The sequence below is a fragment of the Sphaerodactylus townsendi genome, unplaced genomic scaffold, assembly GCF_021028975.2.
Source record: "Sphaerodactylus townsendi isolate TG3544 unplaced genomic scaffold, MPM_Stown_v2.3 scaffold_18, whole genome shotgun sequence".
NCBI lineage: Eukaryota > Metazoa > Chordata > Lepidosauria > Squamata > Sphaerodactylidae > Sphaerodactylus > Sphaerodactylus townsendi.
The window spans coordinates 3,882,347-4,170,704 of NW_025950341.1; the positions used below are offsets into that span (position 1 = coordinate 3,882,347).

The 288,358-nt window shown below is 42.8% G+C and overlaps 3 protein-coding genes across 14 annotated transcripts in view; 1 reads left to right on the plus strand and 2 right to left on the minus strand.

Moving 5' to 3' along the window:
- Positions 1-27,358: 27,358 nt before the first annotated feature.
- On the minus strand, positions 27,359-149,660 carry RALGPS2 (Ral GEF with PH domain and SH3 binding motif 2). 2 transcript variants are annotated; one of them, XM_048482462.1, is made up of 20 exons: positions 149,423-149,660; positions 112,392-112,535; positions 111,040-111,147; positions 106,599-106,649; positions 105,029-105,112; positions 99,846-99,935; positions 98,748-98,840; positions 93,619-93,745; positions 61,117-61,254; positions 59,661-59,751; positions 58,243-58,310; positions 56,299-56,434; positions 54,393-54,544; positions 52,838-52,892; positions 48,467-48,544; positions 47,075-47,180; positions 45,644-45,736; positions 43,367-43,472; positions 40,518-40,609; positions 27,359-33,421 (listed from the first exon to the last, which is right to left on the minus strand). In XM_048482462.1, exons 2-20 carry the CDS (start codon positions 112,446-112,448, stop codon positions 33,392-33,394), a joined length of 1,755 nt encoding a protein of 584 aa, XP_048338419.1. In that variant the 5' UTR covers positions 112,449-112,535; positions 149,423-149,660; the 3' UTR covers positions 27,359-33,391. The 2 variants fall into 2 exon arrangements, with proteins under 2 accessions (XP_048338419.1, XP_048338420.1); XM_048482463.1 differs by lacking the exon at positions 48,467-48,544.
- On the plus strand, positions 66,373-87,159 carry ANGPTL1 (angiopoietin like 1). Of its 4 annotated transcripts, none has more exons than XM_048482465.1 (8): positions 66,373-66,701; positions 69,477-69,717; positions 70,977-71,143; positions 72,823-73,656; positions 82,919-83,112; positions 84,792-85,062; positions 86,361-86,620; positions 86,731-87,159. In XM_048482465.1, the coding sequence occupies exons 3-7, from the start codon at positions 71,026-71,028 to the stop codon at positions 86,546-86,548; spliced, it is 1,605 nt and encodes a 534-aa protein (XP_048338422.1). In that variant the 5' UTR covers positions 66,373-66,701; positions 69,477-69,717; positions 70,977-71,025; the 3' UTR covers positions 86,549-86,620; positions 86,731-87,159. The 4 variants fall into 4 exon arrangements, with proteins under 4 accessions (XP_048338422.1, XP_048338421.1, XP_048338424.1 ...); XM_048482464.1 differs by having other exon boundaries at positions 66,375-66,701; positions 86,361-86,629; XM_048482467.1 differs by lacking the exon at positions 70,977-71,143 and having other exon boundaries at positions 66,385-66,701; positions 86,361-86,629.
- A 65,065-nt stretch (positions 149,661-214,725) lies between the features above and the next one.
- The window catches only part of RASAL2 (RAS protein activator like 2), a 319,429-nt gene continuing 245,796 nt past the window's right edge, over positions 214,726-288,358 (minus strand). For 4 of the 8 annotated variants that reach the window (XM_048482477.1, XM_048482475.1, XM_048482481.1 and 1 more), the window contains 14 exons: positions 270,301-270,454; positions 264,280-264,378; positions 255,940-256,494; positions 248,477-248,621; positions 243,972-244,116; positions 242,257-242,493; positions 236,478-236,679; positions 234,055-234,248; positions 230,905-231,805; positions 225,990-226,109; positions 224,775-224,977; positions 224,004-224,091; positions 222,731-222,761; positions 214,726-219,774 (listed from right to left, as the gene is read on the minus strand). In XM_048482477.1, coding sequence (XP_048338434.1) covers positions 219,635-219,774; positions 222,731-222,761; positions 224,004-224,091; positions 224,775-224,977; positions 225,990-226,109; positions 230,905-231,805; positions 234,055-234,248; positions 236,478-236,679; positions 242,257-242,493; positions 243,972-244,116; positions 248,477-248,621; positions 255,940-256,494; positions 264,280-264,378; positions 270,301-270,454 — 3,214 coding nt within the window. In that variant the 3' untranslated portion in view covers positions 214,726-219,634. The remainder of the gene's footprint in view (positions 219,775-222,730; positions 222,762-224,003; positions 224,092-224,774; positions 224,978-225,989; positions 226,110-230,904; positions 231,806-234,054; positions 234,249-236,477; positions 236,680-242,256; positions 242,494-243,971; positions 244,117-248,476; positions 248,622-255,939; positions 256,495-264,279; positions 264,379-270,300; positions 270,455-288,358) is intronic. The other 4 variants (XM_048482476.1, XM_048482482.1, XM_048482478.1 and 1 more) reach the window with 3 other exon arrangements.

Here is a 288,358-nt window from a genome sequence, read left to right on the forward strand (position 1 = left end):
TTCAGTTGAGCAAATCACTCTGCTCTAAAGAGAGACCGGGAGATAACCCACATTGCTTCAACCAAAGTTTTTATTTATACTTGAAAATCAAAGCTGAAAACATACACAAATGTCAGAAATGCACCAAATTATAAAGTACTTATTTCATATAGATTTCCGGTTTCTTCTACACCAAATACCAACCCTTAAACTTGACACTTTCAGTACTTGGCCATTAAGCATCACATTGAAATTAAATCTTTAGCATCATTACTAATAAACAGTCTCACTTTTTTCCACTGGACCTTAATTTAACAACGCTAACTTCCAAAATCACTAGTCATCAACCCACATCGCTTCAAGAAGCTCTCCTCTGGAGTAAACCATACAAGTGCAGGTTTTAGCCATAGGTACTTTCTGAAGGAAAGATGACATGTTTGAGTGTGTATTCAATTGCTTCAGCCATGTTTGCCAGGGACTATTCTTAGAAATGCTGTACACCTCCTTTTGTCAATGCACCAGGCCAAGAACTCTTGTGCACAGTTACAGTCCCATTGGGGGGGGGGGGATGAATCCACCTCAGAAAGCAGCATAATGCCCGTGCCAGCAGATTCACCTTCCTCGGAACACTTACCCGCTGCTCCCCCCCTCCCAATGCTGGGAAATGGCACAGCAACAGCTTCCCAATGCCCTTGCTGCTCCCATCGGTGTAGCAGGAGTGGGCCTGGGCCAGAGGGGGAGTCGACATTAGTCGGTTCCCTTCTGGCCTTTGCTGGCTTTATGTTGGCAGATAACAATCCACACTTCAGCCAGCTTTTTGGCTGGCAAAAGTGCAGTGCTGCTCACTGGAGTTTCTTGGTGCCAGGGAGGTTTTCTGCCCTCCCCATGTCGCTGGGAAGCCTCTCTGGGGATAGTGGCTGGCCTCACACTTGCTCTCTCCCTCTGCAGGCAATCCATGGCTAGCTAGGGTTGATTTTCTTCAAGTGTTGCCCGAGGCCTCCCAGAATTACAACTGATCTTCAGACAACAGAGGAAATGGCAGCTTTGGAAGGCAGACTGTATGGAATTACAGCCCTGCTGAGTTCCTTCCTAAGCTCCACCTTCTCCAGTCTCTGGCCCTAAATCTCCAGGAATTTCCCACTCCAGAGTTAGCAGCCCTATGCTAGCCCATGGACACTTGCTATAGATGCTGGCATCCTGTAGGTAGGATGCACATATAGATTGCTTGGATTTGGCTTGGGGTGGGGGGTGACATAATTTTCCTGTGGAGGGGTCTGCGTTTCTAGCATTGGTACAAATCACCTGTTCTGACAGAGCCCTCCATCTTGCTGTCAGTAAACTGGGAATAAACAAGTAACCCACCTCACAGTGATCAACATGGAAATGTTTTCTGACCTGGACCTTGAAGGGAATGATGGATTTAAAAAAAGAAGAAACAGGAAGAACCTATGAGCGGATGTTACTCCACAGAAAATCAGCGCTGTGTTTATTTACAAGGTTCATTGGATCCCTACAAAGTAACAGTAATTCAGAGTATCAAGTGATTCTGTATTTTTGGATGATCTTAAATTTCACAGTTAAGTACGCAAGAAAAATATCTGCCGAGCTTTTTAATGCTCCGGTGATCTCAGGGGGACTGGAAAAGAAAGCAAAGGCAGTTTTAATATGCTAGCAAGATTCACAGGAGGGAAAGGAATGGCATTTGTTACATGCCTTCAGATAATCATGCATATTTGTTCACAGTTTCAACAAACCTTTGCAGAATAAGAAGCTGAATCTACCAGAAATAATAATAAATTAGGCCAATTGCCATGGAAGTTTCCCTACAGTAACTCCATTGAAGTGAATGGGACCTGCACATTGTTGGATACACTGTACTGGGGTTTGTGAGGACTAAGCCTTCACTTCTCTCCCAGGGAAGGCCATCTCCGGGAATGCCTTATTTCACTGGGAATTGACTAAAGTTGACTCTGCCCCGGGAATGCCCCTAGACCACCCCCACCCATGCTGATGCGGGCTCCTGCAACAGAGGGAGGCCAACATGTGGGCAGCTTCCAGGTTTGGGCATCGCACAGTTGCACAGCACCCTGCAGTCAACATAATAGCTCTTCTGCTGGCATATGTCAGTGCACCCTGCTTCCAAGCCTTCATTAACCCCCTCTTTTGGATTGCACTCTTGGTGTCAGAAGTTTTCCCTGGGCCTAGAAGAAGAATTGCTGTGATTACAGCCAGCATGGTGTACTGTTTAGGATGTCACGTGAGGATCTGGGAGACCCAAGTTCAAATCCCCAATGTGCTGTGTAAGCCTGCCAGGTGACCTGGGCCAGACACATACTGACAGTTGGTCCCATCTAAGAGCCAGGTGCCCAGCCGCAGTGCCACAGCCACCACCCGAAAGGCTTGTGTAAGACTGTTTTCCTGGCCACTGCTGTAAGGCACTGAATTGTCAGATGGGCTGGCCCTGCTCCCAGCCTGCCTGCACTATGCCGGAAGGGGTGGGGGCACTGAGATGCTGGTGCCACATTTGGAGCTGCGTTCCAGGCAAGGGGAGGGCTGTAGTGGCCGGTCTGGAGGGATCACCCCCCCCCCACAGGGAGTAAGTGCCCCAGGGAGGGCAAATCAACTGGAGTGGCCACACGCTGCTCCCACAGGCAGATTCAGCACACACACACTCCCCAGATGGGGCTCAGTCTAACCTACTGCACAAGGCTGTCATGAGGATAAAATGAAGAAGTGATGGATGATGTAAGCCACTACGGGTCCTTATTGTGGAGAAAGATGGCCTTATTGTGGAGAAAGATGAACAAACAAACCCAACCCTCCTTATACTATGCTTTTGTAGACCAGACACGATACGTTCCCTCCCTCCAGACAGATTCTGCTTCTTCTGATGAACATTTTACTCGTTAAAAATGAAAAGGACCTTGAGAGTTAAAGAAAACTCAAACTCTAGTGAATAAATGGGGAGGACAACCTTTTAAAGAAGCATGTATGCAAGGCAGAAGCATAGCTGGGCAGGAGTGCACCCGGTGTGCACTCTCTGTTCCCCCCTGCGCCCCCCCCCCGTGCCTCCCCACTTACCTTTTCCAGTTGGCAGAAAACAGCTATCTGCTGACTGAAAATGAGCCAGGCTGGTGGAGCCAGGTCTAGCAAGGCGGGGTGGGGCGAGGGGGAGAAGGGTGATTTTCATGCTCCCAGGCGCATGCCTGGTGCAACATGCACTCCCCATTCCCCTTGTAGCTCCGCTACTGATATAAGGAAAACAAGACAAAAAGCCTATCTAGGATCAGACACAAAGCTTTACAATGTTGCCTCTAGTGTTTTAACAACTGTAAGCTGGAGATCTGGGGATGGAGCCCAGGGGGGAGAGGGACCGCCAGAGCAGCCATTTTCTGTAGGTGAATTGATCTCTGGAGAAGAGCCGTTGTAATACCAGGAACTCTCCAGACTAACTCTGGAGGTTGGCCACCGACTCTGTGCCCTGCTAGACCTTGACCTTTAACCTGATCAGGAGGACACAAATGGCCACACTGATTCTCTCCCCGCAGGGTCATTTTAACTTGCTAATCTGTCCAGCAATGGTGTTTTCCAGAAGCAAGTCAACCAAATTAAAGTTTGCAGCCCTCTTTTGCCAACCATATTCTTTTCAGCAGCACAAAAAAATTATGATATAGGGCCTTGCACTAAAGCAGATTAGGAAGGAATGTCAGCATTTGGCAGTAGCCTGAATATTTCTCGGAGGATCTCGCACTTACAGTAACACAATGAAGCCAAGTTTGAGCCTGTTACTAATTTCCTTTTCGGTTACTTACATAAGTCACTGCTGGAATAAAAGGGGAAAAGAACCCTCAGGGAGCCAAGATGAAAAGCTAAAGGAGAAAGACAAACCGGTGCTGGTCCCTCAAAGACCACTGCTTGGGCCTATTGGTTATCTGAATGGCTCGACTGAGTGACTGATTTTTGCTTGCTGAGTGACACGCAAAGTTAAAGTTCGCATCACCAACGATGCTCCTGAAAAGCCTCCCAGAAGCAACAAAGCAAGTTGACTTGGGTGTTAGATCCATTTCTAAACATTAAACCCATTCGATTTTCACCATTAACAGATTGTCAGAAACAGAGGACAAGTAGACAATCAATGTATGTTTTGAGCTCTAAGATTTCAGTGTATTAGAAATGTGTTTGGATGGCATCTCAGAATACTATCAGGTGATAATGAGGCCAGTTTGTCATTTCTCCCAAAGCAGAGTTGTCATGGTTTAAAAGACACCTTTTCGAATGTTTATTTATTAAAGCATTTATATCCCACCTTCCCTCATGGTTCAAGGCGGCTTACAATAACTGCCATCTACATCTCCTCAAATGCCCTGCAAATAGGTAACCTTTGCAGTGCCTCCTGACAGCGTCCAAGGTGGGGCCACTCTCACCTCTTCAGGGAGCTACGATGGAAAAGGCCGTGGCTCTGGTTGATACCACGCAAGCCTCCCTAAGTGGTGGATTGTCCAATAAATAGTTGCCTGAAGACCATAGTCCATAGTCCCTGAAGACCCAGGGACATCTGGAAGGATATATTGAAAGACACTGAAATAAGAGGAAACTCCATTTTTCCATGCATGGATCTTCTAACAGTTCACAGATTAGAATACTGGTATTCTTGAAACCCTCTTGTTCTCTTACTGAGAATCACTGCCCAAGCCATCCATAATTAGACACTTCTGATAGCTATACATTACATATGCCAGTTTTGTTAAGCTCTCCAGCAATAGTTTAAAAGCAAAGTAAGATCTGTCTTTTAAGATACACTAGAGATGGGGAGCAAGGCTGTGGCCCTTTAGAAAAATCACCCCCCACACCCCTTCTCCTTTCCCCCAGGTCCATACACTGACTTCAGTGACCTGGTGCAAAAAAAAGTTGTTTGGTCGTGGTGGGGGAGGGTGGCCGCCTATACTGGGGGTGGGGTGGAAACTCAGATTTTTCACCTGGGTACATTTTTCCTAGATACGCCTCTGATGGAGAGTCAGTTATCCTAGCATGATCAACAATTCAAAACATGCTCCAGTAGAGACATTATTTGAAATGTTCATGCGCATACAGTTAAGTACATGTACACTAAAGCAGTGGTTCACAAGCTTCTTGGTGTGTTGAGGCACATGTCCAAATTCACTTGGTGATTCGCGTAAGAAAAATAGTACATGTATAAATCAATAAATTTGCAAAGCCCGGGACCCACTCTCACAAGTTACGTGACCCACTTTCAGGTTAGGACCCACAGACTGAGAAATGCTGTACTAGAGAACGGCTATTTCCCACTTGTATCTAGAAGGAAGAGCTGAACCCTGAAAAATGGAAAGTGGAACATCTCTCACAAAAAGCTTTAACAGTACACTTCAAAAGTGAAAAGAAAGAAGATAGGCACAGTGATTGCTAAGGACAGGTGCCAGAAAATCAGAAGTGCCCCTTGCTAAAAGTTGATATATAATCATGCCTCCATCACCAGAATCCAAATGCATAAAATAGTTTAAAATATAAAGCAGTCAGAGATTAAAAAAATAAAGGAAACGGATTGGTTATATTTGTGCTGGGCCACAGCCTTGCAAAGAGGAGTCATGTCTTTTTTCAAGGGAGAAAACAGTCCATCAGCAAGACTCTCATGCCAAGGCTAAGCAGGGGAAATTAGCAGGGGGGTCTGCTTATTCATTTCCTCCACCATGCCTGTACCACTAAACAGAGGAGTCGTCCAGTTACCTGGAACCAAAAAGAGCTATTTTCATTTTCATCCTCAGGGAAAGATATCTTCATTCCTGGTATGTTCAGAAAGGAAAATCAACAAATGTAGTCAAGATTTATTGACAAGTTGGTGCCCAAATGTAATGCATTCTGAACATCAATCATTCACAAGGGAAGTCGGACACAAAAAGAGTAGCATTTTTATGTCCCGTCCATAAATAGACCTCTCAGTTGTGCCAAGCGTTTGACTAGATCTATTTAATTCTGGAGTGAACCAGATGAGATTAAGAAATCATCATTCAGACTGAATTTAATTTATAGGTTAAGCAGCTGCCCTCGGGAAGAAGATCATTAACTTCTGAACTAGATTGGAAACCAACTTGGTAATAAATTCTCCGTGACCCTTTTGGTTTTGCCTTTTGCTGGACTGTGCGTCCCTCACTCTCGCTCCATTCTGGCACACCTAATGGAGCAATCGAGAAGTTTTCCTTGAGCCTCTTATCTTCCAGTAGGAAACCGTGAAAGGCATCACCTCCATTCAAGACCAGTCCATCAATGCAGTAACACCAGCTTAGATGGCGGTCCCTGGGCAAAATTGGTCACATCAAAACTAGCACACGTTGCGACACAGGTTAGTTCACACTCTGCTCAACTCTCTGGAATCTTTCCTTCAGCACTCTCTGCTTTTAAATCAAGCAGTAGGGAAGTCTGGAGACATGACGAATATTTTGGCTGGAATGTCTTCTTCTTTAAAGACCCAGAGAAGAAAAGGGAAGGGGGAAGGGGGGGATACTAAACTAACCAGGCTTTTGGTAGAGAAGGCAGTTGGAATGTGATGTTCTTGGAAGCTGGCCCTCGGCTGCTCAGATGGGGGAAGGCAAGGAACTCCCGGGGGGGGGGGGGGGGGGATTTTGCTCATGCTCCTTGAAATAGCAAAGAGAAAGTCTTGGAGTTGGTTAAGCGCATTGTTCAAACATTTTGCAGTCGATTCCAAGGAGGAATTGAAACCACAAAACAAAACAAATCTTAGCTGTTTGCTTGGAACAGAAGGAGAAATGGTGATTTCATGCTGAGTTAAAGTCCTTAATGGATACCATTTTAGACCAAGCAAGAGCAGGGGGAGGGGGTTATTCAGGGCTTGCTCCAGCTCTTTGAAAGCCCCTCAAGTTAAAGAAAATCCCAGCATCCCTATGGTGCATATGATTGCGTATATATACACACTACAGCCATTGATTTGGAAAGGTCTTTTAAATCTGTGTTCCAAACCAGTAGCCCAAGGGTGCATAGAGAAATCTTCTCACTATCTGGGTCCCCACCCCCCCTTCGGAATTCTCTTGCCCAGGAGACTTAGCAAAGACTGGGTCTATCTGTTCCAGAAGTACTGTAAAAAAATTTCTAACTTATTTTGGTGGTCAGGAATTTTTAAAACGAGGAGAGGATTAACACATTATTACTTACACCAAGATAGGAGTGGATTGGGCAGAAGACCCAATGACAAAGGACAGGAAACACATCTCAGAAATGCTTCCTGTTCCACATACTGAGCCTGTTATACATGTCGGCATTATAGCTCTCAGTACAAATGTGATGGTGAGGGTAAAGTTTAGATTTGTTCAGTGCAGAGGAACACTTTGGAACAAGCCAATCCCATATTCCAGAGATGTGTTCCACCAGATCTAAAATGGACCTGGATTGCTGGAGCTTAGGGTTGAAGAGCTTTCCAGATGGAAAGCAACAGGAATTGGAGAACATTCAGATTGAGATGACTCATTCCTAAAGGATGGTGAGTGAAACTGGTCCATATAATCCAAGCGGGCACAAATTAGTGTAAGGGTGCCTGAAAATGCTAGCCATTTTTGGAGACATAAGGACTATAGAGAGAAATGTGCATGCTGAGAGCACTTGGAGAAGGTAATGAAGTGTTGATACACAAATACTAGATGCCTCCAAATATGATTCCAGTATAGAAAATGGTCACACAAAATTCAAACACATGTAATCTTGTAATCCACAATAAGGTACCCAACTAGTCAACCCCCAGGCTGGGTTTGACCTCCTGATTCACCTTTCAGCTTGGCCAAAGTACTTCATAGACAGTTCTTACGCTGCTCTAATCAAAAGACTTCTCAACTATTCTTGGTCAGTCTGCCGTAACAGCTTAGGACCACTTCACTCTCATGTCCAGCCTGTGTTTTCAAAAAGAGGGCTTAAGAGAGGGCCTGGAGATTGGCAACCCTACATATTAGCCTCTGTGCTCTGGAATAGCCTCCCTGAAGTGTTCAAAATCAAAAACATCACTTTTGCATGTCCTTAAGAGCACAATAATATTCCCCCACCACAATTGTTACCAGTGAGGTTTTTCTGGCTGTTAAGTACTTTATGCTCTGTATTTCATGAAATTTTGTATTTTTATTATATGGAAATAAAAGGCTTTTGTTGCTAAAGCACTTGGTAAAAAAATATTTTTAAAGTAAAGTGTTATCCTACTGTTTTAAGATTTTTCTTCTCTCCTGCATGATGCATCACTTTGAATTAATGGAATGAATGGGAAAAAAGCAGAGAAATTCCCATAATAAATAACCAGTTACACAGCAACAAATCCGATTCTGTGTTGGAGTGCATTCTTCACTCTTTGAAGAGTGGATATGTATGAAAAATCATATTTACAAACACTGGTTAGTCACATTCAGACAGGACCCTCAAACAGATTGCCCAGAAACTTCACGTGAGTGTGATTTGCACTGATGTCCGTCTCTATAGTCTCCAGTGATGGGATTCAAATAAGTTAACAGCTGGTTGTTTACAAGCACCATTTTAGCAACCGGTTCTGCCAAAGTGGTGCGAACCTGCTGAATCCCACCACTGATAGTCTCTCTTGCAAACCCTTGCAAATTTTTGCACTCTTCAAAACTGCCACTGATCAGAGGCATCAATGGGATGGACAGCCCCATCCAATGGGCCAGGTGGCCAGCTGTGCCTGCCCCACCCCACCCCACCCCACCCTGCCCCACCCCACCCGACCCTGCCACGCCATGCCCTGCCACGCCTTGCCCCACCCTGTTGTCCCCAAGGAGCCTTCCTGGTAGCATGGGGAGGCTTAAAATACAAAAAAGCCTCCCCGTTGCCAGGAACCCCTCAATGGGCTTAATAGACTTACCCTACCTTTTCAGTGGTGTAAGTCCAAAGCCCTAGCCATTGGTAAAATGAAGTCAATGGCTGGGAGAAAGCAGACTAATGCGATGCCAGAGGCAGGACACAGGTGCAGCTTCCAGCAAGGCATCTCACCACTGGGGAGGGCTGTGTCAGCTGCCTGCTGGTGGATTTGCCCCTCCGCTGGGGCAAATGCCCCAGGAAAGATAAATCCTCCCATGCGGCCCCGTGCCTCTCCCACCAGCAGATTCTCCCCCCCCCCTTTGGATGGGGCTGTAAATCAGTTAGCGTGTTCAGGATTCCTTCCTTTTTCTCTATTATTTTGCTGTTTAAAAGACTTTAAAAACCACACAAGTGAAGAATGTGTTTCCAAGGCCAAGTGTGCACAGGTATGCAGGAAAAAAAAACTTATGTACATATCTAATGCAACCCAATAGTTTGGGATGTTACCCAGACACGGATCTGCTTTAAGATAGTAAGCTATTTTTACTAAGTACCATAGTAAAACCAGCCAAGTCGTGGTAGATAGAAGCTGGGCTAAGCTCCGAGTCATTTTGACTGAGGTGCAAATGCAACAAGAGCTTGATGGGAAAGGATCGGCTTAGCAGGGAAAGCTGGTACCAAGGTCTAAATGGTGCTCTTGATGGCACCCAGATCTCAGCCTTCAGATACGGGTTGTCAGTGGCCAGGGCACTAAGGAGTTAGAGCTTGACTGCTTTGATGCTTGGTTCACGACCGCTTTCCTGTCCTTACACTAAGAATTAGCATCAATTGTTTGATAACTACCCCTGCCTCATTAAACTGAGAACCGTCACCTCATTTCTAGCAGTTCAAACCCTGAATCATTGATATGCAATTCTCTGTTCTTGATGCAACAGTACATCTGTTATTACTGATATTTTTTTAAAAGAGAGGCTGCCTGACAGGAAATTATGCCTCTGGAATATCACCTCCATCTTACTTAAAAGGTATGGTCTGTTTGCAGTCCAACTAGTTGACAGGAATCTCCTGGCATGTCTGGAGCAACAGATTCTGATCTGGTAGCCAGAAAGTTATTTTTTCCCTGACAGTTCTTGTACACTTCAGGGTGGATGGATGAACAGCAACCCAAGACCTTGATTTAAGCAAAGCATTATTTGGGAGATGTTTACTGGGTACCATAGTAGCAAGCTTGCTTTGTTCCTTCCAATAGGTACCAGACCTCCACAGTTAGGCTAGTGATGAATGTGTTTAATTACAAATAGTTCAGCCAATTCCCAACTTAAGGCTTACTGGTTCGGTTAGACGCATTAACCTTTTCCCTGTTGTGCAGACAACTTTGAGCAGGCATCAGAAAGGCACAGGAGCACGATACAGTTTACCCGTTGTAGGGACCCGTTGTAGGCTGGCAAATAAGCATTCTGGAAGGGACACATCAGCAACCACTCCAGCTCCAGATGAGCTTATAATGATGAGTTAATGTTTCAAATCAACCCGTTTTGCTATGCTGCTGGAGCAAAATAGGTAGGTGCTATTGTCATATGAAGTGGCACGAGGCTTCCAGTGCTGATGGCGGAGGGGATGTGGGAAGCGGATGACAGCAAACAAACTGGCAATGCTTTAGCTGTGCACCATCTACAAGAATGTGCAGCTACTGCATACTTTGATTTAGACCAGTGATGATGAACCTTTAAATCCACTACTGTCCACAGAGTTTGCACCATCATCAAATGTTCCCCAAGCCACAATTTAAACATAAACAGTATTCCAGACAATATAACTTTATTTACTTAGGCTTATTTATGATATATGAATGTGATACATAGATTTCAGGCTCACATTCAATATGACCTTTGTGCTTGATGGCTGTCCGCCAGCTTCTATGAAGCCCCCCCCCCCCCCCCGAGATTCCTAAGCCTAAGGTTGTGTTTTTTAGCTGTGGTTACAGTCCTCTGGAATGCTCTTCCCAAAATGCTCCCCAAAAATGCTCCCAAAAAAGATGGGAGGGTTCCCCTATCGGCCTGTTTCCAAAGATTATAAAAGACTTTCCTATTTGACAGGGCTTTTTAGCATAGTATTGCCACCCAGAGAAGATTGTTAGGGAGGAATACACTTGTGTGGCATTCACACATACACTTCTGTATCCTTGGTTTGGGACCAGAAGTGTGTGATTGGGGCACTATTTCGGGAATTGCACGCATGCATGCGCACACACACACAGAGTGTATTACTGCCTGTTCATGTATTCCATGTTATTTGCTGTAGCCATATGCATCTTTCTGATGCTTTTTCATATGTATCATGCATCTGTATCATGCTTGCAGTTTGCTTTTGTACTGCATTATGCCCTAGTGCCTTCCAGTAAATTGTTCAATGCATATCTGGAGTCTGTTCCTTTTCATTGACAATTGCATATCCACCAGGGCGATAGGAGCCCATTGGAATGAAGACTTTGCTTTAGGCAACAGAATTGTGTCCCCTCCCCCTCCCTTGCATGCCACCTCTCCCTCCCCTTCCCTTGCATGCCACCCCTCCCTCCCTCCCTCCCCTTCCCTTGCATGCCATCCCTCCCTCTCCCTTTGCTAGGGTGGGTGGGCCATGTCCAGATGCCGGGCCCCTCCCCCTCCCTTGCATGCCACCCCTTACTTTCTCCCTCCCCTTGCATGCCATCCCTCCACCTCCCCTCCCCTCCCTCTCCCTCTGCTAAGGTAGGTCGGCCAAGTTCAGATGCCGGCCCCCCTCCCCACCCTCGCAGGCCCCCGTCACTTCCTCCCATCCCTCATTCCCCTTCCCTTGCATGCCACCCTTGGTCACCCATGCCCCCCCCCCCGCAAAACTCAGATTTTGCACCGGGCTCCATTTTCCCTAGCTACCCTCTGCCCCTCCCCCTCCCTCCGCTAGGGTGGGCGGGCCATGTCCTAGACTTCCCACATCTCCCAAAAACATCATAACCCACTTCTTTGAACAGGAAAAACATATCTTGCTGGTACCTTAAACCAAACTCTTTTGGCTCAACCCACTGCCAACTATGACTAAGCTTAAAGCAACAATACAATATTTAAAAAAAACATATGTAGTCTGCCTATTCCTTAGCAGCAAGCCACTATTGCTTTAGGCAACAGAATTAAGAGGAAAATACCTCACACACTTCTAAGAGTTTTAGGTTTCTCTGTGACAGGCCTGCACAAGCGGAGTACCCCTGTGTGAGAACACAGACAGCAACTTGATGCGTATCAATTAAAGGAAAGTGCAATCATATTTTACGGGCAGAATTTCTGACTGGGACTCATGAAGTCCAACCTGTAGGCAGATTTCATCTTGGATTGAATCAGTGAATCATGATAGGAATTCACTGCAATGATGTGTTGTGCCATGATGAGGCAGTCAAGACTCCCTGAGAAACTGACTCAACCATCCATCAGTGGCTTGTCTTGTGACTCCGTAAGATCTTTCCACCCCCAAACCAAATGAATGACCATAGCTTGTGCGGAAATAACCTGATATTCTTGTCTACCTCTCCCTCCCTCCCCTCCCCTTGCATGCCACCCCTCCTTCTCCCTCTGCTAGGGTGGGTGGGCCATGTCCAGATGCCGGGCCTCCTCCCTTGCTTTCCACCCCTCCCCCTTCCCTTGCATGCCATCCCTCCCTCTCCCTCCCAAAAGTATTTTTGAACTTTTAAATTTGGAATAAGAACTGGAAATTTTTATCGCTGCTTTTATATGTTATCATTTTATATTGTATTTTATATGCTGTGCACCGCCCAGAGCCCTTCGGGGATGGGGCGGTATAAAAGTCTAATAAAATAAATAAATAAATAAATACCTAGGGGAACATTCAGGACACCACATATCAGACAAAATGAATCAAATGCTCAGTAAGCAAAGACAAAACTAATTTCTGGCCCCTGAAGTAACTTAACTGCCAGAAAAAGATGCGCATTTGAAGTATAAAAACATCCTCTCTTTTATAGCTTAGCAGTTCGTCTCAGTCCAGTGCAGATACATTCTCTCCCCAACCTTTCTTGTTTGCTTCCTCTTCACAGAGCCCTGCTCCAGAACATCCACCCCCCTCCTCTAGCAGGGCCCTATTCTCTTATTCTTGTTCCAAGCCTGATTCTCCCCCCAATTTGTCCAGTCAGCTTGACTTTTTCAAATCCCACGCTGTAACACCGCATTTCCCTTGTATGTTCTTTTCCTTTGCTTCATTTGTGGACACTACACATCTGTCAGGATGGGCCCTGACCGGTGTCCAGGGAAGGGGGACCCATCCTCCATTCAGAGGGCCATCGGCCTTGGGCTAGGCGCCAGCTCATCTGCCCCCCCCTCCCCTCCTTAGCATCAGACTGATAACCAGGAAGGGCCACGGCCCTCCTAGGTGTGGTGGTTCCTGCCTTTTGTGTTAACGTTTTATAATTGAATCACTGTATTGTTTCCTTTGTTTCTATACTGCAGCTGCGGTACCTTGGCCCGGCGGGGGCAGGTCCAAGGCTGTGGGGATTTAAGATCTATCTCTTGCCACGTGTCTTCAGAAATTGTCTATCTCTCATTATGCCTTGATCACCAATAAAGTCTATAGTTTTAAATCTACAGATTGCTTTATTCCGGGACCGAGGTCTCACAACATCCATGCTTACCGGTAGGTATGTTCAGCTTGGATAAGCCATGGACAACGATATCTAGTTAATATAACAAACTGCAGTAGCAATTCTTTGCTCTTGTCTGGATTTCCAGATTTGGGTAGTTTTGTTTTAATTGTGATGCATTTTTGAAATGTGCCCACTCTCCTTGCCTTTCCTATCTATTGTTGTACTCAGTACAGATAAATGTGGTTAAACTAATACACTGTGTGTGTGTGCGCGCGCGCATTTCCCCAAATAGTAATATGTAATTTGTCCTCTTTGTTTTTCAAGATGGCGACGGCACTGCAGCTTTTAAGTGTACTTTGTTTACTATTATTCTACTTCAAAGCCTTTTTAATTTTGAATTTGGACATCTGCTTCTTGCTTGTGGGGTATGTTGATGTAGAGGAACAGTGGGAGCTACTAGTTTACATTTTGCTGCATAGTCTCACGGTGTTGTATGCTTCACTATAAAATGGTTCTTTGTGTAAGAGACACTGAGGAAAGCTCTCCTCCCAACACCAAACAGCTAAAGAGTTTTATTCTGTACATGACCCCACTTTCAATAATTATGGGGCCTCAACTCAGGAGAAAACTACTGGAAGGACAACAGACAAAGTAATATGTCCATCAGAGGTCATCATCAGTCATGAGACAGCTTGCTTTTTTTGTCAGAGTTGCAGGCATGCACTTCTGTCCTGGGGATTTTTTGCTTTCTCACCAATTAGCAGTGCATTCTGGAGAGTTTCACTGAAGAACTGCAGGCTGGGGTTCAAGGAAAAGTATCCCTGAATAGTATGATTATGCATGCAAACTCTTCAGTCCCCCAGATGAGCAGAACCTTATCCTGTGCAGCCTGTGAGAGCCAACAACCTTCTCCGACACTCAGCAACTGTTTATCTTAACTTAGCTGACAAAATTAACATTCCAGTTGACACACCAGAACAGAGCTATTTGTGGTGGTCAAAGACCAGCAATTAGACATGCTAGCAAAACAATTACAAAAGTATATATACACAATAAAAGCACAATAAAAAGAACCACAGAAGTATAAAACGAGAGAATGTATAAACAATAAAAGTGCAATTAGAAAAACCACAGAAGTATAAAACTAGAGAATGTATACACAAAGTCAGCACTTATTCCGGTAGACTCTGAAGCTGCATAGAATTTTGCGACTGTGTATGAAGTTCAAGGCTGAAGGTCAGCCAAAAGAAGGGAGGTGTATCTTTCCTCCAATCGTCCTGGATTTTTTGGGAGGATAGGCTGAATAAAAGTGTGTCTGAGGCCATTGTATAGTGGACAATGCAGCAATAGTCAGCTGACAAAGTTAATATTCCAGTCAACACATCAATTTCTGGTCTCGTTCATCTGAATCCATGGATTTCCTCAAAGTCATTGGAATAATTAAAAAAAATAAGATTTAAAAAATCTTACTGCATAGTATCACATGGGCCAAATATAGCTGGGATCGTTCGGTGGTAGGATTCTTCTGCTGTAGAAATCTGTTTGGATGCCCCCAACAAAAGTTGCCTGGCCCCAACAAAAGTTTTCTCAGTATTAAGAGTTGCTTTTCCAGTATTTACAGCTACGTGTAGTTAGGTATTCCTCACAGAATGCATGTATCTCTGCCATCTCAGCAAAAGTTACCATTTCCAATGGCCAAATACATAGCCAGGGTCTGGAATCCATTTTGTTCAAAGATGGAGGCTGTAATTGGGCCAGTCTAGGGCCAAAAATATACTGGATTATCACCCTCCCTTCTCACACCACTTTCCTCCTCTTTCAGCAACAGAGACAGAAGAGAGTGCCCGTCCATCAGTTCCTTGAAGCCGCTGCAGGAGACCAGGAGAATGTACAGAGTGAGAAAGCTCTCAGGAAGGCTGAAGTAATTGTGACTGCACATCTGACCACTTAAGCACTGAGTCTTGGAATGTTTGTATTATTATGGTCAATATGCAGTCCCATATGCGCAAATAGTGAGCTGAATCAGCATGTGTGGATGGTGTGCGATAGAGTTCTCAGCGGACTAAACTCTGAAGGACACTCTCTACAACTTCTCCTTTCTTTGTAGCATCAAAATCCATAGAGTAATGCCTTTTAAACTCTGAGGAACAGGACCATGTTTCACCTGCGCAAACTGCATTAACAGAATAACTGCATCAGAATGACATTGGCCATGAAGATGGTGACAGACCTTTTCTACCAACAGAGGGGACTCACACAGCCTCCTATGATTTTAGGGAATCACATTTGTTTTAAACTACAAACATTCCCTTCAGTTACCAAATGTTCTTGTAGGAACAAGTGTACAGGAATGGGTTTGCTGCCATGGGGTAAGTTTTGTGGAGCTGAAGAAGATTATGGAGATCAATGAGGTAGGATTTGTATGTAAACAACACAGGATTGATTTATTTACAGATGGGTAGCACAGTTCTCCAATGACTGGATGGGAATCCTGGCCAAGTCACATAGGTTTAAGATAATTATGGCTCCAGTGTGTGGCTTGAATTCTCTTGAATGTTTACAGGTACTAACAGGCTTTTCCTGTCTTGAATCTTTTCACACACAGAGGATTCCAGCCACACCAGCTTGTCCTTTCACAAGAATCAGACAAAATGTTATGTCTGCTCAGCTGGATTTCGCAAGGGCATGTCTGCCATCAACCACTACCCCAGCTTATCATTTCTGGCCAAAAAATATACCACAATAGAGAGGAAGAAACTTTATGCCACATTCATTGACCTCTCAGCTGTTTTTGATTCTATTTCCTGTAACCGTCTCTCCTCTAAATTAACTAAACACTGTATGGATCCACGTCTTATTTTTTTAATCCAACAGCTCTATAGTTCCACCTCTTGCCAGGTCAAATTTTTCCCTCCAAGGTCATCTAATCTCAAAAATAGCAATCAGCAAAGGAGTGAAACAGGACTGTGTTCTTGCCCCACATTGATTCAATTTATTTATTAGTGAATAAGCCTCTCCATCTCTTCTAAGTAGAGGGCCATCCCTCTAAATTGGGCTCCTTCCTGACACCATTATTACTGTACGCAGATGACACTATCATACTATCTCACACTTGTGTCAGCCTCCGTTGCTACCTCTAAAGTTTTCATTGCTATTGTATTAATAACTTGCTAATAATAAATTATGCAAACACAAAAATCATGGTTTTTTGTAAAAACCTGGCACAAATATAGCTGGAAAACTGGAAACCACTCAACTGAAAAAGTTAAACAATTCAAATACCTAGGACTCATCTTCAATTTTAATATAAAATGGACTGCCCACCAAGCCAGGACAGTTACTGCTTCCAAATGCTTATTTGCACAACTAAAACATTTCTTCTTTCTAAAAGATAATCAGTCAGTCCCTGCCATGCTTTGGATCTACCAAGCCAAGATGAGCGCCCAATTCCTATATAGTGTACCAATCTGGATAAAAGCCTTCAATATTTTCTTAGAGAGGCTGCAAACTTCTACCTTTAGACAACTTCTGGTCATCCATATGTGCGTTAGCCAATCTGCAATTTACAACAAACCACAAAGATAAGTTATAACAGATTGCAAAGATTAGAATCCAAAGCCTGGCTTTCGACTTTCAAATACTGACTGAAAATCCACTTCAGATCCAGGGCTGACTGTTTAATGCCATATCTGCTGGGGTAACCTACCATTCCACCTGGTTGCAAGACATTTCCTACAAACTCAGCCAACTAGGCCTGAACCTTGATCCCTTAACCTTTTTGTTCAGCAAAAAGTACATTTCCCATGTAATTAAAACTAGATTGGAAGATTTCAAGAGACAAGCCCTTTTGCCATCTAAACCTAAAGTCTGCTTACTGCAAACTTTCGGCATTCACCAAACTTACAAACAAACATTTTCTCATCTTTATACATTGGACTCTCCATTGCTCAGAAGAGCATTCATGCTAGCAAGACTGAATGCCTTCCCCTCTAATGTCTTATTGGGAAGATTCGCAAGCATCCGTACACATAAGCGACTCTGACCTTGCAGAGCTAATACTTCCGACTCAATTCTCTGTATTATGTATGAATGCTCTGTATTCAGTCATTTTCATAAGTCACTTCTCCACTTAATGAATACCAAGGGGAAGAACATACGAATTCTGTAAGAATATTATTAGAAGATCGTGTTTCTGCCATTTCACAGAAGGTAGCTAAATTTTGTATATTGGTACACAACAAGCGTAGTTCCTTATTAAAACAAAGAGCTGCACTGTGTGATGAGGACTGTAATAATGCCTGAAGTGAATGTTATTTATTAATAGATTTTATAATGGATTTTAATTTATATTATATTTTTGTATAAGTGGAGTGCTATGTATTCACATGTACTCTGATTTTAAACTATTGGCTGGCCAAAAGGCCGTAATAATAAATATCTATCTATCTATCAAGGGGAAGAACCATCTGAGTAATGCCACGCTGACTCAATTCATTTTATGTGACCAAGACTCTCACTTCACTATGTCTATAGCACCTTTTCTGGCAAAGAGAATTAACTGAAACCTGAATATGTTAAATTTAAACCGCTTTCCTGTTTTAGCATATGTCTTGTTTTTATCTATGTAAAATCGAGTGAGCGCCATTTAAGGTAATCTGAATGTTGATGTTATGTCTGCTCATTAAAAGAGACAATCGGAAACTCTACTCTCTCTCAGAGGCAGAACGAAGCCACTCTGCCACACTGCCAGGCAGAGCTACCCATCTGTCTGCCCTTTTACTGAGACAGACCCAGACTCTTTTTGTACTCTCCCTGAGGCAGACCTCCACAAACTTCTGCTGTGCTTCCCTCATTTCCACCCCACTCCCAAAGGCTCAGCTGAGTGGCTGTTTTTCCTTCTTGAACTTTTTGACCATCAGAAACTTGTTGAACTTTCTTAGCCCCTTCCCCTTTGTTTCTGATTATGACATATGTTGAGTAGAATCCCTTCGGCTACTCCCTCACAGGCCTTCTTTTGAATATAAATAACTGAGAAGATGGGGTGGGAAGGTTGGATAGAGGCAGGTTGTACAAGTGACCTTGAATTCTAGGGCATAACCCTCTCCCCTATCTGTAAAGTCTAAGGGTTGGAGAGTGTAGATGCCTATGCAAGGAATGGGCATCTCTTACATGCCTGGGTGAGGGGGAGGAATCCAGGAAGGACTGGTTGTCAGATAATCTCCATTTTTGAGAATGGCACTAATTTCTTGATTGAGATTCAAGACTAGAGTATGAAGACCTACAGTTCAAATGGGGTTGAAAATACTGAAATGCCTGTCCCTTATGATGGTGAATCTAAGACCTGCGCTATATGGCCATGTTTTCTGAAAAGGATGTTTTGGAGAGAACAACCTGACAGCATAGTAATTCTCTAAAACCTAATCTCTCTTTGAGAGCTAAATAGCTCAACTGGATGGAAAGGGGGATCTTGCCTTTGTTTCATTACACAAGGAAGTAGATTGTTACTAGGTAAAATGTGGGCAGAGCAATCAGCTTGGAAGATTCCAATTGAAGGACCTTAATCAGCCTTTAATTTGCCTCTAAGATCCAGATACGAAGAGATCATCTCGCAGGGGACTGCTAGAGGGTCGTAGCAGCTTAATCCTGAAGGTCGATGAAGCAGTTTTCTGTCTACCTTTTCTAATTTGCCTGCCAAATCATTTACATTTGACATTTATGGCTTAAAATATCAGGGCAGAAAAGATTTTAGTATGTGGACAGCTGCAGCAAGGAGGTAGTTAAAATAAAGGCAGAGATGTAAAGTAAATAGACCCTCCAATATGGAAAGGTAGCACAGTCCCCATTTGATTCAGTTTTTCCACCTCTTAAACATACAATGACACTCATTCACTGAAATCTGATTCTTCCCAAGAATGGACTGTAAAGAACACCAAAATGAAGTAGGGGAAAGTATTTTTAATTTTTTAAAAAATCACATATTTTATAAAAACAGGTTTGAAACCCAGTTTCTAGCTGAGCTTTTTCAGCTTCATAGCAGATAACATAATTTGAACTTTCTGGAAAAAACGAAAGGAAGGATTGTTTTCTTCTCTAGTAAGTGGTTTCAATAAACAGATGTGAAATGCAGTGTACACAATTAGCTCAAATCTACTTCTACAAGGGCTTGTGCCCCAGGTTTTTACCAGCAGTCTCAAGAAAGAGCCAAAATCTTGGAAGGGTTACATTTTCTCCCCTCTTTGGGCCCTGTGATTCTATAACTATGTTCGCTACTTGTTTTCTATTACATCATTGGCTTTTGCCATATTCTGTCTGGTGTATTTTTATTCTGCCGTTCTTCCAGTGAACTCAAGGATGCACGTGGTTCTTCCTCTCCCATTTTATCTGTATGCTGGGTGGTGGGTTAGGCTGAAAAAAATGTGGCTGGCCCAAGATTTGACCACTTGCTCTCTTATATTCTTTTCTGGTGGTCTGACTACTGCACCAAGCTGGCTCTCCATGGAAGAGTGTTCTGAGTTATACTAAGCGCTCTTTGGCTTTACCTGCTTTAAACATCTGCTTCTTGTTAATTTTACCAGGACCCTCTTCTACCACTGCACAACTGGTAAAGCAGCTGCGCCCTACAGAAAACAGAAAATTTCCAAGATCAGTTATATTATGTAATGAAGTAAATAATTTCCTAGTGTGCTTCTGCAAACACCATGATTTTTTCCTATGGTGTGTGTGACAGGCCTCTTGGTCATTTGACAGGCTGCATGTTTTCCCCCTGTCTATTGTGAAACTACTGGCTTGCATTATTTGGAGTGGTTATTCTAAACAGCAGCAAGGAAGGAGAGGAGAGGGAAAAACAGAAAATATGAAGGAACACAGATTTACAGGCAATAGGAAAAGTTACAAAACCACAGACATCTTCTGAAGTCTGGGAAGCAATGACAATGGAAATGATTTAAGTTGTGGAAAATTACTGAAGCGTTCAAATTTACTTTTGCAAATTTACACTGTCCTCCCTCCTCCCCTAACAGCAAATCAGTTAGACCCTGCAAAGTTCATTGAAGTCAGTAGACTTAGATGTATGCTGCTCTTTAGGATGGCACTGTAAACCCCAGTTTGTTTTTGCTGAGGCCGCACCACAACTTTACACACACCTCCATTTGAGTTTTACATGCTTCCCTCTCTCCCATTATTATTTGCATGGCATTTAAAATAAACCTCATAAAGAATTATAAACAAGCCCCTCTGCAGAAGCTTCCAATCTAAATATCTACTGAGCACATGTGGGATGGGTCAGGGAAACGAGACTGTGCAATATTTATTGGTGAAGTACTAGACCTTTATAAACTTTGTTAAATTCTTTTTTGGTTTGCGGGGAGGGGGGGGGCACAAGAAATTCTTAAGAAATGCTTTAACGGGAGAAAACTAGAGCGGCCACACAGCAAGAAATCCGGATTGAGAAAGAAAAAGACAACAAACTGAAGAGAAAAAAAACAAGCAAGCAAAAGAAAGTCAACACATGGGGATGATATCCTGACCTTTTTGAAATGTCCTGCTAAAGTACTGAGCCTGCTTCCATCTGGCACCACTTTGATCCTCCTGTCAGCATCTCTTCCCCGAAACAGCGAGTCAGTCTTGGCTTTCAATCATCTCATTGGATCAGGAGCTGCTTCAGAAGAACTTTGCTTGTGCTGGGAGCACACGCCCATTTGGAAACAGCCGCTACTATCCCACAGAGCAGCTGCTGTCCCTTTTGTGATTGGTCTTGACTTACATGGCAGCCATTTTGTTGTGGTACTCACTCTGTTGTCAAAATCCAAGAGCATTCACAGGCTCAACGAGATTGGGAGTCTCTGTGCCTCTGGGCAGACACAGCACACTGGGTGAAATGGCTGCATCAGCGTTTGGGAGAAATCTGGTTTCTGCAGATTTTAAGTCAAAAAGGGGACTCTGTAGCAGGGGTGAGCCTGATTTGGTCAAGGGCCCTATCGAAAGAGGTACTTCGGGACATCTCCCAGTAGAAACCTTTTTTTCTACTCTAAATTGTTTTTAGTGAATGTGATGGGTTTGTCCCCACTGCATTGGATTGAGGATGCAAGGGATAGAAGCCTTCACAGCAGTGGCGTTCCTGCCTAGGGACAGGGGGTACCCTATGTCCCCGGGAGCCCCCCATTTGGTCACATGGGGGGCGCCACCATTTCAGGGTCGTTTGTGTGATTTTTAAATTTTTTTTGTGTTTTTTCACGTTCTGTTCAGGGGTATTTTTAGTAGCTAGCAACACTGAAATCTTCAGGGTACTATCCAGACTGCCTCGATGATAGCTCACCCAAGTTTAGGATGCTGGTTCAGGGGAAGCAAAGCTATGGACACTCCAAAGAGGGTGCCCCCATCCCCATTGTTTTCACGGGAGTTAACAGGAGATGGGATTCACTCCATTTAAGGACCATAACTTATCCCCTGAACCTAACTTCACTAAACTTGTGGTATCATGGGAATAGTTACCAGATGATACCCTGAAATTTTGGGTGTCACTAGCTTTAAAATACACCCCTACAGGCACCCCCCCCCCCAAGAAAAGTTGCCCAAGATTCTTTGTTTTTGCAGTGACTTTGAGCTCCATTAGAGTTAATGGGGAATTTCTGAGGTAGGTTGCATATTTTGAAGATAGAGGCACTAGATAAGGTGGCTCCAGGGAAGTCTTCTCCTTGGTGGCAATAGCATCCAGGCATAGAGACCTTGCTTTCTGGGGGTTCAATTTTATGGGCCCCTCAAAGGCTTATTTTGTACTTCCACGCTTCCTGCACATGAAAAGCTCATCGGTTGAGTTCTCTCAGAACTCTCTCAACTCGCTGCCTCCCACCCACTCCAGAAGCAAAGCTCACAAGCTTGGATGCTATTACCCAAGACCTCTTGAGCCAATTTTGGAGTTCTCAAGTTCCTCTATCTTCAAAAAAAAAAAAATGTGCAGCCAGTGTTTACACACTCAGAAATTCCCCAGAATCCGCCAGGCTCTTCAGCAGGTTCTGGGTGGGAAAATTACTTTTCCCAACATATACCCCTATGGGGCTTGTTATGCCCAGATGGCTCTGTGGTAGAGGTTTCACCGGGAGGCACTGTGGTAGGGGTCTTGCTTCTGGGTGGGGTATTTCCTGCAGGGCTGCTGGTGCTGGTGAGTCTCCTGAAAGTGCCAGGGAACCAACCAAATTTCACAAAATGCTGTGGGCACCAAGTCGGCAGGTGAACCTGATGCCCACAGCATCAGCCATCCCAGGCAAGTTTTAGTGCCCCCCACCCAGAGTACAAGACCACTCACCACATTGCCTCCTGTTGAAACTCTCTACCACAGCCACTTCAGCTGGGCATAACAGAAAGTCTCTATTGGAAGCTCTATGGTGGAAAAAATAATTTTTCCACCATAGAACTTGCTGAAGAGCCTGGCAGATTCTGGGGAATTTCTGAGTGTGTAAGCACTGACCACACATTTGGAAGATAGAGGCCCAGACTTTCAAGGTGGCTCCCAAGAGGCCTTGGGTAATAGCATCCAAGCTTGGTAAGCTCTTTGTTTCTGGAGTGGGGAGTTGAGAGAGTTCTGAGAGAACTCCAGCCTGGCACAGGCTTCTCTATGTGCAGGAGCTTGGAAACAAAATAAGCCTTTGGGGGTCTCTTAAAATTGAACCCCCAGAAGCAAAGGCCTCCAAACCTTGGATGATATTACCAGGAGGTTCCTCCTGGAGCCAATTCCTTGGAAAGTCTGGTGCCTCTATCTTCAAAAAAAAAATGTGTGCAGCCTGCCTTCACACTTCAGGAAATTCCCTATTGGCTGGCTACAATGGAGCAAAAGTCACTGCAAAACAAAGAATCTTGGGTAACTTTCTTTGGGGTGCCTGTAAGGGGTGTATTTTAAAAGCTAGTGACACTCAAAATTTCAGGGTATCATCTGCAATTCATTCTCATGATAATTACTCCAGGTTCAGGGGACTCTGCAAGCAGTGGTCCCTCAAATGGGTAGCCCCCATCTCCTGTTAGCTCCCCATTGGAAAACAATGGGGATGGGGCATTCCCATTTGGGTGTCCATAACTTTGTTCTGAACCAAACATCACCAAACTTGGTGGTATCATCAGGGCAGTGTCTGGATGATGCCCTTGAAATCATGGTGCTGTTAGCTTTAAAATGCCCTCCCTGCATGGCCGAAAACACCAAAAACAATTACCAATTCCCAAAAGTTCAAATACCTTGCATTCACATTTGTTCATATTTAAGAGGACATACTTGGACACTTTTGTCCAAATGTGCCTGAAATTCTGCCCAGATTCCAGCTGAATCTGGTATTTGTTTCATCTTAAATCTTCCAACCCTCAAAAGTGATGTTGTTTCTAGTGGGGACAGCATCACTTCTCAATTTTGTTTTAACTGAGACCCCAGATTCCTCCCTTTTAAGCTGTGGACTCTAAAAGAAGAATCTGAGCTCCCTAGTTTGCCAAGCTACCATTGAAAAGTGGGATGCTGTTTGGGGTGGATTCCACTGGAGGTGTTTTTTGAGAGAAGATGCTGACATTTGTTTGGTAAATGTTTTGCTGGGGGTGGTTTGTGAGAGATTTACATGCTTAATACCCACTTTGCACTGGCTATTTGGAGTTGTTTTCTCAGGCTAACAACCTACCTCATAGGGTTGTTGTGATTAGGAAATTAGGAAAAGAGTTGGTGGTATGTTTTGCTGGGAGTGGGCAGTGTGTTTTGTGAGATGGTGCAAAAATACATTGTTTGTTCATGGTGGGGAGGGTGGCCGCCTATCTCATGGGGCAACCCAGTGGTTTTGTCCCCGGGCTCCAGTTTGCCTAGGTTCGCCCCTGCTTCACAGGCATATACTTGGTGTGCAGCCTTCAAAAAGGGTGTGTCAGACATGTAATGTGTACTAGTGAGGAAGGATGGCAAGGCTGAAGACCATTAAAAATATTAAATCAAAGTAGGGGTCTTTAAACTGCTAAGCTTTGAGACCTCCTGCTGTTGCAGACGGAGTATTAGACTTGGACCAGGAAGACTGGGTTCAAAATCCCTCTTAGGCTATGAAGTTTCCTGAATGGCCTTAGGAAATTCACTGTTGTTCAACCTAACCCTTCTTCACAGGATTTCTGTGAGGAAGGTATTGCCTAACTTTATTTGAGTTGCTGTGGGCACCTTAGAGAAAGATTGGGATATAAGTGTTAAATCACTTTCAAAAAAAGGAAAACAGCACTTTAAATTTACATAGTCAAGACTGTTGCATGGAAAGAAGTTAGGTGGAAGAAAAAACTTCCCCCGAGGTTTTCTGAAAGCACACACTTGAGCCAAGAGTGACGCTGCTCCCAAGTCAACATCAGTTAACCTGTGGTGCCCCAGACACCGCCTGTCTGAAATGCAGAACCTGAATGTATGCTTTGGAAATGGGTCTTGTCCAAAAATATGACAACCCAATTCTGTTGTGGTGAGCACTACTGAAAAATTTTATGAGGGAAAAGAAATCATCAGGAAAAAACAGACAAATTAGTTCCACAGTAGTTTTAAACTGCATTAAATACTTTAAAGGATTGTAAAAAGTTCCTTAGTTTGGAAATAATGAAAAGCCTGCTCTGCCTCACTTATTTTTTTTAAAAAAACCACCAATGGTGGGACTGGAAATATATAGTGCCATCAAGGAAATAAGGCAGAAGGGGATTTAGACTCCCAGACTGACAAACATTAATTCACATAATTTCTCGCCAAGAACTAAATGGCCTTATACGAAGAAGGTTTAAAGCAGAGTGAATGGCACAGAGAAGGCCAATGTGCCAAGGACAAAATCAAGAAGCCGTTATGTATGCCACCATGTTCTCTTCAGAATGGTTACTTTCATTGGGTCCCCCAGCTGCCTCAGGATAAAAACTGTTTTTATAAAAGCTTCTGCTTTGCCATCTCCAAGCATTCCAACAATATTTGAAAGGTTGAAAGAAAAGGTAAAGAACAGTGGGAGCCCACACAACGCAGGACTTGAACCACATTTGGCAGAAATTAGCTTGTTCATAACTTTTAAGGATATCACCAGAAAGAACTGCCAGCCATGCTTTTCAGTAGCATCTCCTTCAGAGGAATTTGCATGGCAATTGCCTCCTGTTGCTCATGCTTTTCTGCAGCCTTTGACATTATTGATTAAGCAGTGCTCATAGTAATGCTTCTTTGGAACCCAGAAAGTGTTCATAACTCTTCTGGAACAGAGAAGTTTGCAGAGATGTTGGGGCTGTTTGTATTTCTCTCCCAAGATTTTCAACAGAGCTCCAGTAGAGCTTCAGTTGATTTTAACAGGCTTAAGGATGCCCAGTTCTGCGACAGCTTGTAGCTGTGAAGTCTGGCATCATTATTAAACACAGACCCAGATTGTTGTCCCTCTCCATTGATTTCAGGCACAGCTGTTTAAGTCCTTAAACTATCTGCATTTGTGGGTGGCATACTTGATAGTAAATCCAATAAAGTGATGATACCAGAGTGGTGTAGTGGTTAAGAGACGGTGGATTCTAATCTGGAGAACCGGGTTTGGTTCTTCACTCCTCCTCCTGAGTGGCAGAGGCTTATCTGGTGGACCAGATATGTTTCTGCACTCCTGCATTCCTGCTGAGTGACCTTGGGCTAGTCACAGTTCTTCAGAACTCTCTCAGCCCCACCCACCTCACAAGGTGTCTGTTGTGGGGAAAGGAAAGGCGCTTGTAAGCCCCTTGAGTGTCCTTACAGCAGAGAAAGGTGGAGTATAAATCCAAACTCTCCTTCTCTTCTTCAAACTGGACCTGTGATCCAAGAGCATAAGGGCATCAATTATGAATGGTATTCATTCTCATTAGTACAATTAATCCCACTGTGGCCTTCCAGAGCCTGTTTCCTCAACTTCATTTGGTGAAAAATTGGTCAATACTTGTCAATTGTCATTTAGTACCAGTCATTCATACCATCAATGAACCAATTCCAGAACACAGTTCAACTACTGGAAGACATGGTTCCATTTACCTGGAATTGATGCTCATTGAGGTCTTCTGTGCATCTCCACATTGGGACTGCGCAGATGCAGGCCTGCACAATGATGAAACTACAACTACTGCTTAGATGGCTTTATAATGGTCTGCATGCCAAAATGCAACATTTAAAGGTTGTTCATAATTTTAAAATTCCAATCACAGTTGAATTAATTTCAAAAGGTTAGTGTACATTTAAGGAAACTAAACAGTGTATGGCCACAGAACATACTGCTTAATAGTCCCAGTTCTCAAACAAACTGAGAGCCACTGATGCAAAATACTATAGCATACATTTCTTGGCATTGTCCTGAATGACAGTTAAAAGGATTCCATTGCAGTAAGCTAACAGTTCATGCTTTGAGGAGTGCTTAATTGGGGTCACATTCTAATAACATTTCAATATTTGCATTACCTTCCTAATATCGTCTGGGAACAATTTACACATTGGCTTGCATCACTGGAATCCCGAAATGGCCTGAAAGTGCATTCTTTTTGATAGACCAGCTGTGCCCCATAAAAAGGCACTTTGAGCAGTTCCCAAGTTTGTCTTCTTGGAGGCTAGCCAAATTGTGCATCTTCTACAAGCATCTCCAGACTATTTTAAAGATTCCTTATAGTATTTAGGTGAAACAGGCAGAATCCTGAGAATCTAGTGTTTGGCACATTTTAATAGAATTGGAGGGGTTTTTTTGTGTTAACATTTTCCATATCCTGGAACTACAGCAAGTTCTTGGGTTAAAATAACGTATTTTCTTTTTGTCAAGTTCTTGGCAACAATATATTTTCATATTACCTTCTATTCAACTAAAACCCAGCTCATGATAGCCTGACTCCAGCTGATCTAAGATGTCACTTCTTTTCAAACAAATTGACTCCACACTTGAATACATTCTTGTGACACAAATATGATCATGCAAAATGACAGTGCACACAGTCCAAATTTGAAGTAATTTATTTCAGTAGGAAAATTTTATTCTTAAGTCCATACTTCAAGCCATCATGAAACAGCTTATGCAAACACACAGTTCAAATGCACACACGAGAAAATATTAAAAATCAGACTGAAGAAAAGGACATGGTACAGCCAAACCGCACATCACTCATAGAGGTCATAGTGCTTCACGTCACCAGGAGAGAAAAAGCATTAAAAATGGCTTGTGTTAAGCATCCACTAAAACAGAGACTTCCCCATCAAGGACAGTTTGTGCCTGGATGAATATGACTGACATGGCTGCTGGGTTGTATTCCTACCACTCCTCTAAGCTATGAACAGTGCATTTCTCTGCCACAAGGAGCCTTCCACTGCACAAACAAAATTAGATAGATCTTCTTGCTCCTTGCATGTTAAACAATGGCTAGACAACCAGATACTGGAACTATCATGGTATGGGCTGTAGCTTCATCTGTATGCAACCCTTCCCTGAGAAAAACTCCTTATCATGGCACTACAACACGTGCTTACAGAAGTGAGTTTTACTTTTTGCAAGCCACAGCTAAATATTTCATTTGTGACAGGCGTAGGTTAGAAAATGTACTCAGTTATGAAGCTCATCTTTCCCTATAACTTGTGGACAAACAGAAACAAATGGTCTAATGGATACGGCCTTCAGATTTTCTGCTTTTACTGCAGCTCTCTCAAAATCTAAGAACTTCAGACTTGGTAAGAGAGGAAGGTGTTCAATATTCACCACCAATTGTGAAAGACTTGTTCCCATTAGGTATACATAATTTCAACAGACCCCCCACCCCCTCCCAATTTCCTCATGAATACCATTTGATAACCCAAACACCAAAACCATTAATCAAAATAATGGCACATCAAAGATATGCTCTCTAAATAGCTGCAGAAAATTAGATATAACCTGGTTTATCTTAGGCCTACTAAACTGACAGAGGCATTCCAGTTTCCAGTATGTTGATTTATGTGGTGAAGGTTGGGGAGGGGGTGGGGAGGGGAGTCTTTGCTGCTAGTCTATAAAGAAACTAAGATACCAATACCAACAGTCAGAAAAATAATCCAGCAATCATCTTTTTAGCAATATTTTACATGATCAAAGCACCCCTTCAGACATTTATTGTAATAGTCAACTCCCATATTCAATGGCAGTGTGGGCCAGGCCAAGTAACTAGAATACAGAACCTGCCAATGAAGGTCTGAAATGGTCCCAAAATCAACTCTAAATGGTAATGTTTAAGAGGTGATTAGTGGAATGGAATGAAACTTGCCCGAATGGAGAGAAAAGTTTATTGGGCCCAGTGCTGGAGTAATATTAAATACTAAAGCAAAACAGAAGCATGAACTGTTCAGGAATTCTGCTGGCTACACAAGTTCCATTCATTAAATCGGGCCTTGCATGGGGCTCCTGCAAAAACCCAACTAGAGCGGGGAAATGCATAGCAGTGGTGTTAGGCAAACTGCCCCCTTGGTCTTTAAAAGGGTAGTTAAGGCACTGACAAAAACACACACACTACAGATGCAGCAATGAAGTAACGATCATCCAATGACGGGCAGGAAATGCTATTCCTCTTGAAGGAGCATCTCCTGTTTGCTCCCAGTTCTAATTGCAGGTTTTTAAACTTAGACACAAGCCATTTTTAATGGGGAAAGGGAAGCAGTTAAGAAATCACAAAAATTTGAAAGATGAACTTTTTAAGGAAAAGTAATCAGTTTAGTACTAGCTGCAGTGACACCAGACTTTCATAGCAGGCAATATACCAAACTGGGGTAGCAGAAACAAGGGGAGGTCGAGATTACTAGTAACAGAGAATACAAAAAGTGAAAGGCAAAAGAAGAAAGATGCAACTGGAAGATCCAAAGAAAGAGCGCTTCATGATTGAGATTAATTTGAAGCTAGCTGCTTACGGTTGAACACAAAGCGGTAAGAATGTACTTGAATGAAAACTCGTGAGTAGACCATGAGCTTTATTTAGCCCTGCGGTATTCTTTCATGTTGCTTTTCATGCCTGGTAGTGGTATGCCTCCAGCAGCCGGATCCAAAATATTTATGATTAAAAAATCATTCACAGGGCAGTTTAGAGAAGTTCTCTCAAGCCTTTCCTCCATAGCCTCCACACTGGAGCAGAGTGGTGGGAGATGAAACTACGTGCAGTGCCATACGAGAATACCTGGATTGATTTCACTCATATGAAGCAACACCATTTTGCCTCCACAAAGATTTTCGAATAGTTTTTGTGTGATCCAGTTCTCTGCTGGAGTTTTATCACATGGAACACTTTCCCTAGGTCGTTTGGCTGTGTTAACACCAGGGTTTCTTTTCTCAGCCTGCCTTCTACTATTAAACTGCAAGACCCCCTCCCTCAAAAGCAGAAGATACTAGCATTGCAGGACAGTAGCTCAAATGTTAGCATGCAGTTTAGCATATCTCAAACTGGAAAAAGCAGCATACTGATTTCTCATGAAGCAGCCCAAAGCTGAGGTGGGTATCAAAGGTAAGCTGACTCTTCAAGTTATGCATCATAAAAAATCAGCTCAGGTGAAAAAATGGGCACAGCAGGAAGGCATTCTATACCCAAGAAATGTCCTTTGATTTCTTTAATGAGGTTTTTTCTTTCTTTTTTTCAGTTTTTAACAGGACAGATGCTGTCCATTGAGAGTTAAACATCCCTCCTGGGAAACTTCAAAGGATGACTTGCCTTCTTTTCAAAACCCATGCTGAGCCACTGTAGCTCAAACACCGTTTACATATATTTATTTTAAAGTGCTCACAGAAATCAGAGCACTTGCCACAGGTTTATATGCAAAAAATTCACCAAGGTTGTGAAGTAGGATCTGTTTAAATAAAAAGCAATTAAGAATTTTTTTTTACAAAAGACACCAAGGTCACTGGATTGTGTTTCAGTGAAACGATAAAACACAGTCCCTTCAGGGGGAGATACTAAGTTTATACACTGAGCAACACGTGTGTAAGGATCTTGCAAAAAAGTGGAAGCTAGTTTATACTCAATCCATCACTGTCAAATAAGTAGTGATGGCGTTAAAATCTTCATAGCTAGCTTGACTCTGAAAGGTACTTGTGGCGATTAACATGCTTTATTCAGTCACAGGCTGGTTTAAGACTTTTGGATTGCAGGCTTTTTTCCTCAAACTCAACTATTTGAAAATAAATATACAAATCTAATGGGATTCAAATCTCTGAGCTGTAAAATTTCATTTGATGCCTATTGTGGCACATGGTAGACATTAAATAGTGCCTTCTACCAATATAGAAATAAAAATGAGATCTTCATATCCAAGCGTACTTTTCTTAACTCAGGTTATCTGAAGTCAGGAAAATGTAGATTTAAACATAAAGATTTTAAAGGTATGTTCATGACAAATCAGCAACCTCACAAAACAAAGCAAAACTGGAGTGATTTAGTATTGTGCACCCAATGTTTTCATGTGACCTGAATGAATTCAAGGTAAAACTAGTAAAAATGTGCAGGGTGTATGACAATTAACATAAACTCTGAAACTGTCACAATTCTACTATTCTTATGAATCAGTTTAGGCAGTTTCATGTTTCTAAAAGCCCTCACCTGAAAACTTAAATTTGAAGAAAGCAGTTAAAAGAGGTGAGTATGGCAGCACATGTAACTTGACTGCTTGCTATAATTTTATACTTTCCCCTCACCTTTTGAAACTTTAAAGATCAAAAGAGAAGTTCTCTTCAGTGTGTTGCTTTCACAAACATGCCATCTCTCCCTTTGAGAAAAACCGATTTTAATAACAGTGAACTGAACTTGTGAATGATGCAATTATTTGAAGGCTGGACAGGTCAAATGCATAAGAGCTTGAAATGCACAAGTCCTTGTGTGAAAACCTCCAGCACAAAATGGCCCTCTGTCTTTAGCAAACTTGAATCGCGTAAAGTTGTGGATCCCAGTTGCATGTTTCCACAGTCAAAAACATTAAGAAAAGGTTTGGTAAGCTGCAATACACCTTCACTACCATTTTCACTCTTGTTAAAGAAAAACTTCCACAGGGTTATCGTTCCACAATACTAAAAAAGGTACAGACATTTATACAGTGTATTAAAAAAAAAACTTCCAAAAAGAAACACACAGTTATTTTAAAAATGGAAAACAAGAAGTTGTGCAAATTCTATACAGTAATACTGCTGGCTATGAGTTGTGTCTACAAAACACCCAACATGGGTTATTGTGAGAAATGCATAAACGAAAAGTGACACAAAACAAGCAGATCATTCTTTGAAAAAATGCACCATTACTAGGTCAGAACTGAGTGTTCAACCCCCCACCCCCCCAAATACAGAACAGGACACAAATGCAATGTGTTTAATTATGGGGACTATTTGATAGGAATCAAAAAAAGTAACTGATTTTAAATAGTTCAGCACTTAGAAATATACTCCAGGTCCCCCCAACTCCCAAACTACAACCTGACTGCAAATTTTATGCCTGCTACTCATGTCTATTGTAATCTGTTGCGTTGTGTGTGTGTGTGTATGCGTGTGTTGAAAATGTGGATTCTGGGATCATAGTTTATTCAGAAACAATTTTTAATTGCTGCTAAACTGTGAATAATGTTAGTTCCTACTGAACAACCTCTTTACCACTTGTAGATGATGATTTTTTTCAATTAACCAGATCGAAATCTTTTTAAATTTAATTTGTTTATGTTGGATAATTCAGTTAAAACAAATATTGCCACCTTTACCCTGACAATGTAAGTGGTCAAAGTGTCTCAAAATAAGTACCATGTGCAAACAATCTTTACTGCTCAAGACATTTTTTCATAAATGAGTCTAAAATGTTTTTTTAAAAAACCAGATGGAGTAACAAAAATTACAATAAAGTGGCTTCAATTAGCTTAATTCATCCTATTTTCATCCACCCTCCGATCAATGCTTTTTTCCTCCTCAAGTTATTTAATTACCTTGGGAGATAACCTCAAGAGAGCTCTGAACAAATAGCTGATGCTCATGCAACCCACATTTGGCTTCTCTGTCTGAAGCAGAATAAGTCAATAAAACTCATAATTGCAGAATACTAACACAGGGCTTACAGAATTGTACAGAAGAGAGACAAAGATGGGCTGTATTGTAGACAGCAAGCTTTCAAAGGGATCGGAGATCAGTTTTATAAGACAACATTTTTGATGGGGATGGACAGTTTGAAAATATATCTCGAGGAGAGGAAAGACTCAGTTCTGACCCAGTGACATTTCTCCAAGCCTGATCTCCAGAATCCTGCATAGTATTTCAAACAGGAGATTTTAACTAACAACTCTAACAAAGGAAGTTGCAGAGTTTAAAAGTTTGGTGTTGTGCCACTTGCAGGTAAGAAAATCCCCACACACAGTACCAATTTCTGCACAGTCAGTGCTTTGTGAAAAGAGAAGAAACTTGCATATATTACATTTTTCAAATACTAAGCTTAAACAAGTTGATCTGTGTTTCCAATGAACTGAGCCCAAAAGAACTCTTCTAGAAGGATGCTGGTATAGTCTGTACACTGTTCAGCTACATCCTTGCATACCCCGCCCGACACAACCCTTATACAGTAAGGTATTCACTCCTTTGGACCACAACAAAAACGGCAAAAAAAGGGGGAGGGGGCTCAACTAATTCAAAACTAACAGAAATCTAACTCAAATGCAAATGAGCTACAACCTATTTAACCTAAGCACAGCACCGCCAGACATTTCACACACACTATTTGGTGTTTCGTGTTGGTTTTCCTTTCATTCTTTAAGGCAGTAGTATCCACAGGTCAGTTCAGAGAATCCGCCGCAGCAGCGCAGTCTGTGACAGTTCATGCTGCAACTCCATCCCTTGAACTCTTAATGCTTCTTTGTTTGTTCAGTACTTCAAAGCTTTGAAACTCCGTTTACCGGATTTGTTCTGGCACAGAAGTTTAGCTGGCATGCCCTCTCCAGGACTTCCCTTCTCAACCTATTACAGCATTTTAAAAAAAGTCATCTTGTTCTCATTTTAAAGAAGTTTCTCATTCAAATGTCATCAAGTTGGCAGGAACCTGAAAAATACAAGATACATTAATTCCTTGAGAGGCTACGTAGATATCCAAAATAAAACAGGCTGACTACTTGTCTTAATCAACTGTGCAATTTAAAGGGTGGTGCAAGAGATATAGCATCCCTCCATCAATCTATGCTTATAGATCACGTGTGCTTTCTCAGTAGCTTTTAGATCTCTGGTACAACAAGTATACTTTAAACTGAAGCCTTATTTTTCTAACAGAACCCTGCTATGAAGACTGACCCTGCCACTGAAGCAAGGATCTGCAACCTGCGGCTCTCCAGATGTTCATGGACTACAATTCCCATCAGCCCCTGCCAGCATGGCCAATTGGCCATGCTGGCAGGGGCTGATGGGAATTGTAGTCCATGAACATCTGGAGAGCCGCAGGTTGAAGGCCCCTGCACTAAAGTGTCTTTGCACGCTTCTCAATGTTGCCTCACTTTTCTACAGATTCCAGGTGCTAAGGAGATTCGTATCTCCAATATCCGTTTGTGCTTGACACACTGCTATGTAAATGTCTAGCAGGTGACAAATATGCTCTGTAACTACCTATACGTTGAGGACTGTAGTATTCCATTAATTGGCATTTCCCTCCATTTTCTTTAATAGTGCAACCGGTGGCTGTGGGCAGTGACAGGCACCAAGACATGGTGAAGTTTCGGCATACTTGAGAGCTTATCAAGGAGTGCAGGAATCCCTCCTTAGAAGAGCGGCACACCTGCAAAACCTTCCTATAGAAACACAACATTACAGAAAGGCTTAACATTAACAGAAGGGGAACTGCCTTCTAGAGTTGCCAGTTTCCTCTGCCCTCCCCTATTCAATTAATACTATCTGGAAAAAAAAGAATAAGTCTCTGAGACAATACAAATGGCCAAAAGTCACAATTCCCTCCTCCAGTATCCTGTTCAGGTTGAGAGATGCCTGTCAGAAGCTTTGCACCAGGTCCCCCGTAGGAAATTCTTGAACAATTGATCAGTTTTTTCAACATAGCATGGGGGGTCGCAGAGCAAAAGACATTTGTATATAAACACTAGCATTGGAAACCTGATGTTTAACATGTTCCACAGTCTAGTCTAAAGCTTACCATCCCATTAAGAAAAGAACTGTTTTGAAATGTACCATGCTTAAACTGACAGTGGCTTTACTACTGAGACTCCCCCGCCCCCGTCTGTATTTATACAGAGCCTCATAAAAATGTGTATGATGTTTAGATTTCACACAAGGGAGGACGTTAATCTGTTCCATATGATCTGGTCATGCCAAATAATTACAGCATTTCCAGAGGAGGTGCAAACCAGAACTGTTATAATTCTGCACAGGGATTTATGGCTGACTTTTAAAGTTTGAGTTCTGGGTTATCTTGCAGCCTTTTGAGGATTTGCTGTGTATGAGAATGGACAGGTGCGGCGGGGCTCTGAAAACAAACATGGATTTGTTGTTCATGGAAACAAGTATTATCCACACCACATTTTGAATAGTAGGCACAGGGTCTGAAGATTTTGTCTTCATATGAGCAAATCATATTTAAATGTAATAAAATGTGGGTACAAAAAGTTTTTATTGGCATACAATACAAACAAGACAGGTTCAAATCAATAAAAGATCAATTTAAAATGCAAACACAGACTTAGGGATTCACGATTTCAAGAATAAAATTAGCAACAGATTCACAAAACAACGCATCAGTATTGTTCAAGAGATAAGGAATTTTTATAACACTGTAGCCATTGTGAGCACTAAGAAAGGTTAGAACTTCTACTATCACTGCTAAATAAAGTTTTACTTTGAAGAGTATCAACTAATTGAACAATTAAATTATCAAGCTGATCAATCCCCACTTCTGGGCTATTTGCATTAATTATTTCCATTCTCAAATTAAGAGATAAAAGGCAAAATTTACAAAGATCTTTACAAAGATCTCTGTTTGTGGTGACCATGCCAAACGCAAATGAAATTCGTTATTGTTAGATTGATCCTTAGAAGTAGGCTCCACATCCACAGAAAAAACTAAGGGAAGATGGTCACTCAAAGCATAGTCATCAATACTAAACCAAGAAATTGAACCCAAGATATGAGGAGCGACCAGAACATAGTCTATCACACTGCATCCATTAATAGAGGTATAAGTATTTACTTATTTATTTATACGATTTGTTAAACCGCCCACCCCCGAAGGGCTCTGGGCGGTGTAAAACCATCTGCCTTATTGAAGTTACTCAAACCATCCAGCCATAGTTTGTTAAAGCGCAAGGCAAATTTGGCTAAACAAAGGCCTGCAAAAGTTATTAGTCTGGTCTTTAGATTGACGAGCAACAGGGGTAAATAAAGATTGTATTGCTTTGATATCATCAACCATATTATCTAATAAAGAAAAAACACAACCGCCCACCCTGGCATTCAAAACCCCGGCCAAAATGATTTCAGTAAGGGGATAATCATTTTCTAGGTCTTCGACATAGGTTGTTCCAGGTCCTTAACAAAATATCATTGTTTAAACCAGTAGAAATATAGACATTAACGATAATACAAGAGAGGTTCTCTACGTGAATATTAATGGCTCGAGCTATCGGGGGGCAGCTTGGCAAAATTGATGATTAGAGACTAAGATAGTTAAACCACCAGAGGGATGACCATATTTTTTGACTCTGGAAGTCGGAAGACAATATGCCGAATAACCAGTAAGGCTTAGATCAATTGTTGACCATTGTTGACCATGAACAGCACTGGCGTAGGAGGTTAAGAGCTCATGTATCTAATCTGGAGGAACCGGGTTTGATTCCCAGCTTTACCACCTGAGCTGTGGATGTTTACCTGGGGAATTCAGATTAGCCTGTACACTCCCACACACGCCAGCTGGGTGACCTTGGGCTAGTCACAGCTTCTCGGAGCTCTCTCAGCCCCACCTACCTCACAGGGTGTTTGTTGTGAGGGGGGAAGGGCAAGGAGATTGTAAGCCCCTTTGAGTCTCCTGCAGGAGAGAAAGGGGGGATATAAATCCAAACTCTTCTTTTTCTTTCCTGGAGAAGGATCAGATCAAATTTTCTCAAATATACATGAAAACTAGGATTATTGATCTTCTGGTTCCAGCCAGCAATATTGTTAAGATAGAAATTTTGTCTCTGCACACTTTTTAATTCAGCAGTCTTCTCTCAATGATACAATATCACATATGCTATTTTGAATACAGGTCATTTCTAGAATTGACTACCTTAGACAGGGCTGAGGACAGAGTTATTATATCATTCCTAGATCCATTTGTGAGATCTTTCCACTTGAGGTTGTTCTGATCTGTGGCTGAGTGATGGATATCAAACTTTAATGGGAGCTTGGTTACAGGAGGAGAAGAACAAGAGTTAGGAGAGAATAGAGGCAGATTTGCTTGCAAACAGGGTGTTTCTTTAGCTGGGTTAATCAGATCAGGAGACTTCATAAGGCTGATAAATTTTAGTTTAGTGCAGGGGTCTGCAACCTGCGGCTCTGGAGCCGCATGCGGCTCTTTCAGCCTTATGCTGCGGCTCCACATGGCCTGGAAGTCGGAGGGTAGCCTGGGCATGTCCCTCCAGAGCAGCGCTGGAAGGAAAGGTGAGTGGAGGGGCCGAACCGGAGGTGGCTCAGTAGATCTTCGGGGCCGTGGAAAACGGGTCCAAATGGCTCTTTGGGTGGTAAAGGTTGCTGACCCCTGGTTTAGTGTCTTCCAATCTATCGATCACATTTTTCTGCTTGTCTGGTGATAAAGATCTAAAGTCATCAACAGCTTGTTTGTTGTTCTAAGTTTGGTATCAGTGTGCAGAAAGCAGATCAATATTGGGCTCTTGAGTTCCTTTCGTATAGTCGTCCGATATCAGGCATATATTATCCTTTGAAGCTGAAAGTTCAGCAAGCACCTGTGCCCATGTTTTCTCATAGGTCTTTTTAATAGATCCATGCTGAAGCACATTAGTAGATCTTAAATCAATATCAACTTTGATGGGGCCCATCCTCTCTACTGGTACGTTCCCCACACTTGGAGTTGCACAGTTTGCTCTACAAGTAGAATGATCTGGTAAGCAAGGTCTGGGCAACTCGGAGCTCAAGCAAAGTTGCACAAGGGGAACTATTTCTCAAACATGAGGGACTCCCTCTAGAATCTGGAGCAGAATTAGGGGCAGGATTAAGGTGAATATGCTGATAAATAAATTTCCTTCAAAGACAGCTATAGCGGCTTCCACTTGTTCGCTATCTCCTTTAAACCATCAGTATGGGAATTTAAAAGTTGACCGGTTTTGTTGTGATCTCCCACAGATTTCAATTTGCTGAGTTCATTTAAGGTAGAATTTCTCAGTGGTACAAGAAGTTTGTGAATATTAATATTCCTAAACATCCTCCAGATTTTGATGTCATACCTCCTGAAGCAGCATTCACGGCAATTCAAAAGTAAGGAGGGTATTTTAGGTGAACTAAAGGACAGAACGATTCTTTTGTAGTGGTCCACAGAAGGCACATATTCATGTGAAATCAACTGGGTTTTACTTGGAGCACACTTTAACAACTGGTTCAATGAAGTGCTGATTCCACCACGGTTTGACCACCTTTTTTTATTTAACTTGAACTGACCAATAAAAATCACCACTTGGGATTTTTACAAAATTAATGAGGCCAAATTATCCATAGTTGGCTGTCCAGTGACCTTAGTCCTCATCGCAACATGAGCAAGACCAGAAGAAAAGGAGGTTGCAGCATCCTGTCTATGGCTTAATGCTTGCATATCTGAGGCTAACTCAGGAGTAATGGTCTTCAAACAAGTATTTCGATTTAAAAGCAGGTCTGATTTATCTCCCAAACTAGAAAAGTTTGTTAAAAGTAAATCGAGAGTTTTTAAAATTAAAATCAGTTCATTGGAGAAAAGTTCCTGCCGTATACATTGATTATTGGACATTACTAAATCCTTACTCTTTGTGGGAGACTTTAAGAAGCTCTGTGTAACAACCTCCTGCACACCTGAGAGGGTAGCCAAAGGATAAATGATTTAGAGCCTTTTTTTGAAGAGCTAGAAGGCATAACTTCAGTCCCAGAATCCATTTCCGATGGAGTAAATCTGTTTGAGAGTGTTAAACCATCAAGTAGTGTCTCCACTGCAAAACTATCAGTTAAAAACTGACCAATCTTGGTTTGTTTACCTGACTTCTGACAGAAAGGACGGGGAGGAAAGTTGCCGTTTCCTTACATTCTTCATTGTGAATGATAGCCGTAAAACAATAAAATGAGATAAGATAAAAAATTCATTCACCAAGAGGCGATGCCGAAGCTAAACAGGGAGCAGACAAGGACCCAAGACTAAAAACAGTGCCGACTGTGACGAATGCATTTATCCTGCATTCAGGTTACAGGGTGGAGCCGCCCCTGAAAGAGTTAAGCCCTGGCCAGCCCTGATTGGCCAGAGAAAAAACGCAGATACTATAAATACTGTCAGCGAGAGTGCTGAAGGGTTCTTGGAGTCTTTTTGACTTTTTGGCTCGGTGTGAGCTTGTGTGCCCTCGGGTGTTTTTTTTTGTAGCAGCGTGAGGAGAATCCGCTAGATCTCTCACTGCTGTTGGTTAATAATAGTTGAGGAAGCTATTAAGCCAACTAAAACCCTGAGATTTGGAGGAGAGTGTCCGCCCTCAGGTGTTTTGTTTTTGTTTTGAGGGAAACCTCTTAAAAGTCTATAAGTCTGTCCTCCACATTTAGCACCAGTCTTGGGAGGCCCAGTTCCTGTGGCAGAGAAGCCAGATTTTGGGAGTGTGGGAGAGGGAGGCTGTTATGCCTGAATCCCACTGGGCGTAGACTGGGTGTTTTATTTTTTGGTGAGGTACAGCGGACTGAAGTTTATTTTAAGAGGGAGTGTGAGGCCTCCAAAGAAACATCTTGACTGAAATATCTTTGAAGTAACATCTTAAGTGAAGGGACACCTGCGAGTGTGCATTCTTGTAACTTAAGTGAAGTGCCTGCAACCATTAAGCTTTAAAACAAACTTACTCTGAAATTGTTAAGCTTAAAACAAACTTTCTCTGAAACCAATACGCTTATTTCCTCTCCAGTTTACCTGAGAAGCCTCTGTTAAAGCCAGCAAATAAACGTTTTAAGTTTTTGTTCAACTTTAAACTCGTTCCAGTTATTTTTGTTTTCGGTCTGTGTCTGTGTTCCCCAAACAAAAAGGTGGTGTCCGTTGAAAATCAGTTTGAGTGGGCTATAGAGAAAAATATATTTTTGGTGGCAACGAGAAGAATATTTTTGGTGGCAGCGCAGAAAAGAATATATAAGCCCCTTCTTTCACACCGACAGCTAAGTAAGTACGTACAGATAGCAGAGGACTGAGTCTTTAAGCAGCAAAGAATTCAAAAGAACAGCTAAAAAGCTCAAAAATTGGCTCTTTAGCTCAGTTTATCATGCTAAAAATAGAATAAAAAATCTTCAAAAAAGACAAAAATATACCAATCTGCTAACAAGGCATCTCAGCGTTGCTACCTTTGCTATCTCTCTCCCCCCCTCCCCCCAAGTAATAAAATGGGGGGAAAGTATGGCCAGGTCCAGAGCGCTTCACAGGACCAGTTGGGAAGTACTTGAGGATTCAGTGCTGTAAAAGTACAGGATGCCTCTATTCCAACAAAGGATGGGGGTGGGAGGGTACTTGTATAGGTCATATAACATACTCCCAGTTGTCTGAATTATGTCATATGAAAATTGTTTGATGAGTAAGTAAAAATTCCATACCAAGGAATTTGCTGAAGGCCACAATTTGCTGAAGGCCACAAAATCTGATGCTAGGGAAAAAATATCACTTCCAATAACCTATGAGAACAAGGTCTTCTGTTGAAACAATGTATATATTTCTTATGTAGCCCTTTGATTCCTTGCAAGCAGAGACCAGAAACTAATTTTAATAGCATTGCCTATTATTTTAAGATTTTATTACTTCTCAGAAAATCTGAACAGTGCTATCAGGGGTTATTAGGTTATTTCTTGCAATCACAGAACAATGGTTACACTGCACAAAGCCACTGTGATTTTTGCAAAGAATTGCTAAATATTCAACCTTGACTACAATTAGTTCACCATTTGTGCTTTCTTACCTGTTGCCTGTTACTCTGGCAGGCAGCGCTCAGATGTTTGAACCACAGCATTGCATTCATTCTATTACCAGCCTGAAACTTATATGAGTTTCCTGAATAAAAAAAGAGGGAAATCTTTCTGTACTGAAGAATCAACAAGTACACAGTATTTCATAAGCTAATGCTGGAAAATTATATATTATATATTATATACAATGAACTGAATCAAGAGAAAAGCCAAGAAAAACTGCTAAACTGGCACTGTATGATAAAATCAAAGCAGTCACGGTTAATATCAACCAGTTACACTAGAAAAAAAAAGACTGTACTAATTTTAACAAAAATAAATACAAATTTCACAAACAATTCCAATATTATTTTATTGCATTATTTTCATAATCCAGGACTATTGTATGCATGATATGGATTTTACTGAATTGTTTTTAATTTGCACCTTGAGTTTTACAGAGAAAACTGCATTATAGATGAAGGAAACAAATAAATCTATATTTAATAGGCAAAAAACCAAGGTGTAATACAAAGATGCTATATTTAAGATGCATTAGAACACAGACCATTAGAACTACCCCCCTCTCCAACCAGTCTTCATCAGCAGTATAGATGTATTTGTCTGTCCTTCATAAAAAGTTCTATTGAAGGGAAATCTACACTAAGTTTAACTACAAAGATGGGGGGATAAAAGGTAAAGTTTCCTTTTCAGTTGTGTCCGACCCTGGGGTACCACTGCAAGCAGTGATTTCATAGGCAACCCGTTTTTGTGGGGTAGTTTGCCATTGCTTTCCCCAGCTATTCTTTACCCCCTAGCTATGTGCTAGGTACTCATTTACTGATCAAGGAATGGATGGATGGCTGAGTTGACCATGAGCCAGCTGCCAGGATATCTGACCCAAAGGAGGCTCGAACTCCTGACCGTGTGAATGGCACTGCAAGCACTTAACCACTATGCCACGCGGCTCCTGAAGATGGGGGGAGCCCCACTTCAAATTAAAGAGTTAAATATTTTGTGTGATACACTTGCATGTCTAGAATTTCACATCACACAACAGAGCCTTTCACAACTTCCTCTCCAAGATTTGGATGGGGCAAAAGTTTCCAGCTGAGTAGCAAAGTCATCCTGAGTTTTGCCTATTTTCTGGGATATGACCCAAGAGTGATAGAGCTGGTGGGGCATCATTCCAAACAAGCTTTATGCTGGCACATTCTGACAATATGGGGATGAGATCGGGGCTTGCTGCGGAAAGTGGGTAAACACCAAGAGAATGGCAAGTTGAAGAACTCTAGCACTCATCACTGGCAATTAGCCAATTTCCCTTTGCTAAGTTTCAACACCAAAGGAAACTGGTGCTGAAGCTTAAGGTGCAGCTCTTTGGAAGCAGCTCTTAAGCACCACGAAAGGGTGTAGTTGGAACCAGCCGTAAGGTCTTGGCTGGAGCCAAAGCTGGGACTGGAAATGTAAGAACAGATAAAGAGTGTGCCCATCTCTCATGAGCTTGGAGAGATGTTGGCCTAGGGTGGCTTTCTCCCATAAAGCAGCCTTGAGGCAGAAAACCCAGTCCTGCCTTGCCTTGGGAGTAAATTGTTTGCAAAAGGAACTTCTGAATACATCATGCTTCTCACCGAGGGGAAATAAGAAAAGTATAGTTGGGGTAAGATGTTTTGCCCCATGAGACATACATTTTCTTTAACAGAGCTTTTTGAGCCAGATTTTAGCAGCCATTTGAGCTTTTTCTTTATTTCAAAAAAAGCCCTTTAATCTGGAAAATATTGAACCTGAAGACAAAACTGTACTCTTTTCTTTTCAGAAGGAAAAAGAAAATCAGCTTATTTGAACTGTTTCTCAAAGCTTCTACTAGACGTAACTTCTTTCAGCAGTGGCAGAGAATTGAGGGGAAAGGTACTCCTCCCCCTCCTTTTCATACTAAAAAAAGCCAGCAAGCGTAGGGGAGGGGAAAGGAATGTCCTCTGTTTCTTCAGAGCTTCTAAAACAGTGGTTCTCTGCACTTGGCCTCAATGTGCCCGGAGCCAAGTGGTGTTACAATGATGAAAATATACATTGAACAACACATACTTTGAACAACAAATATACTTTGCTGAAAATATACTTTGAACAACAAAACCAATGGGCCCTGGATGACAGACTAGAAAATTCTCACACAAATTCTTGGGAGCAGTTTTTGAGAGACAGTGTACTGTAGTGGTTAAGAGCAGTAGACTCTAATCTGGAAAACCGGGTTTGATTCCCCACTCCTCCACCTGAGCTGAGGATGCTTATCTGGTGAACTGGATTTGTTTCCCCACTCCTACACATGAAGCCTGCTGAGTGACCTTTGACTAGTCACAGTTCTCTTGGAACTTTCTCATGCCTACCTACCTACCTACCTCACAAGGTATCTCCTGTGGGGAGAGGAAGGGAAAGTAGTTTGTAAGTTGCCTTATGTCTCCTTACAGGGGAGAAAGGCAGGATATAAATCCAAACTCTTCTTCTTGATAATCTGTTCTACTTTGGCAATATTTTTATTGTATGCTTTAACTATTTATAAGCCTTTAGGAAAGTTCATTTTTTATGTTTGATGTAGGTGTTTAAATAAATAAGCCCCAAGAGCAACTGTCTGCTCTCTCAAATGATTTCACAGAATCCAAACAGGACAAGATATAAGAAAATCAACATAATATATATTAATAACAAAGTTGATCACAATGTGCATAATTAATGCACATTGGTACACATATCCAAGTTTTTCTAAAAACAAATGGCAAAAACAGGCACCTGCTAGACCTAACCACTAACCAACCACTGTTCCACCCCATGTGAAGTCAGTGAGTGGATTCAGGTTTAAAACATTACTAACCTCTTTCAGAATCTGTAAGTAGGAAGAGATCTGGATGTTCTGGATCATCAGCCATCATAACCATCCACCCTACTACTGACACATTCTTAGCTGGTGTAGATTTGAACTTGAGGGGGGAGAGAGCCAAACACAACAATGATGTTAATGGAAAGAAACAAGGGCTCAGGAAACATGACATTAAATATTGCAGAAATGCAGTTGAAATAGCACTGTATTCGTTTATCAATATGCTATTACAATTTATTTGTAAAAATAATTTAGTTTTGCTTCTTTATTCAGAGTGTATTTTTGAAAACAGTTTTACTTTCTCTAATTTTAGATTTGTCCACATGGTTCATCACAGAAAACACATTTCACAGGTGACAGAACGAAATCAGCCGTCTCCTGTATGCTCCCAGTGACTACTTGAAAAGGTGTTCATCAGAATGCAGTTAGGGAGATGCGTCCTGGACAAGGAATAGTGGATTCTATATTAGGTCCCTTGTAAGGTTCAGTACTGATTATAGCTAAGCTGTTACAGACCAAAGAGAATTCCTATATTATGTCACATCACCCCAGACAATGCAGATGCCTTATTTTCAGCCAAGATAAGGGATTAATTCAGCCCAGTACAGTCTACTCTGACAGAGAGTCTCCAAGGACTCCGGGAGATTTCTTTTCAAACAATATTCATGCATTTGTAAACCTGGCTTAAGACAATCCTGATGGAAATTCATGGTCACACAACAAAATAAACATTACTTTTAATCATTGTTGGAAGCACTGGGTTCATAATATTTGTCAGTCGCAACTCTGAATGAAATCAGGAACCAATTCATGCTTTGAAAGGGAGATGCACTTCTGCTGTACTTCATGTGCACATGGACAAAAATCATGTTTGCCCCTCCATTCTTGAAATAAAACACTGTGAGTTGGTGGTTAATAATATGATACTGATGCTATTTCCTTGATTCTGAAAGGATACGAATAGACACCAAGAAGGATGTGCACGTGTACCACTGCTTATTTACAGTTATCCCTGCCCATGTGCCAGCCTAAAGGGTGATGCTGGCATTGCAGAGACCATTCTCTGGCAATAGTCAGGTCTACCTACAAGGAACTTCCAATAATTTTTTTTGCTCTCTGTTCTCATGCTCTCAGCTTATTTGCCATAGCAGCACATTTTCAGCTCCACAGCCAAAGAAGAATGTGTCCTCAACATGATAACAGTGGCCCTGCTGAACGAATATTCATTTTCAGCCTCAAGAGGACCCCTGATGACTTTGCCTCCCCTGATTATCTTAACCCAGATACTCCCTTCTGTAACTAACCTCTCCTGACCACCTTACAATGCACTCTATTGTTTCTCAAACAATCCATCCGGACACCTCCCAGAGGCTGTCCTAGCACCTCCCAAAGGTCATTCTGACACCCTCCAAGGGTGGTTCTTCACCTTATAAATATCCTACCCTCCAAAGAACCAATTGCCCAGTGACACTGTCTTTGTCACTGTGACCAACGTATTGGTATACATTGGTATTAAAGATTCCCTACCCAGCCTCTTGCAATATTAATAAGCAGTCTGCTCTGAGCTCATTTTCCCCACGTTATTGAGAGACTGTGTCTCCATCCTGGTTAATAATGTGTACCATTGTGAAGTCAAAAGCAACTCACACTTTAGAGTATTGTGACTTTATGTTCATGTTTTAGAGACCAGAGCAATTCAGAAAATGTTATGGAATTACAGAACTGCTGGGACAGAGAGAACAGCAGGCTATTTTTAGCCAGTTGAATAGCTGCAATCTATATCATGCTTGTGCACACTTTTTCCCTGCCAAGACTGATCCAACTGCTCTCATTAACTGCTTCTGTAGAGCTCCTCCCACTTTCCTCAGCCGTTCAGATTTGAGTCTTTTGGAGGGAAGATCACAGAGATTGAAATTGCTTTTCTAGACGGCTGCTGAGCTGTTTTGGCAGCAGAAAACCAAATTGTACAGAACTAGGGGAGAAAGGTGGGCAGAGCAAATGCTAGCCAAGCAGTAACATAATTTAATAGGAAAACAACTGCAAAAGGGCCATGGTTGGTGAATACAAATGTACCCCCCCACCACCAAAAAAAGAAGAAGAAGAAAGGAAAACCAGAATATTAGGGAAAACGATTCCAAACCTGCTTTCTCCCCCACTACTGGAAAGTATAAAAAAACTAGCTCCAAATATCCAATAAAATGGATTTGATTTTAAGTGCCCATCTGCCCCAAGACCAAGCCTGTAGGAGATAGGCTAAAGTACTATACCTACATGTTTTCGCTCAGTTGCCTTCAAAGACTTTGCTGCATAGTAGAAAAGTTGAGTTCCACATAGTGCTGCCCAGTATTTTGTCCAAGATGCTACCTGTAGAAGTAGAGTCCACAGATACATTAATCTTAGCGACCCATGCCCTACCACTTTCACATGATAGCAGAATGATATTTCCAAAACCAGTGCCACCTAAGATGTAAAATACATTACTTCCTACGATGGCCTAGATCAGAGATCCTCAACATGGTGCCTCTGGGCACGACGGCACCTGCCAACACATTTTCTTGCACCAAGTATTTTCAGGAAGTGGATGGGGCCAGATCTGTAGTGTGTTACTGAAGTTAAGCTGTGCCAATCATTTTGTGGCTGGTCCTGCCTCCTGTGGCAGCCATTTTATGGCTGCACCCACCATGCCAAGTCAGAATTACAAATGTGCCCGCAGGCTCAAAAAGGCTGGGGGCCTCTTGCCTAGATCTCTCAGGCCTAGATTGCTCCTGTAATTGTTCCAGATAAAAATGACCTGGTGTGGACTCAGGCTTCACAAACTGTGCCTGATAAGTGGTCCTTCCCACAGTAAATCAATGCAGCAAGACATTAGATAGCAGCAGTCTCACTTTTTCCAGTTTAAGGGGCAGGCAAATGAAAAGAAAACAGAAACAGCAACACAAGGTGTGCAATAAAATCCAAGGAGAAAGAAACTGCAGGGAAGAGGGCTTCTTTCCAAATTGATCACTAGCATCAACACTGCAGTCAGTGGAGAGGCATGCTCCTGATGTTTTTAGTTATTTTTTGTCATTTCTCAGATTGCTGTAATAGTCTGCATTTCCTGTGATGAGCACATTCCGCTGTTTGAAATGCTAAGAACTGTGCCTTTGATCCATTATTAGGAGGGACTAAAACAGCTGCATCTATTACCAGATTTGTTCTCCGCAGCTGAGGGAATAATTTCAGATGCTCCAGCCCTCAGATGGAAGCTGCTAAAGAATCTCTTTGATATGGTGGCAGCTTTTGCCAGGGTTTGGAAAGTGCGACAAGTGCCTCTCATACTATTGGCATGAAGACACATAAGGCCTGCTGCTCTCCTGAATATGTGGCATGGGCACGGAGATTCTGCATATGAGAAGGCAAAGCATACAAGGCGTGGCTGCAATGTCTTACAGCCTATGCATAGAACTTTTGACAATCCAAACTATACTGGGGCAGTACCATATGGAGGACTACAGATAACATTTAAACTGGCCATGAGATGAGCTACCACTGGTTTTATCCTGCCCTTTTACCAGAAGGCCTTCAAGGCAGGATCTTCCTTTCTGGCTCACTGAACTAGCCACCACTGACTCATTTGATAAGACAAATCACACATAATTTTGTAGAACAAAATAAATTAAAAGGTGTGAGAAATATACTTTATTGTCCTGTTTATTGCCTTACTGTTGGCTTTTTGCCTTCTTTCAATAAAGTCTTCCTCCTGAGAACACCTTGAATAGTTACAGCTCCAGGATACAAATGAACAGCTAAGTCTTCAGACTCTGCAGAACTATAAGGAACACAAAAGAGGAAAAGTGAAGAACAAAAACGTCCTAACAAGAGTTCCCCAACTTGAAATTAATGTTGGCATCAAATGGTAAAGTATTGCCATTTCATTGGCTGGATTTCACTGCAGAAAGTGACTGCAGCCATTAGAAAGGCAGCCTTTTGGAATTTCATCCTGTTAGCCTAAATAACATTCTAAAAAAGCCCTTCAGTTCAGCCAGCAATTAACATATGTAAAAAATAAACCCCAAAGCTCTGTGCAGCCATAATACCAATTGAATGAACTCTAACAGCGGACAGTTTCAGATTAAAGTTTATTCTGGAACATGCAATACTGTAATTTGTTTACTTTCTAGTAGAAAGACTTGATTAGTTAGATTCATCGGAGTTCCTGAGACTGCAAAAAGAAAAAGAAAGAAGCAACACCTCAATGCATGCACAAAAATATTCTTTGAAAGCAGCTGCAAAAGCGGCAGGAAAGCAGACAGCCTGACCCAGAGCAGTTAACTGAAGCTGTTTTACCATAAACTTGTGTTCTAACAAGTGAGCAGCTGACCAGCTTTTAAAAGGAAACATTTGATTGACACAACAGTGTGGGTGTCTGTATGTGCATGCCAGGAAGTTTATATAATCGTGTAGGTCCAGCTATCAGTTCCCAAGAGAAAGTCTAAGGAAATAAGAATTTCTGAAATGTCTTCGAAAAAGCTCTTCATTCATCCTTCATCTGTTGGCAAGTGTAAATTGAGAAATATGATACATGGAGGCTCAACCAAATACGTAGCTTAATGTTGACAGTTGTTAAGAGCTGGGTTCTTGCCCATTCTTGAACAACTGAAATAATTCTGTGGAGGTTAAAGTTTAATTAGGAACGTAAACTGTTTGCATAAAATGCTGCTTCTAATGGGTTTAAGCCAGTCGTTGGCAAGTTCTTAAAATCTGGATGTCATGAGCTCAGATTTCTACATCACTGTTGCCGCCCCAAGTTACGTGAAATGTTGGGTAGCGCTACGGTACTTGGGGAAAAAAGCCAACATGTTCAAAGTTCTTTGTTTAATGATGCGATACTTTTAGAAACTGCACTTGCAGATCAGAACAAGCCAGCCACAATTTGAAAAGATATAATTGAGTCATGAGAAAGGAAAGGCCCATTGTATGGGAAAGCGCATCAACAGGATTTGGCCGAGGAAGTTAGAAAGAACAGAAGTGTCAGAAGACACCCACTTCAATATCAAGCCAGTCACCAACACCAGAGGGAAAAAGTCTGACCCCCGAACACAACGGGGTTTGTACCTGCTGCCCTTCATGTGGCCTCGATGACCATTTCGTGCCATTCTTGTCACCGGACCAAGAGAATGGTATAATCTGTTCCTGTTGGGTTCCATTACAAATTGTATGCATTATACACACTTTTTCCACACAGTCATTATCATCATTTGTTAGAACACGGCAATAAGCTTCCTTCTGCCTAAATGCTCCTGTGTCTCTTTCTTGAAGGCATACCACATTTAATTAAGATTCGTTTTTCTTATTTGGACACAAGTTCTTTATAGGAGCACACCCATAATATTGGGCTACTTTTACTAGCATACCCATGAATGGTTTGGAAATCAGGAAAAGCTGCTTTAAAGAAGCTGAACTTAAAGAAAGCAGAGCAGAGAATTACATTGCTGAACTAACTTGGTATCAACTAAGGCAAATAACTCTTGCAAAACTCTGAAGGTAATACACAGACTTCTAGGTTTTGACAGCTTACCAACGAAGAACAGAGGCAAATTAAAAATAAACGACATGAATGCGATAATTATTACTGGCTACTTTTAACAATAGGAAACACAACAGGGCTGCACTTATACTCACTGCAGAGAAACTAAAGGACAATTTGCAATGAGGAACTACGACATCTTCAAATGGTGAGCACACAACCAAGTATATATATTTCACTTGTAAATGAATTCAGTGCTTTGTACCATAATTTCTTAAATATAGCACTTTCAAACTCAATCTTAGAACACAAAGAAAATATATGTAACTGATATTTTTCAAGATCCATCAACCACCAAGGGGCACAGACTTTGATGGCTTCTTCCCTAATACTTGATCAAGACAATGGAGCCTCCAGGGCTTAACAGGGCTCTTAGAGACCCAACTCATTATAGGCAATAATGTCTTGCATACCCCTTACAGATGCTAATATGCACCACTATTTCATTTCATCCCATATTAGCCTTGATATTTATTCTACTTTGCTGCTGTTGGAAATGTCTCACAGTCGCTTTGTAGGAATGGACAATTGACACTAGAAGTCTAAATGCTTATTCCTGATGCTGTTTCATAATAAAGAAATCAACTGAACACAGAGTCTTGTTATTGAACAGTCCACCTCTCCACACCATGTGTAATTTTATAGACCTCTATTATGTCTCCCCTTACCTGCCATTTTTCTAATCTAAACGATCCTAAGCATTTTAACCATTCCTCATACGGCAGTTGTTCTAGCTCCCAGATCATTTCGGTTGTTCTTTTCTGCAGCTTCTCAAGCTCTGCAATATCTTGTACATAGCATTCCAAGTGTGGTCTCACCATAGAGTTGTATAACAATAGGTTGATATTTTCATGGAGGTATCTACTACTGCCCCAAGATCGCATCAGTGTATATGTGAAGTTGGGTTTTTTTTTGCCTCAGTATGCATCACTTTACCCCTGTTCATACTGAATCCTATTTGCCATTGTAAGCCAGAGAGGGATATATAAAGGCAATACAGAATACAACCACAATAATAAAAGGAATGCCTGAGTGCTTGTTTTTAACAGCCACTGCTTAAGATCACATGCTGCTTTCTCATGGAACATTCCAGTTAAAAGAACTGCACTGGCTCGGGATTATTCATGAGAAAGTGAAAGAGCAAATAAACATCCAGCAGAATCTGTTGGTGGACACAGTGTTATTTATGAACATCCCAGGGATCTTTCTTTTTCAGAGGAATAATCCAATAGGAAGTTTCAAATACTAGGCCTATTCCTACTGCAAGGAGCCACATCTACCCTCCATCCTGACTTCCCCCCCAAATCCCCCTTGCCATTCAACATGCAACCTTGGAAGCAAATCCCTACTCCCTGTAGCACTCCTTTTAGCACAACTAATTACACTATTACACTATTATCAGTACTGTGTTGCATCAGCCATTTTTAAACTAGTAATGAATACTAGTGATACCGCTACATCGATTTTTAACAAAATATTGTAAAATCTAAAGTGCAGAAAAATATACTTTTCACTTCCCTATACTTGTGCACCTATTTGCAGCTTCCTTGGCACTTTGAACAAAATTTGAAATGGCTTCCTCATAGTGCTACTACAGCCAGTTAGGGATCCCACAGTGAACGGGATGATGTTAAGGTGTTAAACCTCCCCCCACGATAACTGTCCCCAATATCAACCTGCTCCCAAGGAGCACCACCAAGCCTTTATTGGTATATAAGACAATGCAGGTAAAATACAGAGAAAAAAACAAAAACCAGATTTAAAACAACCCCCAAAGAGAATGATAACAAAGAATCTCTTAATAACAGAGTGACACAACAAAGTTAAAAACCAGAACTATCCTTTAGGGTGTATAATTTCTAGTAAAAACTTGGCCACCAATTCACAAACTACAAGATCAGGGTTATTTAGAAAGTGTAAGATCTTTTGAGTACCTGAAATCCTGTCACAGTTCAAGGGAAGACCATTTGCATATTTTCCCCTAATTCCCTCATATTTAGTGCAACAGAAGAGGGAATGGGTTTAAGTTTCCAGTTGGTTAGAGTTACAGGAGCAGAATCTCTTTGCGCCCTCTGTTTTTAAAAATCTACCATATAGCAGCACTGAAGCCGGAACACTGAACCTAGCCAATGATACAGCTCTCCTATGACCAGGGCTGATCCCAAGGAGACAAGATGGAAAGTTGTTAATCATTTATTTAGGCCATTGTAAACACAATGTTCTCTGTAACAGTGGGTTACAACTCTTGCCTCTGTCAACAGAAAACTGGTCAAGAGTTGTTTGAGCCATTAGCCCTCCTTGATAGCAGAGGAGACAAGTGGCTGCCCCTGTTTCTCCCATGGAGTTGCCTCTGTACAAGTCGTGTTAAACATTCCCTTGTATTAACACTCACAAAACATGAACTAATCTTAGCAATGTACGAATTCAGACCATACAGAGATTAAAGCTGCCCCACAGAAGAGCAGTTCACAACCCACTCAATGACACAAGGTGCTCCAAAGACCTAGAATTCCTTCTGAACAAGTATTGCAGACTCAGGAGGGACTCAGAAGGGGACTAGTGGCCAGGGCACTCATGTAATCTTGGAGACATGTGGGAGAAGAAGCAACAGCCAAGCATCCATCCATCATGCTTAAACTGCTAACTACCACAAGAACGTTCTTCCTTAGCCAGGGCTGGTTCCAGGCTGGGTGGGTGGGAACAGGCAGAGTGCAAAGGGCCCTCCTGTCTCCTCTATCAGCCCATTGCTCCCTTCAGCCTACATGCCCCCCCCCCCCCCACATGCATCCTTCCCTGCTTGAAGCTGGGAGTTCTGGTGGCAGAGTGCTTGCAAGTGAGCAAATGTGGGCAGGGCACATAGGCAGATGGCAAAGGAGGTACATGAGAAGAGCCAGTGGCAAAGTGGGCCTCGCCAGATATCCCACTTCAGGGTATGCTGACACCGGCCTCAACCTTTGCAACATTCATGACATTGCAGTTGATATCTGTAGTAGTTTTTAATGACTTAGGCACCACTTTAGAAGGCAATGTTTGATATGGCCTAAAAATACAACAAAAACAAACCCCAGAAAACACAAAGTGCCTCTTATATGGATTCAACAATATGTCTCGGTTGTTCTGGAGAAAGCTGAAGGACAGTGGGGAAATTGCAGGGATGGGTGAAAAATCAAGAATCTCCAATTATTTTATAAGATGGCACGGAAACCAATGGTAACTACCTGCAAAAAAAGATATCCCAGAAAAAAACTGGATTCAGGATTCAAGTATGAGCAATGAGGAGATAAGCAGCAGATCACTATGGGCAGGCAAGGCTACATATATTAAGGAACACCTCAAGGCAGACACTGTTTTAGGGCAAAACTCTAGGCAGGGGTGGCCAACCTATGGGACTCCAGATGTTATTGGACTACAATTCCCATCAGCCCCTGCCAGCATGGGAATTGTAGTCCATGAACATCTGGAGCACGATAGGTTGGCCACCCCTACTGTCTAGAACTCTGGCTAGGAAAAAGCATGAGCAGGCTCTCCTGAGCTCTGGTTACCACTTCCAACAACTTTCCACCTGTCAGCACTTCGCCCAATCAGCCATTCATGTGTCACCATATGTACCATAGATTCTCTCTCAAAGTAGAACGTTAGCTTGTAGTTACAGCTCTTCTATACACTACTGACTGAAATCATTAGAACTGCTTCACATATGCTATTTCTTACATAGATCTCATCTTCACATAACAGGGATAGAAAATTTGCATCAACGGACTTGAATGGGTGGCAGCGTACACATTCTGCATGTTTCTCTGCTACATGGAAGTAATTGTCAGGTAAGAGGACTATCATGTGTCAACTGCTACTCCTCTCTGACTGACCAAGACACAGATATAGCGGGCTTTTTTCCTTACCTTTCAAATGCTGGCCATGAAGTCTCTTCACTGAGTTCTGAACCATCACTGCTACCTACAATATGAAGAACCTGATTTTAAAAATGTAATCCTCTATGGCATCTTTAGTGATCATGGCAAGATTTTCAAGTGCACACACCCAAATGGAAATTCCCATTATAGTTTGTTTTTTTAAAAAAGTATTTGCTGAAGTAAGGAGAGGCTGGGCAAAATCATCCGTACTCGGCTCCTCAGTCAGCAGAAACTCTTGAACCAACAGAAGCACTCTTGACAGAAGAGGAAGAAGTGTGATTTCACCTGGTTCGCTCCCTCTTCGCTACAGCCCCCTAGGCCAATACTGCTTATGCAGGTTTTTCAACCATCAGCTTTTCATGTCTCAGGGAGTTGCTGGGAGAAGTGAGAGGGCATCTTTAAGTAACCTTGCTTAACTGCATCCAACCCAATGTTGTTCCATTCCTATTTCTTCTTAAAACTCCTTTACTGTATCAGGTACCTCTGACTCATATTTTTGCAACACTGAACAGAAAAGTACAGCATTTCATTAACTTCATTGTTCAATTTCCAGAGAATCAACAACGGTAGGCAGAACACAGGTAATCATCGCCACAGTTCAAAAAAGAACCTCAAGGTTGTTCAAGATTGCAGCAATCACTTTTCTAACCCTGTGACAAAGCACCCATCCATACAACTGGATCCATCACATACAGCAACCCTTGTGGTTATGACGCAGCAAAGAAGTGTCTGTACCGCCCCATCGATTATGTTCACATGCTGTATCTGAGACCTCAAACTTGGATTATGCTATGCAAAGAATGCCAGCCCTGAAAAATGCTCATAGTGCCAGAATCATAGGCTATTGGCAGAACATGGTATATGAATATCCAAATGCCTTGAATATCCTCTTTCTTCAGAAACTCAGTTGGGTTAGCTGTGCAGCCACATATCCAACATACTGCCACATGATCCTGGTATCCCTGGACATTCACTGTTCTCACTGTCAAGTACAGGTTAGTGTTTTGCAATCTCCAGAAACTGTGCACACACAGATGTAATCTCCTTGAATGAAAAGCTCCAGAAGCAACAAATAAACAGAATATTCCTTTCAACACTCAGTTAAAACTGGTGCTTCGTGAAAAACAAGGGAAAAATGATCAAACAACAATTTTTGTAAACCGACCAACTCAGCTGGCTCAAAAACATCAAAAACAGAAGAAAAATAAATCTCAGGCAATGTTAAGTCAAGACATAGCTTGAAGGTATATGATGTAGCAACATTGCTGAAGCGAATGAAATATGGGCGTGATTAGTGTTGGGCAGGAGACAATCTGGAAACCCCATGAGTGCTCTTTGGACTTCCTGAAGGAAAGGCAAGATGTAAAAGTAATGAACAAACAGCATGCCCAAAGCCTTTCCTACATATTTCAAATTCATGTAGTTTTATCTTTTCTGCATTACTTACACTATTGGGATCTACTTGTCACAGCAGGAGACTTAGTAATATAAACAGTTTTGGCTCTATGCATGGAAATCCTTTTCACTGGGCTTAAGATCTCACCTATTGAAATTCCACTTGAGAGAGTGGAGCTCTCTGCCTGGCCCCGAGATGGGGCATGTGGTTCCATGACACTGTCATCTAGTAGATGCCTTGGTCCTGCATTGGGGAATGTAGCACTTTTGAACTCTACTGTGTTCATCTTATGAATGAAACTGCAAAAAGAAGAGAGAGGACAAGTCTTTAATCAAGGTTGAAAAATTCCCTAGCAAACAGATAATGTGGCGTACATTATTTTTCAGTATTCACTTCAAAATACACTGTCTCTATGAACACAACTGCATGAGAAATATAAAGGATACAAGATGCAGTAGAGTGGACAGACAACTTTATGTTTCTAAATTTAAATTACAAAGCACAGAGATGATGAGCTCGTGATGGTGAGGGTTGCATTTCAATGGGTTGCTTTCCCTTCAACACGGCTACCTGAAGCATGCGCTATTCACAGTGCGATTTGGACAATATGACAATAAAACTCTAGAAAATTTTGTATCCAAGTTCAGGTAAAGTGTTAGTCCTTAATGTGATGGCACGACTTTTTCTTTAGGGTTTCTTTGGAATTAATGAAGATTATCTGATCATTAACTCATGACTACAGACAATGCTTCAAATGGTAAGAAATTTTACAAAGCTTGCCCACATAATTTGTGACTGGCCAGGCCAAAACCACCTCATCCATTTAGAGCCAGTGTGTTCTAGTGGTGAAAAGCAGGTGGACTCTAATCTGGAGAGTGGGGTTGATTCCCCACTCTTCACATGAGTGGCAGACTCTTATCTGGTGAACAAAATTTGTTTTTCCACTCTTAGGCTGTTTCCGTACGAGCGGAATACAGTGTTGCAGGGACGCTAAAAACAGCATCCCTGGGGAGGGGTTTGCACGGCCGCTGCTGCTGCATTGTAGCACCAGCGGCCTCGCAACCCCCTGGTGGCGCGAAGCTGCTGTTTCCGAACCTCGCTCCCTGAGCGAGGTATTTTGGAAACAGTGGCTTCCAACCACTGCCGTGCGAACGACAGCGGCTGGAAGGCGCCATTTTCCCTCCCTTTCCCGAACGCCTACCTTGTCTCCTGGCTTCCGGCTTGTCGCAGAGGTCAGGGGACACGCCCCCCTGGCCTGCGACTCCAGAGCCGTTGCTCCAGGCTGCGGGGGGCGTGTCCCACTTAACTTCTCGCGACGGCTAAGCCAGGAGAAAATGGCTAATGGCGTTAACGTTGCTGGCAGCCTGTGCAAAGGCTGCACAGCCGCCTGCCATGCCGAGGACCCTCCATCGCGAGCGGGTCGAGAGTACGTCCGGCATTGTTTATGCCCGACGCACCCTGCACCGTTACGGTAATGGAAAGAATTGCCACATTCCTGCTGGGTTACCTTGAGCCTATCACAGTTCTCTTGGAACTTTCTCAGGCCCACCTACCTCACAAGGTATCTGTTGTGCGGAGAGGAGTTTGTAAGCTGCCTTGAGTCTCCTTACAGGAGAGACAGGCAGAGTATAAGCCCAAACTCTTCTCTTATCCTAGACTTGACAATCTCCCTGTTTTTTGTAATCCTAAGAAGGCAGGCATGTCAAGCCTCTCTTTAGCTACCTAACATGACTGATGGGCTTTGGGTGCAGCCTTGCTAAAGAGAAAGATCTTTCCTTGAGCTCTGTGTACCATAACATGTTGTAATTCTTTCTTCTTCCTTCTGTGTACGAAGAACACCGCTGTATTTATCACCAAGCAAAACCCCTTATCAGATATTTAGGGAGTTCTATACATTTAGTGCTAAGTCAAATAGTTCACAAGGTATAAAAAACAAATGTGTGGCGTCTTCAACTGATTTCTGGGTCTTATGAGATCAAACGGACAATACAATAGAGGTGAACATGCTAAAACAATATTAAATTTAAGATTAATTTAAAAACCAGATGCTCACTTGTAACCTAAACTATGACATTTTCTATGCCCATGTGGCATCAGATTCCTAGGGGATGGAGGAGTTGGCGGAAGCAATGCTCCTTCAGCTGCAGCATTTTTTCGTGTACTTTGTGGAGAAGCTCCAACTTCAGGGCCTGTGGATGCACAAAACCATTTTTAGCTCAGTACTTATGGCCATATTACAATTCCTTCAGCTTTTGTGCTCAGAGTAGTGCTGAAAAATGTGAATATGGATTCTTACATTTGATTCTAGTGACACAAAGAAAAAGAAACTGAAATATTTTACTAAAATTTCAAATAGGCTCAGCACATATTATTATCAGTCAGGTGTATCACTAGAACCTCTTCATATAATCAGTGTTGGGGATTAACTTTTGTTGGTAGATTAGTATCTTGATGAAGTGAGTGACAACGCTGAAGATCTGTGAAAGCTGAAGTACTGATACCTCTCTTCCTGCTAGTGCTGAGATACTTCTATCACACCTACTAAGAAGTTGTCCTTTTGGAAGAAGGGACTCCAAGACTGAGCCAAGTAATTTGCCCACCTGATAAGCAGGCAATCTCATATATACTGAGATATATTTCTGCAATATAAGGTTTCTCCAAATATGTGAAAGGTCTCCCATTTCATGTTAAATGCCTGGCTGTTCAGGTAGTAGATGCTCAGAGCGATGCTAAGTGTGGATACATGGCTAGATAAGTTTATTCATACTCTAAATGTGAATGTATGTTCAGACTAATTTAAGGGTTCAAATGGGCACAAAACCATTTTTACTGCAGAAGCATTTTGGTTGCCATTTTTTTTCCACATCAAAAGTCAACGTTTTTACACTTGTTGCCAATATTCCAGTTTGCTTCATTTCTGTAAAATCAGTTTTTAAAACTAAATCATGTCAAGGAAATCAACAACAAAATTCCTGAAAGCTGGTATCACTTCCTTTTCGCTAAGTAAATATAACAGGATAATTATGGCAACAGCAGAAATTCTGAGAAGACAAGAGTCACTAGAAAAAACAATCATACAAGGAAAAGTAGAAAGACCCAGCGTGAGACTGATTGACTCAATACAGGAAGCTACAGCCCTTAGTTTGCAAGACCTGAGCAAGGCTGTTAATGACAGGACATTTTGGAGGTCATTAATTCACTGGGTAACAATAAGTCAGAAGCAACTTGACTGCACTTAACATATACACAGCCTGAACAGGATTTAAAAAACATGTGGCTAGTGGTTCTATTTTAGAATTGTGACCAACTCCTTCAAAGACAATACCATTTTAAAATTAATTAAAAATGCATCATGCAAAGTGCTTTTAAGATTCTCTCTGTCTGTCTGAATTTTAGGGAAGTGTTTGTGGTCTCACCAAATAACTAGACAGTTCTGGTGTGGCTATAGAAATATGTGAAAGTTGAGCAGTGGTTTGCTCAATGCTGCAGCACTAGGAACTTTGAGTGACTGAGGCTTCACGTACAGGAAAGAGATTGTGCACCCTCCTCCTAGGTTACTGACTGGACATAGCCCCAAGAGGTTCAAATGGCTCTTATTGTTCCTTTAAGAAGAGGAGCGGTATGCTGTATCGGTTCTTAGTGCCAGCTAAACCTGTGCAATATTCTTCTCAAGGTATGGATGAGCTCTGAAAACTTGCTGAGTCTTAAGAGTCTTAATGGACATGGCCTCAGATAAATTAATAGTTGCGTATGCACAAAGATACAAAACATACCTTTCAATCTCTTCCACAAGCTTTTCATGAGTTAGAAGGGTGAGAAGAAAGGCTCAAAAAGCACCAGTGTATGTGTGGATGCTGGAAACATAATCCTGGGCTAAAAAATAATCTGAGAAGTTCTTATGGTAATCAGTATATATCATTAATAGAAAACTTCACAGTGGAATGAGACCCAAGAGGTGTTCATAATCTACCTTTGCTGCCCTCTGATAAAAACCTACCTACTAAATCTTCACGAGATACAGCAGAACGGGGAGTACTGGTCCCAGGCTCTATCTTCAATGAAAGCCTGAATTAAAAAAAATAGTACCAAATAATTTCTTGTATCCTAGTAATCTCTAGCATTTATCAGATAAGTTTGTCATAAAATTTTAAAATTAGGATTTGACACACAAGTCAAAAGCATTACTGACTAGTACACAAAGAAAAATATTATTGGCCTGATTTAACATACATGAAATTAACTGGCCCCTTTTGATCAAAAGAAGAGGCATGATTTTAGCTAATCATCTATTGCAGACCCCAACTCTGCCCCCCAAAACTGTTTGTAAAGGTCCACTAATTTCAAGGTGTACAATTCAGGAGATCCAGTGAGCAAGAACGTGTGGGAGTGAAATCCCATTTCTCAAGCCATTCATAGCACTTTGGCTCAACCCATTAATTATCAATCAGTAAAACACAGAGAGGAGTGAAATTATAGTATAATTAAAAGATCTCGATTTCATTTTTTGTGAAGTCAAATTACTGCCCTCACAGACTACTAAACCCAATATATGTGCTATAACTCTGGCTCCCCAAAATTGTAACATACCATTTTTAAAAAACACACACACACACACACCCCATACAACATCAGTTGCTGAATAGGGTAGGGCATAGGTGCCATGATACTGCAGGGAGATTCCTCACCCAGCATGGTATAATGGCTAAGAACAGGTGGGCTCTAATCTGAAGAACCAGGTTTGATTCTCCATTCCTCCACATGAGCGGCGGACTTGTATCTGCTGAACCAGATTTATTTCCCCACTCCTCCGTTCCTGCTGAGTAACCTTGGGCTAGTCATAATTCGTTCAGAACTCTCTCAGTCCCACCTACTTCACAAGGTGTCTGTTGTGGGGAGAGGAAGGAAAAGGAGTTTGTAAACCACCTTGAGTCTCCTTACAGGAGACAAAGGCGGGTATAAATCCAAACTCTTCTTTTTCTTCTATTGGTGCCAGGAAACTTTATGCTACTCTGGCTGCATTGTGATTCCATGGAAACATCTCAACACTGTTTGTGGTTGCCAGTCCCAAGTTTCAGAGGGTCAGAATAGATTTGTGAACATATATCCAGTCCTAAGATAGACTTGGAGAGAAGGAGGTGGACAAGGAAAAGCATGGAGAAGCCCAGCTACATCCAGAAAGAATTCCCTAAACATTTGCTGTACTTCAGTTACCACCATGCTGTATTTTGCTGTTATGTATTTACTCTCAAATCAACTGAGTTGCAAAACATCATGAAAAATGCAGTGAAAAACACAAATAGTTGAGGGGAAAAAAATCAGTGGACACTTATTCTTGCCTTCCTTCATTGTACAATAAGAGGCTTAGATTTGAAAAACCTAACGAGCACATTTTTACTAATTAGTTTTCATGCTTACTTATAGTTGTCATCTTCCACAAACTTTTGAAGCTCTTCTATATACTGAACAGAATTCAGGTATTTTTGAACATGAGGCAGCACAGGGATATCTAGATAGCAGACAGTACAAGTCAGTCATTTTGTGTCTTCATCACATTTTACAGCAGTTTTTCTTGCATTCTTTGTATGGTTGTGATAGCACTACAGTTTGTAATGCTATCTCCTGTCGCTGATAAGCTGCCATTTGGTTGACATCTGTGCCAAAGGATAAACATGAATCTCTCTGACTATAAGATAGCAGATTAATGCCTCTGAAGGGAACTTGCATCCCTTTTACTGATCATATTTCATCAAAGGCAATCTGAATAAAATCTGCTGCAGTGGAGGAGGAGCAGCGTTACTTCTACCCTGTATTCAAGTTTATATATCCTGGCCTCAGGCCCAAGGCTGTGCATCCTTACTTGCCCCATATTCCTCCTCAGCAACATTTCCTAATGTGACACTTAAATTTCTTTCCTCAGCCACAACACAAGAACTGATTCAGTGGCTCAAATGTGCAAGTGACTCCAGAAACTCTTGCTGGGAAATGCTGGAGAGGCAACTGCAAATGAGCAACTATGGATGCCTTCTATTGTTCATATGGACTTGAAGCCATGCAATAAAGAACAAATAATTTAAACACATATTTTATCCTGTCCTACTAGACACGGCATAATATTGCCAATTATCCACAAATATTTAATAAGAATCTCTGACAGACATTCACAGTTTCCCTAGCACATTACCACCAAAATATAATAATTTTTAATGAACGTATGAAGTTATAAATTAATCAATGAATTGCTAAAATGAAAAATCATATAGGTAACTTTTCTGATTGAGATTTCTGCAATAGGAAAAATACTCCCTCAATTTCTTCATCTACATTGCTCTTTTTTTTTTTGCTTCTGCAGAAGTTAATTTTAATATTACATTTTACAATGCTTAATCTAAAAGGATGCAGTTTTATCAATTTAAAGGAAGGGAAGAGTCACTTGAAATATTATAACTGTTTTTCAAAACTCAGGATTTGTAATCTATGATCACAATAATGTATTAATATTGTTTTGCTTTTGCATTATGCCTGTTCTCTAGTCAGCTAATTAAATGCTGGAATACCCCAGCTTACATTTACTCTTCCAGGTTATGGCTGGGATCCACAAAACTACTTTAGGCATACCCAAGGGCTGAGATATGCTTAGTGTATTTTAATAGCAGACCTCTATTCCATATAATAAACTACTCTTAAAACTCATTTCATTTTCAAAAATGGCCTGCCCTATGGCATGTGATGGGGAACATCTGTGAGATTCTTTAGGAGCTAGCTTCTCTCTCTTGCTCTCTCATAATAGCCTTCAATTAACAAATAGCTTGTCCAAACATAAAAATTAGTTACCCACAATTGGCACGATACAAAAATACAACATAAAACTTACCATATTCACAAGACTGTTGTAAGTCTGATATTATTCTAAGTATGTTATTCATTAAGTTTGATCTCTGCTCATTTTCCAGAATACTTCCTGTGGATGGGTATGCTGAGTCAATATATGTCAAGTCTGAGAGATAAATACCTAAAGATAAGATCAGAAAGATTCCTTTATCTACAGCCCCAAAGAAAAGTTGTCCAAAAACAGTTAACACACTGCAATATGATATACTGATCTTTTTTATACTGCTGAAAACTTCAGGAACTTTGACTTTCTTTAAAAAGAACATGGTTAGAAATACAACTACCATTTCTGGAACTGCTACCCGCTGTTTATTAGAGAAATCATTTATTTAGAACAATGTGGTCTGCTTTTGCATATGCTCACTAGACTAATCCCAGAAGTCCCACTGCCACAAAATATTAAGTATAGAACTGCAAGGCAAAAACTCCATATTTCCCTTGCATTCCCTATTTCAAAATACCTGTCTTTCAGACATGCAAATCTAGAAACGCAGTACCATGCAGAAACAACGCATAAGTGGTTTTTAATTTCCACTGACTTTTGGTTGCAAAAAGCTGCAACAGGCCCATTTCTCCAAAGGGGGGGTCAAAATGTTGGGTGGGTGGCAAAGGAGGGCAGCTGTTTCAGTAAACAGGGAAGGAGATCAGAGGTGACCAGCTGAGACTTGCAGGGTGGTGTTCGGACATGAGAGGAAAGAAGTGGACCATAGAGAGCAGAGTTGGTGAAAGGATTCGCGAAGGCAAGATTTAGCAGAGAACATTCACATCGACACTGGATGAAACCTTCTCCAGTGAAACCAGCAATTTTATGGTTGTAGCTCCATGACATGTGATGGATAGGGAGCTTAATTCTGCAACCCGGAATGAAGAGTCACCCAATATAAGTTGGCTATTAATGTTCAACATGACAGAACACTTGCTTTCATCTTTGGATGGTTTCAATTTTGAGATTCAAGTTGGTTGAGAGTTAAGCTCCCGCTCACCCCCCGCCTTTCACATACCTCTGCATATTAGCAAAGACAACCAGGATTTTACTGCCAAAATAAAATGAATGCACCTTTTATAGTGGTATATGTAATGTGAGTTACATTATAAACTCAATCCAGGCTGAGATTCTACCCCTCCACCATTATCTGGCATAAAATCAGGCAGACACTTATGAGTAGCAGTCTCTAAAAATCAACCATGTCAGAGCAGAACTACGCAATCTACTGTGTGTCAAAGTCCAGCTGTTGTTCCTTGAATAAAAAACAGTACTAACAGGGCACCACTTCTAGCAAAGCAGTGACTCTTTTAGCTATCACTTCTTCTAAACCCCCCAGTTTCTTCCTTAGGGGTTTCAGGCTTACATTTCCTTTGTCCCCGGGGCACTGGGGCCTAAATGGAGCACTAGAACAAAGATGGTCCAGGAAATGATGGACAAATTCTCAAATCTACTGTCATCTTTATCTTGAAAAAAGTATAGAATGGGCCTGCAGCCTCAGCTGGGGAAGCAAAAGCACCCTTCTTAAGAGTTAAGTACTCTCTACCTGCCTACAGATTTCCACTAAAAACCATATCATTCCAGTCTTGCCATGGAGATAAGGGAATTGCAGTGGCTGTGGGATTTGCAGCACCACACTTACATTCAACCTATAGCTACAAATTAAAGTGCCATGCATTTAAATAATCTTGCAATAGAACAAGTTTAAAACGTATTTTATTAAAATTTAATTGGCACACTAATAGCCCCATCCAAAAGGATGGGCGCACAGACACAGTGTTACAGCCATGCTGCCACGCTGTTACCAAGGGGGCTTTATGGACTTATACCAAAAAGGTGGTGTAGGTCCAAAGCCCTGGATACCAGCATAACAGGGGAAATGGTCAGGTGGAAGCCAACTAGTCTTGGCTCCTCCTCTGGCCATGCCCCCGGACTGGAGGTGGTGGTGCAGGGATGTTGGCAGGGTATTCAGCTCCATGTCTCAGTACCATAATATGCCATAAAGTGTTTAATGTAATACAGTATAAATAAGTTTGCCAATTTCCTTTTAGAGATGGAGCCTGAGGGATAGGATATGTAGAGGAGATGAACTTCCCTGGTGTACAATGCCACAGAGTCCATCTTCCAAAGTGGCCATTTTCTCCAGGTGAACTGATCTTTTGCCTAGAGATAGTTATAATTCCAGGAGACCTCCAGCCACCACTTGAAAATTGGCAAACCTATTAAAGAGTTCAGTGCTTTCAATGTCTAAAAGGTTTGGCTTAATATCCAAACATGATGTAGTCTACCTGTCTTGACTACAAGAGCATTTAAATCATAATTCTTTTATTACAGAATTAATTTTCTACTTTCAACTACTACTGATGAATGGAAAACTAGAAAGTGTGAAGATAACATCCAAGTTATTTGAAGGATGAACACGGAAAACGATTGCATCAGGGTCCAAGAAAACCTCACTAAAAAGGTGAATGGATAATTAAATGGCAGATGAAATTCAATAAAACTGATGCCCATTGGAGCAAAACTCCCTAATTTCATGAATATATAGACAGGGCGGCTAAACTGGCACTGACTTTGGGGTCTAGCTAGACAACTTGCTGAAAATTGACTTTATCAGCCCAATCTGGAAGGGCGGGGACCCAAATCCCTTTCTGGAGGCAGCACGGGTTTATGCCGGTGGAAATGACCTCTCCAGGTAGAGGGGCAAATCCGCTGGCGCCTGGTTGCTGTGGCACCCTGCGACAGCCAGTCACAGTGCCTGGTCTTGCATTGGCGCTCCCATGCCACCACCAGGGATCACCAAGAAAGGGACTGAAAATACAACTCATAGTATAGTAATTGGCTATTTTGAGTCTTCGTTTTGAATACTGTGTCCTGTTCTTGTCATCACATCTTAAAAAAGAATACTAAAGCATTGGAAAAAAGTACCCCCCCCCCCCCCCCCAAAGCAACCAAAATTATCATGGGGTTCAGCTATGAGCCGCGGCTAAAACATACAGGGATTTTTTGTTTCTGTTTTAGTAATGATAACTGAAGAGTGTGTGGTATGATAAGAAATCTATAAAAGCATGCAAAGAGACAGTGACTACAGGGCAACAGGGAATGTGTATCAGAGAGGAACATATCTTACCATGACATGCCTCTGAACATGTCAGCTATAGATGTTGACAAAACATTAGGAGCTAAAACTACCAGACTATGGCTGCACAGCCCAGAAAACACATAACAGCCAGATATAGGGGAAGTTTTCTCCCTTTCCCATAATACCAGAATTTGAGGCCAACATATTAAGTCAACTGGTAGTACATTCAAGATAGAAAAAAGAACTACTTTTAGATGGTGGATAGTTGACATGGAGATGTGATGATCACCCTTGACTTACATGGATTTAAAAGGCATTAGGATTTATTTATGGAGAACAAGTCTACTGCTGGCTAGTACCTGTGATAGCTGAATGTGACCCTTGAGTTCAGTGGCATTACCACTCTTGGTAATAGGATGGTGAACCAGACAGACCATCAATCTAATCCAGCAAGTGGCTCTTACATCCCCAAGAGTCCCCTGTTACAGAGGAGCAGCATTTGTGGAAGTTCAGTGGAAGGTGGAGGTAGGAAAATGTTGCTACTTTAGAAGATCTCTGGTGATGGTATTTTAGATCCAACCAGTTGTTCTTAAGGAATTTTGAATTAGCAAAACTGAAAATATCTGCTGTGTTATGTTGGTATTTCTCAGAACAGGATGCCACAGTACCAGGGAAGGCCATCACAGGTTTAATAATACTTTTGACAGATGTACTGACGACATTGTGATTTTGAATGAACAAGTCAAAGAGACCCGAGTAATCAAATGCTCTTGTAAAACCAACAAACCTATTCCTGCTGGAAATGGGTATTTCCAAAATGATCTTTTGTTGAACAATTTCTTTCCAAGGAGTGAGCCTTACAGTAAGCTTTTTCTAAGGTACCACTTCTGTCTTAAGTACATGGATCTTCTAAAGTTCTATCCTTTCGCTGAAGGCTCCCTGGGGGAGAGATTTCTTTATACTTAACAAAATGCTCACTGCATGACTGACAACACTGCAACTGAACAGTGCTCACCTGACCTGGAGCCAAGTGTGAATACCCGAAACTGTGCCAGTAGTACTTTGATGTGATGACCAAGAGTACGAAAATATTTCTTTAAAAGTGGCCAAAGTAACTGACGAAATGATCTTGCCTTAACACTTCAGGATGCCTTGAATTACTCACTGACTGATATCTTTGCTGCTTGATTAGTTTTATAAATATAATAGTAGTAGCCGTTATAAAAGAAGGAAGGGGAAGAATGCCTATTAAGTGGTAAACTTCAATACAGTTCCTAATGGGGAGTTACTGCAGATTAACCCCAATCATATTAACAACCTTAGACTAAAAGTAACTGCCTAGCACTGCACAAGTAAATATCTAATTCTTCTTAGCAGAACTTAAAAGTAAATGTCCAGAAGTTTGGATTCCAGCATTACTTCAAGAGGTTTAATGTTATTTGCTCAAAAAGATCTTTAGCAAAGTACAAGACCCTAGAATAATTTAAGAGACGTCATAAGAACCTGCAAACAACAGGAACAAAATAATTTATTTTTTTTTGTATTCATGTAAGTTGTCATACAGCACATTTTGTCAAAGGTGGCATGTTCTGGTTCTCCAAAAACTGATTTTTTTTCCTCTGATTTTTCCTCTGATTTCCCCCCCCCCTTTTTTTTTCTATACTTAGGAAACAGGAAACATATTACCTTACTTACACAAAAAGTTTCTTTATGACTATTGCTGCAAGAACTGTTTCTCATTAAATAAACTTAAATAATTGAATGTGACATTCTGTTCTTCATTCTTCAGGACTATAAATGGCTCATTTGACTGTTATATTTTACTGTCTGCTTCTTTCATTCTTGGCTAAAAAAAAAAAGAGCTAATCAGCATCGAAGAATCTCCCCTCTAAACAAAGCTCACTAATTGCAACAACATGAAAGGCATCTTTAGGCAGCAAAATAAAATATTTTGCAATTGCCTGAACTCTTATTAATTGTTTCCCCATCTGCCCTCCTCTGTTCAACCAGCAAACAATCTCTCCTTGTTCATACTGTGCTTCCCCCCCTCCTCCCCCTCCCCAATTCCCTCTCTTCTCTAAAGGTTGTGGATACAAAAATTCTTTGGAGCTTTTTCCCCTTTTAACTCTTTGGTGACATCATTTGTGAGCTGACTGGTTTAAGTCTAGCCATGCGTTTGTTTAATAAAAAAAAACACGCCCAAATGTGCTGTATATGGAAGTGAGGTCAGCTGTTGCTGGTTAGCACATTTCAGCATGCAAATGCCAGGCAAAGACAGCAGAGCAGACACACGATCTCACTGTCTCTTGTGGAGCAGATGAAAAGTATGATAGGTGGCTCTCTTATCTTACTGAACTAAATGGGGTGATACACACTTGGATGTAATATGGCAAGACAAAGAAGCAACCCTCTCTAGAGCTACAGCTTCCCAGCCAACGGGACTGGCTTCAGGAGAAAAACACAACAGGGTTTTTGTTCTGTGTTAGAAGAAAGTCATCACACGGTTAGTATTGTCATATTTTCTTTATTACCTGTCGGTATGTTTTCTGCACGTATATTTGTCTATAGATTGTTCTTCCTTTTAATATGCCAGTATCTGGAGTAGAATGCATTAATGTATGTGGGATCTGTATTTTCTTATTGCATCTAAGCCATTATAGGGTACCCCCACTGCAGAAATTACAAGGGGAAATGTTGCTAGGATATCACCTTGTGAACTGCTTGCACCAGAGAACAAAATGTTGAGATTAAACCCCCAACCTACAAACATATTTTGACCATGAGAAATATTTTACAGGCAAAGAATAAATATTTTAAAACATCTTGCTAAGTCTCTGCAGGATAACACTGCACTGATATTCCTTAGAGCCGACTACAACCTCAGCATAGCTGTACTAAAAAAAAGGAAGGCTAATTCAAAGTGCATACCTTGAACATTACAATGCAAACCTTCAATTAAAGTGTTAACTTGAACTTTCTGTATTAATAAACAAGCACCTCTTTTGTTCACCACAGCAGACATTTCAGTCAGCAGAGCTTGTTAAAATACTTTATATACATATACTTGGATTTTCCATTGCAAGTTAACCAGTTCTTCACACAGCAGCTTTAACTATGTTGGGATACAGCTTTTGCAAGCAGTGCTTTCTGGGGCCTGAAAAGTGCACTGAAATCACTGGATGAGTCTGAAAGAAAATAAATTTGCTTCACTGCAGCTTCTCAGTGACCACAGGCAGTAAAGAATTCATTTGTAGTGCAAGAGTACTTTGAAATTACCACTGCACATCACAAGGGTCTGCAAACACTGGAGGTTTTTTTAGAAATCAAAACTTGGCACAGTACCAGCGGTAATGAAGTGCCATGATACAAGAGGGTAGAAATGTACACAATGAAACAAACAAATTGGGTTAAACAACCAGATCACTGAACCCTCACACTGGTTCTGAGATGCCCCGGCCACTTTCTTGGTCTTCACATGTATGCTGCAGATGCAACTGTTTATAAAAATGCTTGCTTAAAAATGCTTGCCTATGCCTATTAGGACATCTGTCTCTGTCTAACTATTCAGCCCTCCACTGGTAACTTTCTTTTACTTTGAGGCAACCAAGGTTCCTATTGTTCACGTTGTTTTTAGTGGCAGCACGAATTACAGGACAACCGTATTTTTAATTTCCTCCATTCCATACAAAGTAATTTCTGTTCCTTGGACAATGACAACTATGGTTGCCACCAGCAGAGGACAGGGGGAAGGGAGGGCTACCAGATGCAGGTTGGGAAACTACTAGAGATATTGGGGTGGTGTGAGGTACAGTGCCATAGAATCTATTCTCCAAATAATCCATGTTCTCCCAGGGAACTGATCTCTGCCGTTTGGAAATGAGCAGCAATTTTGGGAGATGGCCAGAACCCACATAGAGGTTGGCATTCATACTTACAACTTACAAATTCTTAAGTCATTTTTTTGGCTTGTTTTGATTTAAAGGGACACATTACAACTGGCCTGCTAAGTTTTTTTTTTCTTTCCTTGACAGGTAAAATGCAGACTTTGAGTTTTAAATGAATTTTTTTTTTAAGAAACACATTTTACAAGGTTCAAATAAATCTTAGGCACCCCTTTATCAACTGTCTTCCACCAGAAAGTGAAGACTTTTTGTTTTGGTTTGGTTGGCATTCTCTCACCATCCTAACTGTTTGTGTTGCTTAAGTTTTAACTGTTTTGGATATTTTATAGACACCTACATTTTAAATAATGTTTTTAATGTCTGAACTGTTTTAAAGCCTGCTGCCTTGGGTGGAAAGGTTAGAAAAGTTCCAAATAAATAAGTAAACTTGTTTAAGTGCAAGCATCTCTGCTGTTAGTAAAAATAAACTTTCATCATTAGTTTTTGGAAAACTATTTGCTTTAATTGCATAGACATTTAAGCCATCTATCCTTTTGAAAAACTGTTATTAGACGTTTATTGCAAATTACATAACCAGATTGCACAAGAAACAACAGAAATGATCATAAGCTTTTAAAAAGGAGGAAAAAGGAAATTATTGAAAGTTCTCATGGCAGCTAGGAGATACCTAGCCATTTGATTAGTGATATGTGGGGTTCAGTCAGTTAGAAAATGTAATGGCAAGCACTTATCAGGGAGTCTTTACACTTGCATAGACAATGGCTAATTAAAGAGTTCCTTAACTCAATTGAAAAATTACAAGGAAACAAAAGATGAAATAAAAATTCAGGCAATCTAGCTTTACATGGGCAGAGCTTTTCCTGATGAGTTCACAAGACATCTATTATACCGCCTATGATAGTACAGGCTGTCTCATTGCTGACAAGGAGAAACCCGTGTTCGTGATTGTGATATTCATCTGTAGACTACACTTGATTGTAGTCAAAAGGCTGAGAAACAAATTTGAGTGGGAAAACTTACTATAATGACCGCAATACAACATGGCAAGCAAACCATATAAGAAGTTTCCTCTTAAAAAGTAACCCAACCATGATTAACTTTGCTAAACTCTGCAGCAATTGTTGAACAAGCAATGTATGACATGCAAGCTAAGATCAAAGCATTTTAGCAATGCGAAAGGAAGACTGACATCATCTTCCCTAAATGGCAGTAAGCTCAAACACACATCAGTTGAAAACTGGCTGATGTATATGAGTCAATGAAAGCACCCTGGATAATCAAAATAAGGAACTGGCCTTGTCTGTGATACCTTTTTCCAGTACATAAATTTGCCTCTTCAGTTTAACTTCCTCTTTCCTGCTTTTTTGCTTCCTCAGAAATGAACATTCTGACTGCAGTCCCTCCGTGCAGTGGGTTGGATCCAAAGGACCTTGGCATGAACAGATCTTTCCTGCCTCCCCCTTCCTGCTGCATTCCACTGTGCTCCCGAAAATGCTACTTCTGGGGAGTTCTCAGGAAGAGAGCTGAATGCCATAAGGAGGACTACAGTGGGAAGGGGGAAACCTGTGAAAATCTCCCCTCCACACAGACCAGCAGAAAGTGATTGGATTCAACCCAGTAAGATAAAACCTTTAAGATCAGATTTTGCTCTCAATGATACCAAACCATACATATTGTACTTCAATTTATGCAAGCTTTGCAGTCTACTGAATGCATACATGTTAGCAGTTTTTTGGCAGGGATTAGGGTACTTATTTCATTTTAAGGCAGTGAGAACATATGCTAAATTCAATGGAGAACTAAGGGATAAGAAATGGAAAGGTCCTGTACACTGACTGACTAATATAAAAATACATTGCATCCTGGTATTAATTTCTGGTGTTTTATAATGTAAACCCCATTCACTCCCCCCCATTTATAGTTCAACACTTAACTACCTTGCAAGCATCCTGAATAGCTTGATTACTCCATACTTGGCTCATTCATAAATTCGTGGCTCATTCTTGCAACAATCTCTCAGGAACCTACACAATCTTAAAGATTGCCTTAAAGAAGCAATTTGTCTGCCAGGATGACAGATCCAAATTTGGTATACTGTATCTGAAGACTTGGTATGAAGTGGCAGCATCTAATGATGATGGATGCTTGGAAAGTAGCTTAGTTTTTTGCTACCTAGAAGCTGAAGTGCCTGACTTCTCAATTTGGGAGAAAGCTTGAAATGCTATGACAGGAAACCCCATTTCTGAGTGCTATGCTTAAATGTTTTGGAGAAGTCTACATACGTTCACTCTTGATCCAAAAATGGCTCGAGAAGCTACTCTGTGAATATTTAGGCCTGTACCAGAAAAGTAGTCACACCAGATTTTACTTTTGGATCCACATTCCACTATTTGAGGCTCTATCTTGTTACTGCATTACTCCTTCCTCTTTCAGCCATAAAAGTTAGACCTGGAGTGAGAGTGGGACTGGTATATGGGTAAGCTGTCAATTAACCACCATCTGTGGAATTGTGTATTTATTACAAATTGGAAGATTTTAATATATTTATCTGTACTTGTATTGATATAGTTTTTAAGACTGTTTTTAAAAATGTACGTTGCCGCCCTGAGCCTGGCACTGGTTGGGAAGGGAGGGATATTAAATAAAAATAAAATCAAAGGCATAGAATAATTTAAAATTAAATGTTCTTCAGACAAGAAACAACCTGAAGGACTAGAGGGATACGTGTTCCTGTGCTTTGAAGTTAAGGTACTGAGCCCCACAGTTCCTCCATATAGAGTTACTTTGTTCTGGCAAGAACTGAGTTTGTGATCAAAGCTTCCAGGCCAGTTTCAGAGTAAACTGATATGGAACAAATTTTGCTGCCCACCTGACAGGTTTGCCACCAGGGCCAGGCAAGAAGAGCGGGTGAAGGTCACATCATTAATGAAAGGCCAGAGGCAGAGAGGAAGGAGGAACTCTAATGGACAGAATATGGATGGAAGTGAAGAAGTGAGGTCTGACTCACAAAAGCTTGCTGGATTATACTTGGCTAGTTTTAAAGGTGCAACTTGATTTTGCTCTACATTACTGCAACATTACTGACTATCCTTTTGAAATTATTGCCTCCTCTGAAGTCAACAAAGCCACTGCTTTCTCAGGGAAGCCTTTATTTATGATATCTTGTATGCCCAAAGCAGTCTTTAGGATGTTCTTCTGCCATATTGGAATGCAAAAATTTTTTCGTAAAAAAACAAACCGCCTATCAAACATACCTAGCCTTTTCAGTTTTGTATTGTGAGGGGGAAATGAAGATCCTGACAGTAGTCTGGGCTTATTTGGCTAAACACAAACCATTCCTACAACATAAGGAGAATGCAACATGTGTATTGAACGTAACAGAAGAACATAATGTATTGTCAAAGGCTTTCACGGCCAGATTCAACTGGTTATGGTGGGTTTTCCGGGCTGTGTGGCCGTGGTCTGGTGGATCTTGTTCCTATCGTTTTGCCTGCATCTTCAGAGGTGTATCACACCTCTGTTCTAGACACTGTGTCTAGAACAGGTTCCCCAAGGCCTGTTCCTCCTAACTGCAGGTGCCAGGGGCTGAACCTGGGACCTTCTGCATAGAAAACAGAGGCTCTTCCACTGAGCAACACCCCCTTCCCTTGCAATAGAGGCATCCTTTCACTACCTGATGATTTCAGTACCTCTAAAATACTAGAGTCAAGGGAACATGACTATTTCAACAATGTTGAAGATTGTCAGCATTTTGACTCAAAACGAAACCCAGTGTTATTCAGAGCATCCATCCTTAATACCAATTTCAGTTCATCTTATTTTTATAGGTAGAAATTTCCTTTGTAATTTATACTATTGAAAGGGTTTTCCATAAGCGGAAGGTTTGTCCTGTTTAATGGTCCTTTTAAGAAGTCATCAATATAACAGAAAATTACCTGCTCTGGTTTCTTGGGATAAATCTTAGTCTATTTAGATAATAGTTTCTGAGATAATGTAAAAGGATTAGCAGTTAATCACTGCAGTCTAATTCTCTGAAGTCTGACATTAATGAGATCCCTTAATAATTAAGTAGTTAATTCCTAACCGGCATACATTGCTGAAACCCAGGGTGTCAGGGAGGAGTAACAGCTGGTAATAAGATTAATCACATACTGCCTAAGCCATATGGTACAAATCTAATGGTGGACAAAAGGGAATGGCACAGAGAGATGGGATGGTCATGTTAGTCTACAAGCCATCCACCATTCTAGCCTTGGATGCAAAAAACAAGTAAATGCTTGGAGTGAATAAGACAATTCAAATAGATTGAGCATAATGGGAAATATGTCCTCCAACACTCAAATGAAGTTATTAATTTGAAAAAGTAATTCTTCTTTAATTAGATCCACCTAAACAGAACTCGATCAACTGTAACAATCATTGATATCCTTAGTGGTAAAATCTGCTGTTTTCAAGGAAAGTCAACTTTTATACCATGTTCTGCAGCATTACAACAGCTCAACACCTTTTAACGTAATTACTTTTTATTTTATGAAGCACAGCTATTCACCTTGATTACCCATAGTTAAAATTTGGAATGAATACAGCCAATATAGTGTGGTTTAAAATTTGGAGCAGGCAACATATTATGCTAAAGACCATTTAGCTTTTTTCTACTTTTATTAATTTCGATATTATAGATGACAAATTACTTAAATTCCTTCCCTTTTCCTTTCTGTTCAGCTCACTTGAAAATGAAGAGACTATCATGGACATGGGGTTTGCTGTTGTTATTATTAGCATCCAATGGACACTGCACAAAACAATCTAAGCCCAAAAACTCTCTGAGACGTCACCCACGTGCTACAGAAGGAGGAGATGAAGCAAGAAAGTGTGGCTACACATTTATTGTCCCTGAACAAAAAATAACAGGACCAATTTGTGTCAACACCAAAGGACCAGGACCAGAGAATAAAAAAGATGAAATTACAAGGATGGACATAGAGAATTTGAAGGAGGTGTTATCTAAGCAAAAACGAGAGATAGACCTCCTGCAGCTAGTGGTAGATGTGGATGGGAATATAGTAAACGAAGTAAAGCTGCTGAGAAAAGAAAGCCGGAACATGAATTCCCGGGTCACTCAGCTCTACATGCAGCTTCTGCATGAGATAATCCGCAAACGGGACAACTCACTTGAGCTTTCCCAGCTGGAAAACAAAATCCTCAATGCCACAACAGAAATGTTGAAGATGACGACAAGATACAGAGAACTTGAAATAAAATATGCAGCACTAACTGATCTTGTTAATAACCAGTCTGTCGTCATCTCTTTACTGGAAGACCAATGCTTGCGGATATTTTCACGGCAGGATACACATGGTTCCCCACCATTAGTTCAGGTGGTCCCCCACCACATTCCTAACAGCCAACACTATACCCCTGGACTCTTGGGAAGTAATGAAATACAGAGAGATCCAAGTTACCCTAGAGATAGAGATGTAAGGCCACCTCCTGATCCAGCTACTTCTCCTACCAAAAGCCCTTTCAGGATCCCACCACTGACTTTAATCAATGAAGGTAAGACATATGCTAGAGTCTGTACACATCTTATTTACAAATTTTTTAATCTCCATTAGTCATTAAGTATTAAAAAGGAACTGCTGGGGGAGGGTACAATGATCAGGGCTGTGGTATTTGGGAAGGGGACCCTAACTCTCCCACCCAGTGTTGTTTTCTTGCCTGAAACTACACCCTCCACTGTAGCTGATACGAGATCTACTACAGGAAAAAAAAAAGAGATGATTGGATTCCCATTGGAGTCAAAAGCGCTGGGGGGAGAGACTGGCAGATTCAGCTGGAAGAACGGTGCATGTCTGTGTGTGAGTTTGTGGGGGACAGAACAATCCTATGCAGCATCATTCTAATCTAAGCCCGTCAGGATCAGCAGGCATACTGGGAGTCAGAACTGTATTATACCACAGAAGTCTCATTTTAAATACAATTGCAATTTTAACTGCAAAGCTTAAACAATTTTTAAACAACCTTTTCAAATGTTTAAAAAGAAGCTATTGTGGGTTTTCTGGACTGTGTGGTCGTGTGTTTCTCCATGTTGGGAGAGAAAACATCTTAATGTGACATGACTGTGAAGATGCCAGCCACAGGTGTGGGTAAAACATTAGGAGCTAAAACCACCAGGCCATGGCCACACAGACCAGAAAACCCAGCTGATTCTGACCGTGAAAGTCTCTGACAATACATTTGCTTAAAAAAGAGTAGCAGCCTGTCCAATGTAACATATTTCAGTAATGTCTGAATGATGGACTGGCAGTAAATGTTACCTGATGTCCAGAGTGTTACAGTAGGAAGAGGGAATGCTCCCTTATACTAAGGAAAACTCTCTTAGATCAAGGATTTCCTGGAAAGTACCCTAGTAACTCACTGCCAGGATACCTCTACTATCCTGTTGAGAAAGCCCTCTTCCAGGACAGGGCTAGAGCAATGGCAAAATAACTTACCACCAACCTGGTAGCACCCATGCACTCTATAACACATAGGGAGAGATTAAGAGGACTATCCCAGAGAAGTAGATTGTATTAAATGAAGACAAAAATGTCTTTATAAAAAGGTTTATTTTAAGAAGTGGGGAAAAGGGAAAGTGTGGTGAGGTTCAAAAAGGGGTAGGGAAAAGGCAAACAATTCTGGGGAACGCACACAGCAGCAACAACATCAAGATATTCAAATGAAAAGCAAATGCACTAACTAAGCTAAACACATTACCTATGCTGTAGCTGGTTCCTCAAAGCCTGTGTGGTGTTCCTTGTGGTAATAAAAAGCTGAAGGAGTCCTTAAACCCTATCCAACTTCCCATGGACTCAGTTTTCCTGAAGACTGAAAATGGAAGGCAAGGAAAAATCCCATATGTTCATATATTTATGCTAAATGGAGTTGGGCATAAGCCAGCTTCCCATCTAAGCCTGACAGGTGGATTTCTCCAATTCTATGCAAATCCCCATCTCTGATGTCAGAAGCTACTTTTACTAATCAGAGCCATATTCCACCTCTTTCAAATACCTGGTCTGGTACAAACTGGCTTGTTCTTTATCCAAAAAAGGATTAAGTCTGCCAGGAAGGCCCCCACCTGACATATTGAGGGTCCCAATTAAGGGTCCCAAATGGTCTAGGTGGGATTCCTGAGCCTTAGCAAGTTTTAGGATTTCTGTCACACAGGGCAAGCCATTGAATGCAATAATAACTGACTCATTCTGGCAGAATGTAAAAAAGTAAACCTTGAATTTAAGAATACTAAACACTTGTAATATGGATGTGGTTTCCTGGATGCAAGTCAATCATATTTTTGAACTAAACTGATGAAACAGCTTTCAGGCTAAAAATCAGTTTAACCATCTTCCTCGAGGTGCTGTGTATGATTCAAATGCATTTCAATCACTAGGTTTACATCTCAAATGTATCTTGATTATCCAGTCTGAACATCTTCAATTTCTCATACACATCAGAATTTCACCTTAAATGCCCTGTTGACCAAACTTCAGAAATAACAGGCACTGAACAACTGATGTGCAACTAAATAAACAGTGTTTTATGGTACCTATTAAGACAATTGATAACAGTAACAATTGCCTGCTTCCCCCTTTCTAAGCAGCTTGAACCAGTCACTTTCCAATTGCACTTTCCAATTGTTCTCTAAAAGAGCCAGCGTGGTGTAGTGGTTAAGAGCAGGTGGATTCTAATCCAGAGAACCTGGTTTGATCTAGTGAACCAGATGTGTTTCCGCACTCCTACATTCCTGCTGGGTGACCTTGGGCCTGTCACAGTTCTTCTGAGCTCCACCTACCTCACAAGGGTCTGTTGTGGGGAGAGGAAGGGAAAGGAGTTTGTAGGCCACCTTGAGTCTCCTTTCAGAAATAAAAGGTGGGGTATAAATAAAAAACTCTTCTAAATTTAAAAAAACATTGGGCAAAGCAGGTCTCTGCCCTGCATTTCAGGCTATATCCTTGCATTACATGCCTGGCAAGTTAAGAAGGATATGTTTATAATTCTTGCAGGAATGGCTAAAAGGACTCTGCAAACGAATCTAAGAAGTATTGCACAATGTATACAGTACAGTGGAGTAGCCACCAGGGTGCAGGGAAGCACCGGGCGCACGGATTTGGGTCACGTGGGGGGCGCAAAATTCCCCCCGGCCCCTCCCCCTTCCCCCACGCCCCCCGCAGCGCCCCCCCAACACTTACTTTAGGAAACCAAGCAGGCTGGAGAACAGGACTTCCCAGGAGACCCTGGGAAATATAGTTCCCACCAGAACATGAAGGCCTGTTCTCCAGCCTGCTCGTTTTCCTAAAGTAAGTGTTGGGGGGCGCTGCGGGGGGGCACCCTGGGAGGCAGGTGTGATTTCTCCCCTTACGGCGCCCCCCCCTCACTTACTTTAGGAAACTGAGCAGGCTAGAGAACAGGCTTTCCTGTTCTGGTGGGAACTACATTTCCCAGGGTCTCCTTGAAAATGAAGTTTCCACACAGGCAGGCCTGTTCTCCAGCCTGCTCGGTTTCCTAAAGAAAGTGTGGGGGGCGCCACGGGGGAGAAAGTGGGAGTGATTTCCCCCCACAGCGCCCCCCCCCCCACTTACTTTAGAAAACCGAGCAGGCTAGAGAACAGGCCTGCCTGTGTGGGAACTACATTTCTCAGGAGACCCTGGGAAATGTAGTTCCCACCAGAACAGGCCTCCAGCCTGCTCGGTTTCCTAAAGTAAGTGGTGGTGGTGGTAGGGGGGGCGCCGTGGGGGGGCACTGCGGGGCCCCCCCCGAAAAAGCCAGAGTGTGCATCGGGCACCTTCTAGCCCAGCTAAGCCTCTGATACAGTATGATTGTATTTTCCATTTTATTCCCCTGCATTCAGAAAAAATACTATTTTTAAAAAGCCAGGACTAATTATGTAGCAAAAATAAGTTTTGGGAATTAAACTACAGCCAACTGGGGAGACTGGGAATCTTAAAAAAACTGATACAGATTAACTGTGGGGCCAACTGGAAGTAATTGCAAAATTAAGAGAACTGGAAATTTGAGTTTAACAGTTATTGTTTCCTGCTTTTCTCATAAGTACCTAGTCACTTTAAAAAAGTTTTATGGAGAACATTGAGCCAAAAGTGTTTTAGTACAACCCAATACATACACCCAGTAAATGAAGACAGTTTATATGAACAAACAGTGTTGACTTATACAAAATTGGACCACTGGTCTATCAACATAGAGCCATGACAGAGTGGCTCTGACTGGCAACAGAAGTTTAGGCTTCTAGGCAGAGGTCTTTCATAACATCCACTACTTGATCCTTTTAACAGGAGATGCCAGGGATTGGCTCTGGCATCTTCAGCATGCAAACTAGATGCTCCACCACTCTGCCAAAGCATTTCCCTCACTACAAGGCTGTGCAAAAACAAGAATGTTGTTCTAATTTTACAATCCCTTTTCATTCATACTCTTGGTTCCTTAATTTAACACCAACCATAAAGAACCACCTAAGGATTGTAGGTAATTCAAAAGACTTCCCTGAATGTTAAGATTACAGCGCATCTGGAACATATTTAAAGGTCTTTAATGACTTCGAAAACCTGCATTTTATCTGGATCTTTTATTTGTGAAACAATTTCTTGCAATTTAGATTGTTACACTGTAAAATCTGTTGCCTTGCCTTTTGCCACAGCTGGACAATTTGACTAGCATCCAAAAACAGAAGGAACACAATCTATTCAAACACTGAACAAACAGCTGCTGATATAAAGACACTATTTTAGCAGAGGTCTAGAGAAATAGCACACTGTATTGCAAACAAAATATAAAATGTCATGGGAAAGTAATCACGTTCCACAAAGGGAGAGGAGCTGATTGTCAATGATGTCTAGACCAGGCTGACCAGACGTCCCGCTTTTGGCAGGACAGTCCCATCTTCAAACAATTTGTCCCGCGTCCTGCGGGTTATTTCAATTGTCCTGATTTTTGGGAGGCTGCCGCACTGCCTTCTGGGGCGCAAGGCAGTGCGGCAGCCTCCCAAAAATTGGGACAATTGAAATAACCCACGGGACGCGGGACAAATTGTCCGCGGGGAAAGCGCCGGGAGCTGAAGGCGCCTCTGTCCGAGGCTTTGCCATTCGCACATGTAGCCTGACGCTTGAGGAGCACAGCCTTCACCAGCTTGCCGTTTCGCCTGTGACAGGGTGGGAAGCAACAACCCCAGAAGGCAGTGCACTCTGACTGTAGCGGCGGCGTCGTAACCCCCCGTCCCGGTTCACAAAGGTGACCCACGGTTAACAAAGCAACATTTCTACCATACATCTCCTCAAACACCTTCTTCCACATTTTATATACTTACTATGGCAAACTTCAGCAAACTATGGTGAATCAGGTTTTTTCCTGAAATCTGATTGGCTTCAAGAAATTCACAGTCAGACAAATCCTAAATATAATAGACTTACAGTGTAATCCTTACTCCAATCTAAGCCCACAGACTCTGCATGGGATTGCACTGTTATGAACATGTAATACCCTGACCTGCATGGCTAAAGCTAGCTCACTCTCATCAGATCTCACAAGCTCAAGCAGCAGTGGCGTATTTGCCTAGGGACAGGGGGTACCCCTTGTCCCCGGGCGCATTGATTGAGGTCACGTAGGGGGCGCCAAAACATCCTCCTACACAGAGAGTGATTGAGCAAACCCTAGCAAGCAGTCACTGAAGAAGCCGACTGCTCCCAGTGCCTGTCATAGCCCCACCCACTCTGTACGGTGGCCTGGAGTGTCCAGGGGGCGGGGGAGAAATCCCACTGGGCTCCCAGGAGCAGGACTGGGGAGCTTCGCCTCCCCTCCCTCTGACCCAGCGTGCCTTATTTGCTTTAAATTAAGTGTGGCATTACTCAGAAGCCTTCTCCTGTAGCCGGCGGCAGGCACAGGAAAAGGCAAGCTGAGCAGGGAGCCCAGCAGCAGCAGAACTGAATATGATGCTGGCGTTTGTTTGGTAAATCTTCTGATGGGGGGTGAGTTGTGAGAGATTTACATGCTTAAAAGTTAATTCCCCTTGCACTGGTTTGGAGCTACCTCACAGGGTTGGTGTGAGGACACAATTAGGAAAGTGGTGGGGAGAGAGCTTTGTATGTTTTGCTGGGGGTGGGGGGTGTTTTGTGAGCTGGTGCAAAATCATTGTTTGGTCATGGTGATGGAGGGTGGCCGCCCATACTGGGGCGGGGGGGGGCGCCAAGCTCAGGTTTTGTTCCTGGGCTCCAGTTTGCCTAGATACACCTCTGCATGGTAGCAATTTCAGAAGGGCTGTTGCATCGCGAGAATTACAAGGAATTGTTACAGCTGAATTAATGCAAGATAAAAGTGAAAAGTAAGAAATGAGACAGTGGCGTGCCAGAGAGGAGACTCTGGTAGTAAGGAGCAATGATCACTGCATGAAACAGTATTTAAACTGCTTTGGTAGAAAGGGGCAAACATCTATGAAACTGTAAAAGCCAAAGCAACATGATTTGGACACAAGGTTGAAGGTGGGGAGACAAACAGAGAAGTTAAAGTTAAGAATTCATACCTGTTCTGTAGGATAGACAGTGGTACTTTATATAGGAATAAATAATATACAAGGGATTGGATGTTCCAAGTCATCTGCAGAAGATCTTCCTGACTTTTCCCAGTGAAGTTAATTTCCCTGGCAAAGCCATATTTTAATTTTTATACACAAATAACACGCTCAGGTCAAATAATTAAAGAGACATCTTCAACCGAATGTCCCCTGGAATAAGATAGCCTTACGAAGTTCCTGAAGAAATAAGCAATGATGGCATCCTGTAGATCTTCTCCAGTAGGCCATTTCAGTCCAAAGACAAAGAAATCTTCTATTGAGCAAAGCCAGCAACATAAATAAAATTAGACCAGAGCAGCTGGAACAGGGGCTCGTGTAAGGAATCCTTTAGATACAAGGGTTCTTGATCATAAAGGGCTTTAAAAGTGAGAAACAGAACCTTGAATTGAAGCCAGAAGCAGCTAAGTAGCCAACGAAATTGTTTCAGAGCTGGAGTTATATGTCCCAAGCAGTTTACCTCTTTCAAAAATAGGCTGCCACATTCTTCATTAAAGGAAGCCCCAAACAGAGAGGATTACAGTAGTCTGAAATGGACTGGCATACCTAGGTCATATGTCCAAGAAGAGGGAGGGATGGATGGAGATACACACACACATTAAAAAAACTATCAGGCAATAGGAGTTTGGCAAGGGGACAGTAAACTCAGGATTAGAAAGGTAAAGCTTTGTGTATGTGGCACTCAAAGCTATGGGATTTTGAAAGCAATATGTTGCGGAAAAAATACAAGACAACCAAGGACAGACTGAGCGGAGCTCCATCAGATAATGAGAAAGTATGCAGCAGGCAGGCAGGAAGAAAACCACCTGAGGTGTGTTGCAAGAACCTAGGATGCAAGAACGATTAATTGTATCCAAGGAAGCAGACAGGACAAGGTGGATGAGGACAGGCATTTGGATTTAGTAGAGGAGAGATACTTGGTCATATGATGACAACAATTTTATTGAAGAGTCTAAGGGGTTGAGAGAAAAACTGAAGGAAACAAAGGTGAAGCAGCATGAACTATCAGCATGCTCTAGGAATGTGAAGACAAAGAAATCAAGCAATAGTTGGGAGTGGCTGTTGAGAAAGCCTTGAGTTGGTTCTCTAAATATCCTACAGAAATACACACACACACACACACAATGCAATGCTATAGTGGCACTTCCTCAACTCAGAACACACAAATACTTGTTTATCCATGAGGACTTCCAGCAGGGTAAGACAATTGAATGGGAGCTGGTTGCAATCTCCCCACCTCAGTAATCAGTCCTCCCTCCAACCCCACCACTTTCCAGATGAGAGGAACATGTACCAGGGTACAGATGTGTGGAATTGCAAATATCGGCGTAATCTTTGTATTCATGCATCTCAGGCATTCTCTTCCCTCTGACCTGGAAATTTTCATGCATACCCTGTTTCCCTGAAAATAAGCCCTACCCCAAAAATAAGCCCTAGCATGATTTTTCAGGATTTTTGAAGGATGCTTGAAATATAAGCCCTGAAATTCACAAGATTCCCCGCCATACAGCTGATCTGGTCGCGTGTAGGGGTGGGGTGAAGTGTCTGCGATGCGTGCGTCGCGTCGCGTCGCGTGCGTCGCGTCTGCAAAAATCATGGGGAAAAAGACATCCCCTGAAAATAAGCCCTAACACATTTTTTGGAGCAAAAATTAATATAGAACCCTGTCTATTTTCAGAGAAACACGGGTAGGTACAGAATTCAGTTCCAGCCATCTCCAATTAAAAAGACACCTACTTGGGAAAAAACCTCTTTGTGAGATCCTGGATGGCCACTGCTAGATTAGGCAGTACTAGGCTAGATGAACCAAAGACCTGACTCAGCATAAGGCAAATTTCTTGTATTCATTGAAGAAATTCCATCTTTATACCATTAGCCACCACACCATACCAGTTCACTACCAGCTTCTTCTTTACCATAGATTCTTAAAAGTTATGTCTTTTGCTTGGAAAATGTATAATGTTCTATGACTGTCAAGGTTAGCCATGTAATTATACATTTATTTATTTATTTATTTATTTATTTATTTATTTATTTATTTATTTATTTATTTATTTATACATACATACTTTGAGCTACTGTTTGCTGTAAGGTAACAGTAGCATAAAGATGTAATGCTTAATTCTGCAATGTCATTAATTCTGCAATGTCATAACACAGCAATGCCAGAGGCAGTCCTATGAGGCAACACAACTCTATGCCTTGTTCGTTGGCTCTTTGGGACAATCAGCTGGCCAACAGGGGAAACAGGATGCTGAATTAGATGGGTATGATCCACAGTGACATACCACCACAAAGCAGGACCCAGGCCAAGCTCCAGCCTCAACCCTAGCCGAAATCCCCTTGCCTCCACCAAACTCTGGCTGCTTCTTCCTCCTCCCTCCTGCAGGCATAAGGCTGCAGCTGGTGTTAGGTGTTTCTGCCAGGCACTACCAAACTTACTTTTTTATTTTTTTACTTTTAAAAGTTGGAGACTCCACCAGCTGCTGCCTCCTCTTTTGCTCCGCTTTGCCACTCCTGTTCTCGCCAGGCGGGCTGCACAACGTTTAGAGGGCAGGGGCGCCCAGCTGGTGCCTCCTGTGTCCTGCCTCCTCTCAAGACCTCCAGACCATGCCCATTTTGGGCCACCCAGGAGGCCAGTTGAAGGGCCTGATTCTGCTTTCGAGGAGGGGAGGAGCTGATCGGCACCACACCCCGCTTGCCCGGTCCTTGTGACAGGAAGACTGGGTTGGGGGCCTGTTTGCTTCAGGCCAGTTTTTCGATGTCGGAGTGCAGCAGTGGATGGCATAGAAAGGTCAGCCAGGGGGTCGGGCTCTTCCTGTGTGGGAGAAAGATGAGCAGTGGTGGGGCAGAGGTGGGAGGGACACTCTTGCATGCTCCAGAGACTGCTTGCTGCTGGGAAGAGGTGGGCTGGCGAGTGGGAGGAAGAAGCGGGTACTGGGTGGGCACCATTGCAGCAGCCCCGGCAGGATCCTGAGGTGGCAGGTAGGCAGGAGGGGTGCCAAAAATGTGCCCCTACATGAGAACTCCCAAGTCGCACCTGGGTTGTAAGACCCCCCATCCCCACAAGATAAGCCACTGCTAATCCAACATAGAACTTCTAATGTTATTAACAGTCACTGCTATAGTATCAATAGTTTAACAGATATACTGTTTGCAATTCACAAATAACTTTTTCAAATGCACCCCCCCCCCCCCCCTCAGGTCCATTTAAAGACTGTCAACAAGCTAAGCAAGCTGGCCATTCCAGCAGTGGGATTTATATGATCAAACCTGAAAATAGCAATGGACCAATGCAGTTATGGTGTGAGAACAGCCTTGATCCTGGGGGTTGGACAGTTATCCAGAAAAGAACAGATGGTTCCGTAAACTTCTTCACAAACTGGGACAATTACAAGGTAGGTTTTTTTTAAAAAAAATGGGGGTTAAAAACTATATTGCGGTGTACACATTCAGGGCAAAACTAACATAGCCCTTGCTTATATGGAGTATAACTACAAGAATGTCTGTAGGGAGCAGTTCAGAGTTTTTGCACGTAACCTATCAGCTTGTAACAAGGTTTGTGTACAAACCAGCCATGCTTTGCAAACTGCATATTGTAACTTCCATTCTGTTCAAGCATCATCACATGTCACATCAGTAGTTAAGACTGTGAGCCTTCAGGCAAGCAACTATCTTTTCAGTTCTCTGAAGCACTTAAAAACAGTATTAAAGTGTCCCAATCCTAAGGGCTCTCATCCTAAAATTAATCACACTTGATCATGAGTTCTCCTGCCATTGAATGATGTGTAGGTGGAAAAGTTCACTCAGAGGTTTGAACTTATAATGCACAAGAACCATGTTTTCCCAAAAATAAGACAGGGTCTTATATTAATTTTCCCACCAAAAGATGCATTAGGGCTTATTTCTGAGGTAGGGCTTACTTTAGGGGAAATACGGTACCTTCACAATTCATTAAAGTGAGACTCGAGGCAGCTCCCTTATAGGTTTCCCCTTGTCATGTGTGATGCAAGCTGCATCCTCATTGGCAGAAAGGGGAGCACCCTGCTGGATCACACCATCCTGATCTGTAACTTCTGTAGGGCTTGTTATTTTTTGGAGAGTAGAGGCTTATATTTTAAGCCTCCTCCAAAAATCCTGAAAAATCATGATAGGTCTTATTTTCGGAGTAGGTCTTATTTTCGGGGAAACATGGTAGAATGGCACTCACAGATGCCAATGTGTCTCATCATTGCCATCAGTAATGTTGATGCTGGAGGATGTGGGCCCTTGTGGATAAAAGCCACTAGTTCTTAGGGGGGAGGGACTATATTGAAAAAGAAGAACTGGACAGGGACAATTTCTGTGCCGAAGGAGCCCTATTAGTGACAGAAGAAGAATGGATAACTTCACCCAATTCCTCCTCACACTCTCTCTGGCTTTTTGTCTGCATGGGATCCCATATTTTAGAGGTCTCAGGGGCAGAGGAGGAAGGAAATACCTGCTTAACAGTGCATCCTTGCAATCCATTAAATACTTTAAGTGTATCTTTGCAGTTTGTAGGATCCAGCCAACAGTACTCTTAACACTGGGTAGATGCTCTCCGGAGATGTAAGGGAGAAGAACACTATGTTTCTAACCCACCCCCACATCAGTGATGGTGTAAAACTCAAGAGTAAAATATTCAATTTATTAGACTAGTTTTAAAGTGCAAAAGATATACAACAGGAATCACCAACATGGTGCCCACCAAGTGTTTTCAGGAAATGGGCATGGCCAGTTAAGAGTTTTTGCCCAGTAACCCTTCTGAATGGCTCTGCAGACTTTTAAACTGTTGCTCTGGCAGCAGCTGCCACCACAGAACAAGTATCTACACTGTGTTATTTCAAATAAGCTGTGGCAATCATTTTGAGGTTGGCTACACCTTCTGCAGCACCCATTTTGTTGTGGTGCCCACCATGCCATGTCGAGTTCCAATTGTGGCTGCAGGCTCAAAAAGGTTGGGGCCCCTTGATATACAGTGTTACATTAACTGTAGATGAACTGCTTTCTATCAAGTGAAAAGCAATCTAATCAAATTATTGTGCTTTTTTGACAGAAAGGATTTGGAAATGTTGCTGGAGAATACTGGCTGGGACTGGAAAATATATTTTTGCTTAGCAATCAGGACAATTATAGACTTTTAATTGAACTAGAAGACTGGTCTAATAAAAAAGTCTATGCAGAATACAGCAGTTTTCGCTTGGAGCCAGAAAATGAATTCTATAGATTGCGTCTAGGCATTTACCAGGGGAATGCTGGTGACTCTATGATTTGGCACAATGGAAAACAATTTACAACACTGGATCGAGACAGAGACATGTATTCAGGTAGGGAACACTATTGTTAACTATTGTTCTGAGAATACACTGACAACATAATTCTAAGAACCAGAAAGTATTATTAAAAAGCCCTCTCAGCTATTTAATTAGGGAAGTGTTGGCTTGTATACAAATTAAAACGACCCATACAAACTACATATAATCAATCTGTTACTTCAGTCCATGGTAAAACCATGTTAATTTCATGTGCCAGATTTTTGTAATCGATTGTCATTGGCCAAAAGGTGATTTCTATTAGGGTTTTAAAAAAAACAACCACAAATATATTGCAAAATAATTTTCTGGCAACTTCATTTTACAATCTCCCCCGCCCCCGCCCCCAACAACAAACACTCTGTGAGGTGCATGGGGCTGAAAGTGCTCCGAAGAACTGTGACTAGCCCAAGGTCATCCAGCTGGCATGTGTTGGAGTGCACAAGCTAATCTGGTTCACCAGATAAGCCTCCACAGCTCAAGTGACAGAGCGATGAATCAAACCCTGTTCTCCAGATTAGTGGGACAATGGCCTCTATGCTCTTTTGTTGGTCCTCAAAAGGAACCAGTTGGTCACTGTGTAAGTCAGGATGCCGGAACATATGGACCACTGGTCTGTCCACCAAAACTCTTTATTTTTTTATTAAATGGTCTTCTGCAGCAGGATCAGGAGAACAAGTAAGCCATCTTCTGTTTGTAAAAAAATGGAAAAGACCGTGTATAACTAAATAAGCAGTAGCATAGTGGTTAAGTACAGGTGCATTCAAATCTGGAGGAACCAGGTTTGATTCCCCACTCTGCCGCTTGAGCTTCGTAAGGCTTATCTGGCTATCTGAAATTCAAATTTCAGATTAACCTGTGTACACTCCACCCCTGGCACACACCCTCAGCTGGGGCGTTATGGAGCTGAGCTGTCAAGTCTTCAATTTTAGAAGCTCTCTCAAGGTGTTGTTTGTATGTGGAAGGAGAAGAGGTTGTAAGCCCCTTTGAGTCTCCTACAAGAGAGAAAGGGGGATATACATCCAAACTCTTCTTCTTCGAACTCTTCTAAATAAAAATGGAGTTCTCCTGATTAACAGATGAGGGAAGAGAAATTCTACCCCCGGAACTCAAGAACTCTGCTTCCCTAGTGTGAGTGGGATAAGCTGTGTCCTTAATAATATGCCACCTAAAGAAGAAAGTCATTTGTAAGACCACGTACAGGTGAAAAGTATTTTGTGAGAGTTTGTTTTATTTCAAAAATCTAAAGGTAATTAAAACAGCTTGCTGCCTGTGCTGTGACATCACACTTAACGTTTTATGTCTTCCTACAGGAAACTGTGCCCACTTTCACAAAGGAGGCTGGTGGTACAATGCTTGTGCTCATTCTAATCTCAATGGTGTATGGTATAGAGGAGGACATTACAGAAGCAAGCACCAAGATGGGATTTATTGGGCTGAATACAGAGGAGGATCATATTCACTGAAAGCAGTTCAGATGATGATCAGACCCATTGACTGAGAAACTCTCAACACAAAGAAAAAAACCCCACCCTTGTTCTTGAAGTTCAGCCAGATATTGTATTTCACATTTTTTGCACAGTTTACCATAGGTGTCAAACTCGTGGCCCTCCAGATGTTATGGACTACAGTTCCCATCATCCCAATGGGAACTGTAGTCCATAACATCTGGAGGGCCACGAGTTTGACACCTAAACTTACAAAAAGCAGGGCCTACACGATATTCTTTTAAACATATATGTGATATCCCATGTGTTAATTATACAAGTTCTAATAGCTCACAAAAGCAAGTAGGAACCTGCATTGAAATCTGTAAATATAATATGTACGGGCTTTAACAGCAGCAATACGACCTACAAGTTTTGTAGGCTACAGTGAAAATCGTGGAGGCAGAATGGTTGAACTCTGAAATTTAAGTATGTGAAACTGTTACTGTGTGTTAATGTACAGATAAATAGTTTTAAATCTATGAAAATGAATGTAAGTTTTTATTTGAAATGAATTTTTTTGAATGAAATACAGATGCACAATGGCAACAGACAAAGAACTGGAGAGAAAATCTAGTTTTGCAAACATATTTTTCATCAAATAAAGCATTATTATTTCAGTCTAGTTACTATTGGTTACTGTTACACTATCTAGCTCAGGGGTAGGGAACCTTTAACACTCAAAGAGCCATTTGGACCCGTTTTCCATGGGAAAAGAAAACACTTGGAGCAGCAAATAATTTTTGACATTTAAAAAAAGGATAACACTATATATATTGGGTTTTTTTACCTTTTACTCTGCTCATTCTGAGAAGCGCATGGATGCGTCCGCCCTGCTGCCTGCAGGGCGGGCAAGGATGGGGCCAGCAGCTCAGCCTCGCCGGCCACCAGGAAAGCACCCACCCCACTCCAACGGGGCAGGCAAGAGGGGAAGCCAGCGGCACGGCCCAGCCGACTGCGGGCAGTTGATGCGCCCACCCTGCTGCCTGCAGAGCGGGCAAGGATGGGGCCAGCGGCTCGGCTCGTGGAGCCGCAGTGCAAGGGCAGAAGAGCCGCAGGTTCCCTACCCCTGATCTAGCTGATACAAGATGCACATAGAGCAGCCACAGAAGAATTGAGGATCTAAATGAATTATTCTAAATTAATAATTATTTACAAAATGTTTTAGTAGTGTACAGAGTCCATAAAGTTTCCAGTAATGTGCTTCAACTGAATTATGAAGTAGGCTAGGATTATTAGCCCCATGCTACACATGGGTGGAAGGCTGAAGCAGAATTGATAGCTGCTAGGCACTAAGTCCATGGCTGAATTGTCCCAGGGGCTTTCCAATTCATTAGCTCATATTTTTAACTATTATACAACACAAAATACTGCAACTTAAGCAGCAGTTCGAGAATTCACTTATTTTAAAGTGGCTAACAAGTTCATCATATGAATTTGATTTAGTGTCAGCTATTCGGTTAAGTACTTCAACATAGGTAGGTCTCTGACTGTCCATAAACCTAAAGTGAAACAGCCTTGAAACTATACCAGGACAAGAACTGTTCAAAATAGCAACGTTGTAGGCTAACTAGCAAACACAGCAACTTATTGCACAGTTTTTTCTCAAACTGAAACCCATTTACTGCCGGGATAGAAAAGCAAGCAAGGAAGAGCTTTTGGAAGGTTCAGTTTTGAAGGCACTAGAACGTTTAAAAAACTTTATGAAACTGAGGAAAGAAGGCCTAAGAAAAGCAAAACATGAAGAGTGTTACAAGAAAGAATCCAACTTGGAAAATGCAAGATTTTTGGGGGGGAAACTACAAACAAAAACATCTCAAGAGTAGAAACAAAACGTCATGAAATTAATCTAGAAGAAGCTCAGAATATAGCTGGTCTGTGAAGAAAAAAAATAAAGAGAAAAGATATAGAAATGTGGAACGGGCCAGCTAAGAAAACTCTATGGAACATTTGTTAAACAAGGATTTGAGGTAGTGCTTCCCGACTTTCATCCGCATACCTCTTGGCAACCCTTCTCCATATTAGCAAACGCATTATGTAATTTTTTTTGCGTACCCCAAAATGGTCTAGAGTGTACCCCAGGTTGGGAATCACTGATTTAAGGAAATCAAAAGCACTGTGGAGTTATTAGATTTTGAAGCCAGACGATTAAAAACTTTGTCACAAAATTGACTTGGCTTGTTCTTTTAAGAAGTTTCTCTAACTTAACTTTGGTTGTTAGGTAGGGATAGAATTTGTGTTTAGGATTAATTCTAGCTTTGCCAACAAAAACTAACTGATGAAAAATGTAATTATAAGATTTATTAGCCTGTGAGTCCACGAAGCAATTTTACGTAACTGTTGGACTGGAAACTCAATTGCACCGGGGGAAGACTGAAGTATTAGCTGACCTCCATGTGGACATTCTGAAGAGGTGAAGGCGTCAAGAAAAAGATTTATTACAGCCAGGGCATACCATAAACATCATTTTAGATGAGGGCAAGTTGGCACTGGAGAAGCTATGTAAATACTGATCTCATAAAAGGAACACTGAATAACTCTAACCTGAATATCAAAACTAAGGAACACGGACACCAGTGGAAAGACGAAGGCATAAACAAATACTTTTAAAAGTTAATTTTCTTCCTACTTTCATTATGATTATGATTTCTGGTTTCCTGAAATATTAACCTATAGTACTTTTACAGAATGGGGAAAGAGAATGTAATTTCACATAATGTTCAAAGTTTTAAGTTTACTCATTAAAAGGTCGAACATAAAATTGATCAAAAAGGAGATAGTCCTGGATCCACAGCAGACCTCCGCAAAATATATACATGCAGATAATTTTATTGTGTGTTTCTTGTTTATGTGTGTGTTTCAGGACATTACTGCTTAAAAAATTTTCTTGGGTACACATATCAATTTTGGCACATTTTTTCCTGTAGACGACATTTTACAAGATTGCAAATATGATTGCTTCAATTTTTAAAATTCTTGTAGGATATTTGTCTTGATGTCAAAATGCATGATTTTTTGTGGTTACTTAAGACAAATATGCTATTATATTAGTTGAAGACATCCATTATTCCAATAGCTGCCATTTTCCAAGATGGCAGATTTTTCACATTCCTGTAGGATGCTCATATTATTGCCATATCATATGTTACTGGGGTCAATAAAACCAAATATAATATTTGGGTTTTTTTGTAAAAACATGATTAAGTATTAGTTTTTCAGGTTTTTAATTTTCAGGAGATGGAAGATGATAAAAAACCCAACAGTTTACCTGGATGTAATGTTTATAATAGTGGGACAAAATGCAGCTGGAGAATTGTTAAGGTGATGACTTCTAAAAGTACAGAAAATTATTCATTCTGATGCCTTAAATAACAGTATTTATATATTTATTTAAAATATTTATTAGCCACCATTCTTCCTTATGGAACTCAAAGCAGCTAACAATATTATTCTCAACTTCAACAACCTTTACTGGCATAATAATACAATTCTATCAACAATGAGTTCTTATGCATGGCTCCAATCTCTGTATTTACATATCCACAGATGGGGCCATGTTAAGAAGTAGACATGCTGATTATCAAGCAGTTAAGCTGGTAGCAATGTAGGTATAGAAATGCAAAAATAAGACAAGGACAATAAAACATGCTACTTCAAAATCAAGTTTATCTGATATTGTACTACTGAAAAAATGCTCCAGGCTCCTTCAGTAGCATCCTATTTGCAGTACAGTATAAATGGAAATGGTAAAAAATACTGGGATTAATAATTTATACTGCTAGGTATAAACTGAAGATCTAATGGCAGTATTCTTTGGATGTATGAAAGGGTGAAAAAAGTAGACAAGGAAACTTTTAATTAAACCACAGCTGACTATGTATCTACCCACTGGAACAAGACAACCTTACAACTCTCAAACTGACTTTATTGAAATTGCTTAAGTACTGCTACAGCTTAAGTACTGTCATCAGGAACAAGACAACCTTACAACTCTCAAACTGACTTTATTGAAATTGCTTAAGTACTGCCACAGCAACTTTTAAGACCCTGAATTGTTGAAGGCTTCCATGGCTGGAATTAACTGGCTTTTGTGGATTTTCCAACCTGTGTGGCTGTGGTCTGGCAGTTTTTGTCCAGATGTCTTGCCCACATTTATGGCTGGCATCTTCAGAGGCATGTCACTGTGTCTCTCTCCATGGCACATATACAATCTTGTGTATTTTTTCAATATCATAGATTTAATGACAACATAGATGATATGTCTATGTATTTTCTATTTTTAATCAAAACGAAAAGAACGTCAAAAAAATGGTGCATTTCCTAAAAGGATAGTATTTACTTACATTTACACAGTTGACAGTCTTCAACAGGAATTGACAGATGGACCACTGCAGTAATTTGTTGCCTGTCAGCAATTAGGCTAAGACTACAGGATCTTTTACAAGTTATGTTTTGTTTGCAAGAAAATTACTTAGTGTGTTTGGTTCTCTGGGCTAGCAACCTGTGACTTGGAAATGGCTCCTAATTTAATTCCGCCATATGAAGGAAATGCTTGCTATGGTTGCCTTTGCCCTCCACAGCTTAGTAGCAGACAGCAAGACGCTAGGCTAGGGAGAGGCCTGGGGATCACAGCCTATCAATCTAAAGTTTTGAAAGCTGAATGGTTACAGATTACTGAAAAGGCCAGCATGAATTTGAATTGTGTATTTTAGTTTGGGTTCTTCTCATTAAACCTCATTTCTAGCAGTCAGGAACAGTAAAGAATTTCAAAAAGCCAACTAAATACAGATTCTTTTCACTATTTTGCCAATGATATATAGAATCTGGATGTTCACTAGCTATTTTGTTTCAAAAGCAGCAATAGTTGTCTCCTACATACAAGTGCCACTGAAGACCACAGTGTGAACTACCTCTGAAATGTTCACTCTAATACTAGAGAGAAATTTTAATACTAATACTAATGTGAAATTTTACCGTTCCTTATTTCGACATGGTGAAAAGTGTCAGAAAGCACTGTGAACAATGATCAGATATTGCACAATTCCTAAATATTTTCCAAAAATACAGAAACAGTATTTTACAACTTTCTTTGGAACTACTTTACTGAAGTAGCAATAGATCTTAATTACTTTCTGTTCACCTCAATATTCAGTTTGATATTTTCCTCCTAAACACACCTTTCAACTGGGCATCTCTCACCTTCTCAAACAAATGGCAAGATTCTAAAAGAGTAAAGGGTCGCCCCCTCCATTACAGCCCCCACATACCATCTACTGGTGAACTGCCAGCCCCCTCCCAGAGAGGGTGGGTTTGGAGTTCTCGGTTGCCACCTATTTCAGGTTACATTGTTGTTACTGGTTTTAATGTATTAATTTTTATTTGAGTAATATTGTATGTTGGTTTTATTTTTTATTGTTGTTGGTTTTATTGTACACTGCCCAGACCCCAGGGGGCGGTATATTAAATGTTAATAATAATAATAATAATAATAATGATAATAATAATGATAATGATAATGATAATGATAATGATAATAATAATAATAATAATAATAATAATAATAATAATAATAATAATAATAATAATAATAATAATAATAATAATAATAATGGGGCTTTTCAACCTTCATCCCCCATTATCACCCCCACAGAGTTCCAAAAACCTGCTTACAAGTTTTTCATTAAGAGAAATGCTACTCCTTTCCAGCATGAAGAGCCTGGAGTCATGCAGAGCACAAAAGAAAAGCTACCCTGAAGGGGTAGGGTTAGTGATGGTCACAACAACTGGCTGGATAGTGAGATAAATAGCAGGTAAATTCTGCAGAGCCCTTCAAAAGTCTCCTCCTCAATCACCAATTCATTAGACAAGAAAGGCTGCCTCCCCTTCAAAAGGGAAACATCAACAAACGCAAATCCCAACTGTGCAGAGAAATGGTCAATAAATGGAAAACACAATTCATAGTTTAAAGTATTATGCATGTTACAATATCCAAAGTTATATGTGCATCTATGATACATGTAAAAATTCTTTACTTCTACAATAAAGCATGCAAAATACATAAAATGCAATGTCATGGTACTGGAATTGTCCCCCTGAAGTTTTTCTTTCACAGTGCAGCAACTTTAGTATGAACTGTATTGCTTCAATGTTTAAGAAGAAAACATAACAGATAGAAAAGTTATTTATATTTTTGTCAAGTTCTAAATCACTGTTCCATAGACTATGGATTCAATAACAAAATAGCTATTACTATAATAGTTATTTTAGTTATTTTAAGATTAGTAAAATATCAGCAGTACATTTTTTTCTGAGGAATTGACAAGACCACAAAGAAGTTTCAGAAATAGTTTGTTAAACTCATTTTGAGTTTTATTCGGCAACAGGCACACTCACCAGTATAAACAGAAAGTGTTCTATGGTACCTTAAAAATAAACTTTTGACTTCACCATCAGATGCAAGAAGTGAAACTTCAGACTGTTATCACTAGCAAAAGTTGTTGTGAATTGTCATTGTGTTTATCTTGAACAATTCTTAATTTTGTACTGAAATGTCATAGATTTTCAAGCCTTCTAACCCTGTCTTTTACGCGTGTGTGTGTGTGTGCATGTGTATGTGTACTAATCAGGCATCTGGTGAAGCAGCTCTAGCTACAATAAATCAATCTTCTAAGATGTCAAGCCGGATTCCTTTTTTAATTTTGCTGCAACTGACTGGCATGGCTTCCCATAAGAATTTGCACCCACGAGTGAACAGCAAACTTTTCAGGCACCCTGTTAACAGGCAAGCTGGCAAATGTGGACACACGGCAAGCTACAACACATGAATTTGTCTAAAATTTGGTCTGAAAAAGGCAGAAAAAGCTCTGTGTGAACAAGTTCTAAAGCTATGTAAGAGAAAGTAGAACATTCTAAAAAAACAAGACACTGAATGCTTGAGCACAGAAGACATTCATTCCCTTAAGCACACACAAGTTGAGAACTGACAAGAAAATGGCCAAATATTTACAAGAATTTAAGTCTACAGCTACTGTGCAGGTAGTGACATGTTTATAATGCAAACTAAAAACATTAATTTTTGTCTTACCTAAATATGGAATACAAGGAGTCATCTTCAAGCTGCTAATATAGTCTCTAAGCCGTTTATAATTGTCTTCTTTACTCATTACGTACTCCAGCTTTTCAAAGGTAGTTTTGTCCTTTCGGCTCAGTAACTTTGGGTGAAAAAGAACCAAAACATTCTTATTATGAAAAAGCTTGTTCTTTTATTTTCCTCCAATACATTAGCTACTGTTGGACAGTGTAAAAGGAAAGAATCACAGTTGATTGATACATGAAAATCTGGACACAAACCTTTGGGAAGATTAGCAAAGATGAATACTGCCAATGAACTTGGAAGAGCCATTTAGCTGTGATTCAATAACTATTATTGCAATTGGACAAATTCATGGATGATGCATCTAAAAAATCAATTTGTGGCAAGTGGTCATCTTGGCACATTCTTGGCAATTATGAATCATTTGGTATAGTGCTCATCTAACTGCAACTGACCGTCAAGTCAGTTTCATTGGTTGTTTCTGAGTTCTGCTATGACAGAGGCAGCTCTTCATCCAGTTTTCCCACCCCGTTTACAGTTTTGTAATTAATTTTATTTACTATCTCACCCTCCCTGGCCAAAAACCACAATATTACAAATTAATAAATTAAGAGATTAAAATCCTCCAGTATACCATGAATACAGAGATGGCAATTTAACTAAACCATACCCACAGTCATCTCACTATCACTGCAGATCTAAAATTTATGGATGGGAGAGAGGGGGTATGAATTCAGAGGCCAAGATGTCACAATTTAAGACCAACATCTTCAATTGTAGGAACATTTCGGTCTTGCAGGCCTGTGGAATTGATTTATATCCCATAGGGCACTGATATCTGCCAGAAGTGAGTCTTATGCATCACTTATTATGTCTTCATGCTAGTTATTTTTTTCCTAAAATAAAAACATGTAAATATTTGTACCTTTCCTGTTGGGGAACTGCTTTAATACTCTGATCATTTTAGTTATCTTCCTTCTATCATATCTCTTCCAGTCATATAATACTCGTGTTGAAGTGGGAGGACCAAGATTGCACAAGGAACTCCAAATGTGATCAGACCATCAACTTGTACATGAACATAGTTATATTGATAGTAATTTCCAATATTTTCACTGTGTTTTAGCCTTGGCACATTAATCTCCAATTGAGCTGATGGGGTTTGCACTTCCCCCTTTTTAAAAAACTGGGACTGTCAGATTACATTTAAAATTTTAGTAACACTGCATTTTTTGTTAAAAGATCAACAGTTTCATATCTGCATTCTTTAAAATCTCTGGGGGTGGTGGTGGAATATATTAAGCCTCAATGATTTGTTATCAATTACTCAATTAGCTTCTTATTAAAAAGACATCTAGCATCTTCCCACTAAAAATGGATACTAATAATTCATTTAGCTTCTCAAATTTTTCCATCCCCAGAGTCGCTTCCACTGCCCTGCCCTACAAGCTCAATTCCTCTTTTGTTTGCTTTGTAGTCTTAGTAGTTAATCAATGTTGTCAGAATTTGTGCTCTTTTTACATTTTTCTCTTTTGCATATGCTTCATTGTTTTAAAGAAAACCTCTTAAGACTCCTATGACTATGCTATTCAGTCATATTAGCATCTTCTGGAACATGCTGTGTATGTGTCTTATCATTCATGATGAAGTTTGTTAGCCTCAACTAAGGTGGCATAACATAGCCTCCACATTTCTTGAATGGATTATACTTCCTGACTCTCATTTTCAGCTTCCTTTAAACTAATCCCCTAATTCTTGAGAAATCCCCCCTTAATGTCTGACTTTCTGAACCATTCCATAAAGATTCACATTTGGTACAGCCTTGGCCACTGTTCTAAAATCAAAATATTATATCATATACTAGCAATCAGAACATAACAAATGACCGTTCAAAGAAGAATGGTTCTCTTGGATACAAAATCACATATTATTTCTGTTCTGACTGGTCTACAGTAAATGCTTACTTAAATGCTTAGCTATCAGTCTATACAGATAAGAATCTCTAAATCAGGAGTCTGCAACCTGTGGCTCTCCAGATGTTCATGGACTGCAAATCCCATCAGCTCCTGCCAGCATGGCCAATTGGCCATGCTGCAGGGGCTGATGGGAATTGTAGTCCATGAACATCTGGAGAGCCGCAGGTTGCAGACTCCTGCTCTAAATGATTAATATATCATTACTAGCGGGGCCTGGCCACGCGTTGCTGTGGCTTATTGTGGTGAAATGGGAAGGGAACAGTAGCAGCAAATCAATTGCAGAGGCCAGCAGTACGTGCTCATGGAAACGCTCAGGCTGATACTGTGTGATGTCATGTGTGTGACCGCATCCTCCCTCACTTCTCTTCCATTGCATGGCACCCCTCCCCCTCCCTCCCTCCCCTTTCCCTTTGCTAGAGTGGGTGGGTCATATCCAGATGCTGGGGCCCCTCCCTCCCCTCCCTTGCATGCCACCCCTCACTCTCTCCCCTCCCTAACTTCTCTTCCCTTGCATGCCTCCCCCTCCGTCCCTTCCCTCTCCCACCCTCTCTTCCCTTGCATGCCATCCCTTCCCCTCCCTCCCTTCCGTCTCCCTCTGCTAGGGTAGGTGGGGCATATCCAGATGCTGGGCTCGCTTCCTCCCCTCCCTTGCATGCCACCACTCACTCTCTGTTCCCTCCCACACTTCTCTTCCCTTGCATGCCTCCCCCTCCGTCCCTTCCCTCTCCCTCCGCTGAATGTGTATGAGAGTAGGTGTGTTGTGTGGTAGTAGTGGGTGACGCACAGAGAATGAAAGGTACCTGCGTGTGAGGGTGGGGAACCCCACCTAACGTCTCACACGGCAACGTGTGTATGTGTTTCATGTCCACTCGAGTTATTGCCTATGTACTATTTTCACTGCTCATATCTGGCCATCTGAGCGAACATTCTAAGGGCACGAACATTCTAAGGGTGACAGTTACACACAGGCAGCTTCATGGCCTGGTGCGCCAGGAAAAAGATGTTTTACCTGGCTCAGGTGTGTTGTATGACAGCGGGAGGTACGTAAGAACACAGTCAGGGGAATGAGTAAGTGTCTGTGAAATTTTCAGAGCGTTTGGGCCAGCAGGTGCGGGGTTATTCTCGAAGCAACAAACACATGGTTCCATTTTTATATATATAGATTGATAAAAGGATACTATGATAAAACATAAGCTCTGATTCATCAGGACAAAAGACTACTGTGGTTTAACTGCCAGCATAGACTGTTACAACTTCAAACCATGATCAAAGTATAAATTACTAAAGCAAGAGATATTCTGTAGAGATTCTGTTGCATGTATATGTGCTTCAAAAGATCATGGCTTTGCATGGTCAAACTGAGTAGAATTCATACATATTGCACACATAGTTATTAAAGTCTGTTCCAGTTCTCACCCAGAACTATAAATGAATCGTGTTTATAAGAAGATGCCAAATTAGAGAATGCTTGAATGAACCTCAACAGAAGCAGCACTGAATACCCCACCAGAAATTTTATTTAGTTTGAAGACCAAGAAAGAAAGGTATGAAGAAAAAACATTTAGAAAATGTTTTCTGAGAAAGTAGAACCTCTGTTCTTTCAAAAACAACATTCAGACCTACATAAAGTTGAACAGTCACATGAGGATTTTTACAAGTACTCTGTTGGGATTTATGTATATTTATAAAATGAGCAACACCACACCAATATGAAACCAAATAAAGCCAGCCTCTATAAAAACATTACTTCTCATTTAAATAGAAATAAAACAAAGTAAGGCTGGGAGTGAATTACTGCTGATTACTCCAATCTGGAGATAAGCCTCTTTATATACTGTCCCTATTTCACGATTTTTAGTTGCGTAATCTGCCTTGAGTCAGCAAGTAAACAAAGTAAAATAAATTAGTACTCCATCAAAACTTTCAACCATCGTTCTTACTCACTACACAAGTTCAATAATGACATTCGAGGATGCTTTCAAAAAGAATTTAAAGTATGAGACATCCATTTCTGGCCACAAGTAAAAATCTGAAAAATAAAAACCAGCTTTTTAAACGTACATGTGTGTTGGTGTGCTCACACACAGAACTACGACACAATCAACTGTCAGGATTCAAATCTCCTGTTAATCTCTAAGCCACGTTTCAGTTTCAGTCTCATAGTTCTTTATGACTGGTCTGACCAGAAACAAAGAACAGATTGAATATGATGAGGTTCCAGCATGCCACAGTCAGTGGACAGGTGATGCAAGGAATGTTTCACTTGCTGAACACACCCCACCCACCATTGCCAAATTCAGCCTGGAATTTTTCACAGTCCTGGCAACAGAGAGACACTATTTGGAATTAGGAAAGTGATTTCTTATACTTCTTTCCCCCACGCAATCTTTTGTTTTGTTTAATCTCCAGAAGTCTTGCAGAGTTTTCCGCTAACTTCATCCTAAATAAGGCCCTATTTCCTATGCAGAGAAGAGCCAGGATGCTCCACATGGGCAACTAGGTTTTTTGTTTTGTTTTGCTAGAGTATTGCAAAAGCAAGGAACAAACACTTAACTTCATTTAAATGCTTTTTCTTGCCCTTTAATATTTTGCATATTTCTCTCCCACTCTCCTCCCCACCAGTTCTATCCAATGGGGAGTTTATTCATGAGCTGCATTCACTAAACAGCAGTTGCTGAGGCAGTTGAAATGTTTGTGTTTTTTGGAAGAAAGGCACCTATGAGTAGTTGGTTCACTATTTTAGTGAAGATGCTATAATCAGTGGTTCTCAACCTGTGGGTCACGATCCCTTTGGGGGTCGAACGACCCTTTCACAGGGGTCGCCTAAGACCATCGGAAAACACATATTTCCGATGGTCTTAGGAACTGAGACACAAATAATTTTATGGTTGGGGATCACCACAACATGAGGAACTGTATTAAATGGTCGCGGCATTAGGAAGGTTGAGAACCACTGTGCTATAGATGTGAACCTCTATCATATCCCAATTCTTGGCTGCAACAGTTAGGAACTACACTTCCTTGTAATGAAGCAATATTCCTCTGAGTACCAGATTTTTCTAGGTGTTTGACGTTATTTTTCAGATTAATCTGAAATTTCACAAAGAGGAAGAAACCACTCCCTGATTGGTGTGGCTTACTCACCGCCCATGTTTTGGTTAACCTGAAGATGGGGGCACTTTGCAGTCCAGATACCACAGACATAAGGGCATGTAGGTTATTCAGCTCATACAGTTTCTGAGGATAAAAAGAAAAATGTAATTAAATAACAATATATTTTTTCAAGGTAGAACCAACATGTTTCATACTTTGCAGAAAGCACTGCATACAACATGAACTAATTTTGACATCAAAAACTGATCATTTAGAAAAGTTAAAGCTCCCCAAATAACAAGTAATAAGTAAACAGAAAAGTGTCATATAACCTATAACTTTGCCAATATTTTAATTATGATTACAGACTACTCAGGCATACATATCTCCCCTCCTATCCTTTCTTTCCTCTAACTCATCCCCTGTCACTGCACTTTTAATATTAACCTTGTTTTCCATTATATATTAATCAAATTTAGCTAGCAGTTAGTGTTGAAAAGGAGGAGAGAATTGGATGAAAGAGTGTATGGGATAAATCTGACATTTTCATCTTGGTTAAAATGTTTGGCTTCTATCAGGGCCTTCTCTTGTTAACAGTTCAGATGTTAATTCTCTATGTCTACGATGTCACTAGAGCTTAAATTACAGCTGTCTATCTGGAGAGGTATGTTAGCAGAGAAACATTCTAACAGTTAAGAAAAACTAAAGAGAAACATGATAACTAAAACCTAAAGGCTTCCAACAATCTTAAGTTTCCCAATGAACTTGAAAGAAAGTCCAATTAATTTCAAACGGGATTTTCTTTCAGATAGGCCTTGCTGAAATCAGTGGCACTGATAATTTCAGTGGAACTTTACCCCAATCTTCTCTGGATCGTACCCAAGGCAGATAGGCATTGCCACCACTCTGTTCCAAAGTCTAACTAAAAATATTATATTGCTTTCCTACTTTTTTGAAAAACAACTTTTGCACAGAATCAGGAATTCCTACTTTTTACTATATCTCCATTATTCTGAGTTACAGCCTGCTTATAAAGGCAAATCTTTCTTCTCATCACAAAGTAAACAGAGCCAAATATTTATCAACCATATTTCCAAAATTGGATATTAAAAGATTCACTCTGGCAAATCCAAGAAGAGAATTACTCACTTTAGCAGTTTTAATGTAGTGGCTCAGAACCTCAGCTCTTATTTTTAATGTCTGTGCGTGAAGAATCTCTCTAACGACCCAAAAGCTTACCTAGAAATAAAAGAATCTGTAGTAATGCATACAAACAAAAAAGGCAAACGAAACAAGAGATGGTGGTGGTAAAAGAACTCAGAAATAACAATTTTGGCATCTCATTCAGAAGATGCCCATTATGTCAATACTGTTAAATCAATAGTCATATTTATATCATTTTCCAGTTATGATTTAGTTGACAAGATTCTACACATGTTACACAAAAACAGGAAAGCTCCTGATTTCCCCTTGGAAATCTGTTTCTTGGGAAAGTTATATTAACACATGGTTACTTTACTACTATTTTTTCACATTGAAAAGAGTGACATGAATTGAACTGTTCTGCTTGCAAAATAATTCTTGATAGGGGAGACTTAGTTTTCATGCACACAATATATGGAACTATAGTCATATAGCTGGGTCTGCTGGTGCAAGGGGGCTAAACAGGTGTTGGAAGCTAAGGTCAGTTCCACCCCCGGGAACATCCACACCACACCCCTACAGCATGGAACAGTATGGGAACATTGACAAAGAACTGGACGGCATGACCAGGGATCCCAGGGTGCCGTAGAGGCCAGATGCTGGTAGATTTGCCCCTCCACTAGGATAAGTGCCCCGGGAAGGACAAATCCACTGACATAAGCCTGTGCCACCTCCAAAAGGGGATCCTTCCCCCCAGATTTCGCAGCCCAGCCATTTAAGCTATTATATAATTTTGCAGAAGAAAGAATCTTGTAGGTCTAAGGAAGTGGTGGCGAACCTTTGGCACTCCAGATGTTATGGACTACAATTCCCATCAACCCCTGCCAGCATGGCCAATTGGCTGATTGGCTGATGGGGCTGATGGGAATTGTAGTCCATAACATCTGGAGTGCCAAAGGTTCGCCACCACGGGTCTAAGGAAATACACTGAAGAGGGGAAATGGTAAATAAGGAGAGAATCCATGCAGCTGAAACCCAATCGAACAAGACATTTACAGGTTTCTGTAAATATCTTTGCGATACAAAATTCTAAATCTGGCTTTTTATTCACCTTCCCTCTAAAGAAACAGTTTACCCAGTCTACTACTGAGTGAGGTTTTACAGCTCTACATCTGTTTATATATAATATAGCAAAGGAATCTAAATCTCTTTAGTTCTGTATTGCTGCTGAGATCTCAGTGGCTTTGGAAATCCAAGTTTTGCAACACCAAAACCCAAGCCCCACTGCTAGAATAAGTTCTGAAAATGAAATATAAGTTTTAGGAAATAATTAGTGTCTTTTTTTATGAGGAACTAGTGAAAAGGAATGTCAAAAGGAAAATAGGGCTGGAAAACTGTAGCCAGAATCCAAAGAACTGTGAAACAGAGTGGCTTGACCTTTTTTGTTAGAACAAATACACATAATTACAACCGTCAGCCTGCTGCGAAAGTATAGTCAGCACTCTGATACATGTGTGCTTCTCTCCCTGAGACTGGGCTCAGAAGCAGCTAATAAACATGGCTTGGAGTAGATGATGTTCAAGGCTGACTGGCCGGTATTTCAACCGCATAACTTTTATCCAAGTGCAGGAAAGAGAGGGGCAGGACACCGATATACCGAAGTCCAAACATTTGAAGGTGGAAGCAAAAAAGAACAAAAGCGGTAGCTGTAGTAATCTTAGGAAGAGGACATTAGTCAGTATCTTCTTCATGCTTGTCCTCCAGGCTTGAGAAGTTCTATCCTTAACAGTAAACACATGAGGGTAAAGCTGTGGATCAAAGGAAAAATTCTGAACAGTGATTCTTAATGTGGTCCCTTCCTGGCTGTTTCCAAGCTGAGAGAGGGGGTAAAGGGGGGATTCAGGATTCTGTGTATGCATGAGCTTCATTTCCACAGGCCAAATGAAGTTTTAACTCCCTTCCCAGTGACAAACCTGACCCACATGCACCAGCTGTAAGCACTTCATAAAAAATTACATTCTTTAGAAACTGGATAACTTTTATCACTACTGAAATCCACAAAATTACTTGTGGACGGCTCTGCTATAGTTTGAATTCTCCAGTTCTCTTAATATTACATTTTTGCTTTTCAGCCCAAACTGAAATGATAGGGGGGAAAAAAGAATAGTATTCAAATTCAATATAAATATATCAAGTTAGGGGATTCTCAGTTGAGCTAGTCCTGGCACAATGGAGCAGCTTCTTGTTTGCCCCCAATGCCCCATCCATGGCAGCTGGAACCTGAGTGGAAAGGGCCTGTCAAGATGGAGCTGAATCCAAGAACGATAAAGGGGAGTGAAACCATTTCCTCCTAGCCTCATTAATGGCATAGTTCACTAAGTCTTTATTTTATAACAACATCTAAGAAAGGCAAGGTGAAACCCCAAAGATCACATAAATTCTTAGGATTTATTATTTATCTTTTTCAGTAACCCTTACATACCTGTCACCATATGTTACTATCCAAGATACCCAAGTATTTTGCACTTTTTAAGGTACCCATATAATACTGTTAAAATTAAAAACAAAACAGAAAATACCAATCAGAAATTCTACTCTAAATATTCCATCATAAAAGGCTTGTAAATATCTATTTTCCCAAGAAAAGCACAGACAGCCCTGGCTCACAAAACTTGTTCAGAAATACTGCTTCAAGGACAATTTAACTGCATTTTTATGGACATACCATTGGACATAAATGATTTTGATTCCCAAGGCTCAGTCTGAGCATAACTTTAAGAAAAGCAAGTACCCGTTATCTGACTTAAGCCAGAGACGTAGTTGGGCCAAACTGCACCAGGGGTGGATTCTATGCTTCCCCCCCCTCCCTTTCCCCACTTACCTAAGTTTAGGCTGAAAAAGTTCACCTGAAAAAATTCAGGCCTGTTCAGTTCAGGCTGAAAAAAGTCTTGGTGGGAACTGCACGACCCAGGAGACCTTGGGGCTTGCAAGGTCTCCTGGATAGTGTAGTTCCCACCAGGGCCCTTTTCAGGCCACTTTTTAGTGCGAACTTTTTCACTAGGTTAAGTGGGGGGAGAACAAGGGAGGGCATGGCACCACGAGAGGAAGGGGAAGGGGTCAGGAGCAATTTCCCGCCTGCCCAGGCATGCACCCGGTGCAACGCACACCCCTCCCCCTTGTAGCTCCGCTACTGACTTGAGCATTAGCTGCAGAATTCCTATTGATCAGTCAACATTAACATCCAGAGTTTAAATAACCTCAACAAGCCTCTGAAAACAAGTTGCAAGAGATGATATAACCATTTTGATCAGAAGAACCATTTCCATAAGATGTTTTGTGTGCATATAAACTTCAGGCCACAAGGTTTTCCTTCAGAAATGGGAGCTGATCTCAAACACACAAAGTTCAGTCCAAGGTGAACATCAATAATTCCTACTCACAAGTGTCAAGTGCAAATAAGGGCAATCTGAACAACACAAATCCAGAGGTCTGGGCCAAGGTCAACATGAAGAAGATAATATGCAGACAAGCACAGTTTGGGCAGCAGCAAGTAGACTCATTGCTTCCACGCTGCCTCCTGTTTCCCAATCTCTTTTCACAGGGAACTGCCCTAGTAGCTAGAGATAGCCGGCACCTGACCGTTGTGTCAGCACTGCTCCTGCAAACACTCATCTTTGCTGTTGAGGCTAGGGTGGTTCAGGGCTGCCTCCTCCTTTGCTATGCAGACAACTCTGCTGCCACTCACAGGGTTCAGGGAATGCAGGGGGAGAGCAAGCCAGAGTCCCTGCAGCTGGTCTGCCACCGGGAGGCTGAGGGACTTCCAAGCTGATCCCTAGCTGTGGCTCAGGGTTTGATCCTACAGTCTCCATGCAAGTTTCCAATTGTGGCCCTGGGTCTGACTTTACAGGGTCCAACTCCTCCTGCGGCTCCACTGGTGCCGGCTGGGGGTAGAGCATCATACTACCATATGGTTCCTCATCCAAAGAGTCCATGAACTCAGAAGCACATGGCCAGGCTATCACAACTGAAGCATGCAATGTGTGCAATTGGCATTCATATTTTTTTTATATTACACTACTCCACACTCTCCAGATTACAGTTAATTGCATGAGGGCAGCATGTACAGATGAGAAAGTAATTACAAAATTATCTGTGAAAATGTTAGAATCCTCTCTTCAGACTGAAGTATACTACACAATACCCTTGCTGCTTACAATATTCAGAATGCCTTTACTAAAAGCCATCTGTAAGCTATTTACTATTTTCAACTTGCCAGGAGTGAATAGCATTTTTTTAACCTGGAAGAATATATACTAAATTGCATAAATCTAGAAATATTGCTAAGAGAGAAGGACTTTCTGAAATAAAAACTAGTTACTAGAACCAGTTAAAAGTCAATGGGTTTGTTATCATTATTAGATATTCAAATAGAACTTGCAGCCTTTTAGATTACTACTGAAGTTACAAACAAAAATTTGGGTACCCAGATTGAACTATCATGGTTGCTAAACCATAATACACCACCCCTTTCTTTCTTCCCAGCTCTGCAGTGGCTTCTTTCTGCCCTCAAAAAGGCAAAGGAAGAAAGCATACTATGTCCCTGCTGTTTGAGATGCGTCCACCCTATTGTTAGCAATGTGTGCAGATCTGTTCCTACCATACGTCTGCCAAGTGCAATATTCCCTACACCACACCCTGGAAAGGAGTAAATGGCAGTCACTGCATTCTAAAAAGTTTATTTCTAAGTAGTAAGGGACATAACCTGGCTGCTAAATTTCCAGGATTCAATCAATAGTCAATCTGCAAATCAGAACAATTTTTTTATCGCCTCAGACCACAGTCACAGAAGTCAATTCCACATTTCATAAAGAGAGCATCCATATGCCTCGATAACTGAAGCCTAGCCCATTGCCTTTCCGCAAGAAAAAATGCAGAACTGCTAATATTTTCACATTCATCATTGGAAATACAGTTCATTGGTGACCAGGGCTTCATTATTCACAAATGCGATTAACCAAGATAGTGTTAACACAATTAATCCACATAGCAGATGAGGAGGAAGTCTAAAAATGCTTCAGACAAAACCATAGTAGTATTTGATAAAAGCAACATTAGATGTTTAAAATTCATGCAAACAGCATGCTTTGAAGCATGCAGTTAAAGGCTCTATAAATAGAATGGAAACTTACATGGTTGAATCTTCTTGTAAAGGCAACGGCATTTGGAGCAGAGCTGTATTTCTCCTTTTTATTCCAACCACAGCTTGACAGTTCCTGGACAAAAAGTGAGAAATAGTTTCAGACTGATATAACTGTTTATCTCCATCATGCTTAGTGCCACTGCTCATATTTCTAAGCATGAGGCCAGTTCTCTGTTATCACTGAAGTCAAAACATAAAACTGAGAAGAAGGTAATAACCAGCGACTGAACTGCTTTTGTTGGATAGAAACGAAAGCTCCTGGAGTCTTTTTCGATTAAAGTCTGATATGCTTAAATTCAGCCTCTGACAGTAATACAAGGAAGTTCAAGCAGGAAAAGTACACATATAGATGGTGTGAAATGAGAGTAGATTTTTGAACCTAGGGCAAAAAATACCAGTCTTCCTTTTTTACATTACTGTACTATATTTTTAAAAAGCATCCAAGTACTTTGCACTTTATTTAAGCACAGGCAATCTACTCTGGTTCTCATTAAGTGTCAGAAACTAAATGCACAAATGCTCATTGTAAGCAATGGCAAACCACCTTCAAATGTCTGTTACCTTGGCAGCCAAAGAAAATGTATACTACTTAATGACCTTCTGTGTCTCAAGTCAGAATGCTTTTGAATTGGTTAACTGCATCTGCAATCTACTAATCTGTAATCTGTAACTGTAATCTACTTCATTGTTAGATTACTGTTTGCTGGACTAAGTCTGAGGAGATAAGGTGGGATTGAATATTTTTAAAACAAACTAAATAAATACAGCAATAATTTCTGAGATGAGGCATTCTAATTCTAATGACCATCTCACCAAGAAACTCTCTACATGACATTAGTTCAAAGTGGCAGTTCTGATGACTAAAATTGAGTTTTAAAGTTTGCGCGTGCACTCTGATGTCCAAGTATAACCAAAGAAACAAGCATCCATTTCACAGTGATCTGATTATTTTTGAATTAATAAAGTTAATTAAACTGGAAGTGGGCTTTTCAAAGGAAATAAAAAGCGTTAGATAAGGGAATCACAAGATGTTGTCAAGTAATACTGCATCCGTCTCTGAACTGCGGGTATAAAACTTCTGCCAAGAATTATTTATCTAGACAAATGTATCGACAGCATACTTTCTCACCTTTCAAAAAGAAACATTTAAAGTTATTTAATGGTTGATGTTTTTCAAAGACAGCCCTTGGTTATTGCAGATGTTTGGATTCACAGAATAATGAATGTTTCCCTCTTATTCAAGCTGATGTAGAAAAATACAAAAGCTTCAAAAGATTTTCTGTGCAGCTGGTATACAGGTGAGCGCCCAGGATTAAAAAGCTAGAAATCTGGACAAAATATATGTCATATTACCATTACTGGTCCAAAGCTATACATAGCAGTTCATTTTTCTAGCCACACTAGTAATACAAGATGACATCAAAGTTTTAAAGCCATCTGTTTAAAAATCATAAAAGCTGGACAACAAATTCACAGAATGAAGATAATTTTTGGTTCCTGAATGTACATGTGGGCTGACATCAAAAGAAAGCCAAAGCATTTCACAAAAACACACTTACCTCTGGTTGAATAGCTTTAAATACAGGAATATCCATTAGTGTTATCTGGCCCTGAAAAAAATAAAATAAAAATGTGGTGTGCTTTCCTTTGAGATTGGATTTGCTTTAAGTGCCATGAGAATGAAAATGTTCATTTCCTACACTTTCCAGCCCATGGCTTAACACTCAAGCTGCCATAAATGGATGAGGTAGGAATGAACCTTGGGCTGTGGTGGCGAACCTCTGGCACTCCAGATGTTCATGGACTACAATTCCCATCAGCCCCTGCCAGCATGGCCAATTGGGACAAATCCAATTGGCCATGCTGGAAGAGGCTGATGGGAATTGTAGTTCATGAACATCTGGAGTGACAGAGGTTCGCCACCACTGACCTAGGGCAAAAAATGAACCCCACAATGAAGCTGACCCTATTCATACCTATGGTTGCAGTGGTATGGATGTTCAGAAATCAGCAAGGCAAAAAGTAGCTTGACTTAGGGCATATTTAAAGATGATACAGGATATTAAACATAACATTCCAAGTTGGATTTGTCCCATAGTACTGGAAGGAAACACACTCACTCCAGTACTCACACTGTCCCAATTCAAACTACTCTCCTCCTGTTTGAGTAACTGCCATTAGCCTCACTTGTATATTTTCTCTAGCGGGTTAACCATTAGTGGAAGGGATAATTTGATGCTCCTTCAGATTAGGGATTCTCAAAGTGGGCAGTACTGCCCCCCTGAAAGTGGTGGACACATCACAGGGGACAGCAGAGAATTTTGGGGCAGTAGGGAGTAGTGCAGGGATTCCTGGGCCAGCTGGCAGGAAAAAAGTCTTGCCCTTCCATCTTGGTGACTGGTAAGTTTTAAAGGAAAGGCAGAAGCACTCTCTTCACTGTGTAGGTGGGGGGTGGAGGCAAGGCAAACAGCCCCATCGCTGCTGCATTGCAAGGCACGTTTTTTTTTTTTGCAACAGTACTCCCCTCATTGTGTAGCCCGGGGGGGTGGGACAAAGTAAAGAGCCCTGTCACGGCTGCTTTGCAAGGCAAGATTGTTTTAAAAGGAAAAGCAGCACTTTTTAAAAAGTGCTTTTAAAAGGAAAAGCAGATTGTTTTAAAAGGAAAAGTACACCTTGCTATGAAGTGGTATGTGGGGGGAGCCAGGGCAAAGAGTCAGCAGAGGCATCTTTATTACCCAATTTCTGTGCCCCATTTAAATGGCTCTCTCAAAAAGACCTCCCTGCACAGTGCGACAAAGTCAAGATGTACTTTATTGTACTCCCCAACATGTACTTTATTGTACTCCCCAACATTTAAGTTTGTTGAAATGTTTAAAATATAGGGGAAAAGGGCTTTTCACAGTAAGGATCCAATGGACTGTTTCCCCTCTCATAAATGCCTCCAAAGAAGGGACCTCCTTAAATTTGCATACAAGTTAGTTAAGTACAGTACTAAAAAGCCTTTTGCTTATCCATTTTATGAGGGAGTGTGTAACATAGTGAGTTGTCGTCCTTTCTAGCAAATACTGTAACTAATAAGCTCATCATGGTTACGAATGCAACAAAACACAGCATTTCTTCACTAGCCTCTTCATTTAAATATTCCAAAATGCCTGGATTTTATTAAATAATTAAAGATTGCTGTAATAGAAATTAAAATGGTGCTAATCCTCAAAAAGCTGAGGTCTTCTAGGGAATTTGGTATTTCATAGCATTACTACTCACTAACGCTTTCTAAAAGTAAATAAAAAGCACAAAGAAATATTTATACTATGCTTGATGCAAATGTACTGAAAAGCAAAATAATTGGAAAGTCTTTCCAATCTTCCAAAAGGTAAGCTGTCTGCAAACACTCCAGCGATCTTTCTGGCAATTTTTCCAACAGCTCTCCCACACAGGGTCTGCATACAGGAGGGGAACTTTTTTTTGGATGTTACTGGAAATCAGAACAACTCATATCCCTGTCTCTTAGAAATGCAACATCCTCATCAGGAGTCTTGTACCTAGGCAACAAGGCAGCTATTTGCTGAAGCAGCTGCTGGACACTACACTGTGAAGCTTTCCATCACACAGAGTTACAGCAATAGAACTGCCTACCAAGATGCAACGCGACTTCATATCCTTCATTAATCAACTGCTGATTCCATAATTGGTATATATATTTCACACTAATGTAACCATGCGTTCATTTTTCAATTTAAATGGTACAGCCAGCTACTGGCAAGGTGGGCTCAAGGTATTTTGCTGCTGCAAGCAGGGAAGCAATTGGGAAAGCATAGGAAGCCCACTGCTTCTCCCAGGTAGTGGCAGGATAGAAGGAAGACAAGTCCCAGAAACACTATTACCAGTGGTGGGATCCAAAAATTTTAATAACAGGTTCCGATGGTGGTGGGATTCAAACAGTGGCGCCACCGCACATACGTACCTCCAGTCCCTATTGGGCAGGGAGGTTGCTTTAGTAACCCCTTCTCGGCACTCAGAAAAAATTAGTAACCACTTCTAGAGAAGTGGTGAGAACTGGTTGGATCCCACCTCTGACTATTACTCTGGAAGTAATCTTGCAGTAACATCATTCACCTTCTCCTATCCCACTGTCCTGATCAAAATGCAGTGCCCCAAGTGGCCGCTTGAATTCCCTGGGTCGTGAATCAGCTCTGGTAGATGGGGATAAAACAGATTAAAAAATCCATTTTATAGATATTGGTTTTAAGAAATAATCACCATCAAGGAATCAAGATATTATGCCTGCTATTATGCCAGAATAGAGGTTGCTGCCTGTGGCTGCTTCCGTTCTCCACTTCTATAGTTTTTCAGGTGATAAGAAAAGCATTTGGGCTACAGATACGTCTGCTTCCGTATTAATATCTGTTACAGGGGGAATGATGTTCAGAACTAATTTCTCCTGCGGATGAATGTAACAACTACTTGAGGGTGCAATTTTTTGAAAATTGAGCAACTAAAAGGTATTAGATCAGATCACTAGTGAACTGCAGAACTCCAAGGTCACATGTGTCATACAATGTCCCTGAAGTAACGGGGGAGGGGGGGTAGGAGTACAATCATATCTATACCATGAAAGAACATCAAAATACGTAATTTTACACTCAGCCTTTTGTCTCTACTTTTACCCACCAGTTACAGTAAACTTTAATGTTTGAATCTACAAAATTAGATTTTAGGAATATTAAAATTCCAGATGATGGGTGACAAAGGACACAAAACCCATGATGGATTAAATGGCTAGTCCTGATGAAAATAGAATTTCCAAGCGTGTACTACATCACCCCAGCGATGCTCTCAATCATACCACATGGGTACACTACAGCATCTCAGTTGACCTGGAAGGGCCTCAACCAAGCCAGAAGATTAAAACTCTAAACACAGATCAACTACTCCCAGAACAATCCCCGCTCTCTCGGCACATCCTCCTAACACACTGAACTAGAACATGATACACACATATGCTTGGACCAGAAGAGGCTGTAATTGGAATGACACATTCTGCAGGGGCCTCCTAGGGTACATTCTAGTGGGGACTCTCACAAAAGGGTAAGGCTGATTCTATATGCTTATGTTATACCGTGTTTTCCCCAAAATAAGACAGGGTCTTATATTAATTTTCCCACCAAAAGATGCATTAGGGCTTATTTTCGGGGCAGGGCTTATTGTCGGGGAAATACAGTACCTTCACAATTCATTAAGAAGAGTTTGGATTTATACCCCCCCTTTCCTCTCCTGTAGGAGACTCAAAGGGGCTTACAATCTCCTTGCCCTTCCCCCCTCACAACAAACACCCTGTGAGGTAGGTGGGGCTGAGAGAGCTCCGAGAAGCTGTGACTAGCCCAAGGTCACCCAGCTGGCGTGGGTGGGAGTGTACAGGCTAATCTGAATTCCCCAGATAAGCCTCCACAGCTCAGGCGGCAGAGCAGAGAATCAAACCCGGTTCCTCCAGATTATATTAAGGCGGGCTCTTGACAAACCCTTTGCTTCCCCGTTACATGTGATGCAAGCTGCATCCTTACTGGCAGGGAGCACCCTGCTGGATCACACCATCCTGATCTGTAACTACTGGTAGGGCTTATTTTTGGAGTAGGGCTTATATTTTAAGCCTCCTCCAAAAATCCTGAAAAATCATGATAGGTGTTATTTTCGGGGTGGGTCTTATTTTCAGGGAAACATGGTAGTTTGTTAGTTCTCATCATTCCCTAACACTCACTCTCTCGCACATATACACTCTTCCTCCCCTCCCTCCCCCTCCCTTTTTAAGGAGTGCAGACATTGCTGCAACTTGTCAGATGTGGAAAGAGATGACCCTGAACCTCCACTCATAATTTGTTCCACTTCTATCATGATCACTGTAAGAAATGTGACACATACAGGAAGAGGAGTTGGAAGAAGTTTACAAGCATAGGGAAAATAATTAAAGCAATCTGATTAGCAAAACATCTGTGAATTACTTACTGCATATTCTTCTGGTGTAACCTTTAAAACATCAAATACTACTGCATCAAAACTTTTCTTCAATTCAGCAGAACCTTTGTCACTCAGCGACTCAGAGCTACTACTCTGCTGTGGGAACAGAAAAATACTTTGCCAAAATACTTTCAACAACTGAGAAAAGATCAGTCTTGCAAATAGTTTTGCACCGGAGCGCCTATAGCTTGTCTTCTTCAAGCAAATAGCAAGGAGACTTTGGGATACTGATCGCATTGGTGCTTTCAGGCTGCTATGTGCTTCAAACGATTAAGTGTGTGTGTGGGGGGGGGGGGGGGGAGGAATTGAGATATAGTAGAATAAACGTCACCAATAATGGGAGAATTGTCCGGCACACTAGATCAATGCTTGAGAGATTTTCATACTGCAAAGAAAGAACTTCTGGCCAGTCCCTGTCACATGGGCCATTGTATCAGAATTGGAGCTGCATCATCAGCAAGAAGCAGTTTATTTCATTATACCAAATATAAAACATGTTTTTTTACTAGCCAAAAGCCAAGTGTTGGTCCACAAGCCCTGCTAAGCACAGAACAGATAAAAATTGATTGTATAATTATTTAAAGTGGCAAAATAAAGTGCTTTCTTTATTCTATGTATGATATATTACACCTTTGCAGTTTTCCTTTCCTTTCATCCAATAAAAGCTCCATGATGAATAAATCTTGACAAGTGAAAGGTTGCTATAAATCATTTATTATACAAAATGAGTACAATTTTTTTCAACTAGCTGGTTGGGGGGATATTAGCACATAGAGATGTAACTATTTCGTAGGGATATGAATCAAAGCAGGATGACAAATATGGTGAAATATAACATATTCTATGGTTAATATTCAACAGACACTCAAGGAGAATGTGTTCAATGATGTCAACCTTTTCTAAAGAACAGGAGCAAGTTCATTCTGAGTAAAGTAAACCCTACCCCTCATAATGAATTTTACTCTGGTCAGTGCAAAAGCTCTTAAAAGACTTGGTAAGGTCAACAGATAAGCATGAGAGGGAAGACATTTTGGAGGACAAATGCTGAAAAACAGAGATGAACAAGAGTGGTGTGCTCTAAAAAGAGAGCTTTGAGATAATCAATTAATTTTACATGATTTTGCACCAAAGCAAATGCGCCACAAGAATCTTAATTCTTGAACAGTGTTTAGAGCAATACTGCCAGTCAGAAATTTCTCATGCACAGTCTTAAACCAGACAGACCAAAAGATATCCTGTTTTTAAGCATGTCAAATAGCCCTTACTACTCTAGTATCAAAAGTCACCTCTGCAGGTTTAAAAATGCAGTTACACAATGGACTCCTGTGCCAATTCCTTACCTCTGAAGCAGTAGCTGCAATATTAACACTACTGGGCTGCCCGTTCATTAGGTCCATACTGCCCACACCATCAGGCTTTTGCCCTACATCTGAAGCAGTGGATTCAGTAATCAATTCGTCATCAAGGCATCTGAGTCATCATTTCTAGAAGAAAACGAAAACCAGTCAGATGTATTTTACAGTTTCATACTACTAAGAAAGTCAAGGTCACATAACACAATACAACTATCTTTGGCAAACTTTGGGTTTATACAAATTTTCAGCCAAGTACAGTTCTACAAAGTTGCACATGAACAGTTCTACAAAGTTATGCTTATACTCCAGTTCACTGCCCTTCAACATATTAATGAGATCCTGCCTCCTGATAGCAGAGCATAGGAAACACCCATCAGAGACTTCCTACGTCCCCAGGAGAATATGTGAGGACAGTTCACGATCTCTCTGTTCCCCAGTGTTCTGCAATCTAGGCTTATGGATTCTATTAGTACCCAGACACACAAACATTTGTGCTTCATATTCCATATGGCAAACTATTTTTAAGACTAAAGCTATTTCTGACATAGCATGACAGTGGCTTATTCAAAGTTCCAAAGGACACATATCAGATCCTGCATGAAAACTTAGCAACAATCTGGATACCAACAACCAACCTCCATAAGACACTTAATTTACCATTAATCAAATTTTCATATATGAACAAAAATTCTTAAGAAACTCTACTTTGTTCCTGGATGGATATTTGCATACGGTGCCCTATGTTCCATTTTTAAGAGATGATCCTGACACACAAACAAAAATAGAATTTGTATCCGCCTCAAATGAAATCCTCAGGCTTGCATACAGTACTAACTTAGAAAACTTCATAGCCAAGGAAGACTTTGATCTATCATTTGTAATTAGCCAAATTATTTCCTAAAATAGCATTGGCAGCCATCAGTTGGTCCCAAGGCCACTCTTAAGTGTAGTTTGGCCTTCAAATTCCAATTTGTGGACAATAAACAAATCCCATTTGGTATATTACCCAAATTTCAGACATCACAATTAACTTCAATCAGATGAAGTACTTCCTAAACAATGAAAACTTCTAGAATAATATATGACAGAACACCAGAAACATGGAAGCCCAAGAATTTCAGCCCACCTATGTCATGAATCAATTATGGTTTGTTCATAATGTCCCCCTCATAGTGACACTTCTGAATAGGGTTGCCAGCTCTGGGTTGGGAAATACCTGGAGATTGGTGGGCTCAACTTCTAGCAGCTCTTTTTACCCAGGTCAACGATTCAGGCCAAACTTTTGCTTCTGATTGCATTTACAGTTTAAGATAAAATGGGCCACTGGTTATTCACCGAGAATTTTAACTTCAGTTTTGATTTAACCTGTGCATCCACTCCAGGAATTAATAACTTTTACTTGGATTACTGTATGTATTTCTGGTTTGATCACACACACAGCACACCCCTTTGGATGCATGTACTTATACAACTGCCAGCCATTACTGCCTGAGAAACATTAATTAATTACTTTGAAACTGCTAAGCTTGGCTAAAGTGTACTGGCAACGACAGCCATTAATTGTTACTAATTTTATAAAACAATAATTTCTACAAGTGAAATATTTTCCATTGACAGATAAGTTATTGGAAAGTTGTCTACTCCACTACCAAGTCAAATCATGGGGTAGAAAAATGCCCCAAACTTGCCAGGCATTCGCAAATTATATAGTTCTACTCACTATATTTGTGTGCGTTTATGAACACAGTGTAAAAGCATACATTGCACAGGGATTTAATTACTATGAAGAACACTGCTTTGAGTATTTTAAGTACTGTTGAGATGAAATAAAGCAGAAACCATTGCTAAACATAAGCAAGAAAGCTGCTCTTGATTATCAGCAGCTGCTTATAGCTAATTAAACTTCATTTACACACAGAACTATTAGAACTATTCCAGTGAACATGCTGATTATTCCCAAACCAACATCTTAAGAGAGAAATTTTAAACTACAGCAACTGCTACTTTCTAAACAGCTGGCATGCCTTCCACATGATGGTGTGTCAGTGCCACCTTGTGCCAAGACATAGTCTTTGCATGTTTCAGCGACTTTTCAACAGTTTGTGATGGCTAGCCTCACCTCATCAGATCTCAGAAACGACACAAAGTCAGCCCTGGTTAATAATCGGATGGGAGATCCTCAAAGAAATCCAGGGTTGTTACACAGAGAAAGGCAATGGCAAGCTACCTCTAGAAGTCTCTTGCCTTGAAAATCCTACTGGGTCGCCATAAGTCAGCTGTAAGTTGATGGCACTTCACACGCAAACACACACACACACACAGAGTTTGTGAACAGTAGCTGACACAAAGACAATCTGAAATTAAAATGAGCCACAACCAAGAATAGTTTGTTAGATATAATCTGAGAATATGCAACCCTAACATGTAAATACCTAAAAATAAGCACATCAATGAACTAAAAATAATTACCTGTCACTAGTAAACCTCCCAGTCTCAATGTGCCACTTCTGGAGACTACGGCTCTCCCACATCAATTACATTTTTTTTTAAATGACCGAATATATCCTCTTAATATAAAGTGACCAGATTTTTCCAATTAAAAAGCGGGGCGCGCGCGCAGCAGCACACTGCCTTTTGCTCGGTCAGGAGGCAGCCCAGAAGGCACTGCGGCAGCCGCAGTGCCTTCTGGGGAAACTTCCCTGTTCCCTGACTGGGGAGGCGCCGCTGCTGCAGTGATGTCTTCACTAATGTGTCCCTAATCGGGACGGCTGGTCACCGTATCTTAATAATGCTATTTGTGCATCCTGATATATGAGTCTCACAGTTGTTAAAACCTACCACCAACTTAACGCTCCTCAATGTCCAAGCATCACATTATTCAGGTTTTATAATATTCAAAATTAAACTGAAAAGCAATGTAAAAAGGTAAGAGGTCTAATAAGTATATAGGAAAGCATTCTAAGAGATATAATTTCATGTTTCTTTTCATGGGTTGTTTTCTAACAGGCTTTCTTCAATGTAACTAGTCAAGTCAAGTAGTATTTATTGTTTGATCCATTGGCTATAACATCCAAAATACATACAGTTAAAACATTCAATGTAACTATGTTGAACCTGATTCTTAGCCACATATAGGCAGATTCCGCATGGGTCAAAAACAGCAGTGTGAAAATGGTGTAAACCCTTTTACACCATTTTACACCATTTTCACACCGCTGTTTTGGCCCATGCGGAATCCGCGATAGTGAATTGAACTTTCAGAATTTCAGTACTGAAGATACAGATTAATTCTCCAATATGTATCATACCTAACCACCATCTTACTCTCCAAGGATCAAAGGCAGAGGTGGGATCCAACCAGTTCTCACCACTTCTCTAGAAGTGGTTACTAATTTTTTTTGAGTGCCGAGAAGGGGTTACTAAAGCAACCTCCCTGCCAATAGGCACTGGAGGCGCATGTGTGCGGCGGCGCCACTGTTTGAATTCCACCACCATCGGAACCTGTTATTAAAATTTTTGGAATCACACCACTGATCAAAGGCACTATATAGCAATCAAAGTTGCAGAGAAAAATATGAAAACAATACATAACCCATCCTTCAAAATAAAAATATATATAATAAAGTAGAAAGTGGAAGGACAGGATCATGATTTGAGGACAGAGTAAAATAGTTGATTGAGGAGAGACTTTTTTTAAAAAGGCAGAATGAGACAAGGCAGCAAAGTTGAGGAGACAGAATTTTTCTTTAAAAGCACAACCCCCACCCCCACCCACCCCGCCCCCGGACAGTCTTTAATTTTTCTAATGCAAAAACTGGAAGTTGAAAGGAACAAGGTGTTAATAACACAAAATGCTCAATGTTAAGGGGTTTTGTTTTTTAATGTAAAAGACTTTGTAACAAAAGTCAAGAGAGGGCTTTTTCGAACACATGGTTTGTTCTGGAATAATATGTGGTCATCACGGTTTGTGGTATTGGTTCGCACACACTTGCGCTGGAATGTGCTTCGACCCCTAATCTGTCGCCTATTGGAGCCTTTGCCTCAGATTTTTCCTGTCGCTCGATGCTTCTGCAACTTTCTGGGATAAAACGGATTCCCTCCACAATCCAGTGCCTATGTGCAAAATGCAATGCGAATAAGCAACTTCGAAGAATCACGCCCACTGTGTGATGCCATTTCCTCCAGCCAATCAGGATGCACTAGACATTGCCAGTTGCGCGCGCAGATTTTTCAGTTCCGTTTCCGTCTCACTCGCCTCCCGCCCCTCCTCGCGGTCGGTCATGCAGTCCCATTGCCTCACCACGCTGATATGTCGAGATAACGAGATCTCTGCGCAGAGGTACGCTGAGACAGTGAAATCACGCTGACTCGGTAGCTCATTAGAAGAAGAAGAGTTTGGATTTATATCCCCCCTTTCTCTCCTGTAGGAGACTCAAAGGGGCTTACAATCCCCTTGCCCTTCCCCCCTCACAACAAACACCCTGTGAGTAGGTGGGGCTGAGAGAGCTACGAGAAGCTGTGACTAGCCCAAGGTCACCCAGCTGGCGTGTGTGGGAGTGCACAGGCTAATCTGAATTCCCCAGATAAGCCTCCACAGCTCAGGCGACAGAGCGGGGAATCTAACCTGGTTCCTCCAGATTAGATACAGCAGCTCTTAACCTCCTACGCCACTGCTGCTCCACTGCTGCCCGTGCTATGGTTGAGCAGGGAGACATGGAGGCTATGGAGAGGAAACGTTTGGAGGAGAAGCGCGACAAGGAGGTTGCTGCTTTCATGCAGCGCCATGCTGAGCAGAATAGCGAGCTGTCATGGCCATTGACAGGGGGAATGACATAATGCAGAGTCTTGTTACTGTTTTGCTTCAACGGATGGGCTCTTCCGTGGGTCCTGGTGGGATGGGTGTGTTTGGTCACTCAGTTGCTGAGCAACCATCTTGCAGCAATTCCACTGCAGCATTTCCAGGGTACAGGTCTGCAAAGGGCACTCCTAGCCCGTCAACAGACCACTGTGCAGATATTGCCTACAGCTTTCCCGTCCTGGCAGAGGACACCGAGCTGGATTCCTGCGTGGGTGCGATGGCACCCCTTCCATCACAGATGGAGGAGTTCATGCTTGTTAGGGAGACATCCCTGCTCTCTGACACAGAGGATGAGTGCCAACAGGCCCAGCTCCTTGACATGCCCTTGGGGGGGGGGGGAACAGGAGGGACACCTGGCTCAGTTGACCTCAGAGGCAATGATGAGCCTTCTGCATCCTGCATCTCTGGGATGGAAACCAAGTCTGCAGGGGGAAAACGCTGTGGTTCTGTGCTGGAACCTAAACGCATAAGGAAGTCTACGGAGAGAATGAACCTGTAATCCACCACTGAACACCGGTTTATGAATCTTTGGCCTGTTCACTTGCAGCACTCATGCACCATAGTGATTTATGCCCCCCTTTTATAGTTTGGAAACGTTCAGTTGTGCCGTTGTAGATGCCTATAAAGTTTTGATTTGTTTGTCAGGTAGTCCAGATGCGTCTGTGACTCAGAAGGGGGTGGAAAGAGAGGGAGCCTGGGAAAGGAGGAGGGAGGAGTCGACAGGATGGCGACAACCAACCACCCTAAACGTGCCCGTGATAATGGGAGAAGAGTGGGGAGGTAGACTGCTGAGAAGCCTGGAGGGTTGGCATGCTGGATATGCCCTGCCACATTTAAAACTTCCTGCCCATAGAAATGAGGAGGGGCCCTCACCTGAGCAGGATTCTCAGCAGCACTCCTGCACCCTAGTGTTTATGCCCCCCTTTTATAGTTTGGAAACGTTCAGTTGTGCTGTTGCAGATGCCCATAAAGTTTTGATTTGTTTGTCAGGTAGTCCAGATGCTTCTGTGACTCAAAATCACAAATGACACCAACAACGGCTGTGCCTCTTAGTCTACCAAAGTCAACTCAGTGACCCCCAAAAACCAGCTGACCAGATCCAGTGTCATGTGTGGCTGGAGGTGGAATGTGAGAAGGCAGAAATTTCCATGTGCCTCTGTCTATCAGTAAGGGTTCTGACATCTTAGTGCTGTTAAGCTCAGAACCACCCCAACAAATAAACATTATCCATTGACTACTCAGTGCAATATGGAAACCATTTATTGTTAGACAATGGCAATCATTGGCTGCATAATGGCTTGTGCCGCAGCCCTAAGCCTGGTCCATTGGCATATGAGCAGCAGAATCATTAGCAACAGCTCTGACTCGTCAGGCTGCAGAGGGATGGCTGACTGTGCAATAAGCAATATGCACTCACCGCACACAAGGAAGCAGACCGGGTGCTGGAAACCAGGAAACAAGGAAAGCAGGATTCAAGGCAACTGCTTAAAGGAATGATATTTCGATAACATAGGAGTTTGTTACTGCGAGTACACAGCCTAGCAATAGCCAATGGTGACGAGATCTTGTCACACTCACCGTGAGATTTCATGAGGTTACAGCAGCCAATGGGAACATTGGAGTGTCGTCATCACGTGGTCACGTCACAACGTGACAATGTGATGACGGGGGCCAAGCGTCACACACAACATGCCCTGGGACAGCACAGCAGCCAACCAGAACTCTCGTTTGTATTGCATTCCGCGGCAATGCAAACCACCAGGGTTTCTGGAGCAAGAAGATCCATATCAACCGAGTGCTGTGTGAATGATGTCGAGCGACAAAACGGCAACAAAAAGGTCAGGATGTCGCTCTGGATTGCATTAATTCCATAGCAAACTTTGTGTGAGAAAAAGCCCATAGAGGACCTTGTGGCCTCTATGCATATCTCTCTCAGTGGGGCTTGTCTGTCAAAGGAAGCATTGGTAGTTGCACTTCTTATTGAGTGTGCTGTAATGCCAGAGGGTGTACGAATGTTACTGGCCTTTGGGCCTGGAAAATACATTGCCTTCTCTTTACAACTCTGTAAAGCAAATTAGTCTAAGACTGGCCCCAGGTGACTCAGTGAGATCCACGGAACAATGGGAATGTGAACCTGAATCTCCCAGAGTTCAGCCCTTCATGAACCACTTTACAATAGGAACAACATGGGGGCCCTTTCCGCACATGCAGAATAATGCACTTTCAATCCACTTTCAATGCACTTAGCAGTTGGATTTTACTGTGCGGAATAGCAGAATCCACTTGCAAGTATTGTGAAAGTGAATTGAAAGTGCATTATTCTGCATGTGCGGAAGGGGCTGGGGAGAAGCAAAGGATCCTGTACAAAAAGAGGAAAAACTAGCAGAAATAACAAACACACACACTTATTTGTGCTAGCTGTAGCTGCACATATTTCACTGTCAAAACTTTGTATGCTTGCACAGTGAAATATTACTGTCTGAAGACAATATGCAGGCCTCCTTAATTGCCAAAGACAGTTGTGACATTGTGGAAAGTATTCACAAGTTACTACCCTGATCTTTCATGGAAGAAGCATACAAAACTTTTTTTCCCCTTCATCTGGTGTCACAATTGTGTGCGCTTAGGTAGCACAGGATGTACTCTTAAATTGCATGTGCCAAATTCCATATGCCAAATTTAAAATTTTATCTACATTATAAATTATTGATTTTATGTTGATAAAACAGCAAAATAAGTTTAGGTGTGATAAACCAGTTTTTGCTTCCCCTCTCCACCCAAAAAATTGCAATTTCTTTTTTCCAATGGACTTGTGGCTTTCCTATGGCTTCTAAATTTTCAAATGTTTTACATCTTAACTGATCAATTCTTTTTCGTTATTGCCAGCCATATCATTAGTAAAATCTGCAGCTGTCAGGAAACCTTTTGGGTCCATATTTCTCTGGTGCAAAATGTTTCCAAATAATTCTCCACCTGTGGAGGTCTCAAAATTCCTTTGGCTGAAATCCTACCATGGAATAATAACAATCCAACAATAACTACCATGACAGTTGAGCAATATTAATTTCTTCTACCCATAGCTCAGATGACTCACACCTGGATTATACTTTAATATATGCAAGAGAGAAGATATTACCAGACAACTCCATGGTTGTCGCGGCAGCCATGAAATCCTGAGAAGCACTTGGTGTGGATGTAGAAATTTTGTAGAATGATGAGTCAACAAGACTCTGACACAGTGGTGGGATTCAGCAGGTTTGCACCACTTCGGCAGAACTGGTTGTTAAAATGGTGCTTGTAAACAACCAGTTGTTAAATTATTTGAATCTCACCACCAGAACCACTTGTTAAATTATTTGAATCCCACCACAGCTCTGATACCAAGATGGGACTAGACTGCTCAGGAAGGGAGGCAGAAAGATGGATGGTACACAGGATCCCCAGCCTTTCTAAAGATCCCAGAACCACACAGAAAATCCAAGTTGACCAAGAGGATGATTAAGAGAAATGGTGTTATGGTAAAGGCATCTGCCCCCTCCCTCCAGACCTAGTCTACTGTTGAACACAGAATCCCCTTGGCAAAACTGTAATACATCAACTTCTCTTATTACGATCAAGCCAGGTTAGGTCAGCTTACTTGCTTGAGTCCTGGTTTACTGCTCAATGATGATGCACGCAACAACAGAACTGACACAGTTCATGCTGACATTACACCCAGAGGTTTTAATTTATTTATTGGCTAAAACAAGATTGCAGAATCTTAACTGCTATCCAGTGTAATCCAGAACAGAGTTACTACAATCGAAGCCCATGTCGTCAGTGAGCTTAGACTGGAGGAACTCTGCTCTGGATTGCACTGTTGAACGGCCCATTGGTTCACTTACCGTGAAGAGGCCTTCTCTTGAGAGGCAGAAAGGCATCTTGCTGGGTGCTTTTCACCCCGTCTCAGGGAGGCAGAAGAAGAATTTCGTCACTTCCTGTCGAGGCTTGGAGGCCATTTTTAGCCAGTATTCGACTGACCGAGTCATTAGAGTCAAAGCCATAGATAACGAGAGTTCCACAGAAAGAGGACAAACTCATGAACGTTAGTAACAGTTAGAAAGGAAAAATTCTGCTACAACAACCCAAACATAGGGGCCTAACAGCTAGCCCATAACTATAACTCTCTGACAAAATTGACTAGAGGAGCATTACGTTTATAGAGGGCACATATCACAGCTAACGGCGGTACAGGGAGGGCCAAGATGCCTTTCTGCCTCTCAAGAGAAGGCCTCTTCACGGTAAGTGAACCAATGGGCCGTTCTCTTGGAGGCGAAAGGCATCTTATGAGAACCTCCCAAAGCAATTAATCCCTCCTTAGGGTGGGTAATTAGTTAAGGCTTCTATGATGTGCTCCAATACTCCTCTGCCCAAAAGACTGTGTCGGGGAAGCTACGCTTGCAATTTGTAATGTTTTATGAACGTAGAGGAGGTAGACCAGATAGCTGCCCTACAGATCTAATTTCCACAAGAGGCATTATGCCTGAAGGCAGCGTTGGTAGCAGCTGACCTGGTGGAATGGGCAGTGATACCTTCCGGGTACTAGGAGATTTAGAGCTCTATAAGCTTCTACAATGGGACCTGAGGTTGGCGGCACCTAATCGAGGAGCCTTGGACATGGCATAGCCAAGTTTAGGATTAGAGATGTTGATGAAGAGGGTTTGCGTGTTTCTGATGGACTCCGTCCGAATGATGAACGCATTGAGTGCCCTCCTAACATCTAAGGTATGCCAGGAGCGTTCCTTCGGGTGAAAGGGGCATGGACAGAATGAAGGTAGCACAATGTCCTGTTGCAGATGGAAGGAGGATGCGGCCTTGGGCCTGAAGGTGGGAGTCCCATCTGAAGGACCACCCTGTCGTCATGGAACACACACAAGTTGGGATTAATAGACAGGGCGCTGAGCTCCGAGACCCTTCTAGCTGACGTGATGGCTGTCAGGAACAGGGCTTTCATCCTGAGCCAGCGGAGATGAATAGTCTGGATAGGCTCAAAAGGAGGTGACTTGGTGAGGGCCGAGAGGACCGTGTGCAGTTTCCAGGAAGGAAAGCGGTGGGCGACAGGAGGTTGGGATTGTTGAACCCCTTTTATGAATCTGAGGACGTCCGGATGCTGGTTGGCTGGGAATCCCTGAAAGTGATGCCAGACTGTAGAGAGGGCAGCAACTTGTCTCCTCAGAGTGTTGCTCCTGAGGCGGGGATTCGAAGGCCTCTTGGCGGAGAAACTCTAGAACCGAAGGCGGTGTAGGAGATTCAGGATCGATGTCTCTGGCCCTGGCCCATCTGACAGAAACCTCTTCCAAGTGTAGTTGTAAATTCTGAAAGGTGGATGGGCGTCTGGAGGACAGCAGGGTACTGGTCACCTTCCTGGAGTACCCCCTTGCAGTCAGTTTTCTCCACTCAGCAGCCAGAGCCGGTCCCAGCTGAGCCAGTCCGGATTGGGATGTAGAAGGGGTCCCTGATGGAGCAGTTCTGGGAATGTTGGGAGCTGGAGTGGTTGACCCATGGCCAGTTCCTGTATCGTGGAAAACCACGGTCTCCGTGGCCAAGAGGGTGCCACCAGGATTACTCGGGCCTTCTCCGCCAGGATCTTCCGGAGTAATTTCGGGATGACTGGGATGGGTGGGAAGGCATAAAGAAGGGTTGGAGGCCAGGGGCTGGACAGGGCATCCACTGCTAAGGCTCGGTGATGGTAAAACCTTGACATGAACTGAGGGACCTGAGCGTTCTGCGCTGTGGCGAATAAATCGACCGTCGGATAGCCGAAGCGTCGAGTGATTGATAGGAATATCTTCCTGTTCAGGGACCATTCCGCATGAGAGATGGTCTGGCAACTCAGCCAATCCGCGTTCAGGTTCAGAGATCCTTTGATGTGTTCTGCTTTGATGCTCTGAACATAGAGTTCTTTAAGTCAATTATGAGGGATGCCTCCTTGGACGGTCGTGAGGACTGGGACCCTCCCTGATTGTTGATATATGACTTAGCAGCGATATTTGTCCGTCCGAATGAGGACATGCTGGCCTTGTATGAGGTGTTGGAAGGCTTGCAGCGCCAGGAGAATAGCCTTTCCTCCAGGGCGTTGATCCGGAAGCTTGGAGAGTAGTGGCTCCCACTTGCCTTGAGCATAATGGTGATCGAGGCTGGCTCCCCATCCCTGGAGACTGGCGTCCGTGAAAGTTGTTGCAGTTGAGTCGTGATGCAGAAGTATTGTTTGCCCTGGATCAAGTTCCGTCGGCAGAGCCACCACTGAAGTTGTTTCTTGGTGGTTCTTGAGGGAACTAGGATGGAGTCTATTATCCTCTTGCGGATGATATCCTGCTGGAAGAGGTGAGGAGTAGGCGTTGTAGAGGGCGGGCGTGGAACCGTCCCCATTGAACCAAGGTCCCTGGATGCAATCAACATCCCTAAGAGCTTGACCAGAAGGAGTAGTGCTGTTGACCTGGGTTGCATGATCGACCTGGCCAGGAACTTTTGGATCTTTTGGATCTTTTCCTCTGGTAGGAAAAGGGCGTTCTTTTTGGAGTCCAGGACCGCTCCCAGGTGCAGGATCCGCTGCGTTGGGGTGAGAATACTCTTTTCCCTGTTGATCAGGAACCCGTGATGTTCTAGGGTCTGAATGACAATCTTCAGGTCCTGGGTGGCCTTTTCCCTTGTTCTGGAGCGAACGAGGAGGCCGTCCAGGTACGGGTGTATGTGTATCCCCTGCTGGTGAGGAGAATGCGTGATAGGTGCTAGGAGAGTCTTGGAGGCTGCACGGGGAGCAGAAGCCCGAGTCCGAAGGGAAAAACCCGGAGACTGGTAGTGATTGTCTTGGATTAGAACCTCAAGAATTTGTCTGTGAGAGTGTCTGATGGGAGCGTGGAGATAGGCTTCGGCTAGGTCCAGGGAAGTCATGTAATCTCCTGGTCTGAGGGCCTCTGAGATGGTTAGGAGGGACTCCATTTTGAAGCTTCCGCGAAGCTTGAGGAACTTGTTCCACGTTCCTGAGGTTGAGGATCGCTTCGCCAGTCCCCGCTCTTTTGGGAGACGGTGAAGAAGTGTGAGTAATTTCCGGAGAAGGTCCCTTCCGTGGGAACTGCTTTTATTCCTCGGATCGATATTAGACGGTTGACTGCTTGCAGTGTTCGCGAGGCTTTTTATGTTTGCCGGCTCAGGGGAGATGGCAGAAAGCTGTTTGGAGGAAAGAGAGAGGAATTCTATTGCGTAGCCCTGAGAGAGCCGTCTCTTTCGTCCAGAAGCGTCTAGATAACGTAGTTCCATGCCTGTTGAAAAAGAAGGAGACGACCTCCCACCGGGGGGGAGTCAGGACTTGGCATTTCCCTCGTTTCGGTTGTTCTTGTCAAATCTTGACCTGAAATTTCCTCGTCTACGAAAGGAACCAGACCCTCTATTGGTCCAGGCGTTGTTCCTGGAGTCTCTGGTGGACCAATAGTGGATGCCTTGCCATCCTGGGGGGCTCTTCTGTGAGAACTCTTTGGGAGCGAAAGGGTGTCCTAGGCCAGGATTTGTTCCCCATCCGAAGCGAAGAAATTTTTGGGAGGATTTTTCTTCTTATCCTTGGAGTCGACCAGGATGTGTTGCTTAAAGTCCTCACCGAAGAGGGGTCTTGCCATGAAAGGGAGTAACTACAGAGAGGAGGGTCTTGGAGTAGGCGTCTGCTTGCCAAGCCCTGATCCAGGCATTTAGGTCTGGCCACCAGGGAGGAGGCCATGGCGATGCCGATAAGATCACTTTCGTCCAGTGTGGCGTGCGGCGATGAAAGCGAAGCCTGTCCTATCGCGATCCAAACCCTCTCTCACTCGCGGCTTGTTCGGGTGGAAGAAGCTCTAGGGCTCTGTTGGCCCCACACCAGGGGCAGCTCTAGCTACGGTGGAAGCTGGAGCCAGTGCCTTGATGGAGTTGGTCAGAGATTCATACAGGACACTTTAAGCATGGAGTCGGATAGTTTATCCAGGGGAATCCCCTAATACTTCCCTCTCCGTCCTTGGTCAGAAGGCAACCCAGCCGACTGGGTGGCCACCACAGAAGCGTCCACTAGGGGGACCTGAAGGATGGAATTAACGTGCTCGGGTTCCATATATCCCTTCTTGACTGAGGAGAGAGTGTGTGTGTTGGCCGCATGAGCCCCCCCCTCCTTCTTGATTTTCTGTGAAAAACTCTGGAATGGGGAAGACCAGTTGGGGGAGTCTTCATCCACCAGGGAAAAAAGCGTTGGCTTCCTTTGGGGCAGCCGTTGATGGGAGGCAAGGAAGCAGTTGCCCCTGGGACCTGGGCGTCCTCGGTGTCCTGCAGGTCCAATGCAGAGGTGGTTTTGGCTATGAGGAAGGCAAGTTCCTCATCCTTGAAACATTTATGAGACGTGTCAGGAATGGAAGGAAGTTCCTCAGAATCTGAAAACTGTTCAGGTCTGGACTGATCATCCTCCTCTGCGCTATGTTCCTCATCACCAGGGAAGTGAAGAGGTTCTGGGGTGGTCTGTCTGGAACGTGTCCTAGGCAGTCGTGGATCTGGAGATGGGGATCTAGGGTAACCCCTAGCGTGCCCATAATTGGATGGGGGGTCCAGCCGGGGGGACCTAGGGTAACCCCTAGAGCGTCCCTGTGATGAGCCTGCTGGGCCCGGCGGTGGGGAGCTAGGGTAACCCCTAGACCCACGCCTATATGCTTGGATTGCCCCAGAAGACGCCGTGGCAGAGGAGCTGGGTTGCGATGCTTTTTGGAATTGGTGCAGCTTGTCATCAATGGCCTTGTTGAGGAAGCTGGCAAAATCAGCGGGGGTGAGAGACTGCCAGTCGAAGGGGGTCTCGGCATCCACCATCTCTTCCCCCTCTTCCATGGCACATTCCTCCCCTGCCTCTGGAGCGTCCTCCTGTCTGGTCTCCTCGGGAGTAGGACGGCTCGCAGCATCATCGCCGGCTCTCTCTCTCTCCCTGTTGTCTTGGGGAGGGCTGCCGCTGTTGGTTCGCTCTGGGTGGGCGGGAACAGCGGCCTCGTCCGGCCGTCTGCCTAAGGAAGCGGTTGGAGTGGGGGCGGAGGCGGAGGCGCGCGAATCGGCGCGCGAAGAAGAAGGAGCAGGAGGAACGCTCGTCGCCTGCTTGGAGCGCAGCTGCGCTTTCGCTTTTGGCTTCGGCGCGGTGGGGGCGGCCGGGGGGGTGCGCTTGGAGGGCGGCTCTTTGCTATGCCCTCCGGTGGTTTGGCGGGACCGCGAGTCGGCCGGCCGGTTGGAAGCCCCGGCTCGTGCCTCAGGGACTGGGGTGGACGTTCTTTTCCTAGAAGCCCTAGTGGCTTCTGCAGCGGAGCGGTGGTATCCCCTAGGGGGAGAAAAACGTTGGGAGTCCATTTTGCTTCTTCCCCGTTTTTGGCGGGAAGGCTAAGAGGGGGAGTGGGGGGACTGGGAACTAAGCCTCCCAGGAGAACCCCCAACCCTGCTACTTACAATTTGGAGAGAGAAAAGAAGATAGATGGAAGGAAGATGAAGACAGGAGACGAATAGCTTAATAATAATAGGTAAAAGGAATTCTGGTGCAGAGGAACCAGGATCTCGTGCACTCCCTGACGAGGCAGAAAGAATACTGGCTAAAAATGGCCTCCAAGCCTCGACAGGAAGTGACGAAATTCTTCTTCTGCCTCCCTGAGACGGGGTGAAAAGCACCCAGCAAGATGCCTTTCGCCTCCAAGAGAACAGACACTCTTTTCTTTAACGGGCCCATCCTATTCTCACAGCCACAGCTGCTGCTATTTAACACTGCTGACATCTAAACTACATTCACTCCAGCTCCCAACCGTTACCCATGCACGTCCCCTGGCTAAAAGCTCCAATACAATCTCACAAATAGCAGCAACAGAAAACAGTCCAAACAACATTTCTGCAATTTTAACTATAATTTAATTTTTAATGACATAAAATGTTTATCACTGGCTCACTATGTGACCTTAAGTTGGTAACTCTCAGCCTAACCTATCTCACAGATAATAAAATATAACACAGATGTTGTAACGATAAAACAAAGGAAAGGAATGTTTTCTAAGCTGGTTTGGGTCCCACTGGGAATAGATGTGAAGCACAGAGATCTAAACCAGATTAGCTCATTCTCAACATGGCCCCATCTGTGGATACTTAAATCCAGAGGCTGGGCAATAGGCAGGCAACACAGCTCATTCTAATAACCTGAAAAAAACTCCAGATTGTCAAAAAAATTGAAATAAAAATTGTAGGGGCATTAATAAAGCACTGGGATGCTTTCTACCATATGACCTGCATGACTCACCAGGATTGCCTGCTTGCTACTGTTCAACAGCAACTACCCTATAAAAGCCAATGTGCTCTGGTGGTTAGAGTTTCAGATCCAGAAAGACTTGGGTTGGAACTCTTCCATGGAAGCTGCCTGGGTGACCTAGGGCAGTCACACACACTCAGACTAACCTATCCCATACAGTTGTTGTGAGGATAGACAGGGTAAATAAATGCCACTGAAGATGGTGTTATCACATGTGCTTCCTTTCACAAATACTGATATCTGTGGATTTTCAAACTTGAACATGGAAAACTCACCCAGAACCAGTTTAGAGGAATTAAGCTCAATGTCAGGGGAAAACCTTTTCCCATTTCCCACAGCCTGGTTAACTTGGAAAACTCCAAATATGCAGGGACAGGCCAATCAGCCTTCTTAACACTGCACTGTGCTCCAGAGGCACACCTAGGCAAACTGGAGCCCTGGGCAAAACCTGAGTTTGATGCCCCCCCCCCCATGGGCGGCCACCCTCCCCCACCGTGACCAAACAATGATTTTTTTCCCACCAGGTCGTTTCAAAGTCACCATAGAACATCCCCCAACTCACAAATCTGAACACAGCAATGGGTCATGCCACACAGCAGAAATAATTTTTGGAAAACATTTTCAAAATGCTTTATTGTTGCTATGAAAACATTTTATGGTGTTGTATCCAGTCCCCCCAATTGGGGGAAATAGCATCATTTTCAATGTTATTTAAACTGGGGACCCCAGATTCTCCCTTTAAGGTGGATTTTAAAAGAGAATCTGGGCTCCCTAGTTTAAATAAGTGATGCTGGAATCCACCCCCAAACAGCATAATTTTCAATGGTGTTTAAACTAGGAAGAATCTGAGGTCCCCAGTTTGAACAACATTGAAAGTGATGCTATTTTGGGGTGGATTCTCCCCCACCCTGAAACAGCATCATTTTCAATGTTTAAACTGGGGACCTCAGATTCTCCCTTTAAATTCATGCACTGGCAGGAAGGGAGTGGATTTAAAAAGAGAATCTGAGGAAATTTAGGGGGTTCCTGTTGTCAGGTGTGCAATTATTAAGATAGCAGCACCAAAATCTCAGAGTATCTTCGTGAGACCCCACTGATGATACCACCCAGGTTTGGTGAAGTTTGGTTCAGGGGGCCAAAGTTATGGACCCTCAAAAATGTAGCCCCAATCTCCTATTAGCTCCCATTGGAAACAATGGGGGATGGGGGCACTCCCCTTGGGAGTCCATAACTTTGGACTCCCTAAACCAAACCTCACCAAACCCTGGTCATATCATCAGGAGAGTCTCCCAAAAAAATCCCTGAAATTTTGGTGCTGCTAGCCTAAAATCTGAACCCCCTGCAGGCCAAAAACCGAAAAAACACTGAAAATACAAAATCCCCCACAAACGAACCTGCAATTTTGTTGCCCACCACAAGGTGGCGCCCTGGGCAGCTGCCCACTTATCCCAATGGGAGGAACACCTCTGATGTCCTCACTGCCAGTCAGGCAAGCTAGTCCTCTGGAAGGAATCCAATTCAGAAGGGAGAGGGGCATGATATTCTAGAACCTCATTTATTTATTCATTAAAACATTTATACCCCAACTTTCCTCTTGGGTGAAGGCAGCTCAGGGCTCTTGCTGACAGCAGACAGGCCACCAGGGATGAGGGGAATAGTCAACAAGTGCTAGCCTAAAGAACATAATTGATATGCAGGAGTATAACGGAGGAGGACAATCCTTCAAATATGTGAGCCCCAGGTCAGGAAGGACTTTAAACATTTTAACAAGCATCCTGAATTGAAACAGGAAGCAAATTGGCAACCTATGAATTTTCAAAATTGGTAACATGTTTCCATCAATTACCCCCCAGACAGTGATCTGTGTTCTTGACCAGCTGCTGTTTCTCGGTTGTCTTCAAGGGCAGCCCAACACAGGCCTTATTGAAGTAATCCAACTATGAGATTACAAGAATCACTATGGCTAAATCAGCTGATTCTAAGAGAGAGTTGGTGAACCAGAGGCAACTGCTAGAAGGTACTCTTGCCAACTGCACCAACCTGCTTTTCCAACAGCAAGGTATCCATCTTTCTAAAACTATGGCAAATGCTTTATTGCCTTTTTTTACACACAGCAGGAATCTGCTGTAAATTCTAGGTTACTGGCAAATTTACATAATACACTAAATAAAATGTGCTTATTACCACGTGCCCATTGGTTTGGATACTACAAAAAAATGAAACGAACTGGCAGAGTTGGCCTAGTCTCTTTTCAAAGAGCACATCATACTAAAAATTAGTACCATAGATCATGATCTAAAAACCTGAAGCCTGCACTGCCATTCTGTAGAAGGAAACTACTTTATGTGAGAGAAAGAATTCAGAGACTGACAACATAGCTTTCCCTATTTTCCCTGTGGTACCAGTTCTGTCAGGTTGAACTTGCTCAACAGCAATATTTACAATATCTTCTGTAGCCTCAGGGCTGTGTTACATACCACTTCAGGACATCTGAAGCAAGCCCATCATGGGAGGCTTTAGTGGGCTGTTCTTGTTCAAGCAGAAATATTCACATGGAAGTACTGGCTGAGTGCTGATCTGACTTTATTAAAGTACTTCCAGCTAAGGAAATCAGGGTAGTAGTATCTCCCTCGCCCTGGAGACCTACTCCATCCTGACTTACATGTGCCAGCCATTCCACTTGCACAACTCCTCCGTCATCCTTGTGCCTGGAACCATCCATCTCTGTTCTTAAGTCTACCCCCAACTTAGGAACCACAGCTGAAGAGTCACTGGAGTGTCCACTCTTCACACACTTGCCAGCTTCTCCAACCTACAGGCATGCCTTCCCTGGACAGCACAGTAGCTGCCCCTAGCAACCAGCCCCTTCTTAGTCAATGCACTTCTGGCCAGAACCTGGCTGTTGGAGGAGCCAGTCCTTGGGGTACTGCCACCTTTTAAAGGCTCCCCTCTTTATGCCACAACATCCCCTAAACTTTTCAGAATATACTATCCCCTCTTTTCTTGACAATTAAAAGGAACAACATTTATATGAAGCTTGAGGGCAACAACAATGCACCATTTTATCTGGTTGCTCCTCTAGTTTACAATATGAGCATCTGGCAATCGTGAAAATGTGCGGCTTACAGAGTACCTACCTGCACTCTTGCCAAGCTGTCTCTTCACCCTTCTAACAAATCTGGTCATATTTCCGTAGTCTTAAACTTGAAATGTTCAGCAAATCTCCTATATTAGCGACATCAAGGTTTGACAGTTTCAAAGAGTACTTAATTCTTCTGTCATGAAATGCCACACAAATAACTTAAGTTTCTTTTGTAATTGGAAATGTATTTTGCATTTAATTAAGCACTCATCAACATAAGAGCAACAAAAAGGTAAACACAATGTAAACTTTGCTTTAGTGGCTAAACATGCCTCAGGTATGAGACACTGACATCAACTTCCAAACGTGTCAGAACAGCACCAAACCCTAGGCAAGTTGTTAAGCACTCTGCTACTGTGTTTCCCCAAAAATAAGACAGTGTCTTATATTAATTTTTGCTCCCAAAGATGCGCTATGTCTTATTTTCAGGGGATGTCTTATTTTTCCGCTCCACAGCTGCATGCTCTGGTGTTCTGTTCAACGGGCATGCTTCCAAACAAAAACTTTGCTACATCTTACTTTCAGGGGATGTTTTATATTTAGCACTTCAGCAAAACCTCTACTATGTCTTATTCTCAGGGGATGGCTTATTTTTGGAAAAACACGATAGAGAAGTCATTCTTCAGAAAGTTCATGATTCATAGATACTGTGATGGGAAAGTATACAAGATGCTAGAGAAAAGGCCATTTTTGTCATCAATGAGAACTCTAAATAAGTTCCTATTAAATCGTTACATGTCCCTCTGGAATCCTCCACAAAAGTAACAATTCAACATCATTGTTGGTTGTTTAGCACAATAACTATGTTCTGACATTTAAAACATGTTTAAAAAAACAAAAACCACATCTGTAATTTCATTCTTGAAACTGAAATTACCAGCACTTTAACTCAAGAAATGAACAATATTATGCAAAGTCCACGATTTTACACAAAGCAGAACAGTCTGCTTATGAAATAAAGGTAATTTCCCCTTCAGTCGTGTCCGACCCTGGGATACCACTACGAGCAGTGATTTTAAAGTAAGCCTCTTTTGTGGGGTAGTTTGCCATTGCTTTCCCCAGCAATTCTTTACCCCGTAGCGATGAGCTAGGTACTCATTTACTGACTAAGAAATGGCTGGCTGGCTGACCATGAGCCAGCTGCCAGGATATCTGACCCACAGGGGGCTCGAACTCCTGACTGTGTGAGTGGCAGTGCAAGCACTTAACCACTATACCACACAGCTCTTTCTTATGAAATAGGGCATGACAAATAATATCATATAAAACACTGCCCTTTTGGCTAAGAACAAGAATTAGGTGCCGAAGAGCTTTGGGTACAGATACACAGGGAGGTGGATATTTCTTCCCTTGTTCTCCATGGAGTGCTGCTCCATAGGGCTCCCTGACACCCATGCACAGAATTTTGAGTTCAGGCCAAAGGCTGAAGCAGGAGCAAGAGTTTATATTTCTACACAATTTTTAAACAGCTCAAGTTGAACAAAATTAAATAATTTTAGATGTGACAGGAAGACCATGAAAAGGCACAACCATATTAAAACAGCAAGAGCCTGATGCCAGTACGACTCTTCTAGTTGTATTTGAATGGCTGAATTGCAGTCAATTTAATCTCAAGAGTTTTAACGCACGTGTTCTTTTGATCCTTTCCCTGGCTGTTATGGTGACCAATTATCCGGTCAGTTTGGTGGAGAATGTGTCATTAGTGGGGATATCTACCTGCTATTGTAAAGCAAATAATGGTCAAGCTCTGCCAGTGAAGCCACTGCTGCACCCTATTCATCTGACCTGTATCTACACAATTAGATACTGCACTCTCATTGTCCTGGATTGAGTTGTCCAAAGAGCGGATAATGACTGCTAGAGTACAATGGCAGTATAACAGCAACGTGTGGATGAAGATTATAAAAATGGTAAAGTCCCCTGTCCTAACACCAGGTCCCACAGTCTGACCCACAGACAGACTATATTTTACCAGGTGGTTTGCCATTGCCTTCCCCAATTGTCTACACTTTCCCCAGTTGTCTACACTTCACTCCCAGCAAGCTAAAAGTTCATTTTACCAACCTTGGAAGAATGGAAAGCTGAGTCAACCTTGAGCCATCTATCTGAAACCGACTTCCATCGGGATCAAACCCTGTGGGCAGAGCTTTGACCACAATACTAGTACTTATCACTCTGTCAAGGGGCTCCGAGCCAGGGTGTAATCTACTTTTGTCTCAAGGGGCTCCTAGCCAGGGTGTAATCCCTTTTGTGAAGGGAGGGCAAAGCACTTGAGAGAGTACTAACTGGACAATTCCTGGTGCTCTTTGATTGTTTAATGCCTGGTCCTATTTCAATCTGGTTTGAGGCCTGGTTATGGGAATACATTTTACTTGCATTTAGTTATTTCCATCCTACTTTTCTCCCCAGATGGATCACAAAGCAGTTAAACCAAATGAAACTGCCCTTCTTGATTATTTTTGCCAGAAAAGATATAAGGAAAATGTTATTTCACTGATTTTCCTAGATCTCTCAGCAGATTTCACTGCCACTCTCTCCTCCAGAGGTATCTTTTCAGAACAGGGCTAAAAAGGAACGTATTTAGTTGAAGTTGCTGCAATCCTTCTGGGAGGACAGATTACAGAAGGTGATCCTAAGAGTGTTTCCGGAACATGAGATCTACCATATGTAGCTCTTCAGTGTTCAGTTTTCCTCTCGCATGGTGTTTAACATCTACATCTAAATTCATCCCAGACTAACAAGTGAAGGGTAAACAACTTAATTTCTCCTTTTCATCAAATCCAGGTAAAACAGTAGAAGACCTGATTCTGAAATCATTAATGGACTGGATAGGAGTGAACAAACTAGACCTCAATCCAGATACGTTAGATAACACTAGCAGATTCAGTGGAGCGGCTGGTTGGACAAAGTCCTGCTGTGGACAGGCTCACACTTTTTCTGAAAGATCAGGTTCACAGTTTGGGTAGGTTTCCTGGGTCTAGCTTTGTTTCTGAAATCCCAGAGAACAGAGAGGTCCATCCTACTGTTTAACCAGTTTCAGCTAATGCACTGTTATTGCAACAGCCCTGGTCAGTCTCAGTCATGCCTTCCAAACCTACAGTTAGACTAGTGTACCTGGCACTATGTGGGGCTACCCTTGAAAAATATCCAAAAAAACAATTAGTTCAAAATACCGCCACTCATCTTCAGACTGAAGTAACTGCATGAAAGCACAATATATGTAGGTTAAAAGAACAGTATTGATTGCAGATATGGTCTCAGACCCAATTCAAGGTGATGTTATTTTAAAGCTTTTGGGTGGCCTGCGTCCAGAATGTCTTACAGAGCATCTTTCTTTCTTTCTCTTTCTTTCACTCTCCCACCCTTTAAGGTCTACCAATGAAGCTAATCAGGGATACAAGAACAGCATCTATTAGAATTCGGGCATTCACTGCTGATGGAACACTCTCTCTCCTTGGTAATCTACTTGACCTCTTCTTTTGTCTTCTTCAAAACCTAATTCTTTCAGCAAGCATTTAGAGCACTTGCTTGGGAAACCAGTTCTGAGGCTGGCCTATGATTTTTAAAATTCTGTTTTACTGATCTTCATTTGTTTAAGGTTTTATTTATGTGAACCGCTTTGGAAACACTATAACTTTGTACAGAAATATGGTGAACAATATAAATAATTTTTTAGTATTTTTATTTATTATAGTTATAATCTGCCTTTCTCACTGAGATTCCAGGAGGATTACAGAGTGCAAAAACAGAGGTAAATAGTGAAATCACATAGTACAGGATACTGAATTAACAATGCAATAGGACCAGTACAAAACTGAATACCAATACCAATGCACTAGGACTAGGAGTACAAAATTAAAAGACAATGTGAATAACCAAATAATATATCAACATGACCTAAATTTTGTCTGTCAACATCTATTACACTTTCTGTAATATAGTTGAAACATACTGCTTATCCTGTCTCCTATCGGCTTTAAGGAAAGAGTTCAATTTAGCTGGTACAACCTTGTTAGTATCTCAATTTGTTTCTACAAATATTTTTCTAGTTACTAAATTTAACCATACCCCTTGATACTACAGATGGAAGAGCAGAGGAATCCCCAGAAGCAATCCTCTCAATAATTCTTAAGGAGTATTAATGAAAGTTTTGGGGTGCCCAGAAGCATCAGCAGGATATAACTCATTACAATGCCATAACAATTTAGCAGTTCCCTCTGGATTAAAATTCAGCTCTCTGTTAGCTATGCTAATATATACAAGTATGCCAAAGGAAGACTTAAAGGTGTTTTATTTGCTGTAATAATGGAGTTATAGCAGCTATGAATGTTCAATGCTATTATATGTGATGTGCAATTTTATTTACTGCCTTGGGGTGGGAGACAGGGTTTGATTTAGGTGCACAGACTCCTTGATTAACATTATATACTCTGCCTAAAGTAAGGCGATTCGCTCTTCATAACATTCTTGTTATGATGAAACACTCATTTATGATTATCTTTACCTGTCTGTTGCAATCATAATGCCCATTGCCAAAACAAAAAAGGAAAAGAACTGTTATAGATTAATAGTTACTTAATGTATTGTCGAAGGCTTTCGTGGCCAGAATCACTGGGGTGCTGTGTGGTTTCCGGGCTGTATGGCCGTGTTCTAGCAGCATTCTCTCCTGACGTTTCGCCTGCATCTGTGGCTGGCATCTTCAGAGGATCTGATAGTTGGAAAGGAAAGCAAGTGGAGTATATATACCTGTGAATAAAGGTCAATAGGTGAGGGCATCTGAATAGGAGTGGCCTGGCAAGAGAGTAACAATGAAGTGTAGCATGTGAGTAACTATGGAGATAGCAAGGTCAATAGGTGAGGCATCAGAATAGAAGTAGTCCCTTTGATTGCCTATAGTCATCCTGTGTCTGTGTGGAGCTGATTAGTCACTGTCTTGACTCTAGTGTTGCCTTTGTCAGCCAGAAAAATCAGCAATAGCAGAACACATAATAAACCAACCTGGACACAGAATATTATTTGAAAACACAGAAATTCTGGACCACTCTGACAACCACTACGTCAGACTACACAGAGAAGCCATTGAAATCCACAAGTACATGGACAATTTCAACAGAAAGGAAGAAACCATGAAAATGAACAGAATTTGGCTGCCAGTTTTGAAAAACACTAGAGTCAAGACAGTGACTAATCAGCTCCATACAGACACAGGATGACTATAGGCAATCAAAGGGAACAAAGGCCAGACTACTTCTATTCAGATGCCTCACCTATTGACCTTGCTATCTCCATTGTTACTCACATGCTACACTTCATTGTTACTCTCTTGCCAGGCCACTCCTATTCAGATGCTCTCACCTATTAACCTTTACTCACAGATATATACCCTCCACTTGCTTTCCTTTCCAACTATCAGATCCTCTGAAGATGCCAGTCACAGATGCAGGCGAAACGTCAGGAGAGAATGCTGCTAGAACACGGCCATACAGCCCGGAAACCATACAGCACCCCAGTAATAGTTACTTAGATAATTCTTAGAAACAGAAAGATGTTATGCTTGGTCATCTTGAAATATCTAAGAGTTCCAAAGCAACAGATACCACTACAGTGAATCATTCCCTGACACGGAGGAAAGAATTTCTTTTAGATCAAGCAGCACCAGGTCGAACTTTCTCCATACAACAGGCAATTTGAGTTCAATATTGTTAGAAAGAGAAAAATGTAGAACCCTGCCAAAGTTTTCTACAATTAATGTAATTTCTTGCAAGAATCTGTAAAATGTCTAAAGTAACAACTAAAATAATTGAAGATGGTTAATTCTAAGAGGCAAGGTTTATTATTTCAGTCTGATCTAGAGAAATGTCTAGAGAAATGCCCACTGTTAGGCCAACCTGAGAAAGCCAGTGTGGTACAGTGGTTATGAGCACTGAACTCTAATCTGGAGAACCATATGAAGCCTGCTGGGTGAACTTGGATCAGTTAAAGTTCTGTCAGAACTCTCTCAGCCCATGCAAAGGCAGGCTACTGCTACCACCTGACTGTCAACAAAGTATGGTATGGTCCAGGACTACTTTCAAACAGCAAGGCTAAGACTTCAAAGGGTGGATCTACATTCTGAATCAACAGAAGTTTCAGACAACCAACTTTTATTTCTCATCCAGTCTGGCAATGTGTTTAAATATTATTCAGGCAATCCACTGCCTCTTTAGACTCAAATGCAAATGACAGAGTACCAAGTATCATCAGCATACTAGTGTTACTGTAGTCCCACCCTCCTAACTCATTTCTCCAGCTATTCTATGCATATATTTAAAAGACATAGAAGACAAGATGGAATCATGCACAAGCCCACAAATCAGGGGAATTAAAAGCCACCAAAATAATCAACAGGGATGCAGCTACAACCTTTCTGGGGAAATGGATTTGCAAGTGCTCATTTCTGCTGTGTGTGTGCACTCTCTCACATATACCACAAGTGGAGACACAGCAAACTGAGCAAGGATGAAAGAACAGGTGATGAAAACAAATCCTCTAATCCCTGATTCCAACAAATCACCAAGATGGTAACAAGAGATGGACCACTTAATTCCTGAAGCCACAAGCAATTAAAAATCAAAGTACTCCTCATACTCTACACCCTAAGTAGGCCCTCACAACCTTAGCCATTCATTTGGCCAGTGTCCCTGAAACTGCTCTCAGAGTTCTAAGCAAAATCTATGTATCCAATGTAGTGATGCAGAACACATACACACATTACAGTAATCTACACTCTCCATCCTGAAGGCCTACATTTTGAGAAGCAACTCACAGTAACATGTGTTTCTCTCTGTAGCACAATGTGGAGTGATTTTTTTTAGTCCTGGTATGTGTGTGACTCACTTCAGAAACCAGATCATTGAATAGTGTTTGGAAAAAAATTGGTTTGGTGTTTTTTATTATCAATGGCCAGATTTTGTTGATTTTCAGATTCTCTACCTTTTTGCTGAAACTGTTTTAGTGACTGTGAATTTCGATGGCTTCCCTGTGTAGTCTGACATAATGGCTGTCAGAGTTGTCAAAAATGTCTCTGTCTTCAAATAAGATCCTATGTCTTGCTTGGGTTAGCTCAGGGGTCTGCAACCTGCGGCTCTCCAGATATGCATGGACTACAAATCCCATCAGTCCCTGCCAGCATAGCCAATTGGCCATGCTGGCAGGGGCTGATGGGATTTGAAGTCTATGAACATCTGGAGAGCCACAGATTGCAGACCCCTGGGTTAGCTACTTTCATATCCTTTAATTCTTGTCTGAATGCTGTGTGTTGTAGTCCCTATGTATACTTGCCCACAACAGCATGGAATGCAGTAGACTCCTGTGAAGAAAAGGGAGTCTCCTGCCCTTTGTTGATCAAAGCATTTGTTGTATTTTTCTGGTGGGTCCAAAGACTTTTTCAGGATTACGTTTTTAATCAGTTTTCCCAATTGGTCAATGATTCCCTTGATTTATGGTAGAAATACCTTTCCTGTGTGACTGCTTTTCCTCAGTTTTTCATTTTTCTCTCGGTTTTACAGTTCTTCTGATTTTTCACTTTGAAAAACAAGCCCTAGATTCAGCACCCCAAAAACTGAAGATATGGTCCTAATTTGTGGATGATACTTTCACAATTTGGAGCCATAGCAAGGAATAACTGAGGAGATTTCTGAACCACCTTAACAGCACCCACCCATGAAAAAGGAAAAAGAGAAAAAAAATGTCAATTGGTTCCTACCATGAAGGAACCTTCTCCCCTGAGGATAGGAGGACATCTTGTGGGCGTTTTCCACCAATTGCCAGAGAGGCTAAAATCAACTTTTATTTCTTCTTCCTGTCTCCTTGTAGAAGCACCCCCTGCTCTCCAGTTTTGGTCTTTCTGAACAACAATATCTAACATATTTAACTCAACATCCCCTGTATTTCATATTCCATCTCCGGAACTCACATTTTATTTAGTAGCCGCCCTGATGAGCGTAATGTTGAATCTGTAATGCTTTTGGAGTTGAGGTTGGAGTGTCTGTTTTGGAACAGTTTTAATTGATTTTTAAATATTACTGTGTTTTTATTGATCTGTACACTGCCCAGAGACCATAGGGGATGGGGCGGTATATCAAAACCAACAAACAAATAAATAAACATAACTCATAGAAAAAGACACAGCATGCACAGAGTAGACAGAATATATGAAAAGCACTAGGAAACTGGAATAAATGCTAAAGTTATGAAAACAGTTGAAAAACCCGCACCAAAAACGGATGTACATGAGCATCACAGTGGAAGAGGATGAGAACAAGGATGACCAGGATGTCCTCTTATCCTCAGGGACGAAGGTCCCTTCATGGTAGGTACCAATGGACATTTTCCCCCTGAGGTAGAGGACATCTTGTGGGGTCTTCCCAAGCAGTATCCCCAATCCAATACACACTCTCTACCACATGCTGCAATACTCTTCAGCCAAAGGCTGCATCAGCCAAACTGAATGTATTAAACTTATGCCCGTTAAAGGTAGAAATCGAGGACCAAGTGGCTACCTTGCAAATCTCAACTGAAGAATTTTTGGCTAGTGCTGTGTCTGTGGTGGTGCTCTTATCCAAGTGTGTCTACTGGGGGACTCAATCCTTGAGCTCTATATGCCTCAGCTATGCATTCCTTTAGGCATTTACTTACTGTTAGTGCTGAAATCCTGGTTCCCTTGTTGGGGGGAAAAACAGATATGAAAAGGGTGCCTGTCTTTCTACAGGATTTGGTTCTTATAATGAAAGCCTTTACTGCCCTTCTAATGTCTAGGATATGCCATACCTTTTCCTTAGGATGCTGTGGGCTTGAACAAAAGGTGAGTACCATAAATTAATCTCTTCCTGCCAGTAAATTTGGAGTTAACTTTTGGACAAAAGAATGAGTAAGCACCAGTTTGCCCCTATGGAAAATGTAGAGAGATAAGTCCATGGACAAGGCACTGAGTTCTGAAACCCTCCTAGCAGAGGTAACTGCCATTGGGAAAACTGTCTTGAGTCTCAGAGGCTTTAAGGGAATGTCCTCAGTAGATTTGAAGGGTGATTTGGTTAGAGCTTTACACACGGCATTTAGCCTCCAGGTTGAAAAATCAATGTATCATGGGTTTGTCTTTATGGGAAGCCCTTTTAGAAATCTCAAAATGTATGGATACTTATTGGGAGCCCACCCCATTGAGATTGTGTACCACAGTAGACATTGCTGCGACTTGTCTCCTAAGAGTGGCAGCACCCAGTTCCTTAAGTATTCCTTCCTGTGGGAAGTATAGAATGTTTGAGCACTTGGGGTAAAGGCAGTTTATAGAACTTCTTTTGCACCAATTGGCAAAATCTTCCCAGGTGAAGTTGTGTATTTTGGACCTGGAGCTCTTTCTGGAGGCTAGCATCATGTCTGTGACTTCCCCACTCTAGCCTAGGTCATGAAGGGAATCCCTTTCAATTTCCAGGTGATCAGTTGCAACAACTCTGGATCTGGGTGGTATACTGGCCCTTGTTGAAGTAAATCCCTGCTGACTGGTAAGCGGAGTGGTGGAGCTGTTGCCATCAACTGAAGTGATGAAAACGACAATCTACAAGGCCAATATATTGTGATAACTATTAGTTCTGCCATTTGTTCCTTGATTCTGCATAGTAGTCTCAGGAGGAGTATTTTTTTTTTCAGAGGAATTAGTCACAAGCCTTTATTGGCATAAAATAAACATACAAAATCAGCATACAAAATTTGCCCATTATTGCTCACAATTATAGACACTGGTACTAAAATACTAAATACTAAAATATATACATGGTCCTTCTGTAACTATAGGACATTCCTTCAGCTAAGTTAACTCACTTAAACGTCATCGGATACTGACAGAAGCTAGAAAAATTACTGCTGGCTATATGTGGTCATAATACATAGACATTGGTTGGTATTCATCTAGACTTACGTCTATTATTGTTAGCAGAAATTTTGCTACATTCTCACACACTGTGGGATCCATGTTGTTCAAAAGCATAGGTATCTTAAGAGCATCAGTTAGATTGTTATACAGAAATGGGATAAGTGCAGATTGTGCCATTCTCCCTGATTTTGGCAAACCTTACACAATGAAAGAGGGTATGATCGAGTGTCTCCAATTCGACCCATATTGCATGGACATAGCCTCCTCCTGTTTATCAATTTGTTGATATCTCTGCCATAGAGCAGCATAGAAGGCATTAAGATTGAATCTGGCCAGTGTTAAAGCTCCTTCTTGAATTTTAGGGTTGGTGATCCACTGTAAAACTGGTGGCCATGTGTCCTTGTTCAATTGGAATAAGCAGGGTCAGGGGGGAACACGTTTTCCTCGCAGCTGTTATCATATCCCGATACTCTTGTTCTAATAGCTTAGTTTTCAAGCAGCTATATGCTTCTGATAGGGAAAGAGGGACTAACGACTCTAATGAAAAGCCAAGAGTGTTGATTTTTCCCTCAACTAGTTTCAGCCACCCAGAATTTGCATAGTCGGAAAGCATGAGGTGTAACAAACTGGAGTGATCCTGCAAATAGTGGATACGTAGCCAGTATCTGACAGTTCTCAGCCAGGCCATCGTGGCATATGATATTTGCCCGAGTTCTAAACATAGGGCTGCATCTCAGGAGGAGTAGAAGTGATGGGAAGGCGTATAGAAGAGACTGAGGCCATCAGCAGTGCAGTGTGTTGGAGGCTTTTCTCTTAGAATGGTAGAAATGTCACCAATCTAACTCAGTGATTTGAGGGCAAACAAGTCTATTACAGGTAGTCCTGTCATGTCACATACCAGAGGGAATACTTGTTTCAAGCTTAATTCCCCATTGAGTATTTGTTGTTGAAAAGTCATGAGGGTTAGAAAGATTACCTGAAGTTCCAATAAATTGGTAGGGAGCTTGGCTTCATCCTTGTTCCATTGTCCTCGAGCTGGAACATCGTTGAGGCAAACCCCCATCCAGAGCGGTTTCCGTATGTGAAAATGTGTGTTGGTTCTGGTGTCCAAAAGAACTGTTGGATATTGTGAGATTTGTCCACCAGAGTAAGCTTAGTATTTGTCCACCAGAGTAAGCTTAGTATTTGTCCACCAGAGTAAGCTAAGGTATGGTGATAGGTTGATCATCCTGACTATCCTCAGATGAAAGGGTTTTAGACGCTGTTGTAAGCTGCTGGAATGGAGCTTGCCCCACTGGACTGCTTCCTTTGGATGTCAGAAGTCCCATCAGGCTTGCAAGTGTGAGGAGAGTCGAGACAGAAAAGAAACAGAAGAACAGGTAGCATTTCCACAAGGAGACAGGAAGAAGAGGGATTGATTTCTGTATCCCTGGCAATTGGTGGAAAACACTCACAAGATGTTTACCTGAGGGGGAGAATTGCCATTTTTGGATGTCATGGTCATCTAAGTAACTATTCATCTGTAACTTTCCCCCCCCCCCCTTTTTCTGCAAACCAATAACACTTTCCAGTTACAGATTTGCTCTCAGAGCCCAACACCAGAGCAAACACTCAGAATTTGTTCTCTCTGCTAGACAGAACATATGGCAAGGCAGATGGAATCCCAACAGATCATGATGACACCCACCAATATTACTTCACTGTTCTTGGAGCATCTCATCATGCTGGTTTAGTATATACATACTATCTACTAAGCCCTGGGTTTAGCTGAACTTGTGAGTGGAAAGGGAAGAGAGACACTAGTCAATTCACTCACATACTTCTTTCAGATTCTCATATATTCTGGCATCCAATTATACATGCACAGCAGGTCCTGGGAACAAAACATGGACCAAGCACACTTCTACGCAACACCAAGTATAGGAGGTTACTGAGACACATAGGATTTATAATGCAGACTGAGCTATCAACTGGTTGGCTTTATCACAGAAGATGGCTTTAGTTTAGCTCAGGAAATACACACAGGAAAAATCAAGCCTATTTCAGATGCATTGTTGAAGACTTTCACGGCTAGAATCAATTAGCTGCTGTGAGTTTTTCAGGGATCATCTGGAAAATCCCATCCATATTGTAACTTCACATTGATTTTTGTTATCTCTTCACTTATTTGTTTGAGGTCTGATTCAGTACGTTTTCTGATGACCCATTATATATTTTTGTAGTTTGACTTTTTCCCTACAGGGCTTTCCTACTGCTAACCGGCTGCTACATCTGCACGTACCTACATTTGTCTGTCTTCTTATTCAGGTGTTGTTCTTGTTATATATGATTGTTACACCTTGTTATTAAATAAGCCCTTTGCATCCTATTATTAGTGGTTTTTTCGCTAGCCAGTAGCTTGGGTGTAGTAGGTATCCTTTTAGATTACACCAGACAATGTAAAAGGACATAGGGCTATCCAAACACATCCCGCGCAACATTTTAAAAAATCAGCACAGACAATTAAATCTCCAATAGTCAAGTAGAAGCCTTGCTCACAGCAGAGAGGGAGACTCACACTTCTACTACCCACACTTCTACTACCAGTAATAGCCAGTAACTATCTCTAATTTATGTATTTGTCTATGTTTTGACCAGATAGTTACAGTCCAATGCGGAGGAGGGGGTGAATCGACTCTTGAAGCTGGTGCAAGAGCACGCCAGCACATTTGCCCACCCCACTGGAATGGAAGGCAAACTGTAAAAGCTGCCAAGCACCATGGAGCTCAGCGGCAGCTGATCCAGAAGAATCAAAACCCCACAGAGCCACACTGGCCTAAAGCTGTACACCAGTATGGCTGGGGACAGTATAGGAGCAATTCCAGGGTGGACTCTACTTCAGTCAGCTTCCAAGCCAGGAATAATCCCTTGGCACAGGCCTTGGACTTATAGTGGTGTAAGTCTGTTTAGTCCTATGGGGGGTGCTTCTGGAGTTTGCTGCCTTTCCAAGCTACCTGGAAGCTTTCTGGATTGGGCTGTTGGGAGTCTTAACCAAAGAAGTACCATTAGCATCTGTTTTTACCCCTTTTGTTTTTATTTTTGGCAGCCTCATTTAATGTTAATAAAATTACAGGCATGAATAATTATTACACAGGTGTATTCTTAATATTTATGTAAAAGGTTTGTAGCAAAATGTTTATGGAATGATTAAAATGCATGTGTAATATCTGTCCCTGTCCTGTGGCTCTCAAACATCTTAAGTTTATACTATGTGGCTTTTACATTAAGCAAGTTTGGCCACCCCTGGACTAAGCCATCACACAGATCTCTCTCCAAGCAAATATGAAGACTGTATCTTGTGGTCCTCTATCCTGTTGTCATCATCCACCCAGGGAATAGTCAGTTTTCTTTCAGATATAACTGTGATCTAAAGATACGGAGACATCCTTCTTACTACCAACCACTACCATCAGCATGAGGGACAAACAATGTCGATTTCTTTCCTTCTTTCAAGCTCCTTTGAGCTAATGATCTTGAGCAACAAATAGTGAGCCTTTATTTCTTTTCTTTTGATGGAAAGATACTTGGCCACTGCCAATGTAATCTGTGAGTCACTTATCCTTCAACAAATAGGGGACTATATCATCTTTCATTACGATAAAAGGTAATTTAGTTAAAATAGGGGCAATCCATAAATTGTGATAAGAGTTATAACAAAGGCATTCCAAAATCATGTGGGATAAAGTGTCAACCTTTTTCAAATAACACTGGCAGAGCCTATTTGAAGAAGGAAGGTTACGATATCTCCCATATAAGACCACTGAAGGGGCAGTGTTCAGATGTGTGAGAATAATAATAAAAACCAACAGATTACAAGAGAATCTAACAGTGTGTTTGAAGACAGCAAGAAAATTCAGATTATTATAGCCTCCACAGCTTATACTGAAACATTAACAGTTGTGAAAAAGCTAAGTTTTACAGAAACAAGAGAATCAGTAAGGTTTGCAAGAAATATTAGTGCTCCTTTGGGTGTACAGTCTGGCAGATGGAACAGCTAGCCAAGCTACAATTTAACCAACTATAGAAACCAACACAGGAGACCTAAGAAAGAATCAAATGAATACAACGACGAGAAATTGCCTATAAGACCAATAATTTTATATTTATATATCTATATATATATATATATATAGAGAGAGAGAGAGAGAGAGAGAGAGAGGTTTCTCTGTAGCAACTAGTCCACCCTGAACACAAAGTTTAGTTTATTACTTTTATGGTTTTAAATTTTTTTGAGCCTAACTTTGTACTTTAAGAAGAAACCCGAATCCCAATATTCTTTCATTACTGAAGTTACTTTATATCCTTGCTTCCTCCCCCATGAAGAATCCAAATCCAAACAACTCACATTGTTTTCATCTCCTGAGTATTTTATGTTCACAACCACCCTGTGGGGCAAGTTAGGGACAGCATGTAACTGCCCCAAGGTCACCCAACAAAATGTCACAGCAGGTCTCCCAAATCCTAGTCCAACCCTCTAATCACTAGACCACACTGGATTGGCTGGAGCAGCAAATACATCAGCACCATCAAAACAAAGTGATTAGACCTTGCCAATGACAGCACCCAAACCATAGAAAATTTCTAAAACTAGTAAATGAACAATCTGTAGCAGTTAATCCCTTTCCAACTGCTCAGAACCATATAATGATGCTCACGAGTCATATTTGTTTCTTTCAAATAGAGGTCACCCCTCCTAAAAGAACTGAACTCCCAGTAACAGAACTATAAACTATTCATCAGAATCAGCAACAAATATTTAGGCTAGGGTATGAAAATTAATGTATGACAAACCCCCCCCCCCCAAAAAAAAGAACAGTTTAAAATTCTGCCACTGGCCTTGCAGCACCAGTGGAGTCAACAAACAGTGGTGGGAAGACCAGTAAGTGGTGAGTTACCAAGAGTAAGTGAACTATGGTTACCAAGAAGTGGAGAAACCTATTAAAATTGCCCTCTCTCATAAGATGATGCACGTTGATCAGCTCTAACAGCCCTTGGGCAGTTTCCGGTTATCAAAGTGCCAGGGGATCTCTGGAACCTGAATGGCCCAGGCAGTTAATATGATCACTCTTTAAAGCACCTTTGTCTGGTCTCCCAGAGCCCATTTAGCTTCATAGTTTACTGGAATGCTGGAATGATAAGACAAGCTAGTAAATTACAAAAACTTAAAGGCAAATGAGACCATACACAAGAGTTAGAGCCCACCTATATACCTTTCATGTGCCACATGTAACTGCAAAGAAGACTTCTGTGTTGCTCTTGCATCAGCACAAAGCCATTCAAACACTGCTGTTCACAGTGGTAAGGGGGTCTTTTTAACTCTGCCCCTATGACATAGACTAAGAACACTAGGTAGCTCAATGTAGCATTTTTGCAAGACATTTTTGCATTGAAGAATCACACAAATCCATCGTGACTTGGAAGCCACCAGTTTTAACACCACCAGTTTTAACAATTTCGTCTCAAAACATTACCAAAACTTTCCCTAAATATCAGTACTTTGATAAATTTCAGTAAATGCTGCCCATGGATATAGGCAGCCTCTTGCTGTTGCCCAGTAGACCTCCTCAGTGCTGAGGCCTTACCTATCCTGGCTTTTTAGGTCTAAATTCAAGGGATCACCCAGCTATGTCCAGGGAGATTATACTGCCAAACTCCATCACAGCTGTGGAACCCTTCCTGAAACTACCCATCCTCAAGAGTTTAACTATCACTTTAGGGTGAACATCCATTCTGGAGGCAATGTGCATTGAATGCGGTAAGGACTTCTCCATGCCTTTCTAGATGAGAATTACTTTAGACTCATTTGGGTTGAAAGGTAGTGAAATCCAAATGGTAGGTGGACATTTCCTTGTAAAGCTCAACTGCATATAAAATAAGGATGGTGGCCATTCACAACAACACTAACAGGTGATAATACAGTCTTATTAGACTTGCTAAATTCAGTGATTCCTGACTGAGCTCTAATTGGATAGCAGCAAACTTCCTGATAAATTCTAGTTCAGATTGCGAAATCAGAATTTTCCTCATTTAATCTAATTCAACAATTAAGTCTAATTCGCCGAAATTACTTCATAAACCACAGAGCTTTGTTTAAAACTATTACAGACCGTACCTCTTAATGTTTCACTCCTTTTTGACTCCACTGTTTATACAATTTCTTTCCTATGCAGATTCATCAGGCAACTGATGAAGTGCTTAGAAGCCTGTGCTGCAATAAGTCTTTAAGTCGTCACAAGACCTTTTTTGCAAAGTCTTATTGGTACTTAGCTGCCCTGTACTTGATAGAGGGCAAGTTCTTCTATGTTCCTTTTCATTTTTCATGCATAACCAATCAACCAGCCCACACACCAGATGTGCAAAGGCAAAACAGGGCTTCTGTTCCTTGTAATAGGCCTTCTTTTAGCTACCTTGGTTCCTTTTAAACTGCCCAGACATGCAGAGAAACAAAACAGAATTAGCAACACTTTTTGATAAGGTGTGATTTTGTGAATCTGTCCCATAGACATTTCCTATAGAACATTTTTAGCACTCACCCGCACCATTTCAGAGCAGATGATCCTTAAAAGCTGCATAGATCCCACACCAACACTCATCCCTCAATCCCTTAGTATCTACAAGAAGGAACTAGAGAATCAAAGTTGGGTGGAGTCCGTCCTTCAGGGAAAGGATAGACCAAGCATTGAGTAATATGAACTTTTTTCCTTGGTATTGCTTCCTGTGTCTCCAGTGACACATCAAGGCATTAAATCAGGATTGTGAAAAGCAGTCTACCACAAAAAATAACTTTAAAAAGGTCACTATAGTATTAGAAACTTGTTTTATCTAGTTCAGGGGTTGGGAACCTGCGGCTCTCCAGATGTTTAGGAACTACAATTCCCATCAGCCCCTACCAGCATGGCCAATTGGCCATGCTGACAGAGGCTGATGGGAATTGTAGTTCCTGAACATCTAACCCTTGAGTCAGTGAGGTTCTGTCTAGGTTCCCTGATCTAGTTCTTTCAGACCAGTGAATCTACAGCTGTCTATTAAGTATCAGCAGCAGGTGGCCCATCATGCAAACCCAGCCTGTTGGCAGTACCACTCAGAAGAAACCTTGCAGAGCTTGTGGAAGGTTTGAAGGAAGTGGAGATCAGCGGAGACTCAACCGCCTCATAGCAATTCATAGTAAAAAGGCAAAGAAGGCAATTAGCAATGCACTTTGGGTCTTTAGTTGCTTTACACCATGGTTAAGTGTTTGGAGGATCATACAAAATAAGAAGAAAATTGACACTTTGTCTCTATTATGATGCATTCAGAATTACTAACACCCTCCAAATACACAGGGCCAGTAACTAATTACAGGCATTGTGAATCACCTCTGGCTTGGGAGCAGTAGCATAACATCCTAAATTGAAAATGAGTGGGGGTGGCGGGAGAGGAAAGGTAAAGCTCTTATAAGCTCATGCGCATGCAAAGGGTGCTCAGTAAGTGTATAGTTCTGTATATGAAACATGTCCCTCAAGGGAAGCAGCACTCCACCTTTCCTCCAGAACAGGGTGATGACAATTCCATCCACCTTAGTCCCCAGCAGTAAAAAAACAATGAACAGCCTTGTGGCACCTTAAAAACAGCTAATTTATTGTGGCATAGGGTTTTACAGGAAACCATTCATGTTATCACTGAACTGCTACCCAAGTAGGCAAATCACTATGGATACATACTTTTCAATACAGGTGGTTGGGGCGGGGTTTCCCCATTGGGAGGGACCAAAACAATAAGCAATTAAGAACTATCACAGATACTTTACACAATCTTACATAATCTGCCTCTGATAATCAAAAGTAATTTACTATGTTTGCTATAATTATAACTGAGTCTTTGAAGAGGTCTATATGCATAAGGGATAGTGCTTGTGGTGGGCACTGTCCCTGTGTCCTTTGTATATATGATTTTTAAAAGTACCAGCACCAACCTTAAACTGAGTGGATGGCAAACCTATGACATGCATGTCAAAGGTGACACATGCCATGATATTGAGGGTGCAACGCCAACATTCACCAGCACCCATCCACTATTCTCTGAGTGAGTCATTTTTGTAATTATTTAACATTTCTTTATATAATACATAGCACTACACATGACTGGATTCAGTGGATTGTATTTTTTAAAAAAATAAAGGAATATGAAAAGAATTGTTACGCTTTTGTTCAGGGAGGGGTTTATATACCAGTAGAGCGAAGTCAGGCATTTCCCGAATTTCTGACATGCCGAGCCCAAAAGGTTCGCCATCCCTGAACAGAGCGGGACTCCAAGATAAGATACGAAGGCTTTCCGGCAATGGCCAACTCAATGGCCAACTCCTTTTCTACCACGGTTTTATGCGAGCACGTGCTCGCTGTCGGAATGAGTGGGTGGGTTAGGGGAGGCCGAGAAGAATCAAGGCGAGGCTGCCAAGCATGAGTCTCTCCCCCCCCACCCCCCCGCGAAAACGCACTGCTCCAGCCCCAGAAAAGGCAATGCTGCTTCCCAGGGGCCCCCAACCGGCTTAGGGAAGCGCGAGTAGCGTCGAGCGTCGGGAAGAAGTCTCAACACAGGCGGTGCGGGAGGGGCTGAAACCCGAATCCCCGAGAAGGAACCGGGCGCGGGCGGGGGGACACAGGCGGGGAAGCCCGGCTCGTCTTGAGGGCCTTGGCCAAGTGCCTGTCCACACACGGATACCCGCCTCCGCGCACATCCACACGTACATAAAGTCACCATGGCGCCCACGCTCTTCGCTGCTCACCTGCTGACGAGGGAGAGGGAGAGGAAGAGAAAGAAGGCGAGGCGCCACCAGCCTCCGAGCTCCCGTCCGGCGAACTCGCCCACCCGCCTGCTTCAGCCGCCGCCGCCGCCGCCGCCGCTCTCATTCAGCACCGGCAGCGGCTTATGCGAGGGGGGGAGAGAAGGGAGGAGACAGAGGAGGAGGAGGATGTCCCACCAAACACACACACACACACGCCCTCCCGCGCAAGACTGGGAGTGTTGGGGGGGGGGGGGCGGACGCGCATGCGCATACCTTCCTTTCGCTTGGAATTCTGCTGGCCGGGAAAAGAAAAGTGCGCAGGCGCGATATCCCGCACAGGCCTCTGAGGCAACAAGCGATGAAAAGGGAGAGATGGGGGATAGAAAGAAGCTTATTGCTCGTACCTTTGAGCGCATTCCTCGCGCCGTTTATTGAGTGTAGGCGCGCGCCGCAGTCTCGTGCAGAATAGCTTACTTAACGGACTCAACGGTAGACCCTAAGGTTTAAAATATCCAAAGGCGCTTCGTTAATTCTCATGGGCGGGGCGGGGGAAGCGCTTTAAAGTTGTCTTTTAGGTCGTGTTGTATCCGAATTTCAAAGAATAAATGCGCTGCAGTTCACAAAAGCTTATATCGGAATTTTAAAAACAGAAGTTAAAAAATTAACTTGCCTAAAGGGTTCTTTCTCTTTTTTTAAAAAAAAGTTGTTTTAAAAAGTTTTAAAAAGTTATTTAACCGCTCCTCAACTATCAGCCACCCAGCCTTTAGGCTGCTACGAAGAAGATACTTTTCCATTATAAAATGCGCCCGTTCACACTCTTACCTTTTTTCATACGCCCATGGCTATGGATTATGTATAAACAGTTTTAAGAAGTGGATCTTCATCGGTTCTGTTCTAGAGATTGCATGTTCCCTCATAAAACAACAACTACATGAGGGACTAAACTTTTATTTAAAATGTATAAGCTACTTTTTCTGAGTGTTTATCCAGGAAAACATTTAAAATGTCATGATTGACACATATTCTCTGTGTGTGTGTTGTATATACACATAATTATTACATTTGAGACCTGTAGCACCTTAGAGACCAACATTCTCAGGGTATAAGCTTTCTGGAATCAAAGCTCCCTTCATGAAATTAATTATAATTATTAAAGCACACTTAGTCAATTGTCTTTGGCCCTAAGAACCAGCCCCAAAACTTCGGTTATAGAGTTTTCAATAAACATAGGGTCAACCCTGGTTGTTGTCATCCAAGCTGAAAAAATTAACATCTAATTGTAACCTTACTTCTCCCTAATTTCTTGTAGTTCCATTCTTACTTTAATTTTTTTTAAAAAATTGGAGCCAGTATAGAAAGTGTAGGTTAAGAAGAACGATACATTTACTACTACTGAATGGTGTAAAGTTGTAAATTACATGTTAATAAGCAATAACATGAACTCTATGCACCTCTGAGTACGTTTATTTCCCTGTGGAGACAAGAGAAGAAACAAAAGTATGGTTGTGTGTTTTCCGGCCTCAGGTGGCCGGGCTGTCTGTCTCAAATGGATCTTTGTTCCTTAACGCTTCGGCTACTGCATCTGTGACTGGCATCTTCAGAGGTGTATCACAGATGTTCCTGGAGGGTAGAGCCAACATTAGTTGACTTCCTGAGGGCTTTCAGGCAATTTACGCCAGCAAAACTGCATGTTTAGCTCATTGAATTATAACAGTGAGTTTCAGATCTGTGTTGAGGTTTGTGTTTTTTCTTCCTTGCCGCACCTCCCCATTCCTCTTTGGAGGTGGTGTGGCTACATCATCCCTGGGTGCTGTGAAACTCACACCCTGCCAGGGGATTGGGCTGCCTAACTAATTAAGAAGCAGTGTGAGGGAGAGGGAGAGAGTTTCAAAATGCATACAAACTGAAGAGTGTGTTAAACCTTTGTGTTTGAAATGGTGCAAATAATCAAAAATTAGTGAAAAGGGTGCAGAATTAGGGTGAACCTCTCTGGATTTAGTTCAAGATGAGAAATGTGACCATTTATATGAATGGCACATTGATGGCTTTCTAGCTTGAATTAACACAACTTTAACCTCAGAGGAGAAGGCTAAGTCTTGGGAAGCAGCCTCCAGGTCATAAGATGTAAGAATGCTACATTGTGATGAACAACTGGTCCCTTAAAAGGTCAGAAGTCTGTGATAGATAAATATAAACTCCCTTTGATAAATTCATTATGGTAGAAAACAAAAATTGCCATGACCAAAAAGGGGCAATTAAAATGCAGTCCATGTTCTTCTGCATGGCCTTTAAGATTCTACTGAATAGGAGGATTGGGGGAAGGCATGAAAGAAAACATCTGAGAGACATCTTCCAGTGAAAAAGGGTCTCTGCCAACTGTAGCACTTCCAAAAAAAACCCAAATATAGAAAAAAGCACCCTGTCATTATTGAAATATAGGGCCATTACTGATCCATGGAGTGACGTCAATCACTATGTTTACTAGTCAGATTATGTTTATGTTTACTAGGCAGATTGTGTTTACAGGGTGGTTTGCCATTGCCTTCCCCAATCAACCATATTTTATCCCAACCAAGCTGGGTATTCAACTCTGAGCCAGTTACTTGGAACCAATTTCCGTTGGGTTCGAACTCAGGTCATGAGCCTTGACTACAGTACTGTAGCTTACCACTTGGTGCCATGGGATTCCTCCAAATGTGGAAAACACCAATTATAATTACCAATTCTTCAAGGACCACATGTGGTTTATTAAGTGTACCCTGTACATTTTGATCACCTGTACATTTTGATCACAACTGGACTAATTCCAGGAGTTTCTGGTTGTTCAAGAGCATTGGTGACAAATGGTAAGCCCAAAGTGGGTGCAGATGTTCTTCAGGTTTTTCTGTCACCATTGCTGCTGTTGCTCTGGGCAGAAGACATCAGCATCTCCTAGTTCCCACATTTCTCTATGGTTTGTCTCTGTTGGGGAGGAATTTTCTTCCCAATGAATATTCCTGAATTAATCTGCTCAGTGAGTTAAACTATCAGTCAGTCTCATATGGGGAAAATTACCCACAGCATTGTTTTATGCTTAGACAGAGTAAAATAACTTTCTTTCAGTGAAGTAACACTGAAGAATGCTCAAGGAAAAAATTATTGACAATGTTAAATCATAAGAAACACTGATCCTTTCGATGTAGACTGCAGAGAGTGATAAAAAACTGGCATAATCACATATAGCAGGATTTATCAATTATCTGTGAAGGCGAGATGCCAAACAAAGACTGATTCTTGCCCCTTATACATACTCGCAGCTCACCATTTAAGTAAACAAAGTGATGATTGTGTCTGCCACAAGAATGCTAAAGATTTATCCCTCAAGCTCTCTGATACCAATGCATCTGTCCCTTTGCTTAAATCCTTGCCATCTGTTCTCACATACTCTTTGCAGACTCATGCAGTGATTAACCAGTTACCATGAGAAACACCTGTTCTGTTAATTCACGGTTAGTTACTAAATTAAAAGAAGTTGTGCCTCCATTTAAAAAAAAACAGTTTAAAATCAATTACAAGTTTATCATTATGAATACATATAGAATAATCAAACACTTTCAGTTTCTTGGAGGGGTTATAGAGAAAATGTCACTATATGTAGTAACTTGATAGTTCAGTAGTTTACAGTCCTAATTACATTATTTCAAATCCATTGACCAGCATGTTTAGAAATGGGTAACTCTGCTTAAGACTGCATTGTAAATAAATTAGAAGCAAACTATCTCTAGCCATAACTTTCCCCCATCATTTGTCAGTGTTTGTTCCTTACTATCTTTCTGTCCATTGCCCGTTATCCCTTCTATCTCCTGACCTTTTTAACTCATCCCCCCCTTTGTTTTATTTATCTTTTTCTTCTTTTTGAAAACCAGTGAATTCAGGTTAGGATCAGACCCAAATGTCTGTAAACTGTTCTGAATTTGCAGACAGTATTTTTTATTATTGCTGGTTTTCTAGGGGCAACAAAGAGAATAAGGCGGGCCATGTAACCTTTTATAAGAATCCAAGAGGACTGATACTGGAAACCATGTTAACAGAGGACCACACTTCTGGGCCTGATGTGTAGTTGAATCCTTCCCATTTGGCAAGATAATACATTAAACACGTCACCCACTAGGCAGCCAATTTAGGTTTGGTATTTCTTATATATTAAGGAACAATGCTCATCACATACAATTGTAATCATAGATCTATCTCATATCAACAGAATTTCATCATTCACTGTCGTATCATCACATGAATTATTTTTCTCTTTTTCTATTCAATAATTCCAAACATAAACAGTCCCTTCAAAGGTGTTTCCACATTCATTTCAAATTCCAGGTTCTTCGCAGTTGATCACAAAGGTTCATTCATAAATATTGCAGTCTTCAATTCATTGCTGGCAGGTTGTGAACGCGATCAAAGACCTAAAATTGGCGCCCTTTCAGCGCCTTTCATCAGTGCTACATTTGCCATTTACATCAGACATGAGGTGTTCTATAGGTAATCTGTCAATGGATTCATAGCTCATTTCATAGCTCAATTCATAGCTCATTTCAATGTCCTATCGAACCCACCACTTATTAAGCACATATATATACATTTATTTACATTTATAACATACATGTATAGTAAAATAAGCAATTATTAAACTCATTAATAGAAATGCTAAACATTATTAGTTCAACTCACAGACACTTTCCAAGAAGCTGTTAGATCCTACCACACCTTTCTCTGGTAACTGACTCTCTCTGATTGAAGCTATATACACAGCCGATAAGTGACACTCTGGTCAGTGTTCTGAAAGGCACAGTATTCAAAAGCATTACAAGAAAATCCAATGACCTATTTGTGACCAACAATCAATGGAATCTGTTCCTAAACTTCTATATGAAGGGCGGTTTTTTTCTGCTTTGGAGGATAATTTGTAATCTAGATTCATGTGAGGAGAATATCCCTGGATTTGCTGTAACACACACACAAAAACGCGAGGTCAGTGTCCTATATGGTTGTGCATCAAAATAAGTTTGACCAGTCGGTGCTTCCATTTTCTCAGTCCGATGCAACTCTCTCGTAAGTTCTGACACTCTTAACTTTAAGGGGCATAATATTTTGCCCATGTACATTCTTGGGCATGGGCACACAATCGCATACACACATTTATCTGAGTCACAGGTAGTAAATTGATGTAATGTCCATACAATATCAGTATTAGGAACCTTCACAGAAGTAACGGACATAGAAAAATTACATTCAATACCTCTACATCATGGACAAGAATTTACATTAAATACGAACAATCCCAGCTGAAACTTATGTCTCAAATTGGCAACTCTGGACAAATTATATAACCAAAGACTTAAAGGTCAATACTTACCCAGTTGATTACTAGAAGGTTAACTGTGATGTAATGATATAGGAAACGAGAGATATACAATATAAGAATCGGGATGCTCTGAAGGTGGAATACCAGAGCAAACTGACCAAAGTTATTCGGTTGTTGGAGGACTATGCTCCCACTCACATGTGTAAATTAGTGGGGTTATGTCATGATGGGGCTGTTGGGGGGAATTCACTTTTGTTTTTGCAGATGCTGTTTTATCATCACTTCTCTACCTGTGGCCTTGTAGTTCTCTTGGCGGCTGAGATCGCGACTCCAGGCCGACAATGTGAACTGTTCCTTTGCTTCCTCATGTGGGGTGGGGACCTTTGCACTCAGATTATCGCAGAGAGTTTGCGTCGGCTTTTGCCAGAACTCTCTTTTCTATGTTCCTGACATGTCTTCTGCTAATAAAACCCTTGAACCAATCAAAAGTTCGGCGAAGATTATTGTTCGAAGCGGTGAATCCTGACAGGTTACCAGTACTTGCCTCACCTTCCCCACCCCCATTCACCCAATCTGACACCTTCTGACTTCTTCCTTTTTCCAACAATGAAGGAGACTTTGCAAAGTAATAATTTTTGTTCTGATGAGGAGGTCACTAAATGTGGAACAATGGTTTGCAAGTAAGGGTATGATGCTTTACAAACATGGGCTACAAAAGCTGAAATTTGCATTGGGGAAATTTGTGAATGTACAGGGTGGCTATGCAGAAAAGAACTAGAATACTCTGCAAGCTTCACGATTTCAGTCCAACTCCTTCTATGGGAGGGCAAAAGCATATTGATAGGCCCTCATATATGCAAGGGTGCCTTTCTTCTTAGTGCTGATTTACATAATACAAGTCCTCGCAGCCATGCATCCAGACTTATGTTCCTCCCAGAAGTATAGGGCTATATTCCAGTTGCAACAAGTTGTACATGCAGAATGGTTCAAAGCAGCAATTGAAACTATTCTGGGTTTTAGTTTAGAATTCCAATTCTAAAGTCAGTTTGAATAACTGCATTTATATTTCAGCCATATTTAGACACATATTGAATATAAAATTATTCTGTAAATGTAAAGTGTAGGAGTGCCACTACTTTCTATCCTGTAAAACCTTTTATTTGGTTAGATCATCCATTAGATACCAAACTGATTTTGAATGAGTAAGAGCATGTTAATTACATTATTTTAAAAGGATCACAAAGATGACAGCGTGAGATAGAAAGAACTATGTTTCATGAGAATGTCATCCAATATGCAACAGCTGGGCAAAAAGTTTTTGTAACCCTAACTTCTATTCCCTGCGGGGACAGCTGCTAACTTGGTCGATAGGGGTTCTTCCTGTATGTTTTGGAAAGGCTTCAGAACATTCTCAAACAATGTTCCTGAAACAAAGAGTGTCTGTTTTATCCAAATCGTGACATCGGACCCCAATTCTAATCTTCCTTGGGGCAAATGCAAATAGAAATAAAAATCATTTTTAGCTTGGTTTAGATACTCTTGTCATTGAAGTATCTGGGAGTTTTGTGAATATTAACTCTAATACTTAAAGCAAATTTATTAATAAACAAAGGCTTAAGAGCTCAAGTGTGAGCTCTTTATTTCAGTAATATCTTGATTGTTTATTTACAGCCAAGAACTTAGAAGATATTTTTGCACGGTTGCCATTTTTTTTTTAAAAGCAATAGATGCATGTTTGTTATAAAAACCACAATAATTTGGTGCGGAAGATATGCAATTCCCCCTTACTCTTCTTAAACATAAATTGTTTTTGAAGTTGTTACAAGGCATGTGTTTGCATGAGTGCCAAACAAATATGTAGGATAATTCTTCTGATACTGCGGGGAATCAGTGATATGACTTCTCACCTCCTTTCTGTCCTCTCCATTATATGACTACATCAGAATCATTATTTGAAAGCCCCAGCTGTCATGCAGCTGAGTAGTGAAGAGATACGGAGGAGAATTTCCTCCAGCTCATGGTCAGGCATGGTGAGGGCAGCAGTGAGACCCAGGGGCAAGGTGAAGTTGTGAATAATGGATGTGGGGGTGGCGAAACACTTTGGCCATCTCCTCGCGACGTGCTCCATTAACGACGGCGTCTGGGCGTAAAACGCCGCCTCCCCAGGTCGCCATTAGCTGCTTAGATATACGCTGCTGCAACGCGAGCAGCGGCGACTCTGACTCCACTTCCTCCTCCAGGGCGGCGGCCAGGCCTCTAAACAACAACCCTGTTGGGAGGAAGTACCTTCCTCGGGGCGCACGGGTGCTTAATCACTGCTGGGAAGATCGCTGTCTTCGTGCCGCTTCACTACGGTATGTTTCAGTCGTTAAAGCATGCCGAGTGATACGCCACACTGTGCCGAATATCCCACCTCCAAGGCCGGAGGGCATGCATATGGGCGACGCTTCAGCAGGCTACCACGCCCAGCAGGCGCAATTTTATCGCACGGACACCGTGGAGTGGGGCGGGGGAAGAGGCGTTATATGCAGTGGATTGCCGCTCGTCGCTCGTCAGTTTTCTCCGCTCGCTTCTGCTTCTGCCTGCTTCGCGAGATCGCCATGCGCGGTTTATACTCCACGCCGCCAGAACTCTTGGCGGCGTGGGGGCGACTGGAGGACGTGCGGAAACGGCCTTTGAACTTTGGGCAACTTCTTTGTGTGACCACCACTGCAAGACCTTGAGCTGCCACTGGTCCTTTCTATTTCATTTCTAAGAAAAATACCCCATTCAGCTTACTGACAGAACAGCTATTCAACTGTGTGCTTCCCATAGCCTCTTCAGCTTATTCTGAAAAGCTGTAAATCTTATTCCCGCATTTTCATACAGCAGCCCTGCAAGGTTGCCCAGGATTATTATTTCCATCGTAAATTATACTCGGCAAGAGCCCCATGCGGCAGAGTGGTAAACTGCAGTAATGCAGTCAAAGCTTTGCTCATGACCTGAGTTTGAGTCTGACAGAAGTCAGTTTCAGGTAGCTGGCTCAAGGCTGACTCAGCCTTCCATCCTTTCTATGTTGGTAAAGTTGTACCAGCTTGCTGGAGGTAAAGAATAAATGACTGGGGAAGGCAATGGCAAACCACTCTGTAAACATAGTCTGTCTAGTAAACGTCATGATGTAATGTCACCCCAGGGGTCAGTCATGACCAGGTGCTTGACCCGAGGACTACTTTTACCTTTAACCCGAAGACTAAAAAAAGAGGTATGAGTGAGAGAGATCAAGAATCTAGGAATGCGCAATTAAAGATGAATTCCTTGTTGAAGGTAAACATGGGCCCCAAGTCTGAAGACTAACCTAAGTGACCTTCACAGTCAGGCATTGTCTAATAGAGAAAATATTTGGCTTGCTGTGTAACTCCACTCACCATTCAACAGACAGCTTTAAGGGGATCAGAGAGATCTTTATTTTGCTAACCTGAGCAACATTGTTAGTTATTTGCTAAAAGAGAAACACATTGGGGAATCAACTCATAAAAGTGGTGCATGAGCTACTTAGCAGAGCACTAATATTGAGGTGTACAAAAAGAGCAAACCCTATGCTGAATGCATAACTGGAAAGGAATTATTTTCATCAATGTAATATTTTTAATTTAATATAAATTAAATTGATAACTATAAAAAATTAAAGGTTGACAATGGAGCCTATTAAAATAATAATGATACAAGTAATTTTTTCCTGATTCTCCTTAATATAGAATACTGCATGTCTACTAGTATCTATGAGATATCTAACAATGCAATCCTAAACAGAGATTACAGTTGCCAGTCTCCAAGCAGGGCCTAGAGATCTCCTGGAATTACAGCCAATCTCCCCAGACTCCACCCTAAACACCCCTAGGTTTTTCCCAACTCAGGTTAGTGACCCTAAATTACTCAGTTCAGGATTTCAGCGTAAGGATTTTAACAGTATGGGGAATACAACCTGCAGCACAAACTAGGCACTAATGATAAAAAATTAACCTTGTTCGGCACAATTTTTCAGTGCACAATAGCAGTAGGACATACTGGTGTTACCTATATTTTTTTCTGGACTAGAATTGGAAGCATAGTTCCTTTTACATTTTAAAAATGTATGTATAGATTTTCTGAATTAGCTTCCTGAAAAATGGGCAGGCTAGCAAGATCTCATCTTGGAAGCTAATCAGTGTTGACCACCAAAGAATACCATAGTCACGATGAAGAAGCAGGCAATGGCAAACCACCTCTGAGCTACCCTTGCCTTGAAAACTTCATCCGGTCACCCCCCAAAAATGTGGAAATGGGCAGCTGAAATTTTTCATGCTGTAGAGATAAATAACATGTCATTAAGCCTCAATTAAAGGGACAGGATCCTCCTTTTTCTAGGTGGCTCGAAAACCTATCCTTTCTTCATAGGGTTCCCATTTACCCAGTACTGATTGACAATTGCCTGCCAATCAGAGACAGAGCATGAGGGAAGTGCGCCCGATGCACGAGCGCACCGCGTGCCCCTCCAAGGCCCCGGAACGCTCCGTCCCAAGCCTGGAATGCCACACCCACAGAACGCCACGCCACACCCCTACCATGCCCCACCACGCCTCCGTAGGGCTGCCCTCCTGGTGCGTCACACATCCCCCCTGCCCCCTTGGCGCTATGCCTCTGCTGCCAATTGACTGTCAGGCCTGCGCCATTCCAGGACTGGCATTTCGCACATTTACACCCCAACTGCGGATGGTTCAGCCATTATCATTGCTCAAGGCTACGGAGGCCTCCCCCTGCTTGCAATGTAACTAGCCTAAGAGTGCTTAACATTCACTCTTATTCGCCTTCCTGAAGGAGTGAACTGTACACCCAAACAATGCTGTTGTTCTCACTGTTCCCTCTGTCTTTTACATGCTGATATTATGGGAATGCGAGGGTGGGGGTTGAGCTAAACTGTAAGGTATATACCAGGGGTCAGAGAGCGAAACCCCTCAGTTTTGGCTATCTGAGCCTGGGATGACACAGTACCAATAAAGCTCTTGAAACCTTCCTGAATCTTGTTGATGACTGGAGTAACAGACCCTTACATTGACCTGGCTGTTGGCTGACCCCCAGCTAATTGGAAGGCAGAAGCAAGCCAGCTGAAGGGGCTAGTGCTAGAGCATCCCGGTGCAAATGCTGGCAAGTAAGCAGAGGCGTAGCAATGGGGGAAAGCGCCCAGTGCACTGGTGCGTCCTCCGCCCCGCCCCCGCCCCCACAGGGGCGCGCACCCAGTACATTGCGCACCCTCCGGCCTCCTTGGAGCTATGCCTCTGCAAGTAAGTGATTTTATCACGCTGAGAGCACAAATTGTCATCCCCTGCCCCAGCCCCACAAAGCTCCTGTCAGTTGCCAGGAAAAACCTGGCAATGCTACTTCCTTAGGGTAATATTGCTCAAGTGGAAGCAATGGGAAATGAGGAGCAGGGTTGGCCCAAGGATTTTTGGCGTTCTAGGCTAGGATGTGGTGAAGCCACTCCCCTGTGCTGCAGGAAAGCCACTACCTGTTTCCTTTTCCCCTGCACAGTGGGGGAGAAAGAGGGCCTGCCCCTGCAACTATGTGAGGAAGGAGGAGGCACTGGGAGCATTGGGACCAGCAGTAAACTGGGGCCATGGCAGGCCGTGATACATGGATGGGCAAGGTGGCAACAGGACTGGCTAGCACCTCTTAGTCTCTGTCACGCTAGGCAATCGCCTAGGTGTACCTGGTAGACAGGCAGGCCCTGGCAGGGAGCTAAATGCTGCACAGGGTTCATGGAGCAGCAGCACCTAACATGGAGGCAAGGAAGCAGATTCAACAGACAAGTACAGAACACTTAGCATCTATGTAGCACTTTCAGCAATTAAAATGGTTCACATATATCCCCCTTTTGTAATCCTTGCAACAATACTGCAAAGCGGTGGTGGAAAATGCTGTCAAGTCAGCCAACTGATAGCAACCCCATAGGGGTTTCAAGGCAAGATATGTCCAGAGGTGTTTTGCCATTGCCTGCCTCTGAGTCTTGACCCTGGATTTCCTTGGTGTTCTCCCATCCAGAGGTGGGATTCAGGGGGTTCGGAAGGTTTTGGTATAACCTGTTGTTAAAATTTCCTCAGTTCAGAGAACCGGTTGTTAGTCCCACCTCTGTGAGCACTGTGCAATTTTTTTTCTTTGTTTCATTGGCAGTTATTGATGTGGGGCTCATTTTTAAAATGAGTCTCCTTTTTGAAACGGGGGAGGGTGGAAAGAGATGAGTTTAAACTACACTTTTAGATTAATCACTCTTGTAAATAGTTTTTGGTTTCTTTCCTTACTTATGTTATCATTTAAAATCAATCAATTTAATTATGTATATGAAAAAGAATCAATACACTACCTTTGGGTATATCGCTTTTTAATACTTCAAACGGTCATTATTTGGATCCCACCACTGCTCCCATCCAAATACTGACCAGGATCAACCATACTTGGCTTTCGTGATCTGACAACATCAGACTAGCCTGGGCTATCCAAGTCAGAGCATTCTGCAAGATAGGCCAGTGTTACTATTGCCACGCTGCAGTTGTTAAGCTGAAAGAACACTTTGTCTAAGGCTACCTACTGAGTTCATGTCAGAGGTAAAACCTGTACCAAGGATTTCTTATTCAGTCTCTTCTTAGCCAATATGTTTAACCAACTCTGAGTGGGAATTTAAGTGCATGGACTACAGAGAGCAGAAGGTGGACTGTCTTAGAGGCAAATAATCCTGTCTGCAAGGGGCATCACTACACATGCTATAAGCAAATGACTAGCTAGGCAGACACATTCAAATTATCTCACACCCATGAAATTTATTTGGTGACCTTGGGCTGTATCCCATCCTAGCCTACTCCATAGGGTTCTTGTGCAAATGAACAGGGTGAAGGATCACGGGCAGTTTTGAATCCCTTATTTACTCCATACATTCCTTATTTATTCCATAAAAATGGAATAAATAAATCATAAATGCTACAGGAAAAAAAGAAAAATCCTAGGAAAAACAAAAAATGAAGAATTTTGGTATTTTATAGAGAATATTTTCTACAGTTACTCTTTGATCTAAAATATCACAAAGTACAAGACTACAAGTTTCATTAAAAATATCTACTACTACTGCTACTACTACTGCTACTGCTAACATTGCTACTACTGCGTTGTATTATGGATTCCGTAGCCAATGTAGGTTCTTGAAGCAACTTACAGAACACACAATACTGTATACAATAAAAATATAAATGCACATTACAAACCAACCAATAAAAATAGAAAATGCAAACACAAAATGTATTGGTAAATAACACACAATGTTATTCTGTGATTCTCCATTTATTGCCCTTGTTTTTCTTTGGAGATGGGGTCAGTGGGCGGAATAATAATAAATTTAGTAACTTCAAGGCAATGATGTGACCGGGAGGCAGATTCCACAACAAACTTTTTTTTAATGTACCAAAAGCATTCATGTGCACAAGCTCACTCAGCTGCTTCTTAAATGGTTCCAAGGCAGACAAAAAGGCTCTCTGTTTTTCTGGGTAGTCCCAGCATCTTCTGTTCCATTCGTTTTTTAGTGCTATTGACTTGAATTCAAGCAGTCATTATCCTTCAAGACATTTTCATTCCGAATGAGTTTTGTTCTTCCGGTGGCTCACTTCCCTCCTCCTCCTTTCCCAGCTATTAGGCAACTGGCTACTTATGATTTAAAGCAATGTCGTGCAAGAAGGCATGTGAAAGGAAGTGGACTGGACAGATGCTCAGGAGACTAGGGCCTTTGATGGGCTAAATGACTTAACAAGAAGTGGGGGTAGGGAAACTGCACTGTTCCTATCTGTCAACAGCAGGATAATGCAACCTGAGCGCAGGAAAACTTGTTTTCAGATAGGGCACTGACCCATAACATTGCAAATTAAAAATGCCAGTATGGAATAAAGAGAGGAGCACAGTGAAATGGCATAAACTTGCCCAGCAGTCCCCCAAGAGGCATTTTGGAAAGCATCTGCATCTGCCATCTGTTGAAGGATATTTAGTTGTTCAGGACGAATAGCTATTGGTGCAGAGTGGTTATTGGCAGAACCTCTAGGTGGTGACTGGTGTCCACTATTACAACTAATCTCTAGGCAACAGAGATCAGTTCACTTGGAGAAAACAGCTGCTTTGGAAGGTGGACTCTGTGCAAGGTTGCCAACCACCTGGTGGCACCTGAAGATCTCACGCTATTATAATTGATTTCCAGATGACCGAGATGAGTTCTCCTGGAGCAAATGACTGCTTTGGAGGGTGAATTCTATGACATTATACTTGCTGAGTGTCAGCAAGGATTGATCAACATTGTAGAGCAAGAGGAACTCTCTGCTACTGCGTGGATTCTGATTTGGTTAATGTAAAGCACTCAGAGCCAATTAAAAAATTCATTTATTTTGAGGTAAAATATTCCTCAAGAAACAATAAAAATCAAAATACTGTATCTGAAACTTATGTTGGTTACAATATACATTAAACTAGGTAACTCTTTTAGTTTCAGTTCATTTGTTTCACATTCAAGTTCTGACTAAACAGTGAACAACCCCCACTGAACTAAATACATGCAAGGATATAGAGCAGTGATGGCGAACCTTTTTCAGACTGAGTGCCCAAATTGCAACCCAACCCCCCCCCTTATTTATCGCAAAGTGCCAACCCGACAATTTAACCTGAATGCTGTGGTTTTAGTTTAGAAAAATGGTTGGCTCCCTCTTCCTCTGCCCCACCCGCTCGAGCAGGGGCCAGCCTGTTCTAACCTCCAGCAAGTCCCGCACGCACTGTTCTGTGCCTCTCTAGTATCTCTGCCTCCTGTGTGCCCCCCCCCCTCCGGCCCACCAGCCGAGTCCTCCCTGCTCACCATGGTGCGCGCATGTTGTGCTCAGTGGTCCAGGCCAGCCTAGATGTGTGTGTGTGGGGGGGTAATTTTCCACCCCCACAGGACGAACTCTGTGTGCGTGTGCCCACAGAGAGGGCTCCGAGTGCCACCTCTGGCACCCGTGCCATAGGTTCGCCATCACTGATATAGAGAGACTTCTCTTTTTCCACCTGCTCAGTCTGAGGGCTCAGCTTAACTGCCCTAACTGCCTTACCTGCTGTTGACGGAATGTTCATTCTTTAAAAAATTTCTCCCATCATGCAATCAGCAGGTTCTACAGACTTCAACTGATTTTTCAGAAATTAAGCCTTTCTCCACAAACATATTGCTCTGAATTCAATGACAGGAGTCAATCCAGCCGAATTACTGATGTGACAGTGCCCCATCATCTCTGTCCAGATTTAACCGAAGATCTACAAGAAAAATAGAAATGACATGTGGATGTTGTTCTGTCAGCATGCAGCTTGTCATTCATTTGTACCTTATGAGCTGATTTATGAAAGGAGTTTTGGATTCAGAACAAGGTAGGCTCTATTTACTATCACTGACCTGTGTCCTACAAGGTTCAGTGTGCAAATGGACCAGTGTGGTGACACCATATGGATAGCTGAGAAGGTCACCATGGTCAAGAGGAGAAACAACAGCTAACTTCTCAGAGGAACCAACTGCAGAGCATTCTGGATTTGTTGTTCTTCCTGCTAAGTCCCTCTTCACTCACAAGAGCTGGCAGAATTGATTGAAGAACAATCACTTCAAGATCTCATACCTGAAAAGACAACCCCAAGATCACCTTGCTGGATAAAGGACTATGTTGGCTAAGGGGGAGGGGGTATTGTGTATGTTTGACGATGTTATGCCTTTTAGCAGGAACGGTTTGGAACTCTTCAGCTCCTGTTGTTTTGAGGAGAGGCTGAAGAGGCTGAAGTTCAGTGTTGAGGTTAGCTGTGTTTTGAGATCATGAACAATGAAGTTTAAGGCCTGTTGAAACTCAGTTCTTACTCTTCCAGGTCTAGCAGTGTATTGAGTTTGTGGTGGGTTGTTATATGTAGATGATGAACTCCATTCAGAGAGATGGGTTACAAATAGTGTGTAATTCAATACAGACTGGTAATTTTCAATCCACAGAGGAGCCCTGTCTTCAGGGCTGCAAGCCCTTACACAACTGCTATTTTTGCTGCCGTTTGGAAGAACCTGCTGCTATAGAGCACAAGGGCACCATACTTCCTCTGCTTCTTTGTTCTGATGCTGAGGAGCACCAGGCTGGCAAAGCAAGGTTGCTCAGAAAGCAACTGGATTCCTTTTCAGCATAAGCAGAGAGACACAGAGACCACTTTTGGGAAAAAGCTTCCCCTTTCCTTTGCTCTCTTCTCACATCCAATCAGTTCTGTCTCATTTCCCCCAATGCTCCTGCCAGTTAGTCCTCCAAAGCACTGCATGAATTTGCCATGAAGATCCTAATGCTGAGTCCTCCTCTTCCTGTCCCATGACCGCTTATGAGAGTGTTTCTGTTAGGAACCATCAGAAATGCTTTTTCTATTAGATGAAAAGCTCCCTTTAATTCAGCATTCCATTTACAACAGCAACCAAAAAAATCCTCTGGAAAGCTGGTTATGAAGGGATGGCCTTCTCCTGCTTGTTCCCAGCATCCAGTAAACAGCAGAGTACTCAGGGCTGATTATTATGGACTTGTGCAGCAGAGAGGGTGTTCATTGGCTGCTTCCCTGTGACTCCCTTTCCCCCAAACCATGCTTCCATTCACTTACTTCCCATCACAGCTCATCGCTCTCACTGCCCCACAATAGTGAGTATGCTGGACTCTCACAATCCTTGTTGCCATCAACAGGGCCAGCATGTGAAAAAGAAACACAGAAAACGTCAAGGATCTGCACTACTTTCACTATTTCTCATGTCAGGAAATGGGAGACTATTCCAGAGCTCCTTGTAATATTACACAGACTTTGGTATCTGGAGAAGACAGCTCAAAGAATATAAATTATGGGTCTGTTTCCTCTACTGCAGCTGGGCAGTAGATTGAATCTGCGGCCCTTTATGCATGCACTATTTACCCCAGAGCTGTTTGCTTTGGGATGGGTTTTTCCTGCAGTTTTGTGTTTACATGCAGGATTCTTCTGCTGCAGAGTGTCCCTACCTGAGCCGATCCATCATTTTGCTTGCCTCCTGCTTCCCCGTTCTCTCCATGCAATCTCTCCCTGTCTTTTTTTTTGTGTGTGTGCTGCCTGTGGTCTAGCATTAATTTGCTAGACCATGAAAGTTTTTCCTCAGTGCGAAAATTTAAAACAGCTCTTTCAACCTTTCAGAACTGGTGGTCAGAAGAGCTGGAGAAAATGTTATGTCGACAGGGAAAGGTGGGTTGGAGTGAGAAAACCCAAAGAAAGCAAAATGCATGCTGCTTCCATTCTCCCTGTGAAGGGAGAAGGAATCTCACTTTCAGAAGTTTCAGAAACCATGGAGATTCTCTGATCTGAGGTGCGGTGAATTTGGGATTCGGAAACATGTGCATATTGAAGAATCCAATCCAAAGGGAATGAATGTTCAATGCAAAGGAAACCAGAAGCACATAAATGGTCTTCATTTCCAGTTAGCAGTAAGCTCTTTCAAGCCATAAGCCTTAGCAGGTTGCAAGGATCCCAGAGCTTGAGATCCAGCTTCTACGACCCTGTTTTCTTTTGTTCACCATCAAGTAGCAGCTGACTTATGGCAGCTTCATAGGAGTTTCAAGGCAAGAGACATTCAGTGATGGTTTACTGTTGCCTGCTTTTGCATAGTATTCCTGGTATTCCAGGCAGCAGTGACGTAGTGGTTCAGAGCAGGTGTACTCTAATCTGGAGGAACCGGGTTTGATTCCCCGCTCTGCTGCCTGAGCTGTGGAGGCTTATCTGGGGAATTCAGATTAGCCTGTACACTCCAATACACGCCAGCTGGGTGACCTTGGGCTAGTCACAGTTCTTGGGAGCTCTCTCAGCCCCACCTACCTCACAGGGTGTTTGTTGTGAGGGGGAAAGGGAAAGGAGTTTGTAAGCCCCTTTGAGTCTCCTATAGGAGAGAAAGGGGGGATAGAAATCCAACTCTTCTTCTTCTTCCTTGGTGGTCTGCTATTCAAATAATGATTAGCACCAACCCTGCTCAGCTTCCAAGGTCTGACTAGCCTGCCCTGTCCTGGGTATGCTGCCTTAGTTCATATACCTTTTCTCCATGACTGTATCAATTAAAAATGTTGGGAAGAAAGGAGCAGAGATTCTAGATTCTTTAATAGAGCTTCCCTGGAATTCTCAAAATGATTGCTGAGCCATCAATCAACAACTTAAATTAGATTTTTAACACCAAACATTGCACTGCAAAAGTGCAACCGTGTTGGCGACAAAAATGCTAATATATGTACAGTGTGCAAATCTAATTTTAAGTGCTTCATTTAACAAAAAGGAAGAACTCTTGATTTTCAGATGTGAAGAGCACACATTCAGCAGTGCAGATTTATTAACGTAGGCTGCTATATACCAATCTATAAGGAGGAGGGAATATGGCAGGTGCATTCTGACTTTTGCAAGACAAGCTCAAAATGTACTTGTAAAAGGTACAGGAACCTATGTGCCAACTCTAATGTTGCAGGCCACATGACAACACAATATTATTCAGAACTGCACATAATTTGGTGTCTTAGTTTTCTTTCTGTCAGCCATGCCTCAAGAAGGGTGTCAGAACTTAGACAGGAGGTAACACCCCTAGGCGACCTCTCTCTAGCCAACAAACTTTGTTTGACTGACATGGGATAGATCTGGCCCTTCCTCCCTGGACTTATCTAATAAAGGCTTATCTGGAGGTAGACTGACCCTGGGCTTTATCAGTGCTCCCTCTTTATGAGAGGGTTCACAGTGACTGAATTGAATCTAGGCTACTGGCCTTCGTCGCTGTGCCTTCCCCTGCCCTGCCTCCATCCCCTGAGGTTTCAAGAAGGTGCTCTGCCTGTCTGCAGAGGCCCCAGCAGGCCCCAGCTGATGCTGGCCTCCTCTTCTGACCTGTTATCTAGGTCCCACCTCCCATAAAAGGTCTGTGCTGAGCCTGCCAGACTGTTACTGGGGCATTTCCAGTTGTGGCACTGTCCATGCGTGCCCCTATCTCTACACTCTCTTGTTGGGCTGCCTGCCTCAGTGATAGGGTTGCCAGCCTCTAGGTAGTGGCTGGAGATTTCCTGCTATTACAACGGATCTCCAGGCGACACAGATCCATTCACCTGGACAAATGGAATGGCTGCTTTGGGAGGTGGATTCTATGGAATTTACCCACTGGAGTCCCTCTCCTCACCAAACCCATCTTCCTCAGGCTCCACCTCCAAAATCTCCAGTATTTCCTAGCCAAGAGCTGGCAACCCTACTCAGCAGAGGCATACCGGGGGTAAATGGTGCCTGGAAATAAATTGTCTCTGGACGTGGCACTCCGCCCCCTCACTGCTGCTGGGTGCCCTCGACCCTGCCCATGTCAATGACACATAGGTCCAAGGCTGGCTCTGTTGGGGTGTGGGGACTTGGAGGGCAGTGGAAGCTGACACCAGCCTGCTCCACCCCCCTGGAATGCTGCTGGCATGCCCCTGGTCACACTGGGACATCTTTCTGCATTGCTGGGGCTGGGAATGGTGGCAGCTTCTGAGGTCAGGCGCTGTGGAAATGCACAGTCCCACACACATATATTCCCCCTTTGCTGGCGGATTTGGCCCTTGTGCTGGAAGCGTCAATGCAACAAGACCCATGATAGACAAGGAAGGCTGGGTGGGAAGTGGTTAACTGTGAAATGTGTGAATGATTGCTAGGGAAAGAAGCCTGTCGGAGCAAAGAATTAGCAGTTTGACAGCAGTTTGACCCCAAAGAGACCAGTGCCACCCCAAGGTCTTCTCCCACTGACCACTGAAGCCTTAGAAGGCCTAAAAACTTCCCAGACTCAATTTTAAATCTCTTCAGTAAATTAAGTAAATTATAATGTTTAATTTTTATTAAAAGTTTAAACATATTACAGTCCACCAAAAACCTTTCAAATTCACATTTCAATAAACTTCCAGTATTTGAGTAGTAAAATACAACCCATACATAAATTAAAATATTACCTGAAAAAAGGTATGAAAAGTTAAAATGGGGCTAGAAAGCCCATTTATTAGACACATTTTATCAGATATCTGCACTTCCATGCTTTGTACGAGAAATCACCTTCATCAATTACTTTTCTTTAGTCTTAAACCAATTGTTAACCCGATAAATCATATTGTTCATATGGCTCAATTTCGGTAGCCAAATAAAAATATATTATAGTATTTCAATATCATTTACTCATTATTAATTCATAATGGATTTATTTCATTCCCATTTCTTATTTTTCACTAACTATGTTATACCTCATTATCAATATAGTTATCTAGATTTCTTTCCAGAGCGTACAATATCAATTTTTAATGCTAGATACTTCCCTCAATAGGGACCTTGACAAGAGATCTATCTACTATCTGGTCAACATATCATTATATTTCCCACAATAAACAGAAGTTACTATTAAATCTTATTATCTATTAGTAAATTCATCATTCCATAAAACAAACCTTTGCAAATCACAATAAATAAAAATAAAAATTTCCTTCCTTAGAAATCTACTATATACATAGCTCAGATCCACAAATTATGTTCTTTCAAAAATTCATCCATCGGTTTCCAGGTTGTCATATATTTTTCCTGAGGAATGTCTTTCAAGTACGCTGAGAGTCTATCAATATTTTTGTAATCTGTTAAAGTCTTTATCCAAGCGGCACACTTTGGTATTCTGCAGCTCCTCCAGTTCTTCGCTAGTTGGATCCTTGCCACCGTTGCAATATATAAAAACAAATTGATATTTTTGAGTGGAACATTATCTTGAAACATTCCCAATAAATAAGCTTCCGGGAGCAATGTAAATTTATGTCCCAGAACCTTTTGTGTTATTTTATGTGTTTTCCCCCAATATTTCCTTATTATTGGGCATGTCCATTATATGTGGAAATAACTTCCCTGTTTTCTTTTACATCTCCAACAATGCTGTGGGTGTTTTTTGTCTATTTTATTCAGTATTACTGGTGTCATATACCACTTATGGTAAACCTTCAAGTAATTTTCCCTTAAGTCTGAACTTAACGTATATTTATGTTGAATTTTCCATGATTTTTCCGTTGTCATAGGTAATAGCCTTCCTCAGATCCTGTGCCCATTTTATCATTGTTTCTGTAATAATTTCTTGTTCCAGTTCTAATGTTAGTAAAAATTGATATATCCAACTTATCAATTTCTTTTTTGAGATTCCTACAGTTTTGTCAAAATCATTTTCACTCTGCTCAATTCCCGGGGATTTAATATCTTTTTCAAATTCTTCTCGTAATAGGAAGAATGAGAACCAGTGACAACACATTTCACCTATTTTAATTTCATCTCTTTGCTTTAAGGTCGGTTGGTTATCATTCCATCTAATCAACTCTTTATATCTAGGCCGCACCCCTTCTGTATTACATTGGTGGTTTTGTAATGTTTCAAGTCTCGATACCCATCCTGGAATTTTCTCATATAATTTATATTTATACCTATTCCATATATTTAAGAGTGATCTTCTTATTAGATGGTCACTGAAAATTTTATTCTATTTTCTATTGGTGGGCCAGAGATAGCCATGCCATCCCTTTATGTTGTCATAGCCTTCCAATGTAAGCATATTTTTATTCTCCAATCTTACCCATTCCTGTAGCCACATCAGAGCACATGCATTGTGGTAAAGCCTCATATCCGGTAAAGCCCATCCTCCTCTTGCTTTACATTCAATCAATGCTGTATACCTAATTCGTGGTTTTTCATTGGCCCATATAAATTTTGACAGATCCTGTTTCCAGTGTTCAAATGTTTTTGTTGTTGTTACTATAGGGATGTTCTGGAAGAGGTAAAGTAGCTTTGGAAGCACCACCATTTTAATCAGCGCCATACGCCCTGAAAGGGATAGTGTTAATTTTTCCCATTTTTAATTTCCATTTTAATTTCCTTCCAAATTTTCACATAGTTATTATGAAAAAGATTTCTATTCGATTTTTCAAGGTGAATGCCTAGGTATTTGACTTTGGGTACTATCTGGATATTTAGTTGTTCAGTTAGTTTTTGTTCTTGTTTTTTAGATAAATTCCAAATAAACATTTTCGTTTTTTGATTATTAATTTTAAAACCAGCAAATCTCCCAAATTCTTGTAGTTTGTCCATAACTGTTTGTAATGAATTTTCTGGGTTGCTAACAAACACAACCAGGTCATCTGCGAAGGCCTGCAATTTATAGTTTTCCTTTTTTATTTTTACTCCGTCATACAAAATATCAGTTCTTAGTTTGTTTAATAATACCTCTAAGACTATGTTGAATAAGAGGGGTGATATCGGGCATCCTTGCCTTGTGCCCTTGCCTATGTTAAATTTGCTTGCTACTGTACCATTTATTTTCAGTCTTGCATGTTGTTCTTTGTAAATGTTGTCAATCATATTCATAAATTCTTTTCCCATATCCATTTTTTAAAGCAATGCTTTTATAAAATCCCAATTTACATTGTCAAACGCCTTCTCGGCATCAATAAATACTGCGGCCAATGTTTCATTAGGAGTTTTTTCCATTTTTTCTATTACATTTACCACCATCTGAATGTTTTTGTGCCCATTTCTACCCGGTATAAAACCTGATTGGTCTGGGTTTATATATTCCTGTAGTATTAATTGTAGTCTCTTGGCCATTATGGCAGTAAAGATCTTATAATCGTTATTGACCAATGAGATTGGTCTGAAGTCATTTAACTGAGGGTCTGGCAGATTGTTTTTAGGTATTAGTGTTATGTGGGCTTCCTTCCAGGATTGCAGAATCCCCCCCCTATTAATATATTATTGAAAATTATTACCAGCTGAGGTGCTAACACATTGCAGAACTCTTTATAATAATATATAGATAGACTGTCCAGCCCTGGTGCTGTGCCCTTTTTTGTGCTCTTGATTGCGTTTAGCACTTCTTCTATAGATATTTGTCTATTTAGTATTTCTTTTTGGTTCGTTGAGAGTTCTTTCACTTTACTATCTTCCAGATAGCGCTCTACATTCACTAAATGTATTTTTCCTGCATATATAATTTTTCAAAATATTTTGTTAATTCTTGTTGTATTCTGTTCGATTCAGTTATAACTTCATCTTCAATTTTTAATTTATTTATTAATCTCTGTTCTTTCTCTTTGTTGATTTGGGCCACTAGCCACTTTCAAGGCTTATTTGCCTGTGCAAATTGTTTCTGTCTTAAGAATTTTAGATTGTTTAATAGATCTCCCAACCATCTTTTTTGTATTTCTTTTTTCATTGAATTAATTTGCTCTTTAATTTGATGATTTTTGGGGGTTCTTTGAAGTTGTTTTTCTAACTCTTTCAGTTCTTCTATTTGTTTTGCCTCTATTTATCTTTTCTCTCTTTAGGATAGCTTCTTTCTGTAGGAGGGAGCCTCTTATAACGGCTTTATAATTCGTCTTTCTAAACGACTAATTTCTCCATTTCCAATAATATCATCTTACCCTTCTTACCCATTTTAATTTGTTATTTACATTTTACACTCTATATGTAATAGAAACTGTGGTACTTTGCTTAGTTCACTAAGCTTTTTCCTTTAATATTTTACTGGAGTTATTGTGATGTCATACATTCTAGATTGATACATTGTCCAGGGTTGCCAGATTTCTTCATATTTTCTGATGGTATTTTCTTAACCTGAAAGGAGAGTCTAGCCATTATATATAGAGTCTGTACTTTTGCTCATCACTTCTCCAGAGTTGGTAATTGATCCGTTCTCCAATGCCTTGCTATTACAATCCTTGCTGCTGAAAACAAGTGAAATAATAAGTTTTTATGCTTTACAGGAATTTTTTCTTCTATAAATGCGGGTCCCAATAGGTAAGTAGTAACTTTCTTTTTAATTTTGTAACCTAAAATTTTATTTACCTGACTTTCAATATCCTGCCATAATTTTTCCACTCTTTTGCAGGTCCACCATAGATGTAAAAAGGTTCCTGATTCTATTTTGCATTTCCAGCATCTAGGTGAGTACTGGGAATTCATCTTAGATAGTATAGCTGGAGTAAAATAAGTCCTATAATACATTTTTATACTATTCTCCCATAGATCTACACTCAGGGTAAATTTATATATCTCATTATAGAACTTATTCCAATTTTCTAAATTTATTACTATTCCATTATTCTCCGCCCATTTTATCATATTGCTTTTAACAATTTCATCCTTTGTTTTTTGTTTAATTAAGATCTTATATATTGTACTAATATTTTTTATTAGTTAGTTAAGGCTTTATCTAGATCGTTTGCTTCTTTTTGTATGCCCCATGCATGTAATCAAATTTAAAGTTATTATGGAGTTGGACATATGTGTACCAGTGGCATATATTATCTTTAAACTTTATTGATGCTTTTTGTTTCATTATTGGTTTATTTTGATTCCACATCAAAATATCCTGATAACGTGGCTATTGGTTTTCTTCATTTCTGTCGTGGATCAGTTGTGCTTCCATTCTTGATATCCAACCTGGAATCTTTATATAAAATAATTTCTTATATTTCATTCATATTTTTAATATATTTCCTCTTATGTAGTGATTTTTAAACACTTTATCTACCTGTTGCTTCTTGTCTGTTTGGGGCCATAAGTATGCATGCCATCCTTTCTGTAGTTTATATCCTTCTAAACTTAATAATTTTATATCTTTAATATCACCCAGTCTTTTACCCATGACAAAGCTCCGACGTCATGGTAAGCTTGTAGGTCTGGCATTGCTAGGCCTCCTTTTTTATTTTGTATCAGGTGTTTATATCTTACCCTCAGTTTCTTCCCTCCCCGGATGAATTTAGTTATTATTTTATTCCATTCTCCAAATATTCTGTTTGATGTTATCAGTGGTATAGCTTGGAATAAATGCATGAATTTAGGTAACGTAGTCATCTTTACTGCATTGATTCTTCCTAATAATGAAAGTTTTTTATTTGCCCAATTGTTAAAGTCTTCCTTCATTTCTTTCCCTATTCTATCATAATTATTTTTATCAGATTTTTGTTGTTATCTTCGAGTATAATACCTAGATATTTTATGTTATTTTCTGTTTTAATATTTGAGTTCTTTTCTATCATCATTTTTTCTTTGTGTGTCATATTCCATAGAAACATTTTAGTTTTTGTATAATTTATTTTTAGTCCTGCTACCTTAATGTCTTGTATAATTATGTCTTGTATAATACTCATTTTTGTTTGCGGTTCATCTAAAAAAATAACTATATCATCAGCATAAGCCATCAGTTTATAATTATAGCCTTTCAGTTTAATACCTTTAATTCTTTCATCATCCATAATTTCCTTTAACAAAACTTCTGTTACTATGATAAATAATAGCGGTGAAAGGGGGCACCCTTGACGTGTCCCTCTAGAAATCTTGAACCTTTCAGAGTATTCATTGTTTATTTTGACTTGTGCCATTTTATTTCTGTATATGTTTTGTTGATGGCATTAAAATGTCCCTGTATTCCTATTTTTTGCAAGGTTTCCAACATAAAGCTCCAGTCCACCCTGTCGAAAGCTTTCTTGGTGTCCAGAAAAATCTGGTCTTTCCTTAATGATATCGGGCATCCTTGCCTTGTGCCCTTGTGCCCTGGTAGATCTGGTCTTTCCTTAATGTATTCTATTGCATTAAGTACAATTCTAATGTTCCATTTTATCTGTCTCTCTGGTAAAAAAATGGGATTGTTCTTTCTGGATATAATTTACTAGTATGTTTTAAGTCATGCTAATATAGTAATAAATATTTTGTAGTCCACATTAAGTAAGGAGATAGGACGGAATTCTTTAACCTCTGGTACATCTTTTTTTGGTTTAGGAATCAACGAGATTGCAGCTTGCTTCCATGACTCTGGTACATTTTCTTCTTTAAATATTTTATTTATCAGTGTCACCAAATGTTCATTTAATTCTTCCCTAAAGGTTTTATAATACATTGCTGTCAATCCGTCCAATCCTGGTGTTTTATTCTTTAAGTTCTTTATTATTTTATCTATTTCTATTCTCGTTAATGGCTTATTCAATTCTATTATATCTCTTTCTTTCCATTGCATGATGTTTTTTTATTTAAATATTTCTTAATGTCTACTTTTTCTGTTAATTCTTTTTGATATAATTGTCTATAGAATTCCTGAAATGCCCATTTAATTTGTTTTCTGTCCATTATTACTTTTGTGTTTGTCTTGATTTTATTAATTATATTTTGATTTTGTTGTTTTCTTAATTTATTGGCTAACCATTTTCCTGATTTATTGTTTAAAGTGTAGTATTGCTGTTTAATATATGTCATATTCCTTAGAATTTGATCTGTATGTAGTGGTTCTAATTGATCTTTTAAGAACTTTATTTGTTTAGTAATTTTCTTATTATTTTTCTTTTTCAGTAATTTCAATTCTAGGTCTTTTATCCCTTTCTCTAGTTCTTGTTGTTTTTTTCCCTCTTTTCTTTTTTCCGATTGCTCTCGGCCAATTTAACTTAGCCCCTCATGACCACATTGCCAGGTCCTGAACGGAACCTTTAGCCTGTGCACCTTTTCTGGTTGTCATTTTGTTGCTGCAGCATGTTTATATTGAGCTTTCTGGAAATTGTCCCATTTTGTTTTGTCTTACTTCTAACTCTTTGGAAGGGCTTTTCTCCTCCCCAGGGGCGTACCCAGGCACCCCAAGAAATTTGCCCAAGATTCTTTGTTTTGCAGTGACTTTGCTTCATTGTAGCTAATGAGGAATTTCTGGGGCAGGCTGCACATTTTTGAAGATAGAAGCGCCAGACTTTCAAGGTGGCTCCAAGAGGCCTTGAGTAATAGCATCCAAGCTTGGTGAGCTTTGCTTCTGGTGTGTGTGTGTGGGGGGGAGTTGAGAGAGTTCTGAGAGAACTCAGCCCACAGGCTTTCATGTGCAGGAGCGGGGAAACAAAATAAGCCTTTTGGGGGCCCATAAAATTGAACCCCCAGAAGCAAAGGCCTCCAAACCTGGATGCGATTACCAGGAGGCCCTCCTGGAGCCACCCTGAAAGTCTGGTGCCTCTATCTTCAAAAATGTGCAGCCTGCCTACACACTCAGAAATTCCCCATTGGCTACAATGGAGCAAAGTCACTGCAAAACAAAGAATCTTGGGCAAATTTCTTGGGGTGCCTGGAAGGGGTGTACTTTTAAAGCTAGTGACACCAGAATTTCAGGGTATCATCTGTTAACTATTCTTATGATGCCACCCAAGTTTGATGAAGTTATGTTCAGGGGGACCAAAGTTATGGTCCCTCAAATGGGTAGCCCCCATCTCAGGTTAGCTCCCATTGAAAACAATGGGGATGGGGGCACGCCCTTTGGGGGTCCATAACTTTGCTCCCCCTGAACCAAACTTCACCAAATTGGGTGGTATCATCAGGACAGTCTCTGGATGGTACCCTGAAATTTTGGTGCCGCTAGCCTTACAAATGCGCCCCCTGCAGGCCGGAACGTGAAAAACACCTAAAATTTAAAAACACACAAACGACCCTGAAATGTTGGCGCCCCCCACGTGACTAAATGGGGGGCGCCCGGGGACATAGGGTACCCCCTGTCCCTAGGTAGGAACGCCACTGCTCCTCCCTCCTCTTTCTGGTGTTTCTATTGTCCCTTCTCCTTGGGAACCGATCGAACCACTTCCGGGTTCTCCTGGTGTAGTTCCTCTTTCTATTTTAGTGCTTTTAAAGGTATCTCGCTCCTTGGAATGCTGCCAATCCATTCTTAAACTCCTTTAACTTTCCCTCTTACAAAAGGGGTAAGTCTTAAAAGTCACTTACTCTCCATTTTTCATCTCTGCTCCCTTCTGCAATTCAAAATTGTTCTTCTACTTGTTGCTGCTCAGGGTCGGGACGATCAAGCATTTCCTTTTGCTTTTCCAGCGTCAGCTTCTCCCAGCGATCAGATCTCACCTCCTCCTCCAGTCAAGTCAATTCACCTTCAGCTAGCGGTGAGTCGTTTTTCTATTTACTTATTAACAGGTCATAGTTGTTTGCCTTCTCTTCCTTTTAACGTTCTTTTAAGCAGATGGGTATGGCCGTTACCTTATCAGGTTTCTACGTTGCCTTCTGAAGCTTTCTTGTTGTGGAAACCAGACCACTCTCGTGTTGCTCAGCACAGCACAGCAACAACAGCGATTTCGTCTGGATTCAATTCGCCAAGCTCCCCTCTTTCATGCTAGAGCGGGATAATCCCCCTACAGTTGGGGATGTTAGAGATTGCCTTCAGATATCTCCCGCACTGCCTCAGGAGACATCGATAGCGGCCATTGCCCAGACCGGAAGTTGACTTGACTGTGTTTTACAAGAGAAGGGACCCAGATTTTTTTTTGCCACACTGGGCTGGTAAAGCAGCTCTAGTGGCCATTTCAAAAAACTTCCCTCACACCATCTTTGGTCTTTGCACTGCACTCCATGTATCGAAAAGCACCAATGCAGTTTGCTATATCCCTGCCCTCTTCTGGTTTGACTGGTTCCTGCTTCATTTTGGCCAGTTCCCATCTTGTATGTTCATCATTTCTCAAATCCTTCTTATTGCCTACCATTATTGCAGGGCAAGAGGGGAGTAGTCTATGAAGTTACAGTTGAGTTGGCATGATTATGACTGCATCCTGCATGATTATGACTGCATCTCTATTCTGGGGGATCAGAACACGTTCTCTTATCATCCATTGTTTAGGGTGAGGATTCAACTTTCCACACAGCTAAATAAAAAGTACATTTTAGAGATGGTTATTAACAATCAACACTAATATAAAACCAGCCACTTAATGTAGCATTGCAGTTTGTTTAGCTGTCAGGAAATCATGGATTTTGGCTCACATTCTGAATTGCAAATCCCATGCAGCAAGCTTAACTATTTTTAGCAAGAGCAATTGCATTTTATGAAGTTGGATTTGCCTTGAGAAGTTTCCAGGAAAAGTAAAAAATACTGTCAAAAGCATGCAACTTAGAGCTTTTGACACAGTGTTTGCAAGTATGTTTGCTTGGAGCGGTTTCCATTTCACTTTACTTCAGTCTATCATTCCCTAAGTTTTGACAGTCAGCTGCCTACACTGCAATTAAAGGGCTCCAAAGCTATTTATATGTATTTAATGTACATGTCATTTAAAGATCTAATATTTGATTCAGACATTATAGATATAATTGCTGGCTTCTAGCACCAGCAAATAGATCGTGCTCCCCTCTATACCACAATATAGTACCTATACATCAGCAGCTGGCACACTATATTGACCTGATATTGGAGCCAACACAGAGATGGGTCTTAACCCACGCCAGATGCAATGTATTTCCATCGGCAATAGAGGAGGGGCGACTACTCTCTATACAATCCAACGAAAAATTCTGTCCATATTGCCTGAATCAAGTAGAAACTTTAAATCATATGATCTTCTTTTGTCCTAAGTATTCAAATATCAGATACTTACTACCACAACCCACATACCATAAAGCACTAACCTGTCCAGCTGACTTGCAAATGAACTTAGTTCTTAACAGTAGATGGAGTCCTGGCCCAATGTCATTGGCTCAATACTGCCTACATGGACAAACATATCCAAATCTTTAGCCCAAAATGGCAGTCATATATATGACATTTTTGAAACCTTCTCCAGGCCCTGGCCCAAGCCAAGTTGAAATGCAATTCCAACAAAATCCAAATGGGCTCTCAAGATCTCAAGTATTGAGGATTCATAGTACGGAAAGGCCAACTTTCCTGCTGCCAGAGAAGATAGTGACCTTAGAACAAAGTCTACAACCTGCAACCAAAAAGCAAGTGTAGAGTTTTGGGGGCTTATTGCGCTGTTGCTCCATTTCTCCAGCTGAGCTAGCCTCCTGTCAGACTGCCTAAAGAAAGACCAACCAGTTCACATATGAAGGACCCAGGCCTTTTAACAAGCCTCTGACAAACTGTAAATCCTGTGGAATTGATCTTTACACTAGTTATTATTACAAATTCCCTTTGTGTGCACATTCACGTCACTGGAACAATGCATTAAGACTTCTGTTTCTCTTTGTCACTTTTAATTTTGCTTCTCATCTATCTTTAGCAATTTTAGGACTTTCATTAGTTATCAGGGCTTTCAATTTCTTTTGGCTACAAAATAGTCTTTGCACATTCCTCCTTGATAATTTCTCTTTTGCCTCCTCCCTGAACTGATCTAATAAAGGCTTATCTGGAGGAAGACTGACCCTGGACTTTATCAGTGCTCCCTCTTTACGACTGAATTGAATCTTCCTCATGTATTTAGATAGTAGGACGTTGAGAGTTATGCAGTGGTCAAGCGTGGTGCTGCCACTCCTGAACCCCATTTGCTCAGATCTAAGAATATTGTTGTTGTTGATCCAGGTAAGAAGTTTACCCATTAGGTATTTTGTGTACATTTTGTCTGTAATGGATAATAACTTACAGGCCGATAGTTACAAGGCTGAATATGGTCTTTTTTCTTGTAAATCAGGATGATTATTGCATTAGTTTATGAGAGGGGAACTTCACCGGTATTGTTTATTGTAGTTAAGGAAAACAGAAGGGAAAATGACCTGTTTAATATTTACCCACTGCATCACCTCTATTTTTTATTCTATATGCCTAATAAAGGTCATTGATGATGATGATGATGACTCCGTCTACTAACCTCAGCTCCATGAAGTTGCTGCTGCTCCATGGAGCCTGGATGGCATCACTGTGAATTGGAAAAGTCTTTGAGGTGCTGCCAATTTGGTCTTCTCCTTATCCATTGGTTCCATAGGCACTTGCCAGTACCCTTTTGGAAAATCTAATGGGTGATAGGTAGCAGATGGTGCTGAGCTGGCTGATGAAGAGATTGGCTCTTGGCATAGTGTAGGCATTGAACTGTGCAATAATGCTGACCTCATGCTAGAGTCAATGAAGAAGTGGAAGCTCCCATCCAGTTTTTAACTGAGACTATGGGGCTCCATAAGGGGGCACCCCCTTTGGAAATGGGGCTATTGGCCATAGGCGAAACACTACCCTTGATGTGGATCTCAGGCCCTTTGTCGATCCCAGGCATTGCCATTCTTCCTTGGGATACTGAGTGATGCCAACGGCCTGCTTGGTTTCAACAGAGGGTTTTTTTTTTACCAGGGGTTGTCCTGTGTCCTGGACCAGTGGGGGGTGAGCCAAGGCATGTCCTCCTTTGGCACCCTCTGATCCTACCTGGGAAGGGCCACCCATCTTCTCCTTCGACTCTTTCCATTTTAGTTGAAGTGAAAAAGCAAAGTACTCCCATGAACTATGAATAGTAAATCTGACATATTTTACCTTATAAGGTTATTGCCCATGTATTGAGGAAAAGCAGGAAGAAATCTAGTAATTTGCAGCTGCAAAGGCTGGTGAAATGTCTTGCTGGGTGTGCATTTGCTGCATCATAGTGCAACACTCCAATTATTGCAATCCAGGTACCTATTTTCCTTACTTGGAAACCCTTATGCATTCAGCCATTGTGGTGCAGTGGTTAAGAATGGTGGACACTAATCTGGAGAACTGAGTTTGATTTTTGCTCCTCCACATGAACAATGGACTCTTATCTGGTGAACTGGATTTTTTCTCCACTCCTTCACATGAAGCCTGCTGGGTGACCTTGGGCTAGTCATAGTTCTCTTGGAACTCTCTCAGCCCTAACTACTTTGCAAGGTGCCTGTTATGGGGAGAGGAAGCAAAGCAGTTATAATCTGCTTTCACTCTTTACAATTGAGAAAAGCAGGATAGAAATTCGAACTCTTCCTCTTCTTCTTCATTCTCCATCCTAGACTTTTCAAGTAATTTATTTACTTACTTTATTTACAATCCACTGGTAATAGCAGATAACAAAAGTGCTATAAAAACAGGACAGTGTATAGAATGAATTGCTTCCGGTTTTCCTGGGATAGTAAAACTGCAACCCTGTTCTCTTATAAAAATGTCCCTCTGAACAAAGAGAAGCACTAAATGTGTACACAAGGGTCCTCAAATATCTGGAAAAGTGGTTTCCTTTTAAAAATTCACCATATTATGCTCTGAGCGCATTGAGTTTGGTTAAAAGGGAGAACTCTTCATGAAGTAATTCAAATCTGGATATTGTCACCATGGGGAAAAAAAGAGCTTCCAAATCAGGAATTTTGTGCCTTGGACATGATGTTCCCTTTCGTTGAGGAAACAACATCTCTTGATAAGAGGAAACATTTCTTTCAGCAAAGGACCTGCTGTTCCAAATTTGCTACAACTAGTTCCAATTCCTGTGTCAAATATTGCTGAAGAAAGAAATCATAGGTGATCTATGTCTCTGCAAGCATAACTGAGTGTTTAGTCAGTAAGAAGTAAACTGTGTTTTTAATAATGTGTTTTAAATCACCATTGTTTAGAAGCAATAGATGAGTTTTTGAAAAATTAAAATTTTACAAAAGCTACACAATCTAATGTGAAATATAAGATGTAGTGCAGATGTAATGTAAATTTTTCAATATTATGTTTTGTTTTGGTCAAAAAAATTTAGTACATGTCCGATATTTTCGCTGAAACCATCTGGCATTCCTACTGGTCTGATTCACAAATGGATTTTTTTTAAAAAAAAGATGGTGGTAAAAGTGCTTATGAAAACAACAAAGGAAATGTGAAGAGAAAATGTTTCTGGAACCAGAGGAAAAACATGCATGGAATGCAAAGAAAAAATGTAGAATTTGACAGCAAGATTCATCGTAAACAACTTGTGCAGAAAAGTCTTTTATTTAAAACAGTAAAAAAATAGAATCCCACTAGGAGTGTTAATTCAGCTTCTCTGACTTAGTATATTTTGTATTAACACAAATCCATTGTGATGACTAATGGTTATGGGTAACAAACTAAGTGGCAATTGAATGCAAATGTATTCAAACCACATAAGGCATGATCCAGCTCTAGCTCAAGACATGTCACTCTGAATGCAAACAAACTGCTTACTCATTTACAAAAACAGGAGATACTCATTTTGAATAATGATCACAGAATACTATGTACGTTTTTTGCCACTGGAGTTTACGTCATAGCAATATTTTTTTTCTCTTTTGCTTTTAGTAGAAAATATTGGTGTTTGAAAATTTTGTTCCTAATTTTTACTTGAGCAGCATATTGCTGATTCCCACCTTTAAAAAAAATGATTTTGCCCTGGATGACAATTCTGCTTATAGAAATCGGCAAGCAACACTGTTGCTTCCTTTGGACACCTCTGCATCATTTGATGTGCAACACGCTCAGATTCTTCCAAATGCCAAAGTAGATGTGAATCTATCATGAGATGTGATGCTGTGTGGAAGGGGCTGTGGCTCAGTGAAAAAGCCTCTGTTTTACATGCAGAAATTCTTAGGTTTAATTCCCATCGTCTTCAATTAGAAATCAGGCAGTAGGCGATGTAAAAGACCTGAGACCCCGGAGACCCATTGCCAGTCTGAGTAGACAATACTGATGGATGTCATGGGAGGGTTCATGGACAAATAACTTCCTTCCCCCAGGCTGTTTCAGATTGACAAAATGGCCTGAGGAGAAGGTTAAAGTTCTCAACAGTTGCTGTCTTGACTGGTAGAATATGTGAGAAAAGTTGGGGGAACCCAGACCCATTGTAAGAAAAAGTCCCATCCAGGATGGCTCTAAGACACCTTGACAGTGTCCTTGGAATACTTGCCCCCAATGGGCTAAATAGCCCATGGTCTCCTTTTGGGTGGTAAAAATGGCATTTGGGGAGATTTAAACCCTATTTAAACCCAGAGCCCTTCGGGGGTTGGGCGGTCTATAAGACTGAGAAATAAATAAATAAATAAATAAATAAATAAATAAATAAATAAATAAATAAATAAATAAATATTTTCCCCTTGTTTTGTTCCAAATTAGAATTCTATGCTCCAGCTTTTTAAAAAAATCTAGGATTTTGACATGCAGGACGAGCAGTGTCTCATCTTGTATCCCTTTTCTTGGCCTTAAGCATTCCCCCTGCTCCGAAATTAACGCAAATGCTGTTTTTAGACTATTTACTGTCTGGAGAACAGGAAGGGTGGGATAGGAAGATAGGCCTGTCCCGGATGCTTAAAAAACAAAACAAAACTTTGTACTTCTGTATTAGCATGACAGCACATGTGATGCTCTGATATCCAAAAATATACAGAACTAAGAATAAGGAGAGAGAGCAAGAGACTAGCTGTTTCCAGGCTTTCTTCTGGTTTTATACAGTCCTTTGAACATTAGGACTTCAAATTACAGTCTCTTTAAAACTGTTAATAACCCTCTCATAAAAGGGAATGCCTCTGGTTTTATGAACTCTATTAAAGCAACAGAATCAGAACAAGGAACATGTCATTGTGTCCCACATAATAGCAGGGAGTAGGAGAACAGTCAGCCTTGCAGTGTGGAAGTGTTACTTTAAAAAAAACATAGGGCTGACAGGTCCTCCAGCTTTGGAGAACTGATAGCGTAGCTTTCAAAGAATGAACTGAAATAAGCAAAGCAAGACCAAAAATATTCCAGGAAGTAGTTGAGAAGAAACATTTCATTTTGGTTTGTCTTGGTAAATGGCACTTCTGTGCTGGAATGCATTCAAGCCACTGCCAAAGTAATGAAAAAAAACAAAAACAAAATTGAAATGTGAACCCTGTGTCATCAAGTAAGCTTTCTCACAAGGAAAGAGCAAAAATAAAGGCTCCTGGGTTCTAATAGCTGGTGCAGTGAATTCACTTGAAATTGTCTAAACTAAAAAGAAAACATTCTGAAAACTTAGCAAAACTAGAGAACTAGCCATGTATTGCTATTGTGAATTGTGTCTGTAGTTTCCTTGAATTTTACTGAATTAGACCATACTTTGCCCTTACTGCATTTCATGGCCCCTTGACCCTACTGTTTATTCCCCACTCCATACAAATATATGCAGAGTGAAAACACACAAAATCCATGTGGCAAAGTAGGCTCTAGTCCCCCCAAATTTATGCTGGAATAAAATCTTGTTCAGGGTCCACCACCCTTTTTAAATCCTTGGGGACCTTTGAAATTCTTACAGAGGGTGGTGGGTGCAACTAAAAATGGCTGCCACAGGAGGTGGAACCGATAACAAAGGGGTGCTACAGGAGGTGGAGCCACACACAGAAAGTAAGCCCAAATGCATGGGGAAGGGGGTACTTTTAAAATTATGCTGGAAAAAATGAGTTAGAGAGAATAAACCCAACACTGTGTTGGCATATGCCACTAAAACATTGTTTTAATTTGCCCAGCTAATTGGATTTCCAGTGGCCAATCAGAAACCCTGCTGGGCAAATGCCCAACCTGGTTCAACTCACTTTCTAACAACACATGGTGAGCACTAGGCAGGGCCACCCCCACCACACCACGCCCCCATACCAGCGCACGACCAGAGTGTCATGCACCCCCCTCCCCTTGACACTACACCACTGGCACCAGGAAAGGCTTATACATCTGTTTGTAAAAAAGAGCTGACATGCGATCATTTAAAAAAAAGTGTGGGGTTAAAATTGGGTGTTCAGATATACACATGTTGGAATGAAATCAAATCACTTTTCTGTGGTTTGTTATCCCAATCAAGGCTTACAAAACTATGGTGAGAACTGAGTTGTTCCCAAATGGGGAAGCACTGGAAGTTGGAACTTACTCAGCAATGCCCCGCAAAAGCTGAAAAATGACTCACTGCCTTTGGGGAGAAAGGAAGAATATTGAGCAAAACCTCCATGTGGAAGCAACTTATTTACAAAACACTGCAGGAACAGCAATAGTTGTATTGCTTGTCAGCAGTAGGCATTGTCATAGGCATTATACCAATGCTTACATAACTTTAATTTTACACGCTCCACCAACACAATGTGCACCCAAGTGGAGAGGATGATCACATTTCCTATCCCCAATAATAAAAATGTGTCACTTAAAAATGCAGTAGAAATGAATATTCTTGCAATAAGCACTTTCTTAAGGGAAAGTATCTGGTTTCTTTACCACAAATAAGTTACAATTAATTCTGCCCCACAAAAAGTAAGCATGTACACTGTAAAGATCATTTGAGGGTTGGTGAGAAACCTTCAGCCCTACAGAATAAAGTGCACTGGCTCCATCCAGTGGAAGCAAAAAACAACAACAACCCCTACAAACCTTCTGCTGCATGCTGGAGACCCCCCCTCCCCCAAACCCCAGCCTAAATGGTAAGGGGAACATGGTTCAACAGAGATGCAATTAATACTGATGGTCTTATAAACCAACTATTTGCTGAAGGCCACACGATGAAACGACTCACAATCTGTAAATTAAAAAAATTAAAAGACTGTCAAGATACAGCCTGGGTCATCTCCCCAAGCAGAAAGCTGCTGCTTCTGGGTCTGCTTGATCAAAGACATTTCCTGACACTTAAGAGAAAGCTACAGTAGTTAAGATGTATTATCCTTTCCTTTCCTCATTAACAGGATTTCTAGGTGAGCACCAAAGAAGCTCATGCACCTGGCAGATACAAAGCCTAAATTGGGGGTTACTAATTGGGAACCTGTTACTAAATTTTTTGGATCCCACCACTGGACCTGCCCCCTCGTCTGACAGACTTGGCCTTCCTCAGGAAGCCTCATTTTACACCTTGGGGAAGTGAGAGGGAACAAGAACCTGATGGGAACTATACTTCCCAGCAGACCTTGTGAGCCCCAAGGTCTCCTGTGAACTGTAGTTCCTCAGGCCGTTTTTACTGAGAACAAGGCCTTTTGAAGCCTGAAAAAATTCTGAAAAAGGAACTAAGGTAAGTACGGGAAGCGGGGGCGCCACGAGGGGGGGTGCCGTGGGGGAAGGGGAGGGGCCTGGGGTGATTTTTGCTCCCCCAGGCGTGCGCCCGGTGCATGACGCACCCCCCACCCCCTTGTGGCTTCGCCACTAACGAAGAATTTATTCCAAATTGCTAAGATTGTATATGCAACTCATTTACCAGTGGGGCTTCTGTATCACTTATTAAACCTGAAACTAGCTGGAAGAGATGAATGCTCTATAGACTAGCGTGATATGAATTTTCCCTTTGGAAGTTCAGCAACTGGTCTTGTGATGTGTGCCATCCCACCTCCAGAGACAGTCACATGTGCATGTTCACAGTTTTTGTTCGCATAAATGCCCATCCTGTCAGAACACCTTCCTGACATATATTTACCTCTTTACGGATATTTTTAGGGATGCCAAGCTGTGCTTGACTATGCCTTGTCAACCAGCAGGAGGTTTAGGGGTAGCAACATGAGGGCATGATGTCATATGTGTTGTTACATCAGGGAAAATACAGAAGTGATGCAAGGTAGGTCTAGAAACTGGCAGAAAATATCTGATTTTTTTGTCAGGGATGCTATTTTTTTTAACAAAAATCCAATTTCTAACAAAAACTTAATGAACTAAAAATATATTAAATATGAAGATTGAAGTGAGCTTCAGTTTCTGCAGTCTGTACTGCTTTGGACTTAACACACAAGCAGAATGAATATATGGGTTTTGGCTGGCTTGATGGATTTACAGCACCCACTGACAGCTCTCCACCAATCAGGGAGAGGCTAGCATCAGTTAGTTCAGACCGTTGGCAGTTGCTGACAGTTGCTCTGGCTGAGGAAAATCTGGCAGACTGGGAAAAGATCAGGGGTTTTAAGATAGCAGAGTTAATGAAGAACAGCTGCACTGTTATTTTTTTCTCTTATGTTTTTGTTACCTTTATTTGGGTTCTGACTGAAGGGGAAATATGTTACAAAGTTTATAAAATGAATATTTGAATAAAATCTTCTTCCTTTGGTTACCTTTTTTTAAAGTTAACTTTGTGAGGAGAATAGTCCTTTGTCAAGCCGTCTACAATCTTGGCCATGCAGATATAAAAAGGGGAGCAGTTTTTTTTCCACTTGCTTGGAGAGGAAGGTGTTCTCAACCATGAGGCAGCCACCCCCTCTTTTTTATCCAGAAGTGTGCAGGTCCCCTTCTGGGAAACACAAATAGGGTGGCAGCTGTCTATACTGAAGGAATCCAGGGTGGACAAGGGAAGTTTCAGCATCCTTGAGGACAAACAGGCTCATTGCAAAGAGGAGTTGCCTTCCCCTGCCATGAGATGGTCGCTACCCCCAGTTACCACAGCTGGAAAGGCTTCTTTATTCTTAGGAGGGAAAGAGAAATATTACAGACTTGGCAGCAGGAGGTGGCAGCAGAGCCAACCAAAGGGCTGAGTCTGCATCGCACCATCAGCATTCCTTCCAAAGGCTATTTTTTGACGTTCCACCAGAGGGTGCTGCAAAACTTGATAAGTTGCACAGAATTTGAATAAGCAATACAGCCTTGAGAATTCATTTTCAGTGCTCAAGGAATGGCATCCTGTCAAAGGGCAGTAACTACTATGCTTGAGCTGAAGCATATAGTAGTAGTACTGTCAGTGAATGAATGTCTGATAGTTCAGTTACCCCAAAGCACCAGAACTTATGTTTATTGTTGGTGAAGTTTCTGTTACATTTAAAAGTGGAAGTAAGGGATGCTGTCACAACTATGAGCTTTTTGTCCCTTTTTCTTTTTAAGCTAGAGTTAAATGAAGATCCACAAACAGGAGAGCTGATGATGAAGAGCAAATACATCTATGTCTGGAGCACTGCAGAAAAAGCAAAGCCAGAACAACAGGGGCGGAGCAAGGGGGAACTGTGCCCGGGGCACGTGTGCACCCTGCTCCCCACCACACCCCAGAATGCCCCTGCCATGCCCCCGCAGGGGGGTGCATCCGGTACATCGCACATCCCCCCACCCCTTTGGTGCTATGCCACTGCAGAACGATGGCAAGAAGAGAACTGGGGGGAAATGGTACTCTTCCCTTATAGTGTGTCTTGGTTTGAATTGAAGGAATTTCTAGCTTCATGGAATTGAAAAGTCACCCCCCCACACACACTGGGGGGAGTTTTCCAGAGACTCTGGGTCTCCATCTTGTGTGTCAAAAGATGAGGTGGGGGGAGAAGTTGGAAGCCATATTTTTCCCATGGGGTGCTTGGCTGAACAATGGGGTTAACTAATCTCCATTGTCTCATCCAAAGGTGATTTAATCAGCACTCTGAGCTGAGCCCTACGGGGATGGGCTGGGTATAAATCTAGCAATGATGATGATGATGATCATTATTCTATCAAATTATTTACTCAGTATTCAGGTGCAAAACCTAGACATCCCAGCACTCAACTGCACCCATTACAGCCATTAATCAAAGGAATTGAACTGACATTCTCTTGCATCCTGGCGACTCATGAAGCCTCTCCCATCTTATTATTGGAATCCCAGAAAAGCAATCAATTCTTGTTCTCTGGCCTTCCTGCCAGCTTTCCTCATACTGTCTTAGGATCCATTTCTGATTGTAAATATTACTCCTGTGGTCGTTCATAGTGTGTGGTGTGTGTGTTGCATCCCTCCATGCACATCACCACGATCATGTGGGTTCCTTTTCCCTTTCAGCTGATGCTTTCATTAACCAGTCCTCTACTGGACTGGTTAATATCACCCACCACTGAAATCTTTGTTTTCTCCCTTCTCCTTGTGTGTAGTGCGTATGTAGCTCTTGTATGTAGTATGAGCGTGAATGTGTAAACTGATCAATCGTTAATTTGATTTCTATTACTTTATTATAACTGTCCCTTTATTGGAGAGTCTCCATTTGGCTTATCCTCATATAAACAGGTTATGGGTCCCAATTACCCACTCTCACTAAGCTCGGCATCCAAAAGCTAATTCCCACAACTAAAAGTGGAGACAGCTTACTTTGTGTAACTCTAGGATCCTTGCGGTGTAGTGGTTAAGTGCTTGCACTTCCACTCACACAGTCAGGAGTTCGAGCCCCCTGTGGGTCAGATATCCTGGCAGCTGGCTCATGGTCAACTCAGCCGTCCATCCATTTCATGGTCGGTAAATGAGTACCTAGCTCATAGCTAGGGAGTAAAGAATAGCCGGGGAAAGCAATGGCAAACTACCCCACAAAGAGGCTTGCCTATAAAATCATTGCTCGCAGTGGTACCCCAGGGTCGGACACAACTGAAGGGGAAACTTTTTTACCTAGTATCAGTCCCAATCTTTCCCAACAGAAGAAAATACAGTCTAGCCCTTTGTCTCCTCCAATCTCTGTGTTTTATGCATGACCATCTAGATGAGATGTTAAGATGGTAAATCTTTTGTCCTAATTGGTCAGAGCAGTTTCAAAGTACTTCAATGTCCTGTGCTTGGGAATCAATGACTTGGGAATCATTTTTTATTCTTGTCAGCTGCACATTTGCAGAGAGATTCCTGTAATATAGATATAGCATAAACCCAATTATTGAAATATAAATTTGATCTATAGGGTGTAGGTCATTTCCATCATACTATGTATACAGCAATTTACAAAGTATAAAATGACAGATCTCTGCTGCATGATAAAAGCAGTGATAAAGAGGCAAGGTATGTTTATTTCACTGACATATTGGTTTCAGAAGAGTTGGAGACTTGGCAAGTCTTTGGTACATCAATTTTTAATGAGGGATTTGAAAGAAGCAAAAGAAATGGCACTGGGCAGGTGTCCTGGGAGGCAGTTTTTGGAATGTAGCAAGAAAGGAAGAGCAGGAGCAAAAGACCTTTATATGGCTAAGGGTGACGGATCAGGGGCAAGGTAATCAAAGAGAGAAGAGTAGGAAGAGAACGGCCATGAAGCCTTTAAGTGAGGAAGAATGATTGCTGGATCTGAGATGAAATAAGGAGCTAGTATTGGGACTTCAGGAGGAGCATTGCATGGTCAGATCAGCAATACCAATAAGTCACCAAGTGCTGAATAGAGTTGGGGAAGGGATTTAATTCAGTTCCTCCAAAATCAATGGTTTAAATAGAAGAACCTGACAAATCAGCCTTTTTAATATCTACAAGAAGATGAAGAAGAGAGCCAGTGTAGTATAGTGGTTAAGGTGTTGCACTAGGATCTGGGATACCCATGTTTGAATCCCCATGGAAACTTGCTTGGGTGACTGTGGACCAGTCACACACATTCAGCCTTAGGGGTATACTGCCCAAGCGGACATGTAGGAGGCCATACTCCTCCCCACAACAGCCCGGGGTGCGTTGAAGCAAAGAGTAACTGTTGTAGCCTCTCACCCCAACTGGGAGAGCCAAGTTTCCCACTCATTGTCTCACTCCGCCTCTGGGCTTTGCACTTCCGAGAGGATGGTCAGGCCTAAGCGAGGTATACACTGGAAATAATTCATAAGCAGTAAGTTAAAGGAAAGGGAAATCATTACGGAACACAATATTGCAGACAAGTGTAAGCCTTCATTTTTTTTGTAAGGCTCATCCACTAGTTCATTAGGATTCATGACTTCACTCCTAGCCCCCCAAAATTTGATGGCACAGAATTACTTTGATTGCTTCTAAAACAGAATCTTTCTGCTTACTGATTTGGGGCTGCCTAAAATAGAGTAACTATGCAATAGAAAAGGAAGGGCAATACCTTGCAGTAACCCAATGAAGCACATTTTCATGTTTTGTCATACAAGTTGAAGTCACAGGGTTTATCATGAATAGTATGTTATCATCACATAAACAGAAAGCTGGGTCAAATGCTGCAACCTTAGTTTGTAGGAATTAATGACTCACCTGCCACTAATCCTACGTGGCAATTGCACCATTGTATGTCTGTGTTACAGTATGTGTACATACATCAAAAAGCCACAGATACCCAGGATTTCTTCAGTTTTGTATACCTGGTATGGAAGCAGCAAAATACATGCAGGTGCTGACAAGACAAGCAAGAGTCTTGGCTTGGGTTGCTCAACAGTACCTGTCCCCTAAGTGCTTTGCATTGAGGGATTTGAAATGTTAGAAGCACCTACTGTTAGTCAGTAGTCAACACTAGCATTGGCCTGTATGAATTGATCTTTGGAACTAACCCTGAACGCAAACACATGAAGCTGCTTTACATTAAGTTGCACCATTGGTCCATCAAGCACAGTAGTGTGTCCTGTGATTAGCAGCGGCTCTTTAGGGTCTCAGGTAGAGATCGCTGATTTCATCTGATCCTTTTAGCTGTAGATGCTGGGGACTGAATCGAGGGCCTACTGCACACACAAAGATGTTCCACCACTGAGTTACTGCTCCTTCCCAGCTGAGCTGGCTATGCTGTTTTTCCCATCTCTCCTGCCTCCTTCCACTGGGAACTGGCTAGCTCTGTGAACCTCCTTGCTGCTTATCTTCCAACTACTCAAGAGAGAAACCAGACTCCAAGCATCCTTCACCACCTTCCCTTGACCTTGTTTGCCCTATAATTACTAAAGCTTGTAAGTATATGGGTGGATGGAGATGTTTCCCTGAGGCGGAGAGATTAAAAGTCTATTTTAGAGACTTTTCCAGAGCACCATACGAATTCCTTTTGAAAATGCAGATAACTTTAAAGGAAGCAAATAGTCATTTAGAGTCAACATAAATAGGTGTGGGCATGACCATTTTTCTTAGCAATTTTTTTTATTTGGCATGTATGAACTGGTTCTTCATTTCTGTCACCTCACTGGGATTCTCAGTACCTCACTGTTGATGATTTAGTCAGCTTGAATTGAGTCAGCTCAGCTTTCCATAGGAAGAATCTATAGTTGCCATTTCTTCTGTTGGGATTTGTCCACATGGCATCTCAGTCGAAGGCTTTTGTTTGATGCACGTCACTCTGCTGTTGTTACTGATCATACGTGATCATACGAGACCCATGTTAGCTTGAAGGTCCCTCTCAGCAAGCCTGTCTCAAGCAGTTTTTCCACCTGGCACAATTGGAAGTAAAACCATTAGAACACTTGCTGCTGTTAATTTCAGGATCTAGCTTTTAATTTCTTTTAAGAAATATATCAACACACATGGCCTTTGAAACTAACTAGCCCATCCTTTGATATGGAGCTGAATTTTTTTTCATGAATTCCAAGAAACCTTGGTGCAAAAACCAAAGACCTAATAAAAGCTTGACCTCCCTTCACTTGGTGCCGTTGATCAGAGTCTGCAGAAAAAAGAAATAGTAGGTGGTGGCCAGGATCTCAAACCCCTCCCCCCACCACACACAAAATTGTTTGACTTGAAAAGTCCGTGGCTTGGAAATAGACAGGTTCTAATCTTTCTATTTCTAGTTTTCCTTTCATATTGTCTGAGAAGCATGCACTCACAAACACAAATGAATAGACCAGGTAACTGGAGAAAGTTAGGCACCCCAACTTTGAAACTCCTGTATTAGGTTGGTGGGTCCCAACGGTCTGTTCCACTAGCGGCAGCAGTTTGCTCTAGCATGAGAGCCTTTCAAATCACAGGAAGCCTCCTCGCATTGAAGAAAATGGGCATCGCTAGCAGGATTGCCTGCTGAGTTGCAACCCCATTGTCTACTGTTTTAAATATAAATCCAATGTTAACCGATAAAAATCAGGAAACCAAGATTTGAGCTTCCAGTGAAGAACTGACATAATTATGAAAAACTCTATCCATACTATTCTATGCTTTTGAGCTGCTTTGAATGGCTCAGCAAAGACCTGCCACCTGAGTCCAGAATGAAGGGATTCCTCAAAACAAAAGGAGATAAGAATGCATGAGGCTTGAGTAATCACTGAGTTGACAAGACTTTTTTGGAAAGGATGGTTATGGATGGTGGCAGTGGCATCTGGAAAGCAGCTACAACAACAACAAAAGGTAAACTGTGTCCAGTAGACTTCAACACTACACAGGGTGCAGATTCCACTGGCTAGTCTTCCCTCCCCATAAGAAATGCAAAACTGAATCAGTCATCTTTTATCAGTTATTTTACTGGCTCCTCACCTCTGTCATGAGTGGCTGAATGACAGCAGAAATGTTTGTAGAATCAGAGGAAAGCAGGTCCACTTTCACCACCAGGTACCCAGAATCTGCATTAAGAGAGCATCAGAATCATGGATAGATTAGCTGCAGTGCAGAACACATGGGAGCAGTTTATGCCCACCCTGCAGCTGATACAGACCTTAGACCTTATTTTGTCCCTCAGACCTTATTTTGCTAACACTGAGCCAAGGGTGTGAGTCTACTCCCTTCCATTTATGGAATTCACATATATTAGACATATATTATCAAACAAAAAAATTCAAGAATAAATAAAACTGCCTCTAAATACCTGGCTGTGGAGGTACAGAATTCCCATTATTAGCCTGGTTGTTACTTCCTCCAAACAGACCAAGTATTCCGCCTGACCCTCCATTGAGGATATTGTTAACGCTGCTTCCAATGTCAGATCTGGTCCCAGCACCAAAGATGCTACTGATTCCAAAACTGGCTTCACTTCTAATGCCTAGCTCAGAGAGACATTGAACAAAGTGGAAGGTGGGATTACTAGACAAGAACAGTGAAGGCAAATGTGATATTGCAATCATATAGTATTTTTCTTAAATTTACACACTGTCAGTAACCCTCATGCTCTGCTTATGTGCTTTTTAGAAACATCTCCCAGGGAAGTAGGATAATAGTCCAGATGGGGCTGTGATCTGGTCCAGGACACACACTTTTATGGTAGTTGGTATGATCATTCTCATGTTATAAATGGGAGGGTTGAGCTGTGAGAAAGGGAGAATGTCTTGCCTAAGACCACTCAGAGTTTGTGGCTGAGGCATGATTCCCAAAGTATTCCACTGCTGCTCTACAGATAGAGAAAGAAAGAGCCAATGAAACATTTCTTGCTGAAATGGAAATATGAAGTGTAATCCTTGTATGGTACTTCAGGTCTGACCTTTGTGAACCATTAATTTAGTCTGAGTCATTTGTTTTGTGTACAGCCTCTCTTCTGTCTGCAGAACAAGCATAATATTTTCCTGAAATGTATTGTGTGCTTAGTTGGTTAATTAAAACCCTTCCTTGCATAACCTAATATTTGCAGGCAGGAAATAGGAACCCAACAAATTGCAAGAGTGATCAGAGGATGGATGAATGGATGGAAGGACAGGTGCTTTTTTCCTGGTGAGTGTGAAGTTCCAAAGATTGCAGGAGCGTACCTGAATCTTGGTCAACAGCCAAGATATTTCTTGATGGTCTGGAAACTATGTGTGAATGGTTGACAGAGATTATTTGGTCAGCTGTTGGGAGCAGGCCATAAATGAATGACAAAACATAGGAGTATGATTAGGAGAACTTCGATTGACTTGCAGAAATCACAGCTTGTATAGTTAAATCAGGAAGGCATAGAGTAAGATTTTCTGATTTTAGAGAATCATGCTGGCTCATCTTAGATGCTGCCTCTTGATCTGTCTAGGCCAGTGTTTCCCAACCTTTTCGAGGTCAGGGTACCCTTGACCTCACTCTTCATATCTCACGGTACCCCTGCCGCCACCCTCCACCTTCCCCTCCCATTGCCCCTGCTTGCCACACACACCCCACCTTCCCCTCCCAGGGTGAAGTGTAGCACTGGGGGTGTGTGGCTGCTGACCTTGTGGCAGGCCCTGCCCCATGGGCCAGCTCCATGTCCTTGCTGGCGCCAGTGGGAGACACCATAAAAATGAGGGGGGGCAGTAGTGTTGCTGCGGTACCCCTGGGACATGCTCACGGCACCCCAGGGTACCAGGGAACCCTGGTTGAGAATGGCTGGTTTAGGCCATTGGCAGTAAAATGTTGGGATCAGGCTTTTTAAATACATTTTGTAGAATCTCTTGAAGATTGTTAACAGTAGCATAGAAATAACAGAAACATTCTGCAGATAATTTTGTATCACGTTATCAAGAAAACAGGTGCTATTAAGGGTTGCCCAAGTAGTCAAAATCTGGAATCCACTTGTTTCTTAGGCTGCACTGACTAGGAAAAATTAAAGGCTGCAGGAAAAGAGGAAGACCCAACATGAGACTGACTAACTCAATATTATCATATTTATAAGTTGCCTTGGTTCCCAATGGACTAAAATTAATCTAATGATAATACAGTAAACATCTTTTAAGCAAGGGTATCATGGAGGTCATTTATTCATTGAGTCACCATAAGTTGGAAATGACTTGATGGCACTTTTACACACATGAATTGTTGGACAGAAAGTTAAGGAATATTAAGGATTCTCTAATTGGCTGTTGTAGCATATTTGCAGATCTGTTGTTCCTTGATAAAACAACTGTAATGGAGAATAAGTTTTTGGATACCAAAGGTTATGTCCCACATACTGCAGTGCATTTCCTTTTATGAATACAAGTCAGAGACTCACTTCTTAAAGGCTTGTGTGTCCTGCTTTCCATACTTCGTAGGAGAAGAATATAAGACCAATCAACCCCTTACAGCCAAATAGGATATGGAAACTTTGCAAACATGCAGATTCCAGGAACTGAATGGGGCTAGGTTTTCCATGATGATTGATTCCAGGTTTATGGGCTGCATGATTCTCTCACACCACTCAACCAATATTACTCCAAAATGCCTATCACTTGGGCCCTTCTACATGCAAATCATGTGCTGCATCACAGAAGTGCAACCTCTGATGTTGCTAGTTTTAAAGAATCAAGCTGGTTTGTCTTAGATTCTGCCTCTTGATCTGTCTAGGCCATTGGCAGTAAACTGTTGGGAACAGGCTTTTCAAGTACATTTTGTAGAATCTCATGAAGAATGCAATCATATTTTTAAAAGCCTCTCAAAGGCTAAAATTAAAATGTGCCCCTGTCTCTCAGCATACACATCTAGCCCTCTCACTGTAGGCTCTCAAATGTCAGTTGAAGGTATATATTTTAATCACAAGCTTTCAAACTGGTTTTTTTTTAATGTAAAAGAATTTTGGTAGTTATATTTAGTATGTCATTTGTGAACTTCCTTTAGCAAAGAAAAGTAGACAGCTGGCATATAAATGATTTACGTGTTCCTCACTATTGCAAATAGCACCTACAAGGACATTCAGAAAAACTGCAAAGCTGGAAGCCTCAGCCTGATTCCTGCCCACTCCACCCTCCACTCTTCAGTGGTTGTCTTAGTGATTGTGGGCCCTGAACCTCTATGATGGGGGTCCAGAATCATGGCTTCCCCAGCCAGGCCCCCCTACAAGGACAAGCAAAGCCCAGGCCTTGGCCCATGTGTGGCTGGTGGGAGCCCTCGGTACTTGTTTTTGCCTTCTTTCATCAATAAGAACCAGACTCTAGCATGCCACATGATTCACTGTGTAGTGACCACTACCTTCCTTGGGACAGAAGAAACAAATTACTAGATTTTTTTAACCCTAACTACATAAGGTGATATTGCCATTTTTCTCCTATTTTCTGTGACCCATGGGGAAGGAAACTTTGACACGGAGGCGCTCCTATTGCCAGACATGTATGAATTTTCCATTAGACTCCCTTTCGAAGTCACTATGCATGAGAGCTAGTGGAAGAACTCCCCCCAAAAGTCTGGCCTTTCCTAAGCAAAGATTCATCCAGAAATCTAGCCCCAAAGGAGGGGGGGGCTACAATAACTGGGCTTCTAACAGAAACTATCAACACCACTCCAAGTCCAACTGACTCAGTATCACAGTGAAGATGAACTTTCAGCTCATTTGCAAACTCGAGTTCCCACAAACCTCTGTTCTGTCCTACCTGCCAGGCACAGCAAGATGATCAGCCGCTCCCACCACCTCATCATGCCAATTTCTCTTTGGTGTGTCTCTAGACCAGGAGAAACAGACAACTAGTGTGGAGCTCACTGTTTTAAATAGAATGAGCATCATTTGACTACTGCAACCACACCTTGCCCTGTGCTTCCTTAACAAACATCACCATAGTTACTGATGGACCAGCCAAATCACTTCTCCCGTGTAACTGCACTGGCAAAGGTTCATCCTTAGCCTCTCACTCTGCCCTTTCTTGATTGATTGTGACCCTCTCTTCACCCTTCAAACATGTCTTTTGCACTGTTTTCATTTTAGTTTGTAAGCTTCTCTAGACAATTTACATTGTAAGCTTCTTGGTACTAATGAAAATACCAAGGACATAAGCAGCATCTCATCTGAGTTTACTTCAGTGAAGAATGGAGCCTTGGGGCTAGAGAAAGCCTTTAGAGTGGGCTAAGCAGAAGGTTATATGTTTGAATGTGTCTATGCGAATGTGCAGCTATGATTCACTAACAGCCCAATCCAGATGGGAGTGGCAGAGGGCCATGCTGACATGTTTGCGTCCTCTGCTGGTTATGTTGAATCTGCTGAATTGGCAGATTGGTTGTGCCTGCTAATTTTACTTGCTGTGTTTATTACAAAATAGAATGGCGGTCCTCAGCCTTTTCACGCCTGCAGGAATCTTTGGAATTCTGACCCAATATGGTAACTGCAACTGTAGATGGAGTCAACTGCAAAATATCAGGGGATGAGGTTATGCATAAATATGACAGTAGTTCTTTGACGTGCTAGAAGAAACTCTGTTTAATGGGATGCCTTTTAAAATAAACACATTGTTAAGACTTTGCCGTGCAATTCCTAATTATGTCCTCAAATGGAATAAAAAATTGCATGAATCAGTAGATTCCACAAACTGATCCTTTATATGAACAAATCCACCTTTTCCCCCACAAGATGAGATTTAACTCCAGACTGATTGCTACATATTTATAAAACATCTTCAACCAAATGCTGTAACACATGTGGAGAAAATGGTACTTTTTATCACCTCTGGCGGCACTGTCTAAAAGCTCAATGTTTTTGAACTCCGAATAAACATCACATCCAAAAAATAACACCACATGCAAGCTAAAATGATACAACTCGTGTACATTGAACACATAAATCTTCTAATAGTAGCCTGTTCATAAATCTGCTAATAGTAGCCTGCAAAATGCAGAAAATAAAAAAATGGAAGAAAAACACTTTTGACTATTCATCCTTGGTACAACAGAATATATTAGCATGTAAAATTTCACCATATTTAAATAGTAAACTTCTCTATAACTCTTGGAACAGAATGTGCATCCCCTGGGGATGCCAGCTTTCAGATGGAGCCAGGGGATCTCTTGGAACTACAGCTCACCTTTAGACTAAGATCAGTTCCCTTTTTAAAAAATGCATGTATTGGAGGGTGGACTTTATGGCACTGTATCCCACTGAGGTCCCTGTCCTCCCCATGCTTCACTCCCAAATTGCCATGAGTTTCCCAAACTGGAGCTGGAAGTGGAGTTTCCCCTGTCCCCTACCAGTAGCCAGGAGCAACCTGGCAACCCTAGAACCCAGTCTTTGCATGAGCAAAATCTTATAATTGCCGGTGAAGCTTGGATTCAATAATTTTTTGTAGGATAGAATTGTAAGTACTGAGCACTAAGTGAAATAGAAGGCTATATTGGCCTTTAATAATGCTGTGAAAAACTGATCTATATATATGAAGTGAATGAGATTCCCCCAGAAAAAACATGTAGCAACATTGCTGAGTATTATGGGAGGAAAAACATACAGTCTTGTGCACAATTTTGATTATTCCAGAGAATCCTGCAAACAAGTCCTTTAAAAATAGTGGAAATTGTTCAGAAACATTTATCACCCAAAACTCTGATTATAGCAGGAAGGGTTTAGATTTCACAAGAGGTACCAGTTGGAAAATGCATGTTTCTTCTTTTGAACAGAACTGGAAAAAAAACGTTTAAAACACTGTGGTTTCCAGAAAGCGTTAACAATGCATTAAAAACAAATGTTTATGTGGACTGCACAGTGGAAGTTTACGAAGGTAACTTTCAACTAAAAAACAAATTGACTTTCAAATGTTGTGTTTATAAAGTATAAATAAATAAAGAGAGAGAGAGAGAGAGAGAGAGAGAAATTCCAGAAATGGTTGTTACACCATTAGGTGAACCAGGCAATTCATGTAAGCTCATGCTTACTGGGCCACCAGTCATTAACCAATCATATTCTATTCCTCCTAAAATGTATGAAGAATTTTGTAACAAAGTGTTTTTCTTGAGTCTTCTGATCTTGCACCCATTAAATAAATTCTCTTTCGGTTTAAGGATTCTCTAGTTTTCCAGGTTCAACCTTACAAGTGACCCAGCGTGCCTAATAAGAATTTCCAGGACAACTTTACAGAGGAAACAGGGCTACACAAAATGGCTGCTGAGCAAAACAAGAAACAGATTACTAGAGCAACAGTTACTGATGCGACAAAAGAATCCATTTCCTATTGAGTGTGGGTTCAAAGATCTATACCGGGGTCTGCAATCTGCGGCTCCAGAGCTGCATGTGGCTCTTTCAGCCTTATACTGCGGCTCTACATGGCCTGGAGGTCAGAGGGTAGCATGGGTGTGTCCCTCCAGCCCTCCAGAGCAATGCTGGAAGGAAAGGTGAGTGGAGGGGCCGAACCAGAGGCTCTCCGGCTCAGTATATAATATTAATATGGGAAGAGGAAACAACAGAGCTTGATGAGACAGAGAGGTGGATCTTGCTCCCAGCTAGATAGGACTAACCGTACAGTCTCATTCAGAATAATACCAGTAATAAACTTATTTCACAGATATTTTACTTTGTACAGAAGTTTCTTAAAACTTGCCAATCAAGACACCAGGACTCCTTTAAACATATTGCCTCTAGGTGTGCACCAAGCAAAAAAGAGATGTGCTCTCAGAGGCTCAACAGGGAATCTCCCATCAAAGATATTGGTCTTGTTACAAAACGAGTACTTTCTGCCAAACTACTGAAAATCAATGAGCTTCATAATGAACTAGCGGTTCCCGGCCACGCGTTGCTGTGGCTGAGTGTGGTGAAATGGAAATGAAAGAAAAGTAAGCCTGTGTTAATGAAGCCCCTACTTTTCTCCAGTTGATCCCTGTGATTGTGCTCCCCCTCCCCAACATATGGCCATTAAGGCTCTGTGTAAGGAAAGACTGAGCCATCCTCTGAGGAGAATATCCCTTCCTTCTGAAGGTGTGTCTTATGGCTAGGTGAATTGTCTTTTCTTATTATTTGAATCCATTAGTGTGTTTCCTTGTCTTCGACAGATGTAAATGTTGTACCTGGATACAGAGGGAGAGGTAGAAGAAGGCAGTTGGCATCCTGTTGCACAATTGCTTCCAAGTGGGTTTTGGAATTCTGTATGGTAAAATGCAGTTGGGTAGTGTATCAAAAGTGGTTTGAAAGTGCACGTCCTGTAGTGTGAAGGGCGTTATGCAGAGGCAGAAGAAGGCAGTTGGTGACACACAGCCAAAGTGATCTTCTGGCACCATGAGCTGGGGGGCAGCGATGTGGGTAAGTGAAATGGGGGAGGGGGAGAGGCATGGCTTTGGGCCATGTGTGTGGGGGGCTGCTTTTGTATGACTGGGCAACGTTGTGGGGGAGAGTACATTATTCCTTGGCTCAAGTAGGCATGGGAGGAGGGCGAGGGGATTCCGTTGGAGATCTAAAGGCTGCCGTGAAAATTCTGCTGGAGGAGTTAGCTGAAAAATTAGCCAAAGAATGCACCCCCCCCCGCTCCTTCTGTGCATGTATGCCGGGTTTCCCTGCCTCCCCGTGAAATAACGGGTTGCAAGCTGTAAGGGAGATCCACTCCTTCTGGGCAATCTGCCTCCGGAGATGTCCATGGTGTGCAGCAGCTTTTTGGGGCACAAAGCAGGGGGGGGGCAAGAAAATAGCCACTTCTCTCCTGCGTCAAGTGGAGCAGCAGGCGCCATTGCCTGTGCTGCTGTGGTGCTTGAGTGGTGGTGATGGGGGGTCTGCTGGTGGGAGGGGTCATCTGCATTGCTGGGGCATTAATCCCAGGGTGCAATAGAGAAGGGGAATGATGTGTGCAGGTGTCCCATGAAACACTGCACAGTCCAGTGAGGGGAAGAGCCCTTACTTTTGTCATGTAGAAGATATTTACTTGCAGGGGGCATGGGGCAATGCTGCGGCATCGGTGTGGTGGCCGTGGGGGGCAGCTCAAGGTGCAGTGTAGCGAGGCGTGGAGGCAGGCTCATTGTAGCGGGCGTGAGGGGCAGCAGAAGTCGCTGCAGAGTTAGGCGGGGAGCATGGTGCGCTGTTGTGGGTGTTTGTGGCAGTGGAGGTTGGGCCAGAGGGAGACGCGGAGCCAGGCATGGTGCTGTGGGCATTTGGGGCAGCAAAAGTTTGCGTGGAGGCAGGGGTGGAGCCCACCCCATTGGGGCCATGAGGGGCAGTGGAAAGTGGCACGGAAGTAGGCGGCTGGGAGTGTGTGGGTGTGGGAGTGAAGCATGGTGAGTCAGGTGGGTGCGCAGACGGATTGCCACTGTTGGATATGCGCAGCAGGAGGTGGTGGGTGGAGAGGCTGGGTCGCGGCGGCAGGCAGTGGAAGAATGAGTGAGGCAGCTGTAGGTGGTGCGGCCAATCAGCGAGGCAGCATGAGGGTTCGGAGGCGTAAAGGGCACAGTGTTCAGTTGTGAAGTGGGCAGTGGCGGGGCTGTAGGTGTGTGGGGAAAACCTCAGGTGCGTTGCCTGAGGGAGGGGAGGTGTGGAAAACACGCGCGCATACATGAGCAATGGCGTGTGAAATTTTGAGAGCATTCAGTCCACTGGTTTCGGAGTTAGAGCACAACTCACAAACAAATGGTTAGCTTTTTATATATATACATAAATTGACTGAATTACATGTAAAACTTGATGAACAGCAGAAGGAAAACAGGGCACTAAAGCAGGTTCAATACAGACTTGAGAAAGCCCTCCACAAGTTTGAAGAAGCAGAAAATGGAATCCCTCAGCTCCTGGCACAATTCTGTGGTTGTTTCCCATCTTATAAAATGGAGGTCATACGCTGCTATTTCCTTTGCTGTGGGACCTTTTGAGCACGGGCTCCTGGTCCCCACTGCAGCCTCCGCCCCCTTGGTCCAATGAATGCGGCAGCCGCACAGCAGCTAGGCAGGACTCCCCACGATCCACTCAGGGGCTGTCCTGATTGGCTGCTGCATTGTGCTGGGGCGGGAATTTTTTTATTGTGAAAAGATGAATCAACGTCTCCATGCTTTGTCGAGGAATCCACATAAATTTGAGCAGACACAATATGCCCATGTGTGCTCAAAACGACGTCCAGACGTGGATTTTAAGCGTTTAAAATAAAAAATTAAAACCCAAGCTGCGTGCGTCCTAATTGGATGGATGTCTCTCATCACCAGCAGCGGCGGGAAAATCAAACCTGGAGTCACCCCCCCAGGCTTCCCCACTCCCCCGTGCTCGCTGCGGGGTTTTCAAAAAGGTGCTCGACCATTGAGGAGCAGAAATGCCCCACGCTGAGGAGGAAGGAGAGCGGCAGAATCGGGGGCGCTGCATGGTCACCGCTGAGGTAGTGGGGAATGCGGCAGGCCCCCGCATTATTTGATGTGAAAAGCACGTGGCAAATGGTGAGTGGGGAAACGACCACAGTGATGAGGTCCGAGTATTAAAGGAGCACTCAAGAAAATCACGAGAAAGGAAACAAACAGCTGAAAGGAAGTTGAAGACGGTTGAAGAGAAGCTATACAAAGCCGAAGGTGCCTTACAGAATCTGAGAAGATTTGCAAAAGACAAGCAACTCCCTGTACATGATAAGCTGACAAAGAAGGTGACTTCAATGGTAATAAAAGCAAAGATTTAAGGTAATCAGATTATACTGATGAATGTATATTCACCTAACAGGAAGCAGAAACAATATTTGGATAAACAGTTTAAAAAACTTCAGAGGATTTTTTTCTGGAGATACATTGATAATGGGAGACTGTAACATGGATCTTAGGGAGCATGAGATGTTGAAAAAATGGAATATAGTAGATAGCTATAAAGAATTGAATAAATCTTGTCAGCCAACTTATTTCTCTAATAGACATAAAATATACATATATAGATTATGTTTTGTTAAAGAATATGAATAATCTACAGATTATAGACATAGAAACTCATAAAGAATGGATTTCAGATCACGCACCGCTGGTGGCCAGGTTCAGAATGACAGGTGAAGAAAAACAATATAAATGGAGATATAATAATATGATTTGGAAGGGGGGGAAAGAAAGAAAAGAGCTATTGGAGAAGATAAAACTTTATTTTTTAGAAAATAAAAATTCAGTTACAGAAGATATTCTCTGGGATGCCTCGAAGGCTGTGGTTAGAGGTTATTGCCTGGCTAGGGAGGCTAGATGGAAAAAGGAAATAAATAATGAAAGAAATAAGTTAGTAGAAGAGTTAAAACAAAATAGATTTAAGCTTTATGATAAATATGATGTAAGAATAAAAAATGAAATAAGACAATTACAGAATAAGCTAGAGGAACTAGACAAGATGGAATTATGGAAAAAGGAGATTTGGGTAAAAAATCAGTTTCAAAGAAATAATATATATTCAGTTAAAAGGTTAGCGAACTATTTGAAAAGAAAGGAGAAACAAAGAGTGAGAAAGTTAAAGGATGATAGGAATCAGATAATAACAGAAAATAAATTAATTAGAAAAACAATTGAGGAGTTTTTTCAACAATTATTTAACTATGAAAGAAATACACATTATGAGGAAAAAATGAATAAAACAATTTCTCAGGAAGATAGGATAGCTATAGAAGAGAACATAACACAAGAAGAAATATTAAAGGTTATTAGAGAATTAAAAAATAATAAATCCCCCGGAACAGATGGGTTCACAGCGGAATATTATAAGGAAATGGTGGAAATCTTAGTTCCAGAACTTCAACATTTGTTTAACACAATAATAGGAGGCCAGAAGGCCCCAGAGACGTGGAGAGAGACGGAGATAGTGACAATTCTAAAGCCAGGCAAAAACGCAACGTTAGTAGAATCTTATAGACCAATAAGTTTATTAAATCAAAATTATAAGATATTTGCAAAAATATTATCAAACAGAATTAGAAATATACTTCCAAAAATAATAGAACAAGACCAATATGGGTTTGTAAAAGGAAGAGATATAAGCCATCTAATAAGAAATATATTAAATGTGTTAGAGCATGGAAAGAATAAAAAATATGCTATGATAAAATTAGATGTATACAAAGCATTTGATACAGTAGGTCATGAGTTTCTTTTCCAAACCCTACATAATTTTGGGTTTGGAGAAAGATTTATAGGTGTATTAAAAGAAGTATATAGAAATGCCAAGGCTAAGATAAGAGTAAATGAAGGTCTCTCAGGAATAGTTAATGTTAGAAGAGGGGTTAAACAAGGTTGTCCACTGTCTCCATCTCTGTTCGTAATGGCAATGGAGTTTCTGGCTGATAGAATACGAAATAACGGATGAATAAAAGGATATAAAATAAACCAAGAAGAAATTAGAATAAATATGTTTGCAGATGATGTATTATTGATAACAACTAATCCAGAGGACACAATGAAAGAGCTAAAAATAATTTTGGAAGATTTTAAGAAATATTCAGGTTTAACAGTGAATATGGGTAAAACAGAAATATTAGGAGTGAATATTGAAAAGAAACAGTTTAATAAGGAGATATTTTAAAAGAAAATTAAATATTTAGGAATTATAATTTCTACCAGAAAGAATAAGATGTATAAATATAATTATGAAAATAGATGGAAAAAAAATACAAAATCAGATAAAAAGCTGGGAAACAAAGACCCTATCTATAACGGGGAAGATAAAAGCAGTAAAGATGTGTATATTACCTAAAATCTCTTATTTATTTAGAACATTACCAATGGAAATTACTAAAAAACAATTTGAGGAATGGGATAGGAAAATAAAAGCTTGGGTGTATAATAAGAAAAATGCTAGAGTGATGAATAAAATAGTATATATGCCAAATAGACTTCTGGGCTGGGGGATACCGAAAACACAGGAATATTTTGAGGCATTCCAGATCAAGAGCCTATTGGATATTAATGAAGACAATACCTCAAAATGGTTAAAATTTGAAAATGAAGCAAATGAAGGAATAGGTATTTATGGTATTTATACAAATGATTATAAAAACGTAAAACATAGAGTAATAGGTCCAAGAAAAGTGAATATGGATATATGGGGAAAATGGAGAAGCAAATGGATGCCTGGCATTCTGGATAGAGCCCCAGTGGCAAGCGTGACTGGAAAAGAAGGTTGGAAAATTATAAGAAACCTGAAGGAAAAAGGTATATATAAAGTGTCTGATTTAGTCTGTGAAGGAGAAATCATATCATTACAAAACTTGATAGAACTGGGAGGGAAGGAGAATTGGCTGGTAATAAGAGGGTTATGGGAAAGATTAAGGAAATCTAGAATAAAAGGTGACTATAATAAATCAATGGTTAAGACTCCATGAAATATTAAAAGGGAAAGTTATAAGATCAGTGTATAAGTATATGGTAGAGGATAAAGAATTTATGTTAAGAACGTTGAAGCAAAAATGGGAGAAAGAAAATTTTTTAGAAGAAGAAAAAATAGAAAGAATTATGGATAGTATGACGAAGATAAAGATTGAAAAATATGTGGAATTGGAAAGAAAGGTGTTACTTAAATGGTATAGAACCCCAATACAACTAGCCTACATGATCAAAGGACTAAGCCCAAAATGTTGGCACTGTGGAGAAAAAGGAGCATATTGTACTCATATGTGGACAGAATGTAAAGTGGTAAAAAAGTTTTGGGAAAATATTTTGAAATATGTAGAACAGTTAGTAAAAGTAAAAATTGATGTAAACAATGATTTGTTAATTGTGGGGTAATAGATGATATAAGAGTGAACAGAAATTTGGAACCAATGTATAAAATAATGATTAGAGCAGCACACGCAGTGTTGGCGTTGGGCTGGAAAGATAACAAGAAATGGAGAGTCTCAAAATGGTTGGAATATATTTGGGAACAAATTCAGTTAGAGATTTTTGAGAGACTGGCAAAAAAATACACTATGGCAAGAGAAACTAGAAGATATTATGAAGCTATGGACATTGTATGAAAAATGGATGGAAGAAGCCGGATTTAACGAAGAACTATGGAATAAGAGAATAAGAAGAATGAACCTTCTGCTGCTTGCTTGAAATAATCAATGGAAAAGAGGGGGGAGGGGGGTGAAAAAGGAAAAATGTATAGTTGGAACAAACATATTGAATGTAACAAATACAATAATATTCTATACAATAAAATTTTTTTAAAAAGGTGACTTCACTAGAGAGCAAGCTGGAGGACCAGGAATAGAGAATTCAGGACTTGGAGAAAAAACTTGACCTTAGTCGTAATAGATTCCTGAGACAGCTGCTTTCTCAGAAAAAAAATTCTACAAGGCTCAAGAAGCAGCTAAAGGTTTACAGGAAGAAGTCCAATGACTCGATCACAAATTGACCTGGTGTCATCTATGGCAGCACTGGGCCTCTCCTTGGTAAATTCTGGCCCCACCCACGATTTTGTCTTTGGGGCGGGGATCAATATGGTCATATCCTCTATTGATAAGAGTGCCATGGTCTGACCATTATGCCCTGAAGGTTCGGATGGACGTGCCGCAACACCCCTGTCTAGGCGACGGGTGAATTTATGCCCGCCCGCGGAGACTTATGGATCCTATTGGATTCCTGAATGCTCTGCAGGACCCTGAACCCACCGGCACCCTCGATGAGCAAGTGGAGGACTGGAATTCCCGCCTTTCTGATGCCATCGAGGTAGTTGCTCCCCGGCGCCCTCTGCGCTCCCGATCACGGCTGCCCCCCTGGTATACTGAGGAGCTACACCGTATGAAACGGGAACTTAGACGCCTAGAGCGAGTGTGGGGGAAGTCTCGTGACGAGGCTGCACGAACATCTTATAGGACGTTTATGAAGGCCTATGAGATGGCAACAAAGGAGGTGAAGAGGACTTTCTTCTCTTCCTCTCTCGCATCTGCTAGCTCTCGCCCAGCACAATTATTCCGTATTATTCGGTCACTGACCTCATTATCTGAGGCTTCTACAAATTGTCAATTGGCTATTAGCTGTGAGGCATTTATGAGCTTTTTTGCAGATAAAGTCATGTCGCTCCGCCAAGACCTTCATGCCACTTTAGCGACAATAAGTGAACTGGAGGCTCCCTTGCCGTCTTCTGGCCCATGTTTGGCCCAGTTCTCCCTGCTCTCTGAAGCCGCTGTCGACAGGGCCCTGGCTGCTGTTAGACCTACTACCTGTCCTCTGGATCCATGCCCCTCCTGGCTTATTAAAGCATGCCAGGCGGAGTTGCGACCCCACCTGTTGAGTATCATCAATAGCTCCCTTGAGCAAGGAGTTTTCCCTGGTGGGTTGAAGGAGACAGTGGTCCGCCCACTCTTGAAAAGACCATCGTTAGATCCTGGAGATCTGGCCAATTACCGCCCCGTTTCGAATCTTTCATTTCTGGGGAAGGTAATTGAGAGAGTGGTGCTGGAGCAGCTACAGGGCTTCCTGGAGGACGCATCGGCTTTTGATTCCTTCCAGTCTGGCTTCTGTGCTGGGCATGGGACGGAGACTGTTCTCGTCGCTGTCACAGATATGCTCTGTTTGCAACAAGACCGAGGCGGATGGGCGCTGCTGGTATTGCTAGACCTTACCACAGCGTTTGATGTGGTCGACCACAATCTTTTGGCCCACCGGCTGGCCGCTTCCGGGGTGCAGGGCACTGTCCTTGAATGGATTGCCTCGTTTCTCTGGGACCGGACTCTGCAAGTGTGGTGTGGGGACCAGGCCTCCCGAATGTGCTCGCTTCATTGTGGTGTACCTCAGGGAGCGCTGCTGTCCCCGCTATTATTTAACATCTATATGCGACCCCTTGCTCAGTTGGTGCGGAGCTTTGGGCTGACGTGCCATCAATATGCTGATGACACTCAGCTCATTCTGTTGATGGAGGGGGGAGCGGTGGCTGCCCCAGCAGCTCTCCAGCATTGTTTGGAGGCGGTAGCTGGTTGGTTACAACAGAGCAGGTTGAAACTGAATCCATCGAAGACGGAGATCCTCTGGCTGGGCCGTGAGGGGGAGATCGGGGATTTTCAGCCGCCAGTGTGGGAGGGGGCTATATTGGCACCGGCTGCCTCCGTCCGTGACCTGGGGGTCCACCTGGATTCGTCTCTTTCAATGGAGACCCAGGTGGCCTATGTAACCCGGGTTGCGTTTTTCCACCTTCGTCAAGCACAGCGGCTGGCCCCCTTCCTCTCCCACTGTGATCCATGCAACGGTCACCTCCAGGCTAGACTATTGCAACTCGCTCTACGCGGGCCTTCCCTTGCGTCTGATCCGGAAACTGAAATTGGTCCAGAACGCAGCGGCTCGTGTGCTCACAGGAGGTGCCACCAGAGACCACATCACACCTGTGTTACGCCGCTTGCACTGGTTACCGATTGAATTCCAAATCACCTTCAAGGTGCTGGTGTTAACCTTTAAGGCCTTACGCGGCCTGGGACCTCCGTACTTGTGGGATCGTCTTACCCCATATGTCCCGAACTGGTCTGTGCTCAGCAGAGGCCAACTTACTGGTGATCCCTGGCCCCTCAATGATGTGGCTAGCCTCCACCCGGGCCAGGGCCTTTACAGCCCTGGCCCCAGCCTGGTGGAACGCTCTCCCTCCAGCTGTCAGGGCCCTGCGGGATCTCAATGAGTTCCGCAGGGCCTGCAAAACAGAGCTGTTCCGCCGGGCATTTGGGGAGGCTGGCCGCTGATGGCCCCCCCTCCTTTATAACATCAGTGGATCCTTTATAACATCAATTGATCCTGCTGTCCCCCCCCTCTCTCTTTTTAGGAGATTGATTGTAGGTGCCATCTGTTATGTTGATTTAGTGTGCTGCGTTTTAATGGGGTGGGGTTTATTTTATATAGAGCCAAACTAATTAATATTTAACTTATTTTAGTCGTGATTTTATTGTGCTCTATTTATGTTTGTTGTTCACCGCCCTGAGCCCTCCGGGGAGGGCGGTATATAAATATAATAAATGAATGAATGAATGAAATTAAAAGGGAGAGCTGAAGATGCATCTACATTCCCGAATGCTGGGGAACGCTTTCAGAGAAGGATAGTTATGCTACCCAGGTCCGCTGCGGTCATGTTCTTCAGCAAATTTCCTGGAAAAGCAAAAAAACCTGGGAGACTTTTTCAGCACATAAGAACATAAGAACTAGCCTGCTGGATCAGACCAGAGTCCATCTAGTCCAGCATTCTGCTACTCGCAGTGGCCCACCAGGTGCCTTTGGGAGCTCACATGCAGGATGTGAAAGCAATGGCCTTCTGCTGCTGCTGCTGCTCCTGAGCACCTGGTCTGCTAAGGCATTTGCAATCTGAGATCAAGGAGGATCAAGATTGGTAGCCATAGATTGACTTCTCCTCCATAAATCTGTCCACAGTCAACTGTATAGCAAATCATTGAATAAAGCTTGCTTGATGAGTAATATGACATTCAAAATAATACAGAAAAATCCATACTGTGACATAAGCATAATAAGGCCAAACCTAGACTCTTGACACAAACAGCAGAAAATCAAACTGTGAGAGAAGTCTTGGCTGATAATATCTGTTTTGCACTTACTATATACTTTCAGGGTTGCTATTTAGTTGGCACAGTGGGTAGCGGGAAAAGTGCTCAAGAAGTTGACAAAGTAGCGACAGTGCCCTTATTTCACTAATAGAATATTAAAAACTTTTTGCAAACATTAAAATGAACAACATTGCTTACTATTCACCCCTAAGTGGATGCTGAATTGGATCACTTAAAAGGAAAAATTGCTCCTTTTTATGGATGTGTTGCTTTTTGACACTGGAATATGGTGAGGTTCTCTACCTGAGACTCCAGGGCCCACAGAAATATCCCCATGCTTAAGAATATTGTTCTGGATATTTTCACTTTTTTCTGGACATGGAGAGGAATTTTTTTACCTGCTTCTGGTGTGTGTGTGTGAAAAATAGAAGTTTGAAAGATAGCTTGCAGACAGCTAGATTGGAAGGGAAGGCATGGGTTGCGTTTACCACTGAATTTCTGCAAGCGTATAGGGCAACTAAACATGCGACAACTCAGAGATCACCAGCAGAATTGTTGCATGGGAGAGAAATGCATACTAAGGTGAATATTAGCGGATTCCCAAAAGTAAGAACCGTTGTACCATCTGAAGCTGGTCTGAGGAAAAGAGTGGAGCAGAGGCAAAAGCAGTATAAAGCTTATGCTGATGAACGTAGGGGTGCTAAGGATATTTCATTTGAATGTGGATCATTGGTGAGAGTAAGAAGACCAGGTATTGTGCGAAAGGGAGAATGTAAATTTACACCACCCTTTAGGATAGTGGAAAGGAAAGGACTATATACTTATAAATTGTCAGATGGCCGTATATGGAATGTTTCACATTTGGTACCTGTACATGGTAATGGTAGCAGAGTGGGTTCTGAAATAGAGGATGCCTTTTTGTTGCCAGTAACGAATGAGGATGAATTGGTTGGTGGAGAAAATAACTCTGATTCGCACCCAGGATCTTCAGGCGTGTCCCAACAGATGCCACCACAAGGACAACAAGGACCTTTGGATGCGCCTACACAGATACCATCATCACCACTGACCCACAATATACCACCTGTTGCAGTAAACAGAAGTAACAGAATGAGACGACCACCTGTTTGGACTAAGGACTATGTTTTGGGTTAAAAAAAATTATAAAAAGGGAAATGTGGTATAGCGTGTATGTTCCTTTAAGATATAAGTACTTAAGGACATGTAAAGAAGGGAAGTGCATGCAGCTGTTAGAGATAGAGTGCTATAGTGTGCTTGGTTGTACTTTTAATAAACATTGGATTACTGAGTCTGGAGGCTTATTGTGAAGACATAACAGTATCAAATCCAATAAAATTCTATAAAGGGTTTACATTTAATGGGAAAATTCACCTCAAGGAAATGAGCTACTGTGATGTTTTGTCATCTATGATGAGGTAAATTATCTGACCCCAGAGGGGAGGAACCTTGGTGCCCTGTAGATCATGTGCTGAAAACTGGGGATGTGCCCTCTGAGGTCACATCAGGGAAGATTCCTTTGAGTGTGATACTTTTGTGGAGAAACAGCATTTTGCTCATTAATGAACAATCATTAATGTACTTACAGACTACAAGCCTTCAACTTAGTCACTCTGCTTAGTATCTTTGCATGATTATATACAGAGTGAAACAGAAATGTGTCTCTTGCCTCTAAGCAGAGAGATTCAGAAATTCATGTGGGATTTTAATTATGGGCTGTATAAAGACTGTTTAGTTGCTAAGAAATATGTTTTCTGGCAATTAGTAAGTATTCTCCATTCAAGAATTACATATACCGGTACATCAAATGTGGTTATTATTATTATGACACGTCAGAAGCTTAAAAATGTCCTCATGTTTTTTAATGTTTTATTTCCCTTTGCAAGTTAACCTACTTCATATATAGGAACCTTGCTCCTTCCTGCTTGTCCTTTATTTATTTAGATATTTATACCTCCTTTCTCCACAATAGGACCCAAAAGTTGCTTGCAGTATTTGTGATTGATTTTCGGGAACCTAGCTGCCACCCCACAGGATTTTCCTCTCTATCGTATAAGAGTTTCCCACCTACCAGGGTTCTTAGAGGGAAATAAAGAACCTGGTCCTCAATAAAATCCCACTGTGGCCTGATTACTGAGGTAAAGTGACAGACACAAAATGGTTTGCTTTGAAAAGTGAATAAGAACCAAATTTAGTCAGAAAACCACTCAACTGAAGTAAATATTAACCCTGTACCAGGAGTTGCAAGGTGTTACGTTTTAATCAGCACATGCCTCAGGAAAACACTCCCTCAGGCAGGTTCATGACACATCAACACAACCTTCTGCTCACAACTAAGTTGCACAGTAGTACCAGCAAAAAAATGGCGGCATGCTGTAAGAATCTAAAATAGCCAGACAACATGAAACAGAGACTTGTTATCCCCTCAGTTCTTTAATTCCATTAGTCTTTAATCCCTTTTCAGCTAACCCTCAAAACCTCCCCCTTCAGAATTTAACATCTTCAGTACAGAGCTCCTATTGGCTAATTCAGAGCATTTTGTCTCTTGGGGGACATTTTGTGTTTTAACTGTCAGAACATTGTTCTTCCCTTCTCCATCTTATCATTAATATAACAATCCTATGTTATTTATTTATTTATTTATGTTTGTTTGTTTGTTTGTTACATTTTTATCCCGCCAAATCTCCTAGAGGGCCCAGGCGGCTTACCATCATGTTAGGCTGAGAGAGACTGACTCCCCTCCCCCCTCCCATCAGATCCTAGTTTGACACTAAACACAAACTATGCTGACCATCATAATCCTTACAAGATGACTACAATAAGATTGTTTTGGGGAACTTGTATTTGGGGGAAGGGGGAGGGAATTCCAATTACAAAGCGCCATCATATACCTCAGGATTGCAAAAAAATGCCCAGCTGAATCCTGTGTAGCAAATAAGGAAATTATTCCAGTCATCTCACAGAACTGACTCCTATTCCACCTCACTGCTGTTTGAGAAATTAAATTATTTAAAAAAAAAACACCTTTTTCTTACAAAAATAAGGGAAAAAAACAGTCAATGGATGCCACAAGCAAAGCAAATGTTAAAGATGGCTTCTAAAACTCCAGTTTGCATGGGCAAACTTAACTCAGCAGAAAACAATGTAAGAACAGGCCGTAAAATTTCCATGTCCTGTGGGACTAACTACCTCAAGGGAAAATGCCTGCAGTTTGAACAAGCAAAGTATTCAAAGCAGGCCGTTTCCCGTCAGCAGGGCCCCTGATTTGCACCTGTGTGTGCTGCTCAAGGGCAGAAGAAGCATCAGTAAACACTCAGACTTTACCCCTTCCAGTTTAAAAACATCCCCATCAACAAGCAAGTTCACATCTTCAGTCCAATATATGCTCTAATAGAGACCAGTAAAAGAAGGCTGTTGAAAAAGAAGAAGAGAAGAAGAAGAGTTTGGATTTATATCCCCCCTTTCTCTCCTGCAGGAGAGCCAAAGGGGCTGACAATCTCCTTGCCCTTCCCCCCTCACAACAAACACCCTGTGAGGTGGGTGGGGCTGAGAGAGCTCCGAGAAGCTGTGACTAGCCCAAGGTCACCCAGCTGGCGTGTGTGGGAGTGTACAGGCTAATCTGATTTCCCCAGAGAAGCCTCCACAGCTCAGGCGGCAGAGCGGGGAATCAAACCCGGTTCCTCCAGATTAGATACACGAGCTCTTAACCTCTTACACCACTGCTGCTCCTCTAGGAGATTTGGTGGGATAAAAAGACAGGCTATTGCACAGCACAGACTTATAATTTTATTGTATTAAATTTATATGCCGTCCTCCCTGACCAAAGTTGGGCTCAGGGCAGTGCACGGACATATTTAAAACAATTCTACCAATACAAGATACTCAGTATATACACATATGACCATCACAATGTGCTTATTTATGTTGTTTTTATCTGTTGTTAGACCAGAAATTGTGAATTACAACAAAAGGGACTCACACTAAAAAGCTTGCATTGGAAATTTTGTGTTAAAACACATACTGAATGTCAAATAAAAAAACCCAGTAGTCTGCCACAACTATAAGCAAACTATATAGTCCTCAACTAATTTATAATTCTATTTTTTTGCTTATAAAATCATTGGCCCTCCTCCTTGCTTATCAGAGCATCCTGTTTCTTCATGAGGGCCCCAGCAGAAGCCATGAGATGACTTCTGGTTGAGGTCCCCCCTCCTGGGAGACTTGCAATTTGAGGGAGCTCAGCTTGACTTCCTGCCGGAGAAAGGGTGCGGAGAAGACATGTGAGGCAGCCCTTGTGTCTAGGCCAGTAGTGTCCAAATGTTCCTGGACTACAATTCCAAATGTTCATGGACTACGATTCCCATCAGCCCCTGCCAGATGGGAATTGTAGTCTATGAACATCATTATTAACAACTTTCCTCTAAAGTAGGTTAAACTGAGAGACAGCTACAACACATTGCTGATCAACTTCTTCTCCACTGAAAATATTGTGGGATTTATATGTGCATGCAGAATTAAATGGGAGTCAAGTGGCATCTTAAAAGTCTCAACAAAATTTATTCCAGCATAAGCTTTCATGAGTCAGAGTGCTGTCTGCATAGCAACACTACTCCAACTGTACATTGGAAATTTTTGGCACATTATGGGTTTTATTCCTAATAAAGGTCTTTGAATTTGAATAGCAACACTACAATGGGGGGAAGAATTAGGACTAATAAAAGGAAACATTTCTTCATGCAACGTGTGATTGGTGTTTGGAATATGCTGCCACAGGAAGTGGTGATGGCCACTAACCTGGAATGCTTTAAAAAGGGCTTGGACAGATTTTTGGAGGAGAAGTCGATCTACGGCTACCAATCTTGATCCTCCTTGATCTGAGATTGCAAATGCCTTAACAGACCAGGTGCTCGGGAGCAACAGCTGCAGAAGGCCATTGCTTTCACATCCTGCATGTGAGCTCCCAAAGGCACCCGGTGGGCCACTGCGAGTAGCAGAGAGCTGGACTAGATGGACTCTGGTCCGATCCAGCTGGCTTGTTCTTATGTTCTTATGTCTATACTACTATATATACACGGAAACTAGGATCCTACTATGCAATTTTTGCACCATTTAACTTGTCATGTTAATACTTATGCTTCGCTTCAGGTTTTTTTTAAAAATTCTGGTTGGTTCTACAACCCAGATCTTATTTCACTGTTTACTGTTGATGGTATTCACTCACTCTGTGTAATCCTCCTTGAGTCCCAGTAAGACAGACAGACTACAAATAAGGTAAATGCCATGTTGGTGAGGGAGAAAGCTTGTTTTCTGCTACTCCAGAGACTAGGACCAGGAGTAATGGGTTCAAGGTGTGAAAGAAAAGAGATTCCCCCTAAACATCAGGAAAAAACTTCCTGACAGTAAGGGCTTTTCGAAAGTGGAATGCACTACCTCGGAGTGTGGTGGTCTCCCCTTCTTTGGAGGGTTTTTAAAGAAAGGCCAGATGGCCATCTGTCAGGAGTGCTTTGATTGTGTGTTCTTGCATTGCAGCGGGTTGGACTTGATGGCCCTTGGGGTCTCTTTCAACTCTATGATTCTATGATTCCAAACAAACTGAAGTTTCTCATGTTTTAATCAATGCACACACAGGGGGAGTCCAAAGTGATTTAAAGTTAAAGTTTATTTTCAATAAAAGACCTCAAATGTATCTATATTTGTACATATACAAGAAACTGTCCAAAAATATTCACAAAACAAAAATAAATCTTTTTTAGAACAAACCCAGACATAAAAATACAATTGGGAGAGGAAGGGAACAAAGTATGGGGTAGTTAACATGGATAAACCTTATTGAAATAAATTATTCAAAGTCCTGTAAAGTAGTGCAGTCTCCCAAAAGCCATTTTACACATGAAAGGCTCCCCAAGGCCTTTTGATGGGGCTAAGCTCCCTAAAATCATTTCACTGGAGGAAGGTCCCCCAAAGTCATTTTAACAGTGGTTGGTCCCCAAATCTTCCCAAGTTGTGCACTGATGGGATTTCAACAAATGCTTTGAACATGGCAGCAGCCTGCAATCACCCACTCAATATCATCAACCATCACCCACCTAAGCCAAGAACCCCAGAAACTGCTAAATGGCAGGAAAGGGACCTGTGAGGTACCACCAGGGAAATCAGGAAAGCTGTTCTAAGCAGCCCTTTCTTGCCCTTCTGAAGAGGATGTTGTGTCTGTGCAGGCCCTGTTGATTCACCAACCTCTTATAAGGATTCTCTTCTTCACCATCATCAGTCATCCGTAAGGCCAATTGAAACACTTTTGACACCCCAAGTGAACAACTGTAACTTCACTGCACGTTGCTATTTTTTCCCCATTTTTGTAGCAACCATTTAGGCAGCTGTTAACAAACAACTCCTCAGTAACTCACTTCATGTAACTCACTTTAAAGAGCTGCACCTCTACTACCCAGCCCTGATGCCTTTCCCCTTCCCATAACCACTTCTCACCTACTCATGCTGCCCACCCTGGATCCAGAACTGCCATGGTGTAATTCCTCCCAAATAGAGTGGATTGACTAACAGCCCCATTCAAGGGGGGGGGGGGATGCGCCAGTGAGAGTGACGTGGGGTCTAGTGGGAGATTTGCCTTCCCCAGCGCATTTGCCTGGGTGTCAGGTCCCTGTGCATCATGGCAGAAGCCTCAGATATAGAGTATGCAGAAGAGGAGGCTGTAGCTGGGCCATCAGAGGTCCAGCCAACTCAGGCAGACTTAGAGCTTGAGCCTTCAGTAGTGAGTGCAGGATCAGGGCCAGGGGCTCAAGCAACAACTGAGGAAGCAGCCCCTAGAATGGAAACTGCTTCCCCAGAGCTATTGCCAGACCCCAGCTCTGTCCTTCCCCAGTATCTGGTTCAGTTAGGGGACAGCCCATTCAGCTCCTGCACCCCACATGGTCACCTGAACCCTGGGGCATTAAAGAGAAATTTTTATGTGGACTGCACAGTGGAAATTTATGAAGGTAACTTTCACCTAAAAAACAAATTGACTTTCAAATGTTGTGTTCATAAAGTGGAGAGAGAGAGAAATTCCAGAAATGGTTGTTACACCATTAGGTGAACCAGGCAATTCATGTATGCCTCTTAACAAAAACACATCCTTACTGGGCCACCAGTCATTAACCAATCATATTCTATTCCTCCTAAAATGTATGAAGAATTTTGTAGCAAAGAAAAAGGGTCCAAAAGGCTCTTTGGGCGGTAAAGGTTTATCAGACTAACCATACAGTCTCATTCAGAATAATATCAGTAATAAACTTACTTCACAGATATTTTAGTTCATACTGAAGTTTCCCAAAACTTGCCAATCAAGACACCAGGACTCCTCTAAACATACTGCCTCTGAGTGTGCACCAAGCAAAAAAAGAGATGTGCTCCCAGAGCCTCAACAGGGAATCTCCCATCAAAGATATTGGTCTTGTTACAAAACGAGTACTTTCTGCCGAACGACTGAAAATCAACAAGCTTCATAATGAATTGACTGAATTACATGTAAAACTTGATGAACAAGCGAAGGAAAACAGGGCACTAAAGCCATAGACATTGAAAAACCTAGTTTTTGGGCCGATGTGTTAATGAAGCGAGTTTGCATCTGCCTGATGGATTCGGTCCTAATTATGGGCCTTTCCGCACTTACCTTAAGCCCCGCACTACTTGAGGAGAGTAGCGTGGGGTCCCCCGGCACTCCCCATGAGAGGGGTGGCGACAGCACAGCCGCCCCGACGCTGCCGCTATCACACCCCCTCAGCGCGCGGCATCCCTGGCGCTCTTGCAAAGGGCGCCTTTTGATGACCCTGCGCAGAGCGCGGGGTCGTGGGGATGACGTGGCGCACGCCAGGGATGCCCATAGGGGGGATAGGGGAGAGTGGGATAAGGCCCTATGAAGACCTTAATTGCTCCACTGATGTCCAGGGTATTCCAGGTGCGTTCCGTAGGGTGCGAAGGGCGAGGACAGAACGATGGTAATGTGCTGGTTCTCATGGACCAGACCCAAAGAATTGCCACTGGAGACCAATAATCAGTGTGGGGCTATCCTGTGGAGTACCACAGGGCACAATCCTACCTCTTCAATCTTTATGTAAAGCTCTTAAGCCAAATCATTCATAGTTTTGGGGATGGAAGTCATCAATATGCAGATGATACACAACTATAATATCCTTATGCAAATCTCCTAGTGATGCAGTAGAGGTCCTAAACCCTCCTGCTGCTACGGTTAGATGGCTTAAGAGTGAGCTGAATACTGGAAACGGGGATATCTTTCCAGTAGCCTTGTGAGTGTCCTTCTTAGCCAGCTAATTCTATTCTTTTCAAGCTAAGGTTTCTTTTGTTTGCTAAATTAGGTGTAAAGTGTTTAGAGGCTAGGAGAGTGGTTTCCTGCTCAGAGAAGCAGGAATCATGTGTGCTCATGTATTAACTGTTGTGGTAAATTGGCTTAGAGTGAACAAATTGAAACTAAACTCTGAAAAGACAGGTAATGCTGGTTGGGAAGGCAAAAGACATTGTGCTCCCCACTTTTGATGGAGTTCATCTGATCCAGGCATACTCAGTTAAGAGTCTTGGGGTTGTATTGAATCCAACGTTATTGCTGGAGAAGCAAGTTAACAGCTGCCAAAAAAGATATTCTTCCAACTCAGTCTAATCTGAAAAATGGTTCCTTACCTTGATCTGGCTACCTGGATCCATTCCACGGGGACATCGACAAGACTACTGTAATGTACTCTAGATTGGTCTCCCCTCAAAATCAAATCAGAAACTCCGTTTGGTGCAGAAATGTCACAGCTCAGCTATTATCAGTGAAAGATGTGTATTTCTCCCGTCCTCCAGTCACTCCACTGGCTGTCCATTAGGCTCAATTAAAAGTATTGGCTACCACATACTAAGCAGTTCATGGCCTTGGACCCTCATAGCTGCGAGACCATCACTCCTCCATGCTCTACCATGACAGCTTCTCTCACTTCAGCAGGGCCTTCTGCAAGTACGGACCTGCAAATGGGCAAACTCAACAACTGCCTGTACACATTCTTTGTCTGTTGCAACTCCCACCTTGTCAGGGCCACCTTGCTCTGCCCCAGGAAATCAGAAAAGCTCCCATTCTTCTGGCTTCCCACAAACTGTGCAAAGTTCAATGATTCAAGAGAGCTTTTCTATGCAAACAGCAGGCTAGCACTGTACTAAATGATTAACAGGTACATGGAAAAATTATTAGGGACTGTGGTCTATACTACTATATATACACGGAAACTAGGATTCTACTTTGCAATTTTTGCATCATTTAACTTGTCATGTTAATACTTATCCGGTTGTTCAGTTAGGGGACAGCCCATCAGCTCCTGCACCCCCCATGGTCACCTGAACCCTGGGAACAACAGCGAAGGCAGCTGCGGAACCACCTACAGGAGTGGAGGCGCAGCAGCAGGTTGGCAACTTTACAGTAAGCAAGGAAAAACAGGAAGTCCTTGCAGGAGCCAGGCTAAGGGGGCACAGCTGGGGGAGGTTGGAAATTAGTGGGAAGCCCATTCTGTATATAAGGCAAGTGAAGGAAGCCCCCTACATAGGTTCTAGCAGCAGACTGAATTGCTGGGGTACAACCCTATTGCCTATGATTCCAATAAAAATGTAATGTTGACTGTTATTCTTGATTGATTGCAGTCAGGTTGAGTGTAGGTGCCCAAAAACCCTTCTAGCGTAAGTGAAAAAGTCGGCGTAGAGCTACTAGAATAGACTCAGGATAATCCTCCTTTTACAGATGACAATGAACTCTTTTGCACATTTCTCCAATTTGATGTCAACCCTGCTCTGCCCATCTACCAAACGTTCTTTCATCCCAACCACTCTGAATGGACTGAATTCTCTTTCATTGGCTATAGTTTTGGATATGGGGTGAGTAGAAAAAATAAGGAGCTGGCAAGTTTGTCAGTGGGAGAGAAAACTGCTGTTAACAGTCACTTTTTTTTTTTAACATGCTGTTCCCTCTGTGGTGGAAAGCTTGGGTGGCAAAGACACACTCAAGACAATCGTTTGCTATCCTCTGGCTGGTGTGAGAAGACCAGCTACCAGAAACAGATGAAGCAGCCACAGACTGCCTCTATCTGCCACCCTCTTGCTGGTGCAAAAAGACCTGAGAGCAAAGAGAGGGGCCATGATAGATCTCTATTTGCCATTAAAGCTATTGCAGTCTGTTCTGCCCTTGGCCTGGTAGGGGATAGCTGAGGGCCATCCTATCCCAGATGTTACAAAAGGCATCGCAGGTTGCTGCCATGTTCAGAACAACTGAGAAACATGCAGCAGTGCACAACTTGGGAGGCAGCTGTGTCCTTTGGATCTTGCGAGGAGGCAAGCTGATGGCAGCATGCCGTGGCATGAGGGTGGCAGCCCCTCTGCCTGCTGTTTCCCGGTCTATCCCTGAAGTGTCCCGCTTCAAAGCAGGCACCTTTAGGGAGCAAAAGGGGAGGCTTGTGGCCAGCCTGGAGAGAGGAGAGATGGCAAGTTGTGGGGAGAAAATGGCTGTTAGCTGCTGCTCTTAAATTCCCCATTCTCCGTTATTGAAAGCTTCGTCGGGGAGATTCCGTTGCGCGCTTGCATGCTGTAATGATCTTTTACTTGCGTCAGTGCACTCATCAGACGGGTGTTTGCTGATTCTAAAGACTGGATCCTTTTTTCCTGCAAAGAAATACACAGCAGAAGATCAGAACTGTCCACATTCTCTGGCTGAGCCACCCAAGCAGTGAGTGGTGAGGGGAGATGTACCAAATGTGCTGCGGGAGTCAGATTCCTCCCAGCCATCAGTGGCACCCCCCACTAGCCAGTGGCAAACAAAGCCAGAAGGAGTGCAGACCCAGAAGGGGATGACGTGCCTTGCTTAGGCCATCAAAATGTCCTGAACTGCCCCTGCTGTTCAGTTTCGTTGCAACCCAACCTGCAAAATTTCTGTCTCAGGTTGGCCACCATTAAGGAGACTTGCTGCCTCCCAGTTGATCCAGCCAGCCAAGCTGACGCTAAATGGCTCAATTGAATGAGCCTGCCTCTTTCTGCCATCCAGCATGGCTTCTGTGGAAGCTGCCAATCAGATGTCATTGAAAACTAATTGAGAAGTGGTAGATCATCTGGAAATGTTGCGGCCAAAAACAGCAGTGAACTTCCTAGAGGTTTAAGGGTTTGTTTGGGCACACAGGAGAACAGAAAAAGGCAGAAAAGAAACATGAGTGGATTCATTTTCGCGTGTTGCCAGTGTGTATGGACCAGGATCTCTGATGGTCTCCCGGAAGAGGGCTTGCAATATGCCCCAGCACACCAGAAATTATAACAAAAAACAGATGCCAGCGGTACGAGAGTGCAGCAGCAACATGGGCAGAGGTGTGGGACGGAGCAGCAGCCAGAAGCTGGAAATAAGGAGTCATGTGATGGGTGGGGAGTGGGGAGGAAAGAGGAAGTGCACATGGTGGGAGGAAGGGGAAGGAGATGCTATTGACAAGACACAAAAACCAAAGAGGGCGCCTGGCACCTTAAACCCATTCCAGCTCAGATAACTCCAGGACCGTATGGCTTCCAATCCTTTCTGCATCAATTCAGAAACTGGGGAATGGGGAGGGGGCTTCTGCACTGAAATAATAGCTGAACATATGAACCTCAGATGTGTAAATCATTGGCCCTGTGCAGGAGGAGAATCAAAGCAATGAGCCACAAGAATCTACTCTGGTTTAACCTCAGGATAAATCCACATTTTTCAACATGGCAGCAGCCAAGAAGGAAGCGCACATGGGTATCGGACTAGTGGGCCTTTTAATAAGAAACCAGAGCTGCATTTTCGGCATTTCTGCCTCGACAGCAAACCTGGCGCTTCATGCAATGGATCTGCTGGATACAATGAAAAGGTGGGAAGGAGAAACAAGGTACAGAGGGCACAAAACACGCTGGAATGAATGTGTTGCTTCCTTGGGAAGAGGAAAGCAGTGATGCAGAAAAGTGTTGCTGGTGCTGCACATTCTTGGCTCACAGGGACTGCACAACCTCCCTGGAAACAAAGGGGAGCTGCAGAGCAGCAGGAACCATCCCCAAAAGCAGGGTGTTCGCCAGTGGGATGGCATTCCTCACACAGGGAGTGTGTAAATGGATGCTCTTGATTAAGCAAATGGCAGTTCCCCTTCTTTGGTGCGGCTCAATGGAGTTTTGCATTTTACTCTTCTAATTTCTTTTAAAAGGCAGACTGCCCTTTCAAGAGCCCACCTCTAACATGGGAGGGCGAGTTGCTGATTCAGCAGATAGGTTGCTCGGCATTTGCAGGAGCCTTTATTTAATTTACTATATTCTCAGTGTTTTCCCAGCTGCATGCTAATGTACACTGGCCCACTTTTTTGGGAATGGGCAATCTAAACTGGAAACCTCAGAGAGAACCTCATTCCAGAGATGCACTGAAAATAGCAAATAGGAATGACTTTGAGCACCCTCTCCCTAGACCTTGCTTGATGCAGGAAGATCTCCATTGCACTTCCCCTAGGTTTGGTCAAAGCCTGGAACCATGTGGTGGGGAAACGTGTCACTCAACACTTTCTTTCCTGCCACTCCCCTGGAAAAGCTAAAGAAGATCTTGGCTCTGACATCTCTGGGAAAGAGCTCAGCCGATCATTAAGGCATACACAGAATCAATAAGGAGCATGGACAGGTATAGGTAGAACATCTTCAGGCATGTTTCCATCTCGTGGCTTCAGTTAGTTTGGCAGAGATAAGAAAAGCAATAGTTCTTTAGGGTGTGTCCTGTCTACCTACCTACAGACCATACATAAAGGAAGCCTGCCGAAGATCAACTCTGTTTCAAATTCTCTTTCTCACTGGATGTTCTTCATTTATTTGTTCCTCCTGCCAAAATATGTCAGGGTTTTTTTCCTTAAGAAAAAAGTTTCCCCAATATATTCATCTGAACACATTATTAAAAATACACTAAGCCAAAGTTTTTGAAAATGCCCAACACTAAAGGTCCCACTGGAATCTAGAAACTTGATTTGGGAATGGGTTTTTTACTACACTGAATCTTCAGTACCTTTCAGAACCATCCTGGGATGCTCCTGGGTTTACAGAGGGGCCCCAATTGTCTAGCCTGTCATGGGATCAATCCATGGAAAACATGTTCTTTTTATTGTCCATGGGTCATCTGCCTAAATTAATCCACTTCTATTTTTCTAAATCAGTTTCAGGTAAGACTCAGGAAATTCACATATTTCCTCACTCAAATCTAGAGAGAATTACTGCAAAACTCTAGCTGAAAAGAAGTTGTTGCTGAGATCAATGTGCTAGATACTCAATGTAATCTTGAAATAGCTTTTGTAATATGAAATGGGGATTAATTTGCCCCTTTAGATACTGCTTTGTGTGACAATCCAAATTTAAACAAAACATACGAATCTTAAAGCGGTAGGGATTATTTTTTCGACTTCAAGGGGAAGGAGGTCTTGATGACAGCTCTTTGCTTAGAAAGCAAGAGCACTGGTCCTGCAAGGAGGGTCCCATAATGCATCTGGTTGAGGTACAGGGAGTGGCAGGAGCTGGAATGTGTAGGCGGAGCAAGAGCGCCAGGCTGGGGCAGGAAGGTGCTCAGCTAGAGAACTGATCAGGTGTTACTTGCCTGCTTGCATTATCTCATCCCCAATTAAGACCTGTAATTTAACACAGCGGAGATGTCACTTGCAACCACGAAAACCTGGAGCTTTGGGACATGTTGACATTCTTGGGAGGGAGACTGGGGACATCTGGGCTCTCCCATCCCCACATATCCCTCACCCAGCATAAGACAAACAAATAGGGGGAAACCACCAGGGACTATATTGAGAGGGGGAAGTGTAGGGTCCTTCAGCACAGGGCAAGAAAGCAAAGTCTACACTCCCCCATTCCCATTTTGTAAAAACAATGGCTCCCTACTTCTGAGCAACTTGGCAGGATACCAAGCAAGGACCTCCATATTTTCACCACCAGGCTCTTGGTTGCTGTGGGAGAACCAGGCAGCTTCAAGGGCCCCCCAATTCCACTGGATTCGAGGGCCACGCTCTGGGCCTAAGTGAAAGCCAGGTATTTCTTGTTCGATTGAAAGAGCCATGGAGCATGTATGAATAGGCAGCCAATGGGCAAGCTCAGGGTTTTTTTTAAATGATGGGTGAAGGCAGGGGAAACATGGTTAATGCCAAAGACACTTAAGAACAAGATTACCCATCATGATAAATGCTAAAGCAGGAGATTTATACGCTTGGATGGCCAATCCACCCCCTACCCCCACCCCCACCTGCACACGCACAGGATAAAGGACATGATCCAAATGATTGCTTCATGTATAGCTTTAACACCTCTTTTCTTCTGGCACCCCAAGGGGAAAGCAAAGGGGGTGTGTCTGTGTGCGTGCGTGCGTGCGTGCGTGTGTGTGTGGGGCAAAGCCTTTAATACCAACTCCAGAAAGGCAACTAGAAGGACATGCATTTATGTCTATAGGCACCCTTCTTCCCCCCCATGCCAGCTGAGCCCAGTGCCAAAGGAGCACCACCACCCCAACAGGCATCGTGCCAAGCCATGGCCAGCTGAAGTCACAAGCAAAAGCACTCTCTGTTTTCACGTCAGATGCCTTTCTGACGCAGCAGCCCAGAGCCCTCGGCTCCAATTCCATGAAGCTTGCCTGTCAGGAGGGTCCCTGTTTTGACAATGCACGCTTCAGGCCACTTGAGGCAAGAGCTACCCTGTCTTGAAGAGACACACAGACCAGGACTTGTCCCAGTGAGACAGTTCCCGACTTGGGCATTTCCTAGGCACTACTTCAAACGATTTGAAGTTGCAAGGCAGACTAAGGAAGGCGGATGGTGGTGGCAGAGTCTGCAAGAAAAAAGAAAAAAAAGGAAAAATATTCTGCTCCTTACTTGTGCGTCAATTATTTTTTGTTTAGTCTCTATCACATCTTGCATCTTCTCGTGGTCTTTTTTTAGTTCTGCTTCAACAGCCATTAGCCTAGAACAGAGAGCAAGAAAAGCAAAAATCAGCCCAGCAACTGGCTGAAGAGCAAAGCTATTCCATTCTGTTCCTCCATAACATTTTTACTGATAAATCCAACATAACTGAAGCACCCATCTTCTTCATGCAGGTTCATTTAGTTAAACAGCACTTAAAGACCACATGTACACACAAAACTCCCTAACCCGAATCAGCCCACTGGTCCATCACATTCAGTATTCAGACTCGTAGCAGCTTTCCAGGGACTCCGGCAAAGATGTCTTTCCCATTGTCTACTACATGATCCTGAACTGCAGATTCCAAGGATGGGACCTTGGACCTTGTGTGATGCTCTGCCACTGAGCCATGGTCCATCCCAAAGACTGGTTTCCAAGTACTTTCCCTGGACCTGCTACAGATTATCGCATAATCCTCTGGTGAGTGATATCAGTCCCTTCCAGCCAGTCCCTCCATGCAGAGGCATAGCTCCAAGGGGAAAGGGGGGACACGGGGGCATGGCGTGGGCGGAGGATGCACCAGTGCACCGGGCGTTTTTCCCCCTTGCTATGTCTCTGCCTCCATGTGTATGATAGACAACATTCCTTATCCTAAATGCCCATGTTTCAAAATTAAGATGTCTCTTTGTACCTGCAAGCTTGCCAATTCATGCCACATTGGCCTCTGTTCTCCCCTCTCCTTACCTGCTAATGATGCTCTTCATTTGAGCATCCTTCTCCTCCTGCTGCCTTCGGAGCCGCTCCTCGCTGTCTTCAAGCCGTGCTTTGTATGCTGTCAACAGCTGTTTCATTTGCTCCTCTTGAGCAAGGAGACGCTGTTCATATTCTTCCAGCCGGCGACTGGATACTGTTAGCCGGTTCTTCAGATTGGCTATCTCTTGCTCATACTGCAGACGGGCAGGGGACAGGAAGGATAGTATGATACAGTCTGAGAGGTGGGTTGCTTTTTCAAATAAGGCAAACAAGGCAAGAAAGATCACGTAGTGTCGCTCACTGTGATCAATTTCAGGAAGAAACAAGGTGAGAAGCTACTGAGAGTCTGTTAGGATAGGATTTGACCCCAAGTCTTCTTGCAGTCTCCATTCCCTAAACTTACAGTCTGTAACCCTAAACATCCATCTCTATTGCAGTAATTGAGTTGGACCTTTACTGATGCCACAGACGCCTGACTGCAAATTAGCAGCTGGCAAGAGGAAAAGTACAGGAGACAAGTCTTCAATCTCCCAAGCACAAAAAAAACTTCAAGTGGCTCTGGCCAGATTGAGAGAAAAGGCTTACCAGCTAACACCCCAGTAAGGAACAGAGCCTGAGGAAGCCAGGAGGAAGCCAGAAGTATTTCTGTGTAAGTCAGGAAGATTGCAAATGATTCTCAGAGGTGGATTGGCTCCTAAGAGCTCCTAAAAATTCTCTGGACATGAGTGAAAAGTTTTCTCTTCTCTTTGTCTCTTATCTCTCGGATTTCGACCTTTTGTTCTTCTGTACTCAAACCATGAGATACTAAGTCTTTACAGTGGGTCTTCATCTTGTCTGTGTGATGAGGGACAATGGGGAGTAGGGCCCATAACTCTGAAAACTTAGATAATGGAGGACTTTTGAACGCTGCAATCTTACTAGCCTATCCCAATTCACATGAACTCATAAATCTGCCTTATACTCAGTCAGACCCTTGATCCATCTATTCAGACTGACAGCAGTTCTCCAGGGTCTTTCACACCACCTGCTGCTTAATCCTTTCCACTGGAGATGCCAGGATGATCCCAGGTGTTCAGGGAGAGGCAGGCCTCCAGAGCAGTGGCTGACAGGGAGTGCTGCCATTGACTTATTTGGCCAATCTGCCCCTGGAATGTGTGCTGAAGATCACAGGGGTTCCTGAGGCTTATTCATAGAAGGGGCTGTTACCTTTTCTGCATGCTTGACTTCATCCTGGTCTCCATCTTCTTCATATTGCCCGTTGTTGAGGACCCAGGCAGCTGTCCTTTCCACTGGGGACATTGTGGCAGAGTCTACCGGGGACTGAATCTGCAAACGGAGCAAGAAAAACGCACAGGTCACAAGCCTGTAAAATGGAGAATTATTCCTCCCACTTGCTAACCTACCATTCTGCTCCTCTAACAAGTGTATGGAGAACACTCACAGGCAGGACCAATTACGTGGCTTCGTCTTACCTTGACATGACTCAAAAAATGCCATATAAATATCAGTACGGTAGATACAAGATTATTGCTTATCTGTCAATGTGTGGCTTTTCTCTCCCACTGAGTAGGGAACATTGTACTAAACAATGATAACATTGGAAAGAAAGTGTAATCCCAACTGATGAATAATCTGTATTCATCATCCTTCTGCAAGCAAGACCATTCCATTTATGGAACGCCAGTATACAGGGACTAGGAACTGGGAGATCCTGGTTCAGGCTCCCACTCAGCCATGGAAGCTCTCTGAATGCCCTTGGGCCAGCCTCTCTCTGTCAGCCTAAGCTAACTCAGAGTTGTTGTGAAGATACAAAGAAGGAGAGGCTGATATTGTAAGCCACTTTGAGTCCCCATTGGGGAGAGAACAAGGTGAACCTGAGCGAGGTTTTCTGGAAACAGTGGCTTCCATCCGCTGCCGTGCGAACAGCAGCGGCTGGAAGGCACCATCCCCCCCTTTCCCGATCGATGTACCTTCCCTGCAACCTTCCGGCGCGTCGCCCAGCCCTGGGGTCATGCCCCCCCCCCGCGACTCCAGAGCGCAGGGCAGGGGGGCATGTCCCCTGGCCTGGGCGACGCGCCGGAAGGTCGAAGGGAAGGTACGTTGATCAGGTGATGGCACAGCGCTGCGCTGTCTTCCCTGTCTTTACCGGGACCGTTTGTGCGAACGGTCCCGGGGTGTGTGTGTCGGCGTTGCATACGCCGATGCACCCCCCAGCATGGCTATGCGGAAACGGTCAAATATTCTGCCACTGAGCTATAACCCTTCCGCTATAATATTTTTTGAACAGTGTGGCTTGTCTGGGAGAGTGCCCACCATACGGACTACCTTTTTAAAATTCCAGCTAAGAGTTGCCCCTGTGATTTAGACTGTACTGGAAAGCAATCAACTGTCCCATGCCTACAGTACTGCCAATACGCCTTCCCACACCCTCTGACACTCGGAGCAGTTTTGCAGTGCCTTTTAAAATATCTGCCGCCCCTAAGAACATAGCATGAAGGATAAACGTATACATGTGCTGCTTTAAAATACTGGAAAGGTGGCTGGCCTTGTCCAATGTACATATGGAAGTAAGGAACAAAATGAGCACAGACCAGCATATGACCTCCAGCTGTGTTAACATTTGTAATTCAAGTTGAGGGGCTGAGTGTGTACAGGGCTCACACTGCGAGCAGAGGAACTGCTATATGGGCTCTATAAATACTATGACCCTTTCTGCACAGACACTTTAATATGTTTTGGGGCAGGAAATAAAACGCTCCCTCCAAGGAGTTCAACATTGCTTCCCCCCATAATGTTTTATTTGCAGACTCAAAACATTTAAAATGCATCCTCTTTCCTAGGGATTCCTTTGCCTGAAATGTTTTTTTTATAGGATTCATTTGTGTGCTTTCCCCTTAAGATGCCATTTTGTGAGTTCACTCCGTGCCTGCAAAAGGTCCTTGCCCTGTTTTTGGAGCATTTCAGAGAGTTTTTGAGATTTCAGGGGGCTTAATCTTCACAGCATCGACTACAGAAGACTCAGGGAATGGCAGCAGGAGGTTATGAAGCATGAATCAATTATTTGTCCACACGCTGGGGAAAAACCCGAAAACGGTGGCCAGGAATTGTTTCAAGGGCAAATAAAAGGGGGGATTGAAAATGTTGTACAAATGTTTTATGAGATTTGTATGGAAAGGGCCTATATGTCTTTACCTTACATTTCAAGTGGCAGAATATAACCTCCACACCCTCCAAATAAACCCAACCAAGTCTCAGAAAAGATTATGAGAGCTGTTTAAACTAAATGGAAGATGTTGCATCATGGGAGGCAACTCTGTCCCCAAGGCACTAGGATCCAAGTGGAGTATTCTAGAACAAAGGAGGTCCAGGAAATGGTGGATTAATATTCAATTCTACTGTCATCTTTCAGTGGAAAAGAGTATAGTTCACTATGTCTTTTAGATTGCCTGAAAATAAAGGTATGGCTGCCACTGCAGTTTTGACTGGCTCCTCTCCTACGCGCACAGTAGATATGCAGAGCACAAGTTGACCTCTTCAGACCCAGTAAAGGGCTCTCCTCTGTTCTCAGAAACAAACAGCAATTAACAAGAAACTGGGAATTTCACAACCATCCACACCCACATACCAATTCCAGAAGATAAAAAAGGTCATATTTTTGGGGGGAAATTCCATAGCATAATCTGCAATTTAAAACATGCAATGACATTTGTTGAAATGCCCCCTGCCCTCAAAGCCTAAAAGATCTTAGATGCCTGATGGCTTTTACAGGGCCTGCAACAAGCTACAAATGGACCAAAAGCCTCGAAGCAGAAAAGATACCGACGGAATCTGTTGAATTAAAAAAATGGAACAGAAATCCAAGCAGACAGTTTGCAAGTTATCTGCAGGTGCTGCACAGCCAGGCCAACGGGACTGATCGTTGCTTCAGAGACTCCGCAAAAAGGAGAGGAGAAAAAACGCCATCCATAAAATTTCGTGCTTTACTACCACCTTTTTGATGCAAGCATCACACACTCAGCACAAAGGAGTATTGTGGCACTAACTTTCATAGTTAATAGAGACTTAGTCCATGAAAGCTTATGCCACAATAAAAGTTAAGCCTTTAAGATGACACAAATGCCATTTTGTTTTTACTGCAACAGATTAATGCAGTTACCCCAAAGAAATGTATTACCCACTGGGAAACGGCAAAATACAGTCGTGCAGGGGGACTGCCAGCCTGTTATCCTGAAGAAAAGCGAGCTTCTTTTAAATGTACTTTTGCCGTAAAAGCTAGACCTGCCAGTTGGGTTGCTGTCCTCCAGGTGGGGGCCTAGAGATTTCCCAGGATTACAACTGATCTCCAGAGATTAGCTCTCCTTGAAAAAAATCTGGATTTGAGTACAGAAACTCCTTAGAAACCAACAAGTTTTTCAGGGCATAATCTCTTGAGAGTCAAAGTTCCCTTCATCAGATGCACAGAGATAAACACATGTTTATGACCTGAAAAACTTGTTGGTCTCTAAGCTTACTACTGGACTTGAATTTAACTGTTCTACTGCAGTTCAGCACAGCTACCTTCCTGAAACTACGTGAAGAAAATGACAGCTGACCGTGGCAACACATCTCTGCCACGCTCCCTTTCCTCCTCAGATTTCACCCCCACATCAACAGGAAGGTTCACCTCAAACTCATTTCCCAGCCCAGAGTTGACAACCCTACATTGTCGGTAGTAACAGGAAAGTACTACTTAGAGAGACACCCTCCCCCCGCCTTACCCCTCTTGGTTGTGTATTTCTATCCTGTCTCTACTGTCTGACCGAGTACTTGTTTGTTTTGCAGCCATTTCCAGTAACAAACCCCTAAGGAGAAAACCCTCTGGAGGACATTCTGACAAGGCGGGCCTTTATACCAGCAAAAACTGTAAACATGACATGCGTAACGGTCCCAAGAGGTGGGGGGGGGGGGGCACACATCAGAAGACCAACTTCTGGACTTCCAGAGGACAGATTTCTATTACACTGGCCAACAGATCTCTAATCTCTATCAGTTAAAATATCCAGATTCCTAGACAAAATCAACCTTAATGTAACCAGTAAATGAGACATAAGCGCCATGGTAAATGGGTAGCAATATACAAGCATTCTTAACAGTTTGGAATCAATTTGCCTAGCGTTTGTATGAATGCTTGAAAACAAGTATAGCTGGCTCCATTTACAATGCATGACGATATTTAGCATTTATTGAGTTCTTTGAGTAGTCAAATGCTTTACATGCATAATCATCAGTAACCATTGCAACAATCCTGTAAATCAGTGGTGGCGAACCTATGGCACTCCAGATGTTCATGGACCAATTCCCATCAGCCCCATGCTGGCAGGGGCTGATGGGAATTGTAGTCCATGAACATCTGGAGTGCCATAGGTTTGCCACCACAGCTGTAAATGAAGCCCGTATTCATCCACCCCCATGATGCAGATGCCAGACCCAGAGAGAGTGACTTGTTTAAGGCTACCTACTTCTGGACTTCCAGAGGGCAGATTTCTATAATTGAAGTCACTGTGCTGCACTGCAGGTTTTTTTCCAGCTATAGTTTGTTGAAAAAGGTGTCATTTCAGGAGGTATTTTGATTGATGTGTGATTGTTGGCTTTATATGGCATTTAAAGCATAGATGACCCCCCCACCCCACCCTGCAATGTCTGTCACGTAGCCTTTTCCTAAATAGAGGATAGATTTGTAAGCAGTTGATTAAAGACTGTACAAGGCAAACTGGTGATCATGGATTCAAATGCAAATGTAAGATTAAACCTGCTGTTCTTATGCCAGTGGCCTTTTTTCCCCAGCAATTACACCACAAGTCAAGCTCAAAGCATAAGACAGGACTAATTTAAAATTTGGGAAACTCCCCCTCTTCCCCAGTGCCTAGCAGTGGTCTAGCCTCCAGTGAAATGAGTTAGGGATCAGATAGTACAGCAGAATTAGAGAGAACCACATGTCAGGCCCGTGAACCATCTTCTTCCTGCCATGATGCATCAAACACTGCATCAAACCTTGCCCCTTATGGATCACAGCCACTCACATCCATCACAAGAAAGAAATCTGGCCTTAAATTTCCCGGTACATGCACAGTGATTGCCCTACCTGCTGCGTCTGCTGCCGCTGGATAGCCCGCACTTTTGGAACCGGACTCTCTCGAGAAGAGGACGACAGCTGTTGCGACCGATTCCCGTTTTGGAGAGGCTCTGTAGTCATTGCAGCGGACGCCGCAGAGACGCTTCCTGCGCTTCGGACAGATGCACTGTTGGGAAGAGCCTTTGCCCTCGCACCCAGCCCCGCTTGATCTATTTTGTGGGCCGGCACCTGCCCGGTGCTGCTCTGCCGTGGCAAAGCGACAGGGATGCGTTTGTCTGCCAGTGCACCCCGCCAGGAAAAATCTTCACTCTTCACGCTCCGTCTGGTGATGTCCTCCATACTGCCATTGCCAGGGCTGCTCATTTTTAAGTCATCACTGTGTTGGCTTCGGGAGCTGGTCATGCTGATGTTTTCCAGGCTTGAGTCCACTGACATTGTTGACTTTGGATGGGAAGGTGTGGGGGTTGACATTTGCTGCGGAGGAGTGGGCTGGGGCACAGGCTGTGGGAGAGCAGGAAGGGGCATGGAAGGATTGCTAAGGTGGTACACTGGGTTTTGGAAAGACAGGGGTTGGAGACTGCCTGGCTGACTCACTGGAGACTTCAGAGGCCTTCGACTTTGAGGAGCACTCTGGGGCATGCCGTAGAAGACTTTCATGCCCGCCACCTCCCCAACTGACAGATGACTCCCAGATGAACTTAGGGTACCGTCATGAAGCATGCATGTGGGGAAACTCTGCGGGACACCGGGATCCTGCAGATCCATCAGAGAGATACTTCTGGCATTTGGCATGACTGGGTCGTCCCCTTGGTCGGATGATGCAGCACTCCTTGATGCTGAATGCTGGATCCAAAGCAGCGGGCCTTTCACCGAATATTCATTATCCTGGGCTGATGTCACTTTCCCATCACTGAGAAGTGGAAAGGAAAAAGATGAATTTTTAAATGAGTGGGTGGAGGGGGATAGAAGCTCCCTCCCTATAATATTGCAGTTCATATTCATCTGTTCTAAGATGCAGTCAAATGAACCTTATCACTTATATTCCGTCGGTATGATCCAATCAAAGCTAAAAGTTAGTAAGTTTCATAGATTTCCAGGGGTAGGAGCAAAGAGTAAAAGAAATGCATACATTAATATTGATAAATGGATTTGGGCTGGATTATGCCATTGCAGCCGTTGATGCCTACAGCTACCTAGCTAACAGTTTAGCTGTGAAAGAACCAATAAATTCAGACTATTTTTGAAAAGCTTTCCTTTCTCAAATGCTCCCTCCTTCCAGTTATAGTCTAAAGTACATTTTTCAATTTCATTTTTATCAGAATTAAATTGAATACTGTCTCAGGTTCCAAAGTTAAAGCCCTCTGCTGGATCACACAGTTACCTGGAGGCTACAACTTTAACGCCCTCTCGTAGCCACACAGGTAGTACTGCACAAATATTAAGCAATAATGGCAGCTACTAGACTACTATATATTACACAGAACTAGTGGTTCAAATGCAGTGAAATAACTCTGGACTGTACTACTTCAGATTAGTGGGGTGTTAGATTTTTAAACATTATCCCATAGTAACAACAACAACAACAAAAATCTACGCATATAACAAATTAGTGTACCAGAAGCCACTTTTAAGATAGGTTTGTGCTATTTTCCTATGAGATAGGACTTTTTTTTTTCTTAGAAACACCGAAATTGTGGAACTCCCTGATGAGGAGTTGATCACTTTACTCTTTAGTCAAGGGTTTTGCTTCATGGAGTCTTTGAGGTGCCATGCTTGTGATAACGAGGAACTGGAAAAAAATAGAATGGTTCTGGTGATGTGTGCCATGACTCTCGGTTTCTGAAAACCTGGAGCTCAGTGGCAGATCATGTATTTTGCGTGCTGATGATCCCAGTTTCAATTCCTATCATATCTGATTTAAAAAATCTCAGATAGCAGGACCGAGACAGATTCCAGTTAAAGACTGTGTAGAGCCCCTGGCAATCAGAATAGACAAGACTGGACTAGTGGGATCCAATGGTTTAACTTAGCACAAACATATTCACAAAATGCCTCCCCTCCCTCTCCTGCCACATCCTTTAATGGAAGATTCACTTGGTCACATAGCAGTAACTGTAGCAGCCAAGACCTCATTTGCAGTCTAGATCCTGTGTGTAGTCACTCAGAAGTAAGTCTCGCTGAGTGTAATAGGGGTACTCAGAATTAAACCTGCATCATTCACAAGCCCCTTTCAGTTGAATGCTGGCCCACACTCCTATCTGTTGTAATCAGGTAGGGGTCTCAGATCTCTTGTTGACTCTCCCCCTCCCCTAAAACATTCTGAATCACTACTGTGTTGTGCAGAATTGTGAGCAGGGAAGAAGGGAACTGTTGAGCCAGGAAAAGAAGTGGACCTGGCAAACTTTTTCCAACTCAGTAACATTATCTTCCAGAAGTTCCTCAGTCTGGGCGATGATCCTTTGCATTCCTCCCGAGGAAACTCACTCAGATTCAGTGAAAGGGCATTGCTGCCTTTCCACTCCTAGGAAAGAGGATAATGGAGCCCCTATCTATGCACTGGAGAAGGAGGAGACATCAAAAAGCTCCCCCCTCACTGAAAACCTCTTCCTCTCTACTGGGGAAAGTCTTAATGGGAATTCACAAGGCAGAGGCACAGCCCTGTTCATTCTGCTAGCTGCTCCTTCCTATTCTCTCTGTATCCCCAGCTCCACTCTCATTGACCTAGCAAACAGCCAGCTTCTTTCGCTGACTCTCTTCCTCCAGCTGTTTCCTAGTGAGCCCTTGAGTCTGTGCTCCTCTGAAACTGGTCCCACATTACCAAAAGCTTCCTCGAGAGAGGGAGGTGTGGGGTGCATGCTGTTGTGGCGAGAAGGGGAAGGAACAGGAGAGCACGGGTGCCCATCAGCCAGAGTTCAGAGAAACCAGGGAAAAGCCTGACCCCACTGCAGAGTTGCAGCCCACTAGAGAGACCTGATTGAAGCCCCTGGCCTCTCAGCTCCTGCATCTTCATCTCTAAAGCCATTGTTTTAAACAGAACCAAGATCTTGTACAGGAGGACAATCAGCCCCTCTTTTGTGGACTCAGGCAGTCTTCATTTCTGATGTGTATGGGTTTTCCTTCTCATGTCAGGTAGCCATCACAACAGCTGGCACTACATACCTGTCAGTGGGGTCCTCGAATATCTTCTGAAGCCCCGAAGAAAGGCTCACATTGGGACTTGAACTATGCTCTGTTAACCGCCTCAGCTGCTGTTGTATTGGAATAGGGTTTGTTACGGCTTTTGCGATGTCCGAAAGAATCCGTGGTAGAGGCCCAAGTTTTTCAACCGTCGCCTGTAGGAAGGAATTTTCACCCTGATTCGATAATAAGCACCGTGCCATCCACCATTTCAGGTTGTTTTGGGGTTTGATTGTGAAAGTTTTTTTAAAAAAACAAAACAATGATGAACACGGGTGGAACAATGGAGGTTGGAAGGAAAAGAAGGTGGTGGGGCATTTTGTGTGTGTGGGTGTGGCAGGATCACAATGCATTGTGATGGACCAGCAGAACCATGACGACCAGGCAGATGGAGAAGACGAAACAGGGTGCAGCAGACATTGAGGAAAGAAAAGGAAATAGAAATTAACAAGTGACCCCCCAAAATAAAAAGGTCATGCTCAACAAAAAACAAAAAAACCAAAAAAATCAAACAAACTGAGGCCATTCCAATGTCAAACTGTCATGCAAAGCAAACGGCATTCAAGGGTGGGGTGGTAGGTTCAAGGGAGAAACAACAAATAAGACTATATAGTAGCTAGTCAATAACAAAAAAAAAATCCAGAGAACTACACAGTCATTGGCCTGCAAGCAAATTCCTCCCCCACCCCAACTAAAACAGACTTGTAGTCAGGAAAATGCATGCTGACACACAGGGAGATTGGCATTCATGGGATTTGTGAGGGAACTGAAAGAAAGCACGGGCAGTGCTCTGTGTGTGCAAGAATGTGCGTGTGGCTGTCGACCAGCTTTTACAACTTAACATTTCCCCTGTTACCAATGTGATAATGAAAGAACTTTCCTGCTTCTTATTAATAATATGATCATATCTGATTAATTTTCTTCCTTCCCCTCTTCATGTTTTTTCTTGCTTTTTCAGCTATATATATTTGCCAACAGGTCGCAACTTTTGAAGCCATTATTGCTCGACCTTTGGGCCAATGGGGGTCAGAAAGGCCATTCATACCGGAAAGCCCATTTCCATATCAATCCAAGACATTGTGGGGCTTTTCTTCTACCTTTGCTTCGGTTAATTCTTCATAGGAGAAGAGTTCTTTCCAAAACTCTTACCGTGATACACCTCCTTAGATCAAATGAAGAACTGTTTAGGGAACCACAAGCTATTCCTACTCTTAAAAGGAGAGCCTAAAATGATGAGATGCACTTCAGTTCTCCCTTCAATCTCAAGCGATTCCCAGCTATACAGCCTTGTTTCTTTGCTTACAGTGAAGCCACAAAGCAAAGTTTCCTTACTTTTAACTGTCAGCCTGTATTCATCATTCTTTTAGGAAGGAAACACACGAATCTGCCATAGTAACCTATCCAATTTTCAGTTTAAGTTATGGGCCACTTTGGTTTTCAGTGCAGCTGTTTGGCAAGCCACTTTTTCATTGTCAACCAAGATCACTCTTCTATTTTGAAGCAGCCTCAAGATCAATCAATGGGGGACTAAGGAATGTCAAGCCGTGCAGCCATTCAACTGTCCTTAGGGGGGCAGCCAATCTTTCTACCAGAAATTTGACTCAAGTTTCATTTGTGTGTGGGTGTATGTGAAAAGGACTGGGAAATCCACAATCAAATCAAACCAAAATATGCAAGCTCATGTTCTTGCATGGAATTATGTACATAGTTTGCAAAGAGGAAATCAAAGTACATTTTCAAACAGAATAATAAACATTATTTTCATCACCAACAAACCAACTACCCGATAATCAGTTCCTTCCAGGGAAAAACATAGCTTGGTATAATAGAGAATTATGGACAGCAACATAATGCTTAAAAACTTGGAATTGTTATGTGAATTATTCTCCGAAGCAACACAGCCACATTAACATGTTAACAACACCATTGCTATTGCAGCATGTACCTGGTACAGACTTAACTTTTTCCAATATCTTAAGTATGGATTGGGCATTCCCTTCCTCATCCTTCAACCTCCCTCTTCTTCTTTCATTGATCAGCCTTAATAACAGTGTTGGGAACCATCTGAGGACATAGTTCCTCCAAATCCATGGTGTATAATGGTGTATAGGGGAATTCATGGGCTATTCAAGAATGATTTTTGCAGGGTACTTTTTAAGTGTATGCAGAAAGAAGGAAATTAATGTATTTTGCCTTGTTGATTCTGTTGCACATCTCAGAAAAGGAGGTTTGAATTGACAGTTATGCAAAAAAATGAAGGTTGACCTGATGGTCAAGTACCTTTTTAAAAAAGGGCTAACTTTCAAAACATTCTAGGAAGCAGTTTGCTGACACCCCGTGCATATTTCACACCAGGAGACTATCTCTGGTTTAGCCACCCTTCTCTGCCCCCCAGCCTGGATTACCTTATCTAGTTGGCACACCACTTCCCACAACAGGGAATGCAAGATGGCAATCTCCCTCCCCAGATCTATGTATCCTTCAAATCCGGGCGTGTTGGAGATGGTGTCCACATTCGAAATTTCTACCAGGAAGCGTTTCATGCCTCCCCACTCGTGTTCCAGAAATTCATTCATAAATGTAATATATTCTTCTTTGTTTCCGAATCTTTAGGGGAGGGGAGAGAAAAAGAAGAAGAAACAGTCAAAACTTGGGCGGTTAACTTTTGGAAAGGGATACACAGTTTTCATGGGATTCGGATGAGTTTCACACTTTGGTTTATTAAACAATCAAGATATCTGGCACAGTCTTTATTTGCACCTTGTCTGGAGATGGTACTTTTTAGAGAAAGCTCGAAGTTAAATGATACGGTAATTGCTGACCACTGCGTGCTTTATAATTTTTTATGCTACAAATTGAGATCACTGTTTCATATCCTATTAAGGAATGTTCACAAATTAACTTCTGCGAAAATCATTTTCTTCAGCTAAATGGCTACAGACACCTGGTTGGCTGTATTTCAGATAATCATATTTCTTGGCAATTCTAAGCATAACTAAATACAAAGCAAATCATGTTTCAATTAACTGTGTCAGAATGCTTCAGAATGTTTCGGAAGCCCGATATACAGAGAAATCTCCCCCATATTCTTTCTGCTGTCCTTCCAACAGAAGCCTGATCTGTCTTGTGTAAGACACTTTTTACAAGGAAAATGATAGTTGCAAATTACGATAAATCTTTCTAATTTTAACATGAGATTGTTTTCTGCACAACATGATTGATCCCTTATACTGATGGTGAAATAATTTAGCAGATATGTGCAAACCAAATCTGATATCGCTTGTTAACTACTCTAGCAAGATTTAGGCTAAAATTTAACTTCTACTTGTAATTAAAAGAGCAATAAATCCACCGTTTCTTCAGCTACTTTAATTACCTTGTCATAGATAATTGAAATCCTGCACATTCATCCTGACCAGATGTTGAATTTACAGAGTGGTTATAAAAACTACATGGGAACATACATGATTAGCAAGAAAATCTGGGACAAAATGATATATGCATATTAGGCAAACCCTCATGTACTCTATAATTTCTGTTCAAACTGGTATTGCAGGTTTTCATAAGTAGCAAAAGACCACTGGACTACACATGATAGTAGGGCAAAACATATGTGTGAATGGGGAGGATACTGGTTGTATCATACCATCTTCAATTCCTCTGTAAGCTATTTCATTTATTCATTTGTGTCCTGATCAATTGGTATTGCTGGCATCTCAGAAAACAGGTCTAGAATTCACAAGTCCAGCTAACAACTTATTTACTAACAGAACTGATCTAAACACTGCTGAAGTAATGAAATCATTTTAAAACTCCCAATACTTGGGTTTTCTGCTAGGATGCACAAAATGTAGCAAATCCATATTCTAGGTCAATGGTGGCGAACCTTTGGCACTCCAGATGTTCTGGACTACAATTCCCATCAGCCCCTTCCAACATGGCCAATTGGCCATGCTGGAAGGGGCTGATGGGAATTGTAGTCCAGAACATCTGGAGTGCCAAAGGTTCGCCACCACTGTTCTAGGTTCTAGAAGAAACTGGAGAAGTATGTTCCTCTTCCCCCTTTTTGCTCCTAAAATATTTTCTTGAATCCTTTGCAAAAGATTATACTCCATCCCAAAGTTACAGAAAAATACCTGGTCTTTCAAGAAACAACACAACATTCTGGGTCTTCATTGCCTGATTCTAGGGGCTACAAACATCAAACCATGCTAGCAACAAGCAGAGTAACACCTGGTTCACTTGGTGCTGGTTAGGTTTTTACCATGCAGGTCTTGTGGCCCTTCCTACAATGTTAATGAACATTAAAGAAGAAGAAGAGTTGGATTTATATCCCCCCTTTCTCTCCTGTGAGGAGATTCAAAGGGGCTTACAAACTCCTTTCCCTTCCCCCCTCACAACAAACACCATGTGAGGTAGGTGGGGCTGAGAAAGCTCAGAAGAACTGTGACTAGCCCAAGGTCATCCAGCTGGCATGTGTTGGAGTGCACAGGTTAATCTGAATTCCCCAGATAAGCCTCCACAGCTCAAGTGGCAGAGCAGGGAATCAAACCCGGTTCTCCATATAAGAGTGCACCTGCTCTTAACCACTACACTACTGCTGCTCCTGCCATGATGAGGCAACTGCACTGTCCTCAGAATACAAGACTAGAGTATGCCTCTCTGTTATACCCCATACTCTGTTATACCCCATCACCTTTCATAATTAGTTACAAAGGACCTTTTGGGAAGACCAGAAGGAACAGATTTGGAGGGGAAAGCTAACATACTGAAGTTAATTCCCCATGAATGCAATGATACCTTCAAATGCAGCACATCAATAATCACTCCTAAAGTGAAAAATAAGGGTTTGCTTAAAAGGGACAAAATAATGGGGGAAACACTCAGGGACACCATTGAAGGAAGGGCTACATCAGCCTCCTGACCCTGTGAACTGCATCCCTGAATGCTCTTTTTACTTTGTCCCATAAAACGTAATGGACACCTGTAAAAACCATTATCTGCCGTTATCCGAATGGCCCATCTTGGGATCTATTGATCATTTTGATGAATTTTGAATTTGAAATTTCATAATTTTGATTTTTTAAATAAAATTTAAAAAATACATTTTAAAAGGATCCGTTGTGAGGGACTACTGATCCCAAGCATTGGAAGAGTAATGCTGATGAGGGGGATAGTGCGCAGGAAGCTGAAAGGGAAAATCAAGAGAGTCAAAAATGTCCAAGATGCTTGGAGGTTATTTAAAAACACAGTCACAAAAGCTCAGCTGGAATGTGTTCCGCAGGTTAGGAAAGGCAGCGCCCAGTCCAAAAGAAAGCCACCATGGTTAACAAGGGACGTTGAGGAAATTATTAGGAAAAAAAAGATGTCTTTTAGAAAATGGAAGTCCAACTTAACTGATAAAGAATACCAGAGAGAACACAAATGGTGGCAAAAGAGAAGCAAGTTAGCTGTAAGGGAGGCAAAAAAGGATTATGAGGAACACATGGCTGTGAACATCAAAACCAGCAACAAACAGTTCTTCAAGTACATCAAAAACAGGAAGCCAGCAAGGGAAGGTAGGCCCGTTAGATGACAAAGGAACAAAGGGTGTGCTAAAGATGACAGGGAGATTGCAGAGAAGCTGAATGAATTCTTTGCATCTGTCTTCACCCAAGAGGAGGTGAGGAAAATTCCTGCACCTGAACCAAGCTCTTAGGAGGCTTAATCGAGGAACTAACAAAGAGATAGTGGTAGACAAGGAAGAAGTTCTGGCAGCCATTGATAAACTAAATGTTACCAAATCCCCTGGCCCAGATTGCATTCACCCAGAGTTCTTAAAGAGCTCAAGCATGAAATTGCTGATCTTCTCACTTTAATATGCAACTTATCCTTGAAATCAGGCTCCATCCCTGAAGACTGGAAGATGGCCAATGTCACACCAATCTTTAAGAAAGGATCTAGGGGGGGACCTGAAAATTACAGGCCAGTCAGTTTGACATCTGTTCCTGGTAAATTAGTAGAATCTGTCATTAAAGATAAAATTATAAAACATGTAGAAAAGCAAGACCTGCTGAGAAAGAGTCAGCATGGCTTTTGCAGAGGCAAAATCCTGTCTTACAAACTTACTAGAGTTCTTTGAGGGATGTAAACAGGCATGTGGATAAGGGGAACCAGTGGACATTGTCTACATTTGGATTTCCAAAAGGCTTTTGACAAAGTTCCTCACCAGAGACTATTGAGAAAACTCAGCAAATGAAGGAATAAGAGGGGAAGTCCTCCTATGGATTAAAACTGGTTGAGAAACAGGAAGCAAAAGAGTGGGTGTGTAAATGGGAAATTCTCACAATGGAGAGATGTAGGGAGTGGTGTCCCCAAGGATCCGTATTTGGGACCAGTGCTCTTTAACCTATTCATAAATGACCTGGAAGTAGGGGTGGGTAGCGTGGTGGCCAAGTTTGCAGATGATACCAAATTATGTAGGGTGGTGAGAACCACAAAGGATTGCGAGGAGCTCCAAGCGGACCTTGATAAATTAGGTGAGTGGGCTAAGAAATGGCAAATGCAGTTCAATGTAGCAAAATGCAAAGTGATGCACATAGGGGCAAAAAATCCAAACTTCACATACATGCTACAGGGGTCAGTGCTATCAGTCACAGACCAGGAAAGGGATTTGAGTCTTAGTTGATAGTTCCATGGGAATGTCAACTCAATGTATGGCAGCTGTGAAAAAAGGCAAACTCTATGCTGGGGATAATTAGGAAAGGAATTGAGAATAAAACTGCAAAAATTGTCATGCCCTTATATAAAGCTATGATGCGACCGAAAATAGAGTACTGTGTTCAGTTCTGGTCGCCACATCTAAAAAAGGATGGTGAAAAGATAGAAAAAGTGCAGAGAAAGGCTGACGAGGGATGATTGAGGGACTGCAGCACCTTCCTTATGAGGAAAGGCTGCAGCGTTTGGGACTCTTTAGTTTGGAGAGGAGACGTCTGAGGGGGGATATGATTGAAGTCTATAAAATTATGCATGGGGTAGAAAATGTTGACAGAGAGAAATTTTTCTCTCTTTCTCACAATACTAGAACCAGGGGGAAGAATTAGAACTAATAAAAGGAAACACTTCTTCACGCAACGTGTGATTGGTGTTTGGAATATGCTACCACAGGAGGTGGTGATGGCCACTAACCTGGATAGCTTTAAAAGGGGCTTGGACAGATTTATGGAGGAGAAGTCGATTTATGGCTACCAATCTTGATCCTCTTTGATCTGAGATTGCAAATGCCTTAACAGTCCAGGTGCTCGGGAGCAACAGCCACAGAAGGCCATTGCTTTCACATCCTACATGTGAACTCCCAAAGGCACCTGGTGGGCCACTGCGAGTAGCAGAGAGCTGGACTAGATGGACTCTGGTCTGATCCAGCTGGCTTGTTCTTATGTTCTTATGTTCTTTCTTATGATAAGTTTGTCCTTTAGTTGGTACAACCCAATTTTAATTAAGAACATAAGAAAGAGCCTGCTGGATCAGACCAGAGTCCATCTAGTCCAGCACTCTGCTACTCGCAGTGGCCCACCAGATGCCTTTGGGAGCTCACATGCAGGAGGTGAAACCAATGGCCTTCTGCTGCTGCTGCTCCTGAGCACCTGGTCTGCGAAGGCATTTGCAATCTCCGATCAAGAAGGATCAAGATTGGTAGCCATAGATCGACTTCTCCTCCATAAATCTGTCCAAGCCCCTTTTAAAGTTATCCAGGTTAGTGGCCATCACCACTTCCTGTGGCAGCATATTCCAAACACCAATCATGCATTCTGTGAAGAAATGTTTCCCTTTATTAGTCCTAATTCTTCCCCCCATTGTAGTGTTGCTATTCAAATTCAAAGACCTTTATTAGGAATAAAACCCATAATGTGCCGAAAATTTCCAATTTACAGTTGGAGTAGTGTTGCTATTCAGACAGCACTCTGACTCATTTAAGCTTATGCTGGAATAAATTTTGTTGAAACTTTTAAGATGCCACGACTCCCGTTTAATTCTGCATGCACGTATAAATCCCACAATATTTTCAGTGGAGAAGAAGTTGATCAGCAATGTGTTGTAGCTACTCCCATCACGGCACTCATGTTTAAGGATACCCTGCCCCCCTCCATGATGACAAGGCCCCTTAATTACTTTTTCCCCCCGAAAAAATATTTCATGGCATTTTACCTTGTAAAGTTTGCCAGGTTTTGGATAACCTTTGCGATTAGGGTGAGCGTTCGAGAGGTACGGTCATCAGGGTACTCCTGCATAAGGTTAAAGAGACTTGGAGACATGATAGCTGGGCAGAGGAAGCGGAGGAAAAGGGAGGCACTGATCAAGCGCTCACTGATATCCTGCTTTCCCCTGTTGAGGCACTGCTGCTTCCACGACGCAAACACCTCCTTCAGCTCCCGAGGAAAGACACTGCCAAAAAAATATATAAATCAATGAAATAACAAGGGCATGAAATATGGGTGAGCTGAACTAGCGAACCCCTAATTAGGAACCACAACATAGGAGAAACTGCCACTGAGATAAGTAGGGGATCGTTCAGAAAAAGTAAGTGTGTAGAAGCATGGGGAGGGATAAGGCTAAGCACTACTGTGAACATTTCTGGCAGGGAAGAATGGTTTGGGCTGAAATGCCACTTGTGTTGGCAATACAATCATTCAGTAGATCAAGAGGTACTTGTTTGTTTTTATTTCTCTTGCTGTCTCTCTCCTTTCTGTCTCACACACACAGAGACAGACTTTACGCTTTTGCATCTGTTATGGACAATCCAAGACTATGTCTTGGATCTTGCGGCCAACTAGCAAAGAAGAAAGAGCCGAAAACTGAATCCCGATTAAATGATGGTTCAAAAATCAGACAATTTGGATGCAGTTGTGTTACCACCTTTGAACAGGCCCCGTCTTCAGCAGAGTACATAAACAGCTCTGCTAACAGATAGGCAAGTGGATACTGTTACTTTAAAAAAGTGCTTTCTTGTCATTACAACAGGCTTGGCAATTAGTTCTCCCCTGGAATCAGGTGATTGAGCTGTGCTGATCCATGCTATTATATCTCAGGATATGCATCAAGTATTGTTATTTCCCCTTTGAGTTCACTTGAGATTAGGCACCTTCTAAATTGTGCCCCCAAATGCAGTGCTTTACCTTTTTCTTTTGGGATCACATTCCCATTAATTTATATGGGGAAATGAAATTGGCCCTATCCTCCCATCTGCACAGCCAGAACTCAGGTTCTGTTTTCCTTGGTCATGGTATATGTAGAGCCCAGAAACTGGTTTCTTTGTCTACCTGATTGGTTAGGCTTGTTGGCAAAACCGTAAATTCTGAACTTACCTTCCTTCTGCAATCACTTTGGTACAGGAGAGCCATTTTTCTTCCTTCGCCAACTGACAAAATTCACCAAGAAGCCAGCCTAATTTCACTTTGCAAATCCAGCCAAAAGTCTGGCTACAAACTACAGGTCCATCTGTCCTCTAAAGTTAGCCCATATGAATTTAGTTAGCTTGTACTGATGCCCATCAAAAACAATTCAGTGGGATGTGAATTCATTTCAATGAGGGCTTGTACAGGAGAAGATTCTGCCTAAAAATCTGGCAAAATAAAGGTACTGGTAGAACTGTCGAAGGCTTTCACAGTCGGAATCACTGGGGTGTTGTCTGGTTTCCGGGCTGATCCTCTGAAGATGCCAGTCACAGATGCAGGTGAAACATCAGGAGAAAATGCTACTAGAACAGTGGCCATACAGCCTGGAAACCACACAACCCCCTACTGGTGGAACTGTTCCTTATTTAGTAACTTTTAAAGAAAGGAGAAGGACAATTTTTCCTTTCTCAGAAAACAATCCCAACAAACAATCCACCATTTGAAGCACGACTCCACCCCTACACTCACCAATAGGAGTTGATGATTTTGCAGAAAGCCAGCTCACAACACATTTTGAGGTTTGCCTGGTTATCAGACAGCTCACCAGGTGAACTTTTGCTAGGATCCACTTCACAATTCTCATCCGACTCATACAATGCCTTGATAAATTCACCTGAAGTTGGGTGACAAGACAGAGGCACATCAGAACAGCTGCGATCATTTCACAATATCATACCTGATTGTCACAGGGCCTTAAAGTACGAGGCTGCCCAAAACAAGCCAGGCCATTGAGGCTTGGCCAAGATCTGCTTCAACAAAGAAAGCAATAACCTAATTCCTTTGGCCAATAATTAAGGGAATCAGATATATGATGCTCTGTTCGGGAGATAGAAAGGAGAATCTTCCCTTGCTTATTTCCTTTGTGAGAGAGGCTGGTACTGAGCAATAGTCCCCTTGTCCCCTCCCGCATCATACATTGCTCACTGCTGCTTCTAGAAGCATGAAATAATAGCAGGGGGCAAACTGGGAACAGAGGCCAGCCACCCTCAGCCTCACTGCTCCCACTTGATGGAGTAGCAGAAGCAACACAGGGCAAAACTGGCATTGGGCAGATATGGTGTTGTTGCTTCTAGGTTTGTTCTGGAATTGATCAATGCCAATGGAATTGATGCCATGGACTCAATGCCGTTTGTTGTTACTCCATCTTTCAAGGGTTGCCAGCAACCTTACAGCAGAGTGCCAACTACTGGGTGTTTTCTTTAAGGTGTATGTAGCAGATATTTCTTAACTGCCCCCTCTATATGAATGGTTCTGTAAGCAGAGGCATACTTCTGAAGCTGTGTATGGTTTTCGTCTCATGAATCAACTTCAGAAGCAGTGCCAACCCAAGCAGAGTTATACTCTTCTAAGCCCACTGGCTGTTGCTCTTGCACAATTCATTTGGTATGCAGAAAAATCTGTTCCATTTTCTGAGAATCTGAGCAAGTTTCTAGATTTTTGTGAAAAACTGAGGATACATCACTGAAATTTCCAGGAGTCGGAGGCTGACTAGCATCTCATAGCTCAAGTTATTTTTCCAATTCTGTGCCCGCTTCTCTCCCTTGATCCTTCCACCTCTCCACCTTAACTAGTCACATGGCTACCACGGGGAGGGGGAGAGGACGCCAAGCCCCAGGCGCATGCCATTGGAGTCACGTGGGGGTGGAAAATTGCCCCCCACACCCCTCCCCTTTGCCCTGCCAGGCCAACCAGGCCCAGCCAGCTGAAATAAAATAAGTGGGCGGGGGGACGTTGCCGCAGGGGGGGGGCAGGAGCCCATGGGGGGTGCAGGGCCCGAGCGCCATCCCCCCCTACGCCACTGACCCTAACCATCATATTTAAGTTCAAAGTTTACTGCTAAGGCATAACAAAATATGTACAAAAACTGCACATTTTGTAAAAATGCCAATTGTCCTCCCAAAAATCTGCAAATGCTGTTTGCACACTTATTTCAGATTATTTAGATCAGAAGTCCAAATTTGCAGGGGGGGTGAGGGAAAGGAGTTTAATTCCAGTGTTTGGCCCAAAGCAGTTGCTGAATGATGTATGAACAATGGAAAGCTTTTGTTGTAAGTAGCAACTGAAACCACTGCTTATATGCAAGACATCTGAGATGTAGGGGGCAATCAGGAATGCCTCCCTGAATCCATAACTTACTCTTTGGCTTCCTTCCCATTTTGTTGAACTGAATCAGTCCGTTGTGCATTTTCCAAGGGGGCTATCCAAAGTCTTGACTAAAATGAGAGGGGAAAGCAAGCCAGTAATGCTGCTGCTCTTCCCTTCCCATCTTCAGTCAGTGGTGGATCCTGAGATCAGAAGCAAAGCAATGCAAACTCCCTCCTCCCCCCCCCCACCCTTATCCTAAAGCATATTAATTTCTTCTTTCATACTAGGGAATTTTATGAGAACATGCTTGTGATGAGACATGTTGTAGAATCATTCTATGGAATCATTTAGACTGTAACCTAACCATGGCTTTTGATCTTATTGGGATTACTCTGAATAGAATGCTTACTCACACTGAACCAACTTCTCCTCAAAAGAGAACTTTGCTGCTGAAATTGGGCAATTAAAGAAACAGAGAAACATTTTGAGAACATGAAATAAAACAATTGTGAGTGTGACTGGAATAATGACTAGAAGAAAGACCTTGTTGAGGTTCGAAAGATGCATTCAAGAAAAAACACACATGACTCAACAAAGCTGACAAAAAAGATACAATAAAATACAAGCACGTAAAATGTCGCAGTTTCATGGTCCTGAACGTGGACGAGGAAACAAGGGGATCGGCTATTTTAGATCTGCTCCTAACCAACAATGATAACCTGATTATTGGGGTGGAAGTGGTAGAGTCCTTAGGTCCGAGTGACCATGTTCTCCTGGAATGTGTTATACGATGGAAAGGGGATGCCAAATCTAGTCAGACACATGTTCTAGACCCGTGGTGGTGAACCTTTGGCACTCCAGATGTTATGACTAAAATTCCCATCAGCCCCTGCCAGTATGGCCAATTGGCCATGCTGGCAGAGGCTAATGGGAATTGTAGTCCATAACATCTGGAGTGCCAAAGGTTCACCACCACTGTTCTAGACTTTAAGAAAGCTGATTTAAGTAAATATAAGAAAGTATTTGGTGTGATCCTATGATTAAGAATACTAAAAGGGAAGGGAGTACAAGATAGATGGGAGTTTCTTAAAAGTGAGATCTTGAAGGCATAATTTCAAACAGTTCCAATTAGGAGAAAAAAATGGGAGGTGTCTAAAAAAACCAGAATGGATGTCTAAAGAACTCTCAAGTGAGCTAAGATATAAAAAGGACATGTACAAGCAATGGAAAAGGGGGGAAATTACTAAAGAGGAATTCAAACAAATAGCCAAGACATGTAGGGAAAAAGTCAGAAAAGCTAAAGCTCGCAATGAACTCAAACTTGTGGGAGATGTTAAAAACAATAAAAAGGGATTTTTCGGTTATGTCCGTAGCAAAAGGAAGAAAAAGGATATGGTAGGGTCACTGTGTGGAGAAGATGGTGAAATTCTAACAGGGGACAGAGAAAAGGCAGAACTACTCAACACCTTCTTTCCCTCGTTTTTTCCCCCAAAAGAAAAACAGTGATCAACTGGGGGGAAATGGTCAGAAGATACAGTAGGAGAAATTCAGCACAGAATAAAGAACTAGTACAGGAATACCTAAATACTCTAAATGAATTCAAATCTCCAGGGTCTGATGAACTACATCCCAGAGTATTAAAAGAACTGGCAGAAGTAATCTCAGAACAGCTTGCTATAATCTTTTAGAACTGCCAGAGAACAGGAGAAGTCCCAGCGGACTGGAGGACAGCTACTGGGAATGTTGGCCCCATCTTCAAAAAAGAGGGAAAAAAGAGGACCCAAACAACTATCGCCCAGTCAGCCTGACATCAATACCAGGAAAGATTCAAGAGCAGATCATTAAGCAGACAGACTGTAAGCCCTGTAAGAAGGATATTGAAAAGCTGCACTGTGTCCAGAGGAGGGCAACAAAAATGGTAAAAGGTCTGGAATCCATGCCTTACAAAGAAAGACTTAGGGAGCTGAGGATGTTTAGTCTGGAGAAGCGAAGGTTGAAGTGGGACATGATAGCTATGTTTAAATATTTGAAGGGATATCATGTGGAAGAGGGAGCAAGCTTGTTTTCTGCTGCCTCAGAGACCAGGACACGGAGTAATGGATTCAAGGTGCAGGAAAAGAGATTCCACCAAAACATTAGGAAGAACTTTTTGACTGTCAGGGCTGTTCAACAGTGGAATTCACTGCCTCGGAGAGTGGTGGAGTCTCCTTCTTTGGAGATTTTTAAACACAGGCTGGATGATCATATGTCAGGAGTGCTTTGATTGTGTGTTCCTGCATTGGAGGGGGTTAGACTTGATGGCCTTGTGGTCTCTTTCAACTCTATGACTCTATGACTGATTGGCAGCAAAACAGGAGCAGAATCAGGCCAGAAAATAGAAGAAGTCAAGGGAGAGCTTGGGTACATGAATGCTCTGAACCTTTTCCAAAACCAGAATGGATTCCAAATGGATAATTTACACATCATTCTGTAGGAACAAACCTGTAGGTGTGGTTTATAATACTGGGAGTAGCTAAAATTGACAGGAGTCAGGAGTGAGGTTTATGGATTTCATTTAAGGCCTCCTCACCACAATCCAACTATTACTCCATATTGTTTCAATAACATCAGAAGTTTTCAGTTTTGAAGGGAGTTACTATCAAAGGAAGGAAGTCTCACTATGGGCTTCGCCTATACAAACTGTGAAGTCTGACATTATTGGAACGGCACTGGGAGAATGTTCACTGTAGCTTCCCATGACATTGGAAGCAGTTAACAACCAGACACAAATGCTATATCAGTGGATAAACCAAACCGGAGTTAAACAGAATCAATCGTGAAGGTATGCTCCTAATTTTTGCAAAAGTCACCCAGAAAGAAAAAAAAACCAGAGGCCAGTACTGCCATACCAAGGGCATCTTGTAGATACTTCTGCCCAACCAGCTTGAGGTATTCCTCAATTGCTTTGGTGGCAAGTGTATTCTCCCTGAAGATCAGCACGTCATGCTCCCCGCAGCGATCGACCTCAGACATCACCAGATCGGTCAAAAAGTCCTGAAGGGGGAAAGTTAGATAGAAGAAGGGGTTTCAGCCAAAAAGAAGAAGTGTACAGTGCCAGGCAGTAGGATATGTTTCAGGATATAATTCAGTCAGCAACAACAACCCCCAGAAAAGAAAATCAGAAGCGAACTTCTGGTCTGAAGTACAGGGCTGTATTATCCATATGGTGGAGCACTGGATCAGGTTCAAGGTGGTTGCACTTATGTCCAAAGCCCTTGACAGTCTGACACCAGCATACCTTAGGGACTGTCTCTCCTGGTACGTTCCCCAGAAAGCCTTGAGATCGGGTAATAAGAACTTACTGGTGGACCCAGGGTACCAGGAGAGACAGTCCCTAAGGTATGCTGGTGCCAGACTGTCAAGGGCTTTGGACATAAGTGCAACCTTTTTCAGCCCTGGCCCAAGTCTGGTGTGTCCGGGGGTCGCCACGTCGGCTCGCCCCGGACTCGCCCAGCTGGGAGGCGGGGCCGGCGGTGGACCGGCGGCGGGACCCGGCAGCGGCCAGCCCGACGAGGGAGGCGCCAGCGAGGCTGTCGGCCGGCCGGAGGGCGGCCGCGGGGAGACACAGCTGCGGCTTGTCGGCCCGCCGGCTGCCAGCGGGGGAGCGACGCAGCTGCGGCTTGTGAAGCAGCCGACGGCAGGCGGCCGGGCCGAGAGCGAGGCCGGGAACGCCCTCGAGGCCCGGGTACGGCTACATAAGGGCCGCGCCGACGGGAGGGCGAGGCCGGAAGCAACGGGTCGTGGGAGGGAGTTGCGGGGGCCATGGAGAGGGAAAACAGGCGTGGGAAAGGAGCGGAGGGAGAGAGAGAGTGAGAGCAGAGGAGTAGACGGGAGAGTGGAACGAGAGTGCGGAGAAGATGGGGAAGGAGGGGGACGAGCGAACAGCAGAGCGGGCGAGAGAAGAGAGAGAGAGAGCGGAGGAGATACAGAGGGGCGAGAGGGGGCGAGGGAGGAAAAGGAGGCTGGTCAGGGGGATAGCCAGGCGCTCCCCCGAGGGGCTGCAGACCCCAACCGCGTTTAGGGCAAGCCTCAGGAGGGAGGGAGACGACTCTTGCCCCTCCTCCCTTGGCGGCCACCCTGTGGTTTCGGTGACTGACTGAGCGAGCCCCAAAGACCGGGGCCACTGACAAGGAGGACAACACCTCGGTTAGGGACGGTGGGACGGATTGTCAGCCCGGGCTGCAGGAGGGGGAGGGGGAACGCCACATGGTGGAATGCTCTGTCTAGCAAGACCAGGGCCCTGCAGGATCTCAAGCAATTCTGCAGGGTCTGTAGGACAGAGTTGTTCCACTGGGCCTACGGTTGAGGCAGCCATGGTACCCCTCCCTAAGTGGGGTCCTCATACCAACTAGCATATAGGAATGAATTTCAGATATGAGACAAAGGACTGCAGCCTGCTGAAAAGGCAAGGTGATGGATAGAGAAACTCTCCAGGAAAGGGCTCTAAATCCTGAGTGACTGGCGAAGGATACAGTCCACCTATTAAAAGTGTCACCGTCTGCAGTGCAGCTTGACATACACAACTGAAACAGTTTGGAAAGGAAAACAGTTCCCTGGGATATTAAAAATAAATATTACACAAACAGTGCATATTATTAATCAGAAGATACAACGGGCGAAGTAATTCTAATCCTGAATGGTCAGCAGGAATATTGTATTGTCGAAGGCTTTCAAGGCCGGATTCAACTGGCTCTGGTGGGTTTTCCGGGCTGTGTGGCCGTGGTCTGGTGGATCTTGTGAAACAGACTTTTCTCTGTGATACGCCCCAGAAGATGCCAGCCACAGATGCAGGCGAAATGTTAGGAACAAGATCCACCAGACCACGGCCACACAGCCCGGAAAACCCACCAGAACCACTAGGAATATTGTTAAACATTTCATTTTAATTTATTTTATTTCTGTCCCGCTCTTTCCCAGCACTAACTGGGCTCAGGACAGCTAATAGCAGTATAAAATTTATAAAGCAACACAGTAAATACATAAATATATATTGTGATATAACCTAGCCAATTTAAAATGATGCCCAAGTAATGACACTCAAATAATGGTTCCCTCCTATATATAGTTCAATTAATCTAAAGGAGGAAATCATCACTAATATGGGCAAAGGAAGTACAAAAAACGGAGACCCCACAGTACAAAGGGAGGATACAAGCACAATATTGTGTTGTAGGGTCCAGTAAAAGGCAAGGCAAGGAAAACAGAGAGGTCAGCAGGAATAAGGAGGATAAAAAGGAACAGGAAATGGGGCCCTGAACTCTTTAGACATAGAGTTCCACCAAGCCAGAGCCAAAGAAGTTCTTGTCCTGGCTAAGGATACTGGAATTTCTTGGCCAGGGATCACCAGCCGGTTGTCTCCGAGTATAATGCTTCCTGGGTGGTGTAGCAGGAGAGATGGTTCCAAATATATGCTTATCCCAGCATGGGGGAAGAGGGATGGCGCCTGGGCCCTGCACCTCGCACACACATACCCTCGCACCTCCCCACCCTTTCCACTTACCTCAGTTCAGCTGGCTGCAAAGAGCAGCTGCTGAAAAAGCAGCGTGATGGGAACTACACTTCCCAGGAGACCTTGTGAGCCCCAACTCCCTGGGGGGGCTCACAAGGTCCCCTGGGAAGTGTAGTTTCCACTAGGCTGCCTTTTCAGCCAGCCGCTCTTTGCAGCTGGCTGAACTAAGGTAAGTGGAGGAGGGTGCAGGGGGGGCAAAGGGAGCGATTCCCCGCTGCCCTGTTGCAGCTACACAACTGGGTCCCAGACCACTTAGGACTTTAAAGGTCAGTACCTACACCCTGAACCTGATCTGGTATTCAATCTGGAGCCAGTACAGCTGGCAGCACACTGGTTGTATATGCACTCTCCAAGGGATCCCTGTAAAGACCCGCACTGCCACCTTCTGGAACAGTTGAATTTCCAGAGCAGCCTCAGGGATAGCCCTGCATGGAGCAAATTACAGTAGTCTAATCTGGAGATGACCATTGCATGGATCACTTTGGTAGATCAGGGTGGGACAGGTAGGGTGCCAACAGCCAAGCTTGGTGAAGATGGAAAAAATGCTCTCCTGGCCCTATCCAAAGAAAGGGAGGCATCCAAGGTCATCCCCAGTCCTGAGGTATTCTAGGACGGGATCTCAGATTCATGCAAAACAACAACAAAAACAATATGCCTGCTAAGTACTCCACAATCATTGATTTCAGCACCTTGTAGTATTTCACAGAACTCATATGATTACTGAGGGCTTCCTCAATAGACAAGCAAATGTGGAAAGGGTTCTTTAAAGGCGTCCGGAAACGTGGGGGGGGGCGTCCAAACATGCAGGGGGGTCGTCCAGACATGCAGGGAAGCGTCCGGACATGCAGGGATGGCGTCCGGACACGCAGGGGGGCCGCCAAGACACGCAGGGGGGTCGTCCGGACACGCAGGGGGGGCATCTGGACATGCAGGGGGGCCGTCTGGAAATGCAGGGGGCATGCAATAATCGGTTTCAGTAATCGGTAATAATTGGTTTCAGTAATCGATAATAATTTGTTTCAGTAATCGGTAATAAACCTATTACACGCAGGGGACATCTGGTCGTGCAGGGGGGCAGTCCGGACACTCTGGGGGCGTCCGGACACGCAGCGGGGTGTCCGGACAAGCAGGGGGGTCGTCCAGACATGCAGAAGGGAGTCCGGAAATGCAGAAGGGCATCCGGACACGCAGGGGGGGGGGCGTCCGGACATGCAGGGGGGCGTCCGGAGACGCAGGGGGCGTCCGAACACGCAGGGGGGGGGCGTCCAGAAACGTAGGGGGGGCCGTCTGGACATGCAGAGGGCATCCAGACATGCAGGGGACATCAGGACACGCAAAGGGGCCTTCCAGACACGCAGGAGGGTGTCCAGAAATGCAAGGGGGCGTGTAATAATCAATTTCAGTAATCGGTAATAATCGGTTTCAGTAATCAGTAATAATCTGTAATAATAATGGGTTCAGTAATCGATATAAATCCTATTACACACAGGGGGCTTCTGGTCATGCAGGGGGGCAGTCCGGACACTCTGGGGGTGTCTGGACACGCAGGGGGGTCATCCAGACACGCAGGAAGGCCGTCCGGACTTGCAGGGGGCGTCCAGACACGCATGGATGCATCCGGACACGCAGGGGGGGCGTCCGGAAACGCAGGGGGGGCGTCCGGTCACGCAGGGGGGTCGTCCGGACATGCAGGGGGCCCTTCTGGACATGCAGGAGGGTGTCTGGACACGCAGGGGGCCATCTGGATGCGCAGAAGGGTGTCCGGACACGCAAGGGGGCATGTAGCAATCGGTTTCAGTAATCGGTAATAATCCATTCCAGTAATTGATAATAATTGGTAATAGTAGGTTTCAGTAATCGGTAATAATCGGTAAAAATCGGTTTCACTAATCGGTAGTAATCGGTAATAATCGGTTTTAGTAATCGGTAATAATCTGGGGGTGTCCGGAAACGCAGGGGGGTCGTCCGGACTTGCATGGTGGCCATCCGGACATGCAGGGGGGCGTCCGGATACGCAGGGGGGCCATCTGGACACGCAGGGGGGTCGTCCAGACACGCAGGGGGGGGCGTCCAGATATGCAGGGGGCATCCGGACACACAGGGGGGCCTTCTGGACATGCAGGAGGGCGTTTAATATCCGGTTTCAGTAATCGGTGATAATCGGTTTCAGTAATCGGAAATAATCGGCAATAATTGGTTTCAGTAGTCTGTAATAATCTGAAATAATAATCTGTTTCAGTAATAGGTAATAATTCTATTACACGCAGGGGGCATCTGGTCACGCAGTGGGGGAGTCCTGAAACTCTGGGTACGTCTGCACACACAGGGGGCCGTCCGGAAATGCAGGGGGGCTGTTCGGACATGCAGAAGGTCATCCGGACACGCATGGGGGACATCCAGACCAGCAGGGGGCCTGTCCGGAAAGGCAGGGGGGCCATACGGACACGCAGGGGGGCCATCCGGAAATGCAAGGAGCGTGTAATAATCAATTTCAGTAATCAGTAATAATCGGTTTCAGTAATCGGTAATAATCTGTAATAATAATGGGTTCAGTAATCGATATAAATCCTATTATACGCAGGGGACATCTGGTCATGCATTGGGGGAGTCCTGACACTCTGGGGGCGTCCGGACACGCAGGGGGGCCATCCAGACTTGCAGGGGGGCGTGCGGACACGAAGGGGGGCATCCGGACAAGCAGGGGAGTCGTCCAGACACGCTGGGGGTCCGTCCGTACATGCAGAAGGGCTGTCCGGACTTGCAGGGGGCTTCTGGACAAGCATAGGGGCTGTCCGGACACGCAGGGGGGCAATCCGGACACGCAGGAGGGTGTCTGGACATGCAAGGGGGCGTGTAGTAATCGGTTTCAGTAATCTGTAATAATCCGTTCCAGTAATTGATAATAATTGGTAATAGTAGGTTTCAGTAATCGGTAATAATTGGTAATAATCGGTTTCACTAATCGGTAGTAATCGGTAATAATTGGTTTCAGTCATCGGTAGTAATCGGTAATAAACTGGGGGCGTCCGGACACGCAGGGGGCAGTCCGGACTCGCAGGGTGGCCATCCAGACATGCAGGGGGGCGTCCGGATACGCAGGGGGGCCATCCAGACATGCAGCAGGGTGTCCGGACATGCAAGGGGGCGTGTATTAATCAGTTTCAGTAATCGGTAATAACCGCAATAATTGGTTTCAGCAATCGGTAATAATTGGTAATAATCAGTTTCAGTAGTCGGTAATAATCTGAAATAATAACCGGTTTCAGTAATAGGTAATAATCCTATTACACGCAGGGGACATCTGGTCATGAAGGGGGGCAGTCCGGACACTCTGGGTACGTCTGCACACGCAGGGGGGCCATCCAGAAATGCAGGGGGGCTGTTCGGACATGCAGAAGGGCGTCCGGACCTGCAGGGGGGGCTGTCCGGAAACACAGGGGGGCCGTTCAGACATGCAGAAGGGACCCGCAGGAGGGCTGTCAGGAAACACAGGGGGGCTGTCCGGACACGCAGGGGGCATCCAGACACGCAGGGGGGCAGTCCAGACACGCAGGAGGGCTGTCCGGACTTGCAGCGGGGCGTCCGGAAACGCAGCAGAGCATCCGGACAAGCAGGGAGGTGTTCCAGACACGCAGGGGGGCCGTCCGGACAAGCAGGGGGCGTCCGGAAACGCAGGGAGCATCCGAACACACAGGGGGGCCTTCCGGACATGCAGTAGGGTGTCCAGACACACAGGAGGGTGTCCGGAAACACAAGGGGGTGTGTAATAGTCGATTTCAGTAATCAGTAATAATCGGTTTCAGTAATCGGTAATAATCTGTAATAATAATGGGTTCAGTAATCGATATGAATCCTATTACACTCAGGGGTCATCTGGTCATGGAGGGGGGCAGTTCGGACACGCAGGAGGGCTGTCCAGACACGCAAGTGGGCCGTCTGGAAACGCAGGGGGGTTGTCCAGACAAGCAGGGGAGCTGTTCAGACGTGCAGAAAGGCGTCTGGACACGCAGGGGGGGCCGTCCGGACTTACAGGGGGGCTTCCAGACACGCAGGGGGGCGTCTGGACAAGCATTGGGCCCGTCCGGACACACAGGGGGGCCATTCGGACACGCAGGAGGGTGTCCGGACACACAAGGGGGCGTGTAGTAATCGGTTTCAGTAATCGGTAATAATCCGTTCCAGTAATTGATAATAATTGGAAATAGTAGGTTTCAGTAATCGGTAATAATCGGTTTCAGTAATCTTTAATAATCTGGGGGCGTCCGGACACGCAGGAGGGCCGTCCGGACTCACAGGGTGGCCATCCGGAGATGCAGGGAGATGCAGGGAGGCGTCCAGATACGCAGGGAGGCCATCCGGACACGCAGGGGGGTGTCCGGTAATGCAAGCGGGTGGGTATTAATCGGTTTCAGTAATCGGTAATAATCGGTTACAGTAATCGGAAATAATTGGCATTAATTGGTTTCAGTAATCGTTATAAATCCTATTACACACAGGGGGCATCTGGTCATGCAGGGGGGGCAGTCCAGACATGCAGGAGGGCCACCCGGACTTGCAGGGGGGTGTCCGGACACGCAAGGGGGCGTCCGGACAAGAATTGGGGCCGTCCGGACACGCAGGAAGGTTTCCGGACACGCAAGGGGGCGTTCAGTAATCGGTAATAATCGGTAATAATCGGTTTCAGTAGTCGGTAATAATCTGAAATAATAATCGGTTTCAGTAATTGGTAATAATCTGAGTAAGAACCCTATCTCCAATCACCCCCCAACAGCATTCCAATTCAAGAGCAACATTTGTACTTACCTTGGCTCTGCCTGTGCTCTGAAGGATGTGCACCAAAGCACAGGCCATTTCCTCTTTGTTCCGGACACTGATCACTGGCTCCAGCACGGTGCACAACAAAGTGTAATTGTTAGTGACAAATTCAGCAAACTCCTTGTATTGCTCCATGGGCAGGATGATAATGGTCTGGTATCGAGACTTGATCCGAATGGAAGGCCCTCCGGTCTTGCCTTTATTGGGAGTGGGTGTGCTGATGGGGTACCACTTTTCCACAAACTGGCGGCCAGTCACACTGGCCACGGGGATGTTGACTAGACCGACATAGTTATTTTTGTCCTTTTTCTTTTTCTTCTCGACATCCTTGTAGATATGGACAGTGATGCTGAGTATTGATGGAAGCCCTGAGAATTCAAAGTGCTCCCCCCAGAAGATGTTGTCAGCTCTTGTTTTTCTTGTAGTGCGGGCAAATAAAGTATCGTCCAAGCACAATTCACAGAAGTATTTCTTCTTGGGGGCCAAGTCCTTGGCTTCAATGATCCAAAGACGCAATATATTCTCAGCTCGATGGCAGTTATCCTGAAGACAAAACCATTTAGTTTGGCTGAGCAGTGCTAATTGGGCAATGCACAATTTTTTCAAACGGTAAAATTTGGATCACTCAATAGCCTTTTTCTATGCAGATTTGATTTTTTGTTATATAGTTCTTGCAATGAATGAAAGTCCTAGCCCCAGTGACGATAAAGAAAACCATCCCAGTGGGAAAAGAGGGAATGTCTTACATATCATAAATAACTTTAATGTATGCAGAAAAAAAGGTAAAGCACCAGGTCATTATTGATCCATGGCATGATGTTATATCACAAGATTTACTAGCAGACTTTGTTTATGAGGCAATTTGCCATTTTCTTCCCCAGTCATCTACACTTTACCCCCAACCAGTTGGGTACTCATTTTGCCAACCTCAGAAGGATGGAAGGCTGGGTCCATGTTGAGCTGGCTACCTGAAATGGCCTTCTGTCATGCTCAAACCCAGGTGGTGAGCAGAGCTTCATCTGTAGTACGGCAGCTTACCACTCTGCACGACGAGGCTCCTTCATATGCAGAAAAGAGAAGCAAAGATCTCCAAACCCCGCAGGTGGCCCACCCAAGAATTCCAACCCACCTAATAACTCCTGCCTATTAGTTTTCCTGTAGGCCACTGGCAGATCCAGGGGAATGAACAGTATCACACTGCCTCTCTATTTGGATTGTCTATCAGGATGATTAAGGAATTTTCTATTCTAATTGAAAGCCAGGTTGAAATGTATTCACAGCCAGTAGAGGGCAAGATAAACCTTTACTAATGATAACATATGGGATTAATAGAAAGGGCAAGTAATGTAATAACTCACTCACTTTCATAAAGCTATAACTCTACAAAACTATTACTTTTGAAATGCAAAGGCCAAAATCCATAAACTGACAGAATTTGCCTAGTGGCTAACAGAGATGTTTTTGCTAAAAGAAAAAGTTCAAGAATAGTTTATACAGGTTCATTTCCCAATAAGACAATTATAGGTCTCCTTTAGAACATGATTATTAGCATGGTGACAGAGACCCATGTTTTAAAAGCTTAATATTATTACACTAATATAAAGCTGAGCTGAGTATCATTTGGTGTTTGTGAGCAGTTTTCCTACTATGGAAAGCTATACTGCTGCCTTAAACCTAATTAAATGGGTGGACTTGTTTGGAGAAGAGTCGATGTATTGTCGAAGGCTTTCACGGCTGGAATCAATGGGAGGCTATGTGGTTTCCGGGCTGTATGGCCGTGTTCTAGCAGCATTCTCTCCTGATGTTTCGCCTGCATCTGTGGCTGGCATCAGGAAGATGCCAGCCACAGATGCAGGCGAAACGTCAGGAGAGAATGCTGCTAGAACATGGCCTGTAGTGATGCACTGCTGACCCAGCAGCACCGTGGTAGAACGTTGGGACGCCATGTGGACCCCTCTGACCTTGCTGGTACTTTAGCACCGCGCCCCTCCTCATCCCCTATGAGTCACGGGTCATGAACTGTCTAGCTCAGTCACGAGCGTAGGGACAATGGTCTTGCCCCCCAGGTGAGGATTAGGCTCCAGGCGCTTGCGGCTCCTCTCGCCGCGTGGCCAGGTGAGATCATGCATCACATGATGATCTCAGGTCTCCGGTCTCAGCTCATCTCCTACCACACGCTGCTTTACCGCGCCCACAATGGCCAGAGCCTAATAAAGGTCGCGAAGACCAGCGCTGGGGAGTTGTCCGGGATCCGCGAAAACCAGCGCTTCCTGTTGCTGGCGCTCTCCGCTCAGATGAAACACTCCTCGGCGTCTGGCCTATTCCTTAGCGGCGACCCTGCGGGGCTGACTACAAGCTGGTGCGAAACCCGGGAATCCTGAACCTCCACCCTGCTCCACCGTGCGGCCTGGGAAGGGCGGCGATGCGAGATCCGCTGGATCGAGCGCATCCAGGGACCACCGTTCGATATCGCCTGTCCTCTGGATCGGCGCATCCAGAGACCACCCAGCGATCCTAGGACACTCTCTGATCGGCGGAACACGGTGAGTATAGGGAGCTGCCAAAAGCAGGGCTTATGACAAGCAGTTAGACGAACTGAAAGCGTTAGCGAAATCACGGCAGGAATCCCGTAAAGAGAAGGGAGCTCGCACTAAATTGTGGTTGAAGAGATTGAGGCTCGAGTGTCCACTTAGTGCCCAGAGGGGGGGGACGGTGAATCTTAAGGACTGGGAAAACGCCATGGGCACCTCTTACGCACAGAGCCTGGCCAGCGCCGATGTCGCTGCTACTGGCGATGGGGGCAATGTTTTGTCGCCCATCAGCCTGCAGACCTATGGCTCCCTTGCTGTAGAGGCAGCCCTCCTTTCGATCTTTCACCTTCAATTTCAACCCGGAATTTTCTCTATCCACTAGAATTGGGCCGCCTGTCCTCCTTCTGCCCCCTCGCTCCCTTCACCCATTTCCAAACTCTCCCAGCGGCTCAGCGCCCCTCCCTGCTCCGCCTTCATTTTCGAAGCCACTGCACCTCCGTCAAGCGCCCGCGTAATGGCCAGCGGGTTTCAAAAACTGCGCCAGAGCGGTATTAGCCCGCGATCTGCAGAAGAAAGAAAACCCTGGCCGGAGAGCGATGCGAGGGTTGCATTGTGCCCGATCCACTTCACAGATACTGGCGGGGGGGAGGGTGGCGTCATCCGGCGAGGAATTATCGAGTACCGCCCTAAGCTATAACATCCTTACTGAAGCTCCATAGAAGCAATGCGGGCAGTAGAGTCACTAGCCCCTACGTGAGAGGGCATGCTGGGAGAACCGCGCATGAACACCACCTAATGGTTCCAGATGACTGGAAGACCACCTTTCGCGTGCTCCTGAGCCCTCGCGCAATTTGTGGTCTGGGAGAGAGTGAGGATTCCGCCAGCAGTGCTTCAACAGAGCAGCCGCCTCCGAAGCGCCATACCACAACGCTCAAGCACTGCGGCTTTGATGCCTTCAGTAACCCTCCCCAAGCGAAATCAGATGCGTTCCTGCCGGGTGGCCACCCGCTACGATTAAGCCTCTGAATGTACCTACAAGAAATTTTGAAAGAATCCCCAATGCCGGACAGCCAACCCAAAGTTTTCTAGCACCGGCAGAAGCCTCGCTAAGAGCCCTATGCTGAATTTGTAGGAACAGACTCCAGTGAGGCCCCTCCAAGAACGGCAGGTTGACAACTAGGAGGCCAAGGCGAACTCCTTAAAAGCGCCTTGCTGCCAAGGAGAGCGCCTTCCGCTGAAAGAGTGCCGCCAAAAGCGTCCTGACAGGCCTGAGGAAGGAACCCGGAGGCTTTAGCCGACATGCTCAAAGCTTGCCAGGATATCGGGTCTTTCGGCCCATCAAGCCCAGCCTTCCTAGTAAGCGCCGCCTCTCCGCTGCCATGAGGCAGCCCGGGGGGAGCTAGAGATGTTTCCAGTGCGGCAAACCAGGACAGCTCGGCGGAGGAATTGTAGGCTGCCCGGGCAGAGGGCCTTTACAACTCCTGGCGGAGGAGGTCTCCTCCCAGAGAGGCGAAGACCCCCCCAGAGGACGAAGTCTAGGGCAGGCTCCCCAATGCGCCGCCACGCTGGGGAGGCTCAGCGCCGAGGCATCTTCCCCAGCTCCGGAACCAAGATCCAGCACCTCAAACCCTTCTTCCCCGGGCTCCCCATGAGATCTTAGCTGCTCCAGCTCGAATTATAGTGATCCCATCCCCACGGGGAGACCATTAGGCTGGGTCTTGCCAAAGCTTCCGCGCTGAACAAGGGGTTGTTCATCACATCCCAAGGGTCATCGAGCCCCATGCACCAGGGAGCCATCCACATCCAAAGTATTGGACAAACATCCATGCAGAAACTGCTCAAGTTCACGGAACACCCTGCCTCTCCTGTGCTCTCCCTTGAGTCCTAATCTAAAAGTTCAGCTAATCTAAAATGCTGCTCGTTAAGCTTTCGGCTCCCCTCTACGTCTATACTTCCTGCTCTACTAGCCCTTTCTACTTCCCAAAGTCACCATGCGCTCCGCCAGTGTCTCCCCAGAATGGCACGCAGCATTTCAAAATCTCTTGCAGAGTCCACAGTCACTGAATTGCAGCAGAAAGGAATGCTGGCCGAGGAGAGAGGGACTTTGCCGCTTTTGAGCCCTCCTCAGAATGCCCCTATATAGCCAATCCTACAGGACAATGAGGCATGGAAAGGGGAAGATGCTTTCGCACAATGGCCAGCAAGCCAAAAAAAGTCCTTCCGTGGAAGAAGAAGAAGCCCCCTTGGCCACTCTCCAGCTGTAAAGGTTCAAACCAGATCTCATAGCGCTCAGAGCCTGTGCCCAAAGCCCTCCTAAGCTCAAAGCTCCCAGTGGCAGCAAGGGAAAAATGCGTCAGCACCCTCAGAGAGAAAGCAAAATCTCAAATCAGAGTTGCAATCCTCCTCGTTACTTTATATGTGCTCTGTATGCCTATGTATGTTCTGTATGTCTTGCCCCTTCAAAGAGACCCCTAAGGTTTTCCCCTCATAGGGGGGATTTTTCCCACGTGCTTCTAAGCTATGCTCTTGTGCTTCAATTAAAAGTTTTTCTCCCTTCCTGATTATGTGTTGCCAATGCCCAGCTCTTGAAAGGCTTAGCGCCATTACAGCATCCGCCATTTTAAGCGGGACACAGCTTTCGTCGCGTGCTTCCCACAGGATACCGATGGGATCCTGCTTCAAGCCGCCTCCATCTTAGTTTAAACCTTCAAAACTTTTCTTTAAAACCTCTCCTTGCCAGAACCTTTTCCTTCGGTCCCATCTGAGCTTCACACTGCATACCCACATTGGCGTGGCGCAAGTTTACATATATGAAGCCAAAATCATTTTTCATGCTCCACACATTCTCTGCTGAGGGGCTCCCTGGCTAGTCACAGTGCCAAGGGGTCTCTCAGCCACACCTATCTTACCCACAGCCTCCGCTGTAGCAGAAGGTGAGGAAAGCGAGCTCAAACCGACCCAAGAAGTCCTCTTCCCGGGAGGGAAGGTAGAGAGCTGACTTCCAAACCCTTCCCCCCCCCCGCTGCCTTCCTTTCTGCAATAACACCCTCCCTCTTTCCTAATGGGCTGTAGCACCCCACCTCTAGATCTAGGATCTGATAAAGGGTTTTTGCAAACCCCTCTCAATTTTGCTCCTGTGATCGTAAAACCTCCAAGCCCAGGAACTGTTTTCTTTTGCATCTTCTCTATATCTTTCCCATAGACGCGTATATTACGATATGACTATAATTGTAGAATTTGTTCAAGTTGCTTTGCAAAAGAAAACCCACACACCTTAGGCGGTGAAGTTGGGATTGTTTTACAAACAAACATCCGACCTAGATATGACCTCTCCCTTCTCCTGAAACCTTGGGCAGTTCCCTGCCTATGTATCTCTGCGCCTTGAATGTTGCAAGTGATTGCGTTGTCGGAATGGGGCCTTCTGCTTCTCAATGGCTAAGCATTAGCCCAAAACAAGCGAAAAAAAAAAAGGGGGAGTAGTTCCCCTATTGACCCAATCAAGGTCTTCATCCAGCAGACCATATCCAAAGTACTCTTCTCTATTCTCTATCAAAAAATTGCCCGCCCCACAATCAGGGCTCGGGCTTTCCATTGTCATCTATAGAGCACGAATTAACTCAGCCGACGCGCTTATACAAAACCCACTGGGGAAAGCGGTAAGCTTGATTTTCTACTCTTCTATACAGGAGTCCAGCTACGCCATTGCCAGGCCAGCCCCATCCGGAGATGGAAGCGGAGCCTCCCTGGAGGATCCGACCCGCATACGCTTCCTGTTGAGAGAGCCTGATCACCCCTCCCAGCCTGGGCCAAGATGGGAGGGACCTGCTCTGGAACCGAGTACACCCATTCCTTCCACGGAGTCATGGCCAGCCCAGGCTGCCATTCCGGGCCAGCTATGGCTCAAAGGGATTGGCGGCTTTGTGTGTCGCTACTCCTCATCTACAGCCCATATTCTCTCTCCCTACTCTGCCAGCCCTGGCTGAAACTTGGAATTGCAGCCAGGAACATTCCTGATAGATTAACCCTTGGAACTCTCCGCTGTTTTCAGCCCGGCAGAATAATTCTGTTGGAACCGCAGCCTTCTCTCACAACCCTGCAGTAAAGGAGAATCACTGAACCTGCAATGCTAAAGACTATCAGTAGCTCTCCCTACGCTCTTGAGAAATCCATGGACTCTAACGTCAGCCGGCATCTGTAGCTTTGGTAGTCAAACAGCAAAAGCCATGCATTGGACAATTATGCAACCACGGGTTGCCTTCCCCTTCCGCCCATCCATCATCCAGCCTATGTATACGTTTTAGCCATTGTTTTTGTTGTTTAAAATTTATTGCATGCCCTAAGTTTTTTGAAGTTATGTTATTTTGTTATTGCTGCATTTCAGCCTCGTCTGTCTGCGGGACTCTGCGCTCACCCCAGGCTCCCACCCCAGGAGCCGGGCCTTACGCCGCGCCCGCGCTCACTTGCCTCTGCCTTTTGATCCCTCCTGTCGAACGAAGCTTGGCCAGTGCGCCCTCTCCAAAGGCGGGAGCCTGTCCCCCTCGCGAACTTCCCTTGTGGGAGCCCCCGAACTTGTTTCCTGTAACAACACCAAGACTATTGGCCGGGCTGGCCCGCTGTGCCCTTCTTGAAGCCCATCAATTCTGCACTCCATTGCTCTGGGCGGCTCTGGCCTCCGAGCAGCAGGAACTTCGTCAGCGAATTCCCTAGACAATGCGTGCGCTATTGATTTACTTATTGTTATTACATCCCACCAAGGTTGTGAGAATGTACATTAATATGTGTTGTTTTAATCTTTCTGATAATTCCCCAATTGGATCTAGCATATGAAAATAAAGTGAGCTGCAAGAAGATTGTATCTAATCTGAAGTATGATGTTTTGCTCCCATTGGTAGCGGGTCAGCCCCTCTGGAGCTGGCTGCGGGAGGATGGTTGAAAGTAAGTTATTGTACAGCCTCTGCATTGGTTTAATTGTGATGCCTCGTTAGCCAGGATCTTGTTTGGTTCAATGTGGTGTCTAATATTGCACCTGTAGCGTGTGCAAGAAGCTCCCCACCGAATTTCTTATACCCCGCAGCCAAGTTGCTCCTAATGTTACACAAGCAGCTTGGTCAACCCGATGAGATAGGCCCGGAGGAGACAAAGGCGTCCTTTTAAATAAACGCCTCTTAAGCATTTCTCGTCCCCTTTTTTCTAAAATGTAAAGGAGGAGATGTAGTGATGCACTGCTGACCAAGCAGCACCGTGAGTGAGAACGTTGGGGCGCTGTGGACCTCTGGCCTTGCTGGTGCCAATCGACCCCCACTCCTCATCCCCCCTATGAGTCACGGGTCATGAACTCGTCACAAGCTCAGTCAATCGGGCGCCCAGGGGACAATGGTCTTACCCCAGGTGAGGGATTAGGCTCAGGCAACCTGCAGCTCCCTCATACGCGCGTATTGTGGTGCCAGGTGAGATCATGCATCACATGATGATCTCCAGGTCTCCCCGGATCTCCCGCTCATCTCCCTACCCACCTCCTTTACACGCCCACAATGAAACCCTAATAAAAGGTGCGAGAGACCAGCACAGGGGGAGTTGTCAGGATCACGAAAACCCGCGCTTCCTGTTGCTGACGCTCTCCGCCAGATGAAACCTCCTCCGCGTCTCGCCTATTCCTTAGCGACGACCCTGCGGGGCTGACTACAATGGCCATACAGCCCGGAAACCACACAGCACCCAAGTCGATGTATCACTTGACCAGAAATGCAATTACTCAGGGTGCATTTTACCACTGGATGTTTTTCCCTTGTTTAAGTACCTTGTTGGGCTGAACGGCTCTCCGTAAGTTCTCCATCCACTTGTCTCTTTCAGCAGCGGAAGAACAGCTGAAGCATTTACTGCCACTGGAATAAGTTACCTAAAAGATGTTAATAAAAAGTTAAGATCTGCCAAGCTTGCATGAGAGAGGAATGAGCACAGTACTTTGAATACCTTACAACAAAATCCGAAACTACTTATCAATATTTTAAAAAAGCAAACATGTAATAGTGGAATCCTAAGTAGAGCTTCACCTTAATAAATTCACTAATGTTAAAAGGCATAGGCTGATTCTGCATGGGCCAAAAACAGCAGTGTGAAAACGGTGAGAAAATGGTGTAAAAGGGTTTAAAATGGTGTAAAAGGATTTATACTATTTTCACACCATTTTCACACTGCTGTTTTTGGCCCATGCAGAATCAGCCTTAGAAAGGGCAAATATACTTAGGATGGCTTGGGATTCAGCTTTCTTTTGTATATCAGGTGTTGTTGTTTTTAAAAGGACTCTCTTTTTATTTACAAAGAGTAGAGGAAAAGACGAAAGACTAGGGACGAGAAGATTCCCTCGGTTTCATGATTTTACTAAGGCTTGAGCTCCACTCTGGTTTTCTTCTGGCAAGAAAGGAAACTTTCAGGAAGCCGACCACAGATTTCACATCAAGAAAAAAAATATGCAAACTCATTTGCAAATTCATATTTAAAAATAATAATGCTGAAAGAAAAAAATGTATTTTACTGCCTATCTACTTGTGCTACAAAACAACACTCCTATGCAATAATGAACTTCCTTTGTGTGCCAAATTTTAAAACAGTTTTTAGCACTTCTTCACACAAAGGACTAGTATTAAAGAGACTTCTATTTTTTTTATGTTGCAGTAGGAACACAGTTGCAGCTTTCTAAAACAAACCTTCAAAACCGGTAGTGGAGGATTTTATTTATTTTGAAAGTGCATTCTGGAAATACAGTTCCAGATGAATTCTGGATTTTAACAGTGACGTCTGCTCTGGCAATGTTTTCTGGTAACACTGACTAAATCTGTGGAGAAATTCAGCGTAGAATGATTGTGTAAACATGTCTAATGGAGACCAGACAGTGGTGGGCAGTAAAAAGTAAGATATGGGATACTCAGACAACACACGTCAAATGTTTGAAAACATGAATCTTACTCTTTCCTTCCTAGATGGTTTTGAGATTTCAAAGGACGGGGCTCCTCTAAAGCTTGGTCTAACCCAGTGGTTCTCAACCTTCCTAATGCCGCGACCCTTTAATACAGTTCCTCATGTTGTGGTGACCCCAACCATAAAATTGATATATATACAATATAAAAAGACCATTTTCCGATGGTCTTAGGCAACCCCTGTGAAAGGGTCATTTGACTCCCAAAGGGGTTGCGACCCCCAGGTTGAGAAACACTGGTCTAACCAATGTATTAAACTTTATGTTTTTATATTACTCATTTGCACATTTGTAAAGATTCCATGGTGTGTTGAAAGGTTAGCCAGGCACCTCAGGAATTCACGTGAAGAATTTTGTGATGATCTCACATGATGTTTTTGGCCTGTGCATTTTGAATGTTTTTATTATGCTCACAAGGGGAACGGTCCATTGGTTACTCACGGTGATGGATGGGCCCTTCTCCTGGCAGGCTAGGAGGACATCTTGGCCCTCCCTGGTTCAGCATCCCATACAAGATGTCCTCCGCCTCCAGGAGGAGAACAAGGCATTTAATGATGTCTCATGTCTGAGGGCCGCTGTGTTCTGATCTGAAACTGCTTAGCTGTAAACATTTTTATGGTTTTGCCCTTCAGAGTACTGGCTTTAGATACAGCTTCTAAACTTTCCTTAGAAAGTTAGCAATGATTTATTGGATATGAAGTCTCTGGAGTTTTGGGTGGGGCACAAACACACCCCAATAGAAACTTATAAAAACTACCACACAATTGTTATTATCGTTTCAACACTTGTCGTAAATGCACCAGACATCACATGTTTGGGAGAAAATAAACTTTTGACACTTTCAAGATGATAAGATTATGCACCAGGCAACTAGTGTTGTTACTAAATGGCAACAGAAAAATGCTCAGTTTAGGATACAGAAAGCTGCCAAGCAACAGAAACCTAATTTTACAGAGGGAGTACTGCAGTGCAGAAAATTAAAAGAAGAAATCTAAAACTGAAACAACTTCCGTTAAAAGTGATATGGAACCAAGGGATGGCTGGGCTATTCTGCTCATCTTGTCTCAGTGAAGAGCAGTGACCAAATTTGGATTTCTGTTTTGGTGGTTATCTGAGGACCCTCCCCCTGTTAACATTCCCAAGAGATTAGAACAAGGTAGTTTGTTGGCAGAGGAATCTTTTCTTATCTTGGCAGAGGAATGTTTTCCCAGTTGCTTGGATAATTTAAATAGGAAGCATGAGGAGTAGTGTTAAGGAATGTTTCAGCTCCCAAGTAGGAAACACTCCTTGGTCGAATCCCCACTACCATCTTAGCCAGGTTTCAGAACACAAACTAACCAGGTTTGAGGGATGACCTCCCCATAGCTTGCGTGGCAGATTCCGTTTCTGGTGCGCGTTCTCCCCGTTAATCTGCGTTCCGGCAGGACCTGGTTGCAAGTGGCAGGACCTGGTTGCAAGACCCCATTAACACGGTTCAGAGCTGATCTGAGGGGAGGGATGGGGGTTGAAACCCTGACTCGTTTCCCGCCCTGGAGTGTGACGTGGAATTCAGGCAACCAATCAGCACTGCGATGGGTGGAGACTTTCCTTGGTTTCGCTTCCACTTTTGCGATCAGCCAGCAGAAGGGGACACAAACGTTAAACAGTCAAACATGTAAGTTTGACTTGTTAATGGTTTACACAGGTAACGATTAACTGTTTGCACAGTTAAACAGTTAAACGTTAAACTTTTACACACTGGCTTTTTTAATCACGCCCCTACAATGTACGTTTCTGCAGTGGGAAAAGGTCCCGCCCCATCAAGGCACGCCAGCCAATCAGGGGAGACCGGCGAAGTGAGCTTGCCTGGTAGTGGGGATTGCTAAGAGTTCTACAACTGGGTGTGTCTGCAGTGGGGAGGGAGAAACTCCGATGAAGAGGACATGGTTTCACAATGAACAAGTTTGGATCTACGAGCAAATTTCAAGTGGGGATTCGACTCTTGATAACTGCTTTCTTTTTCCAACTACGGTACTTCATGCACTGTGTGGAGCAGATGGACCCAGGTGTGAGCTGATTATGTTCACTTGAAAGCAAACTAAATTGTGTTTTCACCTAATTGAATGCTGATGTGAGTTGTGTTGTAATAATTCTGGAGTGTTTCTTCCAGAAAAACTGAATTGCCAGTGTAATTTTTAAGGTAAACAGCAGATCTTTGCTTCCATGGACTGAAGTGTAAGAATTTTCTTTTGTTCTCTTAACTTTCAGGAACTTCCACAGAGCAGGTAGGGACTAGATCGGAACAGACACCCGCCCTCCCTCCCTCTTCAGAAACGATTACTAAATTTGTTTTAATGAAGTTATCGGGGATGCTATTATTAATTTTTTTAGCAGTATAAATACCAAAGGAGAAATCTACAGAGAAATGGGTTCTTAATCTCAATAACAATTTAAGACTTCCCTCACACAATCACTTGTAAAACCCTGTTCCCACAGGTTGTTCCCGTTCTCAAATCTCCCTCTCTTGTCAGTCCCCTTCCAAGGCTAAGCCCAGCACATACAGTATGAATTACAGAGAGAAAATAGTTTCTCACACACACTGGTTGCAGATTGAACATTTAAGAGCTGTGAAGTTTGGAAAAAAAAACCTGCCAGGACAAACCGAGTTCTTACAAAACAATAAACAAAAAAACCCCTATTTTTATTTAGTTTCTGAAATACATTAATATACTGAAACATCTTGACTGGTAGAAAAATATTTTGTGTAAAAACATAAGATCAGCCATGTTGAATCAGGCAACTGGCTTAACAGTTCCAGTATCCTATTCCACAGAATGGCATGGAGGCTGAAACGTCTTTCCGTTGCTGACCTCCAGAAGCAGTATTCAAAGAGTTACAGCCTCTGACCATGAAGGATCTGTTTGGAGATCATGGCTTATCACCACTAGAAGATCTACCCTCCATAAAGTTGTTTAAAACCTAACCCACACCTACCCATATTGCAACAGGCAATAATGTTATGCAATATTAACCTAACATTTCTTCCAAATTAATTCTCTCATAACAAGAGTTCTTTTCGCCCTACGGCATTTTGTACTGGTCTACGCTGCTTGGTACAATCCCAGCTTTCTTTTAAGCATTTAGTGCACATTACAAGCCGGTGTGGTTACAGAGATGTTTCTGGTTATGTAACAATTGAACCGTTAAATGATCACATAGTCAGAGAGCAAAAAAGAAGCCCAGTTTATTGGCCTTTCAGTTCTCACAGAGTCCGTTTATTGAAAGAAGGGGCCTACATAAATATCTCCTAAGATTATTGTGAGAAAATACAAAACTGTTTGGTACAGTCTTCCTTTTCTGGCACTTCTGTATACCTTCCACCTGAAATCACTTACAAGAAAAGCCAAAGATTCAACTAGGACTCTTTTCCATGAATGAAAGACACGTTCTCTGCCACACAGCCAAAGGCAAGGCCTTTTCTAGCAGATCCTTTCTTGTGCTGGTGGAAGTTCAATTGTGGAATGTGCTCCACCACTGAGGTTGGTCTGCTAAATTCTCTGGAAACATTTTGGAAGCTTGTTAAGGCACATTTGCCTTCCAAATAGCTGCTGCTGTAACTATTTGATTAACAGGTGTTAGAAGCTGTACTGATCAATTCACACCAAATTGCCATTATTTTATTGTACAACCCATCTGGGGATGAGAAGCAGAAGGCAAGCAACAACAAAAACAAATATTGTATAGAGCAGGGGTCCCCAAACTACGGCCCGGGGGCCAAATGTGGCCCCCTGAAGCCATTTATCTGGCCCGCCAGGCATGGCGGCGATGGCTCCATTCATGTGCAGTGGGGGCTCGAGGGAGAGGAGAGGAACCGGCCCCAACGGCTGTTGATTGCAGTTACATGATGGCACCCCCACATCTCCATGCATTTTCTGACCCAGAGTTGGAAACCTTACATGTGGCAATGCCTGCTCCGCCCTCCTCTCAGCTACTCCATTTGTTGCTCTCAGGCTTTCTGTTCCGCCTCACTCCCATTGGCATCAGCCAGGCTGGCAAATCGCTCGCTGGCTGCTAGGGAGGAAAGAACCCAGGAAGATACCTGATCCTGGGTTAGATGGAATGTTTCATTGGGAAAGTTCTGCTTTTTTCTTGTTTTACAGGGGAAGGTATTCCACAGCTTCCCCAACAATATTTGGAGCCCACCCTGTACTTGACATACTTTGGTCACTGTTCTAAAAATAGACCATGACAGAAAGGCTGAAAGGTGAAATCAAACATTTTACAATCATTTGTGCATAGGAATTTGTTCATAGTTTTTTTAGTCCGGCCCTCCAACAGTCTGAGGGACAGTGAACTGGCCCCCTGTTTAAAAAGTTTGGGGACCCCTGGTATAGAGCATAAACAGTGACAAAACATTCAAAAATTATAAGCAAGTGACAACATGTAAGTTAGTAGCTGGACTGCACAGTAGGGTATATTATAAATTCAGTCCTCAGAGATCAAAACACCTGCCTAACCCTGGCGCTGTGCTAAAGCTGATTTACACCTACATCAACAGAAACTGGCTCAAAAACAGACCACACCTCCCCTATTTTCTCTTTCTCTCAAGCCATTAATTGTAATGTTCAAATGGGGTAGCTTCATAGAGTTGACAAAATTTCTTCCTGTTGAATGATTGACGCCAGCGGCCCCAAGGGATTTAAAATTGTCTAATGAATACCTGGTCCACACCCTTGCTTTGGTACATCTCAATTTGCTCACCCAGTTATGAAACCCAGGAAGAGTGAGATCAGCAACCAGACCAAGTGGATTAAGAAATCTATGGCTTTCTTTTTAAGGAATGGGTTGCTTTTGTTTGTTTTTTACCTCAAAGCAGAAGTCTTGTCCGAGGATGCTGCTGTGAAGCGGTTTGACCAAGACTTTTTCTTCAGTGGCCAGATCTAATGTCTCCACAGCACTAGCTGGGCTCAACAAAGATTCATGGGAACGAGATTCTTTCAGCTTTGGTAAAGGACGAGACCTGTGCAAAGGGAAGAGTAATTAGAAATAAGACACCAGGTGGGAAGAAAGAGAGGATGGTTCAAGAAAACAGATTTTTTTTTTAAAGCACTGGTGAAGGTTTGGCTCACTTTGATTGCTGGCTTTGGAAATTAGATAGCCCCGACAAAAGCCAGACAAGATTCAGCAGATCCAGAAAATCAGAAATATTTTGTTTGTGAGCATTTACGTATTCTTAACCACTGGCTCCATAATAAAACGAATACATGTACCAACATCTCTTAAATCAATGCTACCCACTTCTTTCACAAATTCCAAGACTGTATTAATGACAACCTTGTGGTTACGATGAATCCCTAGCACTTGCCTATATTCTATCTGGCTATGATGGAAAAATAGTATATCTCAAATTGAAGGACACCCACCCACCCCCCGCCGCCCCACTCCTTTCAACATGCACATTCTGGAAAGGAGTTAAACAGCTATTGGACAAAATAAAAGCATCTGGAACCAAGTATTTCTCTACCTCCTTTATATCCTGCCCTTCCTCCAGGAGCTCACTATAACATAAGGTGGAACCTCGGTTTTCGTTGGTAATCCGTCCGAAAAGAATCTATGAAAACCAAAACCGATGAAAACCAAGGCAAACTTTTCCATAGGAATCAATGTAAATCCAATTAATCCATTCTAGGCACTCCAAAAAACATACCAAAAACACATTTTTGGTGAATAAACATAGCGTTTAATGCTGAAAACAGTCACAAACTATGCACTATGTTTATTCACCAAAAATGTGTTTTTGGTATGTTTTTTGGAGTGCCTAGAATGGATTAATTGGATTTACATTGATTTCTATGGAAAACAGTCATAAACAATAACACTAGGACCAGCTTCGGAGCCAGTGGACCAATGTCGCACCAGAAAGTTGTCCAAAGAGGCCTGTTTCTGACGCCTCTTTAAGATTTGTCTGAAATGGGGCAAGACATTGTCATTAAACATGTTGCAGACATGGCCTGCAACCGCTTTGTCCGGGTGATTTGTCTCCACAAACCCCTGCATTTGCTGCAAATTGATGAAAACTGAGGCAAATTTTTCACTGAAAAAATCTTTGAAAACCTAAACTGATGAAAACCAAAGGCAATGAAAACCGAGGTTCCACTGTACCCCTTTTAGTGAGGCAGATTTGTCTACAAGATAGCAATCAAGTCACTCAATAAGCTTCAAGCTTCTGGGAGGTCTTGACAGCCAGTGTGGTGTAGTGGTGAGAGTGACTATGATCTGGGTGACCTAGGTTTGAATCCCCTACCTGCCATGCAAGCTAGCGAGGTACCCTTGGGTAAATCATATATTCTTAACCTAACCTGATGCACAGAAGTGTTGTTACGATAAAATGGAGGACATGATATTGAAAAGAAGGGAGGGGTATAAAAGAAGTAAATAAACAAATCCAGGCTCCCTGGGAACTTAACTACTATATCATGCAAGAGGCCTTCCCCGACCTGCACCCACCACCCAGAAAATCAACTACTGTTCACAAAAGTAGAGGTTCTCTCCCTTTCCCCCACTGCTGCACAAAATCCTGTCAAAAGCTTTACTGAAATCTATAAATAACTTGGAGACCTAAAATAATGCCCATGCCAAGAAAAACAGGCAAGTGTTATGCTGGCTGTTGGCTTTTTCAGTGGAGGATCCCTGATCTATGGTATCTAGAACAGCAGCTTTTGCTAGACTTATGGCCCCATTTGGGGGTGGGAGCACAAGAGCTTGGGGAGCAGCATGCCCTTGCACTGCCGTGTTTGCCCCCTCTACTGCATAAGGGGTAGCCCCACCAGTACAGGGAGCAAATACGCTGGCATCTGGCTGCCCCTCAGCTCTGCTGTGGCAAAACCCGGAAGTCAGAGCTGCCATGGAGCAACAACACAATGGAAGATTATTATCCCTTATCTACACTGGGTGCCCAAAGGCTGCATTGTGCCAGCTCAGTGACACATACACAGACCCACACATCCATGCCACACGCAGTTTGGTCACTGAAGTGCTGTTTATGCATACTCTACACCAGTGATGGTGAATCTTTTAGAGACCGAGTGCCAGGGGTGGAGAAAGGGGAAACTGCACCCGGGGCACGTGTGCACCCCCTGCCCCTGCAATGCCCCCGTCCGCCCCGCCTTGCCCTGGAATTCCCCCAGAATGCCCCGAAACACTGCCACCGCACCCCCGGAATGCCCTTGCCACACCCCTGCAGGGGTGCATGCCCAGTGCATCACGCACCCCTCACCCTTTTGGCGCTATGCCACTGTCAAGTGCTCAAACTGGGACGACGGCATGTGTGCCCACAAAGAGGGCTCTGAGTGCCACCTCTGGCACGCGTGCCATAGGTTTGCCACCACTGCTCTAAACACACGCCTTCTCATCCCTTGGAGACTGATCTGGTCCAATTAATCCACGTGCCTGTGGTTTACTGGACTGATTACATGGGGCTGCCTTTGAAAATAGCACAGGAGCTTCAACCAGTGCACATTTGCTGCCCTTTTATTAACTGGTGTGTCCCAGCATATTCCCATACGACACCTCTTCTGCATCGTTTCACTGGCTGATAATTTCCTTCAGAATTCAATTTAAGGCACTAGTTTTTTAGTTCAAGCCCTTTGTGGACTGGGACTCAATTTTTTTTCCTTTTCCTTTTTTCCTTTTCCCATCAATTAAGATAAGGTCAACAGACAACACTGACAATTTCCTTCCCATTTATTCCCTTCAGATACTTAACAACACTTATCTGATGGTTGTTTACCACCTACCTTAAACCTCAATCCAACTAAATTGTATTTTACTTTTAGAGAAGGATGCTCATACTATTATCTGACAATAATAATTAGCTGTTTCAAAAGCAGAGAGCAATTTCCTGAACAATTTCCCCTTAAGTCTGGAGCATGAAAATGATTCTGTCTCTACTTGAGTATAATGACTCTTCTTGAATGCTATATTTATGGGAATCCTATATATGGGTTGGCTTCATGGTTCTGATACATTAGCAGTTTTGCTCCCCTCTAGGGCAAAGAGCCTTCGCCTGACCCAAGAGGCTTCTTGATTCAGATAAAGTCTTTTTGCGCCTAGAGGAAAGTGCTACTGCTAGTGGAATGGATCTCAGGGATCCAACCTAATATATAACTCCATTATAAATTCCTATCCTAAATAGTTTTACTGAAAAGAACCCTTTGGTTTTGCCATAGGTCAGCGCTTTCAACCACCAAGAGAAAGCAGAGTTTATTGTACCTTTGCTCCCAACACATTGAGATCTCATCTTAATTTAAAGTGAGTGCCACTGTGGTGTAGTGGTTAAGAGCAGGTGAACTGTAATCTAGAGAACTGGGTTTGATTCCCCACTCCTCCACCTGAGTGGCAGAGGCTTATCTGGTGAACCAGAGATGTTTCCGCACTCCTACATTCCTGCTGGGCAAGGACGTGGATAAGGGGGGTGGTTCTCGGGTTCAACCCCCCCCCTTTACATGTCTGAAGCTCCGCCCCCCTGTTTGTGATTTTTTTGTATTTTTTTTAGTGTTTTTTCAGTTTTTGGCCTGCAGGGGACGCAGTTTTTAGGCTAGCAGCACCAAAATTTCAGTGATTTTTCAGGAGACTCTCCTGATGATACCACCCAGGTTTGGTTCAGGGGGTCCAAAGTTATGGACTCTGAAAGGGGGTGCCGCATCCCACATAGTTTCCAATTGGAGCTGATAGAAGATGGGGGCTACACCTTTGAGGGTCCATAACATTGGACCCCCGGAACCAAACTTCACCAAACCTGGGTGGTGTCATCAGGAGAATATCCTAAAGATACCCTGAAAGTTTGGTGCTGCTAGCTTAACAATTGCACCCCTGACAGCAGGCACCCCCCAAATTTCCCCAGATTCTCCTTTTAAATCCACCCCCTTCGGCATGGATTTAAAGGGAGAATCTGAGGTCCCTAATTTAAACATTGAAAGTGATGCTGTTTCAGGATGGGGAATAATTCACCCCAAAACAGCATCACTTTCAATGTTGTTTTAACTGGGGACCCCGGACTCTCCTTTTAAGGTGAATTTAAAAGAATCTGGGCTCCCTAGTTTAAACACCATTGAAAGTAATGCTGTTTGGTGGTGGATTCCAGCATCACAGTGGCTGCCCATGGGGGGTAGGAGCAGGGCACAAAACTCAGATTTTGCACTGGGCTCCATTTTCCCTAGCTACCCCTCTGCCTGGAGGGGAGGGACTGCTGGCTGCAAGCCCCGCCCGGGGGGGAGGCAGGGCAGGGGATCTGGCCTTAGAGAGCTGCTTTTACAAGCACTGAGGCCAGGGGTGGGGCTTTGGGAGGCATGGCCACCCCCCCCCCCATATAAAATCTATACCTACGTCACTGCTGCTGGGTAACCTTGGGCTAGTCACAGTTCTTTGGAACTCTCTCAGTCCCACCTACCTCACAAGGTGTCTGTTGTGGGGAGAGGAAGGGAAAGGAGCTTGTAAGCCACCTTGAGTCTCCTCCTTACAGGAGAGAAAGGTGGGGTATAAATCCAAACTCCTCTTCGTCTTCTAAATCCCTCAGAAGGCACAAGTGCATAGCTGGTCAGTTAGGAAAGGTAGCAACTATGGGAGGGACATAGTGGTAGACAGTCTGCTAGGTATGCAGAAGGTTCCTGGTTGAATCCTCAGCATCTTCACTTAAAAAGAAAAGGTGATCACAAAGACCACCAGCCAAGCCCCCCAAAACCACTCCCAATGTTGACGGACCAATATTCTGATTCAGTACAAGACAGTTTCATATGTCCATGTATCTCCAGTCACTTCACTACTAAAAATTGTTAGTTAACCCTGTCTAAGAGAAATCTTTAAAACAGCCAGAAGAGTCGCTTGGCTGGTTTCTAGCCTAGGACCACCCTGATTTAGAAATCGTTAGCCAGAGAAACTGCTCGCATTTCAATACACACAAAGAATAAGAAGACAATTTTCAAACGCAAGATGACAACCTGAGTATAAACATCTTGATGGCCGTCTGCTTCTTCTAACAACTGCTTGTATCAATGTAAATCTAGAACTTCAGCTGCAAACATTCAATCACTGGACCTGATTAGACAAATGATATCTAAAACACTGATTTTTAAAAAGCTACTCTAATACTTACCTCCATTTTTAATATCTATGCACTCTCCTAGCCTATGCACTCTCCTAAAGACACTCTCTATTTTTTTTTTTTGTGCACTCTCTCAAACCCAAGAAAACTGCAACAAACAGTGGGGACTGATGTCCAACAATTTCATCTGTCCCAGGCTAGGGTTTGTACAGCAGGGAGCTAGCAAGGGAAAGTTAAAGGAACAGGCACAGTATTATAAAGCTCAGCTTATCATAAACAGTTTGTATCCACTAGCTTCCTATATACAGACAACTAACTGCTTTCATACCATCAAACCTACATGAAACAATTGTACAGCCACCTGACTGCGCAGCCCCAAATCATAGCGGCGCCATGTATCCTGGGTATCCCCACACCTCCTCCTCTTTGGCTACATCTCAGAAGAGGAATTCCTTAGCGCAAGGGCAGCCATGGCCAAATCCAGACCCAGAGATGATGCAGATGCCTCTACTGCAAAGTTTCACAGACGAGCCTTCTAGAAGAGCCAGGCCAAACAACCGGCCGGGACGAAAAACTGCTCCGTCCACACAGGCTAAGCCGTCACCCTCCTTCCTCCTCATCTTTCACACACTGCATTCTGTCCCTCAGGTGACACAAACAAGGTTTCCTGGTGTATGCCCAGCTCGCTCAGCCCTGGGCCTGTTGCCATGGAGCTGCATCTATAAGGAGATTAGAGGTGGAAGAGAGCAGGGAGAAGCCGCAGCCGGCAGAGCTCAGGGAGTGTGCTCTGCAAACGCAGTAAAGGTGACCTTTCTGAAGAGAGGAAGGAGACTCCTCCCGCCCCCCTTCCTGCCAGTTAACCAGACACTAGATCTAAAAGAGAGAGTGGAGACAGCCTTTGAATGGCCTCCTGGGGATTGAGCAAGGTAGAAGAATGGCACATTGGACAAGCCCTATTTATCTTGCCTTATATATCCATCAGGGGATATTTACCATGTCCTACCACACCCGTTAAATTGTCCCCTAGCATCTGTTCAGCTTCCTAAGCAGACACACCACTAGTTTTGAATCTTGCTTTCTGAATTCTGTCATAATGTGGTTGGGTTCACATGTACCGCACACAAAGATATACAAGGTCAGTGGGCTGCTGTTTCCTCCCCACCAGATTCGACGATAATCTCATTAAATGATAATGAATAACTAAAAGCCTCCTTCACATTAAATGGCATCCCATGTGAATTAGACACCGCCATATGGTTTGTCTCCACTCCGTCACAAACATTCTTGTGGCTGATTGCTGCGGAACTAGGAAAAATGGGGTGGTGGTAGTCAGGTTTTGGGGTCACTAGGACAGAAGAATGGCTCCCCCTTGAAGGCAGTACCTCCTGGAGTGACCCCTTTTATGTGAAGTTTACATGCAACTTCTCAACACTACCCCCTCACTGAGAAAATGCCAAGTGGGATCAAATGGTACACTGTGGTAAATCAGTGCACTTCAGATGATAGGTAAAGATTCAAACAGATAGAATAGCCCTCCATACACAAAAGTCCTCTACCTGTAGCAAAGTAGCAAGTCAGGGAAAACAATAAGCCCAAACCTCTCTCTACACCCCCCAGGGGGTCTTTGGGACTAGTCAAGGGGTCAATAAATGCCTAGGGGTCAAAAGGGGGTCAATCAACACTGGGTTCAATTTCCAGTGAAGGCTTATGCATGAATGCCTTGGTGCTGCTCAGATTGGATTACTGCAATATGTTTCATATGGTTCTAAACGGGGCTTGATGTAGAGATCCTGTAACGTCTGTCCTGTGCCAATTGTACAGGCTGACAATTTGCTTCCAAGCCCAATTTAAAAGGCTACTAAAGCCTGAAAATGGCTTAGAACCATTGAAGTTATGAGACAGTGACAGGGAACTGCAATGCAGAGGCGTAGCTCCAAGGGGGCCAAGGGGTGCACGACGCACCGTGTGCGTGCCCCTGTGGGGGTGTGGCGGGGGCGTAGGATGCACCAATGCGCCGGGCGCTTTTTGCCTCTTGCTACGCCTCTGCTGCAATGTACTGCGTGCCCTCAATGACAGTGGTAAGGTTGGGGGGGCTCAGGAAAGACGGCTTTTCCATCGGCTGATGGCTCTGGGCTCTGGAACCCATCTTGGTTTCTAACTGTTTGTGCCAAAGGAGGCTCACCCATAAGTGGTGTACACAAGGAATTCACAGGAAGGAGGAAAGCTGATATATTTTCTTAATTAAATTATTTATATACCGTATTAACACCATAAGATCATGTACAAGAATAGAAGCAAACATACTAAAAATCTGCGTGTATGGTGGTAATAAAACCAGCAACATCATCAAAACAATAAAAACAGCAGCACTTGGGCATCAAACAAGGAGACCAATTTAGGAGCACTTAAACCGAACCAAAGAAAGGAGGCCACAACTAGCCTGTGCATAAAAGCTAATCAAGAAATGTGAAACTTAGGAAGTTTCCCCAGTACGTGAAGCTTAATACACAATGTGCCAGGCATACATCAGCGTGTAGAGAAAACCACAGTCCATTACAGAGAAGGCCCTGTCCCTTGAAGCCCCTCACCTTCCATTCTGCCAATGGGGGTATTTTCAACAGTGCCTCTGATACTGATCTTAATGTTTTGACAGGTATATTTAGGAGAAGTGATAGACACAGAGCAAAAGCTCTTCCAGGTTAAACAAACCAATTCCAAAAAATTCATCTGTTTCAAAATGTTATTCGTTCAAAACTGCAGTTTCAGGAGATCTCCTGTGAGCTTCAGGGAGGAGTCTCAGAGCTCTGTTGTTTGCAAACATTACTTATACCCTTCCTGAGCATACACACCCTGTTTCTTTACTCATTGGCTGGGCCGCTCCTGACATTCCGCCCCCGCCCCCCTGCCCCCCGCTTTGCTTACTTTTACCTTCTCCCATATTTGGGCATGCTTTTTATTTTCGTTGCTATATCAGCTAAGCCTGTTTTTCTCCCCATTATCTCTCTTGACTTCAGTTTCTGCATTTTTTTAAACCTTAGCTACATTCGTGAATTTACAGCCTTTTGCAAGAGCTAGTGATTTGCTCAAATCTTACATCTCCCGAATACCCATAACAATACCCATAATAAAATGGCTTACCTTAATACACACACATATATATTCCTATCAGAAGGATGTCCTTGAGACCCAGCTTCCAGTCGATTTGCATAGGTGACAAACTTGTGGCCTTCCAGATATTATGGACTACAGTTCCTATCATCCCCTGCCAGCATCATGCTGGCAGGGGATGATGGGAACTGTAGTCCATCACATCTGGAGGGCCATGAGTTTGACACCTGTGTTTTAGAGCTTTAAAGGTAAATGTTTATTTGGAACTGTACTCAAAAAAATGAATTGCCGTCAATCAAGGTGAAGTTATTTAAATTGGTGGTTGTGATTTAAATAATTTTTTCTGTTATTAGATCCTTCTAAATAAAAGTGCATAATAATTTCTTGCTCTCATAATACAAAAATCTTTCTCTCAAACTCTCATCCTACTGTGATTAGGATGTTGGACTAGGACCTGGGAGACTTGGGTTCAAATCCCCCTATGCTACGAAGCTTTCTGGGTGGCCTTGGGCCAGTCACTCTCTCTCAGTTCAACCTTCCTAACTGGATTGTTGTTTGCAGTATAAAAGTGAAGATGGGGAAATTTTGTGTAAGATACTTTGAGTCCCCATTGGGGGAGGAAGTAGGGTACAAATGTCAAAATAAAATAATGAACAAATACAATTAAAAAACAGAAAAGACAATAATGCTAGGAAAAGTAGAAGGAAGCAGGGAAAAATGAAAACCTAACATGAGATGGAGTGATTCCACAAAGGAAGCCACAGCCTTTGGTTTCCAAGACCTGAACAAGGCTGTTAATGGCCATTTTGGAGGTCATTAGTTTAGTTTACTGGATTTATATCCTGGCCTTTCCCAATCAAAGACAGGCTCAGGTCAGGGTAGCTTACAAAAATATAATATAAAAATATACATTTCCGTATGAGCACTAAAACCCCCAACAGTTAAAATATTCCCTGATGTCATATTACTATCTAATAAACTTTCCTGGTTGGACAACCCAGACAAGGGACATATACAAACAAGAAAGTGTTAAAGAAAAGTAGAATAGGGTAGGGAAGCTAGCAATGTTGTAACCTTGCTGCCTCAACCATAGGCCTGGTGGAACATCACCATCTTACAGGCCCTGCAGAACTTTGCTAAATCCTGGGTCAAAGTTGACAGAGAGTTCCACCAGGTCGGGGCCAGAGCTGAAAAGGACAGCTGGATGCTTTTAGGGCCAGCAGGTTACTTCCTAGGGAACATAATCCCCTCCAGTGGGTCATATTGATTATATTAATTTACAAGGTTGCTGTAAGTCAGATGTTACTTGATAGCACTTAACATACATACACAATAAAGATGAAAAGTCTTTATGCAATCTCAGACAGCAATACAATTCTTAAATATTAATAAATCCATGATTAAAACTAATTAAACAATAGGAAGCAGAGAGTAGGAATAAAGACATAGGAGGGAAAACAGGTTCATTAATGGCTACTAGCCAAGGTGATCAAAGGGAACCTCCATATTCAGATGCAGTAATCATCTGAATCACAGTGCTAGGAAGCAATACCAAAGGATCAAAAGGTCTCTAAAACCTATTTGTTGGTCCTTCTGAGTAACTGTTTTGGCTGCTGTGAGAAACAGGATGGTGGACTAGATGGACCACTGGTCTGATCCAGCTGGGCTCTTCTTACAGTCTTATGTTTTCAGAAAATGATAGACAATACCCAAGAATCCCAGCCAAATTGTAATGTATTAATATTTATGGACTGTTTCATTTTATGGGTTTTATGTTCTTTGTAGAATGACTCTACTATTTTCGTATTAACTGTTCGTAATATGCACTGTGTAATATACATGTTTAATGATGTTATGGACTATAGCTACAACAGTAAACAAATGAATACTGAATACTGATAGCCAATATATTGCTTGATTTTAGATAACTTAGTGCTCACTGCCTAGAAACAGTCTCTGTCTGTCTGTCTGTCTGTCTGTCTGTCTGTCTGTCTGTCTGTCTGTCTGACACACAAACACACAAATGCAGCCATTACACATTTATGAACAGGTATCAGTGGGAATAATCATAGTGTTTCTCAGCCTTAGTCTGACTTTTTGCCCTTGTCACACAAAGAGATGACAAAAAATAAGAGTCCAGTATTTAGAATTATGCCCTTAGCTCCATATGAGAACAGGCAGGCATATAACAGGAGTATGAAGTCACCCAGATGGGTTTTTCCTAGGCTCCAGTATTAAGCCATAATATAAGTGCACAAACTATTGTGCTGCATGACAGCTGACAAAGTTCTTTTTCTTACAATTTCTTCCTTAACAAAGGAAATTAGCTCTTAAAAGGCTGTAATAAATTCACTGTTTCTGCAAATTTCATTTCAAACCAGATTATTTTATTCTAGCTGGAAAACAAATTTAAGAAGCCTAATTTTTCATGTTTAAAGTCCACTTTTGTCTGCGCTAGCAGCAACTGCAGTTGCTTTATGACTGAAAAAGTCCAGATGTCCCAGTCAAATAACTGCTGCAGCATTCTGCACTAGCAGGTCTCTGGACTGTCTTCAAAAGCAAGCCCACACAGAGCACATTGCAAGGACCAAATCAGGGTGTGATCACAGCATGGATAGCTGCGTCCAGACAGGATCTGAATTAGGCACCAGTTTGACTCCCAGAGGGTTTGTGGTTTGGGGTCCCACCTCCGTTACTGACCCAATCCCGAAAGTCCAGATTTTGTAACATTTGTCTTCTTGTGCATGCATCTCATCATCATTTCACAAATGGAAAACAGAAGTCGCAAAATCGATCACTGCGTTGACAGCCGAACCCTGCATTTTCCAGGTTCAACACCTTTAAATCAATGCAAAGAGCTGTCTTTCTAGACAAAAATTACAATGATAATGGCCGTACTGCAAAACAGAAACTTCATCCAATATTCTAGTACAGCAATTAACAAGAAGGCTATTTGCCCAACTCCCTCCAGGTTGGAGAATACAGATAATAAATTGAAGCCACTCCACTTGTTTTCTAGTGACCAGCCATGATGGTGGATTAAAAGAGCCTTTCTCGTATTAGAGGGGGGAGGTACTGGAAAAATGAGCGGTGCTTAGCGTCTCTGCAAAAAATGGCAGTTAATCACAGAGAAGCAAGATTACAGTAAACAGGAAGATCATGTAAAGCACATCCAGTGGCAGGAAGCCTGATGGAGAGGGAGAATGTTTGCCCAAAATCTGTTTCCTCTCAGCAGCTCCATTATCACCCTCCCCCAAATCCCTGTTCCAATTACACTTAACCTGGGCGATTAACCTTTCCCCTGCTATCCTAACACACTAAACAGAAGGGTGTCTTGGCTGGGGAAATTTCAGCCAGATTTAAAACTGATGCCAATACTCAAAAAGAACACACGGCACACCCCATGCAAGGTTTCATTTAAATACATGGGTAACCTCACTGTATGTGCAACAATCTCATGCACCATGTTTCATGCCTCACTGACACTGCACTGATACATGCATTGTTCCACTATGCGTGTCTCAATAGCATGCCAGTGCAACACCAGCTGGGATATTTTTTGATATGTTAATGTTGCCTATTTAGCAGATGTGGGCATGATTAAACAAAATAGTGAGATTACTGGATGGGGTTATGAGAGGCCAAGGTTCGAATTTGCATTGTGCCACAGAGGTTTGCTGGGTGACTTTGGGCCAGTAAGCTTGACAGTGAATGAATGAATTAATAAAGCTGTGGTACATAGGCATCATACCATAATCAAGTTCCTCCTGCCTGCCAGCAAAAATTCCATTTTAGAAGCAGAGAACATCGGTGAAGTATTGATTCCCAAACAAAACAAAAACCCACTGGCACCTTACTAAAAACACTGTATTTAAATGTGAGCTTCCTGTTGTCAGTTTTGAAGGAGCCACTGGACGTTTGTTCAGCTGCAACAGACTAACGTGACTACCTTGCTGACAATCATCCATTTGGATCCCAGGCAGAGAGCAGGTACTGATTACGGCTTTCACTATCCCAGCTCTCCAGTTTTTGAATCACATCCCTCTTTATTCGAAGTCAGCAACCTTGAAGGACAGAGAGTCTGACGTCCTTTTAAACTATTACTTTTTAATCTGGCCAAGGTAGAGGTCTACGAAAATATTTTAATACCTGCTAATACGAGCTGGTGATGATTCCAAGGAACTTGTCACTAATCCAACCCTGAACCTGAATCCCAACACCAGAACTGCCTCATGAAAACTCACAGGCTACTCGGATTCCAGAATGCCTGCGCCTTCAGCACTGCACACATCCCTCTATTCCAACAACATTTCCATTTTGGTAGGAGAACTAAACAACAGTCAAGCATGAATAGGGAGGGGAAAGGGTTAAAAATCAAATTTTCTCTGCTTATGAAGCTCTCCTGCTGCTTTTGACCTATTTAAAAGCTAGACTCCAAAGTGCACATTTCAATTACTGTGATTACTTGGGGGGTGGGGGGAGGAGTATGTATGGGTTGGATTGGCTCTTAAAAACTAACTCATAAGAATCAGAAATCTCTCCCTAAAGCAAACATGACATAGGGACCAGGACTGAACCCACAAAATTCACACTCTTCATTCACCATCTTATTGTACAAAGGAATCAAAATAGGTTAATTATGGGGTTGCATCCTCTCCCACAGTTAGATTCTTCCCCGATGTAATACACCTAATTAATGACACAATGCTCTGCTCTCAGCAGCCTTCTTATTAAATATATGCATGCACTCCAACACAAACTCATATATCTTGCTTTGTGCCAGGCCAGTATAATTCAGAAGGCAGGAGGCTTCTAGGTTTGAATCTCAGCTCAGTTTATGCAGCTACAGGTCAGCCTTGGGAAAGTCCCTTCCCCAATCCTTAAAATTTCCCACCTGCACATTAAGAATAATCAATATCTAGCTGACTGTCCAGATTGTGGAAGCTAAGCAGGGTCAGCCCTGGTTATTACTGGAATGGGAGACCAGCAAGGAAATGGAGGGTTGCTGTGCAGAGCCAGACAATGGCAAATTACCTCTGTTCCTCTATTGCCTTGAAAACCCTACAGGGTCACCACAGATTGCCACTTGTGAAGGCTGGACGGGCATCCTCACTCAAACTCTGCACCAACCAATCAATGGCCGGCAACTGGATCAGAGCAAAGGGTGGTATAAGCCTAGTGGCCTCCTTAGCAGATATTCTATCTTGTTGGTCCAGGTATTGGTGGGATGGCTCCCTTTGCAAAAAGCCCCCTCCCAAGCTTTTGTTCAGGCCCGTTTGCACTGTAAAGCAATAATGGATAAATACCTTTTTCATTAAAGATGGGGGGAGGAGGGGTTGTCTCTGAATATTTTTGTTTGTAGCTGCCAGTAAGAATAACAGGCCTGCAAGTTGTGTAATTTTCTACCTGCTAGCTGGAGAAATCACTCTTGCCAGTAAACAAACCATTGTGCGGATTTCACTGCTTTGTTACATAAGTCAATTTTATTTCAGTTGCGAGATCAGGAAGGATTACTTATTTCTTACTTCTGAGCGTACTTTAATTTAAACAAACCAAAGCTCCTGAAGACAGCATTTAAATATGGTACATTACAAAGACTTTCCCTGTGTTCTTTTTGCCTAGATTGCTGATCATTGGGAAACGCTATAGACTGAACGGCAGAATCAAACCTCCTATTTGCAGTTCCAATTTCTACGCACTAACAACTGTATTCAAGCAAGCAAATATACTTCCCTATCAAGTTGCAAGTGAAAGCTATTTTCAGAAGGGTACTCTGTAGGGTGGAGTTCCCCATTTTGAATGCCTAGAAGCGACATGCTACAGAAAGGCTTTCATGGGATCTACCAAACCCGTGAAGAGGGTACAGCAGCATCTAACAACAAGAAAATATGTTGAGAAGAGAGCAACCCTCTCCTACTTAGCAAAGAAAAAACAACCCATGCAGAGGCAGAAACGTACAATCAGGAAAATAGTTGATGTTCCTTTTTAAACAGAGGGGTTATATCCAGTGGTGGGATTCAAATAATTTAACAATCAGTTGTTTACAAGCACCATTTTAACAACCGGTTCTGACGAAGTGGTGCAAACCTGTTGAATTCCACCACTGGTTGTACCCCTAAACGTACGTGAGGGAAAGGAGCAGAAGAATCTACCTTGCTGAGAAGACTCAAACTTCACAGTGGATTCTTATCTTATGAGAGCATTTCAAAAACAATTGCACATTTCATAATTGTATCAGGGATTAGACCCTACATTTAAAAATACAGAAACATGTGGCACTACAGTGCAACTCTGGAGTTCTGAGCTGGCCGGCAGACACCACCACAGAGTGCTGAAAACCTCACATATTTTAATGTAACTTGAAGCATTATGTCCTGCCAAGTGCGCAAATGCATTCTTTAAAAGGACCTCAAGTGCTTAGCAAGTGACAAACAATACCTCTCTTCTGCAGACACGAGGACACAGCACTCTGTCTCGCATGCACTGTGCTCGGAAATGGAGTACATTAAAATGAGATGCAAATTCCCAGGCAATCACAGCCACCAGCGGCTTCCCACCTATTTAATTCAAACAGGCTAAAAATCTGCCTGCTTCGCTGCCGCTGCCTTCTGGAATCCAGGATGAGAAGGCAGGCAAATGAATGAGCGGGAGAGAAGCCAACGCACTTTGCTTGATTAGTTTAGCTGACCTGCTACAATCATCTGCACTGGAAAGAGGACATTTGTAAAGAAAGGACCCACCTATAGTAGAAAGAACTGGTGTGCGCACAGCGGTACCGCTTCATCATAAACCCCAAAGCCATGGTTACTCGATACCTCAGTGCCCGGGAGTGCCCATTCTCTGGGAGCGAATTCTCTGACGTTCTACAGCTGTCTGATAATGCCATAAAATGACTTTTACTAAATCAGGAGGATTCCCACGTGGCAGCAAATCCCAAGAGGGCAAAACCCTCCCAGCTGTCCACAGTTTTAACTGCAGCCACTCACAGCATATGCATCTTATCTCAGCCTTCATTCTTTCAGCCTCGCCCTCCTGCCCAATAAATAAAAAGAAGGGGATCTTGAGGCCCAGTTAGGAAAGTTTCCTGGTCCCAAACCTGCCATAAACCTGCTCGCCCTACCTGGCTTAAATGCTAAAGCTCTCCTTGGCTGTTTGTTAATTATTCTTCCCTTTTAAAACTCTGGAGATTTTGAAAGTGTGAAACCCTCTTAACAGACTGAGGTTTTGTGCTCTGGAGAGTGATTAAAAAAATACAGCAGTATAGGAAAAATACTGAGACTAATTCAGTGCAATGAGACCTCTTATAATCTCCACACACCTCTGCAGACTCCTTCGCTAAATATATGGCCATTCAAAAATGTGCTCAAGGCACAAGTTGGAACATGTCACGGACCATTGGATTTAGTGGTGTATTTGAGTGTATCTCACCAAGCCAGATTTATCGAACACTCTCTGCTGGGAAGGAATAGGCAGAGGGATTTCTAAAACACTGGAAACCACATAGAAAAGGGCTTGTGACACATAAATAGCTGGGAACAGCTGTTTTCTGCCAGTCAAAAAACAGCAACAAGACTTACGTTGCTCATTCTGTAGCTCATATCACGTGGGAAGGAGGCACATTTGAGCATCATTTCTGCATAAAACCTGGGAACTTGGGTTTATAACTAGGAATGTTCAACCTGTGACACAGACAGCAGCAGGAGTTCGAGATGCTCCTCAAGAAGAGCAGAAAAGGCCCGACAGGTGTCCTATGGCACAGAGTCTCAGGTTTACATGCTTGCTGCTGCCTCACCTATGCTGTGCTGTGAGCCTGCTCCCAAATTCAACAAAGTAGAGGCAAAACCCAACAGTCAATGAAATTCATATGTACTCCAGTGAGGGCTCCATCTATATGTGCTCCATCTACAGCTCCTGATCATAGCTGAGGCATGGCATCCTGCTCCAACTGGAGCTTCCAAATTTATTTTGAGGGGAGACTAATCTAGTCTTGATGTTACTGTGGTGTGGATCCAGGTGGCCCGATCGGCTGTATGAAGGGAAGGCTCCATCTTTCGAGTTGGGTTGATTAGGAAGAAAGTCTTTTTTGCAATTGCGTTCACTTGCTTCTCCAATAACAAAGCTGAGTTCAGTAAAACCACAAGGGTCTTAAGTGAGTCAGCAAGGGTTAGTTAAGCTGAGCTGAACTACATCAAAAGTGGGGAGAACAGAGTTCTTCAAGATCTCCACCTTCCGAACCAGCATTCCTACTATCCTTTCAGAGTTTGGTTTCAATTTGTCCACTCTTAGCCAATTTACCAGGCAGTTATAAGATAGTCCCACACTGTTGATGACTGATCTCCAACAGCAATTCTTTGGATACTGTCCCTGAGGAATCCAGTTCACAACTCCTGATACCTACTTCTGCCTCTAGGTGCTTTAACAAGATAGCCGGTAAGTCCAACAAGAGCAACAAGAAGGCAAGATCTTTGTCTACACTAAGATAAAGGTCGTCAACTAAAGCCAGCTGAACTGTCTCTGCCCCTGTGCTTTCATGTGTTACCAGACAGAAGAAGATACATGAAATCACCACTGTACTTGCCCCCCTGGCAATGCCTTGGGACGGTGAAGGAACTGGGGACACCATTTCCTGTTACACTGCAAGGACCAAGCCAAAATTTAGGATATGTGAAGCACCAAAATTCATTTTGCTTTGGATTTTGGGTAAATTAGGAGTTAAAAACTGATGCTGGACAGTGCCATCAAGTCGCAGCCAATTTATGGCAACCCTATAGGGTTTTTATGGCAAAAGAAGTTCCGAGATATTTTGCCATTGCCTGGCTCCATGTAGTGACCCTGGACTTCCTTGATGGTCTCCCATCTAAGTACTGACCAGGGCTGACCATGCTTGGTTTCCAAGATCTGATGAGATCGGGTTAGCCTAAATTCTGCAATTGGAAAAAAAATATGTAGAGTAAGCAAATCAGAACATGCAGGATTTTCACTGAAAGCTTTTAGTGTTTTGATTTTACTGTCTTATGTTTTGTCTTTATTGTATTCAAGACTACATCTCCCCCATAAGTTCCGCCACGACAGCAGGCTCCCTGGAGAGATGGCATATTTCTTTTTCTAAATACAGAAATAAATACCAAGATTGTTTATTAGACACTGATGTAGTACATGCTCTTCAGGGCAGATGTAAAAAATGATTTTTTGGTACAAGAATGAATGGCTAAAATTAGCTAGTAAATATAAAAAAGGAATTGCAACACTGTTTTTAAACCGTCCGAGGGGACAGATTGAAGCAACCATCTCTGTAAAGAGCTCTGGGATCAAAGGCTGTTATGGGATTCAATAAATATTTATGAAGAATATTTTGTGACATTGTGAGTCCCTCAGCTGAAGATTCTGTGGAGTGAGATGCTCTGTGGAGCATGGAAGAAGAAATGAAAGAAGATGGGAGAGGCCTGTACGTAAGCACTTGTTGGCTAAAAGGTCCTTGGTTACCTGCAGTACCTAACCATGAAAAGACGCAGAAAATTATGATAAATGTTATCCTCTGAGGCCAAAATGTCAACAGGTGTTTGATATGAATGATTAACAAATTCCATTTTACTGTCAGACTTTCAAGAGAGAGAGAGAGAGAGAGAGAGAGAGAGAGAGAGAGAGAGAGAGAGAGAGAGAGAGAGAGAGAGAGAGAGAATGAGAATTGTTTCCAAATGGCTATATACAAAGCAGGAC

What these genes read in the sequence shown, in the direction of transcription:
- RALGPS2 (XM_048482462.1), bottom strand. Translation starts at nt 112,448, where the DNA reads ATGGACCTAATGAACGGGCAGCCCAGTAGTGTTAATATTGCAGCTACT. An exon ending in TCATGGCCAGCATTTGAAAG is followed by an intron (nt 48,545 to 52,837) that starts GTAAGGAAAAAA and finishes GGAACCCAACAG; the next exon opens with GAACAGATTATACCATTCTC. An exon ending in AGGCAACTGAGCGAAAACAT is followed by an intron (nt 43,473 to 45,643) that starts GTAGGTATAGTA and finishes TCCCCCCTCAAG; the next exon opens with TTCAAATCTACACCAGCTAA.
- ANGPTL1 (XM_048482465.1), top strand. Translation starts at nt 71,026, where the DNA reads ATGAAAGGCCAGAGGCAGAGAGGAAGGAGGAACTCTAATGGACAGAAT. An exon ending in ATACTTGGCTAGTTTTAAAG is followed by an intron (nt 71,144 to 72,822) that starts GTGCAACTTGAT and finishes CTTTCTGTTCAG; the next exon opens with CTCACTTGAAAATGAAGAGA. An exon ending in ACTGACTTTAATCAATGAAG is followed by an intron (nt 73,657 to 82,918) that starts GTAAGACATATG and finishes CCCCCCCCTCAG; the next exon opens with GTCCATTTAAAGACTGTCAA.